This window comes from Salmo salar, chromosome 13 (genome assembly GCF_965601325.2).
Source record: "Salmo salar chromosome 13, fSalSal1, whole genome shotgun sequence".
NCBI lineage: Eukaryota > Metazoa > Chordata > Actinopteri > Salmoniformes > Salmonidae > Salmo > Salmo salar.
In genome coordinates, this window is record NC_138303.1 from 101,787,780 (window position 1) to 102,076,137 (window position 288,358).

A 288,358-nucleotide genomic window follows, 5' to 3' on the forward strand; every position below is an offset into this window, starting at 1 on the left:
GGGCAGAATTGATCTGACAACTGGAGGGCTGCTGGGATCACATCCTCAAAACATTCCCCTACTGTTGGGCCCTTGAGCAAGGCTCTAAACTCCACAACATGCTCTTGATCCAGGGGCGATGCATGCAGCTTGAACCAGTGCTCGTCTCAACTGTATGTGCGAGGTCTGCTGTTTGGAGGGGTAGAGAATGGAATCTTTTGTCCATTATTTAATTGTTTATTTTTGCTATTTAATATTAGCAGCAATAATTCATAAATGGCACCATGCAGGGTTCTATATGGAACCATTTTGGGTCAGTGAAGAACCTCTAGGGATCTTATCAAAGACACTATAAAATTATACTATACAGAACTTTTAGGGGTTCCATATATGAAGCAAACGATAGAACCCTTTTTGGTTCCGTAAATAACCTTTTTTTCTAAGAGTGTGCTCTGCACTGCGTTCAATGGCGGTGGTGTAGCATGTGAAATCACTTAAAAGACTCAGAGTCCCAGTTAGAACAGTGAGACAGATATTTCACTGGATGAATAAATGTGAAGCATCCGGTTTGCATTTCCACTCACTACCAAATATGGCAGTGAGAGGAAGTCCAGTGGCCGGCAGTGGGTTAAGATGGAAGGAGATGGATTTTGGCCGACATTCTGCTAATTTATTCATCAATGAAACATTTGATCTCAATACAGTTTTCTGTTCCCAGTACTACAATCTGTTATGAACAGAGTGGACTAAGTTGTGTAGACTTTGGCAAAGTTTTTTTTAAATTGCTTTGTTGAGAAGGAGTGCAAAGGCAAATTGAGTTATTGCACACGCACACTTCACAGAGTAGACGTTCCCCAATGGAAATATGCAGATGTATGCTCTAACGCGCCAATAGGATCTTGCTAGCTCGTGCATGGCTCTGCACACCTCCTTGCTTGTTCTGCCCACTATGTCTCATTAAATTATTTGTATCTTAGAAACCATTTGCATTGCTAGTTATAGCCTAATGTTAGCTAGCTAACTAACATTTAACCTAGTTGGGTAGCTTTACCTTGGCAATCGGTTTGTATTGCTTGTACTCTATTGTATTGCTAGTACTTGTTAATTGTTTAGCTAGCTATCTAGCTTTTATTTTATTTATTTATTTTATTTAACCTTTATTTAATGAGGCAAGTCAGTTAAGAACAAATTCTTATTTACAATGACGGCCTACACCGGCGAAACCTGGGCGACGCTGGGCCAATTGTGCGCCGCTCTATGGGACGTGTGCTCTGCCCTATCTAGCTAGCTAGATGTCTAAACAAAATACTCCCCTTAGCCAGATGATTACATGACCCATCAAGCTAGCCAGGTGTGTCTGGCGGTGATTACATGAAAATAAGGGAGAGCCGCACACTCTAGGAGCTCAGATGCAAAAATGTCATATCCAATGTTTCGACAGCCAAGCTGTCTTCATCAGGGTATGATGAGCTTGGCTGTCGAAACGTTGGATATTACATTTTTGCATCTGAGCTCCTAGAGTGTGCGGCCCTCCCTTATTTTCAAGTTTTCTACTCCGTGGGCCAGCACCTCTCCTTAATAGGTGTGCGTTTCTTTTTCTTCTAGATTGGCGGTGATTACAGCAATCTATTGTATAATAATGCAAAAATATTTGTATCTGGAACGTGTCTTTCAGCATCAGTAGAACACGCCTGACTCTCCTCCGCCAGACATCCAAGGAGAATGATCTAATGCCTCCCATCAAAAAGAGAGCCGGCCCAAACAAGGACAGGTTACAACTGAAGCATGAGGATATGCAGCGAGTTGTGAACTTAATCAACAACTATGCAGAAGATAATGCAATAAATAGTATTACCAGCATGCCACATGGGACACAAACACTTTGGTGGAAAGCTGCTGCCATCTCATGTGACAAAAGCAGAGGTGTGGCGTCTCTATAAGGAATCGATGGCAACACTTGGTATGTAAAGCATAAATAACACATCTTTTGATTATTTCATTTACCTCCAACATGATTGGCACTACTTTTACTTATCTCACATTATTTGTGTATTTTTCAGAGGTACTGGTAGTCAGGCTGTCTTCCTTCAGGTATCTGTGGCAAGATTGCGGGTGCGGTGAAGGACAGCACTGTGACAGGGGTCAACGTCCCACAGCTGGTTGGACTGGAGGATGGTACGGTGCTGGTGGAAAGCTATGGCTGACAACAACCCCTGACTCCGTACTTCCGGCTGCTGCCACAGATCAAGCAATACCAGCACTTCACGTGAATATAATTTTCATTGCATTGTATGAGATTATTCTTATTATCTAAACTTGGGAGGTCAACTGATGTTATGCAAGGTTGTAATGTCTTCTCTAGTTTGTGGTCCATTTTCCTGTTTTACAGCGTCGGTGCTCTGGAGCCTAGTGTTGTTGTTGTCAAGGAGCCTTCGGACTCCGTCAGGACCAGGTTTCAGCTACTGCGCAACACTGACGTCCTTCCTCCCATAGACGATCTGCCTGCACAAGCACCACCTGGACTGGACACAACTAGACAAACTTATCTTTTTGAGAAGATCAGGGAGTTTTGCAACGAAGAGGCCATGGACATCACATGCCCTGCACAAAAGTCAAGGGCAGGACAGAAACAGGCTCTCCGAATATAGATTCCCTTGTTCATGCATGGTGAGAACGGACCAGTTCATCACCAGGGGCAAGTTCCCAGTCACCCGGACTATCTGCATTGTCTCTACGCACATTCACATGACTCACTCCCAACACACACACACGTCATACATTGTTGCTGCTACTATGTATTGTTTTATCCTGCTGGTCAGCCACTTTACCGCTTATTGTATGCATACAGTATAACTACCTTGTCTACCACCAGTATCAATGATATCGTTATTGTTATTGTACATACTGTATATTATTTTGTTCTTTCTCTACTGGCAGTTTTTGTAAAGAATTTTTAAGTAACCATTTCACTGTACCATTTACACCTTCTGTAGAGCCATTCACTTAGGTAGATGTGGCTGGGGGTTAAAGCATTTATTTCACATGATCCATCAATTTAGACAAGTGTGTCTGGGTAAGCGTCATCTAATATTTTTATCTGGACACATTCTGTTTTTGATATTGCTACTATGCACATATGCAAGTAACCATTCCACTTGACTGTTTACACCTTCTGTATCCTGTGCATGTGACAAATAAACATTGATTTTATTTGATACAGTGTGTTTTTACCAAAGACAGTAATGTGAACAACAACATCACCTGCATCAAATTCAGATTAGGATAAAGGCTAAGGACTAATTAAAGTGTCTTTTTACCTGGTATTTTTTCTTATTGTAGGCTACTACTTTCATCACTTTAAGTCTGAAAATCTTTGGTTGTTTACTACACTTCACTCTGTTTAGCACATGGCCTCACATGTGAATCCTTAAAGAGATGGGTGGGGCAAAGGCTTAAGAGCGTGTGAAAGATGCTGAATGGGTGTAGACAAAAAAGAGCTCTCCAGTAGGAGGCCATTTTTTCAAAAGTGGGGTTACAAGTTTATCAATCAATCAATCAAATGTATTTCTAAAGCCCTTCTTACATCAGCTGATGTCACAAAGTGCTGTACAGAAACCCAGCCTAAAACCTCAAACAGCAAGCAATGCAGGTGTAGAAGCATGGTGACTAGGAAAAACTCCCTAGAAAGGCCAGAACCTAGGAAGAAACCTAGAGAAGAACCAGGCTATGAGGGGTGGCCAGTCCTCTTCTGGCTGTGCCAGGTGGAGATTATAACAGAACATGGCCAAGATGTTCATAGATGACCAGCAGAGTCAAATAATAATAATCACAGTGGTTGTCGAGGGTGCAACAGGTCAGAACCTCAGGAGTAAATGTCAGTTTGCTTTTCATAGCCGATCATTCAAAGTATCTCTACCGCTCCTGCTGTCTCTAGAGAGTTGAAAACAGCAGGTCTGGGACAGGTTTCACGTCCGGTGAACAGGTCAGGGTTCCCTAGCCGCAGGCAGAACAGTTGAAACTGGAGCAGCAGCACGACCAGGCCACACTGGCAGCCATTGGGGATCCGGACACTCTATTATTCAATGATGTCCAGTAGATGGAAGTCTCATCATTACAGTTTTCAGTGGTACACCTAGATGGCAGCATTGTATTTATTTTATTTTATTTATTTCCCCTTTATTTAACCAGGTAGGCTAGTTGAGAACAAGTTCTCATTTACAACTGCGACCTGGCCAAGATAAAGCAAAGCAGTGTGACGCAGACAACAACACAGAGTTACACATAGAATAAATAATAAACAAGCCAATAACACAATAAACAAGTCAATGACACAGTAGAAAAAAAGAAAGTCGATATACAGTTTGTGCAATAGGCATGAGGTGGTAGGCAATAAATAGGCCATAGTAGCGAAGAATTACAATTTAGCAGATTAACACTGGAGTGATAAATGAGCAGATGATAATGTGCAAGTAGAGATACTGGTGTGCAAAAGAGCAGAAAAGTAAATGAAAACAGTATGGGGATGAGGTAGGTAGATTGGGTGGGCTATTTACAGATGGACTATGTACAGCTGCAGCGATCGGTTAGCTGCTCAGATAGCTGATGTTTAAAGTTGGTGAGGGAAATAAAAGTCTCCAGCTTCAGCGATATTTGCAATTCGTTCCAGTCACTGGCAGCAGAGAACTGGAAGGAAAGGCGGCCACATTAGGTGTTGGCTTTGGGGATGATCAGTGAGATATACCTGCTAGAACGTGTGCTATGGGTGGGTGTTGTTATTGTGACCAGTGAACTGAGATAAGGCGGAGCTTTACCTAGCATAGACTTATAGATGACCTGGAGCCAGTGGGTCTTGCGACGAAGATGTAGCGAGGGCCAGCCGACTAGAGCATATAGGTCGCAGTGGTGGGTGGTATAAGGTGATTTGGTAACAAAACGGATGGCACTGTGATAGACTACATCCAGTTTGCTGAGTAGAGTATTGGAAGCTATTTTGTAGATGACATCGCCGAAGTCGAGTATCGGCAGGATAGTCAGTTTTACCAGGGTAAGTTTGGCGGCGTGAGTGAAGAAGGCTTTGTTGTGAAATAGAAAGCCGATTCTAGATTTGATTTTGGATTGGAGATGTTTAATATGAGTCTGGAAGGAGAGTTTACAGTCTAGCCAGACTCCTAGATATTTATAGTTGTCCACATATTCTAGTTCAGAATCATCCAGGGTGGTGATACTAGTCGGGCGGGCGGGTGCTGGCAGCAAACGGTTGAAAAGCATGCATTTGGTTTTACTAGCGTTTAAGAGCAGTTGGAGGCCACGGAAGGAGTGTTGTATGGCACTGAAGCTCGTTTGGAGGTTAGTTAGCACAGTGTTCAAGGAAGGGCCAGAATTATACAGAATGGTGTCGTCTGCATAGAGGTGGATCAGCGACATCACTGATATATACAGAGAAAAGAGTCGGCCCGAGAATTGAACCCTGTGGTACCCCCATAGAGACTGCCAGAGGTCCGGACAACATGCCCTCCGATTTGACACACTGAACTCTGTCTGCAAAGTAGTTGGTGAACCAGGCGAGGCAGTCATTAGAGAAACCAAGGCTATTGAGTCTGCCGATAAGAATACGATGATTGACAGAGTCGAAAGCCTTGGCCAGGTCGATGAGGACGGCTGCACAGTACTGTCTCTTATCGATGGCGGTTATGATATCGTTTAGTACCTTGAGTGCGGCTGAGGTGCACCCGTGACCGGCTCGGAAACCGGATTGCACAGCGGAGAAGGTACGGTGGGATGGTACGAAATGGTCAGTGATCTGTTTATTAACTTGGCTTTCGAAGACTTTAGAGAGGCAGGATAGATATAGGTCTATAGCAGTTTGGGTCTAGAGTGTCACCCCCTTTGAAGAGGGGGATGACCGCAGCAGCTTTCCAATCTTTAGGGATCTCGGACAATACGAAAGAGAGGTTGAACAGGCTGGTAATAGGGGTTGCAACCATGGCTGCGGATAGATTTAGAAAGAGAGGGTCCAGATTGTCTATCCCAGTTGATTTGTACGGGTCCAGGTTTTGCAGCTCTTTCAGAACATCTGCTATCTGGATTTGGGTGAAGGAGATGCTGGGGAGGCTCGGGCCAGGATTTATCGGTGGTGACCGTGTTACCTAGCTTCAGTGCAGTGGGCAGCTGGGAGGAGGTGCTCTTGTTCTCCATGGACCTTACAGTGTCCCCAAACTTTTTGGAGTTACAGGAAGCAAATTTCTGCTTGAAAAAGCTAGCCTTTGCTTTCCTGACTGACTGTGTGTATTGGTTCCTGACTTCCCTGAACAGTTGCATGTCGTGGAGACTATTCGATGCTATTGCAGTCCGCCACAGAATGTTTTTGTGCTGGTCAAGGGCAGTCAGGTCTGGGGTGAACCAAGGGCTATATCTGTTCTTAGTTCTGTATTTTTTGAAAGGGGCATACTTATTTAAGATGGTGATGAAGTTACTTTTAAAAAACGACCAGGCATCCTCGACTGACGGGATGAGGTCAATATCTTTCCAGGATACCCGGGCCGATTAGAAAGGCCTGCTCGCAGAAGTGTTTTAGGGAGCATTTGACAGTGATGAGGGGTAGTCGTTTGACCGCGGACCCATAGCTGATTCAGGCAATGAGGCAGTGACTGCGGATATCCTGATTGAAAACAGCAGAGGTGTATTTGGAGGGCAAGTTGGTCAGGATAATGTCCATGAGGGTGCCCATGTTTACGGATTTAGGGTTGTACCTGGTGGGTTCCTTGATGATTTGTGTGAGATTGAGGGAATCTAGCTTAGATTGTAGGACTGCCGGGGTGTTAACCTCCCTGGGCAAGGTGGGACGCAAGTCAACAGCCAGTGGAATCGTGTGGCGCGAAATACAAATACCTCATAAATGCTATAACTTCAATTTCTCAAACATATGACTATTTTACACCATTTTAAAGACAAGACTCTCGTTAATCTAACCACACTGTCCAATTTCAAAAAGGCTTTACAGCGAAAGCAAAACATTAGATTATGTCAAGAGAGTACCCTAACAAAAATAATCACACAGCCATTTTCAAAGCAAGCATATATGTCACAAAAACCAAAACCACAGCTAAATGCAGCACTAACCTTTGATGATCTTCATCAGATGACACTCCTAGGACATTATGTTATACAATACATGCATGTTTTGTTCAATCAAGTTCATATTTATATCAAAAAACAGCTTTTTACATTAGCATGTGATGTTCAGAACTAGCATACCCACCGCAAACTTCCGGTGAATTTACTTAATTACTCACGATTAACGTTCACAAAATACATAAATTATTTTAAGAATTATAGATACAGAACTCCTTTATGCAATCGCGGTGTCAGATTTTAAAATAGCTTTTCGGCGAAAGCACATTTTGTAATATTCTGAGTAGATAGCCCGGCCATCACGGCTAGCTAATTTGACACCCACCAAGTTGGGCCCTCACCAAACTCAGATTTACTATAAGAAAAATTGGATTACCTTTGCTATTCTTCGTCAGAATGCACTCCCAGGACTTGTACTTCAACAACAAATGTTGTTTTGGTTCCAAATAATCCATAGTTATATCCAAATACCTCCGTTTTGTTCATGCGTTAAGGTCACTATCCGAAGGGTGACGCGCGAGCGCATTTCGTGACCAAAAAATTCAAAATATTCCATTACCATACTTAGAAGCATGTCAAATGCTGTTTAAAAGAAATGTTTATGCTATTTTTCTCGTAAAATAGCGATAATATTCCAACCGGACAATGTATTCATTCAAAGATTGAAAGAAAAAAATTGAGAAGTCTCGTGACCGCGCATCTCAGTCTCACTGTCCCCAGGCAGGCCACTTACAAACTCTGCTGCTGTACTTTGCCCAGAGACAGGAGACACGTCATTCCGCTTTCTGAACGCTTTAGAGAGCCAATGGAAGCCTTAGAAAGTGTCACGTAACAGCACAGATGCTGTAATGTCGATAGAGATGCAACAGAAGGACAACAAATTGTCAGACAGGGCACTTCCTGCATGGAATCTTTTCAGGTTTTGGCCTGCCATATGAGTTCTGTTATACTCACAGACACCATTCAAACAGTTTTAGAAACTTTAGAGTGTTTTCTATCCAAATCTGCTAATCACTTGCATATTCTCTTTTCTGGGCAAGAGTAGTAACCAGTTTAAATCGGGTACGTTTTTTATCCGGCCATGCAAATACTGCCCCCTAGCCCCAACAGGTTTTAAGCATATCCCAGTTTAGGTCACCTAACAGAACGAACTCTGCAGCTAGATGGGGAGCAATCAATTCACATATGGTGTCCAGGGCACAGCTGGGAGCAGAGGGGGGTTGGTAACAGGCGGAAACAGTGAGACTATTTCTGGAGAGATACATTTTTAAAATTAGAAGTTTGAACTGTTTGGGTATAGACCTGGAAAGTATGACAGAACTTTGCAGGCTATCTCTGCAGTGGATTGCAACTCCTCCCCCTTTGGCAGTTCTATCTTGATGGAAAATGTTGTAGTTGGGTATGGAAATCTCAGAATTTTTGGTGGCCTTCCTAAACCAGGATTCAGACACGGCAAAGACATCAGGGTTGGCGGAGTGTGCTAAAGCAGTGAGTAAAACAAACTTAGGGAGGAGGCTTCTGATGTAGCTCAGTTGGTAGAGCATGGTGTTTGCAACGCCAGGGTTGTGGGTTCGATTCCCACGGGGGGCCAGCACAGGAAAAAAAAAAAAAAATGTATGAAATGTATGCATTCACTACTGTAAGTCACTCTGGATAAGAGCGTCTGCTAAATGACTAAAATGTAAATGTAAATGTTAACATGCATGAAACCAAGGCTTTTTCGATCACAGAAGTCAACAAATGAGGGTGCCTGAGGACATGCAGGGCCTGGTTTACCTCCACATCACCTGAGGAACATAGGAGGAGTAGGATGAGGGTATGGCTAAAGGCTATCAAAACTGTTCGTCTAGAGCTTTTGGGACAAAGAATAAAAGGAGCAGATTTCTGGGTGTGGTAGAATAGATTCAGGGCATAATGTACAGACAGGGGTATGGTGGGGTGCGGGTACAGCGAAGGTAAGCCCAGGCACTGAGTGATGATAAGAGAGGTTGCATCTCTGGACATGCTGGTTATAATGGGTGAGGTCACCGCATGTGTGGGAGGTGGGACAAAGGATGTATCAGAGGTATGATGAGTGGAACTAGGGGCTCCATTGTAAACTAAAACAATGATAACTAATCTAAACCACAGTATACAAGGCATATTGACATTTGAGAGAGACATAAAGCGAGGCATAAAGCAATCACAGGTGTTGATTGGGAGAGCTAGCTAAGACAACAACTGGTAAGACAACAACAGCTAATCAGATAAAACAACAAGAACAAGTAAAATGGCAATGAATGGGCAGAGAGGGTCGGTATACTACACACAGAGCCTGAGTTCGCAGCTGGGGATGACAGATAAACAAAAATAAACAGAATGGAGTACCGTGATTAATGGACAGTCCAGCAGGCATCAGCTATGTAGTGAAGTGATCATAAGGTCCAGGGGACAGCAATAGATGGAACAGGGAAGCAGCGGAGTAGTTGCTACTACGCCAGCACGCGGGAGACACAGCGTTTAACGTTAGCAGCCCAGGGCTAGTAGAAGCGTCTGCGCCGACGTCTGACGGAGGCCGGTTGAAGGCACAGCGGATGGAGTATTCGTTGGCAGACCAGTCGTGGTGGAGCGGCGGGGCGCCGTGTCGACAAAGGATCCAAGCCAGATGGCGAAAGAGCTATTGTAGTTGTAGTAATTTAGTTTGCTAGCCGGGAGATGCGCCTGGCTCACGGCTAACTGGTGCTAGCTTCGGGGCAGGGGGGTTAGCCACTATAGCCACTCGGTAGCAGCTAGCTAGCAGCGATGATCCAGTGCCAAGGTCCAGAGCTTACGGCAAGGATCCGGTGGAGTAGTGGATTCTAGCCGTGTTTGGGAGGAGTCCGGGTGAACAACTGAGTAGGCCGGGAGGTGGGCCTCAAGGATAGCTTCGGTACTGGGTCACTCGGTGGCAGCTAGCTAGCTGTGAAGATCAGGAGTAATGATCCAGGGTTTACGGCAGGAATCCACCGTTGTAGTGGAGAAACAGTCCGATACTGGTAGGCTGGCGATTATTGTCCAGGCTAAAAAAAGGTCTGGTATCTGTGCAGAAGGTAAAGGCCGCTAGCATTGGCTAATAATGACTAAATAGCTTGTAGCTAATTAGCTGGTTAGCTTCTGATGGCTAGGTGGTTCTGGCTATAAGGTCTAAAAAATACAAAAATAATAGCGGTTCCGTATCACATTGGGTGAGGCAGGTTACCGGAAGGTATAATTGAATTCAAATGGAAAAGAGATTGAAAATAAAATTGAAATATATACAAAAAAGGACGAAAAATACAAAAGTACACGAGAGGATGAACAAAACATATCTGCACTGCTACGCCATCTTGTATCGCTGTTGAGGAACCAACGTGCAAAAACCTGTTTGAATCTTGTGGAGATGAAGCTATCACTTTGGACATTATTTGCCTATAAGCCATTTGCATTCTGAGACTGACCTTTAGTGCATCCTGTTACATCCGAGCACACAACATCATGCATTATTAGAGGATGGAGATGTGGTCAGGTTTTGTCCTGCTACCATGTTGTGCTGCTGCCATGTTGTGTTTCTACCATGTTGTTGTCATGTTGTGTTTCTACCATGCTGTGTTGTCATGTGTTGCTTCCATGCTATGTTGTCGTCTTAGGTCTCTCTTTATGTAGTGTTGTAGTGTCTCTCTTGTCGTGATGTGTGTTTTGTCCTATATTTTTATTTAATTATTTTTTATTCCCAGCTCATCCCCGCATGAGGCCTTTTGCCTTTTGCTAGGCCGTCATTGTAAATAAGAATGTGTTAACTGACTTGCCTAGTTAAATAAAGGTTTAATAAATAATAAAAAGGTGTGATAAGATCCCCACATGATGTTTGTTCACAGGCTGCTGACCATGGCAACCATTTTTATTTACATTTTTAATTTAACCTTTATTTAACTGAAAACTATTGACAGGTTATTGACATTAAATTATACAGCGCCTTCAGAAAGTATTCACACCCTTGGACTTATTCCGCATTTTGTTGTGTTACTGACTGTATTTAAAATGGATTACATTTAGATTTTGGGTCACTAGTGGAATTGTGTTTTTAGACATTTTTACAAATTAATAGAAAATGAAAAGCTGAAATGTCTTGAGTATTCAACCCCTTTGTTATGGGAAGCATAAAAAAGTGAATGAGTAAAGATTTGCTTTATAATACATAATAAGTTGCATGGACTCACTCTCTGAGCTATAATAGTGTTTAAAATTAATTTTTAAATGACTACCTCCTTTCTGTACCGCACCTATACAATTATCTGTACATTCCATAAGTCGAGCAGTACATTTCAAACACAGATTCAACCACAAAGACCAGGGAGGTTTTCCAATGCCTCACAAAGAAGGGCACCTATTGGTAGATGGGTAAAATAAATGTTGACATTGAATATCCCTTTGAGCATGGTGAAGTTATTAATTACACTTCGGATGGTGTATCAATACACCCAGTCACTAAAAAGATACAGCTGCCCAGAGAGGAAGGAAACCGCTTAGGGATTTCACCGTGAGGCCAATGGTGACTTTTAAACCATTACAGAGTTTAATGGCTCTGATAGGAGAAAACTGAAGAAGGATCAACAACATTGTAGTTACTCCACAGTACTAACCTAAATTACAGAGTGAAAAGAATAAAGCCTGTACATAGACTAGATGTAACATAGTAAATGTAAATCCGGGACATTCAAATTAATATGATATGTTATGTTTGGTATGGTTACATAAGACAGACGAATACAAAGCATTATATTTGGCAGCAAATCCAACACAAAACATCACTGAGTACCACTCTTCATATTTTCATGCATGGTGGTGGCTGCATCATGTTGTGGGTATGTTTGCCATCGGCAAGGACTAGGGAGTTTCTAGGATAAAAAGAAACAGAATGGAGCTAAGTACAGGCCAAATCCTAGAGGAAATCTGGTTCAGTCTGCTTTCCAACAGACACTGGGAGACAAATCCACCTTTCAGCAGGACAATAACCTAAAACACAAGGTGAAATATACACTGGAGTTGCTTACCAAGACGACACTGAATGTTCCTGAGTGGCCTAGTTATAGTTTTGACTTAAAAACGGCATGAAAATCTATGAAAAGACTTGAAAATGGCTGTCTAGCAATGATCAACAACCAACTTGACAGAGCTTGAAGAATTTAAAAAAAAAGTACAAATATTGTACAATCCAGGTGTGCAAAGCTCTTCGAGACTTACCCAGAAAGACTCACAGCAGTAATCGCTGCCAAATGTGATTCTAACATGTATTGACTCAGGGGTGTGAACACTTATGTAAATGAGATATTTCTATATTTAATTTTAAATACATTTGCTGACATTTCTAAAAACATGTTTTCACTTTGTCATTATGGGATATTGTGTGTAGATGGGTGAATTTTATCCCTTTTGAATTCAGGCTGTAACACAACAAAATGTGGAATAAGTCAAGGGGTATGAATACTTTATGAAGGCACTGTAAATTACCTGTGCCCAATAATGTCTGTACCATGTTTTGTGCAGCTGCCATGGTGTGTTGCTACCATTTTGTCGTCATGTGCTGCTGCCATACTATGTTGTTGTCTTAGGTCTCTCTTTGTGTAGTGTTGTGGTGTCTCGCTTGTTGTGATGTGTGTTTTGTCCTATATTTTTATTTAATTTTGTATTTTTAATCCCAGGAGGCCTTTTGCCTTTTGGTAGGCCATCATTGTAAATTCCATTTTTTCTTAACTGATTTGCCTAGTTAAATGAAGGTTAAATAAACAAACAAAAAATATATATAACATTTTTTGTAATAAAATATAATCCTGAGAAAAGTAATCTGTACCATACGCCTACAGGTTGAATAAGAACCAAACCGTCAAAGCCGATCCCACTCATGCGTTTCATTCTCGCCCGTGTTCACATGCTATCGGAGTTATCTATACTCCACGTCGGAATTGCAAGTGAATAATTTTTGGGGCCGAGTTGTGAATTTTTACCACTTACCTTTCACCTTTTCAACCAAAAGTTGACAGATCAGTTTTTGACAACTTCCTTATTAATAGGTAGCCTATAGATCATGTAGGCCTAGCTAGTTTGACCATATTGTCAATGTTAAGCAAACAAGCTAACTTCATTATTAACAACGTTATTATTAACAACATTAATAACAAGCACTTGAACACAAACATGTCGGATTTCAGACTTCGCACCTCCCAGTTTCCCATTTCACATGAACACGTGAAGAAAACAATATGGTTCATAAACTTCAATAAAATGTCCTGGATAAATGATATAGGCTTTATAAGATATAGCTTACAATATTTATGAGATGTCTTGGGAATGTTTATTGATAAAACTAATACAGCTTTTTGTTACAGGTTTACAAATTATGCTTTGCATTTAGCCTATCAAGCAGGCTGCATAGGATATTTTCTTCCTATGTGATATCTGTGTATCTTTTTTTCAATTAGTTATTAAAGGACCATAATAACGTTGCTACTTTAATTGAATAAATTAACACAGCAATGGGAGTAGGACTAGAGTAGGCGGAGCGAAAGGTAAATTAGACGTTATCCGTGCTGTCATATTCTATAGTCTCTTCTGTCCATCCTCTTCGCCAGCTGCCATAACGAAACCTCACTGTGCTCATGGCTCTTTGCGCAGTCTGGTAGCCTACAGAGTATACAGACCTCTCTACCTTATAGCCTCCACGGTCGGCTCTGCCAACCGATATTAAATGATACGCAAAGAACCGTCTAATTTACCAGGCCACGGTCGGCGCCTGTGATTAGAATTTCGATGAGCACGACGATTCGCTCATTCAAAGGGGAGGATCAGTTCTAAGATTCTATGTCAAATTACGGCATTTACGCTGTCTGTCGGCATTATAAGGCTTCAACGGTTAGGCTTCTCAATTGACGGTTTCTAATATTATTTTTAGGTCGAAGTATTGTTTAGGTTTAGTCTAATCAGATCTACGGTTACTTGGCTACTACGCTTTCAAGGATACGACGACAACACGAGTCGAATAAGGATCGTCTGTGTCAACGAGCTGAGGACGAGAAGCCGTAAAAATGTTCGAGACGAGAGGGATTCCTTTTATTCTGCTTGACATCGCCTGTCTAATTCTCGGTATGTATCTGCTTGCTATGAATTGCTTATTATAATGTTGTTATATTGTAATGAGTTAACCTTATTTACATAATATTTGACAATCGCTGTCACGTGTATAGGCTATCGAGGGAGTGGTTATATGTTGCCTATTGGTCAAACGAGGGCGAATCTTTCGTGAAGAAGTTGATCATTTGATAATAAGTAGGCTAATCAACACCAAAACAAATATTTTGTGACCAAAGCAGTGAAAGGGATTGAGTGCCATCTGTCTTACTGCTGCTGCTGCACTCCGTTGATTGATGTTGAACAGTTAGTTAATGTTGCTTGTGAAATTGGTGATGATACAATGTAATAGAACGATAAAATGTAACTCTTGCGTTCTAGAATGATTATTAAAATTATATTCCTGCCGTAAAAGTAGGAACTATGGAATGAGCCTTGCTGTTGTTTAGATTGCATTAAATTATAGCCATCACCCCTACAGTATCTAGCGTCAGTTATAGCCATCACCCCTACAGTATCTAGCGTCAGTTATAGCCATCACCCCTACAGTATCTAGCGTCAGTTATAGCCATCACCCCTACAGTATTTAGCGTCAGTTATAGCCATCACCCCTACAGTATCTGGCGTCAGTTATAGCCATCACCCCTACAGTATCTGGCGTCAGTTATAGCCATCACCCCTACAGTATCTGGCGTCAGTTATAGCCATCACCCCTACAGTATCTGGCGTCAGTTATAGCCATCACCCCTACAGTATCTGGCGTCAGTTATAGCCATCACCCCTACAGTATCTAGCGTCAGTTATAGCCATCACCCTTACAGTATCTAGCGTCAACAAATTATATTGGCTATTCAAAGCTATCAGGGGATGTTTTCCATAGGTGCCAATACAGGACTAGTAAAGGCCCAGTGCCCTACTTTTGTGGGGAAAAAAATGTTTTAAAATAAATTATTAATAATTGTTTTAATTCTGAATTTTCAGGGGGTGCTGGTTTCTATTTCAGGCAGTACTGAATAACCATTCATTTGTAATGATTTATCCATTGTTGCTTGGAAACTTCATGGCCTTATTGTGTTAATGATTCTTGATCCTAATTGCCCTCTATTTAGGAACCCTGGTGTAGGAGTTTAATCAAATTATGAATTACGGAAGTCCTGGATGTGTCATAGATAAGGTATCCCAGAGTGCAGTGCACTCATTTCCTTTCCCTGTGTGCTGAACATTAGTCTAACTCTATCGTACTGAAGAACTGTTAGGCCAGCAGCTGATGCAGATGTTTTAAATGTGCTTAGAGAGTAAGAAGCTTAGCAATATGAATATAACTGATGTGCTACTTTTTCCGTCAAGATTACATCAACTTGGAACTGATTTCACACTCAGATAGTGTCTCTCTACTAGATAGAGCTTCCTCAGTCATGACATACATATGGTTTGGTTTTGGGTGATAGCATACTAAAAATACAAACCCTTCATCACAAATGTCTAGATGTGTGTCAACCAGATGCGACTACCGATACCTTCATAGGTGTGTGTTGAAAGTGGGTTTTATGGTTTTCTCCGAACATATAGTAAATACTAGAGATACAGTTGAAGTCGGAAGTTTACATACACTTAGGTTGGAGTCATTAAAACTCGTTTTTCAACCACTCCACCAATTTCTTGTTACAAACTACAGTTTTGGCAAGTCGGTTAGGACATATACTTTGTGCATGACACAAGTAATTTTTCCAACAATTGTTTACAGACAGATAATTTCACTTATAATTCACTGTATCACAATTCCAGTGGGTCAGAAGTTTACATACACTAAGTTGACTGTGCCTTTAAACAGCTTTAAAAATTCCAGAAAATTATGTCATGGTTTTAGAAGCTTTTGATAGGCTAATTGACATCATTTAAGTCAATTGGAGGTGTACCTGTGGATGTATTTCAAGGCCTACCTTCAAACTCAGTGCCTATTTGCTTGACATCATGGGAAAATCAAAAGAAATCAGCCAAGACCTCAGAAAAAAATTGGTTCATCCTTGGGAGCAATTTCCAAATGCCTGAAGTTACCACGTTCATCTGTACAAACAATAGTACGTAAGTATAAACACCATGGGACCACGCAGCCGTCATACCGCTCAGGAAGGAGACGAGTTCCGTCTCCTAGAGATGAACGTACTTTGGGGTGAAAAGTGCAAATCAATCCCAGAACAACAGCAAAGGACCTTGTGAAAATGCTGGAGGAAACAGGTACAAAAGTATCTATATCCACAGTAAAATGAGTCCTATATCGACATAACCTGCAAGGCCGCTCAGCAAGGAAGAAGCCACTGTCCCAAAACCGCCATAAAAAAGCCAGACTACGGTTTGCAACTGCACATGGGGACAAAGATCGTACTTTTTGGAAAAATGTCCTCTGGTCTGATGAAACAAAAATAGAACTGTTTGGCCATAATGACCATCGTTATGTTTGGAGGAAAAAGGGGACGCTTGCAAGCCAAAGAACACCATCCCAACTGTGAAGCACGGGGATGGCAGCATCATGTTGTGGGGGTGCTTTGCTGCAGGAGGGACTGGTGCACTTCACACAATAGATGACATCATGAGGCAGAAAAATTATGTGGATATATTGAAGCAACATCTCAAGACATCAGTCAGGAAGTTAAATCTTGGTCGCAAATGGGTCTTCCAAATGGACAATGACCCTAAGCAAACTTCCAAAGTTGTGGCAAAATGGCTTAAGGACAACAACATCAAGGTATTGGAGTGGCCATCACATAGCCCTGACCTCAGTCCTATAGAACATTTGTGGGCAGAACTGAAAAAGCGTATGGGAGCAAGGAGGCCTACAAACCTGACTCAGTTACATCAGCTCTGTCAGGAGAAATGGGCCAAAATTCACCCAATTTATTGTGGGAAGCTTGTGGAAGGCTACCCGAAAAGTTTGACCCAAGTTAAACAATTTAAAGGCAATGCTACGAAATACTAATTGAGTGTATGGTAACCTCTGACCCACTGGGAATGTGATGAAAGAATAAAAGCTGAAATAAATCACTCTCTCTACTATTAGTCTGACATTTCACATTCTTAAAATAAAGTGGTGATCCTAACTGACCTAAGACAGGGAATTTTTACTAGGATTAAATGTCAGGAATTGTGAAAGACTGAGTTTAAATGTATTTGGCTAATGTGTATGTAAACTTCCGACTTCAACTGCATATGTGTGTGTTAGTCAGTGGTGTAGTGGTGCCTAGAGAAGTGGATATACAGTGGCTTGCGAAAGTATTCACCCCCCTTGGCGTTTGTCCTATTTTGTTGCTTTACAACCTGGAATTAAAATATATTTTTTGGGGGGAGGGGGTTGTATCATTTGATTTTCTCAACATGCCTACCACTTTAAAGATGCAAAATATTTTTTCTTGTGAAACAAACAAGAAATAAGACAAAAAAACAGAACTTGAGCATGTTTAACTATTCACCCCCCAAAAGTCAATACTTTGTAGAGACACCTTTTGCAGCAAGTACAGCTGCAAGTCTCTTGGGGTATGTCTTGATAAGCTTGGCACATCTAGCCACTGGGATTTTTGCCCATTCTTCAAGGCAAAATTGCTCCAGCTCCTTCCAAGTTGGATGGGTTCCGCTGGTGTACAGCAATCTTTAAGTCATACCACAGATTCTCAATTGGATTGAGGTCTGGGCTTTGACTAGGCCATTCCTAGACATTTAAATGTTTCACCTTAAACCACTCGAGTGTTGCTTTAGCAGTATGCTTAGGGTCATTGTCCTGCTGGAAGGTGAACCTCCGTCCCAGTCTCAAATCTCTGGGAGACTGAAACAGGTTTCCCTCAACAATTTCCCTGTATTTAGCGCCCAGTTTCCCAGTCCCTGCCGATGAAAAACATCCCCACAGCATGATGCTGCCACCACCATGCTTCACTGTGGGGATGGTGTTCTCGGGTGATGAGAAGTGTTGGGCTTGTGCCAGACATAGCATTTTCCTTGATGGCCAAAAAGCTACATTTTAGTCTCATCTGACCAGAGTATCTTCTTCCATATGTTTGGGGAATCACCCACATGCCTTTTGGTGAACACCAAATGTGTTTGCTTATTTTTTATTTAAGCAATGGCTTTTTACTGGCCACTCTTCCGTAAAGCCCAGCTCTGTGGCGTGTACGGCTTAAAGGGGTCCAATGGACAGATAATCCAATCTCCGATGTGGAGCTTTGCAGCTCCTTCAGGATTATCTTTGGTCTCTTTGTTGCCTCATTATTAATGCCCTCCTTGCCTGGTCCGTGAGTTTTGGTGGGCGGCCCTCTCTTGGCAGGTTTGTTGTGGTGCCATATTCTTTCCATTTTTTAATAATGGATTTAATGGTGCTCCGTGGGATGTTCAAAGTTTCTGATATTTTTTATAATCCAACCCTGATCTGTACTTCTCCACAACTTTGTCCCTGACCTGTTTGGGGAGCTCCTTGGTTTTCATGGTGCCGCTTGCTTGGTGGTGCTTTTTGCTTAGTGGTGTTGCAGACTCTGGGGGGCCTTTCAGAACTGAGATCATGTGACACTTAAATAAAGTCCACCTGTGTGCAATCTAACTAATAATGTGACTTCTGGTGCAACCAATTACCTTCAGATCTTATTTAGGGGCTTCATAGCAAAGGGGGTGAATACATATGCACATGCCACTTTTCAGGTTTTTATTTTTTACAACTTTATTTCTGTCCATGAAACCTCTCATGTGCGGTGTGCATTTTAGAACATTTTTTCCCCGCATATTGCATTTTGGAACATTTGAGTGTACTGCTGTGTGCACATTGCTGTGCTTAAAATGTGAAGACATTAGTTTAGCAACATTATAAGCTAAACATTCTGATTTGTTCCATCAGCCTTAATTGAAACGGTGTATACCTCCACTACAGTACTTTTATACGCATCAGTGTGGATTAAGAAGTAAGTATACGCAATGTGTGTAAGCGTAACTGGGGAGGTGTAGTCGTTTGCAACTGGAGTCACACACAGTTTGTGGATCTGTGCAAAACTGCTACAGTAAGTGTATATTTGTTTATTTGAAAGATTATTTCTCGCTGATATGAAAGATAAGGGCCATATGTTTCGAAAACCGGTTTGAAAGCAATGATTATTGATGTTTCTTAACATTAAAATACAGCTTTGGAATTGTCATTCACATGGAACCAACTGTGGGCGAATGTAACCTCTGAAAACTCTACACACGGAGGAGAAAACTGTTTGAGAGCTAAGAAATAGCCTACCAAAAGGTCGGAAATTATAAACAGAGTTCAAAAGGTACTCACACTCAAACCATGAAAAGGAAAAACCCAGAGGCCGAGATGCAAAATAATATAACCAATTTAATCCACGCTCAAAAGAATACACAGGGTGACAGTTTTTATTTTTAAAAATAAAAGTGAAAAGAGCAAATAAGAGACTTCAGTAGACACCGAGTAGCGCAGCAGGTGCAGACATCTAATTCATTAGATATTAGCGAATGGGGAGTCAACAAGGTATATTAACAGAGAATATGTAGTAGAGAAATATACAAAAAAAATTACAATTCAAATGTTAACATACACTTGAAGTAAAACAACGGAATAGGCTAAATAGCGTTATCGTAATTTTTTTTAAAAATGTATCGGTACAGTACTCAGGTGTACAGCTCAAAGAGGGCAGGCGGGGGGACTGCTGGTGCGTCCAGACACAACATTACAAGGTCCAATTACTAATTTAAGCCTTGGGGGTGTAGAGTTCAGATAGAAGATCCATCGGGCTTCACTCTGGAGAAGACGTTCATCCATATCGTGGCATCTGTGGCTTGGGAAACATGGTCAATGGCACAGAACTTAAGATCAGTTACAGTCAGATCTGACCATGTCCTCAACAGCAGACCTCTGTTGAGGAAATTCAAGTAATGTTTATTTGATTCGATGACAAAGCCCATATCTCGGGTGCAGATGCGTCTGATATGTAAGAATTGGCTGTATGGCAAGCCTCTCTTCAAAGCGTCAGGATGGTAGCTAGATGCATGAACAAGGCTATTTTTGTCCATGAGGTTTGACATAAATATGCATCCAAGCCGAACTGAAATATTTTTTAGGATCATGTTGAGTCGTTTTCACAGCTTTTAATTCCCCTAAAATCTTTCCCGGTATTGTCAAGATTTTTGTTTGTTATCCCTGGTCCCTAAAATGTCTGCTGCGTGATAGAAGCAGAGATGAAAGAGAACTTTACCGATGTCAACTAGATTGAAACTATAATCGATTTATGACATTCTGGTGAGAAATGGTTTATGTAGTCTTGTAGGGCAGTAATGACAGAAGAGAAGTTTCATGTATCTAATTATAGACAAGTTGACTACCAAAATATCGGAAATTCTCAGAAACATATCTAAATTAGGCTTCAAAAGAAATCCCACACCCCGTGTCAAGCAATTGTTCTGCACCCCGTGTCAAGCAATCGCGCCGCACCCCCTGTCAAGCAACCGTTCCGCACCCCCTGTCAAGCAACCGTTCCGCACCCCCTGTCAAGCAACCGTTCCGCACCCCCTTTCAAGCAATCGTTCTGCATTTACTCTGCTGGTTGCCAGAAACCTTAATGTGAATATCATGACTGTCTGCTGCATGTCTGTGTGGTGTTCTAATCTCGGAACTTTCACTGACAACAAAGTAACCGAAACACATTATACAGTATAGCAGACCCTTTTAAATGTTTCTGACATTTGAATGTGATTGAGATAACCAATGTCCATAAAGATCCTACTATTTAAAGTGTTTTGGTGAATGGATATCTCTGAGCTATTTGCACTGAAGCTTAACCATGACCAGCTCCTCCCGTGTGTGTCCTCTCCTGTCCTCTTTGGAGAGAGAGGGAGAACCTAAACAGTATATTTGACCTCTCAGCTTCTCTATCAAATCTAAAAATGTCAAACAGAAAACCAAAGAAAATTAACAACAATGACAAATGGTTTGATGAAGAATGCAAAAACCTAAGAAAGAAATTGAGAAACTTATCCAACCAAGAACAGAGACCTTCACTATGAGTCTACGCCTTCACTATGGTGAATCACTAAAACAATACAGAAATACACTACGGAAAAAGAAGGAACAGCATGTCAGAAATCAGCTCAATGTTATGAAGAATCAATAGACTCTAACCACTTCGGGAAAATTGGAAACACTAAAACAACAATACGAAGAGTTATCTATCCAAAACTGAGAAATATGGATGAACTACTTCTCCAATCTTTTTGGCCCTATAACAAAGAACAAACAGCAAAAAGATATACATGATCAAATACAAATCTTAGAATCAACAATTTAAGACTACCAGACACCACTGGATTCTCCAATTACATTGAATGAACTACAGGACAAAATACAAACCCTCCAACCCAAAAAGGCCTGTGGTGTTGACGGTATCCTCAATGAAATGATAAAATATACAGATAACAAATTCCAATTGGCTATACTTAAACTCTAACATCATCCTCAGCTCTGGTATCTTCCCCAATATTTGGAACCAAGGACTGATCACCCTAATCCACAAAAGTGGAGACAAATTTGACCCCAGTAACTACCGTGGGATATGCGTCAACAGCAACTTTGGGAAAATCCTCTGCATTATCATTAACAGCAGACTCATACATTTCCTCAGTGAAAACAATGTACTGAGCAAATGTCAAATTGGCTTTTTACCAAATTACCGTACAACAGACCACGTGTTCACCCTGCAAACCCTAATTGACAAACAAAACATAGGAAAAGTCTTCTCATGCTTTGTTGATTTCAAAAAACCTTTGACTCTATTTGGCATGAGGGTCTGCTATACAAATTGATGGAAAGTGGTGTTGGGGGGAAAAAAATACGACACTATAAAATCCACGGCCTAAACATCAGCGCCACAAGTAACTTCCACATAGCTGTGAACGAGCTGAAAGACAAAGCCAGGAAGGGCCCTCTATGCCATCACAAGGAACATAAAATTTGACATACCAATTAGGATCTGGCAAAAAATACTTGAAGCAGTTATAGAACCCATTGCCCTTTATGGTTGTGAGGTATGGGGTCCGCTCACCAACCAAGAATTCATAAAATGGGACAAACACCAAATTGAGACTCTGCATGCAGAATTCTGCAAAAATATCCTTCGTTTTCAACGTAAGGATCAATCCGATACCCGGTAATTATCAAAATCCAGAAAAGAGCCGTTAAATTCTACAACCACCTAAAAGGAAGCGACAGAGAGATGAACCTGGAGAAGAGTCCCCTAAGCAAGCTGGTCCTTGGGCTCTGTTTACAAACACAGACAGACCCCACAGAGCACCAGGACAGCAACACAATTAGACCCAACCAAATCATGAGAAAACAAAAAGATAATTACTTAATGAACAAAAAAAACAGAGCAAACTAGAATGCTATTGGCCCTAAACAGAGAGTACACAGTGGCAGAATACCTGACCACTGTGACTGACCCAAACTTAAGGAAAACTTTTGACTATGTTCAGACTCAGTGAGCAGAGCCTTGCTATTGATAAAGGCCGCCGTAGCCAGACCTGGCTCTCAAGAGAAGACAGGCTATGTGCACACTGACCACAAAATGAGGTGGAAACTGAGCTGCACTTCCTAACCTATTGCCAAATGTATGACCATATATTTTTTTTGATAAACCCCCATATCTACTGGGTGAAATACCAGTGTTCCATCACAGCAGCAATATTTGTGACCTGCTGCCACAAGAAAAGGGCAACCAGTGAAGAACAAACACCATTGTAAATACAACCCATATTTATGTTTATTTATTTCCCCCTTTGCACTTTAACCATTTGTACATCGTTACAACACTGTATATATACACACATAATGACGTGTACATTCTTTATTCTTTTGGAACTTCTGTGAGTGTAATGTACGGCAGAGTGTTTACATGCTGAGTACGGCAGTGTTTACATGCTGAGTACGGCAGAGTGTTTACATGCTGAGTACGGCAGAGTGTTTACATGCTGAGTACGGCAGAGTGTTTACATGCTGAGTACGGCAGAGTGTTTACATGCTGAGTACGGCAGAGTGTTTACATGCTGAGTACGGCAGAGTGTTTACATGCTGAGTACGGCAGAGTGTTTACATCATGAGTGTGTGAGTTTGAGGATGTAGTGTGACAGTTGAGCAACACAGACCTCCACTCTGCCCCTCAGGGGAAGAGGGGCCTCATGCTTCTGGCTTCAACTTGAACCAGAATAAAAAGGCTGTGCCGTTTTCCCAGCAATAACAAAAGGCTGAACGGACAGGGAGCCAGAGAACAGACACATTCAACTCAGACATTGAACGGTCACAGCCTATTAGTTATGATACACTATCTACCGGTCTTTACAGTTTGGATCCATAGAGTAATGAGCCACTACTCACCAATTGCACTACAGCACCGATTTCACAAAGAGACTGTACAATCTTTCTCAAGAGTCCCCTGTGCCGTGAAAAACGGTCATTATGTTGTCATTACATCATGTATTCCGTCTGGTGATGTTATTGTTGTTGAACTGTTTCTTTTGATGCCATGTTGTCTTTCAACTGGAGTATTTACTGAAGGGCCTTCCTTGGAACTCATTCTCATAGCTAGAGACTGATTGGTCCCAGACCAGTCTCCAAAACATTCTTCTCAGAAACAATCGTTCCCTTAGAGTAGGGTTACAAAATTCTGGTACCCTTCCCAAAACTCCCTAGTTTTTCAGAAATCCTGGTTGGAAGATTCCTGGAATTATGAGTGAATAAGCAGGAAATCTGGTAATCCTCCAACCAGCATTTCTGGAAAAAATGAATAGAAACCAAACACTTTTAGGTCAGGGAAAGAATAGAATTGGGGTGGAATGTGTGACTTCTTTATAGTAAATTCGGTTCCATGAGTGACTTTTTCCAATTCCACGCCTGGGCAGGGGACAAGACAGCTAGGCAGGGATGCATGCCCCGCCTGTACAATTGTAGGGGAAACACTGCTCCGAGTCTGAAGTCTCTGGTTGAATATTAACATCTCCGCATCATTACAAACACATGCTGGTACTGTAGTAGCATGGTAGACACTGAGGTGGTGTTGCTGCTGTCAATAGTGTCGCTGCTGCAAGACATAACAATACTATTGTTACAAAGTTAACCCCTTAACTTCCTCTCTCCATCCACAGCGGGACTGCCCCTGGCAGCCCTTAAATTGGGCCAAATCAAGCCCTATCAGAGGGGCTTTTTCTGTAACGATGACAGCATCAGCTACCCCTTCCACCCCAGCACAGTCACCTCCAATGTGCTCTACGGTGTGGGCTTCACTTTGCCCATTTGCTCTGTAAGTAACAATGGAAGAGTTGACAAAACAAAATATTTACTAACCAAATATTGAACAGCTGGCTTAGATTGCATTATAATGGACAGCTACAGTACTACACAATAACTAACAAACAGGCAGCTGTTCTAAATTTACAGTTAAACACTTTTGATACCATACACATAAAGTGTTCCATTTCAGTTATTTTGTTAAACACCTGGTCATGATGTAAAGCTTCAACTTTAGGGAGGATGTCCATAGAGCTTAGGTGTCAGAACCAAATAGTTCAATTCAACAAGGCCATACCCAGTAAGCAAAACAAATGAATATGATGCCACTACAACCATGTAAACAGATTGATGTTATTTCAACCAGCTTATAATCATATCAACTGCTCGGGGATTCTTTTCGGTTACAGGCCCAACGCTCTAACCACTACGCTACCTGCCGCCCCATTATTATTTCAACAACCGGCTTATAACCGTATAAACTGGTTGTAATTATATTTCACCAGTTTATAGCCATATAAACCGTTTGTATTTATGTTACCTCACCCAGCTTATAACCATATAAACTGATTGTAATGTTATTTCAGTGTGGAGGCGAAAGAAACGCACTCCTATTTAGGCGAGGTGCTGGCTAGCAGAGTAGAACACTTACAAAAATAAAGGAGAGCCGCACACTCTAGAAGCTCAGATGCAATAACATAATATTCAACGTTGACAGACAAGCTGTCTTCATCAATAATGTAATGTTATTTCAACCAGCTTATAACCATGTAAACCGGTTGTAATGATGTTATTTCAACCAGATTACAACGATATTTCCACCAGCTTTGCCAATCGGGTAAGGGTTAACTCAATAGAGGATGCCCAGTCCACAAAGTGTCCCCATTCCCCTTTCACATATCCCCATTTTATTTTGACATGTCATTTCAGCCACCCCTATAGAGTATTTCATTCACACGTCATTTCAGTCACTTCTGAAGCTTGTGTTGTGAAAGCTTCTCAGATGTTATTTGTCATTTGTGGTTTTCATCAATAGTAAGGCCTTTAGAGTCCAACCGATCAGTAAGGAAGTAGGAAGTCCTGGTGTAAGTTTGGCCCCTCACAGAAGGGGTGTTCTGGGGTTGAATATCACAGAGCATGAGTTCAGAAAACCTGAAAAGACCTAGCAACCCTGTGGTCAAGCTGTTTATTTTGTTACCCTGTTAACTAGGCCATAGATGCATTCATAAATGATTGATCCTACCATTTATTTTCTACCAGAAATGAGATTAAATTAAATTTCGACATGTCTGTTATTGAGGTTCCTGCTGATAGGCTTTGGAACAAACAGGTTACGTTCTCTGTCCAAAAAGAATTGGAACGCTTTCCTGGAACACTGATCCAGATTCTATTTGAAGAATGACAGAGACAGAAGTGTTGGCACACTGTTCCCTTTGTGTGTGTGTGTGTGTCTGTGTGTTACTTAGGAAAGCATGTGTCTACTACTAGCTATTGTCTACTATCCTGTGTTACGGTCAGAAGTTGAGCTGGTGTGCATGTAGTGTTGGTGACTGATCCCTCTTCCTGGCCTTGTAAAGTCTTTACTGTGATGAAAACCTTAAATCACACACACACACTAGACTATGTCTATTCCATTATAATTCACTGGAGTCCCATACACAACACTTACATCTCAACTCCAGTCCCCTGGACCAGACCAACTGATTTATTTCTCTATACATCAACCTGTTGCCGTGGCAACATTTCAAACTGTGGTGCTTCACAATGCAGCTTTCAGCAGAATAGAGAAAAGGGGTGTGGCTAGTGAGAGTGAATCTATCACCTGAGAGTCTGTGGGACCAGTTTCTCCTCTCTGTCCTTGACAGTCAGACTGTGCTGGGGTCCTTTTTGATGTCAGCAGTATGATCTGACCATGATAATGTAAAAAAATAGAACCTCTTCATTCAGCTATGGAGAGGATTTGCATACTAATGTGAACTAACCTCAACTAACCTTTTTACACATCCAGTTTCTACTTTCCTTCGGTCAATGTGTGTCAAAGCTTGCAGTGTGCGATTTGACGTTTTACAAACTATGGTTTTGTGTTTATTACAAATTACTAATGATTACTTCCACAGCACGTTTGAAGTATACCGTTTCTCTACTGTATGTAGTGTGAAACTATTTGGAAGTTTCTAATGTAACTAACATCTTCCTGAAAAAGCATTACAGTTACTTCCAACATGATGACCCACTGTGTTTTAAGGAACACAGGGAGAGAGAAAGAGGAACAGAGAGATTTCACTTGCTTTGGCAATGTAAACATTTGTTCCCCATGCCAATAAAGCCCCTTGAATTGAATTGAATTGAGAGAGAAGAAAGCAGAATGTCCATTGTGGAATGGACATCTAGGCCTACTTGTGGATTGCATGTCCATTGCACTGTGCACTCAAGCAGGAAACAGCTGTGAACGTTTAGGGTGGTGGAGAGGGAGGATCATTTGGTCTTTGTTGGTTCTTCCATTAACACCTCTTCACCAGGGGAGCGAGTAGTGTTAGTTCCCATGACAACTCTCTTTAGCTACCATGTTGTTTTTCCATTCCTCCTGTTCCTGACAGCCTGCAATGTTAAAATATCTACTTAGAAATGCCACTTAGCAGATGCTTTTATCTAAAGTGACTTAGTCATGCATGCACACGTTTTACATATGGGTGGCCCCGGGATTCAAGCCTGGCGATGCAAGAGCCGTGCTCTACCAACTGAGCCATACAGGATCACTACAGTGTATGTCTTGGCTGGTCTGTCTGGACTTTCCTCTCCGAATGCTCTCTTCTGCTCAGTGTTAGACGGGTATATGTGGGTGCGGGATAACAAGGTGTTCAGAGTCTACTCTCCTAACCTGTTCTGTTCTTTCATTTGCTTTTTGCTAGCTGGACTCCCGTTCGCAATACTCACACCGCTACACAATCCCTTCAAACGGGGATTTTTCTGTAACGATGACTCGATCAAGTACCCTCTTAAAGAAGACACCATATCCTATGAGTTGTTAGGTGGAGTTATGATACCCGTCACAATACTCACTGTAAGTGCACCTGTTTTATGTTCACTAGTTAACTTCTCTTTCTCTTCCTTTGCCATTTTGTGCTTAACATTCATTTAGGCTATACATGCATACATACACAAATTACGTGTATGTCTAGTTTAACGGCTTGCTTCATTAATCGTATTGTCAAATAACATTATGAAAAATAACAAAATCAACCAAAGATGGCGCATATGCACCATGTAAACAGAGCTTCCTATTTTAGAGTATCACGAGAACTGAAAAATCAAACCCCAACCTGTGTTAGTTACATTTGTGGTCTGTGAGTACACAGAAGTATCAGACCATGGCGCTTGACCTTTAAAGTCACTGAAACAAAAGGCCTCTCCATAAGCCTACTCATAGTCTCCAGCTGAACGATACAATAGGAATAGCCAAACTATCCCTCCCTCAGAGATCTCCCGCTTGACTCTGCCAGTATTCCACTGACTGTCTTAGTAAATATCCTTGAGAATGTCTATAGTCAAATTCAAAGTACAGAGGCCCATATTCATAAAGCGTCTCAGAGTAGGAGTGCTGATCCAGGATCAGGTCCCCCCTGTCCACATATTACTATTCATCAAAACAAAACTGATCCTACATCAGCACTCCTACTCTGAGATGAGGCACTTTAGGAGCCTTGTTGTGGCTGTCATCAAGTCTTACAACAGGTTTTGCAGCATTCACATTCAAAAAAGCTTTTGTTCCATTGAATGTACATAAATTCACCTCCCATGTTCCGCACACATTTCCAGTCAGTCAGTGTAATTGTACTCTGCACGTAGAAACCCTCACTGGATGTAACTAATTTACACGTCATGAATGACCTGGAATTACCCTAAATGTTTGAACAGTTGGGCTTTCCAAGTTCAACAGAAACCGTTATCAGGACAACACCACCCCCTTGAGAGTAAAGCAGTAAGCATATGCTCATATTGTAGTTGTTGGCCCATTTCCAGATAACCTCTCATGCTTTCAGGTTCATTGTCCCCCAGATTGGTAGAGAGGTGTGAGCCAGACAGTTGTCCACAATAACCACATCCACTTATTTACAAGAACACACCATTTAAAAAAGACACCCAACCCACCCACAATGTTTCTATGACGTATGTTTTACATTCAACATGGTCTCAAAACAGTTTCTACCGTTGACACATCTGACCACAAATAACCTGTTCCTTTAGAAGATATAACTAAGTTTGACTGCTCAGGTGGGACTCAGAAGCTGTATTGTGATGCACCAGTGTGTTTGTTTTCCCCGTTTTAAAACGTCTACTCATTTGACTTTACACACGTTTTTCAGTGGACATCTTTGTTAGGCCTTTATAGTCACTCAGATGGACATTCCTCTAAAATGCAAGGGTCTATTTTACTTGAAGGGCCAGTGCAGTCAAGAACATGATTTTTCTGTGTTTTATATGCATTTCCACATTGAGGTTTTGAATAATTATGTGAAATTGTAAAAATTATGCCTTTTAGTGTAAGAGCTGTTTGAAAAGACCACCTGAAATTTCAGCCTGCTTTGATTGGAGGGAACTTTGGCCTTCCGTGGTGACATCACCATGCAGTAAATGTATTAATAGACCAATTAGAGTTCCAACCCTCTGCCAACAACAGCTCATTTTCAGTTTTCCCCTCCCCACTCAAACCACTCCGACAGTCCAATCAACATTCTTCCTTGAGGAATTCTCTGCTAAGAAGCAATTTGTTTATTTTTGACCATTTTAACTACAAACAATCACAGTAAAGTACTTGTTACCCTGAAATGAATTGATAGAGATAAAAACAGCAGCAGTGGACCTTTTGAAATTCCTGTAATTTTAGTGACTGACTTGCCAGTTGTAATCTTGTAACTCCAAGCTGTGAGGGAACAGTGAGTGACCTAACCTCACGACCTGTCTACTTCCTCCCTTCCTCACAGATGGTCTTTGGAGAGTGCCTTTCGGTCTATCTCAAACGCATCAAATCAAAGTCCTCTTTCAGCAACATGTATGTGGCCCGTGTTTACAAATCCATCGGCACATTCGTGTTCGGGGCAGCCATGAGCCAATCGCTCACTGACATCGCCAAGTATTCGATTGGCCGGCTCCGACCCCACTTCCTGGACGTGTGCAGGCCTGACTGGAAGCTGATCAACTGCACGGCAGGCACCTACATAGAGGACTTTACCTGCACAGGGGACGCACGCTTGGCCAATGAGGGCAGGTGGGTGTTGTTGAGGGGAAACTGACAATTGGGCCAAATTTACCCACTACCCCTTGGCCCCCTATCGCTTCAGTGTTCAAAGCAGATCTGAAGAATCAAATCAAAAATTGTATTAGTCACATGCGCCGAATACAACAGGTGTAGACCTTACAGTGAAATGCTTACTTACGAGCCCCTAACCGACAGTGCCGTTTCAAAACAATATGGATAAGAATAAGAGATAAAAGTAACAAGTAATTAAAGAGCAGTAAAAAATAATATATTAAGGGGGTACCGGTACAAAGTCAATGTGAGGGAGCACCGGTTAGTTGAGGTAGTATGTACAGTGACTTGGTGGAGCTTCCACCATATGCCTTACAGATATGCAAATATCAAAGGGAGGGGTAGGGAACTATCTGTGACTGGCTGGGATGCTTCTTTCAAATCTACTGACTGAATTATGACATCATCCATCAACTGAAATACAATATATCCTGTTGTATTGTTTATTATGGTCAGATAATATGCTGAGTGCTGACCATGAGATCATTGTTGAGGAAGGCAAGCCCACACTTTGAAGTTTCAGGCTGTGTTAGTGTTGAGAGAGCCCCAATGCTGAAGTGGACACTAGTTAGTGTTGGGAGAGAGCCACAGTACTGAAGTGGACACTAGTTAGTGTTGGGAGAGAGCCACAGTACTGAAGTGGACACTAGTTAGTGTTGGGAGAGAGCCACAGTACTGAAGTGGACACTAGTTTGTGTTGGGAGAGAGCCACAGTACTGAAGTGGACACTAGTTTGTGTTGAGAGAAAGCTCGACCATGCAGATCCACATTTCCTCGGTACTGTAACATAATCCACCAGCATAATTTCAAAACAATAGAGACCTGTATACCGCTGTTCTGGTGGATAAGGCTGAAGACAGAAGTTCAGCCAGATATCACACAGAGAGGGAGCCAAGAGAGCTGTAAGTCAACCTCACTATTTAATTATCTTTATTTACCCTGTGAGGACAGTACAGCAGTGAGGGAAGACAGAGTCAGGTCCCAAACCCTCTGTAAACCATTAGAGAGGATTACCTATAACACACATACACAAGCCAAGGCTCTGGCTGATGGTGGGCCTCATGTCCCTTAGGGAAATGCTAACATTGCAGAAATATGATCTGTAGGTTATTCTGACCTGCTCTACTCACTCGGTCCACCAGGCAGGTGTTTGTTCTATTAATGACTACCATACCAAAGAAAACACTGAAAGCCGGGCCCGATCAGGGAAGGGCTGCCATGGGAGACCAGAGCCACACCCAGGTAAATATGACCTTCTGTGGCCACACGAGACTGGGAGAGCCCACCCAAGGATCATGGTAGAGATTAGGGTAGTCTCTGTATAGGTTATACTCAGGTTTCTTGGCTAACATGGGAGAGGTTCACCACATGACCATGAGGTAATGACAGTCTACAGATGGGCAGGCAGACAGGCAGCTGTCTCACACCACAGCCAAAATGAAAGTCTATATAGAGACAGACAGCTAGCTAGCTATCGCCCACCACAGCCAGTAACAATAAGGTATGTCTAAGGATGGGACAAACCAACAGCCACTCGACAACTAACTCGTTTGTTGTTGCTCTAGAAATAGAAAATCCTGGATGTTGATTTCAAAACTAAAATAAGGACAGACTTCCTCTCCTGTGTACGTCGGTCACTTTGAGTAAACAAGAGAGGGTGTTCTAATCTTGTCAGATTCAATTTAGAGTGACCTGGTTTTACAGGTTTTACAGGTAACGCCTCATCTGATATTGACCTTTGTCTCCATGGTGATAATTAACAAGTACGCTTGGAGAATAGCTTTCAGTGAAAGCTCAGAGAGGCAGAGCAGACCTCGGAAGGAACGTCCAAGCTCAGTCAGACCCACCACCGGTTCAGTAGCAGAATTGCAAGACCCATTAACACAAAGGCAAACCAAGGTAAACCCAAGTTTCCTAGTCCAGTGTATTTAGGGCAACCCCAGGCTTCCAAGTACAATGTCAAAGGAGATAGAGGCTATGGGCCTACCTCTTTATTCAAGTTTGGCCTTTACTCCCACACTTATTGATGTGGAAGGGTTAAAGTACAGAGAGAGAGCTTAACACATTTTCCCTGATAAGCAGCCAGCCTATTTATCAGTGTTACACTGACTCTCCCAACACTAACTAGTGTCCACTTCAGTACTGTGGCTTTCTCTCAACACTAACTAGTGTACATCAGCACTGCGGCTCTCAACAGTAACTAGTGTCTGTGGGCCTGCAGCTCTCCACAGTGTTTATATCAGTCACTGGTTATCAGTAATCTGCTGGACGGGCAGTGCAGCACTGCTTAAGTAAACAGGAAGACACTAAAGCTGGCCGGATGAGCGAGCTAGGCTAGCGGCCCTCTAACTGCCCTGACCAGCCAGGCTGACTGACACTGTCTCACCACCCCCCCCCCCCCCCACATAACAGACGTCTCTCCCCGCTCACAACCCTATCACCCGGAAAAGGGTGTGTCACAGTTTAGCCCCTCTGTGTACGTGTGTGAGTTTAGCCAGTTATGTTATTCAATGGAACAATAGGATAATCTATCTATCACCAACACAGAGCCGATTGAAGTGGATATGAATTATTTCCCAGCGTTTTTCCCCAGCATTCAAAGTGCCCACAGCCACCACAGCAATCCCATGATGCCATTGTTGTTGTGTTGCAGGCTGTCCTTCTACTCTGGCCACTCCTCCTTCTCCATGTACTGCATGCTGTTCCTGGCAGTAAGTATCCACTATGGGGTTTCCTCAAAGGGCAATATGTGCACTCACTGATAGGGCATGTATAAGATTCACATTATAAACTGGGTGGTTCGAGCCCTGAACGCTGATTGCCTGACAGCCATGGTATATCAGACCGTATAGCACGGGTATGACAAAACATTTATTTTTACTTGTCTATTTACATTGGTAACCAGTTTATAATAACAATAAGGTACCTCGGGGGTTTGTGGTATATGGCCAATATACCACGGCTAAGGGCTGTATTGGTACTCCAGGTACTCCACATTGCGTCGTGCCAAAGAACAGCCTTCAGCCGTGGTATATTGGCCATATACCACACCCCCTTGTGCCTTATTGCTTAGCGACCAACTGAGTTTACTTCAAGGTCATTACAGCACAAGACATGCAGAGAATATTTATAGAGGACCACTGTATAGAATTAAAAAGCAGCAAAAACATAACAGTACACTGTGTTCAAATCTAATTTTATTTGTCACGAGCCGAATACAACAGGTGTAGACTTTACCGTGAAATGCTTACTAAGAAGCCCTTAACCAACAATGCAGTTAAAAAAATATTTACTAAAACTGAAGTATATAAAAAAAAAAAGTTTAAAAAATGACTTCCCTTTCCCTATATACAGGGGGTACCAGTACCGAGTCAATGTGCAGGGGTACAGGTTAGTCGGGGTAATTTAGGTAATTTGTACATTTAGGTAGGGGTAAAGTGAAAAAAACAGTGGGTGGGGTCATGTTGATCTTTACTGGGGTGCAGACAGTAACATTACATTAGGCAGCTCTGAATGGTCCACATAGCAGTGTTTGTTAGGGCTCTATTCAATCCGTAGTGCTGAAGATCCACTTTATAGCGCGATTGACAATTAAAGGCAATTTTCCCACAGTCGCGGAGACTGCATTCACGGTACACACTGCATGTGTCGGTTCAATCGAAAAGTACCTTAGCATTTTTATGCAGATCTTCCGCGAGGTCTGACTCCTGACCACAACAGAACACTAAGGTCTATTTAGAGCGTTCTTAGAAACAGGATTCTAATTAAATATTATTGGTCACATACACATATTTAGCAGATGTTATTGCTGGTGTAGCGAAATGCTTGTGTTCCTAGCTCCAGTGTAGTAATATCTAACAATTCACAAAAATACACACATCTAGGTAAAATAATGACATTTTGAAATATGGGCCTATTAGATCGAGGTATGTCGGAGTGGCATTGACTAAAATACAGTAGAATAGAATACAGTATATACATGAGATGAGTAAAGCAGTATGTAAACATTTAAACATTAAAGTGGCCAGTGATTCCAAAGCAGCAGACTCCAAAGTGCAGGGTTGTGTAACCGGGTGGAAGCCGGCTAGTGATGGCTATTTAGTCTGATGGCCTTGAGAACGGTTTTTCAGTCTCTTGGTCCCAGCATTGCTGCACTTGTACTGACCTCGCCTTCTGGATGATAGCGGGGTGAACAGGCCATGGCTCGGGTGGTTGATGTCCTTTTTGGCCTTCCTGTGACATCAGGTGCTGTAGGTGTCCTGGAGGGCAGGTAGTGTGACCCCGGTGATGCATTGGGCAGACCGCACCACCCTCTGAAGAGCCATGTTGCGGGCGGTCCAGTTACCGTACCAGGCGGTGGTATAGCCTAACAGGATCCTCTCAATTGTGCATCTGTAAAAGTGTGTGAGGGTTTTAGGGGCCAAGCCAAATTTCTTCAGCCTCCTGAGGTTGAAGAGGCACTGTTGCACCTTCAGGACCTGAATTCTGGATCCGGACCGGCGCGGGTATTCGGGTGGACCCGTATAGACCTCTACTCTGGGATACAGTAACACGCACATGCTATAATACACTCCTTCATTACCTACAGTAACTTTCAAAATGAGTATAAAAATGGCAAGGGGGACATTGCTTTAACACACTGTAGGCTCTTACAACAGCACATTGACAGAGGTAGCCTGTGCGATTACCCCCTCGCTCCCTCTCCTCCAGGAACCAAACTTAATTCAGTTGTGAGCAAGACTGACAAGCTTTATGACCATGACCCTTATATGTCACTACTGGCCCTCCCCATTAGTACTGTGACCAGGCTCAGAGAGGGATGCAATAGGGGGAAAACGCTAACATATCCAATTAGAGCACAGAACTGTTATCTTCCATTAAACGTTTTGCAACGGGAAGCCCTACTGAACATGACCCCAGTTTAAAACAGTTCTCTTATCAGTGGTGAGGTACGGGATGACCCGGGATCACACCAGAAACAGCTCTTCATGAACTGCTGCTCCTGTTTGCCCAGTGTTAGGTTTATTACACTGTGGTGACTCAGTAAGGAACGAAACAAAAATAGTCGTGGGGACAAAGTCCTGTCACGTTACAAAATATGGACACTCACTGCAGCAAATGGAAGCACCGTGTCACTAAATGGAAGTTAAAAGTCCTTCAAATAGCAGTAAAACGTCCTTCAAACAAGAAGAGACAGACAGTGTCCGGTCTATCCCTGCATACCAGTAAAATCACTACGTTTACGTCAGACAGAACTGAAGGAGTGGCAATGACAATCCCATAGTCTATTTTAAGAAGTGTGGCTGGTTTGTTTTCCATTTAAATGAATAGACCAGACACACCCATTATTGTACAAAGTCATTGAGAACTACTGAGTCAAGCATAGATGTGTCCCATAGAAGTGTTTTTCAACCATGTACACTGATCTGTAGACAATAAGCAGTCAGTCACCTTTGGAGGTGGAAATGGCTCTAAATTGATCAGTAGATGATTTGTTTTGATAACATACAGATTTGACACACTTATCTCAACCTGTATATTGAATTTGACATTTAAATTCCTTTAAACTTTATTCATCAAGTTATAGGCCTTGTTAACAGAAGCTGAATGGTTGGTTAAATAGTACTTTAGAGATTTTGGCTGTAGTTGAGAATCTGCCATGTAGAGTGGTTAGAGAGAAGAGCCCACCCACAGAGATGGTTTGAGGAAACAGAAGAGAGCATACAACGGCACACAGCCGCCCTCATCATCAAAATCACAACGTTTGCATAAACAATGACCAGAGCACACAGTGGCAAAACCAGCTCCTCACGAACATCATTAAACGACAAAACCAGACAAGACTTAAATTAGCCAGCGCTGTGACCCACCCAAAACAAACACACAAACCCAAGTAGAAACCCAAGAGAGGTTTAAAGCATGTCAACAACTAGCCTCAAACTACAATTGCTCTGGCGACGCTGTTATGCAACAGACAGTGTGCTGCTCCTTACCCTTCTGTTTTGTGTGAGGTTGGGTATTGGGACAGCAAACCTTATTTTATTCTAGTCCAACAAGTTAGTAGTCAATCCATTTAAACCGTTTATACCTGGTGCTAACATTCATCCTTTGCCCACATTTTGTAGACAGGTGTAGACGATCAAAGCCCTGGGGGCCGATTCAGACTTAAGGAATGAATGTCTATCCTACGCACTTCTCAGTAGTTATTCAGACTTACCTTATGGAGGCGTGTAACGAAGTTTGTGGCAGGTATTAAAAAAAGGTGGTTTGATTCCTACCTAAAGTTACCGCGTTCAGTTAATCAATGGTAACGTTGGAAGTACTGTAGCCTACAATATAATTATAATATGGAGAATAGTACACAATGGTATACCCTAATTGCCCGCACTGATCATAGAACTGTGATGGCAAGTCTTATGCCGTGATTTAATAAGCATACATGTCCAATTCATTGTCACTACAATTTGTGTTTGGCCTTCATTAAATACTATAGTATCCACTACTACTTCACCCTCAGCCACAAGGATATGACGGCTTTACAGAGGAAACAAAGAACGGCAGGCAAAATCAAACGACGTAATGGAATGAGACAAATGTAGGGAAGGGAAATAACACTAAATTGGCATTTAAATATAAGTGTTTATTACTTACGGTCGCTACCGATAGTAAATAATAGTCATCATAGGCTATAGCCTACAAATTGAAGGAAGCAGGAAAAGTCGGGGCATAATGATTAGAACATTCTAGATAGTCGAAAAGGTACATCTTTGCCTTGATATCCGAATTTAATCACTGCAAGTTATTAGGCCATACAATTAAAATCCTGCATAATGGCACAGCATTTCTTACTTCACATTGGGAAAGAGGCATTAATGGGCCTACCTGTCATGTTACACGTTCCAGTTTCCTGCCATATGACTGGCTTCACATTCATCTCCAGCAAACAAGGTCAAATAGATTAGCCTATATTTACAATCCCCTTATCCAAATGGATTACTAGTTTACCTAGCTCATCATATCAATTTATAAATTACAGCGCATGGAGAATGACATTATTTCTAACAAAAGAAAATGAAGTAATACTTTTTCCAGCTGGCATGTTAGCGCTACCTTATGGTTTCAAGGTCAGAATACGGCATATCTATATACGCCTCCGCCACACCTCAATTTATTTGATCTTCACCCCAAATGCGTGGCTTTCTGGTACTGGCATTTCCACCATGCTTAAGTTCAAGGTCAGAATACGCGTAAAGTAGCCAGGCATGCATTGTGTCTGGATATAGTGTAGATGGATCTGGTCAGTAAAAACATTTAAATGATTATCCCGCCCTCTAAATTCATTGACAGCTGGCACCATTGACCATAATGGTCTTAAAATGAATAAATTCATACAAAACATTTTATTTTGTTTTTAAAGTCTAATCATTTTCATACAGAGGGACCACGGAATCTGGTCACAATGCAGACAGAAACACATTTTTATGCCAAGTGTAGACGTGGCAAATCTTGATCAGAGATTGGATTATCTTAATCAGATGACAACAACCACGTGTTAGCACCAGATATAAACAGGACTTTAGCCTGTAACTCCAGTTTAACTGGCCAAACAAGTTAGTAGTAAAACCACAAGGCCTTATTCTAACAACTAATTTCCATCTGTCTCTCCCAGCTGTACATCCAGGCCAGGCTGCAGGCAGGGTGGGCCAGACTCCTGAGACCAACCCTACAGTTCTTCCTAATCGCGGCGTCTGTGTACACCGGACTGTCTCGTGTGTCTGACTACAAACACCACTGGAGCGACGTCCTGGTTGGCCTTATCCAGGGAGTGCTCATGGCCACACTGGTAGTGAGTAACCACGACACCGCTTCATTTGGTTGAAAATAATATTGGTCCATTTTTTACAATGGAAATTGGTTTTCAGCTTTGATAGTTTGCCATCTACCACCCAGAGGTGGTTTCCAAACCTTGTGATCTGTAGCATTAAAGTGGCTTATACAGTATTCAGACCCTTTGTTTTTCTAAATTATTTACGTTACAGCCTTATTCTAAAATTGAAAAATAATCAGAATTTAATCCTTCTACACACAATACCCCATAGTGACAAAGTGAAAACAGGTTTTTAGGAAGCACTCCACCAATCAGGCCTTTATGGTAGAGTGGCCAGACGGAAGCCACTCCTCAGTAAAAGGCACGACAGCCCGCTTGGAGTTCGCCAAAAGGCACCTAAAGGACTCTCCGACCATGAGGAACAAGATTCTCTGGTCTGATGAAACCAAGATTGAACTCTTTGGCCTGAATGCCAAGCGTCACGTCTGGAGGAAACCATGCACCATCCCTAAGGTGAAGCATGGTGGTGACAGCATCATGCTGTGGGGATGTTTTTCAGTAGCAGCGACTGGAAGACTAGTCAGGATTGAGGGAAAGATGAACGGAGCAAAGTACAGAAAGATCGTTAATGAAAACCTGCTCCAGAGCATTCAGGACCTCAGATTGGGGCGAAGGTTTACCTTCACACAGGACAACGATCCTAAGCACACAGCCAAGATAACGCAGGAGTGGCTTCGGGACAAGTCTCTGAATGTCCTTGAGTGGCCCAGTCAGAGCCCAGACTTGAACCCGATCTAACATCTCTGGAGAGACCTGAAAATAGCTGTGTAGCAACGCTCCCCATCCAACCTGACAGAGCTTGAGAGGATCTGCAGAGAATGCGAGAAACTCCCCAAATACAGGTGTGCCAAGCTTGTAGCATCATACCCAAGACTTGATGCTGTAATCGCTGCCAAAGGTACTTCAAAGTACTGAGTTTGTTTATTTTTTATACATTTCTAAAAACCTGTTTTTGCTTTATCATTGTGGTGTGTGTAGATTGATGAGGGGGAAAAAAACGATTTAATCTATTTTAGAATAAGGCTATAACGTAACAAAATGTGGAAAAAGTAAAGGGGTCTGAATACTTTCTGAAGGCACCTAGGAATCTCCCAATGCATAGCATTATGGCCACTGTTTTCCATTTAATCTTTAACTCCTTCCTCTTACTCTACCACTCTTTTTCTGCTGCAGGTCTTCTTCGTGTCAGACTTCTTCAAGAAGAAGGTTGAGCCTCAGAAGGAGGATATTCCCCACACCACACTGCAGGAGACACCCACAAATGGAAACCACTACGACAGCAGCCCCAACTAAACTATAAAGGAGAAGAGGAACCATCCGGAACCATACATGGCGTGTAGCCAGTGGGGAAGTGTTTACTGCATGCGCATCATACCACACTAAGGGACGGACCACTGGGGTGGACAGAAAGGCTGTGTAGCAAATGGCCCCCTATTCCCTATATAGCATAGCCTATAGGGCTCTGGTCAAAAGTACTTTATGTAGGGAAATAGGGTGCCATTTGGAGCGTTGCCAAACCTATGAATGTAACCCTGCTTTGTGCATTTCTGACCTATGACCTGGAGCCTAGCTCCCTATTGGACATTGAGTCACACCCATGTTGCCTTGGCTGGACTGCTACTATCATAGCTTCCTTTGTATTATCATTACTATCCCAACTAGACTAATATAATGTATCTGTACCTGACTATCCCAACTAGACTAATATAATGTATCTGTACCTGACTATCCCAACTAGACTAATATAATGTATCTGTTCCTGACTATCCCAACTAGACTAATATAATGTATTTGTTCCTGAAGCAACAAAATAGACAAACAAAATACCTTCAATTTTTTTTATCCATCCATATGTAAAAAAAAAAATCACTACCAACTTTTCTTTTATAATAAAAATTGTGTTAAAACTATGTACAAATGTGTTGCACTTTTTGGAAGGAAAAAAAAAGCCATTTCATGCTTATTAACATGAATACAAATAAAAATATAAAAAAACATTGTCTGGATGCTATCATGATGAAATTACACAAACACAATCTTATTCTTACAAAGTTGATGTTTCAGTCACAAAATACAACAAATCACAGATATAGACTGGCAGCAAACACAATATCCCTCTTGATTTTTGTGATACCTATAAGGAAAAACAGAAGAAATACATGAGTATTTGCTTGCTGAAGCCAATGTACACCTACAGACTAAGACTATATTATTAGTCTAATGGGTGCCTCACAACAAACTGGTCCATACAACTCGAGATTTGTTACTGTTTGGGTCCAAAGTTACGCACAAGTTTGTAGTAATTCAGTTTCCAAGTGTCTAGCTGAAACCTAACACAGAACCTAGTGTACGGTATACCCGAGGGTTACCTCCACAGACTGCAGAGGACCCGAGGGTTACCTCCACAGACTGCAGAGGACCCGAGGGTTACCTCCACAGACTGCAGAGGACCCGAGGGTTACCTCCACAGACTGCAGAGGACCCGAGGGTTACCTCCACAGACTGCAGAGGACCCGAGGGTTACCTCCACAGACTGCAGAGGACCCGAGGGTTACCTCCACAGACTGCAGAGGACCCGAGGGTTACCTCCACAGACTGCAGAGGACCCGAGGGTTACCTCCACAGACTGCAGAGGACCCGAGGGTTACCTCCACAGACTGCAGAGGACCCGAGGGTTACCTCCACAGACTGCAGCGGAAGTTTTAGGACCAGTTTGCCAAAAATATGTAAAAAGCCATTTAAAAAGATTCTCAGTTGAGAATGCTTCCTAGTCCAGTAGGCTTAATCTGGGTCTGGGAAGCAGGCTACAAGAGGGCAGTAGGCAGAACAAACTTACCCTCTGCAAACTTGATCTACTAGTTTAGACTATAGTTGAATACTCTGAGCTGTGTGAGGATTGAGTCAGCCAGTGAGCATAACAGATCTTACCATCTGCAAACTTGTTCTCCAGCTCGGTGTTGCCGATGGCCTTGGCTGCCTGACACATCTGACGCAGCAGCTCTTCCAGGCGACGCATACAGCGGATGATACTACCTACAGACAGGGATCAATATACAAACAGACAACTCAGCGCAGGGAGACAGAATGATACTCCCTTTAGACCGACACAACAGGGGGGTTTATACTAAAGACCGACACAACAGGGGGGTTTATACTAAAGACCGACACAACAGGGGGGTTTATACTAAAGACCGACACAACAGGGGGGTTTATACTAAAGACCGACACAACAGGGGGGTTTATACTAAAGACCGACACAACAGGGGGGTTTATACTAAAGACCGACACAACAGGGGGGTTTATACTAAAGACCGACACAACAGGGGGGGTTTATACTAAAGACCGACAGAACAGGGGGGTTTATACTAAAGACAGAACACAGACACAGGGCTGAGTCAAATTAACACTGGAGCCACCAGGGCTCAAGGGGAGAGCTGCAGGTAATCATTAAGGGGTTAACTGAACCACGCCGCGGTACCACGAGGACCAACCGCGCCGCCAACCACACCGCGGTACCATGAGCACCAACCACACCAAGGATCCCCCGGTCAGTGACCAGACCCTCACTCACCGAGAGAGAAGAGCAATACTCCCTCTTACTCACTCCAACTCTACATTCCCCCTTAGTAAAACACAACCAGTTTCCAGCCAAGTTTAGCATGGAAGCCAGAGACAAAATCTCAGAAAGATCTAATAAATTAACATGGATCTCGCTCATGGTAATTAAAAAGGGAGCTACATATTTTACTGCTCATGTCAGGGTGATGTCCGGAGTGTTCTCACAGTGAGAGAATGAGAGCATTAGGGGGCGATCGGTTTCAGCCATTTCTCATTTTAAATCCTCCACTCTCATGGTGCCTTAAAGGGATACTTTGGGATTTTGGCAATAAAGCCCTTGATCTACTTCCCCAGACCCCAACGAACTCATGGATACCATTTTGTCTCTCTGCGTCCAGTATGAAGGAAGTTAATGGTAGTTTTGCGAGCCAATGCTAACTAGTGTTAGCGCAATAACTGAAAGTCTATGGTATCTACTAGCATGCTAGAAGTTACCAAAGACTTCCAGACATTACACTAATGCTAGTTCGCAACTTCCTTCAAACTGCACACAGAGACATACAAATGAGTATCCCTTTAAAGCTACAATCTGGGATTCGTTTTTCAGCGAAACGGCAGTGCCATCCCTTATTTTGGAATACAGATGGGGGATAGGAATGGGGCTCGGGAAATGCAGGCCTAACCCCTTAAATTCATAGACAGTGCCACTCTTGATGTAAGGACAGTCCATTGCACCCACATGATAGTTCTAAACATTTTGAAGCTATACATTTCAGCCCATTGAAGTTCATCCAGAGTTGGCTTAAAATCTGTCCTCCTTTGAAGAGTCTCTCCTACTCCAAGCCCCCAACAATGTCCCTCTTTCAGACAAAAACAATTCCTGACAAGATATAATGGACCAAAGCCAAGTCAGAATGCAGAGAAAACGATGTGTTTCAACTGAGTTCTTCACCAGGTCTTTTGGCTCACCTTCAATGACCTACAACATGAAAGATGCCAAAACCAAATACTGTTATTAACAGCTAGTTGTAGACATCGGAAACAGAAAGACCCCACACGGAAACAGAAAGACCCCACACGGAAACAGATAGACCCCACACGGAAACAGATAGACCCCACACGGAAACAGAAAGACCCCACACGGAAACAGAAAGACCCCACACGGAAACAGAAAGACCCCACACGGAAACAGAAAGACCCCACACGGAAACAGAAAGACCCCACACGGAAACAGAAAGACCCCACACGGAAACAGAAAGACCCCACACGGAAACAGAAAGACCCCACACGGAAACAGAAAGACCCCACACGGAAACAGAAAGACCCCACACGGAAACAGAAAGACCCCACACGGAAACAGAAAGACAACAATTGAAAGCGCTCAGACATCCATTTCATTGACATTGAGGGCAGGCGTTAAGTTACCTTGCACTGACTAAGTTTGATAATATCACCTGCTAAATTACTAAAATGCATGTATAATTTACCTTCAAAGATGTCTGACGTCCTGCATAAGAACATTTGGAAAGAGCTGTCCATTTCATAGTTCTGTACAGGTATTAGGGCGACAGGTGTTGGTGGGGTAGTTACCTTCAAAGACGTCGGTCATCTTGCAGATCTGAGCGAAGGTGGATCCGTTAGCCCAGGTGTAGACCACGTCCATCAGGTGAGGCCTGAACTTGTCCAGGTAGGTCTCCTCATCCACCTCCAGTTTAGCCTCTGCAGACACCTTGGCAATGCGCTTGGCACACTCCTGACAACCACAACAGACAGTTCAAGAAAACAGACATTGGATAATAAATAACATGCTCGAGCTCAGAATAATCATCTAAGTAGTTTGGGTGCTGAATCCTTGTAAATAGAAAATGAAATGGACAGGAAATGTATCATTAATTTAAGCTTTATTTGTAGTTTTCTGTTCATCTCAAGCAGCCATTCACATGAAGGCAAACACTCAGGCAGGGAGACCCAAATCTTTTATCTTTCACCAAACATCTAGATTGTAGACAGTGGACCTAGCTGGCTTTGCAGAATGTGCCAAGTCTCAGCAGACAGAAATAGCATTAAGTCAATAGAATAGGTAAACTGGTTGGCTGCCAAGTCTCACATAGATTGCAGTCTAGTTAAACATCAATGCTTTGGTTTAACATGAACTAAATATAACAAACTACACACCTGAAAAGCAGACTAAACCAGGTCTGAGGGGTGTGTCACAAAGCAGCATCACCAAGTATCCAGTTTGCTACCATGCCCATTGCAATGCTATATTTGAAGTTCATTATTTTATTTATTTAACCTTTATTTATCTAGGCAAGTCAGTTAAGAACAAATTCTTATTTACAATGACGGCCTAGGAACAGTGGGTTAACTGCCTTGTTCAGGGGCAGAATGACAGATTTTGACCTTGTCAGCTCGGGGATTCGATTTAGCAACCTCTCAGTTACTGGCACCACTAGGCTACCTAAAGTTATTTAATAATATTTAGAAAAGCCAGCTGCTAAACTCATTGGCTGTGCCCCAAATACTCTACTTTTAACCAGGGACACATTGATCCTGCTTTGTAACCTAGGCCAACCCCCTGGACAGCTCCTATTCCGCAGCGTCATGTGGAATGTTTACCTGCATCTGTCTCAGTGGTCCAGCCAGCTGCTCTGTCAGCTTGGGCATCTCATTCGCCTGAGGGAAGGAAGAGAACACAAACATGATGTTAGTCTAAAACTTTGGACACACTGCGACCACCTGCTGTGTGTCGAAGAGCAGAGGCTGTTGTCGCAAATTCAACATGAAGAATAGTTGGATAATCAACAGAAAATGTCAGCCGATGTTGTGGTCCAGGGCACTCGGTAGCAGGATAATTGATCGGTCTCTGCTCCAGTACTACTAAGTGTCACTAAAACATTACTGCCGTCTGTTGGTTATTGATTTAAGAAACATGCCGAGTGACCCACTTCAGTAATGGGACGAAGCACTCAGACTGCAGAGCATCTCGTTCTACTGTGTCGGCTAAATGTTTCTTCTCTTAAAGGATACGGATGACCTTAACAGATCTCAAACTATAAAAGGATACAATATGTTGTCCTAAGCTTCAAATTGGGATGTCCTTTGTTAGCCTGACTAATGATCGGGCGTTCTGCTGGCGTCCATTGTCCTGACACTGGACGACAGCGGCATGTGAATGTCACAGAGACTATCTGCTGACAGACAACAGAGGGACGAGAGACGGAGACTTGCAGGCAGTAGATATGACATATAGAAGACTAAATTGCAATGTAGACTCGTACTACACCGGTTCTGACGCTCGTCGGATGTGGCAGGGCTTGCAAACCATTACAGACTACAAAGGGAAGCACAGCCGAGAGCTGCCCAGTGACACGAGCCTACCAGACGAGCTAAACTACTTCTATGCTCTCTTCGAGGCAAATAACACTGAAACATGCATGAGATGCACCAGCTGTTCCAGAAGACTGTGTGATCACGCTCTCCGCAGCTGATGTAAGACCTTTAAACAGGTCAACATTCACAAGGCCGCAGGGCCAGACGGCTTACCAGGACGTGTGCTCCAGGCAGGTGCTGACCAACTGGCAAGTGTCTTCACTGACATTTTCAACCTCTCCCTGTCCGAGTCTGTAATACCAAGATGTTTTAAGCAGACCATCATAGTGCCTGTGCCCAAGAACACGAAGGTAACCTGCCTAAATGACTACCGACCCATAGCACTCACGTCTGTAGCCATGAAGTGCTTTGAAAGGCTGGTCATGGCTCACATCAACACCATTATTCCAGAAGCCCTAGACCCACTCCAATTTGCTTACCTCCAAGAGATCCACAGATGATGCAACTCTATTGCACTCCACACTGCCCTTTCCCACCTGGACAAAAGTAATACCTACGTGAGAATGCTATTCATTGACTACAGCTCAGCGTTCAACACCATAGTGCCCTCAAAGCTCATCAATAAGCTAAGGACCCTGGGACTAAACACCTCCCTCTGCAACTGGATCGTGTACTGCCTGATGGGCCGCCACCAGGTGGTAAGGGTAGGTAACAACACATCCGCCACGCTAATCCTCAACACAGAGGCCCCTCAGGGGTGCGTGCTCAGTCCCCTCCTGTACTCCCTGTTTACTCATGACTGCACGGCGAGGCACGGCTAACACCATCATCAAGTTTGCCGATGACACAACAGCCTGATCACCGACAACGACAAGACAGCCTATAGGGAGGTGGTCAGAGACCTGGCCGTGTGGTGCCAGGGCAACAACCTCTCCCTCAACGTGATCAAGACAAAGGAGATGATGGACTACAGGAAAAAGAAGACAGAGCACGCCCCCATTCTCATAGACAGGGCTGCAGTGGAGCAGGTTGAGAGATTCAACTTCCTTGGTGTTGTTGGATTCTGGGTGAAACTTTGAACATTGTTATACTCAGAAGTATAGGAGCATTAGATACAAAAGAGACATGTGCCATAATGAAGCTTGGGAGGGGCTGAGTGCAGGGAACACAATCGCATGTGGCAGTACTGAGAAACCGGTGAAGGCTCATATCACTTGCTGTCCGATGTTTAACACCATGTTTAACAGTGAGGGCATGGCAGGGAAGCTAACAAACTGCACTTTGTCCAATAAAAAGACAATATTATTAGGGCGATAAATAAAAGGCAGTTGCTCCATGCATGACACAAGAGAACCCTCTACTGGAGCAAAAAGCTTACAAAAAACATACAAATCATTAAAATCCAGAGGGAAAATATTTACACAAGAAGCAACCTAATATCACACAGTCAAACTCTGTCATTTAGTAAGTTCACCATTCTGCCTTTCGCACTGTTAAGCTCCCTGCTTAGCAATAATTATGCAATGTTTAGCAATAAGGAGGAGACTCTACCCAAAGTGGGGTATGAATACTACCACGGGGGAAGCCATGTCTGTGTCTGAATTACAGTTGTATCGACCCTCTGGGAATAATTAAACTTGGTTAATCTTTTCAAGTGTCCGTTGAATTATTTAAAAAAGTAGAACCTAACATCACCAACAAACTAACATGGTCCAAGCACACCAAGACAGTCGTGAAGAGGGCACGACAAAACTTATCCCCCTCAGGAGAAAAGATTTGGCATGGGTCCTCAGATCCTCAAAAGGTTCTACAGCTGCACCATCCAGAACATCCTGACTGGTTGAATCACTGCCTGGTATGGCAACTGCTCGGCCTCCGCCTGCAAGGCACAACAGAGGGTAGTGCGAACAGCCCAGTACATCACTGGGGCCAAGCTCCCTGCCATCCAGGACCTCTATACCAGGCAGTCATAGACTGTTCTCTCTGCTGCCGCATGGCAAGCGGTACCGGAGTGCCAAGTCTAGGTCCAAGAAGCTTCTAAACAGCTTCTACCCCCAAGCCATAAGACTCCTGACCATCTAATCAAATGGCTACCCAGACTATATGCATTGCCCCCCCCCCCCCCTCTTTTACACCGCTGCTACTCTCTGTTGCTGTCATCTATGCATAGTCACTTTAATAACTCTACCTACATGTACATATTACCTCAAATAACCAGTGCCCCCACACATTGACTATGTACCGGTACACCCCCTGTATATATTCTCACTATTGTTATTTTACTGCTGCTCTTTAATTACTTGTTAATTTAATTTTTTATTCTTATCCGTATTTAAAAATATTTTTAACTGCATTGTCGGTTAGGGGCTCATAAGTAAGCATTTCACTAAGGTCTACACCTGCTGTATTCGGCGAATGTGACTAATACAATTTGATTAGACAGATATATGATACACAAACACATGGAGCTGGACCCTTAATGTAGTGTTACATGATGATACACACACACGCCACTAGACCTTTCCTCAAGACTACACCTGTACTGTCGTTACACTATGATACACAAACATATAGAGATAGCTAGACCCTTACGCCATGCATTTCACACCCCAGCACCAGGTTGGAACAGCCCCTAACTGAAGGCTGCCATAATGGCTCTGCATCTCCCTGCTTACAGAGGGGGGGGACGTGCCAGAGACCTACTAAAGAATACTTTTGACAGTTTGACTGCCCGCTGCCTGGATTGAGTGGAATTTGTTATTGGGGAGGTCTGAAATTGAGCTAGACAAGACTAAATGTTTTCAAACAATTGACACAGGAAATCCTTGAGGGGAGAGGAAGCCCCAAGAGGATGTACTGGAGATCTAATCTTAAATCCAAGAGATAAGGTCACTAGGCTACTGTAAGGTAATAGGTTAGTGTGCTTTTGTTGATGTATGCATGTATGCATGTATGAATGTAAGTAAGAGGTGGCGTGATGGCATGGAGAATGGAGGATGTTTATCTGGCCAAAAGTGTTTTATCTGATTGCGTAGGAAATGGTGTGCATCTGAGTGTGTTCCCAGTGTGTGTGTGTCTTACATTCTCCTGGAAGACGAAGACACTGAGCAGAGCAGTAACCTGTTCTGCAGTCAGATCGTTGAACAGACCGTTGAACACCATCTCAGTCAGCAGCAGCTCATCAGCACTGGATCAAACAGAACACAGCTCTAAGATCAGTCACATTGTCAATACGTTTGTTTTTTTTTGTTTTTTACAGCATGTTAATATACACCGAACAAAAATATAAATGCAACATGTAAAGTGTTGGTCCCATGTTTCATGAGCTGAAATAAAAGATCCCAGAAGAGTTTCATACGCACTTATTTCTCCATTTTTGGCACAATTTTGTTCACATCCCTGTTATTGAGCATTTCTCCTTGCCAAGATAATCCATCCACTTGACAAGTGTGGCATATCAAGAAGATTATTAAACAGCACGATCAATTCACAGGTGCACCTTGTACTGGGGACAATAAAACACCACTCAAAAATGTGCAGATTTGTCATACAACACAATGCCACGGATGCCTCAAATTGAGGGAGCCCGCAATTGGCATGCTGACTACAGGAATGTCCACCAGAGCTGTTGCCAGATTATTGAATGTTAATTTCTCTACCATAAGCCACCTCCAATGTCGTTTTAGAGGATTTGGTAGTACGTCCAACCGGCCTCACAACCGCAGACCACGTGTAACGTCAGATCCTCCACATCTGGCTTCTGGGATTGTCTGATACCAGCCACCTGGACAACTGATAAAACTCAAAGTTTGCACAAGAAGAAGGATTTCTGCACAAATTCTAAAAAGAACTGTCTCAGGGAAGCTCATCTGCATGCTCGTCTTCCTCACCAGGGTCTTGACCGGACTGCAGTTTGATGTCATAACAGTGGGCCTTCGTCGGCCACTGGCACGCTGGAGAAATGGGCTCTTCAAGGATGAATCCTGGTTTCAACTGTATTGGGCAGACCGCGTGTATGGCATCATGTGGGCGAGCAGTTCACTGATGTCAATGTTGTGAACTGAGTGCCCCATGGAGGCGGTGGGGTTATGGCATAAACTACGGACAATGAACAGAATTGCATTTTATCGATGGCAATTTGAATGCACAGAGATACCGTGACGAGATCCTGAGGCCCATGCAAACAAGATGTGTCGCGCTGCATGATGCAAATAGCGGTCACACTAGACACTGACTGGTTTTCTGATCCACGCCCCTATTTTGTATATCTGCATATCTGTATTCCCAGTAGGGCTGACTCCAATTATTCAGCTGGTTGATTGTTCGGTCGACCGAGATTTGTTTTAGTCAAGCAGTAATATATATATATAAAAAGAAATATATATAAATATATATATATTATTTATTTATTATTTATTTATATATATATTTATAACTATTTTTGGTTTATTTCATTCCATTTACGAGTTTTAGTAATTGTCTGGTGTTTGGATCACTCCTGTCAATGTTGAGTAAGCACACGCACATGATTAAGCAACCCAAAACAATGGCGCCGCAGACGGAGCGGTCTTCTGGTCAGGCTCCGTAGACGGGCACGTTGCTCACCACTCCCGAGTACACTACTCGCCAATGTCCAGTCTCTTGACAACAAGGTAGACGAAATTCGAGCAAGGGAGTGTAACATTCTTTGTTTCACGGAAACATGGCTCACTCGGGATACGTTATCAGAGTCGGTACAGACACCCGGTTTCTTCACGCATTGCGCCGACAGAAACAAACATCTCTCTGGTAAGAAGAAGGACGGAGGTGTATGCCTTATGATTAACGAGTCGTGGTGTGATCATAACAACATACAGGAACTCAAGTCCATTTGTTCACCTGACCAAGAATTCCTTACTATCAAATGCCGACCGCATTATCTACCAAGAGAATTCTCCTCGATTATAATCACAGTCGTGTATATTTTATTAGCATATCAATCGCGCGACCCGGGCTGGCAAAACTCTGGATCACTGCTACACTAATTTCCGCCACGCATACAAAGCCCTCCCTCGCCCTCCTTTCGGCAAATCTGACCACGACTCCATTTTGGTGCTCCCAGCCTATAGACAGAAACTAAAAGAGGAAATGCACGTGCTCAGGTCTGTTCAACGCTGGTCCGACCAATCTGATTCCACGCTTCAAGATTGCTTCGATCACGTGGACTGGGACATGTTCCGGTTAGCCTCAGACAACAACATTGATGTATACGCTGATTCGGTGAGCGACTTTATTAGCAAGTGCATCGGTGATGTGGTAGCCACGGTGACGAACCACTGCTTTTAATCATGGCAAGGCAACATGACCGAATGCAAACAGCAACTATAGCTATTCCCGCCGCAAGGCAATCAAACAAGCTAGGCGTCAGTATAGAGACAAAGTAGAGACGCAATTCAACGGCTCAGACACGAAATGTATGTGGCAGTGTCTACAGTCAATCACGGACTACAATTAGAAAACCATCCCCGTCACGGACACCGATGTCTTGCTCCCAGACAAACTAAAGATCTTCTTTGCTCGCTATGAGGACAATACAGTGCCACTGACACGGCCCGCTACCAAAACCTGCGGGCTTTCCTTCACTGCAGCCAACGTGAGTAAAACATTTAAACATCCCTAGCCACGTCCTCAGAGCATGCGCAGACCAGCTGGCTGGTGTGTTTACGGACATATTCAATCAATCCCTATCCCAGTCTGCTGTTCCCACATGCTTCAAGAGGGCCACCATTGTTCCTGTTCCCAAGAAAGCTAAGGTAACCGAACTAAACGACTACCGCCCCATAGCACTCACATCTGTCATCATGAAGTGCTTTGAGAGACTAATCAAGGATCGTATCACCTCCACCCTACCTGACACACTAGACCCACTCCAATTTGCTTACCGCCCCAATATGTCCACAGACAACGCAATCGCAATCACACTGCCCTAACCCATCTGGACAAGAGGAATACCTACGTAAGAATGCTGTTCATCGATTACAGCTCAGCATTCAACAGCATAGTACCCTCCAAACTTGTCATTAAGCTTGAGACCCTGGGTCTCGACCCCGCCCTGTGCAACTAGGTCCTGGACTTCCTGACGGGCCGCCCCCAGGTGGTGAGCGTAGGAAACAACGTCTCCACCCCGCTGATCCTCAACACCGGGGCCCCACAAGGGTGCGTTCTAAGCCGTCTCCTGTACTCCCTGTTCACCCACAACTGTGTGGCCATGCACGCATCGTTTGTCATGTTTCTACGAACTGTAATAGAACTTTTGACTTTTCGTCTGAACTTACTGCGCGAGCACAGTGCATTTGGATTACTCGACTGAACGCGCAAACAAAAAGGAGGTATTTGGACAGAAATATGGACTTTATCAAAACAAAACAAACATTTATTGTGGAACTGGGATTCCTGGGAGTGCATTCCGATGAAGATCATCAAAGGTAAGTGAATATTTATAATGCTATTTGTGACTTCTGTTGACTCCAAAATGGCGGCTATCTGTATGGCTTGTTTTGATGTCTGAGCGCGGTACTCAGATTATTGCAAAGTTTGCTTTCGCCGTAAAGCTTTTTTGAAATCTGACACAGCGGTTGCATTAAGAAGAAGTTTATCTATAATTCTGTGCATAACACTTGTATCTTTTATCAAAGTTTATGATGAGTATTTCTGTAAATTGATGTGCTCATTCACTGGAAGTTTTGGAGGCAAAACATTTCTGAACATTACACGCCAATGTAAAATGGGTTTTTTTGGATATAAATATGGACTTTATCGAGCAAAACATACATGTATTGTGTAACATGAAGTCCTATGAGTGCCATCTGATGAAGATCAAAGGTTAGTAATTCATTTTAGCTGTATTTCTGGTTTTTGTGACGCATTTTCCAAGCAAGATTTTCCTTGCTTGGAAAATGGCTGTGTGGTTTTTCTTGTCTAGGTGCTGTCCTAACATAATCTAATGCTATGCTTTCGCTGTAAAGCCTTTTTGAAATCGGACACTGTGGTTGGATTAACGAGAAGATTAACTTTAAAATGGTGTATAATACTTGTATGTGTGAGAAATTTGAATTCGGAGATTTTTGTTGTTTTGAATTTGGCGCTCTGCTATTTCACTGGCTGTTGGCTAGGTGGGACGCTACCGTCCCACATACCCTAGAGAGGTTAAAACAAATAGGGTGTTACATATACACGTTTTACAAATAAACATTTTAATTTTGACCAATCGATTGGTCGAAAGAACAGACGATTTTCGGTCGACTTTCGGGGACAGCCCTAATTCCCAGTAATGTAAAATCCAAAGATCAGGGCCTAATTAATTAATTTAAATTGACTGATTTACTTGAATGAACTCAGTAAAATCTTGAAATTGTTGCATTTATATTTTTGTTCAATGTGTTCTAAGTTGAACACCTCTGTTCACAGCAGCTCATCAGCACTGGATCATACACAGCAATAACACAGGTATCAGATCTGTCACAGTATTGTTACAGAGAGATTCAATAGCAAGGTAATATACACACTGTTCTAGGATCAATCATAGTATTATTACAGAGAAGGGTTTAATACAGCCTTAAACAGAATTATAACATAACCTTGCTTTTAAACAGGTTACATGATAAGATTGGGCTCAGTACATCTGCTATTGTCTGGTTTTAGATTAGAACTACCAAAGACCGACATGTATCCATGTGGATGGGATTAAATCTGACTGGTACAGGTTTTATTCTATGTCCTGTGCTTTTCACCATTATCAAAATGCAAACTTTGAGGTAAAGCGTTACTGCTGCAGATGTTCTTTTCCTTACCTGCTGATCTCACAGGCCACTCTGCCCTTCATCTCAATGACATCAGAGGAAGTAGCGAACCCCAGACGCCTCAGGACACGCTTCCTGCACTTCAGCTCGTCCATCTGCAGGACGGTCCTAGCCTTTTTCAGCTCCCGCTTGGCCCCTTTAATGTCCCCTGCAATCTAACAGAGACACACAGGATAACATAACACTGCTTAAAACATCACCCTCTAGTAAGGATAAAGAAAACAGTCTCTGTGGATTAAAAAGGGGTTTAGGCATTTTAAATGTTAAATTACCCTGATGGTCTAGCTTTGATTTTGGTGATTGTTAGCGCACAAAAGATTATATCATTATACAAAATAAACACACGTTCAAAAGTTTGGGGTCACTTAAAACGTCCTTGTTTTTGAAAGAAAAGCTAATATTTTGTCCATTAAAATCACATCAAATTGATCAGAAATACAGTGTAGACATTGTTAATGTTGTAAATGACTATTGTAGCTGGAAATGGCAGATTTTTTTTATGGATTAGGTGTACAGAGTCCCATTATCACTCCTGTGTTCCAATGGCACATTGTGTTGGCTAATCCAAGTTTATCATTTTAAAAGGCAAATTGATCATTAGAAAACCCTTTTGAAATTATGTTAGCACAGCTGAAAACTGTTGTGCTGATTAAATAAAAACTGTTGTGCTGATTAAATAAGCAATAAAACTGTCCTTCTTTAGACTAGTTGAGTATCTGGAGCATCAGCATTTGTGGGTTCGATGATTTTTTTCTTGACTACATTTCCTATTCATCATTTTGCAACTCATTTCATGTATGTTTTCATGGAAAACAAGGACATTTCTAAGCATATCACCATTATCTTTCCTACATACTTTATATCTGGTTTTAGTTTTACATTCTGAAAATGTATTTTAAATTCGTATATATATAAAATAATATATAGTTTGGACATAGGCATCCAAAAGATATGCTTAGGCGGCCCACCCAAGTGCTTCTATGGCAGAAAAATCCCTGCTCTCAGTGCAAACAATCCTTTAAATGTACTATTTTAATCTTAAATCATATATTTCAATTGTAATGTAAAAAGTCCAGTGGCCTTTTGATTAATTGTTCAGCAGTCTTATGGCTTGGGGTAGGAGCAAGATATTACAGTTACAGATAGTCTCGTACAGAGCTAATCCAGTTTATTCTCCAGCGATTGCACGTTGGCCAATAGAACGGACGGTAGAGATGGGTTAACCACTTGCCGCCAAAGTCTCACAAGACACCCCCTCTGTACCCGTCTTTTCTTCACGCGAATGATGGGGATTTGGGCCTGGTCTCGGAGAAACCGTATTCATTCGCGTCGGACTCATTAAAGAGAAAATCTTTGTCCAGTTCAAGGTGAGTAATCGCTGTTCTGATATCCAGACGCTCTTTTGGTCATATTTTTATATATTTAACCTTTATATAACTAGGCAAGTCAGTTAAGAACAAATTCTTACTTACAATGACGGCCAAACCCGGACGACGCTGGGCCAAATGTGCACCGCCCTATGGGACTCCCAATCACGGCCGGATGTGATGCAGGCTGGATTTGAACCAGGTACTGCAGTGACGCCTCTTGCACTTAGATGCAGTGTCTTAAACCACTGCGGCATTCGGGAGCCCAGAGTGGAGACGGTAGCAGCAATATTATGTACAAAATAAGTTACAAACAATGCGAAAAAACACTAAGGAGCATGTAATATAGCACAGTTGGTTAGGAGCCCGTAAAACGGCAGCCATCCCCCTTGCATGACTGAAGCCGCAAACTGAGGGATGAAATCCAATCAGATCTCAGCCCAGTCGAAACTGACACAGCTGAGACCAACAGTGTTGGTTAACCGTCTCGGTCTGTCTTACAGGCCAGTTTGTTCCTCCCCGCCACACACCTCATGTAACGGTCCCTGCTTAAGACCATTATACAATTACAAGCTCACCCAACACCACTAGAACATGCTGCGGGGAGAGATTGACAACACCGGTGCTAGGCTACCTCCCGGTCCAGTGTTAGACCACCACCAGTACCATCTAGCTCTCCATCATCACAGCTCTAGGCAACCCACTAAGTCAGAGGATATTTATTTTACACATTAACTCATATTGTAAAGCTGATTAGCAGATACTTAGGCATAACCCTACACACTTATACTGTACTATGTCTTGAATTCAAGCCTAAGTCAATTACAACAAATGCACTAGAAATAGAATTTAACCAGCTTTGTGTTTCTAGTGAAAGTGTCTGTCTACCTGCCTGCCGGTCTGTATGCATGTCTGTCCTGCTGTGGCAGGCTTTGGACAAGATGTTATGCAGGCCGATCCTTTGTGGAGTGGCACAGTCCCAGAAGCCAAGCAGAGGGTTGAGATTTTATTTTTTACGAGCCAGTGTTTATTTTATTTTTATTTTATTTCACCAGGTAGACCAGTTGAGAACAAGTTCTCATTTATAACTGCGACCTGGCACAGATAAAGCAAAGTATGGCGACAAAAACAACAGAGTTACACATGGGATAAACAAACGTACAGTCAATAACACAATAGAAAAATCTATGTACAGGTTATATCCTGCCTGTTTGGCACTGTCCGGTGGTATCGTCGGCCACAGTGTCTCCCGACCCCTCCTGTCTCAGCCTCCAGTATTTATGCTGCCGTAGTGTGTGTCGGGGGGCTAGGGTCAGTCTGTTATATCTGGAGAATGTCTCATCCGGTGTCCTGTGTGAATTTAAGTATGCTCTCTCTAAATTCTCTTTCTTTCTCTCGGAGGACCTGAGCCCTTGGACCATGCCTCAGAACTACCTGGCCTGATGACTCCTTGCTATCCCCAGTCCACCTGGCCGTGCTGCTGCTCCAGTTTCAACTGTTCTGCCTGCGGCTATGGAACCCTGACCTGTTCGCCAGACGTGCTACCTATCCCAGACCTGCCGTTTTCAACTCTCTAGAAACAGCAGGAGTGGTAGAGATACTCTGAATGATCAGCTATGAAAAGCCAGCTGACATTTACTCCTGAGGTGCTGACCCGTTGCACCCTCGACAACCACTGTGATTATTATTATTTGACCCTGCTGGTCATCTATGAACATTTGAACATCTTGGCCATGTTCTGTTATAATCTCCACCCCGCACAGCCAGAAGAGGACTGGCCACCCCTCATAGCCTGGTTCTTCTCTAGGTTTCTTCCTAGGTTCTGGCCTTTCTAGAGAGTTTTTCCTAGCCACCGTGTTTCTACACCTGCATTGCTTGCTATTTGGGGTTTTAGGCTGGGATTCTGTACAGCACTTCAGCTGACATAAATACATTTGATTTGGTGCAGATGCAGTAAGATTAGGAAGCTAAGGCAATAAATAGGCCATAGAGGCGAAATAATTACAATTTAGCATTAACACTGGAGTGATAGATGTGCAGATGATGTGCAAGTAGATACTTGGGTGCAAAAGAAGAAGAAGAAAAATAACAATATGGGGATGAGGTAGTTGGGTGTGCTATTTACAGATGGGCTGTGTACAGGTAGAGTGATGAGTAAACTGCTCTGACAGCTGATGCTTAAAGTTAGTGAGGGAGATATGAGACTCCAGCTTCAGTAATTTTTGTAATTCGTTCCAGTTATTGGCAGCAGAGAACTGGAAGGAAAGGCAGCCAAATGAGGTGTTGGCTTTGGGGATGACCAGTGAAATTTACCCATTGGAATGCGTGCTACGGGTGGGTGTTGCTATGGTGACCAGTGAGCTGAGATAAGGTGGGGCTTTACCTAGCAAAGACTTACAGATGACCTGGAGCCAGTGGGTTTGGCGACGAATATGTAGTGAGGGCCAGCCAACGAGAACATACGTCGCAGTGGAGTGTTGTATGGCATTGAAGCTCGTTTGGAGGTTTGTTAACAGTGTCCAAAGAAGGGCCAGATGTATACAGAATGGTGTCGTCTGCGTAGAGGTGGATCAGAGAATCACCAGCAGCAAGAGCAACATCATTGATGTATACAGAGAAGAGTCGGCCCGAGAATTGAACCCTTTGGCACCCCCATAGAGACTGCCAGAGGTCCGGACAACAGGCCCTCCGATTTGACACACTGAACTCTATCAGAGAGGTAGTTGGTGAACCAAGCGAGGCAATCATTTGAGAAACCAAGGCTGTCGAGTCTGCCAATAAGAATGTGGTGATTGACAGAGTCGAAAGCCTTGGCCAGGTCGATGAATACGGCTGCACAGTAATGTCTCTTATCGATGGCGGTTATGTAATTTAGGACCTTGAGCGTGGCTGAGGTGCACCCCATGACCAGCTCTGAAACCAGATTGCATAGTGGAGAAGGTACGGTGGGATTCAAAATGGTCGATGATCTGTTTAACTTGGCTTTCGAAGACCTTAGAAAGGCAGGGTAGGATAGATATAGGTCTGTAGCAGTTTGGGTCTAGAGTGTCTCCCCCTTTGAAGAGGGGGATGACCGCGGCAGCGTTCCAATCTTTGGGGATCTCAGACGACACGAAAGAGGTTGAACAGGCTAGTAATAGGAGTTGCAACAATTTCGGCTGATAATTTTAGATAGAGGGTCCAGATTGTCTAGTCCAGCTGATTTGTAGGGATCCAGATTTTGCAGCTCTTTCAGGACATCAGCTATCTGGATTTTGGTGAAGAAGAAGCTGGGGGGGGGGCTTGGGAAAGTTTCTGCGGGGGGTGCAGAGCTGTTGGCCGGGGTAGGGGTAGGCAGGTGGAAATTATGGCCAGCCATAGAAAAATGCTTCCTAGCCTCATTGCAGTAGGCAGCTGCACTTTACAGTGTCCCAAAACCTTTTGGAATTAGTGCTACATGATGCAAATTTCTGTTTGAAAAAGCTAGCCTTAGCTTTCCTAACTGACTGTGCATATTGGTTCCTAACTTCCCTGAAAAGTTGAATATCGCGGGGGCTATTCGATGCTAATGCAGAACGCCACAAGATGTTTTTGTGCTGGTCAAGTGCAGTCAAGTCTGGGGTGAACCAATGGCTATATCTGGTCTTATTTCTACATTTTTTGAATGGGGCATGCTTATTTAAGATGGTGAGGAAAACACTTTTAAAAAGCAACCAGGCATCCTCTGACATGGAGGTCAATATCCTTCCAGGATACCCGGGCCAGGCCGATTAGAAAGGCCTGCTCGCTGACGTGTTTCAGGGAGCGTTTCACAGTGATGAGGGGTGGTTGTTTGACCGCGGACCCATTACGGACGCAGGCAATGAGGCAGTGATCGCTGAGATCCTGGTTGAAGACAGCAGAGGTGTATTTAGAGGGCAAGTTGGTCAGGATGATATCTATGAGGGTGCCCATGGTTACGGATTTAGGGTTGTACCTGGTAGGTTCCTTGATAATTTGTGTGAGATTGGGGGCATCTAGCTTAGATTGTAGGACTGTCGGTGTGTTAAGCATATCCCAGTTTAGGTCACCTAACAGTGCGGGGCTGGGGGCTCTACAGTGAAATAAAAGAATAACTAACCAAAACAGCAGTAGACAAGGCATATTAACATTAGGGAGAGGCATGTGTAGCTGAGTGATCATAGGGTCCAATGAGCAGCAATAAGTTAGTCAGGGAGCCGTTCGGTAGTCGCTACTACGCTAGGCGAGCTGGAGACACGGCGATTCAGAAAGCTAGCGGGCCGGGGCTAGCAGATGGGTCTTCGGTGACATCACAATGGAAAAGCCTGTTGAAACCACCTCGGGCCAATACGTCGGCAGACCAGTCGTGATGGATCGGCAGGGCTCCGTGTCGGCAATAAAGGGTCCAGGCCAATTGGCAAAAGAGGTATTGTAGCCCAAGAATTAGCTGGTAGACCTCTTCGGCTAGCCGGGAGATGGGCCTAGCTGGTGCTTGCGTCGGGACAGAGGCGTTAGCCAGCAGTAGCCACTCGGTTGCAACTAGCTGCGATGATCCGGTGTAATGGTCCAGAGCTTGTGGCAGGAATGTGGTAGAGAAAAAGCAGTCCGATATTCTCTGGGTTGATATCGCGCTGTGCAGACTGGCAGGTATTGACCGAGCTGAAGCTGGCTGGTGTCCGAGTTAACGGTGAAGACCGCTAGCATTGGCTAACTAACAACTAGCTAGTTAGCTGGCTAGCTTCTGATGTGGGTTCCGGGTCTAAAGTATAAAAATAGCAGATCCGTACCACATTGGGTGAGGCGGCTTGCAGGGAAGTATATTCAGTCCGTAGATGGAAAGTGAGATTAGAATATATACGATAAAAACAAGGAAAACGACTATTTACACGGGAGAAGACAAAACACACGTCCGACTGCTACTCCATCTTGGATTATTATGGGTGTAATTCTCAAGTCATGCCAAATCAAACACAGTGTGTTTGTAATCTGGTTTATAGGGCTTTGTCCCTCCCCATGCACACATATGTAATATATCTCACACACATCGATTGCACAGAGGTCACAAAGGTCATGACCTTGGCCAGTTGTAGGAGCAGGGCCCGTTTCACACTACAGAGCTAACTTAAACCAAGCCGAGCTGTACCGGCCTGGCTACACATTCACCATATGTGCTGGAATTGAATTGGGAAAAAGGACAGTGTGGAATGGAAAATATAATAACCATGCCAGCAAAGTGGGACTACAGCTGGGACTTAACACTAATGCTTTCACAGGCACCTGGCCGCAAAACTATATTCATTTTCCTCCTTATTTCTTTGAAATCTCCTCCGCATTTCAAAGCTAGCCAATTAAAAAGACAAATAATTGTCACACAACCTTCACCACAGTGTTCTCCACTCAATATAATATATGTTTATAGATGTTTATTCTGTGTATTGCAAAAAAAAAAAAGGTTCAATATAATAAGTAATACATTTGAGTTGTTACTGATTTTTTTGTGGTAAAGACTGACTTCAAAGAGACCACATTCAAGTCCTCCATCCCCCACTTAGTCTGACTGCTGCTCTCTGGCTCCACAACAAACCCCCGCCCAGCCATCTAGAGGTGTGAATACCCAGCCAGCCTACAAGTAGATGGTAAGTGCTTTACAGCTGTAAGGGACTTGGGACCAGCAGCACAATCTTGTGTAGTGCTGTGTGTTGTTTTAGCGAATGCATACATTTCATTTCATGCATTTTTTTTTGTACTGGCCCCCCGTGGGAATCGAACCCACAACCCTGGCGTTGCACACACGATGCCGGCGTTGCAAACACCATGCTCTATCAACTGAGCCACAGTGAAGACTAGGAAAGACACCTGTTGTAAGTCCAGTCATTGTAAATAATGTCATTTTTTTACTTTGTGGTGTGTACACTTATGACATTAGATCAGTGTTGGCTGCTAACTTGGCCCTTCTTAAATATTTCACCTGTGTTTGGAGACATTGGATCAGCATTATTTTTGGGTCTCCTGTTAGTACATTTAATGCAGGGAAGCTTATAATTCATAATGTATGACATTCCTGCGAGTGCGTAAACTTGTATTTTTTATCAGCATAGCATTTTTGTATGTTTTCTATAGTTATGTTCTTGAAAATGTATCAATTTACCAGTTCAGCCACTTGGGTACATTTGGGCAAATCGTGACGGACACCTGGGTGACTTCATTCTAAATGTCATGTAGCTTGCTCATTGTTCAAGTATTCAGTTTGAAACTTTGCGCACACTGTTGCCCTCTTGTGGACACCATCTATATTACATCCAGCTTCAAGGCTAGATGTGTGACCTTTCTCTTGCATTTCAGAGACGGCACAACAAAAATAGGTTGTTTTTTTCTTTGTATTTTCTTTTACCAGATCTATTGTGTTATATTCTCCTACATTCATTTCACATTTACACAAACTTCAAAGTGTGTCCTTTCAAATGGTACCAAGAATATGCATATCCTTGCTTCAGGTCCTGAGCTACAGGCAGTTAAGTTTGGGTACGTCATTTAAGACAAAATTTGAAAAGAAAACACGGCTGATCCCTAACAAGTTAATTTCTTGAGGATTGGTCATGTACGCCGATTTTGGCGCATTTTTTTTTTTTGGTACATATAAGTGTCTTATATCGGCTAAAAGCTTAAATTCTTGTTAATCTAACTGCATTGTCCTATTTACAGTAGCTATTACTGTGAAAAATGCCATGCTATTGTTTGAGGAGAGCACAGAACAAAACACTTCACCACGACAGGTTTGATACATTCACATCTAAAGGTGAAATATGTACTTACATTCTGAAATCTTGCTCTGATTTGTCATCCTAAGGGTCCCAGAAATAACGTGTCGTTATCATATACTAAAAAGGTCCATATAGCATGCATGATCGATTTTGTATTTCCACCCGTTCAACTTGCAAAGAAAGGAATCTGTGAAAATCTAACGCTAAACGTTGTTCCAACCAGTCAAATTACGTTCGTATTTATTAATCAGACACCCTAAAATGTAACCAGACTTCACTATATCATTCGGTATTTAGTATATCCAACAGGACACCAATTTTATTAAGGGATGACACGGGCGGTGTTCACTTGATTGACTAACTTTGTCAAATGAGCACCAATCGTGTTCACACCAAGCTAGCTACATGGCAATGAGCTGGGCTTTATGAGAGTATGTGGAAACCCAGTATCCGTCGCACAATCATCCAGCAAACCATGCGCGCCAGGAGGCTAGTTCCTCTTGGACATACATGCAAAAATATGGCGAAGCTCGTTACGCATACCTGTGAGTTATGAAAGTTATGAAAACTAAGTGTTTTGCAAATGTTGAACTTACAATATGGCTACTAACATTGGAAAAGCTAAATCAATGTCCAAGTATACAGATTTTGGACAATAGTCTTACAGAAAAATGTAAGACAACAGCTAAATGAGAGGATGCTAACGTTAGACTGGTAAGTGAAATATATTCTTTATAGTCCTTATATTCTTTTATATTGCATCACATCAGGCCGTGATTGGGAGTCCCATAGGGAGGCGTAGTTGTCCGGGTTTGGCCGGGGTAGGCGTCATTGTAAATAAGAATTTGTACTGACTTGCCTAGTTAAATAAAGGTCAATTAAAAAGATGAACAGTTGTTTGGTGCTGAATGTTCTGCCAAAATGTGAGTAAGTGAATGAGAGCCAGATCCAATATTATTTCCCTCTGATACTCATCCTGTGCTTGATTATGTCAGTACATTACCGACAGAACGTTGTATGGTCCCCTGCCACACACACTGCAGTCCTACAGGACATGAACCAACCAACCATTCAAAATAACACCACCCCACCCATCCTCACCAGGGCTTTCTTCTCGCAGAGGGAGTAGACAGCCTCCAGGCTGGGGTCAGAGTGCATGGGGTGGGAGTACATCCTGTGTTCAAACGCCTCCACCTTCTGGATGATCTTCTTCAGGCCTGGGTCCTTGATGCCCATGTCATCAATGGGGTCCAGCAGGGGAACTCCGTCTGGGAAGCGCTTCTGCACCTCCTGTGTGGTGGAGAAGGGACCAGAGAATGAAGCATAAGAACAGCTTTAATGAAAGTAGAATATATATAACCTTCTCCAATGTCCCAGCCTGTTTTCGTGGAATAAACTGATTTCTGAGTAGCTTGAGCAATAGTGTTAATGGTTGAGAAAGGCATTGATGAACACAAGGCTGTCTCTCACCTGTATGGATTTCAGCATGCTCTGTCTGTTGTCATAAGGCCAGAGGTCTTTGGGGATGTAGAGACGGACTGAACTGATAGAGGTCAGGAGGCGGAGCATCACAGGAACCACCTGATCGCAAACACAAATACTATATTATTATGTATACATTTCATCTCTAAATATATTAGTATCTATTTAGTATGCAACATGGTAGCCATCATCGACTGCAGCAGGAGATCCTGAACACTTAATGGGGGTTTTAAACACAAATACAGCACTAAAATGTAATCCTGACTGCTGCCATGTCTACAAGTCTGTGGGATCTTTATCTTGGCACAAACTGAAGAACACCTGATTCAACTTATCAACCTTTCCAGTTTAAATCAAATGTGTTCCCCTAACCTGTACTTCTAGTTAATGCAGCATAACGCATTTAGCAGGAGCCAGCCCAGAGAGCAGGACCAGGGAGCGTTTCAGCTGGATTTTATGGGCTCCTCAGAGATAATGAGACAAGATGCAGCCAGGCAGCTGAAGTAATCTTGATCTAGACACAGAGCTCAGGAGTTTAGGACTGGTTGTCAGAACTAAATAACACAAGACACTGGGACTCTAAAGGGACTAGCATACAATGGAGGAAAAATGTGCCGCAACAGAAGAGGCAGCTTTAATGCATGGAATTCGGTAGATCTGGGTTCAAATACCATTTGAGATCTTTCAAATACTTTGAGTGTATGCTTTAACCTGTCTGGAGGGCCAGGTGGTGGGCAGGGTTTGTACTTTAGGGGCTGTTCTATTGGTCTATTAAGCCATGGAAACTTAAGTCAAATGTGCAGCAGCAACAGCTAATGAAATCAGGTAAAAAATAACACTGTGGGAATGTGTGTGAATATGAACTCTTAACTGAAAGAGATCTAAGCGTCTGGACGGTGTTTATATTACATGGAGGGTTACCAAACGTTTTGAACGAGGAGCATCTTTCCCAACCACACCAGTATGGTATGTTTCAATGTGAGAATGAAGGGACGTCTTAGATGGCTTTAAATTAGACATTTTAGAAAATGTCTTTTAAAAATAAAGAGATGATGCAATATAGCCAAACATTTTTCCATTTAATTGTGTGGTTGTTGCTTTAAGTTGAAGAGAAGCTCTCTAGGACACAGCCCAACAGCAGTTTGACCATTAACGCCTTGGCCATGTTTGATTTCCTTTAGTCTCAAGGACAGTTAGTAACCCCTCCCATAATGATTGTGTGTGGTCTACATTCTAGAATACATTAATGTTGGATTCCATCCTACTGCTGACCACCAAACTAGGAGTATATAGTGTCCAGTCATCACAGCAATGCATACACATTATTTCTCAATTGGCACCTATTGGGTCTCTGACCCTGTGTGAGGCCATACAGGGTCAAATGTAGTGCACTAGACTAGGGAATAGGGTGCCACTTCTGACAGAGCCATGGCGTCTCCCATCATATGCACACCTGCATTTCACCCTTCTCCCCAGTGGCAGCAGGTTTAGCAGCCTCTGTAGCTGCATTCTTCACACTCTCCTGACTACAGTGGACCAGCACCTCCACCACGTACAGAGGGTCTGCATCACCTGTACTGGCCTGGAGAAAGAAACATACATGGGCACGACACTAAGCTGAAGGACAACACGTACATTACACAAAGGCCAAAACACAAGCGATAAAACTATATCTACTTTGTAGTTACTTTAAATACTAAATGGTATATTTTCAAAGATACTTTCTGATAACATTCAACATAAACTCAGCAACAACAAAAACGTCCCTTTTTCAGGACCCTGTCTTTCAAAGATAATTCGTAAAAATCCAAATAACTTCACAGATCTTCATTGTAAAGGGTTTAAACACTGTTTCCCATGCTTGTTCAATGAAACAAACAATTAATGAACATGCACCTGTGGAACGGTCGTTAAGACACTAACAGCTTACAGACGGTAGGCAATTAAGGTCACAGTTATGAAAACTTAGGACACTAAAGAGGCCTTTCTACTGACTCTGAAAAACACCAAAAGAAAGATGCCCAGGGTCCCTGCTCATCTGCGTGAATGTGCCTTAGGCATGCTGCAAGGAGGCATGAGGAATGCAGATGTGGCCAGGGCAATAAATTGCAATGTCCGTACTGTGAGAGGCCTAAGACAGCGCTACAAGAAGACAGGACGGACAGCTGATTGTCCTCGCAGAGGCAGACCACGTGTAACACCACCTGCACAGAATCGGTACATCCGAACATCACACCTGCGGGACAGGTACAGGATGGCAACAACTGCCTGGGTTACACCAGGAACGCACAATCCCTCCATCAGTGCTCAGACTATCCGCAATAGGCTGAGAGAGGCTGGACTGAGGGCTTGTAGGCCTGTTGTAAGGCAACAGACATCACCGGCAACAACGTCACCTATGGGCACAAACCCACCGTCGCTGGAACAGACAGGACTGGCAAAAAGTGCTCTTCACTGACGAGTCGCGGTTTTGTCTCACCAGGGGTGATGGTCGGATTCGCGTTTATCGTCGAAGGAATGAGCGTTACACCGAGGCCTGTACTCTGGAGCGGGACCTATTTGGAGGTGGAGGGTCCGTCATGGTCTGGCGTGGTGTGTCACAGCATCTTCGAACTGACCTTGTTGTCATTGAAGGAAATCTCAACGCTGTGCATCCTCCTCCCTCATGTGGTACCCTTCCTGCAGGCTCATCCTGACATGACCCTGGGACCTGTTGGATCGGAGGGTGGGGGCTAGGGGGCTAGGGCCATTCCCCCCCAGAAATGGTCCCGTGTGGTTCAGTTGGTAGAGCATGGTGTTTGCAACGCCAGGGTTGTGGGTTCGATTCCCACGGGGGACCAGTACCGAGAAAAAATGTTTGAAATGTATGCATTCACTACTGTAAGTCGCTCTGGATAAGAGCGTCTGCTAAATGACTAAAATGTTTTAAAATGTTTAAATGTCTGGGATCTTTGCAGGTGCTTTGGTGGAAGAGTGGGGTAACATCTCACAGCAAGAACAGGCAAATCCGGTGCAGTCCATCAGAAGGAGATGCACTGCAGTACTTAATGCAGCTGGTGGCCACACCAGATACTGACTGTTACTTTTGATTTTGACCCCCCCCCTTTGTTCAGGGACACATTATTCCATTTCTGTTAGTCACATGTCTGTGGAACTTGTTTAGTTTATGTCTCAGTTGTTGAATCTTCTTGTGTTCATACAAATATTTACATGTTAAGTTTGCTGAAAATAAAGTGAGAGGACGTTTCTTTTTTTGCTGAGTTTATCCATATTACCTTGACGTTTGACTTCTTTGAGAAATTAACGACCACGCCCCATCCAAAGTCAACATCTTCGTTTTTGACCTGTAAAAAAGGGTCAACGCAATAGGCACATCTGTATGTTCAGCAATAACCATAATAGTTCCTTATCTGAGCAAAACTAAGTTATGTTTTCTATCTGCGGAAGCCTTATTAAACAGAACATAAAGAAAGTAGATGGGAAATGGTGGAGCACATTTTGTCTGTGTGGTTGTGCTATATAGTAAGTATTTCAGTTGATGGTGTTGGCTGTGGTATGAGTGCTATTTGTTTCTAACCTTGACCAATCTACCAGGCTGGAGGAAAGGAAGGCAGTACTTGGGTTTGTGGACAAACTCTTCGATCTCTTTGCCCAGTTTAGCCAGCTGCTGGCGGATCTTATAGTAAGTGACCACACTCTCCTCGTTGGGGATCTCTATAGCGTTATACATCGTCTCCAGCTTCCCCATCTCTGTGGAGTTAAAACAGAGGTCAATCATACCCAGAGAAAAACTAGAATGGGGATTCTCATACTCTATTCTAATTCTAAGGTGATCATAGCAAACCTAACACATTGTCCACAGCGGTGGTCAAACGACACAGAAATAGCACCTGATGTTGCCCTGTACAGTGTACAAAACATTAAGAACACCTTGTTAATATTGAGATGCTTGGTTAGCGGTCAGTGCATCAATACCGGTATTTCGTCAAATACGGTATACCGCGCAGCCCTAAGTGACATCAGTAAGGGACCATAGCTATCACCTGGATTCTCCTGGTCAGTCTACGTCATGGAAAGAGCATGTGTTCATGTTTTCGACACTCAGTGTATAAAGTTCAGATGCTCAAAGATAAAACATGCATTTACAAAACGTTACTTGTGCTATACTTAGCCAGACCAAATCAACAGAACAGAACAGAACATTGAATCAACTTGGTAAATTCATTTGAATAAAGCACCACTGGCAAGAGAATTCCTATGAAAGAGGATCCGAGAATTACATATAGCACTAGACTTGAGAAGTTGTCTGCACTCACTCTCTACGACGCCGGGCACAGCCCTGTAGTGCTGAAACTGGTAGAAAGACTTCTCCAGCATGTACTCCGGGTTGATCTCTTCCACTCGCAACAGGTTGAGAACCATGTTGTAGGTAAGGTGGAAGGCACTGTTGAGAGGGTCAGCTGAGCCCTGTGGAGAGCGGGAGGAAAGAGGAAGGTTAGACAGGTCACTATTCAGCAGGTTGAGGACCATGTTGTAGGTGAGGTGGAACAAGAGAGGAAGTAAGACTGAGCGATACATCAAATGAATTCGATTAATTTGAATGCATGTTTTTTTTCTGCGATATTCCAAATGCCTTCATGGCAAGAAACAATGTTTTTTGTATTTTTCGCTTTTTGGTCTCGTCTCCTTCTGTGCACTTTCTCATTTACACCAGAGATCTGAATATAATGGCGAGATGCTCATGTTTCCACCCTAATAATGGGAGTTGTCCCAAAGGCTGAAAGGCAGGCGACAAACTTAGGTCCAAAATAAGCCCATAGAAATGCATTGGGCTTATTTGGGACAGATTCTGGTGAGAGTGAAACTTCTCGCTTTGCCTCTTCCTCTGTTTACACACACACACACCAAGCCACTCCCCCTGCCACTCACAACAACAAAAGTTGAGACATCACTTCTTCCTCTGTCAAGCGGTTTCAACTAGCTATTTGCATTTGAGGTTTGGTCCAACAGAATGGGTCATATGGACAAACACATTGAGACATTGTAATAGAGAAGTTACCCTTTCTATCTGCACCCTTTTTATGTCTCAACTACTCAAATTGCGCGCAGAACAGACACTACTAAAACGAAAGTATCAATGAACATTGATTGTGGAAAATTAACGCTCAGTTTGCAGTACGGCTCGCAGCTTTTTAGCCAAAGACTTATACTAGCTGTCTAGTCTGTTCTATAAAAGTGTAATAAGCATAAAACAATTAAGTAATTGGTAACTTGTTCTCATTCTGAGAAATGAGGTAGGTCATTTATTTCAACATCTGAACAAATTGGACAGACTAGCATGCTGTTCAAATGGTTGGAGACGGCTGTGTTTATAATTCAACTGTTCTGCCTTGTTCGCAAGTAAATAGATCCAGGCAGGCTAAACTTGAAGTATAAAGATTACCTGGCTACTCACTAGCACGTGGACTTGTGCTTGAGAGTGTGTATGAGACCTGTGTTCATTTTCCTATAATGCCCGCTTCAAGAAGTTAGTCATTATTAGTGAATGTGCATTGTGCATGGTTCTGGCTAAATTTCTAACAAAAAGGGTATTTTCATAGACTTAAACAAAAAAACAGGTTAAACTATTTGATTAAATAATAACATTTTTAGTGGGGCTTATATTTAGCATTAAAAAAATTGTACATGAGATATACACTACACGGCCAAAAGTGTGTGGACACCTGCTCATCGAACATTTCATTCTAATATCATGGGCATTAATATGGATTTGGTCCCCCCTTTGCTGCTGTAACAGCCTCCACTCTTCTGGGAAGGCTTTCCACTTGATGTTGAAACATTGCTGAGGGAATTGCTTCCATTCAGCCACAAGAGCATTAGTGATGCTGATGTTGGCCAATTAGGCCTGGCTTGGATTCTGCGCTCCAATTCATCCCAAAGGTGTTCAAATTATGACATTTTTTTTTATTTCACCTTTATTTAACCAGGTAGGCTAGTTGAGAACAAGTTCTCATTTACAACTGCAACCTGGCCAAGATGAAGCAAAGCAGTTCGACACATACAACAACAGTTACACATGGAACAGTCAATAATACAGTAAAAAAAGTCTATACACACTGTGTGCAAATGAGGTAAGATAAGGGAGATAAGGCAATAAATAGGCCATAGTGGCGAGGTAATTACGATATAGCAATTGAACACAGGAGTGATAGATGTGCAGAAGATGAACGTGCAAGTAGAGATACTGTATTTATTTATTTTGCACCCTAGTATGGGGATAAGGTAGTTGGATGGGCCATTTACAGAAGGGCTACGTACAGGTGCAATGATCTGTGAGCTGCTCTGACAGCTGGAGCTTGAAGTTAGTGAGGGAGATATGAGTCTCCAGCTTCAGTGATTTTTGCAGTTCGTTCTAGTCACTGGCAGCAGAGAACTGGAAGGAAAGGCGGCTAAAGGTTGAATTGGCTTTGGGGGTGACCAGTGAAATATACCTGCTGGAGCACGTGCTGCGGGTGGGTGCTGCTATTGCGACCAGTGAACTGAGATAAGGCGGGGCTTTATCTGGCAAAGACTTGTAGATGACCTGGAGCCAGTGGGTTTGGCGACGAGTATGAAGCGAGAGCCAGCCAACTAAAGCGTACAGGTCGCAGTGGTGGGTAGTATATGGGGCTTTGGTGACAAAACGGATGGCACTGTGATAGACTGCATCCAATTTGTTGAGTAGAGTGTTGGAGGCTATTTTGTAAATTACATCGCCGAAGTCGAGCATCGGTAGGCTAGTCAGTTTTACGAGGGTATGTTTGGCAGCATGAGTGAAGGTTGCTTTTTGCGAAATAAGAAGCCGATTCTAGATTTAATCTTGGATTGGAGATGCTCAATGTGGGTCTGGAAAGTTTACAGTCTAACCAGACACCAAGGTATGGGTAGTTGTCCACATATTCTAAGTCAGAACCGTCCAGAGTAGTGATGCTGGACAGGCGGGCAGGTGCGGGCAGCGATAGGTTGAAGAGCATGCATTTAGTTTTATTAGCATTTAAGAGCAGTTGGAGGCCACGGAAGAAGAGTTGTACGGCATTGAAGCTCGTCTGGAGGTTAGTTAGCACAGTGGGCCGGATGTATGCAGAATGGTGTCGTCTGCGTAGAGGTGGATCAGAGAAGCACCAGCAGCAAGAGCGACATCATTGATGTATACAGAGAAGAGAGTCGGCCCGAGGATTGAACCCTGTGGCACACCCATAGAGACTGCCAGAAGTCCAGACAACAGGCCCCCCAATTTGACACACTGAACTCTATCAGAGAAGTAGTTGGTGAACCTGGCGAGGCAGTCATTTGAGAAACCAAGGCTGTTGAGTCTGCGCGATAAGAATGTGGTGATTGACAGTCGAAAGCCTTGGCCAGGTCGATGAATACGGCTGCACAGTATTGTCTCTTATCGATGGAAGTTATATCGTTTAGGACCTTGAGCGTGGCTGAGGTGCACCCATGACCAACTCAGAAACCAGATTGCATAGCGGAGAAGATACGGTGGGATTCAAAATGGTCGGTGATCTGTTTGTTAACTTGGCTTTTGAAGACCTTAGAAAGGCAGGGTAGGATAGATATAGGTCTGTAGCAGTTCGGGTCTAGAGTGTCTCCCACTTTGAAGAGGGGGATGATCTCGGCAGCTTTCCAATCTTTGGGGATCTCAGACGATACGAAAGAGAGGTTGAACAGGCTAGTAGTAGAGGTTGCAACAATTTCAGCAGATAATTTTAGAAAGAGAGGGTCCAGATTGTCTAGCAGGTGATTTGTAGGGTTCCAGATTTTGCAGCTCTTTCAGAACATCAGCTATCTGGATTTGGGTGAAGGAGAATTGTGGTAGACTGGGGCAAGTTGCTGTGGGGAGTGCAGGGCAGTTGACCGGGGTAGGGGTAGCCAGGTGGAAAGCATGGCCAGCCGTAGAAAAACGCTTATTGAAATTCCCAATTATCGTGGATTTATCAGTGGTGACAGTGTTTCCTAGCCTTAGTGCAGAGGGCAGCTGGGAGGAGGTGCTCTTATTCTCCATGGACATTACAGTGTCCCAGAACGTTTTTGAGTTTATGCTACAGGATACAAATTTCTGTTTGAAAAAGCAAGCCTTAGCTTTCCTAACTGCCTGTGTATATTGGTTCCTAACGTCCCTGAAAAATTGCATACCACGGGGGATATTTGATGCTAGTGTAGTACGCCACAGGATGTTTTTGTGCTGGTCAAGGGCAGTCAGGTCTGGAGTGAAACAAGGGCTATCTGTTCCTGTTTTTTTTTTTACGGGGCATGCTTATTTAAGGTGAAGAAGGCACTTTTAAAGAATAACCAGGCATCTTCTACTGATGGGATGAGGTCAATATCCTTCCAGGATACCCGGGCCAGGTAGATTAGAAAGGCCTGCTCGCTTAAGTGTTTTAGGGAGCGTTTGGCAGTGATGAGGGGTGGTCGTTTGACCGCAGACCCATTACGGATGCAGGCAATGAGGCAGTGATCGCTGAGATCTTGGTTGAAGACAGCAGAGGTGTATTTGGAGGGCAAGTTGGTTAGGATGATATCTATGAGGGTGCCCGTGTTTATGGATTTGGGGTTGTACCTGGTAGGTTCATTGATAATTTGTGTGAGATTGAGGGCATCAAGCTTAGATTGTAGGACGGCCGGGGTGTTAAGCATGTCCCAGTTTAGGTCACCTAGCAGCACGAGCTCTGAAGAAAGATTGGGGGAAATCAATTCACATATGGTGTCTAGGGCACAGCTGGGGGCAGAGGGTGGTAAGCGGCAACGGTGAGAGACTTGTTTCTGGAAAGGTGGATTTTTAGAAGTAGAAGCTCTAATTGTTTGGGTACAGACCTGGATAGTAAGACAGAACTCTGCAGGATATATCTGCAGTAGATTGCAACTCCGCCCTCATTGACAGTTGTATCTTTTCGGAAAATGTTATAGTTAGGGATGGACATTTCAGGGTTTTTGGTGGTCTTCCAAAACCAGGATTCAGACACGGCTAGGACATCCGGGTTGGCAGTGTGTGCTAAAGCAGTTTATAAAACAAACTTAGGGTGGATACTTCTGATGTTAACATTAGAGGTCGACCGATTAATCGGAATGGCCGATTAATTAGGGCCGATTTCAAGTTTCCATAACAATCGGTAATCGGCATTTTTGGACACCGATTGTGGCCGTTTACATTGCACTCCACGAGGAGACTGCGTCGCAGGCTGACTACCTGTTATGCGAGTGCATCAAGAAGCCAAGGGATGTTGCTAGCAAGCATTAAACTTATCTTATAAAAAACAATCTTAACATAATCACTAGTTTACTCCACATGGTTGATGATATTACTAGTTTATCTAGCTTGTCCTGCGTTGCATATAATCGATGTGGTACCTGTTAATTTCTCATCGAATCACAGCCTACTTCGCCAAACAGGTGATTATTTAACAAGCTCTTTCGCAAAAAAAGCACTGTCATTGCACCAATGTGTACCTAACCATAAACATCAATGCCTTTCTTTAAAATCAATACACAAGTATATATTTTTTAAACCTGCATATTTAGTTAATATTGCCTGCTAACATGAATTTCTTTTAACTAGGGAAATTGTGTCACTTCTCTTGCGTTCCGTGCAAGCAGTCAGGGTATATGCAGCAGGATGGGCCACCTGGCTCATTGCGAACTGTGTGATGACCATTTAATCCTAACAAAGACCGTAATTAATTTGCCAGAATTGTACATAATTATGACATAACATTTAAGGTTGTGCAATGTAACAGCAATATTTAGACTTAGGGATGCCACCCGTTAGATAAAATACGGAACGGTTTTGTTTTCCAAATGATAGTGTCCAGATTTGACCATATTAATCACCTAAGGCTCGTATTTCTGTGTGTTATTATGTTATAATTCAGTCTATGATTTGATATAGCAGTCTGACTGAGCAGTGGTAGGCAGCAGCACGCTTGTAAGCATTCATTCAAACAGCACTTTCGTGCGTTTGCCAGCAGCTCTTTGCTGTGCTTCAAGCATTGAGCTGTTTATGACTTCAAGGCTATCAACTCCCGAGATTAGGCTGGTGTAACCGATGTGAAATGGCTAGCTAGTTAGCAGGGTACGCGCTAATAGCGTTTCAATCGGTGGCATCACTCGCTCTGAGACCTTGAAGTAGTTGTTCCCCTTGCTCTGCAAGGGCCGCGGCTTTTGTGAAGCGATGGGTAACGATGCTTCGAGGGTGGCTGTTGTCGATGTGTTCCTGGTTCGAGTCCAGGTAGGGGCGAGGAGAGGGACGGAAGCTATACTGTTACACTGGCAATACTATAGTGCCTATAAGAACATCCAATAGTCAAAGGTATATGAAATACAAATGGTAGAGAGAGAAACAGTCCTATAATTCCTATAATATCTACAACCTAAAACTTCTTACCTGGGAATATTGAAGACTCATGTTAAAAGGAACCACCAGCTTTCATATGTTCTAATGTTCTGAGCAAGGAACTTAAACATTAGCTTTCTTACATGGCACATATTGCACTTTTACTCTCTTCTCCAACACTTTGTTTTTGCATTATTTAAACCAAATTGAACATGGTTCATTATTTATTTGAGGCTAAATTGATTTTATTGATGTATTATATTAAAGTTAAAATAAAAGCGTTCATTCAGTACTGCTGTAATTGTCATTATTACAACAAAACTATATTTTATAAAAATAATTTTTTTTTTTTTTTTTTTTTTTTTTTTTTTTTTTTTTTTTTTTTTTTTTTTAAATCGGCCGATTTATTGGTATCGGCTTTTTTGGTCCTCCAATAATCGGGATCGGCGTTGAAAAATCATGATCGGTCGACCTCTAGGTAACATCCATGAAACCAAGGCTTTTACCGTTACAGAAGTCAACAAATGAGAGCGCCTGGAGAATGGAAGTGGAGCTAGGCACTCCCTCACGACGCCAGGACAGCGGAGTCAATCACCACCTTCCGTAGACACCTCTTTAAGGAATACCTGGGATAGGATATAGTAATCCTTCTAACCCCCCCCCCCCCCGCCCCCCCCAAAAAAATATATAGATGTACAATTGTAAAGTGGTTCTTCCACTGGATATCTTAAGGTGAATGCACCAATTTGTAAGTCGCTCTGGATAAGAGCGTCTGCGAAATGACGTAAATGTAAATGCAGGGCCTGGATTAACCTCTACATCACCAGAGGAACAGAGGAGGAGTAGGATAAGGGTACGGCTAAAGGCTATAAAAACTGGTCGTCTAGTACGTTCGGAAACAGAGAGTAAAAGGAGCAGGTTTCTGGGCGCAATAGAATAGATTCAAGGCATAACGTACAGACAAAAGTTTTACCATGTAAATACAGTGGAGGTAAACCTAGGCCTAGAGTGACGATGAGAGAGATAGTCGTCTCTAGAAACATCATTTAAACCAGGTGATGTCACCGCATGTGTGAGAGGTGGAACTGAAGGGTTAGCTAAGGCATATTGAGCAGGACTAGAGGCTCTACAGTGAAATAAGACAATAATCAGTAACCAGAACAGCAATGGACAAGGCATACTGACATTAGGGAGAGGCATGCGTAGCCGAGTGATCATAGGGGTCCAGTGAGTAGTTAACCTAAAAAAACGTACCCGATTTAATCTGGTTACTACTCCTGCCCAGTAACTAGAATATGCATATAATTATTGGCTTTGGATAGAAAACACCCTAAAGTTTCTAAAACTGTTTGAATGGTGTCTGTGAGTATAACAGAACTCATATGGCAGGCAAAAACCTGAGAAGATTCTGAACAGGAAGTGGCCTGTCTGACAAGTTCTTGTTCATCTTGGCTCTTTTTATTGAAGACTGAGGATCTTTGCTGTAACGTGACACTTCCTACGGCTCCCATAGGCTCTCAGAACCCGGGAAAAAGCTGAACGATATCGAGGCAGCCCCAGGCTGAAACACATTAGCGCGTTTGGATAGTGGCCTGTTAGAGGACCATCAGACTGGGGCTCGTGCACGAGATGTTTTTATTTTCCCCTCTCTTTGAACGAAAACCACCACTCCCGGTCAGAATATTATCGCTTTTTTTACGAGAAAAATGGCATAAAAACTGATTTTAAACAGCGGTTGACATGCTTCGAAGTACGGTAATGGAATATTTAGAATTTTTGTGTCACGAAATGCGTCGTGCTCGTCACCCTTCTTTACCATTCGGATAGTGTCTTGAACGCACGAACAAAACGCCGCTATTTGGATATAACTATGGATTATTTCGTACCAAACCAACATTTGTTATTTAAGTAGAAGTCCTGGGAGTGCATTCTGACAAAGAACAGCAAAGGTAATAACATTTTTCTTATAGTAAATCTGACTTTGGTGAGTGCTAAACTTGCTGGGTGTCTAAATAGCTAGCCCTGTGATGCTGGGCTATCTACTGAGAATATTACAAAATGTGCTTTCACCGAAAAGCTATTTTAAAATCTGACATAGCGAGTGCATAGAGGAGTTCTGTATCTATAATTCTTAAAATAATTATGTTTTTTGTGAACGTTTATCGTGAGTAATTTAGTAAATTCACCGGAAGTGTTCGGTGGGAATGCTAGTCACATGCTAGTCACATGCTAATGTAAAAAGCTGGTTTTTGATATAAATATGAACTTGATTGAACAAAACATGCATGTATTGTCTAACATAATGTCCTAGGGGTGTCATCTGATGAAGATCAAAGGTTAGTGCTGCATTTAGCTGTGGTTTGGGTTTATGTGACATTATATGCTAGCTTGAAAAATGGGTGTCTGATTATTTCTGGCTGGGTACTCTGCTGACATAATCTAATGTTTTGCTTTCGTTGTAAAGCCTTTTTGAAATCGGACAGTGTGGTTAGATTAACGAGAGTCTTGTCTTTAAAATGGTGTAAAATAGTCATATGTTTGAGAAATTGAAGTAATAGCATTTCTAAGGTATTTGAATATCGCGCCACGGGATTACACTGGCTGTTGAGTAGGTGGGACGCTTGCGTCCCACCTAGCCCAGAGAGGTTAAGCTGGCTGGAGACACGGCGATTCAGACAGCTGGGGTTGAGGTCAGGGCTTTGTGGAGACCAGTCAAGTTCTTCCACACTAGGGCTGACGCCAATTAGTCAATTGTTTGGTCGATAGGCTGTTGGTCGACCAATATTTTGTTTTGTAGAACAGTAGGAAATATCCGCATCGCCATGACCCTTCTAAACGTAACAATGCAGAGGGCTCTGGGTAGCTCCGCTTTGACATGGTTGATGGTAGGTGGGAGCGGTACATCCTGTATAAACACAAACTCACATACTTAACAACTTCCTTCACAACAACTCTGCACGGCAAAGCGCAAGACGTATGAATGCCCTGACTTCTGCAGAGGCTGTATCACAGTAAATGCTGACGTCGGATTGATCATGTGCACAGATACACAACGCACTTCTCTCTCCAGGAATGTGCTCTCCCTTAACAATTTGTGTTAGAAAATTCATTGTTTCATAACTTCATTGTTGTGTGAATTGTTTGCGTTTGATTGTTACTGTACATCAATTCCCCGTTACATGTCACCGGAAGTACAGTTCCCATTCATTCTTTTAATTTATGTTTTCTTGGTTACGGTAATTTCTGTTAACCTTTCTGGCGCAGGCGTTCCGCTAGCGACCCACCTCAACAACATCCGGTGAAATTGCAGAGCGCGTAATTCAAATTACAGAAATATACATATTTAAGATTCATGAAAATACAAGTGTCATACATCAAAATAAAGCTTAACTTCTTGTTAACGCATTCAATATAATTCATTTTACCCTTCTCATTGTCGGAGTGGATAATTTTTTTTGCAGAACGATGTCGAGTATGGACGTGCACCTGATTACGCTTAGAAGTAGGCCTGCGTGTAAATATAGGGATCGGATAGTATTTCTGATTGGCTTAAACCACAAGCACTAATGAGCTGTGGAGCTTCAAAGTAATGTTTTCTTCAACTCTAACAGCAAGCAAACAAAGTCTGGATGTAAAAACATTGAGAATGATAATAGCTCCTGAATGTATTTGAAAACATCTATCCAGCCCTCTGCCTTTCAATAACCACTCAGGGTGAAAGGGAAAAATGCAACGCTCTGATCCAGTTAAAACGTCATAAAATAAGCCCACCTGATTACTTGTTATCAGCGCTCGGCTTGGACTGAAAGATTGCGGTACTCATTTCGGGTGCTGGTATGGTTTATATTTAGGTGCAGGAGCTTTAATAAGAGGAACAGGAGCTCAAGCAGTAGAACATTTGAGGTGGTGTTGGTATTCAGCTCTTGTGAGCTCCTGTCCAAGTCAAGCACTTCTTCTTATCCCTTGCGCAAATAGCCTACACCTGACCTGTGTCTGTTCCGAGCTCACTGGTGCTGGAAACTGAAGGCCCAGAATATTTTACACAATGTTGCAAATATTTGCTAGTGCAAGCTTTAGGCTGGACTGAAATTAATAGTTGATACAATATTTCAAGTTTGTTGCAGACAGGCCATGCGTAGCCAATGTTATTTACAGGACATGTATTTTTTTTTTTAAATCAGGATATTTTTTACCCGCAGGCTGCAGTTAGTTGGCTTTATGTAGGCTATTTTTGCATAGCTGGCAATGGCAATAGAATTAACTTTAAAGTTTGTATCATTTTCATTTAGATAGAATTTCCATTAACCTCATGACAATGATTTTAAGATAAGACGTTATTATTAATTAAATGAAAATGTGCATATGAAAACCATAATTTGCACGCACATCGGTAAAAATTGTAAGATAAATTGGCATTCCACATGACAAAGTTTGCAGATTCCTTGTGTAGCCTATTACTGGCAACTTCAGGAGAGTAATGGCAGAATCTGGGAAAGCCAGCAGGGGCAGGAGGAGAATGGTCGGGACATGTATAGGTTTTTTTCTGATCTCTGGCTCCCTCTTGAGTCATTTGTGTCTTAATTCAACAAACAGTGAGCTTAAAGACAAATGTTTAAAAATGACGAACCGGTTGGACCTCGCTTTGTGCACGGGAGCACTGTCATGCTGAAACAGGAAAGGGCTTTCCCCAAATTGTTGCCACAGAGTTGGAAGCACAGAATAGCCTAGAATGTCATTGTATGCTGTAGCATTAAGATTTCCCTTCCCTGGAACTAAGGGGCCTAGCCCAAACAATGAAAAACAGCCCCAGACAATTATTCCTCCTCCTCCAAACTTTACAGTTGGCACGCTGCAGTCAGGCAGGTAGCGTTCTCCTGGCAACGGCCACACCCGGTTTCGTCCGTCAGACTGCCAGATGAAGTGTGATTCATCACTCCAGAGAAAGCGTTTCCACTGCTCCTGAGTCCAATGGCGCAGAGCTTCACACCACACAAGCCGACGCCTGGCATTGCGCATGGTGATCTTAGGCTTGTGTGAGGCTGCTCGGCCATGGAAACCCATTTCATCAAGCTACCGACGAACAGCTCTCGTGCTGACATTGCCTCGAGAGGCAGTTTGAAACTCTAACAAGTGTTGCAACCGAGGAAAGGCGATTTTTATGCACTACGTGTTTCAGCACTCGGTGGTCCCGTTCTGTGAGCTTATGTTGCTTCCACCTTGCGGCTGATATGTTGTTGCTCCTAAACGTTTCCACTTTCCCAATAACAGCACATACAGTTCACCAGGGAAGCTCTAGGATTGCAGACATTTGACGACGTGACTTGTTGGAAAGGTGGCATCCTATGACAGCGCCACATTGATAGTCACTGAGCTTTTCAGTAAGGCGATTCTCCTGACAAACTTTTCTATGGAGATTGCATGGCTGTGTGCTCGATTTTATACACCTGTCAGCAACGGGTGTTGCTGAAAAAGTTGAATCCACTCATTTGAAGGCGTGTTCACATACTTTTGCATCTACAGCACATTCAGAAAGTATTCAGATCCCTTCCCTTTCCCACATGTTAAGTTACAGCCTTATTCTGAAATGGATTAAATCATGTTTTTTCCCCCTCATCAATCTACACACAATACCCCATAACGACACTGCTACACAATACCCCATAACGACAAAGCGAAAACAAAATAAACGTATTTACATAAGTATTTCAGACCCTTTGCTATGAGACTCGAAATTGAGCTCTGGAACATCCTGTTTCCATTGATCATCCTTGAGATGTTTCTACAACTTGGAGTCCACCTGTGGTAAATTAAATTCATTGGACATGATTTGGAATGGAATAATGTTCCGGAACTCCAATCTGAGCAGCAGCAGCTGAAAAATGAGCTCCTACAAATATTGGAATTATCATGGTTTTTAGAGTGAAGTACATCGGAAAAAAGCAAAATAAAACTGCAAGACTGAATAGGAGAAAAAACAAGCAACAAACAAAGAAGATATGCTTTTGAAAAATAACTTTTTCATAAAATTGTAGTTATCTTAGCTAGCTGAATTGTTTACCAGTTGCTAAGCAGTTGCTAGGGACTCTTTTGGAAGAAGCTAGCTAGCTAACGAAGAACAACAAAGAATATCTAGTTAACAGAAGAAAAGAAAGAAAATCAGGACAGAAGAAAAAGGATATCAAAGTGAAACAGTTCTCTAAAGACACAAGAGACAATAATACAAGAAACAACACTTCTGTAGCTTGTCAACTATGTGTCTGTCTATCCCTGTTCTCTCCCCTCTGCACAGGCCATACAAACGCTTCACACCGCGTGGCCGCTGCCACTCTAACCTGGTGGTCCCAGCGCGCACGACCCACGTGGAGATCCAGGACTCCGGCAGCCGCTGGAACTGACGGTCTGCAGCCAACAAGGCTGAGTTCATCTCAGCCTATGCTACCCTCCAGTCCCTAGACTTCCTGGCGCTGACGGAAACATGGATTACCACAGATAACACTGCTACTCCTACTGCTCTCTCTTCGTCTGCCCACGTGTTCTCGCATACCCCTAGAGCATCGAGCCAGCGGGGTGGTGGCACTGGAATCCTCATCTCTCCCAAGTGGACATTCTCTCTTTCTCCCCTGACCCATCTGTCTATCGCCTCCTTTGAATTCCATGCTGTCACAGTTACCAGCCCTTTCAAGCTTAACATCCTTATCATTTATCGCCCTCCAGGTTCCCTTGGAGAGTTCATCAATGAGCTTGACGCCTTGATAAGTTCCTTTCCTGAGGATGGCTCACCTCTCACAGTTCTGGGTGACTTTAACCTCCCCACGTCTACCTTTGACTCATTCCTCTCTGCCTCCTTTCCACTCCTCTCCTCTTTTGACCTCACCCTCTCACCTTCCCCCCCTACTCACAAGGCAGGCAATACGATTGACCTCATCTTTACTAGATGCTGTTCTTCCACTAATCTCATTGCAACTCCCCTCCAAATCTCCGACCACTACCTTGTATCCTTTTCCCTCTTGCTCTCATCCAACACTTCTCACTCTGCCCCTACTCGGATGGTATTGCGCCGTCCCAACCTTCGCTCTCTCTCCCCCGCTACTCTCTCCTCTTCCATCCTATCATCTCTTCCCTCTGCTCAAACCTTCTCCAACCTATCTCCTGATTCTGCCTCCTCAACCCTCCTCTCCTCCCTTTCTGCATCCTTTGATTTTCTCTGTCCCCTATCCTCCAGGCCGGCTCGGTCCTCCCCTCCTGCTCCGTGGCTCGACGACTCACTACGAGCTCACAGAACAGGGCTCCGGGCAGCCGAGCGGAAATGGAGGAAAACTCGCCTCCCTGCGGACCTGGCATCCTTTCACTCCCTCCTCTCTACATTCTCCTCTTCTGTCTCTGCTGCTAAAGCCACTTTCTAACACTCTAAATTCCAAGCATCTGCCTCTAACCCTAGGAAGCTCTTTGCTACCTTCTCCTCCCTCCTGAATCCTCCTCCCCCCCTCCTCCCTCTCTGCGGATGACTTCGTCAACCATTTTGAAAAAAAGGTTGACGATATCCGATCCTCGTTTGCTAAGTCAAACGACACCGCTGGTCCTGCTCACACTGCCCTACCCTGTGCTTTGACCTCTTTCTCCCCTCTCTCTCCAGATGAAATCTCGCGTCTTGTGACGGCCGGCCGCCCAACAACCTGCCCACTTGACCCTATCCCCTCCTCTCTTCTCCAGACCATTTCCGGAGACCTTCTCCCCTTCCTCACCTCGCTCATCTACTCATCCTTGACCACTGGCTACGTCCCTTCCGTCTTCAAGAGAGCGAGAGTTGCACCCCTTCTGAAAAAACCTACACTCGATCCCTCCGATGTCAACAACTACAGACCAGTATCCCTTCTTTCTTTTCTCTCCAAAACTCTTGAACGTGCCGTCCTTGGCCAGCTCTCCTGCTATCTTTCTCAGAATGACCTTCTTGATCCTAATCAGTCAGGTTTCAAGACTGGGCATTCAACTGAGACTGCTCTTCTCTGTGTCACGGAGGCTCTCCGCACTGCTAAAGCTAACACTCTCTACTCTGCTCTCATCCTTCTAGACCTATCTGCTGCCTTTGATACTGTGAACCATCAGATCCTCCTCTCCACCCTCTCCGAGTTGGGCATCTCCGGCGCGGCCCACGCTTGGATTGCGTCCTACCTGACAGGTCGCTCCTACCAGGTGGCGTGGCGAGAATCTGTCTCCGCACCACGTGCTCTCACCACTGGTGTCCCCCAGGGCTCTGTTCTAGGCCCTCTCCTATTCTCGCTATACACCAAGTCACTTGGCTCTGTCATATCCTCACATGGTCTCTCCTATCATTGCTATGCAGACGACACACAATTAATCTTCTCCTTTCCCCCTTCTGATAACCAGGCGGCGAATCGCATCTCTGCATGTCTGTCAGACATATCAGTGTGGATGACGGATCACCACCTCAAGCTGAACCTCGGCAAGACGGAGCTGCTCTTCCTCCCGGGGAAGGACTGCCCGTTCCATGATCTCGCCATCACGGTTGACAACTCCCTTGTGTCCTCCTCCCAGAGTGCTAAGAACCTTGGCGTGATCCTGGACAACACCCTGTCGTTCTCCACTAACATCAAGGCGGTGACCCGATCCTGTAGGTTCATGCTCTACAACATTCGCAGAGTACGACCCTGCCTCACACAGGAAGCGGCGCAGGTCCTAATCCAGGCACTTGTCATCTCCCGTCTAGATTACTGCAACTCGCTGTTGGCTGGGCTCCCTGTCTGTGCCATTAAACCCCTACAACTCATCCAGAACGCCGCAGCCCGTCTGGTGTTCAACCTTCCCAAGTTCTCTCACGTCACCCCGCTCCTCCGCTCTCTCCACTGGCTTCCAGTTGAAGCTCGCATCCGCTACAAGACCATGGTGATTGCCTACGGAGCTGTGAAGGGAACGGCACCTCCATACCTTCCGGCTCTGATCAGGCCCTACACCCAAACAAGGGCACTGCGTTCATCCACCTCTGGCCTGCTGGCCCCCCTACCTCTGAGGAAGCACAGTTCCCGCTCAGCCCAGTCAAAACTGTTCGCTGCTCTGGCACCCCAATGGTGGAACAAGCTCCCTCACGACGCCAGGACAGCGGAGTCAATCACCACCTTCCAGAGACACCTGAAACCCCACCTCTTTAAGGAATACCTAGGATAGGATAAAATAATCCTTCTAACCCCCCCCCCCCCCCCTTAAAAGATTTAGATGCACTATTGTAAAGTGGTTGTTCCACTGGATATCATAAGGTGAATGCACCAATTTGTAAGTCGCTCTGGATAAGAGCGTCTGCTAAATGACTTAAATGTAAATGTAAATGAATGGCACACACCTGTTTATATAAAAAGGTCCCACAGTTGACAGTGCATGTGAGAGCAAAAACCCAGCCATGATGTCGAAGGAATTGTCCGTAGAGGTTCGAGACAGGATTGTGTCAAGGCACCGATCTGGGGAAGGGTAACAAAAAAATGTCTGCAGCATTGAAGGTCCACAAGAACACAGTGGCCTCCATCATTCGCAAATGGAAGAAGTTTGGAACCACCCAGACTTAAAGCTGGCGGCCCCGCCTAACTGAGCAATCGGGGGAGAAGGGCCTTGGTCAGGGAGGGGACCAAGAACCCAATGTCACTGACAGGGCTCCTCTGTGGAGCTGGGAGAACCTTCCAGAAGGACAACCATCTCTGCAGCACTCCACCAATCAGGCCTTTATGGTGGAGTGGCCACACAGAAGCCACTCCTCAGTAAAAAGGCACATGACAGCCTGCTTGGAGTTTGCCAAAAGGCACCTAAAGGACTCTCTGGAGGAAACCTGGCACCATCCCTACAGTGAAGCATGGTGGTGGCAGCATCATGCTTTGGGATTGTTTTTCAGCGGCAAGGTTTGGGAAACAAGTCAGGATCAAGGGAAAGATGCACAGAAAAGTACTGAGAGATCCTTGATGAAAACCTGCTCCAGAGCACACATGACCCTAAGCACACAGCGAAGACAACACAGGAGTGGCTTTGGAACAAGTCTCTGAATGTCCTTGAGAGGCCCAGCCAGAGCCCAGACTTGAATCCGATCGAACATCTCTGGAGAGAGCTGAAAATAGCTGTGCAGAGACGACTCCCCATCAACCTGACAGAGCTTGAGGATCTGCAGAGAAGAATGGGAGAAAATCCCCAAATACAGGTGTGCCAAGCTTGAAGCGTCATACCCAAGAAGACTCAAGGCTGTAATCGCTGCCAAAGGTGCTTCAACAAAGTACTGAGTAAAGGGTCTGAATACAGAAGAAATGTTATTTTTCGGTACATGTTTTTCTTATACATTTGCAAAAATGTACGAAACCATTTTTGCTTTGTCAATATATAGGCTATTGTGTATAGATTGATGAGATAAAACTATTTTAGAAGGCTGTAACGTAACAAAATGTGGAAAAAGTCAAGGGGTGTGAATTCTTTCCGAATGCAGTGTATATTGTAAATGAAATGAGAGTTTGACTGTGTGATAATAGGTTGCTTCTTGTGTAAATATTTTCTGTCTGGATTTTAATGATTTGTATGATTTGTAAGTTTGAAAATAATCTTATATGATTTCTAGGCCATATCACCCAGTCCTAAGAATATGGTCATTCAGTAGACATACTGTCATAAGGAAAGATGAGTAACTCAGTGAACATATGGTACAGAAGACCAAGTCATGCTGTTCAATGAGGAACATCGGAATTTCAGATCAACTGACTGAATTGAAATGAAGGGTTTGACTACAACCCCGAATCAATGCATGTCATAAGGAGAGCTGAGCAACTCATGGTACAGTTTAAACTGAACAGATCTTGAATCGGTTAAACATTGTCATCACGTCTTACTCTGACAACTCCTGTGGTGAGGGAATGAAACACCAACATGGAGTTTGACCCTCCCATTGAAATCAATACCAGCTGTTGGTGAGGGACTTAAAGGGGCAATCAACAGTTGCTACATCCATTTCCTGACTTCTAAATGAATGATTCTTGAAGAACAGCTAAATGCCTCATGAGCTGCCACACTCCATCAGAACCCAAAATATAAGCTTGTTTTACTCCAATGTTAGTAAACAATGTAAATATAAACAAACCATATATAGCCTGAAAAACACATCCATAGCGCTATGAACTTATGAGTGGTTACATTTCTCCAGGCCCATCCATCAGCTTTTTACCGAAACAGTGGCGGAGAATGCACTTTTATCGTTTCAACTGTTTTGAGACCACTCGTCAACGAAGCCAAGGGCAGTTTGAGTTTCGCAGATACTTTCTTGCGCAATCGAAAGTCTCAGTGAGCGATTACAACAGAATAGTCAGAAGAGAAATGAGATCTCCAGCGGGGCCAGATAATTTAAAATGAGACATTCACTCCCTGCCATTAATCTGTCATGTGTTAAACTGCCCATTGGCCCATTAAAGACCCAGTTGTGCAAGCCTAAATGGACCTCAACCCAGGACCAACAACCCAAGGTACCAGAGTAGAGACATGCAGGACTGACTGTTTTCCCAGAGACAACTTTAACACTATAGGACCCCTAAATGGAGAGAAAGAGGTTTAAGGTTTGGAGTTTGAGGCCTGCAAGCATGTTAATCAAACCAAGGCTCCAGTCGTCCCTGGTCATATCCTGACTCCCTATGCAGAACTTCTACAGAACTCCAAAAATGGATCAGGAAGGGGGTTGAGGTTTGAGCGTGTAAGTCAGTTAAATCATAACAAGAGTCCTTAGGTACCTGATGATATCATGGCTCACTAGAGTTTAGGAGAAGTGTTTGGCAACAGCTGAGTGAGTTTGTAAATGACCCGTGGGTCAGGAAGTTGCTAACGGTTCAGAGAAGTGTTTTTCTGCACATGCCTGTGTGTGTTCGGCTGTGGAGCGTGTTTGTAAACGACCCGAGGGCCGGGAAGGAGCTCTATGACCCAGTAGACAAGCCCAAAACGACTGACTCACTCTCCCACTGCAGCTCAGGAGGATATGAGGGTCTTGGCTCAGGTTGTGATTGTAAATCCCTTAATCTCTCCAACCCCCTCATTGCAATCATTCACAGAGTCTGTATGTCACTTGGACAGCGTGTGGAGGGGAGAGATTGAGTCGTTTTGAGAACACTTGGGGAGCTGTGTTGGCACGAGAACCATTGTGACATCATCCCAACAGGGGTTAGGATTATTGCAACGTTACAAGAGATACTGGTCTGGTGCTGAACGGGTTTTACAACTGGCCAAAGTCTACAGGGACTCATAACACGTGTCTGAGTATGTACACTGTATAACGTCTAAAGAAGATATCAATGCCAACACTTTAGGCATCCCAGTGGTTCGTGTGTGTATTGACAAAGTATACACATGGAGATAAACTATGATGATTAATCATTCATCTGTAAGAATATGTTCCACAGACACACGGCTGTTATTTAAAGCCCCAGTGTGCAGTCTGTGGAGTCAGTAGTACCTTGAGCAGCTGTTTCCCCACTGCAGGGCTCATCTTCTCATCAACCATGAAGATGACAATACCTCTCTCGTCCATCCCTCTCCTGCCAGCTCGGCCAGACATCTGGATGTACTCGCCAGACGTGATCTAACGGAGAGAGAGGCGCACAACTCATTAATATGGTCACACATCTGTCACACACACACACAGCACGTCAACATTCACACAGAGATGTAATGTAGAGCAGAATAAACGTGTAGGACCAATGAAACAAGGCAAACCGTTTTAGTTTCTACATTTACATTTAAGTCATTTAGCAGACGCTCTTATCCAGAGCGACTTACAAATTGGTGCATTCACCTTATAATATCCAGTGGAACAACCACTTTACAATAGTGCATCTAAATCTTTTAAGGGGGGGTTAGAAGTTTCTAGTCATTCGAACCAATGTGTACAGAATGTCATGGGAAGGATTCTTTTAGAGGTCTACATGTACATGTTCAAATGCTTTTTTATGAACCAAATGCGAGTTAGAACAGTCAGGGGGTATGCTCCTGAAGGTAGATTGTTTTTTTTTATGCAACATTTACAGTACTTTCCGCCAATCCCCCAAACATGTGTAAATATTCTAAATTGAAATTCTTGTAATTATAAATTGAAATTCTTGTATTATAAAGATGGCGCCGGAGAACAAGGCTGACGTTTTACGTATTCCTAACCAATTGTGTTTTTTCTTTGTTTCTTTGCGCTGTTTGTAAATTATAATTTTTTACTTATTTTGTACATAATGTTGCTGCTAACGTCTCATATGACCGAAAAGAACTTGAGGAAATCAGAACTGCGATGACACACCACAAACTGGCAGAATGCTTTTTTCCCTTTAACAACTGCGACGAGTCTGACGTGTATGATATACTGCTTTCCTGGGAACAGGCCCAGATCACCGTCATTTGTATGAAGAGAAGGCAGAGAAAAATGGGCCAGAAGGAGGGCTGCCTTCTGAGAACTCGTACGCGATCGAATAAAGCCCCACTTCCTTCCATTCTGCTAGCAGACGTGCAATCTTTGGAAAATAAAATCGATGACCTACGCGAAAGATTAAACTACCAACGGGACATTCAAAACTGTAATATCTTATGCTTCACTGAGTCGTGGCTGAACGACGACATTATCAACATACAGCTGGCTTGTTATACACTGTATCAGCAAGATAGAACAGCGGAGTCTGGTAAGACAAGGCGCGGCGGACAGACTGATGCTGGCACAAGGACCGCACTGAATGAGCTGTATTCTGCCATAAGCAACTAGCAAAACGTTCACCCAGAGACGGCACTCCTAGTAACCGGGGACTTGAATGCAGGGAACATGAAATCTGTCATACCAAATTTCTATTAGCATGTTAAATGTGCAACCAGAGAGGAAAAAAAAAATTACAAAAAAAATAAAAAAACCCTAGACCACCTTTACTCCACACACAGAGACGTATACATTTACATTTTAGTCATTTAGCAGACGCTCTTATCCAGAGCGACTTACAGTAGTGAATGCATACATTTCATACATTTTTTTTTTTTTCTGTGCTGGCCCCCCGTGGGAATCGAACCCACAACCCTGGTGTTGCAAACACCATGCTCTACCAACTGAGCTACAGGGAAGGCCAGGTATACAAAGCTCTCCCTCACCCTCCATTTGGCAAATATGACCATAATTCTATCCTCCTAATTCCTGCTTACAAGCAAAAATTAAAGCAGGAAGCACCAGTGACTCAATCAATAAAAAGTGGTCAGATGAAGCAGATGCTAAGCTACAGGACTGTTTTGCTAGCACAGACTGGAATATGTTCCGGGATTCCGCCGATGGAATTGAGAAGTACACCACATCAGTCATTGGCTTCGTCAATAAGTACATCGATGACGTCGTCCCCACAGTGACCGTACATACATACGCCAACCAGAAGCCATGAATTACTGGCAACATCACACTGAGCTAAAGGCTAGAGCTGCTGCTTTCAAAGAGCGGGACTCTAACCCGGAAGATTATAAGAAATCCCGCTACGCCCTCTGACGAACCATCAAATATGGAAAGCATCAATACAGGACTAAGATCGAATCGTACTACACCGGCTCTGACGCTCATCGGATGTGGCAGGGCTTGCAAACCATTACAGACTACAAAGGGAAGCACAGCCGAGAGCTGCCCAATGACACGAGCCTACCAGACGAGCTAAACTACTTCTATGCTCGCTTCGAGGCAAATAACACTGAAACATGCATGACATGCACCAGCTGTTCCAGAAGACTGTGTGATCACGCTCTCCGCAGCCGATGTAAGACCTTTAACCTCTCTGGGCCAGTGGTTAACGTCCCACCCTAGTCAACAGCCAGTGGAATCGCGTGGCGCGAAATACAAATACCTCAAAAATGCTATAACTTCAATTTCTCAAACACATGACTATTTTACACCATTTGAAAGATAAGACTCTCGTTAATCCAACCACGTTGTCCGATTTCAAAAAGGCTTTACAGCGAAAGCAAAACATTAGATTATGTCAGGAGAGTACCCTGCCAAAAATAATCACACAGCCATTTTCAAAGCAAGCATATATGTCACAAAAACCACACACGCAGCTGATGTAAGACCTTTAAACAGGTCAACATTCACAAGGCCGCAGGGCCAGCCGGATTACCAGGACGTGTGCTGCGAGCATGCGCTGACCAACTGGCAAGTGTCTTCCCTGACATTTTCAACCTCTCCCTGTTCGACCACCATAGTCCTTGTGTCCAAGAACACGAAGGTAACCTGCCTAAATGACTACCAACCCATAGCACTCACGTCTGTAGCCATGAAGTGCTTTGAAAGGCTGGTCATGGCTCACATCAACACCATTATCTCAGAAGCCCTAGACCCACTCCAATTTGCATACCGCACCAACAGATCCACAGATGATGCAATCTCTATTGTACCCCACACTGCCCTTTCCCACCTGGACAAAAGGAACACCTATGTGAGAATGCTATTCATTGACCACAGCTCAGCGTTCAACGCCATAGTGCCCTCAAAGCGCATCAATAAGCTAAGGTCCCTGGGACTAAACACCTCCCTCTGCAACTAGATCCAGCACTTCCTGACGGGCTGCCCCCAGGTGGTAAGGGTCGGTAACAACACATCCGCCACGCTGATCCTAAACAGAGGGGCCCCTCAGGGGTGCGTGCTCAGTCCCCTCTTGCAGTCCTTGTTCACTCATAAATGCTCAGCCAAGCATGACTCCAACACCATCATTAAGTTTGCCGATGACACAAGTGTTAGGCCTGATCACCAACAACAACGAGAGCCTATAGGGTGGTGGTCAGAGACCTGGCTGTGTGGTGCCAGGACAACAACCTCTCCCTCAATGTGATCAAGACAAAGGAGATGATTGTGGACTACAGGAAAAAGAGGACAGAGCGAGCCCACTTCTCATCGACGGGGCTGTAGTGGAGCAGGACCAGAGCTTCAAGTTCCTTGGTGTCCACATCACCAACAAACTAACATGGTCCAAGCACACCAAGACAGTTGTGAAGAGGGCACGACAAAACCTATTCCCCCTCAGGAGACTGAAAAGATTTGGCATGGGTCTTCAGATCCTCAAAAGGTTCTACAGCTGCACCATCGCGAGCATCCTGACTGGTTGCATCACTGCCTGGTATGGCAACTGCTCGGCCTCCAACCGCAAGGCACTACAGAGGGTAGTGCGAATGGCCCAGTACATCACTAGGGCCAAGCTTTCTGTCATCCAGGACCTCTATACCAGGCAGTGTCAGAGGAAGGCCCTAAAAATTGTCAAAGACTCCAGCCACCCTAGTCATAGACTGTTCTCTCTGCTACCGCACAGCAAGCGGTACCGGAGTGCCAAGTCTAGGTCCAAAAGGCTTCTAAACAGCTTCTACCCCCAAGCCATAAGACTCCTCAATGTCTAATCAAATGTCTACCCAGATTATTTGCATCCCCCCTTTTACACCGCTGCTACTCTCTTATCATCTATGCATAGTCACTTTAATAACTCCACCTACATGTACATATTACCTCAACTAACCGGTGCCCCCGCACATGGACTCTGTACCGGTACCCCCTGTATATACTCTCGCTATTGTTATTTAATTACTTGTTACTAGAGGTCGACCGATTAATTAGGGCCGATTTCAAGTTCATATAACAATCGGTATTTTTGGCCACCGATTTGCTGATTTTATTTATTATTATTAAAAAATGTTTACACCTTTATTTAACTAGGCAAGTCAGATTAAGAACACATTCTTATTTTCAATGACGGCCTAGGAACGGGGGTTAACTGCCTTGTTCAGGGGGATTCGGGGATTCGTTTTTGCAACCTTCTGGTTACTAGTCCAACGCTCTAACCACCTGCCTTACATTGCACTCCACGAGAAGCCTGCATGGCTTGTTAAACCTGTTACGCGAGGGCAGCAAGAAGCCAAGGTAAGTTGCTAGCTAGCATTAAACTTATGTTATAAAAAACTATCAATCTTAACATAATCACTAGTTAACTACACATGGCTGATGATATTAATAGTTTATCTAACGTGTCCCGCGTTGCATATAATCGATGCGGTGCCTGTTAATTTCTCATCAAATGACAGCCTACTTCGACAAACGGGTGATGATTTAACATTTGCGAAAAAAGCACTTTCGTTGCACCAATGTACCTAACCATAAACATCAATGCCTTTCTTTAAAATCAATACACAAGTATATATTTTTAAACCTGCATACTTTAAACAATGCCACTTTATATAATGTTTTCATAACCTACATTACTCATCTCATATGTATATACTGTACTCTATACCATCTACTGCATCTTGCCATCCTGATGTAATGTATCACTAGCCACCTTAAACAATGCTGCTTTATATGTTTTCATACCCTACAATACTCATCTCATATGTATATACTGTACTCCATACCATCTATTATTTCTTGCCTATGCCGTTCGGCCATCACTCATTTATATATTTTTATGTACATATTCGTATTCATTCCTTTACACTTGTGTGTACAAGGTAGTGGTTGTGGAATTAGTAGATTACTTGTTAGATATTACTGCATGGTCGGAACTAGAAGCACAAGCATTTCGCTACACTTGCATTAACACCTGCTAACCATGTGTATGTGACAAATACATTTGATTTGATATTTAGTTAATATTGCCTGCTAACATGAAATTGTGTCACTGCTCTTGCGTTCATTGCCTGGCTCGTTGCGAACTAATTTGCCAGAATTTTACGTAATTATGACATACCATTGAAGGTTGTGCAATGTAACAGGAATATTTAGACTTAGGGATGCTACCCGTTAGATAAAATAGGGAACGGTTCCGTATTTCACTGAAAGAAAAAAAAACGTTTTGTTTGAGATGATAGTTTACGAATTCGACCATATTAATGACCTAAGGCTCGTATTTCTGTGTGTTTATTATATTATAATTAAGTCTATGATTTGATAGAGCAGTCTGACTGAGCGGTGGTAGGCACCAGCAGGCTCGTAAGCATTCATTCATACAGCACTTTCGTGCGTTTTGCCAGCAGCTCTTCGCAATGCATTGCACTGTTTATGACTTCAAGCCTGTCAACTCCCAAGATTAGGCTGGTGTAACCGATGTGAAATGGCTAGCTAGTTAGCGGGTGCGCGCGCTAATAGCGTTTCAAACGTCACTCGCTCTGAGACTTGGGAGTGGTTGTTCCCCTTGCTCTGCATGGGTAACGATGCTTCAAGGGTGGCTGTTGTCGATGTGTTCCTGGTTCGAGCCCAGGTAGGAGCGAGGAGAGGGACGGAAGCTATACTGTTACACTGGCAATACTAAAGTGCCTATAAGAACATCCAATAGCCAAAAGGTATATGAAATACAAATCGTATAGAGAGAAATAGTCCTATAATTCCTACAACCTAAAACTTCTTACCTGGGAATATTGAAGACTCATGTTAAAAGGAACCACCAGCTTTCATATGTTCCCATGTTCTGAGCAAGGCACTTAAACGTTAGCTTTCTTACATGGCACTTTTACTTTCTTCTCCAACACTTTGTTTTTGCATTATTTAAAACAAATTGAACGTTTCATTATTTATTTGAGGCTAAATTGATTTTATTGATGTACTATATTAAGTTAAAATAAGTGTTCATTCAGTATTGTTGTAATTGTCATTATTACAAATAAATTTGATTTAACATTTTTTTAAATAAAATAAACAAAATCGGCAGATTAATCGGTATCGGCTTTTTTTGGTCCTCCAATAACCGGTATCGGCTTTGAAAAATCATAATTGGTCGACCTCTACTTGTTACATTCATTTCTTATTATTTTTTTAACTGCATTGTTGGTTAGGGGCTCGTAAGTAAGCATTTCACTGTAAAGTCCACACCTGTTGTATTCGGCACGCATGTGACTAATAAAACTTGATTTGATACTTATGCTAAAATGTTGATTATATTCTACTGAGCCATTTACTTTATGATCGTATTCTTAACTTTTATTTTTGCTGTTGCATTGTCGAGGAGGAGCCTGCAAGTAAGCCTTTCGTTGGACGGTGTATCCCATACATGCGAGTAGTAAAACTTGAAACTTTACCCTGGCGTTGCAACACCTCTTCAGAACATTAACATGGAGGAGAGCTGGAACGCCTTGATTTGCCCCTTGGCTTTAAAACCCTCTGCTTTACCAACACTGCATGACACACATTGCCCTGATTAGGCTAATCAACAGATTTTCTTTCATTTCTAACTGTATAAACATTCTCTGCCAAGAAACTATCCCGAACAACTCTGTTGATACCTTCGTCATGCAGATTCAATCATAATCTCTTGGGCATTTTTGGTGCTCTACATCATAAGGTCCTGATTATAAGACTGGCTCTGGACGGTCCTCTCCTCATAAATCTCTGAGAGGGGGAAGGGAAGGAAGGAGGGATGGAGAAAGACGAGCATATGGTGCGAGATAAGAGGGAGCAGTCACCCCACGAAGAGGCCCTGGATTTCTTCTCTCTGCTTTGTTACTGAGGGAGGGAAGGAGAGATGGGGGAGAGGAGAAGGGAAGCCTTGACTGCATGCGTGGTGTTCTGGCACCAGTTTAACCACACCAGATGTTCTTCGCAAGCCTCTTGGACAGCCGCTTCCCTTTCCTTCTCTCCTCATCCTTTCTCCCTCTCTCCCCCCTATCCCTCTCCGAGCCAGGGGTGTAATGATCTGGCCCTTTCATTCCCAACAGCTTGATTCACGGCCGGCCCCGTGGCCCCCAGCTCCTCGCATAAACAATACGTGGCTGTTTATCTTACGCCAGAGACTACAAGCTCCCTCTGTGCTCCCTCTGTGGCCTTATAAAGGCGTCAATGCACACACACCGGAAATGATGAACCCTCAATATGACCTGTTAGACAGAGAGAAGAGCGCTGCACTACATGAAGTTAACCCTGGGCTCATCTGTCAGTCTGGTTGCAACATAGCAGGAATTACACAGACACGTGGGTATTGAGTTTAACCTAATTAAGGCTATTAATCATTCCAGGGAGTGATGAAACTTACAATGAAGAAAAATGTCCCCATGAGGACACAGTCAGTCACTGACATAATGGAGTGACCCTGTCTTTACCAACCTGTGGGAGCCAGGCTCATCAAAACGAGTGTTACCCAGCGGGAGCCAGGCTCATCAAACCGGGTGTTACCCAGCGGGAGCCAGGCTCATCAAACCGAGTGTTACCCAGCGGGAGCCAGGCTCATCAAACCGAGTGTTACCCAGCGGGAGCCAGGCTCATCAAACCGAGTGTTACCCAGCGGGAGCCAGGCTCATCAAAACGAGTGTTACCCAGCGGGAGCCAGGCTCATCAAAACGAGTGTTACCCAGCGGGAGCCAGGCTCATTAAAAGGTGTTACCCAGCGGGAGCCAGGCTCATTAAAAGGTGTTACCCAGCGGGAGCCAGGCTCATTAAAAGGTGTTACCCAGCGGGAGCCAGGCTCATTAAAAGGTGTTACCCAGCGGGAGCCAGGCTCATTAAAAGGTGTTACCCAGCGGGAGCCAGGCTCATTAAAAGGTGTTACCCAGCGGGAGCCAGGCTCATTAAAAGGTGTTACCCAGCGGGAGCCAGGCTCATTAAAAGGTGTTACCCAGCGGAAGCCTGGCTCATTAAAAGGTGTTACCCAGCGGAAGCCTGGCTCATTAAAAGGTGTTACCCAGCGGGAGCCTGGCTTATTAAAAGGTGTTACCCAGCGGGAGCCAGGCTCATTAAAAGGTGTTACCCAGCGGGAGCCAGGCTTATTAAAAGGTGTGTTACCCAGCGGAAGTCTTTGCCGTCAAACTTGCGTGCGCTGGTGAACAGGACGGTGCGGGCAGGCATGTTGATGCCCATGGCAAAGGTCTCTGTGGCAAACAACGCCTGAGGAGAGAGGATCAATAACATCACATTTAGCAAACTCACGCCAATTTAAAACACACAGGAATGGCTATAGCTTTTTCACCCTATTGAGCTGAGACTAGCCGAGGTGTACTGTGCTAGTCTGGTTGCATCCATAATAGTTGCTGGAACCGTGCTGGAAAGGACAATATCAAAGCCAGCACAGTATGTTTGGGGTGGGAGTGATAGCGTGAAAAGGTTTCTAGTGAATGACAACGTTCTGTATAATTTAAAGTGAGATCCAGGTAAGTTCCAGACCGGCAAGGCCTACCTTAATTAGCCCCTCAGAGAAGAGGATCTCAATGGTTTCCTTCAGGATGGGGAGCAGTCCACCGTGGTGAATCCCTATACCTCTCTTCAGTAGTGGTAGAACATTCTCTACCTGGAAACAAAGCAATAATAATCAGTCATTTGATTAATATAACACGTTTCTTGTTAAAGACACACTAACATATGTCAAAGACAGTACAATCTAGAAATCAGTGAATCCATACAACGATGTCAGATCAAAATGTACATTATTTTATTTTTTAGCTTAAGCCAACCATCCATGTGAAGAATAGAAATCCTCTGTCCTCCTCTGACCCTAGCAGAGCCACACATGGTTGTGACCTTTAACAGACCCTCTGAGCCAGCCTTCAAAATGCAGCAGCCTTCTGACAGCTCTACTACACTATAAACCAACGACCACCGCTCAGTACAATTTTACATTTGTCACTCAGCAGATGCTCTTATTCAGAGCGACTTACAGGGACAATTAGGGTGAAGTGCCTTGCTCAAGGGATTACGTCGACAGGTTAACTTAGTCGGCTCAAGGATTCGAACCAGCAACCTTTCGGTTACTGTCCCAATTGCTTAATCGCTAGGCTGCCTGCTAAAACTACAATCAGAAACAACCACAGGAGAACGAATCCTGAACTAACGGTATAAAGGGATAGAGAAATAAGGAAACATTGTGTGTGTTTGTAATCAAAACCACTAGCGCGAACCACAGAGAGTGGTGGAAACTTTTACAGGCTCCCTCTTATAAAGAATGCACTTTCAGAACCTCAAAATATCTCTGCATGTCACCAAGCTGAACCATTTCAGAACAAGCTCTTCACGTTGCTCTTTGCTGTGGCTCGTGTGTTAGAGTTCTAATAGTCACGGATGACCACACATCAAGGAGACCCAATTCACACAGACTTTATTAGAGTTCAACATGACAGGAGACATTTCTTCTTCCTCTGTTGACATTGTGTGGCGTGCATGAAATGGCTGTGTGGCGTGCATGAAATGGCTGTGTGGCGTGCATGAAATGGCTGTGTGGCGTGCATGAAATGGCTGTGTGGCGTGCATGAAATGGCTGTGTGGCGTGCATGAAATGGCTGTGTGGCGTGCATGAAATGGCTGTGTGGCGTGCATGAAATGGCTGTGTGGCGTGCATGAAATGGCTGTGTGGCGTGCATGAATTGGTCGCTGAAGGAAATGGGGGAAAGTTTTAAATGGCTTACAAGGCGCCAGAAGGCTAACAAAATCACTGATCTAAGTGAGAACAGCATGTATTGCAAACAAGCAAATCAGGCTTTTTTCAGTGTGTGTGTGTATATTTAATGATATTCAAATCAACCGACCCACCTGAGGCAGCTTCTTGTCATCGTCAGACAGACAGTCTACAGCGTTGTTAAACACCTCCTCTACAAGCTGCTTCTCCTCATCTGGAAAAACAAATGGGACATGTGTATATGAAGTGACACGGTTGACCATCAGACGTGTGTAGTGCCACCTCCGCCACCACTCCAAAGCTCAACAGCTTTCAACATTTACATGAGTCAATTGAGCAGACACTCTTATCCAGAGCCACTACAGTAGTGAGTCAATTGAGCAGACACTCTTATCCAGAGCCACTACAGTAGTGAGTCATTTAGCAGACGCTCTTATCGAGAGCCACAAACAGTAGTGAGTCATTTAGCAGACGCTATTATCCAGAGCCACAAACAGTAGTGAGTCATTTAGCAGACGCTCTTATCCAGAGCCACTACAGTAGTGAGTCATTTAGCAGACGCTCTTATCCAGAGCCACAAAGAGTAGTGAGTCATTTAGCAGACACTCTTATCCAGAGCCACAAAGAGTAGTGAGTCATTTAGCAGACGCTCTTATCCAGAGCCACAAACCGTAGTGAGTCATTTAGCAGACGCTCTTATCCAGAGCCACAAACAGTAGTGAGTCATTTAGCAGACGCTATTATCCAGAGCCACTACAGTAGTGAGTCATTTAGCAGACACTATTATCCAGAGCCACAAACAGTAGTGAGTCATTTAGCAGACACTCTTATCCAGAGCCACTACAGTAGTGAGTCATTTAGCAGACACTTATCCAGAGCCACTACAGTAGTGAGTCATTTAGCAGACACTATTATCCAGAGCCACTACAGTAGTGAGTCATTTAGCAGACGCTCTTATCCAGAGCCACTACAGTAGTGAGTCATTTAGCAGACGCTCTTATCCAGAGCCACTACAGTAGTGAGTCATTTAGCAGACGCTATTATCCAGAGCCACAAACAGTAGTGAGTCATTTAGCAGACACTCTTATCCAGAGCCACTACAGTAGTGAGTCATTTAGCAGACACTATTATCCAGAGCCACTACAGTAGTGAGTGCATACATGTTTGTACTGGTCCCCCATAGGAATGGAACCCACAACCCTGGCGTTGCAAACACCACGCTCTACAGACAGCCACACAGGACCCTCTGACTGGGCAGGTAGTGAGTGTTTTGTCTGAGAACAATGTTGCAGCGCAGACTATGTAAAAGTACATGCTGTGATAGACAGTCTGATGGATCAGACCAGGAACTGAGGCAAACAGGAGTAAAATATATGCAGATATGACAACCCACAGCCATTTTCATATTCAAATACATGACTTGTATTTGCACTCCACGGTGACTGTAGGCAGGCCCATGTGTGTGCCGGTATGGGAGAGCGCGCCTCTCCTCTCCTTCAGAACCCAACTGGCTGCTTACAAATGTAACCAGGGCTGGAATCTTTCTGGCTTTGGACATGAGTAATGGTTCCTTAGGTTATTGGTGGAAGTGGTCATAGTGGGGTAGTGTCATGGTCCGCCTGCTCCCTGGAGTCCTAGCCCACACTGCAGTGTAAGGACAGTCTCACACTGACACCAACGAGCAAACAGACACACACACCACAGCCTGTGGGGCGTACATCAACTCTCTGGCACTGGTTAAACTCGTTAGAAAACACACATGCTCGTAGACACACACACAGGCGTGTGCACATGCACGCTCACACAGAGTCACACAGAGTCCATCACACAGACAAATACATCAAGAGTTATTTAATATACACGTCTTAACACAGAGGTTCCAAACAGACAAACACACATTGTGGAGATGAAAGAACCAGAGGGAGAACGGGCTTATGGTTGGTGTCCTCACACAACCACATAACTGCCACGCAGAGTGTTGGACTAAGAGCAAAAAGGTCGCTGTTAGATCCACGAGCCCTTGAGCAAGGCACTCAACCCTATTTGCTCCTGTAAGTTGCTCTGGATAAGGAAGTCTGCTAAATGACTCAAATATAAAAGTGTTCACACCGCTATAGAAATACCATACACAGGCGCCACACCACACACAGACACTATACAGGCGCCACACCACACACAGACACTATACAGGCGCCACACCACACACAGACACTATACAGGCGCCACACCACACACAGACACTATACAGGCGCCACACCACACAGACACTATACAGGCGCCACACCACACAGACACTATACAGGCGCCACACCACACACAGACACTATACAGGCGCCACACCACACACAGACACTATACAGGCGCCACACCACACACAGACACTATACAGGCGCCACACCACACACAGACACTATACAGGCGCCACACCACACACAGACACTATACAGGCGCCACACCACACACAGACACTATACAGGCGCCACACCACACACAGACACTATACAGGCGCCACACCACACACAGACACTATACAGGCGCCACACCACACACAGACACTATACAGGCGCCACACCACACACAGACACTATACAGGCGCCACACCACACACAGACACTATACAGGCGCCACACCACACACAATACAGGCGCCACACCACACACAGACACTATACAGGCGCCACACCACACAGACACAATACAGGCGCCACACCACACACAGACACTATACAGGCGCCACACCACACACAGACACTATACAGGCGCCACACCACACAGACACAATACAGGCGCCACACCACACACAGACACTATACAGGCGCCACACCACACACAGACACCATACAGGCACCACACCATACAGACACAATAACGGTGCCACACCATACAGGCACCACACCATACACAGACACTATACAGATGCCACACCATACAGGCACCACACAGACACCATACAGGCACCACACCATACAGGCACCACACCATACACAGACACTATACAGATGCCACACCATACACAGACACCATACAGGCACCACACCATACAGACACAATAACGGCGCCACACCATACAGGCACCACACCATACACAGACATCATACAGGCACCACACCACACAGTTTAACAGATGACATCCAGGTCAGCCTGAGAAACTGAAACATATGATCATTTATCATAGTCTGATTCTCTTGGTAGCCTAGTGAAGTGACAGACTACTTATTTAACAACGGGACACTTTATCAGTCAATTAGACAGCAGCAGACACTTCAACATGTGACTACGCATCATAGATCCAGTCAGTCTGTGATGCTGTTGGTTGGTTGATTCCAGGGCCAGTGTCACAGAGGAAAAGCCATGTCTGACAGTTCCAGAAACACAGCCCAGAAACAATGTGTCATAAAGGATTAAACCCCAGCCAGAGAAGTTCATTAGACGGGGAGGGGAAAGAGAAAAAGATGGCCAGGGGTCAGGAGGGAGAGAGAAGAGAAAGACTGACTCACGTGGCTCCCTTCTCTCTATGATCCTCAGTAGCATTACTACAATCCTTGCCGTCCTGGGGACACGAAGGGCTGCACATTTTGTTTTTTTGCCCTGGTACTACACAGCTGAGTTAAATAATCAAAGCTGGATGATTAGTTGAATCAGCTGTGTAGTACTAGGGCAAAAAAACGAAATGTGCAGCCCTTGGAGTCCTGAGGACAGGGTTAAAGAAACACTGGATTTGCCTAAACCTGAAAACAGACCAGCAGCTCTGTTTCTATAATTACAACTTAGACGAAACTACAACAGTGCTGCTCCTTATCACGACGCTATTAAAGAACTGCTACGGCGCTATTAAAGAACTGCTACGGCGCTATTAAAGAACGGCTACGGCGCTATTAAAGAACTGCTACGGCGCTATTAAAGAACTGCTACGGCGCTATTAAAGAACGGCTACGGCGCTATTAAAGAACTGCTACGGCGCTATTAAAGAACGGCTACGGCGCTATTAAAGAACTGCTACGGCGCTATTAAAGAACGGCTACGGCGCTATTAAAGAACTGCTACGGCGCTATTAAAGAACTGCTACGGCGCTATTAAAGAACGGCTACGGCGCTATTAAAGAACTGCTACGGCGCTATTAAAGAACGGCTACGGCGCTATTAAAGAACTGCTACGGCGCTATTAAAGAACTGCTACGGCGCTATTAAAGAACTGCTACGGCGCTATTAAAGAACGGCTACGGCGCTATTAAAGAACTGCTACGGCGCTATTAAAGAACGGCTACGGCGCTATTAAAGAACGGCTACGGCGCTATTAAAGAACGGCTACGGCGCTATTAAAGAACGGCTACGGCGCTATTAAAGAACTGCTACGGCGCTATTAAAGAACTGCTACGGCGCTATTAAAGAACTGCTACGGCGCTATTAAAGAACGGCTACGGCGCTATTAAAGAACTGCTACGGCGCTATTAAAGAACGGCTACGGCGCTATTAAAGAACGGCTACGGCGCTATTAAAGAACGGCTACGGCGCTATTAAAGAACGGCTACGGCGCTATTAAAGAACGGCTACGGCGCTATTAAAGAACTGCTACGGCGCTATTAAAGAACTGCTACGGCGCTATTAAAGAACGGCTACGGCGCTATTAAAGAACGGCTACGGCGCTATTAAAGAACGGCTACGGCGCTATTAAAGAACTGCTACGGCGCTATTAAAGAACTGCTACGGCGCTATTAAAGAACTGCTACGGCGCTATTAAAGAACTGCTACGGCGCTATTAAAGAACTGCTACGGCGCTATTAAAGAACGGCTACGGCGCTATTAAAGAACTGCTACGGCGCTATTAAAGAACGGCTACGGCGCTATTAAAGAACTGCTACGGCGCTATTAAAGAACTGCTACGGCGCTATTAAAGAACTGCTACGGCGCTATTAAAGAACTGCTACGGCGCTATTAAAGAACTGCTACGGCGCTATTAAAGAACTGCTACGGCGCTATTAAAGAACTGCTACGGCGCTATTAAAGAACTGCTACGGCGCTATTAAAGAACTGCTACGGCGCTATTAAAGAACTGCTACGGCGCTATTAAAGAACTGCTACGGCGCTATTAAAGAACTGCTACGGCGCTATTAAAGAACTGCTACGGCGCTATTAAAGAACTGCTACGGCGCTATTAAAGAACTGCTACGGCGCTATTAAAGAACTGCTACGGCGCTATTAAAGAACTGCTACGATGATAAACAGGTTGAGTGTGAGAGAGTAAGAGAGAGAGAGAGGAATTGCAAAACCTTCTGCGTAAACCACACATCACACACGGCTTACCAAATTGGTTGTGTAAACAAAATCTTTCACAAGATGTATGAGCGTCAGTGTGTTGCAACGCAACAACAAAGGGAGGAAGAATGTCAAAATATTTGTTATTTTAGTACAAACAACCTCTGGTCAGGATGGAGGGATAGAAACCTCTGTCGGGTCAAGCCAAGATTTATCTACTCCATCATCTTTATCATTACACTGTGTTGTCTCTCCCCCCTCAGAGACTGACTGGGCAGTACCCCATAATGCATTTCTTCACTGTAAGTGGAGCAGAGATCTAAAAGCAGCCAAGAAAGCACAATGGGGTATATTGATGTCTGCTGGAGGAGTCGGCTCGCTGGATACGCAGCCATCCTAGTCTGGCCACTGAACAGAGAACATTTGGTGCTCTTGCACTTAACTGACTTAATCAAATCACACACGAAAGCGTGAACTTTCGACCAGCTATGCAGAACGTACTCTGACTCGTGGGTTCCATTTGGGACAGATCTGCACACAGAAAGGTTGCGTAGTCCAGTATTGAGTGGCATGCTTTTATGTAGCCCATGGCTGACATGCTCTGCCTTCAAATCAGTGGATTTAGTTTGTATTGTTAGTCACACCACAAAGACAGCAAAGGAGAGAGAGCTACATGTACAGTTAAAATGAACATTGTGGCTGGTAGATTTCAAAATACCTTTTTACAAAAAAAAATGACACCACACACACACTATACAGACACCACACACACCATACAGACACCACACACACACACCATACAGACAGCACACACACACACACACAGACACCACACGCATACCACAAAGACACGACAAAGACACCCTACAGACACCACAGCCACCACACAGCCACCACACCACAGACACGACACCACACAGACACGACACCAGACACACCATACAGACAACACACACCACACAGACATGACACCACACAGACAGACACCAGACACACCATACACCATACAGACACGACACACACCACAAAGTAACGACACCACAAAGACAGACACGACACCCCCCACACAGACACACCATATACAGACACCACACAGACACCACACACAAACACACCATACAGACACCACACACAAACACACCATACAGACACCACACACAAACACACCATACAGACACCACACACAAACACACCATACAGACACCACACACAAACACACCATACACACACCACACACAAACACACCATACACACACCACACACAAACACACACACCACACACAAACACACACACCACAGACACACACACCACACACAAACACACACACCACAGACACACACACCACAGACACACACACACCACAGACACACACACACCACAGACACACACACACCACAGACACACACACACCACAGACACACACACACCACAGACACACATACAGACACCACACAGACCATACAGACACACACCACACAGACCATACAGACACACACCACACACCATACAGACACACACCACACACCATACACACACGCACCATACAGACACCACCCACACCAGACACCCCCCCCCATATACAGACACCACACCCCCCCACACACACACCCCATATAGACACCACACACACGCCCCATATACAGACACCACACACACACCCCATATACAGACACCACACACACACCACATATACAGACACCACACACACACACCATAGACACACATACAGACACCACACAGACCCCACACACAAACACACCATACAGACCCCACACACAAACACACCATACAGACACCACACACAAACAGACCATACAGACACCACACACAAACACACACCACACAGACCATACAGACACACACCACACAGACCATACAGACACACACCACACAGACACACACCACACACCATACACACACGCACCATACAGACACCACCCACACCAGACACCCCCCCCCATATACAGACACCACACCCCCCCACACACACACCCCATATAGACACCACACACACGCCCCATATACAGACACCACACACACACCCCATATACAGACACCACACACACACCACATATACAGACACCACACACACACACCATAGACACACATACAGACACCACACAGACCCCACACACAAACACACCATACAGACCCCACACACAAACACACCATACAGACACCACACACAAACAGACCATACAGACACCACACACAAACACACACCACACAGACACCACACACAAACACACACCACACAGACACCACACACAAACACACACCACACACAAACCACAGACACCACACACAAACCAGACACCACACACAAACCACAGACACCACACACAAACACACACCACACAGACACCACACACAAACACACACCACACACACACCACACCCCCCACACAGAAGACACCACACAGACGACACCACACCCCCCACACACAAACACACAGACACCACAAACACACACAGACCATACAGACACCACACACAAACACACACCACACAGACACCACACACAAACACACACCACACACAAACCACAGACACCACACACAAACCACAGACACCACACACAAACACACACCACACAGACACCACACACAAACCACAGACACCACACACAAACACACACCACACACAAACACACACCACACACACACCACACCCCCCACACAGAAGACACCACACAGACGACACCACACCCCCCACACACAAACACACACAGACACCACACACACACACAGACCATACAGACACCACACACAAACACAGACCATACAGACACCACACACAAACACACCACACACAAACAGACACCACACAAACACACACAAACCATACACAATACAGACACCACATACACCCACACCATACAGACACCACACACACCCACACAGACACCATACAGACACCACACACACACACACACACACCATACAGACACACCACACACCATACACCGACACCACACACCACACACCATACACACACACACACACACCACAGACGACACCACACCCCCTACACACAAACACACAGACACCACACAAACAAACCATACATACACCCACAATACAGACACCACATACACCCACACCATACAGACACCACACACCATACAGACACCACACACACACACCATACAGACACACCACACACACACACCATACAGACACACCACACACACACACACACCACACACACACCCACCATACAGACACACCACACACACACACCATACAGACACCACAGACACACACACACCACAGACACCATACAGACACACCACACAGACACACACCATACACAGACACCACACACACCATACACACAGACACACACACACCACACGCACCATACAGACACCCCCCCATACAGACACCACACCCCCCCATACACACCCCACACACACACCCCATATACAGACCCCACACACACCATACAGACACACCACACACCATACACAGACACCACACAGACACACAGACACACACACACACCATACACAGACACACACACACACCATACACAGACACCACACAGACACACACACCACACAGACACCACACAGACACACACACACACCACACAGACACACACACACACCACACAGACACACACACACACCACACAGACACAGACACAGACACACACACCACACACACACACACACACAGACACACCATACAGACACCCCCCCATACAGACCCCACACACACACCCCATATACAGACCCCACACACACACCCCATATACAGACCCCACACACACACCCCATATACAGACCCCACACACACACCCCATATACAGACCCCATACAGACACCCCACACACACCCCATACAGACACCCCACACACACCCCATACAGACACCCCACACACCCCATACAGACACCACACACACCCCATACAGACACCACACACACCCCATACAGACACCACACACACCCCATAGAGACACCACACACCCACCATACAGACACGCACGCACCCACCATACAGACACGCACGCACCCACACACCATACAGACACGCACGCACCCACACACCATACAGACACGCACGCCCCCACACACCATACAGACACGCACGCCCCCACACACCATACAGACACGCACGCCCCATATACAGACCCCACACACACGCCCCATATACAGACACCCCACACACGCCCCATATACAGACACCCCACACACGCCCCATATACAGACACCCCACACACGCCCCATATACAGACACCCCACACACGCCCCACATACAGACACCCCACACACGCCCCACACACAGACACCACACACACACGCCCCACACACGCCCCATACACACACGCCCCATACACACACGCCACACACACACGCCCCATACACAGACGCCACACACACACGCCCCACATACACACGCCACACACACACGCCCCACATACACACGCCACACACAGACACGCCACACACAGACACCACACACCCACCCCCCATACAGACACCACACACCCACCCCCCATACAGACACCACACACCCACCCCCCATACAGACACCACACACCCACCCCCCATACAGACACCACACACCCACCCCCCATACAGACACCACACACACCCACCCCCCATACAGACACCACACACACCCACCCCCCATACAGACACCACACACACCCACCCCCCATACAGACACCACACACACCCACCCCCCATACAGACACCACACACACCCACCCCCCATACAGACACCACACACACCCACCCCCCATACAGACACCACACACACCCACCCCCCATACAGACACCACACACACCCACCCCCCATACAGACACCACACACACCCACCCCCCATACAGACACCACACACACCCACCCCCCATACAGACACCACACACACCCACCCCCCATACAGACACCACACACACCCACCCCCCATACAGACACCACACACACCCACCCCCCATACAGACACCACACACACCCACCCCCCATACAGACACCACACACACCCACCCCCCATACAGACACCACACACACCCACCCCCCATACAGACACCACACACACCCACCCCCCATACAGACACCACACACACCCACCCCCCATACAGACACCACACACACCCACCCCCCATACAGACACCACACACACCCACCCCCCATACAGACACCACACACACCCACCCCCCATACAGACACCACACACACCCACCCCCCATACAGACACCACACACACCCACCCCCCATACAGACACCACACACACCCACCCCCCATACAGACACCACACACACCCACCCCCCATACAGACACCACACACACCCACCCCCCATACAGACACCACACACACCCACCCCCCATACAGACACCACACACACCCACCCCCCATACAGACACCACACACACCCACCCCCCAGACAGACACCACACACACCCACCCCCCAGACAGACACCACACACACCCACCCCCCAGACAGACACCACACACACCCACCCCCCAGACAGACACCACACACACCCACACACCAGACAGACACCACACACACCCACACACCAGACAGACCCCACACACCCCCACACACCAGACAGACCCCACACACACCATACACACCCACACACCATACACACACACAGACACCACACACACAGACACCACACACACAGACACCACACACCCACACACCAGACAGACACCACACAACCACACACCAGACAGACACCACACAGACAGACACCACACAGACAGACAGACAGACACAGACACTAGAGGTCGACCGATTAAATCAGAATGGCCAATTAATTAGGGCCGATTTCAAGTTTTCATAACAATCGGTATTTTGGGCTGCCGATTTGCCGATTTGTATTTTGTTTTATAAATATTTTTTAACTAGGCAAGTCAGTTAAGAACAGATTCTTATTTTTAATGACGGCCTAAGAACTGCCTTGTTCAGGGGCAGAACGACAGATTTTTACCTTGTCAGCTTGGGGATTTAATCTTGCAACCTTACGGTTAAACTAGTCCAACGCTCTAACCACCTGCTTTACATTGCACTCCACGAGGAGCCTGCCTGTTACGCGAATGCAGTAAGAAGCCAAGGTAAGTTGCTAGCAAGCAATAAACTTATCTTATAAAAAACAATCAATCAATCATAATCACTAGTTGATGGTTGATGATATTACTAGTTTATCTAGCCTGTCCTGCGTTGCATGTAATCGCTTAGGTACACGTTGCTTCAACCATAAACATCAATGCATTTCTTAAAATCAATACACAAGTATATATTTTTACACCTGCATATTTAGTTAATATTGCCTGCTAACATGAATTTCTTTTAAATTGGGAAAATGTGTCACTTCTCTTGCAAACAGTAAGCGTATATGCAGCAGTTTGGGCCGCCTGGCTCGTTGCGAACTAATTTGCCAGAATTTTACGTAATTATGACATAACATTGAAGGTTGTGCAATGTAACAGGAATATTTAGACTTAGGGATGCCACCCGCTAGATAAAATACGGAACGGTTCCGTATTTCACTGACAGGAAAAATGTTTTGTTTTCGAGATGATAGTTTGCGGATTCGACCATATTAATGACCGAATGCTCCCATTTCTGTGTGTTTATTATATTATAATTAAGTCTATGATTTGATAGAGCAGTCTGACTGAGCGATGGTAGGCAGCAGCAGGCTCGTAAGCATTCATTCATACAGCACTTTCCTGCGTTTACCAGCAGCCCTTCGCAATGCATTGCACTGTTTATGACTTCAAGCCTGTCAACTCCCAAGATTAGGCTGGTGTAACCGATGTGAAATGGCTAGCTAGTCAGCCGGGTGCGCGCTAATAGTGTTTCAAACGTCACTCGCTCTGAGACTTGGAGTAGTTTTTCCCCCTTGCTCTGCATGAGTAACACTGCTTCGAGGGTGGCTGTTGTCGATGTGTTCCTGGTTCGAGCCCAGGTAGGAGCGAAGAGAGGGACGGAAGCTATACTGTTACACTGGCAATACTAAAGTGCCTATAAAAACATCCAATAGTCAAAGGTATATGAAATACAAATCGAAGAGAGAATTGGTCCCATAATTCCTATAATATATACAACCTACAACTTCTTACCTGGGAATATTGAAGACTCATGTTAAAAGGAACCACCAGCTTTCATATGTTCTCATGTTCTGAGCAAGGAACTTAAACGTTAGCTTTCTTACATGGCACATATTGCACTTTTACATTCTTCTCCAACACTTTGTTTTTGCATTATTTAAACCAAATTGAACATGTTTCATTATTTATTATGAGACTAAATTGATTTTATTGATGTACTATATTAAGTTAAAATAAGTGTTCATTCAGTATTGTTGTAATTGTCATTATTACAAATAAATACATTTAAAAAGGAAAAATCGGCCGACTAATCGGTATTGGCTTTTTTGGTCCTCCAATAATCGGTATTGGCGTTGAAAAATCATAATCGGTCGACCTCTAACACACACACCATACAGACACCACACACACACACACAGAGATACCACACACACAGACACCACACACCATACAGACAGACACCACAATTTTTATTTACAAATGCGAGTGAAATGCTAGCACTGTGGAGCCACACACCATACAGACATCCCCCCACAGAGACGCCACACTATACAGATACCATACACTTTTTATTTACTAATGAAATGCTAGCACTGTGGAGCCCTGACCACACGCCAACGTGGCTGGTGAAATCTACCCGCAGCTGGCAGGTTAATTTTAGGCCCTGTTTGAATCCCTTTTGAGTGATGCCGACTATTAAAAACACCGTTAGCAAAATTCCTGACATTCCCGTCCCACCCTTGGAGGAGGTACATGGTTGTACTCAGCAGGCACCAAATAGAAGAAAACAGACTGGTGGAGGCAGACTACCTGAATATGTCCAATAAGAATCACCTGTTTTCCTCTGCAAAGCGCATTGCTATGGTGTGCTCTAATGAATTCTCATTAGGACAGTCATCGAGGGAGTAGCTACCTGTGTTGAAGTCCAGCTTGGACACCTGCAGGGCGTAGGCCTCACACTCCTTCTTACTGAAGCTGAAGATGATAACCGGCTGGAAGTTCTTCTCCATGATCATCTTCACGATCTTGAACACGTTGGACGGCCCTAAAGGAGACAACACACAGTGAACAAAACAAGGGATTTTGGGTAATATTCCAGGAATTTTGAAACCCAAATTTAGATGACACTGAATCATCTGACAAAACTTGGCTCACATTAATACTTGTGGTCAGCAGTATAGGCAGTTAGTCACACACCTCGTGTTCCTCCTTTGCGTCCCTTGGTGTCCCACTTGCCCCCTCCGCTGCTGCCCCCAGAGTCCCCTGTGTCTCTCAGCACCTGCATGGCCGTGTTGAAGTTGTCCTCTCTGAACTCTCCCTGGAGGAGACAAGACACGATCAGACACTCTGGGTCAATAACCGACCCTAGAGTAGACACGATCAGACACTCTGGGCTCATTTCACATTCTATTCCCAGAGGTGTGAATAGTTATCACTAAGCTACTATTCCCAGAGGTGTGAATAGTTATCACTAAGCTACTGTTCCCAGAGGTGTGAATAGTTATCACTAAGCTACTGTTCCCAGAGGTGTGAATAGGTATCACTAAGCTACTGTTCCCAGAGGTGTGAATAGTTATCACTAAGCTACTGTTCCCAGAGGTGTGAATAGTTATCACTAAGCTACTGTTCCCAGAGGTGTGAATAGTTATCACTAAGCTACTGTTCCCAGAGGTGTGAATAGTTATCACTAAGCTACTATTCCCAGAGGTGTGAATAGTTATCACTAAGCTACTGTTCCCAGAGGTGTGAATAGTTATCACTAAGCTACTGTTCCCAGAGGTGTGAATAGTTATCACTAAGCTACTGTTCCCAGAGGTGTGAATAGTTATCACTAAGCTACTGTTCCCAGAGGTGTGAATAGTTATCACTAAGCTACTGTTCCCAGAGGTGTGAATAGTTATCACTAAGCTACTGTTCCCAGAGGTGTGAATAGTTATCACTAAGCTACTGTTCCCAGAGGTGTGAATAGTTATCACTAAGCTACTGTTCCCAGAGGTGTGAATAGTTATCACTAAGCTACTGTTCCCAGAGGTGTGAATAGTTATCACTAAGCTACTGTTCCCAGAGGTGTGAATAGTTATCACTAAGCTACTGTTCCCAGAGGTGTGAATAGTTATCACTAAGCTACTGTTCCCAGAGGTGTGAATAGTTATCACTAAGCTACTGTTCCCAGAGGTGTGAATAGTTATCACTAAGCTACTGTTCCCAGAGGTGTGAATAGTTATCACTAAGCTACTATTCCCAGAGGTGTGAATAGTTATCACTAAGCTACTATTCCCAGAGGTGTGAATAGTTATCACTAAGCTACTATTCCCAGAGGTGTGAATAGTTATCACTAAGCTACTATTCCCAGAGGTGTGAATAGTTATCACTAAGCTACTGTTCCCAGAGGTGTGAATGGCTATCACACTAAGCTGATACTTGCATGTTTAGCCAGGTACCTAACACCATGCTTAGTCATCCCACTGACAGACATTGTAAACCGAACCTAAATAATGGAGTGATTTTTGTGTGCTCTCATCACTGTAACCCATCTGGCCTGTTACGACAACAGCATGATGCAAGCAATGCTTAACACAGACCTAGCCCGAACCATGAAAAACAGCCCCAGACCATTATTCCTCCTTTACAGTTGGCACTATGCATTGGGGCAGGTAGCATTACTACCTTACTAACTTTAAGCATCAGCTGTCAGAGCAGCTTACAAATCACTGCACCTGTACACAGCCCATCTGTAAATAGCCCACCCAACTACCTCATCCCCATATTGTTATTTATTTTTTTGCTCCTTTGCACCCCAGTATTTCTACTTGCACATTTATCTTCTGCACATCTATCACTCCAGTGTTAATGCTAAATTGTAATTATTTCACCACTATGTCCAATGTATTGCCTTACCTCCATAATCTTACTACATTCGCATACACTGTATATAGACTTTTCTATTGTGTTATTGACTGTACGTTTGTTTATGTGTAACTGTGTTGTTGTTTGTGTCGCACTGCTTTGCTTTATCTTGACCAGGTCGCAGATGTAAATGAGAACTTGTTCTTAACTGGCCAACCTGGTTAAATAAAAATAAAATAATTCTCCTGGCATCTGCCAAACCCAGATTAGCCTGTCGGATTGCCAGACGGTGAAGCGTGATTCATCACTCCAGAGAATGCGTTTCCACTGCTCAAGATTCCAATGGCGCAGAGCTTTACACCAGTCCAGCCAACATTTGGCATTGCGCATGGTGATCTTAGGCTTGAGTGCGGCTGCATGGCCATGGAAACCCATTTCATGAAGCTCCCAACTAACAGTTATTGTGCTAACATTGCTTCCAGAGGCAGTTTGGAACTCAGTAGTGAGGGTTACAACTGAGGAATTATGATTTGTATGCCCTACACGCATCAGCGGTAAGGTTCTGTGAGCTTGTGTGGCCATCCACTTCACCATCCACTTCACCATCCACTTCACAACTGAGCCCTTGCTGCTCCTAAACATTTCCACTTTATCTTCATGGATACATATATAAAATGACTGTACAATGAAGTGAATGAAGTGTATTTCCACTGTGACAGGGTGTGCATCATCTGTGTGTATAGTAAATGCAGAAGGCAACGTGTTGTCACAGTCAAGACAGAGGAAACCTCTGGTATTGTGGATGTCCTTACGTTCTCATCCACCACAAGGTGAAGTCCGTCGCCACCTGCTGGGAAGATGTAGTGCTGCAGGGGGGTTGGCCGAAAGTCAGTATACACCACGTGACAGGGCTGCACGGGGACAAGAAGAAGTCACCAGTAAAGTATTAGCATCTCATCACAATAACTATTTATTCAACCTTTATTTACAGTTAAGTCGATTCAGTCAATTCTTTCCAAGTGTGTGCTCAGCCTTCGAAAGGGAACAGCCAGTGTTGCAGCCCAGTCCTTCTGCTGACCAAGGTTAGTCTGGCACTGGAGTGAGACTGGGCAGCCAGGGGGATGGCAGACCGGTCACTAGACAGTTCCGAGGGGACGGGTCTTTAAAAGTAATAGGATATGTGGTGGACACCACTGGAAGCACAAGATGGGGGACGTCTGTCAACAGCCTGCGCTTCTTATAGGAAGTCAAGTAAGTGACCAAGTTAATGAAATAAACCCCACCTGTTTGTGGAGGTGGCAGATCCACTCAGCAAACTGCTTGGCGTTGGGGATGGTGGCGGACAGGAAGACATAGTGGACATTGTCAGGAAGCAGGATGATGGTCTCCTCCCAGACCACGCCACGCTCTGCATCTCTCATGTAATGGATCTCATCAAAGATGACCCAGGCCACCTCTCTCATGACCTCTGACCCTCGGTACAACATGCTCCTCAGGATCTGAAACAATAAGGAGAAGTTCACTTTATTGTCCAAATGCCCAACAGAAATGCGTCTTCCATTTTATCCGTATCCCTCCAAAATACAGAATGGAGCAGAGGAGACAGATGAGAGCAGGGGACGGAGGTCGGAGCAGGGGTCGGAGCCAAGGGCAATATCAAGTTGAGCAGACAGAGTGGAGAGTTGATAATGTGATGATAATCGACTGATAACGGAAAGCTCTGATGTTGTACCTCAGTGGTCATGACAAGGCAGGAGGCAGTGGGGTTGATGGTGACATCACCGGTCATCAAGCCAACATCTTGGAACTCTTCGTACATCTCTCTGTACTTCTGGTTACTCAGGGCCTTGATGGGGCTGGTGAAGATGACCCTCTGCTTCCCTCTCAGGGCTAGAGCTATGGCATACCTGGAGGAGGGGGAGGGGTAGACGAGGGTTTGGGAAAGTTTTTAAGAGACTGCCTAGATACACTAATCTGGCCCTTGAGGTCCTAAGTACATTAACTGATTTTGACCTGGGACATCAGGTGAGTGGAATCTCGAGCCAATCAGTGACATGAATCAATTAACTAATTTACAGACAAAATAACATACAATCAGTGTGTCAAACTCACTCTGCACAGACAGTCTTTCCTGCAGAGGTGTGGGCAGACACAAGCACTGACTGGTTGTTGTCTATGCACAGAATGGCCTCACGTTGGAAGGGATCCAGAATGAAGGGGTACTCCTGCAAAACAGACCAGTAAGACGTTAGCAGGAACAGAAACGGGTGGACTGGAGTCACTTGACAAGGCAATGTTTAAGGCCCTGATTTTCAGACCGTGCTTTCACCATATCCACGCAACAGAGATTTACAGTTACACTACCTTGGCTGCTTTCCCCACACGAGGCTTAAGCTGTGTGTACTCCTCATTGGCTGGCAGGGCTACCTGTTCAGGTAAAGGAAAACAGAAATGTCAATAAGGGGAAGCCGGTTGATATATTGGACTATACCCAGGTTTCATAAATTAATAAAAAATAAATATATTTTGTTAATATTTCAAAAGACCTGTGAAAGCTCTTACCTCGTGATTGCATCCTTCCACTGTCTCAACCGGCTCCACCTTCACTTTGGGCATGCAGTCTGCAAGACTGGGGATGGCCATTTGATATTCATTAGCATTCAATCCGTTAACCAACCATGAGTAGAATTCACACGTCACTCTAATTTGCATATCATATAGCCATGTGTCTACACCAACAGCGAACCATAACACTTTACACAATTACAAATCTAGGCAGTCGGTAGAGATGAAAGAGTGCACTGAAATTGCAGTGGGCCGGACTCAAACCCATGCTGCAGCGGTAGCTATATCTGATCTTGAGGCAGCAAATCTAGAATTGTTCAAAGTCACATCTTACTTGATCTCCTCTGTAGAGACAGTCTCCAGCTTCGCCTTCTTCCCGAACACCACCTCATCTGTCTCGTCGTTGTCTGCTTCCCTCTTGGTCTTGGCAGCAGGGGGCTCGTTCTTTCCGCGTTCATCATTATTACTGGTTGCTTTCCTGAAAAGTGAGAATAAATCAGTAATGTTACTTTAGAATAGAAGAGGCTGCAGTGCATGTGCTTTCTCATCCTACAGTTACAAATAACAACTCCATTCACAATATTAAGTAGCAGCCTGCCTACCTGTTGGCTCTTGGTCCTTGTAGTCTATCCTTTAACTTTTAATTCCTTCAAATTACATCTTCCATTGATTAGATACACTACACGGCCAAAAGTATGTGGACCCCTGCTCGTCGAATATCTCACTCCAATATCATGGGCATTAATCTGGATTTGTTACCCCTTTTGCTGCTATAACAGCTTCCACTCTTCTGAGAAGGCTTTTCACTAGATGTTGGAACATTGATGCGGGGACTTGCTTCCATTCAGCCACAAGAGCATTAGTGAGGTCGGTCACTGATGTTGGGCGATTAGACCTGGCTCGCAGTCAGCGTTCCAATTCATCCCAAAGTTGATTGATGGGTTGAGGTTAGGACCCTGTGCAGGCCAGTCTTGTTCTTTCACACCGATCTTGACAAACCATTTTTGTATGGACCTCATTTGTGCATGGGGGCATTGTCATGCTGAAACAGGAAAATGCATTCCCAAAACTGTTGCCACAAAGATGGAAGCACAGAATTGTCTAGAATGTCATTGTATGCTGAAGCGTTACAATTTCCCTTCACTGGAACTAAGGGGCCTAGCCCAAACCATGAAAAACATCCCCAGACCATTATTCCTCCTCCACCAAACTTTACAGTTGGCACTATGCATTGGTGCAGGTAGCGTTCTCCTGGCATCTGCCAAAGCTAGATTCGGCCGTCGAACTGCCAGATGGTGAAGCGTGATTCATCACTCTAGACAACGCCTTTCCAGTGCTCCAGAGTCCAATGGCGGCGAGCTTTACACCACTCCAGCCGACGCTTGGCATTGCAAAATAGCCTAATCTTCATGACTAATGTTCAAACAGTATCAAGGTTCTGGTCTAATGCTTCAAAAATGTTAGGCATAACCATGTTCATGGAACTCTAGGGCTTGTGTGCTGCTGCTCGGCCATGGAAACCCATTTCATGAAGCTGACGTTGCTTCCGGAGGCAGCTTGGAACTCGGTAGTGAGCGTTGCAACTGAGGCCAGACGATTGGTACGCGCTTCAGCACTCCCGTTCTGTGAGCTCGCATGGCCTACCACTTTGCGGCTGAGCCGTAATGGTTCCAAGGCGTTTCCAGCACTTACAGTTGACAAGGGCAGCTTTAGCAGGGCAGAAATGTGACATACTAGGACAGTGCCACGCTGAAAGTCACTGAGCTCTGTGTGTTCTATTTTATACACCTGTCAGCAATGGGTGTGACTGAAATGGCCAAATCCACTCATTTGAAGGGGTGTCCACATATACATATATATTTACTACTGCTCCATATCTTGGCAGGTTATTATTCCACAGCAATATCTGGCTGATCTTCCAAAGTGTGGTCCTTTGATAAGGGTCAAACTTCAAACTGAATGAGGGACACAGTGAAACATCTGTACAGAATGGCATATTGGGAAGGATTACACCTGTAATACCAGAGACAGAAGTGCCCCCCCCCCCCCCCCCCGTTAAATTACAGCCAATTAACTAAGCAGACCAGACCCAGCCGCTATCGGATTGGTGCATGGGAGATCAACCCCGTTAAGCAGACCGGAACTGACCATTTATTTCAAAAGTCAACGGCGTGAGTAAAATAACGTAATTTATCTACCATCTTTAATACCAGCCATATTGCAACCGATGCGTATCTACGTGTCTAAACGTTAACACAGCGTCGGGATTGTAATGTAGTTCACGAGGCCATCGTGGACGAAGTTAATGTCTGAGGACTGTAGGGAGAAGGCAGAATGCTGCCTAGTTTGATAGTTACCTTCCGACTATACTATAGCTAAAATCACTAACACTAGATATTTGAACGAATAAAATGTGGCAAAATGTTCATACTGGTAAACACACAAGTCTCACTCCCAAGAGTCTGGGATTAAATATAAACCAGTGTAAATGTAACGTTAGGCATTGGGCTGCAAAGTTAGTAGCTAGCCGTCGTTAGCATTATTTAGCCAGCAAGGCTAGATGCTGTTTGCGAGTGTTCTCATTTGATAGTTGTCTGTGTCATTACTTTATGAATTGAAAATAACTTTCTAACCGAATGAAAACCCATAACTAACATACCCCTTTTCAGGTATTGGTGGTTTCTTTTTAGTTGAAGATGTTTGTTCTTCATCGAACACGCTGAACAAATCGTCTCCAAAGGCGTCCGCCATGATTGCAAGATGAAAACACACAAATCCCACAATGCAACAATATTACTTCCGCTACGGCAAACGGAAACTACCAATTCATAACTCGCGAAAAATATTTTAGACGCGTTTTATTATTTGGCAAACTAGCCACAGCATTATTATGAATATAGAAAATATGCTGGACTCCACTCTTGAATAGTCAATCGTTTATACTGCCGATATACTAGTCTAGTACAGCGGTGTTATAACGTGTTATTATAACGTGACAGACAGATTGCGTTGTAAGTGCTTGTGTCTTTTCACCGGTGTCTGCAAGGTGTAGCTGTTTTCTAACTAGCTAACGTTACTAGCTAGCTATCTGTTTTTAGAGTAGCCAGACAACCGTCATATTTTAAGAAACATATGAAATTAGCTGTTGACTGATGTTTTTAAATGTATTAGACCTGTAGGGCAACAGATCGCAGTCTCTCAATGGGTGGAAAGAAGAAGAAATCAGCCACTGTCCCTACAGTCCAACCGGCAGCAGCAGGCAACAATGTTCCTGCTGCTGGAAACGGCGTGGCTGACCCTGCTACTACTGGGAAAAAGCAGAAGCCAACTCCTGCTAAAGCTGCTGTGAAAGAAAACAAGCCAAAAGGTATGTCACTCATATAAAGTAATGTCTAGTTAGCTAGCTAGATCTGAGCAGAGTTAGGTCTCAGAAGACTGTGGCTGTTGTTATGAGTCAGAAACCCCTGGTGGGTAATGATAGCCTGTAATACATGATTCAATGTTGGATGGCATATGGCAGGCATAATTAAACCATCTATGTGAGTCTGACACTTTCATTGACTCGTTTGACAGGTCCAAAGACCTACAGCCTCACAAACACAGCACAAGTGGACACAGGAGGAGTCACTGACAAGTCTATACTCAAAGTAAGTGTGCAGAATAGACTGATGTTTAATCCTGTTATTAGCCTACTACTTTATAAACACGTCCTGAAATGTTTTACTTCTGTTACAGGTTGTCATTCAAACAGACTTGGAGAAGAAGATCATCAAACTGATCAATGATTTCAGGCAAGAGAATGGAGACAAAGGACCGATATCAGGAAGACTCACCAACAAGAAACTGCTGGTAAAGAATATCATGTGTCACAGTAACAAACGAGCCTTGATTCACATGTCTGTCATTATGTATTTTGTTAATCTATTCTAATGTCATGCTTTGTGTTACACTGTCATGATGTAGCCTGTGATTGTGTTTTACAGGATCTCTACTTAGCTCTGCAGAAGTTCAAGTTTAAGACGGAGCACATTGAGGAAGCCATGAAAAGCAGTGTGTTGTATGGAGGAGACCTGCACTCTGCCCTCGACTGGCTTTGCCTGAACCTGAAAGATGGTACTTTGATTTTCAAATTGTCCGTTCTTTTTACCTTCTTATCGCAATAAACTTCTCACTGATCCTCTGACTGACTCGTTTTACTCTAGCTTTCTTTCATTCCCTCCTCTCCTTCAGAGGAGCTGCCAGCAGGTTTCAGTCAGAGGATGCAGGAAGAGAACCATGAGACCAAGCCAAAGTTCCAGCCTGCACCCCAAGCACCCGAACCTGAATCTCCCAAAGAGCCGAAGAAAGAGCCGGCAAAGGTGGGGAAAATATAGCCTTGATCCACCCTTTCCTATTGTGTTGCTTAGAGTATGCGGAGCGAAGGTGACATTTACAGTCTGGCAATGTAAGATTATGGGAAACATTTTCTACACATTCTGAGTCTGTGAGTCAATGAATGATCAGTCATCTCCATGGTGATCTCCATGTTGACAGGTGAATGTGAAGGATGAGGGGGCCAGTGTGAAGGAGTGGATCCTTAGATACGCAGAGCAGTCCAGTGAGGAGAGCAGCGAAGAAGAGGAGGAGCAGAGTGGGAAGAAGACACGGAACCCAGAACTGGATGAGAAGTTTGATCCGGTAAGCTGAACTCAGCAATCATGTCACACATTCACCTGTTACACTGACATGTACTGTATAAATTATGACAATCTAAGCTGGTCTTACTTTTCTCATAGCCTGGGTGCAACTCTGTTTCTGTGCTCTTGCCAACACATTATGGAATGTTTAGCATGACAATTCCATAAGGAGTTGGCAAGAGAGCAGAAACGGACTGGCACACAGGCTACTTTTCTGAAAGTTCTAGGGACTATAACTACTGGGTACTACTTGATGGGTAATACTGTTTCCCTTCACTCTGGTTATGTCATGTGATGTTGTGTAGAACGACAGGTACCTGGTGCTCACTGCACAGCTGTACGATGCCAAGGAGATGGCTGCTACAGCCAAGGCCAAGAAGGACAAAGGAGGACAGAGGACTGCACAGGACAGAATCAGAGTCATACAGCAAGGTCTGTCTGGGTCCTCCATTGTCAACTGAACACCCACATTATCTACATCAGGGATGGGCAACTTTGAACGGGGATGGGGGGCCACAAAAAAATCGGAACTCATCATGAGGGGCCTCAGTGGCATGTGGGTCTCCGTACCCACATCCATACCCACACATGCAGTCAGAGCCGGCCCTAAGCAAAATGTTGTGTCCCCCCCCCCGCCCCAACAACAGAAACATTTTGCCATTTTAAAGCACGTTTGCTCCAATTCTACTCATTTAGCCACGGGGCAAAAATAAGATTTTGTTATTTTATAACTAATTTCATGCAATTCTACAAATTTTGCCATGGGTTGTAGAGAAAAATGTGAAGTTTTACAGCTACTTTCCTGCAATTGTACACATTTTTCCATAGGGTGGAAAGAAATGTTAGCAGTTTTTAATATGATATCTGAGTCAGAGTGATTAACAAAATCAATGGGGGACCACCCAGTCGGTAATTCAACCATGATTACTACAAGTTTAGATAACTTACCAATCTAAAACAATTTTTACTTAAGTGACTGTCAGTAACCACGTTTCCATCCAACTATTTAATTACCTGACGCGTGAATAAAGTAACAACCGGGCTGATGGAAACATGAAATGCCGGTGCAGTTTTATAAATGCCGACAGACAATTTGTTCGTTAGACATGGTGGGATCTTTTTGTGTCTGTAAAATTAATTATGCAAGAAATGGCGGTAGAAACACCTTATGATATAATAACAATAACCATCATATGGAAGTAAACTTGGAGTCATGCTGTATGGTCCTCCCACTACGACTCAGGAAAGCATACAGTTTATTAGGCTACAGATGAAATAAGTTATGATCTTCACAGTGGTGATAGTGCAAGGTGATGAGCTTGGTGCTCCTTTCCAATAAATATTGAGGGTCTTACTCTGTTGACATCAATGCTTGGCCGCCGTTTGACAAATACAAATAAATCGCTCTCATCTATAATAATCTCAATATGCAGGTAGTCTACCCGCAGTGTATCTGCGAGCTGTTGGTTAGAACGCATGTGCCAAGACGAGAGTAGGCATATTTGCTATATAACACAACAGTTTTGTGACAAAACCATCAGTAGAGTTGAAAATGCAATGGAAACCCATTGGAATTTAATGGCAAAGTACATTTTTATGTGCACTACGTCATCACGCACAGCCTTTTATCCACAAAAGGTCAGTTTAATTGAAACACATCCCTGGTGGGAAAATGCTCATATTGTTTTATACACATTTTTGAATATTTGCATGAAAATCTGTTGCAAACTGGATGGAAACCTAGCTACTGACTAACATAGAAAGAGAAACTGCTGATGCACAACCAATTTTCGAAATTGCACTTTGTGTATTCTACTATTCTAACTCTCAACAGTAAGCTGAGACCCGACTGAGTTCCTAAAAAAATATATATTCAGTAGCAGTCCTATGGTACTGTAAATATTTGTTATGTTTTGGTATTTGGAAATGTATCCGTGGGCCTACATAATGGGGGCCGCTGCCAGTTGCCCACCCCTGATCTGCATACATTCTTTAAAACTATTTACAATAACATATTCATCAATGTTCCGTATTTGACCACAGAGCATCCTTTTTGATAATATTTCCTAGAAGTAAACTCAGCAAAAAAAGAAACGTCCTCTCACTGTCAACTGCGTTTATTTTCAGCAAACTTAACATATGTAAATATTTGTATGACCATAACAAGATTCAACAACTGAGACATAAACTGAACAAATTCCACAGACATCTGACTAACAGAAATGGAATAATGTGTCCCTGAACAAAGGGGGGTCAAAATCAAAAGTAACAGTCAGTATCTGATGTGGCCACCAGCTGCATTCAGTACTGCAGTGCATCTCCTCCTCATGGACTGCACCAGATTTGCCAGTTCTTGCTGTGAGATGTTATCCCACTCTTCCACCAAGGCAACTGCAAGTTCCCGGACATTTCTGGGGGGAATGGCCCTAGCCCTCACCCTCCGATCCAACAGGTCCCAGACGTGCTCTTCGCTGGCCATGGCAGAACACTGACATTCCTGTCTTGCAGGAACCCATGCACAGAATGAGCAGTATGGCTGGTGGCATTGTCATGCTGGAGGGTCATGTCAGGATGAGCCTGCAGGAAGGGTACCACATGACGGAAAAGGATGTCTTCCCTGTAACGCACAGCGTTGAGATTGCCTACAATGACAACCAGCTCAGTCCGATGATGCTGTGACACACCACCCATGACCATGACGGACCCTACACCTCCAAATCGATCCCACTCCAGAGTACAGTCGTGGCCAAAAGTTTTGATAATGACAAATATTAATTTTCACAAAGTCTGCTGCCTCAGTTTGTGTGATGGCAATTTGCATATACTCCAGAATGTTATGAAGAGTGATCAGATTAATTGCAATTAATTGCAAAGTCCCTCTTTGCCATGCAAATGAACTGAATCCCCCAAAAACATTTCCACTGCATTTCAGCCCTGCCACAGAAGGACCAGCTGACATCATGTCAGTGATTATCTCGTTAACACAGGTGTTACTGTTGACGAGGACAAGGCTGGAGATCACTCTGTCATGCTGATTTAGTTTGAATAACAGACTGGAAGCTTCAAAAGGAGGGTGGTGCTTGGAATCATTGTTCTTCCTCTGTCAACCATGGTTACCTGCAAGGAAACATGTGCCGTCATCATTGCTTTGCACAAAAAGGGCTTCACAGGCAAGGATATTGCTGCCAGTAAGATTGCACCTAAGTCAACCATTTATCGGATCATCAGGAACTTCAAGAAGAGCGGTTCAATTGTTGTGAAGAAGGCTTCAGGGCGCCCAACAAAGTCCAGCAAGCGCAGGGACCGTCTCCTAAAGTTGATTCAGCTGTGGGATCGGGGCACCACCAGTACAGAGCTTGCTCAGGAATGGCAACAGGCAGGTGTGAGTGCATCTGCACGCACAGTGAGGCGAAGACTTTTGGAGGATGGCCTGGTGTCAAGAAGGGCAGCAAAGAAGCCACTTCTCTCCAGGAAAAATATCAGGGACAGACTGATATTCTGCAAAAGGTACAGGGATTGGACTGCTGAGGACTGGGGTAAAGTCCTTTACTCTGATGAATCCCCTTTCCGATTGTTTGGGGCATCCGGAAAAAAGCTTGTCCAGAGAAGACAAGGTGAGCGCTACCATCAGTCCTGTGTCATGCCAACAGTAAATCATCCTGAGACCATTCATGTGTGGGGTTGCTTCTCAGGCAAGGGAGTGGGCTCACTCACAATTTTGCCTAAGAACACAGCCATGAATAAAGAATGGTACCAACACATCCTCCGAGAGCAACTTCTCCCAACCATCCAGGAACAGTTTGGTGACGAACAATGCCATTTCCAGCATGATGGAGCACCTTGCCATAAGGCAAAAGTGATAACTAAGTGGCTCGGGGAACAAACATTGATATTTTTTCCTGGGTCCATGGCCAGGAAAGTCCCCAGACCTTAATCCCATTGAGAACTTGTGGTCAATACTCAAGAGGCGGGTGGACAAACAAAAATCCACAAAATCTGACAAACTCCAAGCATTGATTATTCAAGAATGGGCTGCCATCAGTCAGGATGTGGCCCAGAAGTTAATTGACAGCGTGCCAGTGCGGATTGCAGAGGTCTTGAAAAAGAAGGGTCAACACTGCAAATATAGACTCTTTGCATCATCTTCATGTAATTGTCAATAAAAGCCTTTGACACTTACGAATTGCTTGTAATTATACTTCAGTATTCCATAGTAACATCTGACAAAAATATCTAAAGACACTGAGGCAGCAGACTTTGTGAAAATGAGTATTTGTGTCATTCTCAAAACTTTTGGCCAGGACTGTACAGGCCTCGGTGTAACGCTCATTCCTTCAACGATAAACGCGAATCCGGCTATCACCCCTGGTGAGACAACTGCGACTCGTCAGTGAAGAGCATTTTTTGCCAGTCCTGTCTGGTCCAGTGACGGTGGGTTTGTGCCCATAGGCAACGTTGGTGCCAGTGATGTCTGGTTAGGACCTGCCTTACAACAGGCCTACAAGCCCTCAGTCCAGCCTGTCTCAGCCTATTGCGGACAGTCTGAGCACTGATGGAGGGATTGTGCGTTCCTGGTGTAACTTCGGCAGTTGTTGTTGCCATCCTGTACCTGTCCCGCAGGTGTGATGTTCGGATGTACCGATCCTGTGCAGGTGTTACACGTGGTCTGCCACTGCGAGTACGATCAGCTGTCCGTCCTGTCTCCCTGTAGCGCTGTCTTAGGCGTCTCACAGTACAGACATTGCAATTTATTGCCCTGGCCACATCTGCAGTCCTCATGCCTCCTTGCAGCATGCCTAAGGCACATTCATGCAGATGAGCAGGGACCCTGGGCATCTTTCTTTTGGTGTTTTTCAGAATCAGTAGAAAGGCCTCTTAGTGTCCTAAGTTTTCATGACTGTGACCTTAATTGCCTACTGTCTGTAAGCTGTTAGTGTCTTAACAACTGTTCCACAGGTGCATGTTCATTAATTGTTTATGGTTCATTGAACAAGCATGGGAAACAGTGTTTAAACCCTTTACAATGAAGATCTTTGAAGTTATTTAGATTTTTACTAATTATCTTTGAAAGACAGGGTCCTGAAAAAAGTTTATATAGGTTTTATTTTCACACCACATATTAATGGTTATGTTTCTATTCACATTTTAGAGATGAAGCCACTAGAATCCCATCCTATGTTCAACACAGCGATAAAAGTTGTAGACACACCCAAAGTTGAGGAGAAGAAACCACCTGCTCCAACTGAGGGGAAGGAAGAACTGGCATTTGGCCTGTTTGAACAAGCTGAAAAGGAAACGCCCCCTCCCGCAGAGAAAAGTAAGTATGGATTGACAAAACATCTTTGTTTGGTCAATCTGAGGGGAGGACAGCTCATAATAATGGCAGGGATGGAGCAAATGGGATGGCATCAAACACATGGAAACCATGTGTTTGATGTTGGTGATACCATTCCACTTATTCCGCTCCAGCCATTACCAAGAGTCCGTCCTCCCCAATTAAGGCTCCACCAGCCTCCTGTGGTGTCAACTGAGTATATGATGCACTGTATCTGTACTTATTCAAAACAATAGTGCATGGCAGTGGTATATGAGTGTACAAATGCATACTAAGTTGTGTAGTAAAATCCTACACATTACAGTATAACTGATTGTGGTACTGAGGTTTCGTATTAAAACATCACATTTATTTCTGTCTCAGCAGCGAAAAAGAATGAGCCTAAAGACATCCGTAACTTTGACTACACGGCTCGCAGCTGGACCGGCAAGTCCCCCAAACAGTTCCTGATTGACTGGGTCAGGAAGAACCTCCCTAAGAGCCCTGCTCCCTCCTTCCAGAAGGTTGCTGCTGGGAGATACTGGAAGTGCAGGTGAGTGATTGGATCCAATCTCAGGATCTCTGGCATGTTGTTAAAGTAGTCCGCAGGCTTGTGATCAATGCCATTTCATTCAGTCAACTCTGCTTTTTAAATGAGTTTTCATTGAGTTGGAATTTCAGTTCATTAAAATGAAATTGACCTTAACATTGGTAGTCAGAGAAGCTGCACATCTGTTTTCTGCAATCTGTTATCCTCCAGGGTTAGTGTTTGGAAGATGGACAGTTTTAGCCTGGCTGACATGGTACACAGCCAGGGAGAGCTGACACACTGGTCTGGACAGGAGTCTGTTTTAAATGCAGAATTCACGCACAACCACATCAACAACCACACACAGCCCCTGAGAGCCACACCCTAACCCTGATACAACCACACACAGCCCCTGAGAGCCACACCCTAACCCTGATACAACCACACACAGCCCCTGAGAGCCACACCCTAACCCTGATACAACCACACACAGCCCCTGAGAGCCACACCTTAACCCTGATACAACCACACACAGCCCCTGAGAGCCACACCCTAACCCTGATACAACCACACACAGCCCCTGAGAGCCACACCCTAACCCTGATACAACCACACACAGCCCCTGAGAGCCACACCCTAACCCTGATACAACCACACACAGCCCCTGAGAGCCACCCACTTCCGTGAGGTCTCAACAACCCCCAGGAAAGAAAAAAAGTTTGAAAGAACCAATCCGGGTTAGTGGCAGTGGGGCTCGGGGGCTGTGTGTGGTTGTCTATGTGGGCGTTTGAGTGAGAAAGGCACAGAGGAGAACCAACCAGTAAAAAATCACAGCCCCCTTCATTATCGTGCCTGCAACATCAAGGAGCCTTTCCAGGTGGTGAAGTCAGGAAGACTTGGAGTTTGGTGTCAGCCAAACTTAGACAGTGTATGACGTGTTGTGATTAAGTTTTGTCTTACAGTAAGACTGGTATTGTTTCTCCCAGGGTTCGTGTTCAGAGACTGGATGATGTTTTGGAGGTTTGTCCCAATATCCTCACTGAGGACGGCATGCAGGCTCAGCACCTGGGTGCTACACTGGCCATCTACAACCTATGTAAAGGACAGGTGAGTTCATATTGTATGTAACCTCAACTAGAGTCAGGTGTGTTTCTGATGGTGTTTTACATTCCAATAACCGTAACCTGTGTCTCTGTCTCTCTCTCTGTCTGTGTCTCTGTCTCTCTCTCTGTCTGCGTGTGTCTCTCTCTCTCTCTGTCTGTCTGTGTGTGTGTGTCTCTCTCTCTGTCTGTGTGTGTGTGTCTCTCTCTCTGTCTGTGTTTGTGTGTCTCTCTCTCTGTCTGTGTGTGTCTCTCTTTATTTCTCGGTCTCTCTTTTCCTCTCGCTCTCTCTCTGTCTGTGTGTGTGTCTCTCTCTCTCTGTGTCTGTGTGTGTCTCTCTCTTTATTTCTCGGTCTCTCTTTTCCTCTCGCTCTCTCTCTCTCTGTCTGTGTGTGTCTCTCTTTATTTCTCGGTCTCTCTTTTCCTCTCGCTCTCTCTCTGTCTGTCTGTGTGTGTCTCTCTCTCTGTCTGTGTGTGTCTCTCTTTATTTCTCGGTCTCTCTTTTCCTCTCGCTCTCTCTCTGTCTGTGTGTGTGTGTCTCTCTCTCTGTCTGTCTGTGTGTGTCTCTCTCTCTGTCTGTGTGTGTCTCTCTTTATTTCTCGGTCTCTCTTTTCCTCTCGCTCTCTCTCTGTCTGTGTGTCTGTCTCTCTCTGTCTCTCTTTCTCTCTCTCTGTCTCTCTCTCTCTCGCCATCCCAGTCAGTCCATATGTTGATCCCTCCCACGTACCGTGAGGTGTGGCTGGAGTGGCGGGACAGCGAGCAGGCAGAGGAGGAGGAGCTCCGCACAGCCATCAACAAACCCCGAGACCAGTTCATCGCCCGACTGCTGACCCGGCTGAAACAGCAGCAACCCCAGAAGAAGTGTCCTTCTCCCCAGCCAGGGCTGCAGGGAGCTGGGGACGAGCTCGAGGATGACTGGGAGAGCCTGGCCAACCTGGAGGAAGAGGAGGACCCAGGGAAAACCATTACCCCGAAGCAGAGAGGCGGTGGTGTTGCAGAGGTGGCGGCTCGGGCCCTTCTTCTGAAGCTCCGTGACTCGGCCCTGTCCAGGCGGTTACAGGTCTGTAATGTTTTTAATCTATTTTTAATCAGTTTTAATGTCTTATCAATAGTTGTAATATTGTGGAGTGACACTTTACTAAATGTTTATAAACTCTACAGATGGACAGAGAGCAGCTCCCGGTGTTCCAGCACCGCGTGCGGGTTATGGAGGCTCTGCGGCGCAACCGTGTGGTAGTGGTGGCGGGGGAGACAGGCAGCGGGAAGAGTACCCAGATCCCCCAGTTTATCCTAGAGGAGCTGCTGACTGGGGGAGCTGCTGCCCAGCCCTGTAACATAGTGGTCACCCAGCCACGCAGGATCTCTGCCATGAGTCTGGCCAGCAGGGTGTCTCAGGAGCTGGGCTGTGACGACGGGCCTGGATCCAAGGTTAGAGGGAATCGGTGATGGGCTGGTGAAAGTGGTTAGGGGGTTTGAGATTGGATTGAGCTTGACTACAATAAGTTGCATGTAGGTTGGGGTGGTGGAAGTGGTTAAAGGGTTACGTTAGGGGGTTTTGTGTGGTTTAGGATATATAGGGTACCTCAAAAAGGTTAGGTGTTGTGTAAGGGAAGAGTTGAAAGCAGAATGCAACACATTTGATGGAGGTATTTTCTATTATTTGTTTACAATGTTGATGTTTCAGTCGTCGCTGTGCGGGTACCAGATCCGGATGGAGAACAAGTCTTCGGACTCGACCCGTCTTCTGTACTGCACCACCGGGGTTCTCCTCAGGAAGCTGCAGCAGGACCACATGCTCAGCTCTCTGACCCACATCATAGTGGACGAGGTATTTAATTATTGTTATTTATATATATTCTTTTATGTATTTTACCCCCTTTTTCTCCCCAATTTCGATCTTGTCTCATCGCTGCAACTCCCCAATGGGCTCGGGAGGTGAAGGTCGAGTCATGCGTCCTCCGAAACATGACCCGCCTAGCCGCGCTTCTTAACACCCGCCTGCTTAACCTGGAAGCCAGCCGCACCAATTTGTCGGAGGAAACACCGTTCAACTGACGACCGAGGTCAGGCTGCAGGCCCCCGGCCTGCCACAAGGAGTCGCTAGAGTGCGATGAGCCAAGTAAAGCACCCCCGGCCTAACCCTAACCTAACCTGGACCACGCTGGGCCAATTGTGTGCTGCCCAATGGGACTCCAGATCACGGCCGGTTGGGATACAGCTCGGGATCGGACCTGGGTCTGTAGGGACGCCTCTAGCACTGCGATGCAGTGCCTTAGACCGCTGGGCCACTCAGGAGGCCGCTATTTCATTTTTTAAGATACTTTACCAGCAGTATACCACCCTGCATCACACTGCTGGCTTGCTTCTGAAGCTAAGCAGGATTGGTCCTGGTCAGTCCCTGGATGGGAGACCAGATGCTGCTGGAAGTGGTATTGAAGAGCCGTAGGAGGCACACTTTCCTCTGGTCTAAAAAATAGCCCAATGCCCCAGGGCAGTGATTGGGGATATTGCCCTGTGTAGGGTGCTGTCTTTTGGATGGGACGTTAAACGGGTGTCCTGACTCTCTGTGGTTACTAAAGATCCCATGGAACTTATCATAAGAGTAGGGGTGTCAACCCCGGTGTCCTGGCTAAATTCCCAATCTGGCCTGTCGTATCTCTGACTATGATTAAATTATATGACATGCTATTTTATCAAATCGATTACCTAACGTTTAATTTATTACGTGGGGCGGCAGCATAGCCTAGTGGTAAGGGTGTTGGACTAGTAACCGAAAGGTTGCAAGATCGAATCCCCGAGCTGACAAGGTACAAAATCTGTCGTTCTGCCCCTGAACTAGGCAGTGGGTTACACTGTCCCTAGGCCGTCATTGAAAATAAGAATTTGTTCTTAACTGACTTGCCTAGTTAAATAAAGGTTAAAAAAAATCAAATTAAACCATGCAACAATTAAACCATTAATAACATGGGGCACCACGGAAGAATTCGTTTATATAGAGTGGTTATCTCCCGAATCCACTCTTAAAGATCTGAAGATCTTTTATATCAATAGCAGTCAATTATTAATCATCACCTCGATCGGTCTCATTCTTTGTTGTAAGAAATGGGTTATCTGCACGAACCCTAGCTAATAAGTTGAATCAGCAATACACAAATTGGCTTAATTATTTATTTATTTATATATACACACACACACACACACACACACACACACACACAGGATAGATCATACATCGATTACTTATCATGTCATGAAAGGCCCCTAGTGGGCTAACCAGATATGATGACTGGTTACACAATTGTAGGGGGTTGGGTTTGAATGAAAGAGCGGGAAGACTGAGGGACAAAGAGATTGGGTCTTTATCGGACCTTGAGAAGCTATGCTACCGTAAATACAGAATCTTATGCATTCTAATAACCGCCCATTTGGAAAAGGAAAATGCAGCAAGATATATATTTACTCTGTTGCGCTTCGATAGATTGGTCGAAGATGGAAGACTGGTTTATCCAGCAGAGATCCCCATTGTCCTTTGAAGAATATTTCTGGTCGTAGTGTTGTAGAGCTGGTACGTTAAAGTGCCCTGTCGTTCTTCGGAGATTGTCTGTCCTTTCCTAGGCCACGTTTACAGCTGCAGCTGATAACTCAACGTCTAGGATGTATCACTTCTTTAGTGAATAATCGTTCAAAGTTCATACCAAGTTGCCATAATCAGTTTGCACTGTATTCTGGCTGGTCTAGTCAAAATTCACCAGGTGATCGTCACCTCCACTTTGAAATTTGCCCTTTTAAACGTTAGGACATCAGTCCTAACATTTCTGGAACTAAATGTTAATTTTGTTAGGTTGAAGTTGAAATTAGCCCTTTTAAACGTATGGACACCAGTCCTCACGTCATCGGGAACTGAGGTTGACTTCCATCAACGGGCTTTTGTACTGGGGGAGAGAAGGGCATGTTTCATAGTTCTCAACCAATGTCTGTCCACTTGGGCGTGGCCACAGAGTGAGCATAAGTTTACTTATGAAAACAATTCTCTCATTTAGAAGCTAAAATCACATTTCATCTTCTCACAAATAGTTTCATATTTAAACATTTAAATTGCACAACAATTCCATGTGAATCTGATCACTAGAATGTGTAGACTTTCCAAGATAAATTTATGTCGTCTTATTATCGGATATAATGTCCCAGACAACAACTGATCTGACATCATATTCTTTAAGGACCAACGGACACTTTCAACTGGTTGAGAAAGGGAAATATTGTTCCATTCCCCAACCTTTTGATGGTACCATACTTTCTTTGTGGTAACACAGGGCTTTCCAAGAGTTCATTCTGTAGAGTGGAGAAAAAAGGGGGAAAGGTATTTATGGGGGGGTCATAAACCTCACCCAACAGGGTAACGTCATGACAGGCCCTCAAACCATCACAGTCACACAATCATTGTTTACAATTGGCTCATTCATCCCCCCTCCTCTCCCCTGTAATTATTCCCTCAGTCAATTTACCCGGTAAAATAAGGGTTCGATTTATGAACCGGAGCTGATAAAGCATCAGAGGTGCCGCTCTATTTAGTTTTTATTATTTTTATAAAATTTAACCTTTATTTAACTAGGAAAATCAGTTAGGAACAAATTTTTATTTTACACCGGCCAAACCCGGACGACGTTGGGCCAATTGTGTGCCGCCCTATGGGACTCCCAATCACGGCCGGTTGTGATACAGTTTGGATTCGAACCAGGGTGTCTGTAGTGGCGCCTCTAACACTGAGATGCAGTGCTTTAGACCACTGCGCCACTCAGGAGCTGGAGTGTCCGTACTGTGAGCATGTGACATGGGGAGCGGGTAGGGAGAGACGGCAACCAACCAAGCCGACTCTCGCAATAGTAAACTAATAGTTGCCATAACTAGGTTATTTGTCATCAAATATGATTACGTGGTACCTGTCTTGACTGCATCAAACCAGGAGAGTTAGTTAAGATAGCTAACGCTAGCTAGCTAGGCTAATTGAGGCTGCAGTGCATGCGCTTTCTCATCCTACAGTTACAAATAACAACAACTCCATTCAGAATATTAAATAGCAGCCTGCCAACCTGTTGGCGCTTGGTCCTTGTAGCCTACCCTTTAACTTTTAATTCCGTCATTTTAATTACATCTTCCATTGATTAAATACACAACATGGCAAAAACAAATGTATGTGGACACCTGCTCGTTGGCCCCACTTTGCTGCTATAACAGCCTCCACTCTCTGGGAAGGTGAGTAGTGTATCTCCTAGCTTTTGCCACACACGGAGCGAGGCTCTATGACTGTAGCCTATTGCCGCTTGATGACTTATGACTGGCCAACAACAAATTACACGTGCCACGCTACATTCTCATGAAAAGCAAGAGCAGCTGCATTAAAATGTCTCTCTCTACTGCAGCGGTCGCGTTCTGATCTGTACGGGCCCTTCCTGACAAGTCAGTAAAAATTACACATACCCGAGACGCGTACAATGCTCTCCCTCGCCTTCCATTTGGCAAATCTGACCATAATTCTATCCTCCTGATTCCTGCTTACAAAATAGTTTTTAAGCAGGAAGCACCAGTGACTCGATCAATAAAAAAGTGGTCAAATGAAGCAGATGCTAAGCTACAGGACTGTTTTGCTAGCACAGACTGGAATATGTTCCAGGATTCCTCTGATGGCATTGAGGAGTACACCACATCAGTCATTGGCTCCATCAATAAGTGCATCGATGATGTCGTCCCCACAGTGACATACCCAAACCAGAAGCCATGGATTACAGGCAACATCCACACTGAGCTAAAGGCTAGAGCTGCCACTTTCAAGGAGCGGGACTCTAACCTGGAAGCTTATAAGAAATCCCGCTATGCCCTCCGACGAACCATCAAACAGGCAAATCGTCAATACAGGACTAAGATCGAATCGTACTACACCGGCTCTGACGCTCGTCGGATGTGGCAGGGCTTGCAAACCCTTACAGACTACAAAGGGAAGCACAGCCAAGAGCTGCCCAGTGACACGGGCCTACCAGACGAGCTAAACTACTTCTATGCTCGCTTCGAGGCAAATAACACTGAAACATGCATGAGAGCACCAGCTGTTCCAGAAGACTGTGTGATCATGCTCTCCGCAGCCGATGTAAGACCTTTAACCTCTCTGGGCCAGTGGGACGTTAACGTCCCACCCTAGTCAACAGCCAGTGGAATCGCGTGGCGCGAAATACAAATACTTCAAAAATGCTATAACTTCAATTTCTCAAACATATGACTATTTTACACCATTTGAAAGATAAGACTCTCGTTAATCCAACCACGTTGTCCGATTTCAAAAAGACTTTACAGCGAAAGCAAAACATTAGATTATGTCAGGAGAGTACCCTGCCAAAAATAATCACACAGCCATTTTCAAAGCAAGCATATATGTCACAAAAACCAAAACCACAGCTAAATGCAGCACTAACCTTTGATCTTCATCAGATGACACTCCTAGGACATTATGTTATACAATACATGCATGTTTTGTTCAATCAAGTTCATATTTATATCAAAAAACAGCTTTTTACATTAGCATGTGATGTTCAGAACTAGCATACCCACCAAAAACTTCCGGTGAATTTACTAAATTACTCATGATAAACGTTGACAAAATACATAACAATTATTTTAAGAATTATAGATACAGAACTCCTTTATGCAAACGCTATGTCAGATTTTAAAATAGCTTTTCGGCGAAAGCACATTTTGCAATATTCTGAGTACATAGCTCGGCCATCACAGGCTAGCTAATTTGACACCCACCAAGTTTGGGGCAACCTAAACTCAGAATTACTATTAGAAGAATTGGATTACCTTTGCTGTTCTTCGTCAGAATGCACTCCCAGGACTTCTACTTCAACAACAAATGTTGTTTTGGTTCCAAATAATCCATAGTTATATCCAAATACCTCCGTTTTGTTCGTGCGTTCAGGTCACTATCCGAAGGGTAATGCGCGAGCGCATTTCGTGACAAAAAAATTCTAAATATTCCATTACCGTACTTAGAAGCATGTCAAACGCTGTTTAAAATACATTTTTATGCTATTTTTCTTGTAAAATAACGATAATATTCCAACCGGACAATGTATTCATTCAAAGATTGAAAGAAAAAAATGGAGAAGTCTCGTCAACGCGCATCTCAGTCTCACTGTCCCCAGGCAGGCCACTTACAAACTCTGCTGCTGTACTTTGCCCAGAGACAGGAGACACGTCATTCCGCTTTCTGAATGCTTTAGAGAGCCAATGGAAGCCTTAGAAAGTGTCACGTAACAGCACAGATGCTGTAATGTCGATAGAGATGCAACAGAAGGACAACAAATTGTCAGACAGGGCACTTCCTGCATGGAATCTTCTCAGGTTTTGGCCTGCCATATGAGTTATTTTATACTCACAGACACCATTCAAACAGTTTTAGAAACTTTAGAGTGTTTTCTATCCAAAGCTACTAATTATATGCATATTCTCGTTTCTGGGCAAGAGTAGTAACCAGTTTAAATCGGGTACGTTTTTTATCTGGCCGTGAAAATACTGCCTCCTAGCCCCAACAGGTTAAACAGGTAAACATTCACAAGGCCGCAGGGCCAGACGAATTACCAAGACGTGTACTGCGAGCATACGCTGACCAACTGGCAAGTGTCTTCACTGACATTTTCAACCTCTCCCTGTTCGAGTCTGTAATACCAACATGTTTTAAGCAGACAACCATAGTCCTTGTGTCCAACCTGCCTAAATGACTACCGACCCATAGCACTCACGTCTGTAGCCATGAAGGGCTTTGAAAGGCTGGTCATTGCTCACATCAACACCATTAACTCAGAAACCCTAGACCCACTCCAATTTGCATACCGCCCTAACAGATCCACAGATGATGCAATCTTGATTGTACTCCACACTGCCCTTTCCCACCTGGACAAAAGGAACACCTATGTGAGAATGCTATTCATTGACTACAGCTCAGCGTTCAATGCCATAGTGCCCTCAAAGCTCATCACTAAGCTACAGTGAGGGAAAAAACTATTTGATCCCCTGCTGATTTTGTATGTTTGCCCACTGACAAAGAAATGATCAGTCTATAATTTTAATGGTAGGTTTATTTGAACAGTGAGAGACAGAATAACAACAACACAAATCCAGAAAAACGCATGTCAAAAATGTTATAAATTGATTTGCATTTTAATGAGGGAAATAAGTATTTGACCCCCTCTCAATCAGAAAGATTTCTGGCTCCCAGGTGTCTTTTATACAGGTAACGAGCTGAGATTAGGAGCACACTCTTAAAGGGAGTGCTCCTAATCTCAGCTTGTTACCTGTATAAAAGACACCTGTCCACAGAAGCAATCAATCAATCAGATTCCAAACTCTCCACCATGGCCAAGACCAAAGAGCTCTCCAAGGATGTCAGGGACAAGATTGTAGACCTACACAAGGCTAGAATAGGCTACAAGACCATCGCCAAGCAGCTTGGTGAGTAGGTGACAACAGTTGGTGCGATTATTCGCAAATGGAAGAAACACAAAAGAACTGTCAATCTCCCTCGGCCTGGGGCTCCATGCAAGATCTCACCTCGTGGAGTTGCAATGATCATGAGAACGGTGAGGAATCAGCCCAGAACTACACGGGAAGATCTTGTCAATGATCTCAAGGCAGCTGGGACCATAGTCACCAAGAAAACAATTGGTAACACACTATGCCGTGAAGGACTGAAATCCTGCAGCACCCGCAAGGTCCCCCTGCTCAAGAAAGCACATATACATGCCCCTATGAAGTTTGCCAATGAACATCTGAATGTTCAGAGGACAACTGGTGAAAGTGTTGTGGTCAGATGAGACCAAAATGGAGCTCTTTGGCATCAACTCAACTCGCCGTGTTTGGAGGAGGAGGAATGCTGCCTATGACCCCAAGAACACCATCCCCACCATCAAACATGGAGGTGGAAACATTATGCTTTGGGGGTGTTTTTCTGCTAAGGGGACAGGACAACTTCACCGCATCAAAGGGACGATGGATGGGGCCATGTACCGTCAAATCTTGGGTGAGAACCTCCTTCCCTCAGCCAGCCAGGGCATTGAAAATGGGTCGTGGATGGGTATTCCAGCATGACAATGACCCAAAACACACGGCCAAGGCAACAAAGGAGTTGCTCAAGAAGAAGCACATTAAGATCCTGGAGTGGCTTAGCCAGTCTCCAGACCTTAATCCCATAGAAAATCTGTGGACGGAGCTGAAGGTTTGAGTTGCCAAACGTCAGCCTCGAAACCTTAATGACTTGGAGAAGATCTGCAAAGAGGAGTGGGACAAAATCCCTCCTGAGATGTGTGAAAACCTGGTGGCCAACAACAAGAAACGTCTGACCTCTGTGATTGCCAACAAGGGTTTTGCCACCAAGTACTAAGTCATGTTTTGCAGAGGGGTCAAATACTTATTTCCCTCATTAAAATGCAAATCATTTTATAACATTTTTGACATGCGTTTTTCTGGATTTTTGTTGTTGTTGTTATTCTGTCTCTCACTGTTCAAATAAACCTACCATTAAAATTATAGACTGATCATTTCTTTGTCAGTGGGCAAACGTACAAAATCAGCAGGGGATCAAATACTTTTTTTCCCTCACTGTAAGGACCCTGGGACTTAATACGTCCCTCTGCAACTGGATCCTGTACTTCCTGACGGGCCGCCCCCAGGTGGTAAGTGTAGGAAACAACACATCCGCCACGCTGATCCTCAACACGGGGGCCCCTCGGGTGCGTGCTCAGTCCCCTCATGTACTCCCTGTTCACTCATGACTGCACGGCCAGGCACGACTCAACACACAACACCATCATTAAGTTTGCCGATGACACAACGTGGTAGGCCTGATCACCGACAGCGACGAGACAGCCTATAGGGAGGAGGTCAGAGACCTGGCTGTGTGGTTCCAGGACAACAACCGCTCCCTAAATGTGATCAAGACGAAGGAGATGATTGTGGACTACAGGAAAAAGAGGACGGGCTGTAGTGGAGCAGGTTGAGAGCTTCAAGTTCCTTGGTGTCCACATCACCAACAAACTAACATGGTCCAAGCACACCAAGACAGTTGTGAAGCAGGCACAACAAAACCTATTCCCCCTCAGGAGACTGAAAAGATTTGGCATGAGTCTTCAGATCCTCAAAAGGTTCTACAGCTGCACCATCGAGAGCTTCCTGACTGGTTGCATCACTGCCTGGTATGGCAACTGCTCGGCTTCTGACTGCAAGGCACTACAGAAGGTAGTGCGTACGGCCCAGTACATCACTGGGGCCAAGCTTCCTGCCATCCAGGACCTCTATACCAGGCGGTGTCAGAGGAAGGCCCTAAAAGTTGTCAAAGACTCCAGCCACCCTAGTCATAGACTGTTCTCTCTGCTACCGCACGGCAAGCGGTACTGGAGCGCCAAGTCTAGGTCAAAGAAGCTTCTAAACAGCTTCTACCCCCAAGCCATAAGACTCCTGACCATCTATCCAAATGGCTGACCATCTAATCAAATGGCTACCCAGACTATTTGCATTGCCCCCACCCCCTTTTTTTTTTTTTACACCTCTGCTACTCTGTTGTTATCATCTATGCATAGTCACTTTAATAACTCTACCTACATGTACATACTACCTCAAATAACCGGTGCCCCCGCACATTGACTCTGTACCATTACCCCCCTGTATATAGTCTCGCCATTGTTATTTCACTGCTGCTCTTTAATTACTTATTACTTTTATTTCTTATTCTTACTCTTGTTTTTTTCAAATGCATTGTTGGTTAGGGGCTCATAAGTAAGCATTTCACTGTAAGGACTACACTTGTTGTATTTGCCACATGTGACTAATACAATTTTATTTTATTTGACCCATGACAATCATATCAGATCTGACGCAGACCTGTGAAATTATTTAGAATTCTGGATCTGGACCCGCTCGGGTCCCGATTGCGTCTGGAATTCGGGTCCAGGTGGATCCGTGAAAACCTCTAGTCTGGACATCTGACCTCTTACACACTGCCCACTGTGCCCAGGGTTCGGTCAGACTCTCACACTTCAGTCTGTGCATGTTTCAGATCAACTACATTGCAGCCAAACTGGGCAGACTTACTAATCTACATATTACCTTGCATGCCAAATAACCAAAATAAACTATACTGCGCCTTGCCTTGCTCAAACTGATCCCATCAAACATGCTGTCTGTCTCATCCATTCTAGGTCCATGAACGCAGCGTCCAGTCTGATTTCCTGCTGACCATCCTGAAGGACGTGGTCCAGAAACGGTCCAACCTGCACCTGGTCATGATGAGCGCCACGGTCGACTGTGATAAGTTCGCTGCCTACTTCAACCGCTGTCCTATAGTCAACATCCCTGGCAGAACTTTCCCTGTCGAGGTTAGATGTCTAGAACTTTTCATTTCCCTATAGTTCACAGATATGAAAATATGAACTGTATTTTCTGTTTAAATTGTATTTTCCGTCACAAGGGAATTATATTCCTGTCCTAGTATGTCTAAGTGCCAAAAAGGATGTTATTTGTATCATACTACTTGTGGTTGTCCTGATATAAAATGTTATTTCAGCGATCGATGTAGTAGAGTATTGTTACAGTGTGACTCTCAGATGTTCTGTTGTATCGTGCTGTATGGTGTTGTCCTGATGTGTTCTGACCATATCATTAAAATGAATAGAAAGGTGAAATAACATGTCATAATGGGTGGACTGGTCGGCCATTTTGAGTGTCCCCATAGCAATTAAAAAAAAGTGTCATTCTATTTCTGTGGTTCTGAAGTGCTTTGTTGCACCTCTATTGTCAGGTGTTCCATCTGGAGGACATAGTGGAGGAGACGGGCTATGTTCTGGAGAAGGACTCTGAATACAGCCAGAAGATCCTGGAGGAGGAGGAGGAGGTCAACATCAACTTCACGCAGAAAGGAGGGAAGAGCATGCAGCACCAGGTGAGAGGGGGTATGACAGAGGGGTGAGATCTTTGGGAGTGAGGGGCCTTGTGATAGTACCTACCTGCTGCATTGGGTCTCATTGATTACTGACTTGTCTCTGAAAACACTGTAGAAATGCCTTATTTCCTAAACTATGCTGAATCATTGTGCTGTGTGCTATCCTATTCTACACTACTGTAAATGTCTCAGATCCATGTTGTGCATTACAGTGAACAGGAACCAATACGTAACTCATGGTGTTTTGTGTGTGTTCTCCAGGAGTTTATAGTGAAAGACTCAGGCTCTGGCTGGGACCTGGGTCCTGACCTGGACCACTTCAGCAGCCGGACCCGCCACGCCCTGCAGTACATGAACCCCAACAAAATCAACATGGAACTGGTCCTGGACTTGCTCGACTACCTGGGTAAATACAGAGTTGCGGGTTCATTCAGCCCAGTGTGAGGACGTGGAGAGAGCTGGAGACTGGAGAGTTAATCCAGTTAATATTTGGTTTATGGTTGTTGATATGGCTGTACTACACATGTTGGGGCAATTTAGATGTTGATTGATTGTTTGGTGTTGCGCCAACTGTAATATTTCTTCCCCTTCCCCCAGATAAGTCCCCTCAGTTTGCAGTGGTGGATGGAGCTGTTCTGGTGTTCCTCCCAGGTCTGGCCCACATCCAACAGCTTTATGACCTGCTCTCCACAGACAAGAGATTCCGTGGCAAAGACAGGTGAGTTTATAGTCTTCACTGACAATGTCATCCTGAGAAGAATGCCATCTTGCGTGCTGGCAATTTATAAATTCATTTAGAAACTATTTCGTTGTAGCAAAGGTTTTAGCTTTCATAAAGAGATTGGTTTATGTCTCCCTGTTCAGGTACAAACTGGTAGCCCTGCACTCCACACTGTCATCTAAGGACCAGGCTGCTGCATTTACAGTGCCCCCTACTGGAGTTAGGAAGGTACTGGGGTTTCTTTGTTTAGTGCAGTGATGAACTGAGATACATATTGCTATGAATGAACAAAAGTGAAAAAATAATTTTTATTACCCTGTCTACCCTATTTTAGATTGTGCTGTCCACAAACATAGCGGAAACTGGAGTAACAATACCTGATGTTGTGTTCGTTATTGATACCGGAAAGACCAAAGAAAACAAGTACCATGAGAGTAGCCAGATGAGTTCCCTGGTGGAGACGTTTGTCAGCAAGGCCAGCGCCCTCCAGAGGCAAGGCAGGGCAGGACGCGTGCGGGACGGCTTCTGCTTCCGCCTGTACCCCAAATTCAGGTCAGCCCCTCCCTCTCAATCACAGAACAAGTTGCTGTCTACGACACAAATACCTCTACTGCCTTATCTGAGGTCAGCAGCTACAGACGTTACAGCCTGATTGTGAATGTTCTTCTATGTAACAGGTTTCAGGCTTTCATGGATTACTCCATACCAGAGATACTGAGGGTTCCACTAGAGGAGCTGTGTCTTCATATCATGGTACACTGACAACTGTAAACTGGCTGGTTCGTGCCCTGAATGATGATTTGGCTGACCACCGTAACCACCCCAACCACCGTAAACCACCCCAACCACCGTAACCACCCCAACCACCGTAAACCACCCTAACCACCCTAACCACCGTAAACCACCCCAACCACCGTAACCACCCCAACCACCGTAAACCACCCCAACCGCCGTAAACCACCCTAACCACCGTAACCACCGTAAACCACCCTAACCACCGTAAACCACCCTAACCACCGTAACCACCCCAACCACCCTAACCACCGTAAACCACCCCAACCACCGTAAACCACCCCAACCACCCTAACCACCGTAAACCACCCTAACCACCGTAACCACCGTAAACCACCCTAACCACCGTAAACCACCCTAACCACCGTAACCACCCCAACCACCCTAACCACCGTAAACCACCCCAACCACCGTAAACCACCCTAACCACCGTAACCACCGTAAACCACCCTAACCACCCCAACCACCGTAACCACCCCAACCACCCTAACCACCGTAAACCACCCCAACCACCGTAACCACCGTAAACCACCCCAACCACCGTAACCACCGTAAACCACCCCAACCACCGTAAACCACCCTAACCACCGTAAACCACCCCAACCACCCTAACCACCGTAAACCACCCCAACCACCGTAACCACCGTAAACCACCCCAACCACCGTAACCACCGTAAACCACCCCAACCACCGTAAACCACCCCAACCACCCTAACCACCGTAAACCACCCCAACCACCGTAACCACCGTAAACCACCCCAACCACCGTAAACCACCCCAACCACCGTAAACCACCCTAACCACCGTAACCACCCTAACCACCGTAACCACCCCAACCACCGTAAACCACCCTAACCACCCCAACCACCGTAAACCACCCCAACCACCATAAACCACCGTAACCACCCCAACCACCGTAACCACCCCAACCACCACAAACCACCCCAACCACCCCAACCAGCCTAACCACCACAAACCACCCCAACCGCCGTAACCACCACAACCACCCTAACCACCGTAACCACCCCAGCCACCGTAACCACCCCAACCACCCTAACCACCGTAAACCACCCCAACCACCGTAACCACCGTAAACCACCCCAACCACCGTAAACCACCCCAACCACCGTAAACCACCCCAACCACCGTAAACCACCCCAACCACCGTAAACCACCCCAACCACCGTAAACCACCCCAACCACCGTAACCACCCCAACCACCGTAACCACCCCAACCACCGTAACCACCCCAACCACTCTAACCACCGTAACCACCCCAACCACCGTAAACCACCGTAAACCACCCCAACCACCGTAAACCACCCCAACCACCCTAACCACCCTAACCACCTAAACCACCGCAACCACCGTAACCACCCCAACCACCCTAAACCACCGTAACCACCGTAAACCACCCCAACCACCGTAAACCACCCCAACCACCGTAACCACCCCAACCACCGTAACCACCGTAAACCACCCTAACCACCGTAACCACCGTAAACCACCCCAACCACCGTAAACCACCCCAACCACCGTAACCACCCCAACCACTCTAACCACCGTAACCACCCCAACCACCGTAACCACCCCAACCACCGTAACCACCCCAAGCACCATAAACCACCCCAACCACCCTAACCACCGTAACCACCGTAAACCACCCCAACCATAAACCACCCCAACCACCGTAAACCACCCCAACCACCGTAACCACCCCAACCACCGTAAACCACCGTAACCATCCCAACCACCATAAACCACCGTAACCACCCCAACCACCATAAACCACCCCAACCACCATAAACCACCGTAACCACCCCAACCACCATAAACCACCATAAACCACCCCAACCACCACAAACCACCCCAACCACCGTAACCACCCCAACCACCGTAAACCACCCCAACCACCGTAAACCACCCCAACCACCGTAAACCACCCCAACCACCGTAACCACTCTAACCACCCCAACCACTCTAACCACCGTAACCACCCCAACCACCGTAACCACCCCAACCACCGTAAACCACCGTAACCACCCCAACCACCATAAACCACCGTAACCACCCCAACCACCGTAAACCACCGTAAACCACCATAAACCACCGTAAACCACCCCAACCACCGTAAACCACCGTAACCACCCCAACCACCATAAACCACCGTAACCACCCCAACCACCATAAACCACCGTAACCACCCCAACCACCGTAAACCACCGTAACCACCTCAACCACCATAAACCACCCCAACCACCGTAACCACCCCAACCACCGTAACCACCGTAAACCACCCCAACCACCGTAACCACCCCAACCACCGTAAACCACCGTAACCACCCCAAACCACCGTAACCACCCCAACCACCGTAAACCACCCCAACCACCGTAAACCACCCCAACCACCCCAACCACCATAAACCACCGTAAACCACCCCAACCACCGTAAACCACCCCAACCACCGTAACCACCCCAACCACCGTAACCACCCCAACCACCGTAACCACCCCAACCACCATAAACCACCCCAACCACCGTAAACCACCCCAACCACCGTAAACCACCCCATCCACCACTGTTCTGTCTCTGTCCCCTCTACAGAAATGTGAGTATGGCTCTCCAGAGGAGTTCCTGTGTCGAGCCCTAGATGCGCCCCAGCCCCAGTCTGTGAGTAATGCCGTGTGCCTGCTCCGGAGGATCGGAGCGTGTATACCGGAGGGCCACACCCTCACCCCGCTGGGTCACCATCTCGCCACCTTGCCTGTCAACGTCAAGATCGGCAAGATGCTTATCTTTGGTGCCATCTTGGGCTGCCTGGACCCCATTGTAAGTTACAGTCCATGCGGGGTGTCATACATTTCTGAATTAGCATTGTATTGTATTAACTGCTTGCAAAATCAGCAATCAACAATGTGAAATGGGACTCACATAGTTAAATCTGGAATCCTTAATTGAAACAAGAATAAAGCAGTCACCCCGCCAGTGTCTTGGTAAAAAGCTGAGGGATGGGCCTGGAGAAATGGAACCACTCTCTATGGATTCAAGGACTGACCATCCATCATATCAAAATTATAGTTTTAACCATGTTTTCAGGCTATACAGTTTGTTTACATTTACATTGTTTACAAATATTGGAGTAAAACAAGCTTATATTTTGGGTTCTGATGGGGTATGACAGTTGAACTAAGCTCATGAGGCATTTAGAAGTTATTTTCTTCAAGAATAAATGGGTATATATCATTTATTTTTAAGTCCAAAAACAGATGTAGCAACTAAGGATTCCAGCTTCAAAGGATAAATCTAATTTCCATTATGACTGAATGTAATTGTATTGCAGGCGACTATAGCAGCAGCGATCTCGGAGAAGTCTCCCTTTGCCACACCCATGAACCAGAAGGATCAGGCTAACCTGGCTAAAGCTGCCCTGGCTGTAGCCAACTCAGATCACCTGACTATCTACAATGCTTACCTGGGGTAGGTGCATCTCTTTTCAAAAGTATAAATGACCAAAATCTGAGACAGCTAATTCAGGGTCATGTTCAGTTGGGCATGTGGCAGCAAATTGTTTTGCGGCAGTAAAGAAAACATGTGTTTCTTGGTCAAGTTCACCTAGTACCCTCTGTTTCAATTCATTTTCTTCCATATTGTGCCTAATACATAAAACCCAGGACCCTGTTCTCTCTAAAGCAACTGAGACATAGCCTAACCCTGAATAAGTTGATTGTTCCTGTGCCGTTTTAATGACTCAGCCACCATTTTGGTTTCTGTTCCCTAATGGTATTGTTCTGCTAACAGGTGGAAGAACATACGCAGTGAGGGATATCGAGCCGAAATGGCCTACTGCAGGAAACACTTCCTGAACCGTACCGCCCTCATCACCATAGAGGTACTCTATTTTCTAACTTGTGTATGGTTCTCTCAACTGATATGCTTTAACAGTGAGCGTCAGGGTTGGGGTCAATTTCGAATTTCAGTTTACTTCTTGAATTGACTGAATTGAAATAAAAAAATATATATATTATTCTTTTTTACCCTTTTTCTCTCCCCAATTTCGTGGTATCCAATTGGTAGTTAGTCTTGTCTCATCGCTGCAACTCCCGTACGGACTCGGGAGACACCGTGCGTCCTCCGAAACACAACCCAACCAAGCCACACTGCTTCTTGACACAATGCCCACTTAACCCGGAGGAAACACTGTGCACCTGGTGACCTGCGCCCGGCCCACCACAGGAGTCGCTAGTGTGCGATGGGACAAGGACATCCCTGCCGCCCAAACCCTCCCCTAACCCGGACGACGCTGGGACAATTGTGTGCCGCCCCATGGGTCTCCCGGTTGCAGCCGGCTGCGACAGAGCCTGGACTCTAAGCCAGAATCTCTAGTGGCACAGCTAGCACTGCGATGCAGTGTCTTAGACCACTGTGCCACTCGGGAAGCCGTTGAAATTGAATTCACCCCAACCCTGTTGAGCATGTACAACTGCTGTACACAGTGACAGTAGTTATAAGAGATCATATGACATTTATTGTGGTTGGTAAGGACATTAAACCTGGATCTCTTCTCCATCAGGACATCAAACAGGAGCTGATGCGTATGATGGACCAGGCTGGATTCTCTGGTTCCTCCAGGTCCGGTCGAGGACCACCTTCCCGGGATCGGTCTGACCCCAGCGGTCCCCAAGCTCCCCTCACCCCCCTTGGTAAGCCTCAGATCTGTGTCCTGAACGCGGTGCTGACGGCAGGACTGTATGACAGCGTGGGGCGGATCCTCTACACTCCCTCTGTGGACGTCCTGGACCGGGTGGCGTGCTCTGTGGAGACAGCCCAGGGGAAGGCCCAAGTCCACCCCTCCTCCGTCAACCGCTGCCTGCAGACACGCGGCTGGCTGCTTTTCCAGGAGAAGGTCAGTTGGTCCCATAGAGATATATTGATCGATGATCATTCATCTACCCGTCTGTAATCTCTATGGTGAAATCGATTACTCACTGGGTGTAGAAGATGCCCTTAACTGGAGATATAGGATCAAATTCTCCCTACTTGTAATCCTAACCAAGGGTGTGGCTAGGCCGGGGCAACCTCTAACTCCCAGGTAGGCCTAAATAGAATAATTTACTGTGTGTAATTTTAGGTAAAATACTATTAAGTTGCTCATTTTTTAAAATCTAATTTTGACTCTCCCTCAGGTAAAATACTCTAAGATCTACCTGCGGGACACAACGCTGATCTCTCCCTTCCCCATGCTACTGTTTGGAGGGGACATCGACGTACAACACCGGGAGAGACTCATCTCTCTGGATGGATGGATACACTTCCAGGTCAGAGTTCATATCTGGGTCAGCTGTATTACATGTCTATTGTTATGTCTGTGTCATGAATGACTAGAGTGGTGTGTCAGTGCTACAGTAGATACAGGGTGATACACAAAGAGAAAGAAAATAAAACTCTTGTAGCCAGTTTCCCAGACCCAGATTAAAAATAAAATTACTTCTCAATAGAGAATCTCCATTGTAAGTCCTCTATAGTCCAATACTAGTCTTAGGCTACAATCCAAATTCAAAGTAGACAGCCCTCGGCCCTAAACCCTCAGCCCGTGAATGAATGATGTTTTACATCGTTACATCCGAGTGTACTTTAAATGTCCCTTGCCCAAGCGAGGAAGAGTGTTGATCGGAGAGGCAACGTCGTTAGAGGAAATCTTCAAATTGAGTTTAAAAACAAATAACCTAAAGCTATTAATGTACCTAGTAAGCTAACATAGCTAGCTAGCAGTCCTGTCAGGTAGCTAGCTACAGTTGCCCATAGCTGGCTAGCTGGTATTATAGTTTATTTATTCCAATACATTTCTGAATCCCCAAAAAATATTTGTGAAGCTAACTACGTTTTTATAGGGTCCTCACTACAAGACTAAGCCAATTTGCCAATGCTAAAATCAATGTCATCTATACATATTTTTTAGCAAGCTAGCGTCATAATTTTGTCAGACATGCCTAAAATTCAGCCATGTTGATTCAATTTGACACTTTGCGCGGACCGGAGTTTGACACGTGACTACAGTTTGCATTGAATTGTGGGTCATACCAACCCCACAAGTGATCAAAGTTCTTCACTCGCTCCATCAAGCTAAATCAAGGGCCGAGGGGGCAACGTTAGTGAATTGGACCTCCACTTAAGATGGCAATCAAACTGCATCCGGTTTTGATGAGGATTCCCCCAAGGGAAAGTGGCTATTGCGAGGGCTAAAATTACTGTGTTTGGACTGCAGCCATACTGTTGCAAGCATGGCTCTGTCTGATCTCTGTTCCTCCCTGTCCTCCTCTCTCTCTCTCCCAGGCCCCAGTGAGGATCGGAGTGATCTTTAAACATCTGAGGAAGCTCATAGACTCACTACTGGAGAAAAAGCTGGAGAACCCAAGGATGAATCTAGAAGGTAATATTCTACCCTTTTTCTGTCTTTTCCCCCTCTTGATTCTCTTGAATCCCTCTCTCATTTTCTGTTTCCTTCTCTTCATCCTTCCAGTCTCTTCCTAAGCCCCCTACGTTTTTCTTTTTTGTGTTCATGACATTGTACTGTGTGTTGTTTCACTGTGTAGTGGTAAATGGTGTTGTTTACTCTTTTACTCTCTCCCATAGATGAGAAGACCATCCAGTTGATAATAGAACTGATCAAGATGGAGAATGTCTTCTGACCACTGTGACCTCTGACCTCTCATTGGAGACCTCGGTCATACATGGTTGTCCAAGGACAGAGCCTAAAGATCAGAGGGTGGTGGTTGTACTGTATAATGACATTTAAATCATGAAATTAAAGAGCATATTTCTTCTCTTATCAATGATGACTGTTGCCAAACAAAATAAAGCTGTATGTGGTGTTGATGGCTAATTTATGTTTGATATCCGTTTTAGGGAAATAACATTTTTAAATTAATTCATAGATCCCTCCCTCGGAATGTAACAAACATCCTTTGGTGATTAGCATGTCTTTGTTTTCTAAAATAAACAAAACTCTAATGGCCTTGTGTGTACGCCTAGTAAACATACTTGAAATATTCCTGCAATTATGCCACACTGGTGCTGCCCAAACAGTTATTTTAGATTATAAACTGTGTGGTTCGAGCCCTTAATGCTGATTGGCTGACAGCCATGGTATATCAGACCGTATACCATGGGTATGAAAAAAACATATTTTTACTGCTCTAATTACGTTGGTAACCAGTTTATAATAGCAATAAGGTACCTCACTGGTTTGTGGTACATGGCTAATATACCATGGATAAGTGCTGTATCCAGACACTTTGCGTTGCGTCGTGCATAAGAACAGCCGTTAACCGTGGTATACTGGCCATATACCACACCCCCTCGGGCCTTATTGCATAATTCTTTAAAGTTTAAGACATTGGGGGAGGGGGGTGATAAGCTGACATATGGAATTGTTTTAAGATGGTCATACTATGGATCATTTAGCTATTTGATTTAGGTATAAAAAAAATGTTTGTGTAAAAAATATTGATTTTGGCCTTTACTAGAACACCATCATGTTGCTCAGAATCTTTCTATAGTGGGGTCCCATTGGTTTGTAGCCCGAACGGTTCAGATGCTACCAAACAGAAGTTGGCACATCGACGGTACTGACTTCAGCCGTGTCTCCTGACACTTGTGGGGGTCATAGGGCAAAGCGGAGAACATCGTGTTCATGAGAGTCATCTTTCCATAGAGGGGTCATAATAGTTTTTAGGTCAAACCGTTCAGACGCTACAGAAGTTTACATGAGAAGACTGATTTTCAGTGGTACTAACGTATCTCGATGAAGCATGGATTCTAGACTATTCCATGCCTCGAGAAGGCAGTCTTGCCTAATACTGTAAATGATTTCAAGGTTTTACTGCTAACCTACAAAGCATTACATGGGCTTGCTCCTACCTATCTTTCCGATTTGGTCCTGCCGTACATACCTACACGAACGCTACGGTCACAAGACGCGGGCCTCCTAATTGTTCCTAGAATTTCTAAGCAAACAGCTGGAGGCAGGGCTTTCTCCTCTAGAGCTCCATTTTTATGGAATAGTCTGCCTACCCATGTGAGAGACGTAGACTCAGTCTCAACCTTTAAGTCTTTACTGAAGACATATCTCTTCAGTAGGTCCTATGATTAAGTGTAGTCTGGCCCAGGGGTGTGAAGGTGAACGGAAAGGCTGGAGTAACGAACCGCCCTTGCTGTCTCTGCCTGGCCGGTTTCCCCTCTTTCCACTGGGATTCTCTGCCTCTACCCCTATTACGGGGGCTGAGTCACTGGTTTACTGGTGTTCTTCCATGCCGTCCCTGGGAGGGGTGCGTCACTTGAGTGGGTTGAGTCACTGACGTGGTCTTCCTGTCTGGGTTGGCGCCCCCCCTTGGGCTGTGCCGTGGCAGAGATCTTTGTGGGCTATACTCGGCCTTGTCCCGGGATGGTATGTTGGTGGTTGGAGATATCCCTCCAGTGGTGTGGAGGCTGTGCTTTGGCAAAGTGGGTGGGGTTATATCCTACCTGTTTGGCCCTGTCCGGGGGTTTCATCGGATGGGGCCACAGTGTCTCCTGACCCTTCCTGTCTCAGCCTCCAGTATTTATGCTGCAGTAGTTTATGTGTCGGGGGGCTAGGGTCAGTCTGTCATATCTGGAGTATTTCTCTTGTCTTTTCCGGTGTCCTGTGTGAATTTAAATATGCTCTCTCTAATGCTCTCTCTTTCTTTCTCTCTCTCGGAGGACCTGAGCCCTAGGACCATGCCTCAGGACTACCTGGCTTGATGACTCCTTGCTGTCCCCAGTTCACCTGGCCGTGCTGCTGCTCCAGTTCCAACTGTTCTGCCTGCAGCTATGGAACCCTGACCTGTTCACCGGACGTGCTACCTGTGCCAGACCTGTTGTCCCAGACCTGCTGGAACCCTGACCTATTCACCGGACGTGCTACCTGTCCCAGACCTGCTGTTTTCAACTCTCTAGAGACAGCAGGAGTGGTAGAGATGCTCTCAAAGATCGGCTATGAAAAAGCCAACTGACACTTACTCTTGTGTTACTGACTTGTTGCAACCTCGACAACTACTATGATTATTATTATTTGACAATGCTGGTCATTTATGAACATTTGAACATCTAGGCCATGTGCTGTTATAATCTCCACCCGGCACAGCCAGAAGAGGACTGGCCACCCCTCATAGCCTGGTTCCTCTCTAAGTTTCTTCCTAGGTTTTGGCCTTTCTAGGGAGTTTTTCCTAGCCACCGTGCTTCTACACCTGCATTGCTTGCTGTTTGGGGTTTTAGGCTGGGTTTCTGTACAGCACTTTGAGATATCAGCTGATGTAAGAAGGGCTATATAAATACATTTGATTTGATTTGATTTGAAATGTCCTGGGGACTTTAAGTAGCAACCACCTAGCAGATGGGGTATGGTAACTGCTGGTGGTGAAGAGGGAGTTTACCCAAAAGGGCTTTGTAGATGAACATACACTAATGTAGCTTTCTGCGCATATAAAGTGAGGTCCAACCTACCATTTGGTACAAGGTGCAATGGTGGGTGAGTGACTTGGCATTTGTAATAAAGGATGCATGATAAACAGAGTCTGATCTCTGTGAGACGGAGGAGGCTGCATGTATATACAATAAGTCACCATAATCAATTACAGAGAGAAAAGTGGCCTCAATAAGCTACTTTCTAGCCATAAGTGGCAAGCAAGCCTTGTTACGAAAATAAAAACCCAATTTCAATTTAAGCTTCCTCACAAGATTATCCATATGAACTTTTCAGGACAACTTGTCATCCAACCATATACCTAGGTATTTGTAGGATGACACTTTTTCAATGGATAAGCCACCAGATGTGACATGCTAACCTTCTCTGGCTGAGTGCGAGCTCTGGAAAAGGTAATTCATTTTGTTTTTTGTATATTCAATACCAGTTTGAGACCATAAAGGGAGACCTGCGGTGACTGAAAAGCAGTCTCGAGCTCATCAACAGCCTGAACCAGACAAGGAGCACATGAATATATGACTATCATCGGCATATAGATGCAACTTTGCTGGTTGTATCCCATTTCCCAAATCATTAATAAAAAATTGAGAACAACACAGGAGCTAAAATGGAACCCCGGGACACCCCTCTATTAATCTCAAGAAAGCTAGACTTGTGATTGTCAGTATATACACATTGTGTTCTGTCAGAAAGATAGTTCCTAAACCAGTTTACTGCCCCTTCACTGAGACCAATGTTCCTGAGTCTAGCTAGCAACAATTCATGATCAACCGAATCAAATGCCTTTGATAAATCAACAAACAGAGCAGCACAATGTTGCTTTTTATCAAGTACATTTATGTCATTTGCCACTGCTATAGCTGCAGGTGTGGTGCTGTGCCCCGATCTAAAGCCAGACTGAACCCCGCTCAGTATGTTCTTTTCAATTAAGAAGTTTTTTAGCTGCGAGTTCACTAGGGATTCATAGACTTTGGCCAGGATAGGGAGTTCACTAGGGATTCATAGACTTTGGCCAGGATAGGGAGTTCACTAGGGATTCATAGACTTTGGCCAGGATAGGGAGTTCACTAGGGATTCATAGACTTTGGCCAGGATAGGGAGTTCACTAGGGATTCATAGACTTTGGCCAGGATAGGGAGTTTAGAGATAGGACGATAGTTATTAGCGTCTGAAGGATCTCCACGCTTCAGCAGTGGGAGGACATGAGCTGATTTCCAAATGCTGGGTATGGAATTGGTCAAGAGACAAGTTGAAAATGTGAGCCACAGGTTAAGTAATAATACAAGCGGCTACCTTTAAGAGGTTGTAACGGCCGTCGTTAAAGGTAGTACACCAAGGCGCAGCGTGGTTAGTGCTCATCTTGTATTTATTAAACAGAGAACACTATAAACAAAGAAACAAAAACGACAGCCCACAGTTCTGTCAGGTTAGACAACTAAACAGAAATGAACCACCCATAAACACAATGAAAAAAAAAACCTACTTAAATATGGTCTCTAATCAGAGGCAACGAGATTCACCTGCCTCCAATTAGAGACCAACCCCAAACAAATCCAACATAGAAATAGATACCCTAGCATAAACATAGAAATAGAATAACATAGAACATAACCCCAAAACACACAGAAAAACACCCCCTGCCACACCCTGACCAAACTACAATAACAAATAACCCCTTTTACTGGTCAGGACGTGACAGAGGTAGGGATCCAGGTTGTCTGGACCTGCAGATTTTTTTGTGTCTATTGCCTTTAGTGCTTTATAGACCTCAGCATAAGAAACAGGCTCAAAGTTCAAATAGTTCCCATGAGGGCTTATATCATAGTTTACTGTAACAGAGCTTACGTTAGAGGCCTGGGCCCCACCATTATCATAAACTGAACCAGCAGATATTTGCTTGTTAAAAACTCCTTCATTATTGGCTTTATCCTTCACTTCATTAGAATCCATCATTAAATGGTCAGGAAGGCCAGAGGATACATTAGAACCACAGAGGTAAATACAGATTCAGGTTGGGTATTCGACTGATATTCGCCTGTAGTTTTCCTTACGTCCACCAACTGTCACGCCCTGATCTGTTTCACCTTTCCTTGTGCTTGTTAGGTGCTCTGGGATTCGGTCTTGTAGGCGCATTAATTAATTGAGTGAGATTCAGAGTCACACAGTTCTTTAAAAGAGTCCAATACAGATGTATGTCCCAGTTCAAATCTCCTAAAATAATGACTTCAGAGTCATTTAGCTTGTGCAGGACATCAGAAAGAGTCAAGTGCATCTCCCAAAGCCGAGGGCGTTCTATAGCAGCTGAGTACAGTGATGTGGGAGTCCTTATATACGTTCACTTTAACCGCAAGCAATTCAAAATGTTTGGCTTTGGTAATCGAGAGAATTTCAGAGGTGTTAAACTTGGGATCAAGGGATCTGGATCCACAGCCCTAGCTAGCTTAATATATTATGATGTAGGTTGATGGTTTAATTTATTTGTACCAAAGAAAATAAGTGATAGACAACAATACAGATAAAAACGAATAAATAAAACATGGTGTGCAGGTTGGAAACCCAAGGACTGATATAAAAAACACAAAAATGTAAGTACAATACATACAGTACCAGTCAAAAGTTTGGACACACCTACTCATTCAAGGGTTTTTCTTTATTTTTTGCTATTTTCTACATTGTAGAATAATAGTGAAGACATTAAACCTATGAAATAACACATATGGAATCATATAGTAACCAAAAAAAGTGTTAAACAAATCAAAATATATTTATATTTGAGATTCTTCAAAGTAGATTCTTCACCTGAAATGCTTGTCCACCAGTCTTGAAGGAGTTCCCACATACGGTGAACAATTGTTGGCTGTTTTTCCTTCATTCTGCAGTCCAACTCATTCAGAACCATTTCGACTGTGTTGAGGTCGGGTGATTGTGGAAGCCGGGTCATCTGATGCAGCACTTATCACTCTCCTTCTTGGTCAAATAGCCCTTACACAGCCTGGAGGTGTGTGTTGGGTCATTGTCCTGTTGAAAAACAAATTATATTCCCACTAAGTGCAAACCAGATGGGATGGCGTACCATTGCAGAATGCTGTGGTAGCCATTCTAGTTAAGCATGCCTTGAATTCTAAATAAATCACAGTCAGTATCACCAGAAAAGCCCCCCCACACCATCACACCTCCTCCTCCATGCTTCACGGTGGGAACCACATATGCGGAGATAATCCGTTCACCTACTCTGCGTCTCACAAAGACACGGTGGTTGGAAACAAAAATCTCAAATATGGACTAATCAGACCAAAGGACAGATTTCCACCGGTATAATGTCCATTAATCATGTTTCTTGGCCCAAGCAAGTCTCTTTTCATATTGGTGTCCTTTAGTAATGGTTTCTTTGCAGCAAATCGACCATGAAGGCCTGATTCATGCAGTCTCCTCTGAACAGTTGATATTGAGATGTGTCTGTTACTTGAATACTGTGAAGCATTTATTTGGGCAAACATTTCTGAGGCTGGTAACTCTAACTTATCCTCTGCAGCAGAGGTAACTCTAGGTCTTCCTTTCCTGTGGCGGTCCTCATGAGAGCCAGTTTCATCATAGCGCTTGATGGTTTTTGCAACTGCACTTGAAGAAACTTTCAAGGTTCTTGACATTTTCCGGATTGACTGACCTTCATGTCTTAAAGTAATGATGGGCTGTCGTTTCTTGTTGCTTATTTGAGCTGTTCTTGCCATAATATGGACTTGGTCTTTTACCAAATAGGGTTTTCTTCTGTATACCACCCCTACCTTGTCACAACACAACTGATTGGCTCAAACGCATTAAGAACGAAAGAAATTCCACAAATTAACTTTTAACAAGGCACACCTGTTAATTGAAATGCATTCCAGGTGACTACCTCATGAAGCTGGTAGAGTGGATGCCAAGAGTGTGCAAAGCTTGAAATAACGGCACTTTAATAATGTCTACATTACTCATCTCATATATATATACTGTATTCTACACCATCTACTGCATCTTGCCTATGCCGCATGCCATCGCTCATCCATATATTTATATGTACATATTATTATTCATCCCTTTACATTTGTGTGTATTTGTGTGTATAAGGTAGTTGTTGTGAATTTGTTAGACTTTACTGCATAGTCGGAACTAGAAGCACAAGCATTTCACTATACTCGCACTACCATCTGCTAACCATGTGTATTTGATTTGATTTGAAGCTGTCATGCTGTCATGTGGCTACTTTGAAGAATCTCAAATATATTTTGATTTGTTGAACACTTCTTTTGGTTACTATATGATTCCATATGTGTTATTTCATAGTTTTGATGTCTTCACTATTATTCTATAATGTACAATAAAGAAAAACCCTTGAATGAGTAGGTATGTCCAAACTTTTGATTCATAAATATACAAATCATAAATATACAAATTAACCAATCAGCTATCACAAAACAATATTGAAATAATTGTAATTTACATGACTTGACATTCAGAAATCACAGAAAAGTTGTGTCCATGCCATGCATCCGGAGGGTTAACAAATCTCTTGTTTTAACTTTGTACACAGTGTGTGTTATCATAGTGTGTGTGTTATCATAGTGTGGTATTGATCTATAGTTTGATTTCCTGAATAGATCAAAAGGGCTCCAGGTTATATAGTCTATCTCTGCTGTCCATAGCTACTTCCCTGACCTCTGTCTGACAAACACACCAATATGAACACTGACTTACCTCACACAGTGACTGGTCTCTCTTGATGAATACGCTATATATACAAAAGTATGTGGACACCCCTTCCAATGAGTGGATTTGGGTATTTCAGCCACACCTGTTGCTGTCAACTGTATAAAATTGAGCACACAGCCATGCAATATCCATAAACAAACAGTGGCAGTAGAATGGCCTTACTGAATAACTCAGTGATTTTCAACGTGGCACCGTCATAGGATGCCACCTTTGGTGGAGGAGGAATAATGGTCTGGGGCTGTTTTTCAGTGAAGTTCCAGTGAAGGGAAATCTTAATGCTACAGCATTCAATGACATTCTAGACTATTCTGTGCTTCCAACTTTGTGGCAACCGTTTGAAGGCATTTCCTGTTTCAGCATGACAATGCCCTTGTGCACAAAGCAAGGTCCATACAGAAATGGTGTGTCAAGATCGGTGTGGAAGAACTTGACTGGCCTGCACAGAGCACTGACCTCAACCCCATCGAACACCTTTGGGATGAATTGGAACGCCGACTGCGAGCCAGGCCTAATAGCCCAACATCAGTGACGAACCTCACTAACGCTATTGTGGCTGAATGGAAGCAAGTCCCCATAGCAATATTCCAACATCTAGTGGAAAGCCTTCCCAGAAGAGTGGAGACTGTTATCGCAGAAAAAGGGGGACCAACTCCATATTAAAACCCATGATTTTGGAATGAAATGTTAGATGAGCAGCTGTCCACATACTTTTGGTCATGTAGTGTAGATTTTTAATGAGATCATCAAGTTGAATAAAGGAGACATTCAAAAACATGGAGGTGACCCCAGCATGACCTTCTCCCCTGAGTGACAGGGGAGAAGTTAAGAAAGAATAGTTGTGTCGTTTTAACCACCAGTTGACGTTTTGAACAGTAGAGTGTTGAGAAACATTATTGTGGGAGTTCCAATTTCCGCTGATTCTATCACTGTTTTGTCAGGCCTCGCAAAACACAAAGGCCCAAATATGGACATACTTGGTATACTGCAATTCGCTCTTAGGACTTATTTAATTGAATTATTTAGATATCTTTCTGAGATCTGACTCAATATGAATCTCCACAGCTACGTGTCGTGGGATGATTTCAATTGCATACTCCTCGTCTCCTTCACAAAAACCCATTGGATGAGAAAGCCAGAGGTTCCGCTCCATTGACCTTCTTCTCTAATGGGTTTTGAGGAGACGAAGAGGCGAGAGGAGTATGCAATTGAGATCTTTCCCCTGCCACACTAAGCAGAAACAGGAAGAGATTTTCACTTTAAAAGAGCAAAATACCCATCTCAATGAGCTTGCCAGACAAGCTGAACACTTTGTGTCCATATTGTATGTAAGTACAACACCCATTCTATCAACCAATAGATTGCACAAGATTTGCTCATATTATTAGCATGTCAGGTTCCTGTGCACCCCCACTCATTTGTTCCTCAATTGTATGGGGAAAAAACAATAGAACACTTGGAGTAGGAAGTGAGTTTTTACAAGGAAGTCTGTCGGTGTTTCAAAACATAATTTATGAGTGTGTTTGACTCTCCATGATGTCAATTGTCACTTACAGAATATTCTCAATCAGGGAATGCTTCATACAACCTTAAACTGCCCTTTATTCGATTTTCTTATCAAGATCTGTGTGCAATCATCAACCAGAAACTAGCCTGAGTAACACAATGTAGTGTTCAAGTACAGACCAATCAGATTATTATCGACCACAACAGGAAACAACTAGGTTCTACAAAGATACAGAATAATGTGTTAATTAAGTGACTGACAAACATATTTATTGATCAACAACAAATATTTAAATTATTAAAGTTATTTTGCCTTTATCACACAACTTTAAAACATTTAGATCATGTACCTATATTGTTGTAATATTCATGTTATTAATCAACAAATAAAAGTAACCCTCTTATATTGAAAAGTTGCAAAATGCTTTGGAATATCTGGTGTCCCAAATGTTAATAACTTATAAAGTGATTACTTTTATTTTTGCTTTAATAACATTTCCTGGTTTAGACTGTAGAAAACGAAGTATATTCATACATTCTGGAACCTATTTACATATTTTGAGCTATGACACGTCATCTTACTGTTTATAACACAGCTACAAAACCACAATGGTGACACAATCAAACATGCTCTACTAACGTCAGCATTGCTGATATTTCGGTAGTTGGTTTGTCAGGTGTCACTGTTGAATGACCACGAAGGCACAGAGTCCACTCTTTATATCCATCAATGAAGGAATCCCCACTCAGCCATCTGTGTAAATCCACCAGGCAGTCAATATCCACGGAAACTGGAAAGAAAGAGTTAAGAAACAAATAAACCCATGGTTTTAGTCAGGCTCAAACTTATTGTGATAACAATGGTCATTTGACTAAAGCTGTAATACTGAAGAATAAAGTACTTACCACTGAATATATGTTCTAGTATTGTAGAGCACTGTAGCCTGGCTCTACAGTTGAGTAGATCACATCACCTACAGCAGAGGAATTCAAAGCACAAATAAAACAGACAAACAGTGGCTTGTCATTAAAAAGGAAATAAAAATAACAGTTTATCAATATATGAAATGATGGATCATATCTGACAACTGTCATAATATCTATCTGTATATCTCTGGAGTTTTTTAACATGTACCTTCGGTATTGTTTGGATTAGGCAATGGTCCTCTCCTGATTTTCACAAAACAGACAAAATAGAAATCGACATCACATAATGAGAATTATGAAAAACATGATTTTTGTGGCAAGGTGAAGATCCTCATCTGCTGTGTGGGTCGTTCCTCTCTCAGGGTGAAACAATATTCAGCAACTCTTGGTTTGCTTGAAAAATAACTTTATTGATAAAACCTCTCTCACCCGGTGATAGGAGGAACCGTTCGGGAGAATGATGGTCCTACGGGGACCCTCTGACCGCTGTAGAAGTTCTCATACAGAACAGGAGCTGAGGAGTGAGGACAGAGCAGACCAGTGGGTGAGGACAGAGCAGACCAGGGGGTGAGGACAGAGCAGACCAGGGGGTGAGGACAGAGCAGACCAGGGGGTGAGGACAGAGCAGACCAGGGGGTGAGGACAGAGCAGGCCAGGGGGTGAGGACAGAGCAGACCAGTGGGTGAGGACAGAGCAGGCCAGGGGGTGAGGACAGAGCAGGCCAGGGGGTGAGGACAGAGCAGGCCAGGGGGTGAGGACAGAGCAGACCAGGGGGTGAGGACAGAGCAGACCAGGGGGTGAGGACAGAGCAGACCAGGGGGTGAGGACAGAGCAGACCAGGGGGTGAGGACAGAGCAGACCAGGGGCTGAGGACAGAGCAGACCAGGGGTTGAGGACAGAGCAGACCAGGGATTGAGGACAGAGCAGGCCAGGGGGTGAGGACAGAGCAGGCCAGGGGGTGAGGACAGAGCAGACCAGTGGGTGAGGACAGAGCAGACCAGTGGGTGAGGACAGAGCAGACCAGGGGGTGAGGACAGAGCAGGCCAGGGGGTGAGGACAGAGCAGACCAGGGGGTGAGGACAGAGCAGACCAGGGAGTGAGGACAGAGCAGACCAGGGGGTGAGGACAGAGCAGACCAGGGGTTGAGGACAGAGCAGACCAGGGGTTGAGGACAGAGCAGGCCAGGGATGGAGGACAGAGCAGGCCAGGGGGTGAGGACAGAGCAGGCCAGGGGGTGAGGACAGAGCAGACCAGTGGGTGAGGACAGAGCAGACCAGGGGGTGAGGACAGAGCAGGCCAGGGGGTGAGGACAGAGCAGGCCAGGGGGTGAGGACAGAGCAGGCCAGGGGGTGAGGACAGAGCAGGCCAGGGGGTGAGGACAGAGCAGACCAGGGGTTGAGGACAGAGCAGGCCAGGGGGTGAGGGTTGAGGACAGAGCAGGCCAGGGGGTGAGGGTTGAGGACAGAACAGGCCAGGGGGTGAGGGTTGAGGACAGAGCAGGGCCAGAGGGTGAGACAGAGCAGGCCAGGGGGTGAGGACAGAGCAGACCAGGGGTTGAGGACAGAGCAGGCCAGGGGGTGAGGGTTGAGGACAGAGCAGGCCAGGGGGTGAGGGTTGAGGACAGAACAGGCCAGGGGGTGAGGGTTGAGGACAGAGCAGGGCCAGAGGGTGAGACAGAGCAGGCCAGGGGGTGAGGACAGAGCAGGCCAGGGGGTGAGGGTTGAGGACAGAGCAGGCCAGGGGGTGAGGGTTGAGGACAGAGCAGGCCAGGGAGTGAGGGGTAAGGACAGAGCAGGCCAGGGGGTGAGGGGTGAGGACAGAGCATGGGATGATGGGTAAGGACAGAGCAGGCCTGGGGTTGAGGGGTGAGGACAGAGCAGGCCAGGGAGCGAGGGGTAAGGACAGAGCAGGCCAGGGGGTGAGGGCAGAGCAGGCCAGGGGGTGAGGGGTGAGGACAGAGCAGGGGATGAGGGGTAAGGACAGAGCAGGCCTGGGGTTGAGGGGTAAGGACAGAGCAGGCCAGGGGGTGAGGGTTGAGGACAGAGCAGGCCAGGGGGTGAGGACAGAGCAGGCCAGGGGGTGAGGACAGAGCAGGCCAGGGAGTGAGGACAGAGCAGGCCAGGGAGTGAGAGGTGAGGACAGAGCAGGCCTGGGGTTGAGGGGTGAGGACAGAGCAGGCCAGGCAGCGAGGGGTAAGGACAGAGCAGGCCAGGGGTGAGGACAGAGCAGGCCAGGGGGTGAGGACAGAGCAGGCCAGGGGGTGAGGACAGAGCAGGGGATGAGGGGTAAGGACAAAGCAGGCCTGGGGTTGAGGGGTGAGGACAGAGCATGGGATGATGGGTAAGGACAGAGCAGGGCTGGGGTTGAGGGGTGAGGACAGAGCGTGAGGGGTGAGGACAGAGCAGGCCAGTGGGTGAGGACAGAGCAGGCCAAGGAGTGAGGGGTGAGGACAGAGCAGGCCAGGGGGTGACGACAGTACAACTACAATACACAACTAGATAAACTGTCAGGGAGGGGGACCCGGACACACCAAAATTAGGACAACATTTATGTCATCAAGGATGACACTAAAAAGTCAGTCTGATTTTCATTGTGGTCCTTAGAGGACCTATAATGTATTGTATGTGTCTGTTGTCAAAGGTGATCTGTGAAGAGTGAGAACTGTACCAGGCGGTTTGTCCCCAGTCCGTCTGAGGTTCACAAAGTGTTCTATATCCTCCTGTATGTCACACTGTTCAAGAGACTTCCTCACTTCCTCATGAAGCTGAACCCATGGACACACACAGAAACACACAGACGGACGAGTTAGAAACACAAAGCAATACGGAAGGTCACTTACAGCCACAATCTTTCATTTGCTATATTCTTAGAGAATCAATGGGTATCATTAATACAAATGCAATACCAGTAAGTAATATTGCAGATTTCACATTGATGAGTCCCTAGAAGCATTTTACCTCATCGCTGGTGACACACTGCTGGGAGAGCTGGTTGAGGTGAGTCCACACCATGTTCCTTAGAGTATTGATCCTCTCCACTTCCTGCTTCTCAAATACCTGGAGGTAACAGAGCACTATATTATATATACCAGTAATACAACCTATAGCTGACAAACAAATAACTGGATGTAAATTATATATACCAATGCTACAACATATAGCTAACAAACAAATACCTGGATGTAGTCAAACTATTACACATACTACACCAGTAATACAGTATGTAACTAACAAAGAAATGAAATATCATCATGCTTTCTGGCCCTTACCTCACATGCTTTAACGTGTTCTTTCTGCCAGTCCTCCCTGGTTTTTCCCAGCACAGACACGTTGTGCATGTATAGCCTGTCTGGGATTCAAATCAGAGACCATAGTATAGAGGCAGATTTTAGATTATATTTAGACTAAATTGTGGTTTTCCTGTTGATGGTTGCTAAGAGACCAAAGGAGAATATGTTGTCATTGTTACCAGCTTCTTCTGCATTCTGCTTTGCTTGCTGTGTTTTTGCCAATAGCTGAAAGATAAAGAAGAAGAAAAAAAATCACTGATTCTGTACTTTATTCAACTCTTTCATGTGTTCAGGTATTACTTTCAATTTGATTTGTAAATGTCCTGTTCATAAACAGTGTACAAGCTAGATAGCCTTGTTCTTCCTGTGGTCAGTGTAGGCCTAATGTTTGTGGTCTGATTCCTGTGCTCAAAGTAGGTATGCTATTTCCTTTGAAAGATTCCCATGGCTCACTCACATCATTTATTGTCACTAGTGCTTTCTGATGTATCTTTTTTTTAATCAACAAATACAGTGAATACGTGATTGATGAGGAGATAAAGGAGATGGACATAGAATGGAAATTGTTGCTGTCTGGTTTTGAACCCATGGCTGCAGGGGAAATGTGTGGTCCGGGGGCAGCAGCACTACCACTAGACCCCCCCCAACCCCCCACAGTCTCTTAGAATACTCACCTTTTCCTGCTGCTTGACATTGCTGGTGCTGGCGTTTCGGTTCATGTTCTGTTCCGCTTCCTCTTTGTCTCGACACTTCTGCTCATATGTCTTCTTTGACTGTGGTTAATGACATGGACAGGGAGGGAGGGGTTGGTGGGGGGGTGATGGTAGGAAATAACTGATAATATAGTTTACTGACTCTACTAGACTCTATACTGTCTTCACATAACATAAAAGTCTCTAAATAAAACATGAAGCCCATGCATTTGAATTCAACTACCACAACCTGCATTTTTCAACACTCTGAGGTCATTCCACTGTGTATAAAATGCCTGATGTTTCAGTAGCAGTTGGCATGACAATGTGGCACAACATGCCCAGCCCTAACAGTACCACTTTGTCTGACCAATGCCAGGCATTTGGGATCAAAATCAAATCAGGAAAAGTATTTAGAAAGAGACAGAGTTGGAGTGCTGATCTCTTCCGGGACCAGGCCCAAACCCCCATGATTCGTAAGAAGAGGAGATGCCGCTACAGGGGTCGGTGAGCCAGATGCATTCAGCATTCAACACCATAGTGCCCTCCAAGCTCATTACTAAGCTAAGGACCATGGGACTGAAGGCAATAACACATCCGCCATGCTGACCCTCAATAAAGGGGTCCTTCAGGGGTGCGTGCTTAGTCCCCTCCTGTCCTCCCTGTTCACCCACGGCTGCGTGTCCATGCACAACTCTCACACCATCATTAAGTTTGCCAACGACGGTGGTAGGCCTGATCCTCAACAACAATGAGACAGCCTATAGGGAGGAGGTCAGAGACCTGATAGTGTGGTGCCAGGACAACAACATCTCCCTCAATGTGAGCAAGACAAAGGAGCTGATCGTGGACTAAAGGAAAGGTAGGGCCAAGCACGCTCCCATTCACATCGACGGGGCTGCAGTGGAGAAGGTCGAGAGCTTCAAGTTCCTTGGTATCCACATCACTAAGGACCTATGTTGGTCCAAGCAGAACAACACAGTTGTGACGACAACGCCTATTCCCCCTCAGGATTGCTGAATTTTTTTTCCCATGGGTCCTCAGACCCTCCAAAGGTTCTACAGCTGCACCATCGAGAGCATCCTGCTGGTTGCATCACCGCTTGGTATGGCAACTGCTTGGCATCTGACCGCAAGGCGTACATCCCTGGGGTCGAGCTGCCTGCCATTCAGGACCTCTAAACCAGGCGGTGTCAGAGGAAGGCCACCCAAGTCTGTTCTCTCTGCTTTCACATGGCAAGTGGTACAGGAACGCCAAGTCATACGTCAAACCAATTGAGATGGTTTGGGATGAGATGGATCACAAAGTGAAGGAAAAGCAGCCAACACGTGTGTGGGAACTCCTTCAAGACTTTTGAAAAGCATTCCAGGTGAAGTTGGTTGAGAGAATGCCAAGAGTGTGCAAAACTGTCATCAAGGCAAAGGGTGGCTACTTTGAAGAATCTCAAATATAAAATCTATTTTGATTTGTTTAACACCTTTTTGGTTACTACATGATTCCATGTGTTATTTAATAGTGTTGATGTCTTAACTATCATTCTGCAATGTAGAAAATAGTAAAAAAGAAAGAAAAACCCTTGAATGAGTATAGTGCTTTGCAAAAGTATTCACCCCCTTGGTGTTTTTCCTATTTTGTTGCATTACAACCTGTAATTTAAATGGATTTCATGTACTGGACATACAAAATAAAGTCCAAATTGGTGAAGTGAAATGAAAAAAATTACTTTTTTCAAAAAATATTCAAATATTTTTAAAAAATGAAGTGGTGCGTGCATATGTATTCACCCCTTTTGCTACGAAGCCCCTAAAAAAGATCTGGTGCAACCAATTACCTTCATAAGATACATAATTAGTTAAATAAAGTCCACCTGTGTGCAATCCAAGTGTCACATGATCTGTCACATGATCTCAGTATATATACACACAGCTGTTCTGAAAGGCCCCAGAGTCTGCAACACCACTAAGCAAGGGGCACCACCAAGCAAGCGGCACCACCAAGCAAGCGGCACTATGAAGACCAAGGAGCTCTCCAAACAGGTCAGGGACAAAGTTGTGGAGAAGTACAGATCAGGGTTGGGTTATAAAAAAATATCTGAAACTTTGAACATCCCACAGAGCAGACATTAAATCCATTATTAAAAAATGGAAAGAATATGGCACCACAACAAACCTGCCAAGAGAGGGCCAGCCCACCAAAACTCACGGACCAGGCAAGGAGGACATTAATCAGAGAGGTAACAAAGAGACCAACGATAACCCTGAAGGAGCTGCAAAGCTCCACAGCGGAGATTGGAGTATCTGTCCATAGGACCACTTTAAGCCGTACACTCCACAGAGCTGGGCTTGACGGAAGAGAGGCCAGAAAAAAGCCATTGCTTAAAGAAAAAAATAAGCAAACATGTTTGGTGTTCACCAAAAGGCATGTGGGAGACTCCTCAAACATATGGAAGAAGGTACTCTGGTCAGATGAGACTAAAATTGAGCTCTTTGGCCATCAAGGAAAAACGCTATGTCTGGCGCAAACCCAACACTTCTCATCACCCAGAGAACACCATCCCCACAGTGAAGCATGGTAGTGGGAGCATCATGCTGTGGGGATGTTTTTCATTGGCAGGGATTGGGAAACTGGTCAGAATTGAAGGAATGATGGATGGTGCCAAATACAGGGAAATTCTTGAGGGAAACCTGTTCCATTCTTCCAGAGATTTGAGACTGGGACGGAGGTTCACCTTCCAGCAGGACAATGACCCTAAGCATACTGCTAAAGCAACACTCGAGTGGTTTAAGGGGAAACATTTAAATGTCTTGGAATGGCCTAGTCAAAGCCCAGACCTCAATCCAATTGAGAATCTGTGGTATGACTTAATGACAGCTGTACACCAGCGGAACCCATCCAACTTGAAGGAGCTGGAGCAGTTTTGCCTTGAAGAATGGGCAAAAATCCCAGTGGCTAGATGTGCCAAGCTTATAGAGACATACCCCAAGAGACTTACAGCTGTAATTGCTGAAAAAAGTGTCTCTACAAAGTACGGACTTTGGGGGGGTGAATAGTTATGCACACTCAAGTTCTGTTTTTTTTGTCTTATTTCTTGTTTGTTTCACAAAACAAATTGCATCTTCAAAGTGGTAGGCATGTTGTTTAAATCAAATGATACATACTCCCCAAAAATCCATTTTAATTCCAGGTTGTAAGGCAACAAAATAGGAAAAATGCCAAGGGGGTGAATACTTTCGCAAGCCACTGTAGATGTATCCAAACTTTTGACTGGTACTTGACATATTACCTCAATTACCTCAACTACCCCATACCCCAGCACATTGACTCGGTACCGGTACCCCCTGTATATAGCCTCATTACTGTTATTATGTTACTATTTTTCCCTTTAGATTATTTAGCAAATATTTCTTACTTACTTTTTTATTACTCTGCATTGTTGGTTAAGGGCTCGTAAGTAAGCATTTCACTGTAAGGTCTACACATATTGTATTCAACATGTGACAAATAAAATCTGATTTGATCTCATTCATCATAATCTAAAATGTGAATATGGGCCCTGGACTAACTCCAGCGCTCTCTGAGTGGAACTGCACAAAGCACAACTTGTGTTTACTAGTAACCTTTGCCCTGTGGCCCTGCAGGATAGAAGGGAATAATAAGGAAAACAGAAGGAAAATTTGTTTTTATAGCTATTGTTATTCCCAGAACCCGATACAGTTGTAGGACCTTAATTTGATCACTCTTCTGTTGCTGAGATTTTTCCTGCACCCAAGGAAATGCAGATGACCTTCATAATTTACATACATTCACTGAAAACCCACACTAACACACAGTTATATTAACAGTATTGCACTTTTCATGAAGACTACTTTTAGCCAGCTGAAAGCCTAACCACTGATCAAGCAACATTATGTGGCTGCAGGATTATTTTGCTGTGACAAGAGGTCAAATTAAGATCCTTCATCTGTATGGAACAGACTTTATTGTCATAATGTTTTACAAACCAAATGTAGTCTAAATAGACCACACTAGAAAAGGGACCTGCTCAGTGACCTGCTCTTTGTAGGCTACATAATATGTATGTAATTTACAGTAACTTCCCATTTAATAGAGGTTCCCCAGTACATATAATGAAACTCTCCATTTATTTGAGAGGTTCCTCCATTCTTCACTCCCCATGGCTGTTGATGAACTTCCCTCTTCTCAGATTAAGTATTACTTAAATTACAAGACTGCTTCATGTTTTGGTAGCATGATAACTGAAACCAGACATGCCTTTAGAGAACAGATGATCAATTCAGGATTACTTAGTTCAGGAATGATAACTGCTGGTTTGACAAAAAATGTAGGAAAGTATTCCAGTTTACCTCCATGGTTTTCTTGAACTGCATGGCCCTCTGTTTGTGTAGGGCATCCATCTGTTGTTCTACCTGTGAAGAAGAGGTGTCAAATATATTATATTAAAGCAAAGAAGATAGAGATGATATATCCATGATTTGCACCCCGATAATTATCACATTTGTGCAGGGCGATTAGGATTAAGATCACAAGGTCCAACTGAAATCTGACTTCCCATCCCGCCCGAAAGACACACAGAGGTTTCAGGTTTCCGTCAGACATGGTATTCGAACTGGCAACCCTCTGGTTGGTGGCTCGCCTCGCTACATAAGTTGATATAAGCGGTTGATAAGCAATTGATCACTATAACTGCATTCACTATTAAGCAAAGTGCACTGTATTAGCAATGTATAAGGTCTATTAGTAATTAAAGGTCGTATGAATTCCTACATTTGTGTCGTTTTTTAAGTAATTGGTTGGTTTCTAAAGTACCTTTTTTCTTGCCTCTTTCTGTCTCTCTCTGAAGTCCTCCAGTTTTTTTGCCTCGTCCCGCATTGTTTGTGCCAGTTGTAGGTGTGATAAACTCACATGTTCAGTTTCTATGTTGTAAAGGAGGGTTTTGAGAGAGTTAGTAAATTACATGAACACACACACACACTCGAACTCACTCACTTACACATGGAAATAGAAAGATTTGAGCTTAGTCATCAACATACATCAGAAACATTTGTTGTTACAGCAAAACACTTACGCAGTTTGAACATGTCTAGCGATCTCTTCAGTGTGCTAAATAATGAAACAAACAAACACCAGCTTTATGGAAAGTAATGCATGCAGTACAACCTATGCTGTTAAAATTTAAGCGTTTTGTAACACTACAACTAGTGGCAACTGAGCTGCCACCAACGTTAAGGAGACAAAACCTTGACTTTGCTAGAGTGTTGAAACATATCATTCTGAGATTTTCCGAAACATTACATGGTGTGTTGTAACACCACATAAATCAAGAGTTGTGCAACACCTTACCAGAGATTGGGAGCGCTACAGGGAAATTATAAAAACACTATTTTGTTGTTTCGAGTCCTGTTTAGTGCAGAAATAGATTCCTTCTCTTTTGGTGCTGTTTCCTCCCTCTAAAGCTCCTAAACACTAATGATGGTGTTTCGAATCCTTTCTAGTGCAGAATGCATTCCCTGCTCTTATACGGTGTGTGTTGATAAACTCCTCTTTGGTCATTTCAAAATGTCAAATGTAGAGTATTATTCACAAACAAAGAACACCAGAAAATATAGTTTTGTGAAAATACAAACTAATAAGATTGTCTAGGATAATAATTAAAACAAGCACAATTAATCATATGTACAAGCTTCAAATGCTTTATCTTTTCTTTGCAAATTATCCAATGACAAAACATTAACAGGTCTTTCACATTTTTATATTGATAAAGTAAGACAGTTCCAAGATCTGTAAAGTATTTATAATATTCATATTCTTCAAAATCAAGGGAATATGACATCATATTCAGATATGTTCATATACTGTATACATTCTATTCAGATAGATTGAGTCACAGTACACTTGAGTTAGATGATATGATTGACAATTGACAGTTCAGTTGGCATTAATCTGTGATCCTTGTCTTGATTGGTTGTGATTAGGATTGACCAGCCGGTGGGAAACGTAGTACGTACGTACGTACGTACGTACGTACGTACGTATGTACGTATGTACGTATGTATGTATGTATGTATGTATGTATGTATGTATGTAGGTACGTACAGTACCAGTCAAAATTTTAGACACACCTACTCATATAAGGGTTTTTCTTTATTTTTACTATTTTCTACATTGTAGAATAATAGTGAAGACATCAAAACTATGAAATAACACATATGGAATCATGTAGTAACCAAAAAAGTGTTAAACAAATATATTTTATATTTCAGATTCTTCAAAGCAGCCACCCTTTGCCTTGATGGCAGCTGTAACGCCCTGGCCACAGAGAGGGTTTTTTGTTCTCTATTTTTGGTTAGGCCAGGGTGTGACATGGGTGGGCGTTCTAGGTTTCTTTTTCTATGTTGGTGGTTTTCTTTGTTTCGGCCGTGTATGGCTCTCAATCAGGAACAGGTGTAGATCGTTGTTGCTGATTGAGAGTCATACATAGGCAGCCTGTTTTTCCTTTGGGGTTTGTGGGTGAATGTTTTCTGTTTAGTTTGTATCCTGACAGAACTGTGGCTGGTCGTTTTTGGTTTCGTTTTGTATAGTGTTCATTTGGTCATTAAACCTTACAAGATAAACACATCCTCCGCTGCACCTTGGTCTCATTCCGATGACAACCGTTACAACAGCTTTGCACACTCTTGGCATTCTCTCAACCAGCCGCATGAGGTAGTCACCTGGAATGCATTTCAATTAACAGGTGTGCCTTCTTAAAAGTTAATTTGTGGAATTTCTTTCCTTCTTAATGCATTTGAGCCAATCAGTTATGTTATGACAAGATAGGGTTGGTATACAAAAGATAGCCATATTTGGCAAAAGACCAAGTCCATATTATGGCAAGGACAGCTCAAATAAGCAAAGAGAAATGGCAGTCCCTCATTACTTTAAGACATGAAGGTCAGTCAATCCGGAAAATGTCAAGAACTTTGAAAGTTTCTTCAAGTGCAGTCGCAAAAACCATCAAGCGCTATGATGAAACTGGCTTTTGTGAGGGCCGCCACAGGAAAGGAAGACCCAGAGTTACCTCTGCTGCAGAGGATAAGTTCATTAGAGTTACCAGCCTCAGAAATTACAGCCAAAATAAATGTAACAGACACATCTCAACATCGACTATTCAGAGGAGACTGCGTAAATCAGGCCTTCATGGTCACATTTCTGTATATAAACCACTACTAAAGGACACCAATAAGAAAAAGAAGGGACCGGTGGAAATCTGTCCTTCATCTGATTAGTCCAAATTTGAGATTTTTGGTTCCAACCACCATGTCTTTGTGAGACGCAGAGTAGGTGAATGGATGATCTCCGCATGTGTGGTTCCCACCGGGAAGCATGGAGGAGGAGGTGTGATGGTGTGAGGGTGCTTTGCTGGTGACACTGTCGTGATTTATTTAGAATTCAAGGCACACTTAACCAGCAATTCAATCTAATAACAGTAACGCACTAATAACACTAATGCCTTAATGCATACTTGTATCTCTATGTGTAGTGCTGCATGGGCCATTGAGCCACTGCAGATACCATCTTTCTACATGCGAAACAAAACGGTTTTGTCAACGTCAGACAGTGCTATCAGTGGCTAGATTCACAGCATTCTAGTGTGCCATCTGAAGGCTGTGTACCAGACAATATCAACAACTCTATATACGTTTATATTTCCTTGTCTTGCTTGAGACAGACTGGCACCCAGGCAATCAGAAGGCTATTAAATATGTGATGGCTTTTAACAAAGCCCATCGGGGGTACTGGCCATCTGGTATTTTGGGCAAATGCCAGATGGACTGGTCAATTTGTTGCCTAGTGGGCCTGTCTACCTTGGGTTTTTGATTTCAAAATGATCATTATCTGGCTAATAAGGGGGGGCTCAAGTAAAAAAAAAAAATTGGTAATGTGGGGACCTCAAGGGGGAAAAAAAATAGGCAGGTGTGAGGGCCTCAAGGAAAACATTTTACCGGTGGGTTAGAAATGCCAAGGCCGATTTTTGGTCCCAGTCCGCACCTGAAGCCCATTACAAGTTTATCTATCTTCAATAGCAGGGCTTTCAAATAATTTTTGTATACATTTTTACAGTCCCTGACTGATGGCAAGCAATGTCTACTCAAGAATGAATAACATCAGCAACAGGAATATTGACTTACTTCATCTCATTGTGCCCACACACCTTCTTGGAGAGACCCAGTAGCTCTTTGGCATACTTCTCCTCTATGGATGCTCTGAAAGATAACCAAACACATCTCTTCATATGTGCATTCAACAAGGTATACAGTTAACAAACATTAGCTACAGTATGCGCATGAGAGAACATTAGGCAATAGCATGAGGATGAGGATCTGCACCACAGAGGGGAAGTCCACAGTGTCCATGAGATTAAAAAAAGATAAAGAAATTGAATGCCATTTTGAAGTTATCTTAAAGGAACTAACACATGCAAAATCACACTTTATATCTTTCAATATAACAGTGTTATTATGGAGTTGTTTCCTTGTGCGTGACTGATTGCACCGTCTGTATTGTGCTTGGATTAATCATTAAACAGTACAGTCCAGAGAGGAGGGAGCAAACAAAAAAATCTAAAGTATTAAACATAATAAAGATTCATAATAAGAAGTATGATCAAGTATGCTGTATCAGTTGGTCAGGAATTTAGATTGGTAGGAAATATCTCCACATTCAAATTCATGAGGTGTATACACAGTAAATATGAAGTAGGACAAGAGCTAAAGACAAATATGTAAACTATAGTCTACACACTGTATTAAATTAACACTGACACCATTCTAGACTATTGGATAATAGTGTAATTTCTGTCCAAAATGAGGAAATAGCAGATAAAACAGATGAACCACTCGCTTTTATTGTAAGTGCACTTAGTGACACCAGAAACAGGAAACACCGCAGCAGTGTTTGTTGAACACCAACAACCATTCACAGTACGCTTTTCCCAGATATAGAATGATTCATCTTTCCGCGCCCACATGATCTAAAGCATGGTGGAAAATAAATGATGACTGACTTTCTTACTTCTGTATCGTGGAACAAAGCACTCATGCCCTTTGAAAAGGTCAGTCCACAACAAAACATTACTGATATTCATTTAAAATAAACATAGACACAACAACAACAACATAGCAGCAGAACCTGTGGGCGCTGTCACCTAGACAGAATAACAGCATCCATAAAGTTGTTTCAGAGCATATTCTCTGTAGTAGTCTGAGGATTCAATTAATGGTTTCTATTGGATGATATCTCACATGGTTTCTCACCTGGCTTTCATGAAGTCTTCTATCTCCTTGCATGTCCTCTTACCATCGTTGAGATGCTGGATGATACAGTCATAACCCCCAGTACTGGTCAGCTCCCCGTTCTGGCAACATTGGGGAAGATGGAATAACAATAAGTAATCAAATCATAGCACATCATGGAGGGTCTCTCACACCCTCCCAGTACTGGTCTATCAAAATCCTATACTCCTCGCTGCATTGGCTTTTAACAGTCCATCAAATAGGAAATAACTCATTACAACATTACTGACAGAGAGAAGACCCCCAAGGGCTAAAACCAAAATAATCCAGAATGTAACAGCTTCCCAATGGGCTTCAGCACCCAATACATCAGACTACGGAATCAATAAAGCTAACAGTAATGAAGCAATATAAGTATTTCGTGAGCATGAATAAATATGTGTTTGGGATGATAAACTGCAGTTGAAGTGCCCTGTAATGTATGTCTGCATGAGATAATGACATATAATCATTTTAACCACGTGATTAAAGAGGTATACAGTAGGCCTACACTGCAGGGGTAGGTATACTCCTGAGCCATGCCAATCATCTGCACATATTACAAGGTGTTCAAAAGGACCAGAACTACACTCCTGGGTTAGAGACGTGCTAATAAAACAGCCAGTCCATGCAGTGTGTAATATTCTGAATAAATCAATGACCTAACAACATCACTAGACTTGTTAAATAAATAATGGTGTATGCTCCTTCAGTTGTGTTTACAACTTGTTAATACTTCAAAATCTGATTTCGATCTCTAAAAACAAATAGTTCTGCAAGCACAGTTAATGGGGGTTAAGCTCAGATGACACACAACGCAAATACAAACATTTGCACTTACCCAAAAGTAATCCTTAAAGTGAAGTTCTCTCATTGTAGACAAGAATAGCGGCAGTACAACTCTTGTAATTCCACTGGTTTTTGCGATGCTTATACTGTGTTAGTGACTGATGGACATCCCATTGGATTGTTGCGTTTATGACTCCGCTCATATCTCAATGGAGCACTAAATATTCTTTGCTGGGTCCTAACGACCGACGAGATACAGCAAAAGAGAGAGAGCGAGAGCGAGAGCGCAAGAGCGAGAGAGAGGGGCCACTTGGTGGTCACAAGCGGAACAGCAGGAGAGAAGAAAGGATATCTTTGAATCTATTGGCTCTTGGTTCCTCTTTTATCTGTATTTATGCCCTTCTCTTGTACATATGCTTTTATTGGTGAAATCAGGTTATATCTGGAGAACAGTTAAAAATCCCTGCTGCCAAGGCAACAGCTTCTCTCCGTCAAATCAAATCAAATCAAATTGTATTGGTCACATACACATGGTGAGCAGATGTTATTCCAAGTGTAGCGAAATGCTTGTGCTTCTAGTTCCGACAGTGCAGCAATATCTAACAAGTCATCTGTATACCAGTCGCAAGACCCACTAGTTGATACTTATTTATAAAACCCTCTTAGGCCTCATTCCCCCCTATCTGAGATATCTACTGCAGCCCTCATCCTCCACATACAACATCCGTTCTGCCAGTCACATTCTTTTAAAGGCCCCCAAAGCACACACATCCCTGGGTTGCTCCTCTTTTCAGTTCGCTGCAGCTAGCGACTGGAACGAGCTGCAACAAACACTCAAACTAGACAGTTTTACCTCAATCTCTTAATTCCAAGACATGGACACTCTTACTGACAGTTGTGGCTGCTTTGCGTGACGTATTGTTGTCTCTACCTTCTTGCCCTTTGTGCTGTTGTCTGTGCCCAATAATGTTTGTACCATGTTTTGTGCTGCTACCATGTTGTGTTGCTACCATGTTGTGTTGTAATGTGTTGCTGCCTTGCTATGTTGTTGTCTTAGGTCTCTCTTCATGTAGTGTTGTCTCTCTTGTCGTGATGTGGGTTTTTTCCTATATTTATATTTATATATATATATATATATATATATATATATATAATTTTTTTATTCCAGCCACCGTCCCCGCAAGAGGCCTTTTGCCTTTTGGTAGGCTGTCATTGGAAATAAGAATTTGTTCTTAATTGACTTGCCTAGTTAAATAAAGGTTAAATAAATAAATAAATTCCACAACATCTACCTAATACACACAAATCTAAGTAAAGGAATGGAATAATAATATATACATATAAATATATGGATGAGCAATGACTGAGCGCCATATGAGATGAGTAATGCAAGGTATGTAAACATTATTAAAGTGGCATTATTAAAGTGACTAGTTTATCCTTTTTTAAAGTGACCAATGATTTCAGGTCTATTTGTAGGCAGCAGCCTCTCTGTGTTAGTGATGGCTGTTTAACAGTCTGATGGCCTTGAGATAGAAGCTATTTTTGAGTCTCTCGGCCCCAGCTTTGATGCACCTGTACTGATCTCGCCTTCTGGATGGTAGCGGGGTGAACAGGCTGTGGCTCGAGTGGTTGTTGTCCTTGATGATCTTTTTGGCCTTTGGGTGCTGTAGGTGTCCTGAAGGGAAGGTAATTTTCCCCCGGTGATGCGTTGTGAAGACAGCACCACCCTTTGGAGAGCCTTGCAGTCGTGGGCGGTGCAGTTGTCGTACCAGGCGGTGATGCAGCCCAACAGGATGCTCTCAACTGTGCATCTGTAAAAGTTTGTGAGGGTTTTAACTGACAAGCCAAATTTCTTCAGCCTCCTGAGGTTGAAGAGGCGCTGTTGCGCCTTCTTCACCACACTGTCTATGTGGGTGGACCATTTCAGTTTGTCCGTGATGTGTACACCGAGGAACTTAAAACTATTCACCTTCTCCACTACTGTCCCGTCGATGTGGATAGGTGGTGCTCCCTCTGCTGTTTCCTGAAGTCCACGATCATCTCCTTTGTTTTGTTGACGTTGAGTAAGAGGTTGTTTTCCTGAAACCACACTCCGAGTGCCCTCACCTCCTCCCTATAGGCTCTCTCGTCGTTGTTGGTAATCAAGCCTACTACTGTTGTGTCGTCTGCAAACTTGATGACTGAGTTGGAGGCGTGCATGGCCACGCACTCATGGGTGAACATGGAGTACAAGAGGGGGCTGAACACGCACCCCAGTGTTGAGGATCAGCGAAGTGGAGATGTTGCTTCCTACCTTCACCCTCTGGGGGCGGCCCGTCAGGAAGTCCAGGACCCAATTGCACAGGACGGAGTTGAGACACAGGGCCTCAAGCTTAATGATGAGCTTGGAGGGTACTATGGTGTTGAATGCTGAGCTGTAGTCAATGAACAGCATTCTTACATAGGTATTCCTCTTGTCCAGATGGGATAAGGCAGTGTGCAGTGTGATGGTGATTGCATCGTATGTGGACCTATTGTGGCGATGCACAAATTTAAGTGGGTCTAGCGTGACAGGTAAGGTGGAGGTGATATTTTCCTTGACTAGTCTCTCAAAGTACTTCATGATGTCAGAAGTGAGTGCTACGGGGCATTAGTCATTTAGTTCAGTTACCTTTGCCTTCTTGGGTACAGGAACAATGTTGGCCGTCTTGAAGCATGTGGGGACAGCTGACTGGGATAGGGACTGATTGAATATGTCCGTAAACACAACAGCCAGCTGATCTGCGCATGCTCTGAGGACGCGGCTAGGGATGCAGTCTGGGCCGGCAGCCTTGCGAGGGTTAACGTTTAAATGTCTTACTCACGTTGGTCATGGAGAAGGAGAGCGCACAGTCCTTGATAGCGGGCGGTGGTACTGTATTGTCCTCAAAGCTGGCCAAGTAGGTGTTTAGTTTGTCTGGAAGCAAGACGTGGGTGTCCGTGACGTGGCTGATTTTCCTTTTTTAGTCTGTGATTGTCTGTAGACCCTGCCACATATGTCTCGTGTCTGAGATGTTGACTCCACTTTGTCTCTATACTGACATTTCGCTTGTTTGATTACCTTGTGGAGGGAATAACTAAACTGTTTGTATTCGGCCATATTCCCAGTCACCTTTCCATGGTTACATGCGGTTGTTCGCACTTTCAGTTTTGCACGAATGCCGCCATCTATCCATGGTTTCTGGTTAGGGTAGGTTTTAATAGTCACAGTGGGTACAACATCTCCTATGCACTTCCTTATAAACTCAGTCACCGAATCAGCGTATAAATCAATATTATTCTCTGAGGCTACCCGGAACATGTCCCAGTCCGCTTGATCAAAACAATCTTAAAGCGTGGATTCCGATTGGTCAGACCAGCGTTGAATAGTCCTCATTACGGGTACATCCTGTTTGAGTTTCTGCCTATAGGAAGGGAGGGGCAAAATGGAGTCGTGGTCAGATTTGCTGAAGGAAGGGCGGGGGAGGGCCTTGTATGCATCGCGGAAGTTAGAGTAGCAGTGATCCAGTGTTTTGCCAGCGCGAGTGCTACAATCAATATGCTGATAGAATTTAGGTAGCCTTGTTCTTTTTTAGGGTCCAAAAACATTACTTTTACTGCAGTAGGCTAAATCAGGATCACACCGGGTGTTTCTTGGTAGTCTTAAACAAGTTAACTATGAAACAAAAGTATACACCTCACACACATGGTTATGGGCTTAAAAAAAAGTCATGTGTTTGATGTATTTGATACCATTCCACTAATTCTGCTCCAGCCATTACCAGGAACCTGTCCTCCCCAATTAAGGTGCCACCAACCTCCTGTGCTGTGTACATTTAAGGGACCAGCCGTGCTGCTCTGTTCTGGGCCAACTGTAATTTGCCTATGTCCCTCTTTGTGGCACTTAACCATATGACTGACTAGTAGTCCAGGTGCGACAAAACTAGGGCCTGTAGGACTTGTTTTGTTGATAGCAATGTCAAGAAAGCAGAGTAGCACTTTATTACGGACAGACCTCTCCCCAAATTAGCTACCGTTGCATCAATGTGTTTTGACCATGACAGTTTACAATCCAATTTCCACATTATTGATTACAAGATTTTGTTGAGGTTTAGGGTTCAGTGAATGGTTTGTCCCAAATACAATGCTTTTAGTTTTTGAAATATTTAGTACTATCTTATTACTTGCCGCCCATTCTAAAACTGACTGCAGCTCTTCGTTAAATGTTGCAGTGATTTCACTTGCTGTGGTAGCTGACGTGTATAATGTTGAGTTATCAGCGTACATATACACACAGGATTTACTCAGTGCCAGTGGCAGTAAAGATTGAAAAAAGTAAGGGGCCTAGACAACTTCCCTGAGGAATGCCCGACACTACCTGGATTATGTTGGAGAAGCTTCCATTAAAGAACACCTTCTGTGTTCTGTTAGACAGGTAACTCTCGATCCACAATATAGCAGGGGATGTAAAGCCATAATACATACATATTTCCAGCAGCAGATTATTATCGATAATGTCAAAAGCTGCACTGAAGTCTAACAAAACAGCTCCCACAAGCTTCTTATTATCAATTTCTTTCACCCAATCATCAGTCATTTGTGTAAGTGCTGAACATGTGTGCCACTCCCTATAATCATGCTGAGTTTATTTACTGTGAAATAGCATTATATCTGGTCAAATCATTTTTTCACAAAAATGTACTAAGAGTTGGTAGCAGGCTGATTGGGTGGCTGTTTGAGCCAGTAAAGGGTGCTTTGCTCTTCTTGGGTAGCAGAATGAGGGCACACAATTTCCTGTGACGGCACACACTTTCCTGTAGGCTTTGAAGAGAAGGTGAATAGGTGTGGCAATATACACTGCTCAAAACAATAAAGGGAACACTTAAACAACACAATGTAACTCCAAGTCAATCACACTTCTGTGAAATCAAACTGTCCACTTAGGAAGCAACACTGATTGACAATACATTTCACATGCTGTTGTGCAAATGGAATAGACAACAGGTGGAAATTATAGGCAATTAGCAAGACACCCCCAATAAAGGAGTGGTTCTGCAGGTGGTGACCACAGACCACTTCTCAGTTCCTATGCTTCCTGACTGATGTTTTGGTCACTTTTGAATGCTGGTGGTGCTTTCACTCTAGTGGTAGCATGAGACGGAGTCTACAACCCACACAAGTGGCTCAGGTAGTGCAGCTCATCCAGGATGGCACATCAATGCGAGCTGTGTCAAGAAGGTTTGCTGTGTCTGTCAGCGTAGTGTCCAGAGCATGGAGGCGCTACCAGGAGACAGGCCAGTACATCAGGAGACGTGGAGGAGGCCGTAGGAGGGCAACAACCCAGCAGCAGAACCGCTACCTCTGCCTTTGTGCAAGGAGGAGCAGGAGGAGCACTGCCAGAGCCCTGCAAAATGACCTCCAGCAGGCCACAAATGTGCATGTGTCTGCTCAAACGGTCAGAAACAGACTCCATGAGGGTGGTATGAGGGCCCGACTTCCACAGGTGGGGGTTGTGCTTACAGCCCAACACCGTGCAGGACGTTTGGCATTTGCCAGAGAATACCAAGATTGGCAAATTCACCACTGGCGCCCTGTGCTCTTCACAGATGAAAGCAGGTTCACACTGAGCACATGTGACAGACGTGACAGAGTCTGGAGACGCCGTGGAGAACGTTCTGCTGCCTGCAACATCCTCCAGCATGACTGGTTTGGCGGTGGGTCAGTCATGGTGTGGGGTGGCATTTCTTTGGGCGGCCGCACAGCCCTCCATGTGCTCGCCAGAGGTAGCCTGACTGCCATTAGGTACCGAGATGAGATCCTCAGACCCCTTGTGAGACCATATGCTGGTGCGGTTGGCCCTGGGTTCCTCCTAATGCAAGACAATGCTAGACCTCATGTGGCTGGAGTGTGTCAGCAGTTCCTGCAAGAGGAAGGCATTGATGCTATGGACTGGCCCGCCCGTTCCCCAGACCTAAATCCAATTGAGCACATCTGGGACATCATGTCTCGCTCCAGCCACCAACGCCACGTCGTACCACAGACTGTCCAGGAGTTGGCGGATGCTTTAGTCCAGGTCTGGGAGGAGATCCCTCAGGAGACCATCCGCCACCTCATCAGGAGCATGCCCAGGCAATGTATGGAGGTCATACAAAAACGTGGAGACAACACACACTACTGAGCCTAATTTTGACTTGTTTTAAGGACATTACATCAAAGTTGAATCAGCCTGTAGTGTGGTTTTCCACTTTAATTTTGAGTGACTCCAAATCCAGACCTCCATGGGTTGATAAATTGGATTTCCATTGATTATTTTTGTGTGATTTTGTTGTCAGCACATTCAACTATGTAAAGAAAAAAGTATTTAATAAGATTATTTCATTCATTCAGATCTAGGATGTGTTATTTTAGTGTTCCCTTTGTTTTTTTGAGCAGTGTATTACCCTATCATTCTCAGTCGTGTTCCATCCAAGCTGTCAGACTCAGGTGGCTTGTCATTGTTGATAGACAATACGTTTCATCTCTTCCACACTCACATTACGGAATAAAAAATTACAATGCTTGTGTTTCATAATTTGGTCAGTTATGAATGGATGTGTAGGTTTGTTGGCATGTCATGCCTTACAGTTGCTAATCTTACCAATGAAAAAAGTTGTTGGCAATATCAGTGGGATTTGTGATTTATGAGCCATCGGATTCAATGGATGGACCTGAGTTCGCCTTTTTGTCCAAAATTGAATTTAAGGTGATCCAAAGCTTTTCACTATCATTCTTTATATCATTTAGTTTTGTTCCATAGTGTAGTTTCTTCTTTTTGCTTAGTTTAGACACATGATTTCTCAATGTACAGTACATTTGACGTTCAGCAACTTATTTTCTTAATGGGTGCATGCTTATTAGTAACTGGAATAAGCAACTTCATAAATGTGCAGCATTGGTTGCTCCTCATTACACACAATAGACCAGCAAATATTCTTTACAACATAGGAATCACTACAAAACTTATTGTATGACCTCTTATGCACTATATTAGGCCCAGCCTTTGGAACTTTGGTTTTCCTATACATGGCTACTATATTATGATCTCTACATCTAATGGATTGGGATACTGCTTTAGAGCAGATTTCTGCAGCATTAGTAAAAATGTGATCTTTGATTTCATTCCTATGCTGTTTGTAAATACCCTGGTAGGTTGACTGATAACCTGAACCATGTTGCAGCTTGAAGCTTCCTTTTGAGTGGACAGCTTGATTAAAACCAGTCAATATTTAGGTGACCCAGAAAACATACCTGTTGATGTCACATACATTAAGCATTTTACACACATAAATGATCTGTTACTAGCAATAATCGATTTCATTAACCTTGTTTTTAGGCTACGTATGTTAATGTTGGCTATTTTTATTGCTTTACTGGAAGGTTTATCAGAGGTAGATAGGAAAGTGATATTTATGTTTGAGTTGATAGTGTAGGGTGAACTGCACAGTGGGCTTCCAACTAGGGCAAACCACCTCAGTGCTAGTAATGTAACTCAGGTTCATAGGTTATTAGTAGTTAGTGATACTACTAATAAAATAATAAGTGTACAATATGTTGTTTTGTCCTTTTAAATGGCTTTTATTAATTACTTATTAGAGCAAACCCAATCTCTCTCTCTCACACACACACACACTTCACTACATCAGAATCACTCAACAAACGTAACATACGTTGGGTTTTTCGAAACACAGCACAAGTCAACAGAAACTTAGCTTAAAATATACACAATGTTGTCTTGGTAATTACTTTAAAAATGTTGGTCTCTTCCTTTAAAAACGTTTCACTAACATTATATAAAAAAAAAAAGGTGGTAAAGATAAGAACAAAAACAGAATGTAAGGTGGTGGATTGTAAATCCCAGGCAGCCAGAGGCCTCCCTCCTATATAGCCTTCACAGCGTCGTCTATCTCAGAGATCTGATCTTTTAGCTGGTTCCACTGTTCTGGGTTCAGTGAGATACCTGGGGACAGAGCAGAGACCAGTCAGACAGAGTGGTTAGTAAACTGATCTAGTATCAGTGAAATACCTTGGGACAGACCAGAGACAAGTTAGACAGAGGCAAGTCCACTGATCTAGGTTCAGTTATAGAATCCGGAGTGTAGCATCACTGGGCTTGATGTCAAACATGAAATCTTGGTAACCACTGTACAATCGTGGCCAAAAGTTTTGAGAATGACACAAATGTTAATTTTCACAAAGTCTGCTGCCTCAGTTTGTATTATGGCAATTTGCATATACTCCATGGTTACCTGCAAGGAAACACGTGTCGTCATCATTGCTTTGCACAAAAAGGGCTTCACAGGCAAGGATATTGCTGCCAGTAAGATTGCACCTAAATCAACCATTTATCGGATCACCAAGAACTTCAAGGAGAGCGGTTCAATTGTTGGGAAGAAGGCTTCAGGGTGCCCAAGAAAGTCCAGCAAGCACCAGGACCGTACAGCTCGGTCTATGAATTTGAGAGCTGTTACATTTCTCCAGCCCCATCATTAAGCTTTTTACCAAAACAGGGTCAGGGAGCCTTTGTTATTGTTTCAACTGCTGATTGCCCCTTTAGAAATTAAAGTATAAAATACCCATATTGAAATGTAACTTCACTTAATGATTCATCAATCCATATGTCTGTATAGCAACAGCATGTCTGTTAGTTCAGGGGCCAGGTGACTCATTTATAAAACACTACGTAAACACAAAATATGCCCCAAAACATGTGTGCACCAGTTCATGCAAAAATTGGCATTTATAAAAACTGAACTGAACTTGACGTGAGAATGTGCTTATCCTCCCGTAAACTTTAGACCATGCATACGGACAGTTTCTAGTGGTTGAAGTATTTCATTGCAAGAAGGCAAAAGTAGCCTAGTAGCTTTGGGGAATATATGATGACACTCTTATTCATAACAGCTAGCTAAATATAATAACAGGATGAAATAATTTGCCATTAGTGAGAAGAACGAAAATCTATGTATTTTATCTTTGCCTTCTAAAATAGGCATCTACTTCCTATTATCTATTTAATTTCCACAATCGTTGCATTATAAATTCCTCACCTTTTCATACTTGCAAAATAGCCTATAGGCCTACAACAAGTTAGGATAGGCTAGCATTCGTCCCATCTCTCATTTAATTGGACCTACTTCACAGTAGTAAATAGATATGCTATGTCAAGTATTTTGCTCTATGAGATCTGATCCGAAGAGCAGTTTAACGGTAGGACAGATGGTTCATTTTTTCCATTGATGATTTGCAGGCTACATCTGAATACTTTAACGTCAAATTTCTCGAGTAGACAATATTTAATTTATAAACATAATACCGTATATCATAACCATTGCAGAATACATTCCTCACATTTTCTGGACATGATAAGTTAACATTCCCGAAGTAGCCATACAACAAATTACCAAGCACCCCTCATTTAATTGGGCCTATTAGATAGGCGATTATAATTTCAAGTTTATGCTCTATGGATCTGCATGGTAGCGCAGTTTATAAACATACAATAGAATTCAACATGTGAACAGACAGATTATATTTTGTATTAAAGTGTAGGCTACCAAAATAACCAGCAAAATGAACAGTCCCTTGTTTACATAGTCATAATATCGAATCAAAATAATTTATTTACTGATACTTCTTGTTGACCTTTATCAGCAGGCCTACACTGTAGTTTTCCTTTTTTCATAGTAGACAAGAACTCACAGGCAGTGCAGAATATTTATTTTCAGGGAAAAGTTATTGCAAAACATTGAATTCAAACCCGTTTACAGGTCCACAAAATTTACGCAAGAAAAAGAAAATGGTCAGATACAGAAAATTTCACTGCATAAGTAAACATTCTGGCAACACCTCCAAAGACATTCGATTACGTTTGCCGTTGCTATTTTCTTTAGATACTCTCTTGGCCTGACTCCAATACTTCCAAAGTATACAGCAAATAAGGGTATTATTGTCACCATAAAAGATGAATGATGGGTGTTTTTCAGGCAGAGTTAGAATTCTCATTCACGCACACACAGTTTTATGACAAGTCTGAATTATAACAGGAAAAATGCTTGTATGGTGTGAGCCAAGTTAATAAATCTCAATATCTTTGAGCGTGCGGGGTCTTTTCAGAAACGGCGCAGATATTTGGTGTTCAATTTACGCAACGGTTATAAATGAGGTCCCAGGGGCCCTGCTGTAGGCTTCACACCCCAATGACAGGTTTCTTACCTTTCCTGCCAGGCTTCATCTCCCCCTCCTGATCCATCCAGTACTCACGGATGTCGATCAGACATTTACCTTTGAATTCACGAACGCTCACATACCGCATCTTCCCAATCTAAAATAAAAAAGAAACGTAGAGGTCATATCGACATGCAGCTAATGTTGTATCTTTTGTACTGGGGATGGACTGACACTGTTCTTCACTGCTTACCTGGAACTTGTTGTCATCCTTGTCCTGGTTGCGACTTCCCTTGGAGGTTCCACCCGGCTTGGAACTCTCTCCCCCTTTCGGTTTCTTAGCTGCTGGTTTCTCTGGTGCTGCCTGCTTTCTCTTCTTGGACTACAACAGGGGTTCATTTAAATACGTCACATAAAAATGTATAAACATTTGTTTGAAAGTGCAAAATGAACCTTCTGATTACAATATGGACATCAGCATCAAAAATACTATATAAAAACACAGCTTCCATATTGAACCTGTCTGAGCATTTTGAAATATTTGTGTCCTTTTTTATTTTATTGACAACCACAAAACAGTCAAAAGAGTACTGTAGGCTGTCTTTACTCTGTGGCTTTGGATACAACACAGGAGTCTGTCTGTCTGTCTGTGTGAAAGGCCCCCCCCCCCCCCAGTCAGTCACGATTACCTTGGTCTCAGCTTCACTGTTGGAGTCACTGCCACTGCCACTGCCAGAGCTTGAGGACAGAACTTCCTTTGACTTGGGCATCCTGGAAAAGGAGGATGCAATAGCTGAGTAAATGCTATCCTTCCATAGGACTTCATACGTTTTCAAATAAATGTACATTACAATCTGCATGATTTTGTTCAATCATAGTGTTTTGTCTCCCAAGTGGCGCAGGAGTCTAAGGCACTGCATCTCAGTGCTAGAGGCGTCACTACAGACCCTGGTTCGATTCCAGGCTGTATCACAACCGGCCGTGATTGGAAGTCCCATAGGGCGGTGCACAATTGGCCCAGAGTCGTCCAGGTTAGGGTTTGGCCAGGTAGGCCATCATTGTAAATAAGAATTTGTTCTTAACTGACGTGCCTAGATAAATAAAGGTAGAAAATAAATATTTTTAAAAGTCTGACATTGGCCAACAGATGGCGCTATTATTCATTTTATGTCGTTTGTCATCTGTGTCCAACTGGAAAGTATGCAGCCAGCTATACTCGTGTTCCCTGGCGACCGGCTCGTACATAAACATCCTCCATTCATGTTGCGTCGGTTTCCTTCTTAACTAGCTTTAACGGCGAGCCGCCGGGAGAGTAAAAAAAGCTGGGAAAATATACTTAAGTTGAGGACTACGGTCCAAACACTGAAAAAAGACACACACCCTCGCCTTATGCACTTTAGGGAAATGATTTGCAAACTTCCCTTGCTTGGATACGTAAGCCCCGCAGCCCTCGTTTTTACGAGTGTATAATTATGTTCACTCCTGGCCTGAAACTCCCCATAATTCAATTCGCCACGACTGTACATCCACTAAGAAAAGTCCGCGAAAACGTAATAACGTCAATGGAGATGTCAACATACAAGTGTAAGTAAAAACTAAAAGAGATGTGCCAAGATGGCGGCTTGAACAGACGCTTATTTTTTTTAACCGAGCTCCGTACCAAACTTCAGAAAGATTGTGAAAAAGACAAGTTTACAGTCATTACTATTACTGTTTTTATTTGTTCAAGATATAAGACCTTTCCTGTGACTGGAATAATAATTGGATAATTTATTTCGGCATGTCCATGCAAAGTCGTGACAAAAAAAGAAAGGAAGAAGTTAGCCGTTCTATTGCTAATCAACAAGAGAGAAACGTGCTTATAGACAACTGCCATAACAACGCTTGGCCTATGGGTAATATTATGCTTTCAAATGCTGTTGAAGATGACGAATTCCCCTCTTTACCAGTTACTCCGTGCAAACCTCCACCCTCCAAAAAACCCAACATGAACTCTGACATCGTGGCTACCCTCTCCTTACTCATCAACTCCAGGTCTGAAGCCATTGAGAAAATGGTAGGCGCGAACACCATGGTTATCGAAGGCTTGAAAAAGACTGGAGTTTGCATGTGGTAAAATCAAGGATGTGAAAACGAGAGTGGCAAAAGTTGAAAAAAAGTGTGGAAAAGACTAACAATATCTACCATAGACGTCTCACTGATCTGGAACAATACACAAGAAGATGGAACCTGAGACTCTACGGCTTGCCAGAGGTGGAGAATGAAGATGTGCGAGGACAGGCTATCCGCATCTGCCAAGAAGTTATGCCTGCAGAGAAGTACAAAGTTGGTGATACCATCGACGTTGTGCACCGCCTAGGCAAGAAGCAACAGCAAAACGATTCAAGACCAATGGGTATCATCATCCTCTTCACTGCCAGATTCTACAGGGATGCTGTCTGGAAAGCTGCTAGGAAGAACGCCTTCCTTCAGAGCCATGGTATGCGTTTCGCCGAGCATCTCAGCCCGGAGGACATAGAAAGAAGGAACAAGTTGTGGCCAACGATCAAGATAGCACGAAATGAGGGAAAGGCTGCTTACTTCGTCGGAGGACGAGGCTTCGTCAACGGTTCAGAAATCCATATTCCTCCCTAAAATCTCACCAGAAGGAACAGATTGATGGTTTCAGCCATGGTATTCTCATTTTTCTTATTGTTTACCTAACAAGCATCAGGTGACTATTTTTCGGAATACTCAGGTACTTCAATTTATTCGTTTGTTCTTGTATGACCAGAAAAACGATTTTGTTTACGAATTTACGAAGAAGACTGAAAGCTGTATTTATTTTTTATGTATACAGTAACTAAGATACTGTTTTAAAGGGCATACATGTCTGCTCTGACTTTACATGGGTATTGTTCTATTTAGTTATTAATACTTATTTCCAAGTGAAAAAAGGTCTTAGGAACATGTATATGTAAAACTTTTTTTAATGATCAGTTTTCATATACACTTAAAATAGCAGGTACCCTTTTATTTAAATTATTATTTTGAATTTTATTTCTCAGAATAGTTCCTGATTACACTAAAAACCCTATTTAGTCTCTCTTACTACAAAGAACCCTTGGTTTGGTCTTGAACATAATATTCTGTTGAGTTGAATTTCAAAAGCCAAATAACATCTAGCTCAGTTTATGGAATAAGCTATTTTCACTTTAAGTTGACTTAAATGGTGAAGATCTCGGTTCCTTATCGTTTACTGCTCCTACGTTTGACTCATCCTACTACAGTTTATACTTTTATATAATCTTTGTTGTTTTGTCTTTGTCTATAGTTTCTCTTAATGTTTGGGGGTTACGAAACAATGTGAAGCGCAAGGCCTTATTTTTATTTGCTAAACAATTTCGAACAAATTTTTGCTTTTTTCAAGAGTATCACTCAATTTCGGCTGATGCCAACTTATGGAGGTCGCAGTGGGGCAACGGTATTTGGCTTTCCCATGGATCTGAACGCTCCGCTGGTGTCACTACAATGAAAAATACCTTTGGTGGTAATATTCTACACTCGGAATGTGACCCCTTTGGTCACTTTATTTGTCTTGTGATCAGTTACAATGACATTACGCTCATTACTGTAAACGTCTATGGGTACAACACCAAACATGAGAATGATGAGTTGCTTGAATCTATAGCGAAACATATACTTCATTGGTTATCTAAATTTCCCAATTCATTATTATTGATAGGAGGGGACTTCAACATTACTATAGATAATTCAACTGATTGGTTGGCCTACCTGGGGGCCATCTAATCAGAATTTGGGTTTAATACTTTTTATGGAAAGTTTGATTTTACTGATATATGGAGAGAGAGAGGTTTCTGGCCTATAGATCATTCACTTGGAGTAACAAAACAGGTTCCAGACAATCAGAATATACTTTTGGCTTATATCCAAATGTATTGATAGTGTTACTACAAATATTTGTACTACTCCCCTCACAGACCACAGGGCCATTTACATTGATATCAAAATATTTACCCCTCATCATTCTCATGTTTGGTGTTGTACCCATAGACGTTTACAGTAATGAGCGTAATGTCATTGTAACTGATAACAAGACAAATAAAGTGACCAAAGGGGTCACATTCCGAGTGTAGAATATTACCACCAAAGGTATTTTTCATTGTAGTGACACCAGCGGAGCGTTCAGATCCATGGGAAAGCCAAATACCGTTGCCCCACTGCGACCTCCATAAGTTGGCATCAGCCGAAATTGAGTGATACTCTTGAAAAAAAGCAAAAATCTGTTCAAAATTGTTTAGCAAATAAAAATAAGGCCTTGCGCTTCACATTGTTTCGTAACCCCCAAACATTAAGAGAAACTATTGACAAAGACAAAACAACAAAGATTATATAAAAGTATAAACTGTAGTAGGATGAGTCAAACGTAGGAGCAGTGAACGTAAACGATAAGGAACCGAGATCTTCACCATTTAAGTCAACTTAAAGTGAAAATAGCTTATTCCATAAACTGAGCTAGATGTTATTTGGCTTTTTAAATTCAACTCAACAGAATATTATGTTCACGACCAAACCAAGGGTTCTTTGTAGTACGAGAGACTAAAGAGGGTTTTTAGTGTAATCAGGAACTATTCTGAGAAATAAAATTCAAAATAATAATTTAAATAAAAGGGTACCTGCTATTTTAAGCGCATATGAAAACTGATCATTAATTTTTTTTAATAAAAAATGTTTTACATATACATGTTCCTAAGACCTTTTTCACTTGGAAATAAGTATTAATAACTAAAGTGTCCACTTAATTTGAGGGCTGAGTTGGTAGGGTGTGTCTTTTAAGTGTTTGGACTGCAACAACTGTCTTAATAAAACACAATTTCCCACCAAAAATGCTACCTCTTGATGTTCAGCCAATCAGGTTGTAGCAGTCTGGCTGAAGGTCGTCATTAGTTACCGCAGCCAAAAAGTCATAAACCAGGTATAGTTCTACAATTGTTCTTCTTAAAAAAATGTATTCTAACCTTAACCACATTGCTAACCTTTTAAATTAAGACCAAAAAGCTACTTTCTGTTTTCATTCATCTTTATGTGCAACATCAGGAAGTAGCATTAGCCACTCTACTAGCATGGTGGTGGAAAGTTGTTTTATTGAGACAGTACGCATATGTCGTTTTTTCTTTCATGCGGCTCTCCATTAAAGCTAGTTAAGGCGGAAACAGACGCCCTTGCAGCCTGAATGGAGGATGTTTTATGTACGATTCGGTCGCTGGGGGTCATGAGTGTATAGCAGGCTGCGTACATTCCAGTTGGAAGCAGATGGCAAACGACGTATAAGGAATAATAATGCCATCTGCCGGCCGGTTGGGATATCTCATACTGTAGATATCTATAACATTTCCACGGAACATTTTCCAGCCTAGAAAACGTTTTACAGACAGTTTATGCGAGTAAAGTCAACTGTATAAAAATAAATCACGACAGCTGTCATGTAAACAGGAAGTTTCGGCACTATTTTAAAAATGCCGACGGATCATTTGTTGGTACAAAATGGTGGGATCTTTAGGTGTTGGTCAAATTAATTATGCCAGAAATGGCGCTGGAAACGCCTTTATGCGCAAACCATCATATCAAAGTAAACTTGGAGTCACGTGTTTTATATGGTGTGTTCCTCCCACTACGACTTGGAAAACTATGCAGTTTATTAGGCTACAGATGAAATAAGTTGAGCTTGACTTGGTGGAAATCCACGGTGATCTTGACGCTACTTTTCCAAAAATATTGAGTGTCCTATTCTGGTGACATGATGATCGATGCTTGACTGCCATTTGACAAATAAAAATATTCTCGCTCTTATCCATAATAATCAGGGGTTCCCAAATGTTTTCACTCGGACCCCCCTTCCAGCGCGCGTACGCACAAGCACTGTTCATGACAAATTGCTCACATCCCTCTTGTTGGTGGGGAGAATATTGCAGGTTTATAGCTTAGTTCTTGCAATTCCACAAATTGTCATGTGGTGCGAAGAACATTTTGCCTAGCTACCGTTTCCCCTCACGCTGGACCCAGAAGTTGTCCACGTGATTATCGAATATGCAAATTAGTCATTGTTCTGTTCACTATTTTCATTCGCAATATAGGACTGTTTCGCTTGAATTATTGCACAGTTCGTTGAGTTATTATAGTACACATATCTTCTAGATAGGTAGGCCTGAATTAACCAAAAATGCAAAAATGTATCACGATCAAATCAATCGAGCATGCAACAGCAGCGTCCTTGCAGCACGTTACAATGTTGCATATAACGATAGCTTTGCACAGGGGTTCGCTCTAGGTATGAAATCTACATAGCAACATTAGCTACAGTACTTACGTTTCACTGTATGAGCTCGAGTGTAGTGTTCGCGGATGCTGTGTGTGAAGGCGGTAGATACAGGCCTGCAAAATGTCTACCCTAGTGGTTCGAGGTTTACCAGATCTTGATTCCAAATGAACTGGATGAAGTACTTTCACCACAAGGCTGTCCCACTGTTCCGGTTATCTAGAAGTCAGTCACGCGAGTTTGCTTCAGGTTCGTTGCACCCGGACGTACGGTTTATATTGAATTGTGGGAAATGATGTTCTCTTTCTGTGCTTCTGGTCACAGTTAGGCTGTGTTCCTAATTTTAAAGTGGCAATCTGCGGTTTAAAGCAACACCGCGCCGCTGTTTAGGTAAATAGCTGAGGGATGTTTCTAGAGAAATGTAACCAGTAACCACTCAAATTCATTGACAGAGCTATGGATGCAAGGATTTACTTACCATACACAATATACAAATTATAGTATATACCACGTTTTGAGGCTATACAGTGTTTGTTTACAATTGCATTGTTTGCAAACATTGGAGTAAAACAAGATAATATCTTGGTTTCTGATAGGGTAAGACAGTTCATGAGGCATTTATAAGTTAATTCTTCCAAAAATCTATGGGTTAAATTGTAGTGATGCTCGATATACAATTCCCACAACTGGGGTAACCCTATTCGTGCGATGCATAGGGTGTTTGCCTTTCACACTAGTGACCCGGGTTTGCTTCCCTGCCGTTTGCCCGTTTCCTACAATATCATGAATTTAAAAGTCCAAAAAGGGAAGTTGCAAATTCATATTGCCCCCTTTTAAAGCCACATTTACAGTCTTTATGCTATTAAATAAAATACATGCATACAGAAAGCATCTGTATTGATAGTAAATTTGACAACAGTTCCAAAGAAAGAAATGCATACATTTTAGCAATCACTAAAATATCAAAATAATAATGTATTATATCAATGCTTGTAAGAGTTGTTTTAGGTTCTGTGAACTAGGCCTAGACACTGTACTATCTGATAGGTCTATATCCAACTAATTTCCTTTGCATCAGGTCAACATTAAGGGTTAATTTATCTATTGGTTCATTATACAGCTGAAGGTTCCATTTTTGGAAGAAAGGATGTTATTGTTGAGAGTAGGTTAAAGGTGACGCGATTTGTAAACAGAAGCATACAATTGCTCCACATTGTGAGGCCCTAATATGAAAACATCCTATAAAATCTTCCTTGGCACAATGTTAAGGACAGGTCAAAGTACGTTGGTAACCTTAGGGGAAGAGAACATAACATTTGCGTTTTATAATTCCGTTTACAAGTTCCTTGTAACGTGTCATTCTGAGCCTCTGGATTCAACCAAGGGTCATATTCACCCGGCACCAAACGGAAAGGTAAATGGAATGAAACAGGGAGGGACTACCTGAACTTGTCCAATAAGAAACCATTGTTTTCATTTTCCTTTCCAAAATGCTTTGCTATAGGGTGCACTAATAAATTGGACCCAAGAGTCAGCTGACAGCAGGTGCACTCACAGCAGAACTGTACAGTACTGGCACCAAACGGAAAGGTAAATGGAATGAAACAGGGAGGGACTACCTGAACTTGTCCAATAAGAAACCATTGTTTTCATTTTCCTTTCCAAAATGCTTTGCTATAGGGTGCACTAATAAATTGGACCCAAGAGTCAGCTGACAGCAGGTGCACTCACAGCAGAACTGTACAGTACTGGCCCACATCTGTTAGGCACACCCAGGACAAGCCACAACATGTTAGTCACCACTGCTGTAGCTATTATGGCCAGGGATATAAGGACACTCAGAGGGAAATTATCTTCAAATCAGTTCTGAATCTGGTGCAGATGCAGGACTTTGACACATATTAGACATTGTTTGTTAACCCATGAAAGTTAGCACAACGTACCCTAAAATTAACCTCCAGAAAGGTCAAACTCAATATAGTAAGGTCAACTGATGCTCTGTAATTTTCATTATAGGGACAACAATTATTCCTCAAATGCACCTGCATTTCTTAGAAACACTTGTCAATGTTGCACAATCAATCTAGCTTTATTCATTGTCATTTGTCACTTCATCATTTGACGTATGTTTCAATCACAGGTGAACTGTTGACAGATGTTCCTGTCCTGTGTTCTAATTATGAACTCCGATTGTACTTTGAGCAAACCAACACATTTTTATGACTGGTTTATGTAAGTGTGCAAGCTCTCTCCCAATCCAAAAAATATCAATCAAATAACATGTCCTAAGCCAGCATAGTATTGATTGCAGGTGTGGTGTACACTTAACATATCTGTACACATAGCATCACCTATCACACACTTTATGGACTGTTGCTTGCTGCTGTGCAAAGTGCACTGGGCCAATTAACTTTCAGATGGAGGCCAAGAGAATATCCCTAATTGATATGTTCTATTATTATAAGGATATAACTGTCTAGTATTTTATGCATCAATGCTTCAGATATTTATGAGGATATTTTTATTCCACAAAATAGTATAAATAGTGTTAGTATCTCTGGTCCTTATGAACCTTAACTTGGGTCTTTGGGCACCCATTGTCAGTGAGGGCCAAGGGAATCTCAAAAATGTGTTTTTGGATGCATGCTTTTTTTCTAGGCCCACCCCACAAATGACCAATTATATAATATGTATTACTAAAAATAGAATATACTGTATGTATGTAGCCTAAGCAATAGCTTTAGGATGTGGTGAGTCAGTGGTCTGCTCTATTCGCAAACAAAAATATTTTGCTATGGTAACCGTTGACTGAAGTTCACTGTACAAATGGAATAACAATAGCACAATTTGATTCCATGCAAACAAGGACATATCACTGTGTTCCTTCCCAGGGAATTAGCCTACAATGATAGGCAGCTGCCTATCTGATTTCAGTTCAATCTGTAAGGACATGTCTAACTACATAGGTTTGAAAATGACTGTAAAAACAGCAGGTGATTGGGAGGCGGGACTAGCACAGGGGGGATCCACAACTTACATCACCATCATTAAGGCTATATAATGGAGTGAACTTCTAACATTAGCAGAAGACTCTCACTGACTGACAAGCCATACACAGCTGAACACGTTTGGATACTCAGTCTACTCTGTACCACAAGTACAAACAGAACTCTTGAAGAGCTCAACAAAGAAACAGAAAGCAAACGCAAATCAATATGACTGGGCAAGGTAATTATGCAACAGCTAATTTGATAGTTTTGTTTAAAATTGCTATTGAATATAAGATTTTACCACAAATGAGACATTGTCCTATGTTTAATTGCTTGACTAAACTATGACTTTCTCTTCTCTCCAGATCTAACTGTCATTCTGGACTGTGCGCATCAGCTGCGTAAAGTTGGAGATGTCCTCGCTAGTGACACCCTGGACTGGAGATCCAAATTATTGGAAATATTGACAAAACATTACAAGAATATGATCAAAGTCAAGTGTGGGAGTTCAACCCACTCAGTGAAGATCACGGAAACAAGAAGATACTATTCTATCTCAGTCCGCGGTTTTGGTAGCTGTGCAGCAGTCCCGCCTGGTCGTTCAGAGGTGCATTTGCGGCCACCTGAGATGAAGTGAAGAGGATCGTCTGCCTGGACCTGCCCCACAATCCAATATTTAATGGCAAAGTGTCCAGTGCTCACCTCCCCACCATGTTAATGGAGAGTGAAAAGGATCGGTAACATTGTGTAATGGCAAAACCAGTGGACCTCTGTTGGTTTGTCGTTGGGACATTTGGTAGCCCGATGGGCAGCCATTCACATGGATGTCAAACGCGAACATGGGAACCAGAGCTGACAGGACCGATCCTACAAGAAAGTACGATGACAAAGGAGGATTATCAGTTGTTGGGGATATGTTTTGGATCATGGACACATGACTTTGAAGTGCTCTGATGCCTTATGTGAGGCTTACATTCATTTTGTTTTAATGAATTGTGCCAAGAGCGATTAAAAGTTGTTTTCAAAATCTGCAATATTTTGAAATGATCTGTATTTGTTGTTCAATAATGTCACAGTCAGATAGTAGGCCGTTTCAGCTAAGTGGTGTATATGATATAGAAATAATCAAATTCATTTATCAGGGAATTGTGATACAAAAAGGGCAGATAAGAATGACAGGAGAGCTACACAGTGCTATATTCAGGCACTTAAAATATCTATCCTTTATTGTGAAGTAAAAAAAAAGCCTACAGAAGTATAGAGAACACCCTTTCATTTATTACGCTGTACATTCATTTATCAAATTCTACATAATCAGTTCCTCCATACCATATAATCATCATCCCCATCCGATCCCTACACCATACTTGGTCTTTACAGCCTCCAGATGAGTCAAATGCTCAAGGTAGAAGTTACCCCTAACAACAGATCTAGGATCAGATAACCCTACCGCCTGTCCTAACGTTAACCATTATGGGGATCAAATAGTATCTGACCCCGTGTCAGTGGTTGGGGGCAACTCCTACTTACTGAGTCATGAACAGCACAACTAACAGACAGGCATAGAAGAGGAAAGAAAAAGCCCAAACCATTGATGACGACCAACTAAATCTGAATGAAATGTGAATTATATTAAAGCAATAAAAATGTATCAATGGAAAATAAAATACATATTATGGCATAAAATCAAAAGCGTTAAGATTATACTGCCAGATAGGGACACTTTAAGCCATATAAAATACAATTAGCCTGATTTAGGAGAAGCTTCCCCTCCTATCCAGTCATATGCCAATATCATTTTTCAATACACTAACTAAAGGACAAAGATATTTGTCCAATTTGAGAGAATTTCTTGAGACTGTACCTCTTCAAAATATGACTTTGCACACATGAACACCCAAAACCAGTTTGCCTGTTAAGAGGAGACATGCAATGTCTGGATATCTGCAATAGGATGATAAGAGTTACAGAGAATAGTCTGAAACTGATGGCATTCACAAGCTACAACACTTTAGTACATGGTGAGGGACAGGAAGGAAAACTGAACAGGAATAAATCATGTATTGTTTGGTGCCCTGAACAAAATAAATGGTGCTTGGAATAAAACGTTCCAATATTTTTTCTGTTCGTTTTTTTTTTTTACAAATAGTAAACTCTTCCAGATCCCTTGTTGAATGTGCAAAATGGTTTGGAGATGGTTAACATTTATTAGCAAGATAAAACGACACGATGTCTATAGGTCATGTCTAGGAACTTGTGTAGAATGCACCCTCCACAAAGTGACTAACGCAAAAGACAAATAATGTTCTGTACGATCATATCAGGTCCTCTGGTAGGTCTTAGGTCATCATTAGGTCCTCTGGTAGGTCATAGGTCATCATATCAGGTCAGATGATTATGGTGGTAGGTCTGGGCCATGGTGGTAGGTCTGGGCCATGGTGGTCAAGCAAGGCCTAGCAGTTTTAAAGTCCCTTCTAAATGGAAGAACAGAGACCTGTGTGGGTGCCAGCTACTGACGCAAGTGCTCAAGGTTACACAAGGTCTCACAGTGAACAGAAAGGCCACGTGCCAAATGGCACCCGATTCGCTATGTAGTGCACTACTTTTGACCAGAGCCATATAGGGAATAGGGTGCCATTTGGGAGACACCCACAGGGTACTGGATGTCAACCAACTGGCCAGGTAGAGGACAGGGGTAACTGCCCTGTCTCAATACAGAGGGAAAGCCGCCCTCTGATCTTAATCATCTCTGCCATCTCCATCATCATATCAGAACATGGGAGTTCTGAGCCCCATAGGTCTGTAGTGTTTTTTAAAGTTCCGTCTGTTTGTTTCCGGTAGGGCTTCATTTGGTGAAGGCGGCCACCACGGCCCACAGCAGCTCGTTGGAGCTGGCCTTGGTGCTCTCTGCCTCTGGCTCCAGGTCCAGCAGCAGACGTACCCTCTTCATGGCCAGGTCATACTGTTCGTCCAGCAACGGGGCGAAGGCGTTCTCCAGCACGTCTGAAGAGTGGGCCAGGAAGATCAGGGCCAGCACACGCTTGTCGAAGCGCCCCGGGTCGTTCACCCACTTGTCCAAGACGGACTCCTGGACTTTCTTGACCAGCCGCTGTTTAATGGTGTCGTTGGTCAGCGGGTGTGTGGTCATGTCGAAGAGGAGGAAGTTCTGTTTCTCCGTGGTCAGAACGCCCTTTTCCACAAGATTCTTGGCCAGGCGCTCGCGGACATTCCTCAGCTGGTAGTGCAGCTTCAATGGGTTCCACGTCTCACCTGAACATCAAGTCAAAATCGTAAATGGCCTATATTATATATAAAACAAAGATATTAGGTTTAAAATGGACTGGGAAGGGGAGAAGGAAAGGAGGGGGCACAGTTAGTGCACCTGTCAAATGTATTGAATCAAATCTACATGAGAATGAAGAAAGCCAGTAAAATAAACAGAGAGATTTAAGAGAACGGGAGAAGGACGGGGGGAATCCATTTCTGCTCACCGCTCAGCAGCTCTATCCAGCTCTGAACTGTCTCTGGGGGCTGGGTCTCTTTGATATGCTTCAGGGCCTCGTCCAGCAACACGTCTCCTGTAGGAGCGTCCGACTTACAGATCACCTGACCAAAAATAAACCCGTTTTAAAAAGGTCACAAACACTGGGATAAACACACATAGGTTTACACCGCTAGTGTTGGCATACACTGCTAGTCCTCCAAACATTGCAACACGTAAAACACACGTCAGACAACCTCGTCAGCATAAACAAACAGAAGGCCAAGGCCGGGTTGCCCTGCTCAGATGTCTCATGTATCAACCAATGGTTGCGTGCCACGTCATCGACTGTGCCGTCGGGCACCAGACTGCTATAACATATCATGTGATTAGCTGATACTTAAAATACCCATCCAGGCATTGTATGATTTGACATGCATCAGCAACGACTCACAGCTGCCAATCAAAGCTTAGACATTCCATCAATTGGCATGCCCGAATTGACATTTTGGACTCTGACCCCTCCCACTCCAGATCAGAGTTGTTATTGTCTAGGAGAGTGCCGAGTATTCTGACAAAACGAGTATCAATACGGACATGAGGAATTTGCCGGAAACAATGTCATTTTCCGTAATCGGAGAAAGCTGCTAAAAGCCAGAATTTCTCATGTCACTCAAACCATGCCGAATACTGCCTCAACAGGCTGATTCTGGTGTCAGTAAAGACACGGACAGGTGTTGGCCATGATTGGATTAGAAAAAGCCTCTCTCGTTTTCCCAGACAGATACGTCTCTCGCACACACGCTACAGCTCCCAAATTTCACTCACTCGTAGTCAGGCACAACTCTCTCCAAACATTGTGATTCAAAATCCATAGATTGATAGCTAGAAGAAAAGTGTCTAGCTATCTAGTTATATTTTCTGTCGACTTTTCTGAGGCCATATCATGGAAGTTTTTGCCATTGGTTATTACTTTATCCGTCAACTCAATTGCATTGGTGAAGCTGCTCTCCCGCCCCTTAATTCCTCAGACACACACTCAAGGTTCCCTTACACTCACTCACCTTAGGAATCAAACTGTTTGGACTGGAGAATCACAATCCATAGCTAGTCATTGTTGTTCTAGCTATCAATTTAGTTTTACTTTATACCGCCATATGGTTGTTTCTCTGTCTACTTGGTGTTGTTTAGTGGGCTTCTTTGTCTGTCCGCATAGGCTATTCCATTGCTGAAGAATACTTATTTGTCGTTATGCCGTGAGCTATGCCAGTGCATGCTTGCTATTATTATTTCTCCCAGACATGTTTTTTTGAGCGACAGATCATTGGAAGATAAAATGACCAATGTAATTGGTTCATTTTGATTGTAGAAATGTGACAAAGGCTACAAGTTGGGATAAGTTTTGCTCCTCTCGAAAGTGAAATGTAGCCTAGGCTTCTAGGACGAGCCAACTAAATCGTAAGAAATAAATGCAGGCAGCAGTAGCCAGCCATGCATTATTTATGAACCTATTTTGTTGATAATTAGGACTATGAAAGTAAGTCATGTGCCTCTCAGATGTCGGGATTGTGAACGATGTGTGAATGAGTGAAGGAACATCAGAAACACTGAGCGATAGCGCTTTACCGCACTTATAGGTTTTCCGATCGCAAGTAAATCCAATTACAAGTATCCTATCAAGTGTGGTAAACGGATAGAATTACAAATACAAGTATGACGAGTTCGGGACAGCCCTATTATCATCGTCGGGTGAAGACTGAAGTCTGGCTGTTTGGCAGGCGACCAAGTTTATCAGTGTGTTTTAATAGAATGTTTGAAACTTGTGAGTGCTCACCTTTCTGGCCAACAGACTTTTCCTCCTCATGCCACAAGCCTCTAGCTGCAGTCTTCCTCTCAAAGCCAGTTCAATGACCATACACCCTCGAAGACCAGAAGAAATGCAGTCATTCCAGAAGGAAGTGTATCCCTGTTGGAAAAAAATTGTAATGAGTCCTATTGCTTCACAGGGCCCCTGTGACAACAATTTTGGACCCCCTTGTGGCCCCCCTAAATGTGGAGAATGAAATAATTTTTACATAACTCATTTTTGCTATCGTTCGTTTTTACATCCGTTATTAGACAGTGGCAATGATGATGATTATGAACATGGTCTTTTGCCTGCAATGCAGTGAAGAAAACGATATGACAACAATAACGTCTAATGTAATTGGCCGCTCTAACAGAACAACTGGCCCCAGCTTGGCCCCCCCCAGTTGAAATGGTCTAGAACCGCCACTGCAAGTGACACGCCACAAAGTAACACGTTTGATATCCTTCAGTTTGTAATGTTGAATATTACATGACAATATAGCTAGTAATGTTAGTTAACTACCTAAATGTAAGAATAACACATTATTATGTTAGCTAACTAGTGAACGTTAGCTGGTTAGAACGTAAACAAACCAGCTAACTTTAGCAAGCTAGCTCAGCTCGCTAGCACAACAGGCTAACGACAATAGCTAGCTAACATACCTCTCGATCTTTCAATCCCAACAGCAACACTTCTTCCATCAACGTCAGTCGAGTTTCTTTAGAGTCTCCCTTCTCGTCCTCTTCCTCTTGGCGTGGCTCGTAGTCCTCATCCTCGGACCCCCTCTCCTTGTCGGCGGCTGCATTACGAGAGGCCTCGGTCCTCCTCTGCACAAGGCCCGAACTTCGCTGTGTTAGGGAAGTCATCTGGATGCACGTCCAAACAACAGATAAATACAAATGATTTCGGTACCTCAAGATGGTTTTAGGGTTTCCGATGCATAAATGAACACGGCTGATCGTAAACTGTGGTGTCAAGTGAATATTAGAATAAATACAGCAGCAAACCTGCAACAGATTCCTACTTTGATACTTTCAACTTCCTGAACCAATATGGCGACAAGTGATGACGTCCGATGAGGATATTCTCTATCTCTCTCTCAATTTCAATTTAAGGGGCTTTCTTTCTCTCTCTCTCTCTCTCTCTCTCTCTCGCTCTCTCTCTCTCTCAATTTCAGGGGCTTTCTTTCTCTCTCTCTCTCTCTCTCTCTCTCTCTCTCACTCTCACTCTCACTCTCACTCTCACTCTCTCAATTCAATTTCAATTTAAGGGTCTTTATTGGCTTGGGAAACACATGTTTACATTGCTAAAGCAAATGAAATAGATAATAAACAAAAAGTGAAATAAACAATACCAAATTAACATTACACTCACAAAAGTTCCAAAATAATAAAGACATTTCAAATGTCATATTATTTCTATATACACTTTTGTAATGATGTGCAAATAGTTAAAGTACAAAAGGGAAAATAAATAAACATAAATATAGGTTGTATTTACAATGGTGTTTGTTCTTCACTGGTTACCCTTTTCTTGCGGCAACAGGTCACAAATCTTGCTGCTGTGATTGCACACTGTGGTATTTCACCCAATAGATATGGGAGTTTATCAACAATGGATTTGTTTTTGAATTCTTTGTGGATCTGTGTAATCTGAGGGAAATATGTGTCTCTAACATGGTCATGCATTTGTCAGGAGGTTAGGAAATGCATCTCAGTTTCCACCTCATTTTGTGGGCAGTGTACACATAGCCTGTCTTCTCTTGAGAGCCAGGTCTGCCTTTGGCGGCCTTTCTCAATAGCAAGGCTATGCTCACTGAGTCTGTACATAGTAAAAGATTTCCTTAAATTTGCGTCAAATTGTGTTGCTGTCCTGGGGGGGGTCTGTTTTTGTTTGTGAACAGAGCCCCAGGACCAGCCTGCTTAGGGGGCTCTTCTCCAGGTTAATTTCTCTGTAGGTGATGGCTTTGTTATGAAAGGTTTGGGAATCGCTTCCTTTTAGGTGGTTGTAGAATTCAACGGCTCTTTTCTGGATTTTGATAATTAGCGTGTATCGGCCTAATTCTGCTCTGCATGCATTATTTGGTGTTTTACGTTGCACACAGAGGATATTTGTGCATAATTATGCATGCAGAGTCTCAATTTGGTGTTTGTGCCATACTTTGAATTCTTGGTTGTTGACCTTACCCCAGACCTCACAACCATAAAGGGCAATGGGTTCTATAACCAATTCAAGTATTTTTTGCCAGATCCTAATTGGTATGTTACATTTGATGTTCCTTTTGATAACATAGAAGGCTCTACTTACCTTGTCTCTCAGATCGTTCACAGCTTTGTGGAACCTACCTGTGGCACTGATGTTTAGGCTGAGGTGTGTATCATTTTTTTGTGTGATCTAGGGCAACGGTGTCTAGATGGAATTTGTATTCGTGGTCCTGGCAATTTGACCTTTTTTGGAACACCATAATTTTTGTCTTACTGAGATTTACTGTCAGGGCCCAGGTATTACAGAATCTGTGCAGAAGATCTAGGTGCTGCTGTAGGCCCTCCTTGACTCGGGAGAGAAGCACCAGATCATCAGAAAACAGTAGACATTTGACTTCAGATTCTAATAGGGTGAGGCCGGGTGCTGCAGACCATTCTAGTGCCCTCGCCAATTTGTTGATATATATGTTGAAGATGGTGGGGCTTAAGCTGCATCCCTGTCTCACTCCCCAGCCCTATGAAAATAAATGTGTGTTTTTGCCAATTTTAACCGCACACTTGTTGTTTGTGTACAAGCATTTTATAATGTTGTATGTTTTTCTCCCAATACCACTTTCTATCAATTTGTATAGCAGACCCTCATGCCAAATAGAGTCGCAAGCTTTTTTGAAATCAACAAAGCATGAGAAGACTTTTCCTTTGTTTGGTTTGTTTGTTTGTCAATTACGGTGTGCAGGGTGAATACGTGGTCTGTCGTAAGGTAATTTGGTAAAAAGCCAATTTGACATTTGCTCAGTATATTGTTTTCGCTGAGGAAATGTACAAATCTGCTGTTAATGATACTGCAGAGGATTTTCCCAAGGTTGCTGTTGATGCATATCCCACGGTAGTTATTGGGGTCAAGTTTGTCTCCACTTTTGTGGATTAGGGTGATCAGTCCTTGGTTCCAAATATTGGGGGAGATACCAGAGCTGAAGATGATGTTAAAGAGTTTAAGTATAGCCAATTGGAATCTGTGGTCTGTATATTTCATCATTTCGTTTTGGATACCATCAACCCCACAGGCCTTTTTGGGTTGGAAGGTTTGTATTTTGTCCTGTAGTTCATTCAATGTAATTGGATAATGCAGTGGGTTCTGGTAGTCTTAAATTGTTGATTCTAATATTTGTATTTGATCATGTATATGTTTTTGCTGTTTGTTCTTTGTTATAGGGCCAAAAAGATTGGAGAAGTAGTTCATCCATATTTCTCAGTTTTGGATAGATAACTCTTCATATTGTTGTTTGTGTAGAGTTTTCACATTTTCCCAGATGTGGTTAGATTCTATGGATTCTTCAGTTACATTGCGCTGATTTCTGACATGCTGTTCCTTCTTTTTCCGTAGTGTATTTCTGTATTGTTTTAGTGATTCACCATAGTGAAGGCGTAGGCTCAGGTTTTCTGGGTCTCTATGTTTTTGGTTGGATAGGTTTCTCAATTTCTTTCATTCTTTGCATTCTTCATCAAACCATTTGTCATTGTTGTTAATTTTCTTAGGTTGTCTGCTTGACATTTTTAGGTTCGATAGGGAAGCTGAGAGGTCAAATTTATTGTTTAGGCTTTCTACTGCCAAGTTTACACCTTCACTATTACAGTGAAATGTTTTGTCCAGGAAGTTATCTAAAACGTATTGAATTTGTTGTTGCCTAATTGTTTTTTGGTAGGTTTCTACACTACTTTCCTTCCATCTATAGCATTTCTTAATATTGTGCAATTTATTTGGCTTTGATGCCTCGTGGTTGAGTATTGCTCTGTTCAAGTACAGATGGGCGATGGGTTAGCGCGTTAGACTAGTAAACAAAAGGTAGCACGATCGAATCCCCGAGCTGACAAAGTAAAAATATGTCATTCTGCCCCTGAACAAGGCACTTAACCCACTGTTCCTAGGCCATCATTGAAAATAAGAATTTGTTCTTAACTGACTTGCCTAGTTAAATAAAGGTTTAAAAAACTAGGCTGTGATTTTGCTGTGATCTGATAAGGGTGTCAGTGGGTTGACTGTGAATGCTCTGAGAGATACTGGGTTGAGCTCAATGATTTAGTAATCTACAGTACTACTGCCAAGGGACGAGCTGTAGGTGTACCTACCATAGGAGTTTCCTCAAAGCCTACCATTGACTATGTACAGACCCAGCGTGCGACAGAGCTGCAGGAGTTAGGACCCGTTTTTGTTGGTTGTTTTGTCATAGTTGTGTCTAAGGGGGCATATTTGGGAGGGAATACTGTCAGCTCCAGGTAGGTGTTTGTCCCCCTGTGTGCTGAGAGTGTCAGGTTCTTGTCTAGTTCTGGAATTGACGTCGCCACAGACTATACGTCGCCACAGACATGTCCCTGGACCTGGAAATTGTTGATCTCCTCCTCTAGGATGGAGAAGCTGTCATCGTTAAAGTATGGGGATTCTATTGGGGGGATATACAGTTGAAGTCGGAAGTATACATACACTTAGGTTGGAGTCATTAAAACTTGTTTTTAAACCACTCCATAAATTTCTTATTAACAAACTATAGTTTTGGCAAATCTACTTTGTGCATGACACAAATAATGTTTCCAACAATTGTTTACATACAGATTATTTCACTTATAATTCACTGTATCACAGTTCCAGTGGGTCAGAAGTTTACATACAGTAAGTTGACTGTGCCTTAAACAGTTTGGAAAATTCTAGAAAATGATGTCATGGCTTTAGAAGCTTCTGATAGGCTAATTCACATCATTTGTGTCAATTGTAGGTGTACCTGTGGATGTATTTCCAGGCCTACCTTCAAACTCAGTGCCTCTTTGCTTGACATCATGGGAAAATCAAAAGAAATCAGGCAAAACCTCAGAAAAAAAATTGTAGACCTCCACAAGTCTGGTTCATCCTTGGGAGCAATTTCCAAATGCCTGAAGGTACCACGTTCATCTGTACAGACAATACTACGCAAGTATAAACACCATGGGACCACGCATCTGTCATACCGCTCAGGAAGGAGACGCGTTCTGTCTCCTAGAGATGAACATACTTTGGTGCGAAAAGTGAAAATCAATCCCAGAACAACAGCAAAGGACCTTGTGAAGATGTTGGAGGAAACAGGTACAAAAGTATCTATTTCCACAGTAAAACGAGTCCTATATCGACATAACCTGAAAGGCCGCTCAGCAAGGATGAAGCCACAACTCCAAAACCGCCATAAAAAAGCCAGACTACGGTTTGCAACTGCACATGGGGACAAAGATCGTACTTTTTGGAGAAATGTCCTCTGGTCAAACCTGACTCAGTTACACCAGCTCAGTCAGGAGGAATGGGCCAAAATTCACCCATCTTATTGTGGGAAGCTTGTGGAAGGCTACCTGAAACATTTGACCCAAGTTAAAGAATTTAAAGGCAATGCGACCAAGTACTAATTGAGTGTATGTAAACTTCTGACCCACTGGGAATGTGATGAAAGAAATTAAAGCTGAAATAAATAATTCTCTCGGTGCGGCTTTGGAAACATAAGGAACGCATCTGTTGTGTTGTTGAATTAAAGAAGTTTAATTCGCTTTAATAACAACTAATACTCTTCTAGGTCTCACAGTTCAAAGCCATTTTGATTCTCTTGTTCTAGACCTGTCTTCATAACTATAAGAAGTAGGTAATCTTGTGATAGTCCAATCACTATTCTAAATCCCTTCCCTAGTTAGATTTAAAGTCCACAACTTTAGCAATAACATTTGATTCCTGTTTCTAACATTACTGTTACAATAGCTTACACATAAAATTATTTTCTTTTACATTCAACATATACACTTCCGATCAAAAGTTTTAGAACACCTTCTCATTCAAGGGTTTTTCTTTATTTTTACTATTTTCTACATTGTAGAATAATAATGAAGACATCAAAACTATGAGATAACACATATGGAATCATGTAGTAACTAAAAAAGTGTTATACAAATCTAAATATATTTTACATTTGAGATTCTTCAAATAGCCACCCTTTGCCTTGATGACAGCTTTGCACATTCTTGGCATTTTCTCAACCAGCTTCATGAGGTTGTCACCTGGAATGTATTTCAATTAACAGGTGTGCCTTCTAAAAAGTTAATTTGTGGAATTTCTTTCCTTCTTAATGTGTTTGAGCCAATCAGTTGTGTTGTGACAAGGTAAGGGGGGTATACAGAAGAAAACCGTATTTGGTAAAAGACGAAGTCCATATTATGGCAAGAACAGCTCAAATAAGCAAAGAGAAATGACAGTCCATCATTACTTTAAGACATGAAGGTCAGTCAATACCAAAAATGTCAAGAACTTGAGTTCAAGTGCAGTTGCAAAAACCATCCAGCGCTATGATGAAACTGGCTCTCATGAGGCCCGCCACAGGAATGGAAGACCCAGAGTTACCTCTGCTGCAGAGGATACGTTCATTAGAGTTACCAGCCTCAGAAATTGCAGCCCAAATAAATGCTTCACAGAGTTCAAGTAACAGACACATCTCAACATCAACTGTTCAGAGGAGACTGTTTGAATCAGGCCTTCATGGTCGAATTGCTGCAAAGAAACCACTACTAAAGGACACCAATAATAAGAAGAGATTTGCTTAGGCCTAGAATCACGAGCAATGGACATTAGACCGGTGGAAACTTGTCCTTTGGTCTGGAGTCAAAATTGGAGATTATTGGTTCCAACCACTGTGTTTTTCTGATACTCAGTGTGGGTGAACGGATGATCTCCGCATGTGTATTTCCCATCGTAAACCATGGAGGAGGAGGTGTTATGGTGTGGGGGTGCTTTGCTGGTGACACTGTCTGTGATTTATTTAGAATTCAAGGCAAACTTAACCAGCATGACTACCACAGCATTCTGCAGCAATACGCCATCCCATCTGGTTTGCGCGTAGTGGGACTATAATTTGTTTTTCAACAGGACAATGACCCCACACACCCCCAGGCTGTGTAAGGGATATTTTACCAAGAAGGAGAGTAGTGGAGTGCTGCATCAGATGACCTGGCCTCCACAATCACCGACCTCAACCAAATTGAGATGGTTTGGGATGAGTCGGATGAAAGCAGCCTACAAGTGCTCAGCATATATGGGAACTCCTTCAAGACTGTTGGAAAAGCATTACAACAGCGATAAACTAAAATAATCTTTGGAAGCTCCTCTTTCCCGCTCTTCCCCTCACTTTTGGCTTTCTTCAGATATTGATGGAATCTCTCGATTTTCACATTGCTCTTCAGATAATATGGCGATGCTCTAATGTGTTTGATTTCACACACTGTCAACAGTTTTTCAAAAGTCTGTCCAACGAATTATCTACCATTATCTGTAACCTTCTAGGGGGTATCCAACGCCTGCGAAAATGTTCAGCATCTCTGCAGACACTGTACTTGAAGATATGTCACATATGACATCAGCTTCTGGGTAAGAGGTGTAATAGTCAATTATGGTAAGTATGTATTCATTGTGGATCGGCCCCACTAAGTCAATACCTAGTTTAATGCAGGGTCTTGGTGGTAGTTCAAGTGGTTGAAGTGGTTGGTCTTCGTGCAGTGGCTGGTTTAGCACACAAGCTGAGCAATTTTAATTTCAACATCTAAGCAAACTTGCCTCCATATACCCTGTGGCTCAGTTGGTAGAGCGTGGTGTTTGCAATGCCAGCATGGTGTGTGCAACACCAGGGTTGTGGGTTCAATTCCCACGGGGGGCCAGTACAAAAAAAAAAAAATGCATGAAATGAAATGTTTGTAAGTTGTAACTGCTGTAAGTCGCTCTGGATAAGAGCGTCTGCTAAATGAATAAAATGTAATGTAAATGTAAAATATACAGTGAGGGAAAAAAGTATTTGATCCCCTGCTGATTTTGTACATTTGCCCACTGACAAAGAAATGGTCAGTCTATCATTTTAATGGTAGGTTTATTTGAACAGTGAGAGACAGAATAACAACAAAAAAATCCAGAAAAACGCATGTGAAAAATGTTATAAAATGATTTGCATTTTAAAGAGGAAAATAAGTATTTGACCCCTCTGCAAAACATGACTTAGTACTTGGTGGCAACACCCTTGTTGGCAATCACAGAGGTCAGACGTTTCTTGTAGTTGGCCCCCAGGTTTGCACACATCTCAGGAGGGATTTTGTCCCACTCCTCTTTGCAGATCTTCTCCAAGTCATTAAGGTTTCGAGGCTGATGTTTGGCAACTCGAACCTTCAGCGCCCTCCACAGATTTTCTATGGGATTAAGGTCTGGAGACTGGCTAGGAAACTCCAGGACCTTACTGTGCTTCTTCTTGAGCAACTCCTTTTTTGCCTTGGCCGTGTGTTTTGGGTCATTGTCATGCTGGAATACCCATCCACGACCCATTTACAATGCCCTGGCTGAGGGAAGGAGGTTCTCACCCAAGATTTGATGGTACATGGCCCCGTCCATCGTCCCTTTGATGTGGTGAAGTTGTCCTGTCCCCTTAGCAGAAAAACACCCCCAAAACATAATGTTTCCACCTCCATGTTTGACAGTGGGGATGGTGTTCTTGGGGTCATAGGCAGCATTCCTCCTCCTCCAAACACGGCGAGTTGAGTTGATGCCAAAGAGCTCCAGTTTGGTCTCATCTGACCACAACACTTTCACCATGATGTCCTCTGAATCATTCAGATGTTCATTGGCAAACTTCAGACAGGCATGTATATGTGCTTTCTTGAGCAGGGGGACCTTGCGGGCGCTACAGGATTTCAGTCCTTCACTGCGTAGTGTGTTACCAATTGTTTTCTTGGTGACTATGGTCCCAGCTGCCTTGAGATCATTGACACGATCCTCCCGTGTAGTTCTGGGCTGATTCCTCACCGTTCTCATGATCATTGCAACTCCACGAGGTGAGATCTTGCATGGAGCCCCAGGCCGAGGGAGATTGACAGTTCTTTTGTGTTTCTTCCATTTGGGAATAATCGCACCAACTGTTGTCACCTTCTCACCAAGCTGCTTGGCGATGGTCTTGTAGCCCATTCCAGCCTTGTGTAGGTTTACAACATCCCTGACATGATGTACCTGACATCCTTGGAGAGCTCTTTGGTCTTGGTCATGGTGGAGAGTTTGGAATCAGATTGATTGATTGCTTCTGTGTCTTTTATACAGGTAACAAGCTGAGATTAACAAGCTGAGACACCTGGGAGCCAGAAATCTTTCTGATTGAGAGGGGGTCAAATACTTATTTCCCTCATTAAAATGCAAATCACTTTATAACATTTTTGACATGCATTTTTCTGGATTTTTTTGTTGTTATTCTGTCTCTCACTGTTCAAGTAAACCTAACATTCAAATTATAGACTCATCATTTCTTTGTCAGTGGGCAAACGTACAAAATCAGCAGGGGATCAAATACTTTTTTCCCTCACTGTAGAACATTTCTGAAGTGTTCTACTGCCCACATGCATCCTAGAGCTTCTCACTCGATCTGAGACTATCTTCTCTCTGTAGGTGTCAGTGAACGACTTGGATCAGGGGTTGGCTTATTCTGTCAATTTTTCTGTTACTGTTGTCCTACTGGGCTTGCGTCACTAATCACTAATGTTGGTACATCAAGTTTAAAGTATGCGAGACCTGGTTCACTATTCTGGGCTCTTTTCATTTCTCACATTTTTTTCTCTGTTTCGGATGTCCATTCCCACTCTTGTCCTTTTCTGATCAGTTTCCGTAGTGGTTCTGAGAGGTTTGCGTAGTTTGGTATGAATTTCATGAAAGTCCATATTTCCCCAGGAATGTATGTAGTTCTCCTGCATTCTCTGGTCTTGGTGCTTTTTCTACAGCCTCAACTTTCTGTGGGTCTGGTTTTATCCCTTCTGCGTGACTACATGTCCAAGGATTTCAATCTGCTTTAGACTAAAGATGCATTTTTCCTTGTTAAGTGTCAGTCCTCTGTCTTGGAATCTTTGAAAGACTTTCTTTAGTCTCTGATCCAGTTCATTTTTGCTTTCAGCGAAGACAACAACATCGTCATTGTACCAAACTACACCTTGTAATCCAAATAGTGTAAAGTCCATGGCTATCTGATAGGCCTCAGGTGTGCTTGATAATCCGAAAACAAACTTTCTTGAATCTGTAGCATCCTCTCTGTGTGATGAATGTTGTCAGGTTTCTTGATTCTGGGGCTAGTTCAACTTGCCAAAATCCTTTTCTCGCATCCAGTTTTGCAAACACTTTCGCTCCTTGCATTGCTTGCAGTATACTGGCTGTCGTTGTCGTATCAAATCAAATCAAACTTTATTTGTCACATGCGCCGAATACAACAAGTGGAGACCTTACCATGAAATGCTTACTTACAAGCCTGTAACCAACAGTGCAGTTCAAAAAGAGTTAAGAAAATATTTACCAAATAAAATAAAAAAGAGTAAAAAGTACCATAACAACATAACAATAACGAGGCTATATACAGGGGGTACCGGTACTGAGTCAGTGTGCAGGGGTACAGGTTAGTTGAGGTCATTTGTACATGTATGTAGGGGTGAAGGGACTATGCATAGACAATAAACAGTGAATAGCAGCAGTGTATAAAACAATCAGGGAGGGGGGTGAATGTAATAGTCTGGTGGCCATTTGATGAATTGTTCAGCAGTCTTATGGCTTGGGGGTAGAAGCTGTTAAGGAGCCTTTTGGTCCTAGACTTGGCGCTCCGGTACCGCTTGCCGTGCGGTAGCAGAGAAAATAGTCTATGACTTGGGTTACTGGAGTCTCTGACAATATTATGGGCTTTCCTCTGACACTGCCTATTATATAGGTCCTGGATTGCAGGAAGCTTGGCCCTAGTGATGTACTGGGCCTTACCCACTATCCTCTGTAGCACCTTACGGTCAGATGCCGAGCAGTTGCCATACCAGGCGGTGATGCAACCGGTCAGGATGCTCTCGAAGGTGCAGCTGTAGAACTTTTTGAGGATCTGGGGACCCATGCCAAGCCTTTTCAGTCTTCTGAGGGGGGATAGGTTTTGTCGTGCCCTTCTTACAACTGTCTTGGTGTGTTTGGACCATGATAGTTCATTAGTGATGTGGACACCAAGGAACTTGAAACTCTCGACCCGCTCCACTACAGCCCCGTTGATGTTAATGGGGGCCTGTTCAGCCTGCCTTTTCCTGTAGTCCACGATCAGCTCCTTTGTTTTGCTCACATTGAGTGAGAGGTTGTTGTCCTGGCACCACACTGCCAGTTCTCTAACCTCCTACCTATAGGCTGTCTCATCATTGTCGGTGATCAGGTCTACCACTGTTGTGTCATCAGCAAACTTAATGATGGTGTTGGAGTCATGTTTTGCCACGCAGTCTTGGGTGAACAGGGAGTACAGGAGGGGACTGAGTACACACCCCTGAGGGGCCCCAGTGTTGAGGATCAGCATGGCAGACATGTTGCTGCCTACCCTTACCACCTGTGGGGCGGCCCGTCAGGAAGTCCAGGATCCAGTTGCAGAGGGAGGTGTTTAGTCCCAGGGTCCTTAGCTTAGTGATGAGCTTTGTGCGCACTATGGTGTTGAACGCTGAGCTGTAGTCAATGAACAGCATTCTCACATAGGTGTTCCTTTTGTCCAGGTGGGAAAGGGCAGTGTGGAGTGCAATTGAGATTGTGTCATCTGTGGATCTGTTGGGGCGGTATGCGAATTGGAGTGGGTCTAGAGTATCCGGAAAGATGCTGTTGATGTGAGCCATGACCAACCTTTCAAAGCATTTCATGGCTACCGACGTGAGTGTTACGGGTCGGTAGTCATTTAGGCAAGTTACCTTAGTGTTCTTGGGCACAGGGACTATCGTGGTCTGCTTAAACATGTAGGTATTACAGACTCAGTCAGGGAGAGGTTGAAAATGTCAGTGAAGACACTTTCCAGTTGGTTCACGCGTGCTTTGAGTACACGTCCTGGTAATCCATCTGGCCCCGTGGCTTTGTGAATGTTGACCTGTTTAAAGGTCTTGCTCACATCAGCTACCGAGAGCGTGATCACACAGTCATCCAGAACAGCTGGTCCTCTCGTGCATGCTTCAGTGTTGCTTGCCTTGAAGTGAGCATAAAATGCATTTACCTCGTCTGGTATGCTCGTGTCACAGGGCAGCTCGCTTCTGCTTTTCCCTCTGTAGTCGTAATAGTTTTCAAGCCCTGCCACATCCGACGATTGTCAGAACTGGTGTAGTAGGATTCAATCTTAATCCTGTATTGACGCTTTGCTGGTTTGATGGTTCGTCGGAGGGCAGAGCGGGATTTCTTATAATCGTCTGGATTAGTGTCCCACTCCTTGAAAGCGGGACACTAGCCTTTAGCTCGATGCGGATGTTGCCTGTAATCCATGGCTTCTGGTCGGGATATGTACGTACGGCCACTGTGTGGACGACGTCGTCGATGCACTTATTGATGAAGCCGATGACTGAGGTGGTATACTCCTCAATGCCATTGGATGAATCCCGGAACATATTCCAATCTGTGCTAGCAAAACAGTAGTGTAGCGTAGCATCCGCATCCTCTGACCACTTCCGTATTGAGCGAGTCACTGGTACTTCCTGCTTTAGTTTTTGTTTGTAAGCAGGAATCAGGAGGATAGAATTATGGTCAGATTTGCCAAATGGAGGGCAGGGGAGAGCTTTGTATGCATCTCTGTGTGTGGAGTAAAGGTGGTCTGGAGTTTTTTTCCCTCTGGTTGCACATGTGACATGCTGGTACAAATTTGGTAAAAGTCCCCAGCCGCTAGGAGCGCTGCTTCTGGGTGAGCATTTTCTTGTTTGCTTATGGCCTTATAAAGTTGGTTGAGTGCGGTCTTAGTGCCAGCATCGGTCTGTGGTGGTAAATAGACGGCTATGAATAATATAGATGAGAACTCTCTTTGTAGATAGTGTGGTCTACTGCTTATCACAAGGTACTCTACCTCAGGCGAGCAATACCTTGAGAGTTATTTTATATTAGACATTGCGCATCAGCTGTTATTGACAAAAATACACACACACCCACCCCTCATCTTACCAGACGTAGCTTCTCTGTTCTGCCAGTGCATAGAAAATCCCGCCAGCTCTATATTATCCCTGTAGTCGTTCAGTCACAACTCGGTGAAACATAAGATATTACAGTTCTTAATGTCCCATTGGTAGGATAATCATAATCGTAGGTCATCAATTGCATGTTAGCAATTAGAATGGATGGCAGTGGGAGTTTACTCGCTCACCTACGGATTCTCAGAAGGCAGCCCGGTCTGCGTCCTCTTTTCCCCTGTCTTTTCTTTATGCAAATGACGGGGATTTGGGCCTGTTCCCGGGAGAGCAGTATATCCTTCTCGTCGGACTCGTTAAAGGAAAAAGCTTCTTCCAGTTCGTGGTGAGTAATCACTGTTCTGATGTCTAGAAGTTATTTTCGGTCATAAGTGATGGTAGCAGCAACATTATGTACAAAATAAATTTTAAAAATGTTACAAACTACGCAAAAAAACTAACAAAATAGCACAATTGGTTAGGAGCATGTAAAACGTCAGCATCCTCTTCGGCGCCATCTTAACATATGACAGCATATGACAGCTGCTTGGTTCGGTTCTCTTAAGTCTCTGACTTATTTTGTGTTTTTCTTTGGAATGAGGAGAATATTGGACATCCACTCTGATCCTTCATTCACTTCTTCGATAATATCATCATCTAACATCTTGTCCTGTTCTTGATTGACAGCTTCTAGCATTGGATAAGGAACGTGTCTCAGGCCTTGAGCAACAAGGACTATTTGCTAATTCACTGTAACTTTGTGACTGTATCCATTGATATTTCCAAGTCCTTGGAAAGGGGACTCATATTCCTGTGCTAGCTGCATGAATCTACCTGGTGATTGCTCTATTAAATTGACATTATCTCTTGTGCTCAGCATTTTCCTTCCCATCAATGCTTTGACATTCCTTCTGATCACGAAGATCCGTTGTACTTAGTATTCTATACTATCTCTGCTTCCAAGTAACCTACACACTGTAGTGGAGTAGTCTGAGCACAAGCATATCACTTTTTCTTAGTCTATTCAAGTTCCATACCTGTGTGTGCAAACATTCTCTTGAACAGGGCTTCTCCGATTAAATTCCTTCCAATGCCTGTATCAATGATAATTTTCAGCTTTTGACCACTGACTTTCACTGTTTCTTTCCTCCCTTGATCGATTGAATAGACTAACTGGTCTGAGTCAGATTCAGATTAATTCACAGCTCTAACTGGTCTGAGTCAGATTCAGATTCATTCACAGCTCTAACTGGTCTGAGTCAGATTCAGATTAATTCACAGCTCTAACTGGTCTGAGTCAGATTCAGATTCATTCACAGCTCTAACTGGTCTGAGTCAGATTCAGATTCATTCACAGCTCTAACTGGTCTGCGTCAGATTCAGATTCATTCACAGCTCTAACTGGTCTGAGTCAGATTCAGATTCATTCACAGCTCTAACTGGTTGGTCAGTTTTAGCTTTGTCTCCGTCTTTATTTTCGTCACCTTGCTTTTGTTCTTTTGAATTGTCTTTTTTTCTACAGACCCTTGCATAATGGCCTGTTTTCTTACAGTACAAGCATTAAGCTTCTTTAGCTCCACATTCACCTGCTTTGTGTGTTGTCAGTCCACATCTGAAACACTTGGTGTCACTATTGCATTCCTCTACATCAGTGCTTTCGTTTCCGTTTCTCGCTCTGCCTCTCTGTTTATTAGCATTTGCTCGTCCTCCAGTATAATTAGCATGACTGTCTTTAGCCTTGCCAAAATGATCAGAAAGCATTTGATTCTACCTGTGCTGCTTCAAATATTCTAGCAACGATGAGCACTCTTTGTAGTGTTAACCCTTCTACCTGCAGCAATTTATCTCTCAGTCTTTTGTATGTGCATTTTTCCACCTGCTGATCCCTCAACATGTCTGATTCCAGAGCATCAAACTCACATGATTTAGCCAGTTCTCTTAATGTGTTCACATAAACATCAATAGTTTTGTCTTGAGCCTGTGCTCTTTGTCTAAACTTGTGCCTTTCCAACACCACATTTCTCTGCGGTGTAAAGTAGGAATCAAGTGCGGCTACAGTCTGTGCGAATATGCCTTTTTCTCCGGATAGATTGGAAAGATTCTCTGCGCTGGTGCTCCAATACAATGTAGCAATGTAGCTCGTCTCATTGTGTTCGCAGCTCCTCCGGTTCCACTGGCGATTTCAAAGAAGTTGGGAGATTCCATCCATACCTTGTAGTCCGTGTACAAGTGTGCTGCTCCGAGATTCAATGGAATTGGCGGGGCTAATTGACCATAAGCAAGAACAGGTGGCTGTGGTCTACTAACCTGTACCCCCGCACATTGACTCGTTATTGTTATTTTATTGTGTTACTTTTTTTGCTTTAGTTTATTGAGTAAATATTTTTTTAACACTTATTTTCTGAAAACTGCGTTGTTTTTTAAGGTCTTGTAGGTAAGCAATTCACTGTAAGGTCTACACCTGTTGTATTTGGCGTATGTGACAAATACACATTTATTTGATTTTGTTCCATGCTAAATTTAAAAAAAAATGTTTTTGAAAGTGTAGTCAGCTTCATTCATGTCCTTGAGGTACATGTTTACAGTCCTTCATTCCTCGTCGCCATAAATGTTGTGTTGTTGAATTAAAGAAGTAGTCAAGGTTCTTGTTTAACTCGCTTTAATAGCAACTAGTACTTTTCTAGGTTTCACAGTTCAAAACAATTTTCATTCTCTTGTTCTAGTCCCGTCTTCATCACTATAACAAGTAGGTAATCTCGCGATAGTCCAATCACTATACTACAGTGTCTTTCATATAAATACATTTTAAATTATATAAAAAAAACAAAAGGTTAAATTACTACACACCTTTATAGGGTTAGGGTTCCCACTTACAGGGTTAGGATTGCCATATTTTCATATTACAGTGCTTGTTTACGGAAAACAGATGGAAGACAAAGGCATACCTGTGCTAATTAGCTATCTGTGTCTCCAAAACACCTGTGTGTAAACGGAAGACGGATGCCATAAACAGGCTGTCAATGGAAAATACTGTCGGCTGCAACTGTGTCAAAACAGGATAGAACACCGTACAGTAAGTATGGATTTTGTATTTGTGAAATTATTTTGATGTGATATCAAAGTAGAGGGCTTTATGTTTCTAGAACCATAGCCCAATTGAGAATCGATTCACGTTTAGATGGAGTATTTGGCTGTTTTGGCTTCCAAGGCCAATTCACATCTAAACAAAACATGTGAGGTCCTTGGACTATAGGGAGTAGCATTAGGCTCCTCTAGCCCATTATTGAGCTAGGCCTACAAAAGCAACTCAAGGTAAGATACATTTGACCCAAACATGTTGTAACAGGAATTTCCAGGTGAACAAGAAGGAGAGCAGTCGTTGATAACATCAATCAAAATAATTTTGGTTTAATTACAAGTTGCAACAGGGAGGCACCTTCAGCACCGAAACAGAGAAAATATCTAACGGGACTCTTGTATTCTAATCAGACAGTAGCAAATTTTTTCTAAATATCAGCCCGAGAGGCTGTACGAAATGACTTTGCCAGCAGCTACCGGCTGGCTTCCGGGTTAAGTGGGCATTGTGTCAAGAAACAGTGAGGCTTGGTTGGGTTTCGTTTCAGAGGACACGCGGCTCTCGATCTTCGCCTCTCCCGAGTCCGTACGAGAGTTGCAGCGATGAGACAAGACTGTAACTACCAATCTGATACCACGAAATTGAGGAGAAAAAGGGGTAAAAAAATAAATCAAAAAAATCTTAATGTCATCAATACAATAATAATCAGTGTCCCCGGTCCTTGTACCTTTGGTAGCTCTGGCATCAATCACTATCAAACTATATGAGAACAATCCATACCATTCAGTATCAGGGTCTTTCCAAGAAATGGGTGCCTTTTGGACATGCAAACTTTTAAGAAACTTTTAAATATCTTTCAACATTGAATTGCATGGAGGATATGTTTAGGTTACGGAAAACACTTGTTCCATCTCAGGCATTAAAATCCTATGAACTAAGAACATTTTATCTTCACTTGTACAACACTGTCTGGTGTCTTCCAACCCTGTTATGGAGTCTTATGTAACTGACAAACTGTTATTTAAAAGCATGTTTGAGATAATCCAACATTTTCTCATTGATTAAGTATCCTTGGTACAAATAAACTTGCATATAATATCAAACTGCTAAAGTTAGTTTCGGCCTCTAACAGGGTTGAGATAGGCCATTAGTCCTCATGTGGTGAAGAGCATGGGACCACATAGTGTTCATGAAACCACATGGTGTTCCACACAGAATTAAAGTTTAATATCATTCTAGTTTTTATAACATTAACTGAGCGAACAGGGTTGACGTGATGAGCTCAACCACTTGAGTCAAAGATGACTGAGGTGGTCGCCAACGAGTCGGCAGCTCTGGATGTTCTGCTTACTCCGGCCCTAATCCCTGGGACTCGAAAGAGGAAGCGGTGGTGAAAAGAGGCAGGCGAGGTGGCCTCCTAACTAGATTACATTGGCGAACAAATAGACCGCTATTGCCTTATGTTCTGTTGGCGAATGTGCAGTCACTGGAGAACAAACTGGATGAAATCCGTTCGAGACTATCCTATCAACGGGAAATGAAGAATTCTATATTTTTCAGATTTTTTATTTTTTTTACTTCACTGAACAAGGACATGCATAATATACTGTATATCTCGCGGGTTTCTCCATGCATCATCTAGACCTCACAGCAGCCTCGGGTAAGACTAAGGGGGGAAGGTGTGTTTCTTTGTTAACAGCAGCTGTTGCACGATCTCTAATGTTTAGGAAGTCTCAAGTTTTTGCTCGCCTGAGTTAGAATACCTCACGATAAGCTGCAGGCCGTACCATTTACCAAGAGAGTTTTCATCTATATTTTTTGTGGCTGTCTATTTTGTAGCTGTCCACAAAACGATGCGGGCACTAAGAACACACTCAATGAGCTGAAGAGGGCCATAAGCAAAAAAGAAAATGCACATCCAGAGGCGGTGTCCGGGGATTTTAATGCAGGGAAACTAAAATCCGTTTTACCTCATTTTTACTAGCATGTCACCTGTGCAACTAGAAGCGGCAAAACTTTTGATCACCTTTATTCCACACACAGAAATGCATACAAGGCTCTCCTTCGCCCTCCCTTTGACAGCTCTGACTATAACTTTATCCTCCTGATAACTGCTTACAAGCAAAAACTCAGACAGGAAGTACCAGTACAATACGAAAGTGGTCTGATGAAGCAGATGCTAAGCTACAGAACTATTTCGACAGCACAGACTGGAATTGAGGAGTTTACATCAGTTACTTGATGTGGAATAGAGTTCCATGTAGTCATGGCTCTATGTAGTACTGTGTGCCTCCCATAGTCTGTTCTGGACTTGGGGACTGTGAAGAGACCTCTTGTGGCATGTCTTGTGGGGTATGCATGGGTGTCCGAGCTGTGTGCCAGTACTTTGGACAGACAGCTCGGTGCATTCAACATGTCAATACCTCTCATAAATAAAAGTAGTGATGAAGTCAATCTCTCCTCCGCTTTGAGCCAGGAGAGATTGACATGCATGTTATTAATATTAGCTCTCTGTGTACATCCAAAGGCCAGTCGTGCTGCCCTGTTCAGAGCCAATTGCAATTTTCCTGAGTCCTTTTTTGTGGCACCTGACCACACGACTGAACAGTAGTCAAGGTGCGACAAAACTAGAGCCTGTAGGACCTGCCTTGTTGATAGTGTTGTTAAGAAGGCAGAGCAACGCTTTATTATGGACATACTTCTCCCCATCTTAGCTATTGTATCAATATGTTTTGACCATGACAGTTTACAATCTAGGGTTACTCCAAGCAGTTTAGTCATCTCAACTTGCTCAATTTCCACATTATTTATTACAAGATTTAGTTGAGGTTTAGGGTTTAGTGAATGTTTTGTCCCAAATACAATGCTTTTAGTTTTAGAAATATTTAGGGCTAACTTATTCCTTGCCACCCACTCTGAAACTAACTGCAACTTGTTGTTAAGTGTTGCAGTCATTTCAGTCACTGTAGTAGCTGATGTGTATAGTGTTGAGTCATCCGCATACATAGACACTCTGGCTTTACTCAAAGTCAGTGGCATGTCGTTAGTAAAAATTGAAAAAAGCAAGGGGCCAAAACAGCTACCCTGGGGAATTCCTGATTCTACCTGGTTTATGTTTGAGAGGCTTCCATTAAAGAACACCCTCTGTGTTCTGTTAGACAAGTAACTCTTTATCCACATTATAGCAGGGGGTGTAAAGGCATAACACATATGTTTTTCCAGCAGCAGACTATGATCGCTACTGTCAAAAGCTGCACTGAAGTCTAACAAGACAGCCCCCACAATAATTCTATCATCAATTTCTCTCAGCCAATCATTAGTCATTTGTATAAGTGCTGTGCTTGTTCAGTGTCCTTCCCTGCTGAAAGTCTGTTGTCAATTTCTCTACTGTGAAATAGCATTGTATCTGGTCAAACAATTCTTTCCAGAAGTTTACTAAAGTTTGGTAACAGGCTGATTTGTCGGCTACTTGAGCCAGTAAAGGGGGCTTTTCTATTCTTGGGTAGCGGAATGACTTTAGCTTCCCTCCAGGCCTGAAGGCTCACACTTTCTAGTAGGCTTAAATTGAAGATGTGGCAATATTGTCTGCTATTATCCTCAGTAATTACCCATCCAGATTGTCAGACCCCAGTGGCTTGTCATTGTTGATAGACAACAATAATTTTTTCACCTCTTCCACACTGACTTTACGGAATTCAAAAGTACAATTCTTGTCTTTCATAATTTGGTCCGATATTTTTAGATGTGTATTGTCAGTGTTTGTTGCTGGTATGTCATCCCTAAGGTTGCTTATCTTGCCAATTAAAAAGTAATTGAAGTTGTTGGCAATATCAGTGGGCTTTGTGATGAATGAGTGTCACGTCCTGACCAGTAGAGGGTGTAGTTGGGTCAGGACGTGGCAGAAGGGAGTAAGTGTTTTATTGTTTCATTTAATTTTGGCCGTGTGACTTCCAATCAAGCACAGCTGTAGAGGGTTGTGGTTGATTGGGAGTCACACATAAGTTGCCTACGTTTCCGTTGTGTGGTGTGGGTAATTGTGCTTGTCACTGTTGTTGCACCTGACAGGACTGTGTTGGCTGTCAGTTTTGTTGTTTTTGTTAATTGCATAGTGTTCGTAACATTAAAAATGACGAACCCTAACTCCGCCGCATTTTGGTCCACTTCTTCCGTAGACAGCCGTTACAGAATTACCCACCAAACCAGGACCAAGCGGCGGAAGAGGAAGGAGCAGCAGGACTACTGCGTTATGGACAAATGGACATGGGAACAGATCCTGGACGGAGAGGGACCATGGACTCAGGCTGGGGATTATCGCCTCCCGCAGTGGGAGATTGAAGCGGCGAGAGCGGAGAGGCGATACTACGAGGAGAGAGAGCGCAACGAGCGCGAGAGGCAGCCCCAATATTTTTTTTTGGGGGGGCACACGGGACAGTCGGTGGAGCTGAGGTCGGAACCAGAGCCAGTCGGGATGACATTGGAGGTGAGCGAGGGCTATGAGACAGAGACTGTGACGGGGTTAATGGGAAAATTAGCAGAGAGAGAGATGAGAGAGCTGCTAGTGTGGTGCATAAAGTACGGCATTCGCCCTAATGAGCGTGTCGTGGGTATGATGTCACCTGAGGCAGCTCTCCATACTCGTCCTGAGGTGCGTGCTGGTTGTCTGGTAGAGACTGTGCCTGCGCCCAGAAACAGGCCTCCTCCATGTCTTCCCAGCCCTGCACATCCTGTACCTACACCTAGAACCAAGCCTCCTGCATGTCTTCCTATCCTGGTCAAGCCCGTGCCTCCTCCACGGACCAGTACTCCAGTGGGTCTCCCTATCCTGGTCAAGCCCGTGCCTCCTCCACGGACCAGTACTCCAGTGGGTCTCTCTATCCTGGTCAAGCCCGTGTCTCCTCCACGGACCAGTCCTCCAATGGATCTCCCTATCCTGGTCAAGCCCGTGTCTCCTCCACGGACCGGTCCTCCAGTGGGTCTCTCCACCCTGGTCTCTCCTGTGCCACCTCCTCAAGCCAGGCCTCCGTTATGTCTCCCCAGCCTGGTGAATCCGGTCGGAGCTGCCCGCCGCCAGCGCGGGCTGCCCGCCAGTCAACAGTCGTCGGAGCTGCCCGCCAGTCAACAGTCGTCGGAGCTGCCCGCCAGTCAACAGTCGTCGGAGCTGCCCGCCAGTCAACAGTCGTCGGAGCTGCCCGCCAGTCAACAGTCGTCGGAGCTGCCCGCCAGTCAAGTCGTCGGAGCTGCCCGCCAGTCAACAGTCGTCGGAGCTGCCCGCCAGTCAACAGTCGTCGGAGCTGCCCGCCAGTCAACAGTCGTCGGAGCTGCCCGCCAGTCAACAGTCGTCGGAGCTGCCCGCCAGTCAACAGTCGTCGGAGCTGCCCGCCAGTCAACAGTCGTCGGAGCTGCCCGCCAGTCAACAGTCGTCGGAGCTGCCCGCCAGTCAACAGTCGTCGGAGCTGCCCGCCAGTCAACAGTCGTCGGAGCTGCCCGCCAGTCAACAGTCGTCGGAGCTGCCCGCCAGTCAACAGTCGTCGGAGCTGCCCGGACTGCCGGAGCTGGCCGGACTGCCCTGAACTGCCGGAGTGGCCGGACTGCCCTGAACTGCCGGAGTGGCCGGACTGCCCTGAACTGCCGGAGTGGCCGGACTGCCCTGAACTGCCGGAGTGGCCGGACTGCCCTGAACTGCCGGAGTGGCCGGACTGCCCTGAACTGCCGGAGTGGCCGGACTGCCCTGAACTGCCGGAGTGGCCGGACTGCCCTGAACTGCCGGAGTGGCCGGACTGCCCTGAACTGCCGGAGTGGCCGGACTGCCCTGAACTGCCGGAGTGGCCGGACTGCCCTGAACTGCCGGAGTGGCCGGACTGCCCTGAACTGCCGGAGTGGCCGGACTGCCCTGTTCTGCCGGAGTGGCCGGACTGCCCTGTTCTGCCGGAGTGGCCGGACTGCCCTGTTCTGCCGGAGTGGCCGGACTGCCCTGTTCTGCCGGAGTGGCCGGACTGCCCTGTTCTGCCGGAGTGGCCGGACTGCCCTGTTCTGCCGGAGTGGCCGGACTGCCCGGTTCTGCCGGAGTGGCCGGACTGCCCGGTTCTGCCAGAGGTGCCCGCCTGCCCTGATCTGCCAGGGTGCCCGGCCTGTCAGGATCAGCCCGAGTGGTCCTCCTGCCTTCCGGCCCAGCCCGAGTGGCCCGCATGCCTTCCGGCCCAGCCCGAGTGGCCCGCATGCCTTCCGACCCAGCCCGAGTGGTCCGTCTGCCAGGGTCAGCCCGAGTGGCCCGTCTGCCCGGCGCAGCGATCGGCGCCAACAGAGTGGGCGACGCCGAAGGTGGAGCGAGGTCCACGTCCTGCACCTGAGCCACCTCCAGGATAGGTGGGTTGGGGAGGGAGGGTGTAGCACAGTGCCGTCGGTGACGGCAGCCACCCTCCCTTCCCTCCCTTATTGTTTAGGTGTTCCTTTTTGTTGGGGATTTTTTTTGTGTTTTCCTTTTTTTTAGGTGCATCCCGGGGTCTGCACCTTGAGGGGGGGGGTACTGTCACGTCCTGACCAGTAGAGGGTGTAGTTGGGTCAGGACGTGGCAGAAGGGAGTAAGTGTTTTATTGTTTCATTTAATTTTGGCCGTGTGACTTCCAATCAAGCACAGCTGTAGAGGGTTGTGGTTGATTGGGAGTCACACATAAGTTGCCTACGTTTCCGTTGTGTGGTGTGGGTAATTGTGCTTGTCACTGTTGTTGCACCTGACAGGACTGTGTTGGCTGTCAGTTTTGTTGTTTTTGTTAATTGCATAGTGTTCGTAACATTAAAAATGACGAACCCTAACTCCGCCGCATTTTGGTCCACTTCTTCCGTAGACAGCCGTTACAATGAGCCATCTGATTCAATGAATGAGCCTGAGTTAGCTTTTTTTCTCCAAAATTTCATTTAAGGTTCCCCAAAGGTTTTTACTCTCGTTCTTTATATAATTTATCTTTGTTTCATAGTATAGTTTATTTTATTTAGTTTAGTCACATGATTTCAGTATGTTTGCCAATCAGTTGGGCTGCCAGACTTATTTGCCATACCTTTTGCCTCATCCCTCTCAACCATACAATTTTTCAATTCCTCATCAATCCAAGGGGATTTAACAGTTTTTACAGTCATTTTCTTAATGGATGTGTGCTTATTAGTAACTGGAATAAGCAATTTCATAAATGTGTCAAGTGCAGCGTCTGGTTGCTCCTCATTACACACCATAGACCAGCAAATATTATTTACATCATCAACATATGAATCACTACAAAATGTATTGTATGACCACTTATACACTGTATTAGGCCCAGCCTTTGGAACTTTGGTTTTCCTAGATATGGCTATTATATTGTGATCAGTACATCCTATGGATTTGGATACTGCTTTAAAGCAAATTTCTGCAGCAATAGTACAGATGTGATCAATACATCTTGATGATTTAATTCCTGTGCTGTTTGTAACTACCCTGATAGGTTGACTGACAACCTGAACCAAGTTGCAGGCACTGGTTACAGTTAAAAAAAAAAATATTGAGTGGGCAGCCTGATGAAAGCCAGTCAATATTTAAATCACCCAGAAAATATACTTCTCTGTTGATATCACATATATTATCAAGCATTTCACACATATTATCCAAATACTGACTGTTAGCACTTGGTGGTGTATAGCAGCTTCCCACCAGAATGGGCTTTAGGTGAGGCAGATTAACCTGTAGCCATATTACTTCAATAGTATATAACATTAGATCGCCTCTAAGCTTTATAGGAATGGGGTTCTGAATATAGATTGCAACACCGCCCCTGTTGGCATTTCTGTCTTTTCGGTAGATGTTATAACCATGTATTGCTACTACTGTATCATCAAAGGTATAATCTAAGTGAGTTTCAGAGATGGTCAGAATATGAATGTCGTCTGTTACAAGCAAGTTATTGACTTCATGGACTTTATTTCTCAGGCTGCATATGTTAATATGGACTATTTTTAGCACTTTTCTGGGTCGCTTGATTGTTTTTAATGCTTTACTGTTTTACTGTTTTTAATGCTTTATCAGAAGTAGACTTACTCATGTTATGTATATTGGAGCTGATAGTGCAGGGTGAGCTGCATAAAGTGGTCTTCCTACTAGGGCATACTGCTTCAGTGTTACTAACAGTGTAACTCTGGTTCATAGGCTCATGATTACTGCTTACAATAGCTGTAGGATAAACAGAAATATTCGGTGCAATTAGGGGCACATAAATTAAGTTACTTACATTTTGTGTTGCCAATGTCCCTAGGATCATATACATTTAATGCAGCATTATGACAACTCATTGTCACAATGGTAGGGATTAACTGAGCTAGTCTTGGATCATTGAACAGTCATTGTTTCAATGCAGCCTTGAGATGTCCAGGAGCCAAGATGATTTGGATGGACTCCATCATGCCTGTAGAGTATCTTCTGTTTCCAGAGGTGTCAAAGTTATCAATAAAAGTGACTCCAGCAGAGCTACAGTAGTCTTTTAGCCAGATGTGTAATGCCAGCAGTCTGCTGAATCTTTCACATCTGCGGCCCAACGATGGTACTGGACCTAAAATGATTAGTCGTTTTTGGAGTCTTTTAATGGTAAAATCTGTTTTTTTAATCCATTTGGTGTGTAGTATTGATCCCTGCTGGGGAACCCGAATCTTCTGTTTTTTCCTTTTGAGAGATAACAGAAGCAAACACACACACATTCAAGTCTGGCCCCCATAAATGCAATGACAGCCCTCTGTGGGTAATATACAATCCATACCACAAGCTGGCAGTCTTAAAGCAAAGAATATGATTTTCAACTACAAACAGTACTGATGCTGGTAGCACTGTTGTTGTAGAATAAGTCCAGTCAGTAGTAGTAATCACATTTATATTTTCTGCTCTACTAGCCAAAAAAAAAAAACTTTTGATATAGTAATCTAAAAGAATACCTTATCCATTTTCATTATTTACAGCCCCCCTGCCGCCCCCTTCTGCTCTCTCTCTTTCTTTCTCTCTCTCTCGCTTTGTCTTTCTTTGTCTTTCTTTCTTTCTTTCTTTCTTTCTTTCTCTCTCTCTCTCTCTCTCTCTCTCTCTCTCTCTCTCTCTCTCTCTCTCTCTCTCTCTCTCTCTCTCTCTCTCTCTCTCTCTCTCTCTCTCTCTCTCTCTCTCTCTCTCTCTCTCTCTCTCTCTCTCTCTCTCTCTCTCTCTCTCTCTCTCTCTCTCTATCAATTTCAATTCAAGGCACTTTATCGGCATCGGAAACATAAGTTAACATTGCCAAAGCAAGTGAAGTAGATAAGAAACAAAAGTGAAATAAGTAATAAAAATTAACATTAAACATTACACTCACAAAAGTTCCAAAATAATAGACATTTCAAATGTCATATTATGTGCAAATAGTTAAAGTACAAAAGACAAAATAAATAAACATAAATATGGGTTGTATTTACAATGACTACAGTGGCCTTTCTCAATAGCAAGGCTATGCTCACTGAGTCTGTACATAGTCAAAGTTTTCCTTAAGTTTGGGTCAGTCACAGTGGTCAGGTATTCTGCCACTGTGTACTCTATGTTTAGGGCCAAATAGCATTCTAGTTTGATCTGTTTTTTTGTTAATTCTTTCCAATGTGTCAAGTAATTATCTTTTTGTTTTCACATGATTTGGTTGGGTTTAATTGTGTTGCTGTCCTGGGGCTCTGTTTGTGTTTGTGAACAGAGCCCCAGGACCAGCTTGCTTAGGGGACTCTTCTCCAGGTTCATCTCTCTGTAAGTGATGGCTTTGTTATGGAAGGTTTGGGAATCGCTTCCTTTTAGGTGGTTGTAGAAGTTAATGGCTCTTTTCTGGATTTTTGATAATTAGCGGGTATCGGCCTAATTCTGCTCTGCATGCATTATTTGGTGTTTTACGTTGTACACAGAGGATTCTGCATGCAGAGTCTCAATTTGGTGTTTGTCCCATTTTGTAAATTCTTGGTTGGTGAGCAGACCCCAGACCTCACAACCATAAAGGGCAATGGGTTCTATAACTGATTCAAGTATTTTTAGCCAGATCACTTATCTCTCTCTCTCTCTTTCTTTGTCGCTCTCTTTCTCTCTTTGTCACTCTCGTTCTCTCTTTGTCTCTCTCTTGCGCTCTCTCTCTCTTTGGATTTTCTTTCTTTCTCTCTCTATCTTTCTCTCTTAATCTCTTTCTTTCTCTTTTCTTTCTCTCTCTGTCTTTCTCTCTTTCTCTCTCTCTCTTTCTCTTTTCTTTCTCTCTCTCTTTCTCTTTTGTTTCTCTGTCTCTCTTCTCATCTCTCTCTCTCGCTTACTAACTCTCTCTCTTTTTTCTCTCTCTCCCTGTCTGTCTTTCCCCCTCTCTCTCTCTATCTCTGTGATCTGAAATCTCCAATTTGTTTGGGGAGAATAAACAAGTAGTAACATTTATCACACATGGCCCTTACTGTAATTCCCAGAGTGAAAAGCTGCCCTTTTGCCCTCTCTGCTCACAGTTAAATGGAATAGCTTCAGCAATCCTGTGAGAAAAGAGTGGAGAAGCTTCGTTCCAGTATATAAATACCATCTCAATTCCCAGTGTTCAGATTTAGAAAACATTTCTGGGAACGAAAACTGTGTTTTAGGATAATGATGGTGATGAGGATGATGAGGAGGATGATGAGAATCAATGTTTTTGTGAGAAAGTGTAGGCTTAAAACATTTTGATTTCCTTCTCTGTTTATTTAAAGAAACCACTTCTAAGATCCTATCATTGTACCTTGTAGGCTGTTTCACCCACACCTCAGGCAGAGCAGACCAGAGCTGAGCTGTGAAGTAAAGGGTGAGGCCCTCTGGCTGAGGATCTCCGGAAGCCTTCAGAGAAATAATCCCCAAAAGGTACGGAACTATGTCCAGTGTAAACAAACTGCCTCTTGTAGACAATCCCAGCCAAGCGCACGTAGCCCGTCTCTCCGACCATTTAGGTAACATATTTGCACACCATCCAAGATGACAAAATACACAAGCAATGCTCTCTGGAGAGAGTCTGTTATATACAAGAGTCTCTGGCTCCTGGCTGTGTCTTGATAAATGCAAAAAGCCAAAGACAACTGTTGTAAACTGAAATTGTTGACAGTTTACTATATTTAGAGCAGGTATTGATATTAAATCTCAAATGTTAACATTTTGCATTATTTATTTCCATCATTATATTTTCTCAGAGTAACATGAATGGATGGTGACATTGGATAGTCTGTGAAACAAAACACCCCCTAAGTAAACTAATAACTTCCCTTCAAATATTTACAAGAAAATATCAAAATAAACTTCAATTTGAAATCTATTCCCCAAAACAAACCATCTCTGAAAATGTATATGATTTTTTTTACATCTATTTTTGAATTTGATAATAACAAGCTCCAAGTGCTCTCCTCCAAAAACATTTTTGTGTGTAAGACTCAATAAAAGCAAAGAACTAGGAGTCTTTTTTTGTGCGTAAAATCGATGAAAAAAAGTGTATTTTTCACTTTGCACATTTTTGCTCGCTGAACCTAAGCTCCAGAGTTCCAGAGCCTGAGAAGGGCCTTAAATCACTCCCTGGGGTTTTAAGAGGGCCACACTGCAGCCCATATTGGAGCCATTTCCTGTCTCTGGAGTGGGTGAGAGGGGCACCTGGACCCCCTAACCCCCACCCCAGCCGAGCCCAGGGCTCAGGGCAAGCGGTGCACCACTCTTTAAGTCAACATCCTCACACTGAGAAAGGGGAGTCATTTTCCAGAACAGAGGAACAGAACACCAATGGCAGAAAGGAAAGATCTGAATAGTTCACATCAGTGAGGTCACAGGATGTGTCTTGTCTTACAGATAATGAATGGGTATGAGAAGAGTACAATCATCTGTAAAAGGTCATTATATTTCTAAATGTAAAAAATCCCAGTGAGATCTGAGAATAAGCAGAATCCCAGTTTATGGACTGGTCTGTGGAACTTCACAAAGACTCAAGAGGACTGGAATGTCTTTCCAATTGTCTTGCTGCCTGTTATGGTAATAGAGATGTAGGCTATTCTCTAATAAAGGTGCATAGAAACATCTGTAAGATGAGAGAAGAAATGCCAAATCAGACCATATCCAGGAGTTGGTTTCTCTCGTTTACATGATTCAGTTACTTGGCTATGTCTGCAGCACAGGAGGTTGGTGGCACTTTAATTGGGGAGGACGGATTCGTGGTAATAGCTGGAGCAGAATAAGTGGAATGGTATTAAATACATCAAACACATGGTTTTCATGTATTTGGTGTCATTCCATTCGCTCCATTCCAGACATTATTATGAGCCGTCCTCCCATCAGCAGCCTCCTGTGGTCTGCAGGAAGTTGGTCTGGTATTTGTATTTGTAATTATTAGGGATCCCCATTAGCTACTGCCAAGGCAGTAGCTACTCTTCCTGGGGTCCAAACACATTAAGGTGCTTACATTACACATAAAACAAAAGATAAAACTGTACATCATGTAACATTATTACACCACTACATATTTACAATACAATATAATACCACCATATAACAATATTACAGTGTAATGTGTGTGTAGAGTGCGTGTGGTAGCGTGTGTGTGCGCATGCGTGTGTCTGTACCTGTGTGTGTCTCTTCACAGTGCCCGCTGTTCCATAAGATGCGTTTTTATAATTTTTTTGTATCTGATTCTACTGCTTGCATCAGTTACCTGATGTGGAATAGAGTTCCATGTAGCCATGGCCCTATGTAGTACTGTGCGATTGTGAAGAGACCTCTGGTGGCATGTCTTGTGGGGTATGCATGGGTGTCCGAGCTGTGTGCTAGTGGTAGAAACAGACAACTCGGTGCATTCAGCTTGTCAACACTTCTTACAAAAAAAAGTAATGATGAAGTCAATCACTCCTCTACTTTGAGCCATGAGAGATTGACATGCATATTATTAATGTTAGCTCTCCATGTACATTTAAGGGCCAGCCGTGCTGCCCTGTTCTGAGCCAATTGTAATTTTCCTAGGTCCCTCTTTGTGGCACCTGACCATAACACTGAACAGTAGTCAAGGTGTGACAAAACTAGGGTGTGAACTTGACACGTACAGTAAAACAGAAGGCTATTGGTTTTTGGATGCTGTGTACCAAGCATGGTCCTATTATGGTAAGAGTCAAGGACGCATTATCATTACTATGCTGAGTCCATGCTCCAGATGGCCTAAATAAGGACCTAACCTCACTATACTACAGTAGCACTAAAACACTAGACAAAAGAGAAAAACAGGGGAATGAGAGAGAGGGAGAGGGGGTGAAAGAGAGAGGAAATTTAATTGAATGAGAGAGATGTAGAGAGAGAGAGACAGAGATAGAGAGGGGGAGGGGAGTGAGAGAGAGAGAGGGGGAGGGAAGGAGGGAGAGACAGAGAGAAAGAGAGCAAGAGAGAAAGAGAGAGAGAAAGATATAATTACTTGACACATTGGAAAGGATTTACAAAAAAACAAAGCAAACTAGAATGCTATTTGGCCCTAAACAGAGAGTACACAGTGGCAGAATACCTGACCACTGTGACTGACCCAAAATTAAGGAAATCTTTGACTATGTACAGACTCCGTGAGCATAGCCTTGCTATTGAGAAAGGCCACCGAAGGCAGACCTGGCTCTCAAGAGAAGATAGGCTATGTGCACACTGCCCACAAAATGAGGTGGAAACTGAGCTGCTTGTTCTAACCTCCTGCCAAATGTATGACCATATTAGAGACACATATTTCCCTCAGATTGCACAGACACACAAAGAATTCGGATAAACTCCCATATCTATTGGGGGAAATACCACAGTGTGCAATCACAGCAAAAAGATTTGTAACCTGTTGCCACAAAGAAAAGGGCAACAGTCATTGTAAATACAACTCACTTTTGTTTATTATCTATTTCACTCGCTTTGGCAATGTAAACATATGTTTCCCAAGCCAATAAAGCCCAAAAATTGAAATTGAATTGAGAGAGAGGGGGGGAGAGGGAGGGAGGGAGAGACAGAGAGAGAGAGAGAGAGAGATACAGGAGAAGAACAAGGAGTGAGAGAAAGCGATGTCATGTTTCAACATCTGCTCTTAGACTTGACAATGGTAGGAAGTGGTGTTCTGTAGCTTCCTATCAGGAGAGTGGACTGTACCATAACAATAATGTTATGGTGAATTGGGAGAGAGAGACAACATTAACACTAATGCAATGTGTGTAAGTAAGGGTCACACAGTAAGTGTTTGTTGGAATGTCATTGTGACTTTTCATATCGGCTGTTAAGTGTCACATTCATGAAGGCGATAATAATTACCCCAAAATATGATTTTCATCATCTCACATGATTAGCAAGAGCATGGTGTTCTCCATAGCATTCACGTCTTTAATGGTATCTAGCTCATAAGAATTCTAAGGACTAGAACAAATCCTTAAGGCAAACAAATATTTTTTACACCTTGGAATATCTCCAGCACTATAAAGATAATTGAATTACCCTACACTGTTTGTTTTGGTTTTATTCTTAAGGGGGTACTCTCATTGTGCAAATGGTGGAATACATTTATCCATCCAATCCAAAATGTGTTTTGCATCCAAACAATGGACTACACGCTCACTTTCCTCTCCAGCCCCAGTGGATCAGCTCAGGAAACACTTAACAATAGAACCCTACTGCTACACACACACACACACACACACACACACACACACACACACACACACACACACACAGACTAGGGTTGCTTCCCGGTTTTCTACACTTCACCCAAAGTGTTGCGTAAGCATTGGCTGAAGGGGAGGGGTTTACACCATTGCTAAATCCATGAGAAGTAGTGTGTAAATACACTAAGGGTAGAGAACATATGGTATAGAAGGGTAGAGAACATATGGTATAGAAGGGTAGAGAACATATGGTATAGAAGGGTAGAGAACATATGGTATAGAAGGGTAGAGAGCATATGGTATAGAAGGGTAGAGAGCATATGGTATAGAAGGGTAGAGAACATATGGTATAGAAGGGTAGAGAACATATCGTATAGAAGGGTAGAGAACATATGGTATAGAAGGGTAGAGAACATATCGTATAGAAGGGTAGAGAACATATTGTATAGAAGGGTAGAGAACATATCGTATAGAAGGGTAGAGAACATATTGTATAGAAAGTCTAGTCAAATGTCCTAATCTCTATTCCCTTGACTAAGACTGCTTCCCGATTTTCTTTCCTTCTCCTGAAGAATAGTCTTCCACTGAGGTATGGTCTTCTCCTGAAGTATGCTATTCTCCTGAGGTATAGTATTCTACTGAAGTATGGTCTTCTCCTGAAGTATGCTATTCTCCTGAGGTATAGTATTCTACTGAAGTATGGTCTTCTCCTGAAGTATGCTATTCTCCTGAGGTATAGTATTCTACTGAAGTATGGTCTTCTCCTGAAGTATGCTATTCTCCTGAGGTATAGTATTCTACTGAAGTATGGTCTTCTCCTGAAGTATGCTATTCTCCTGAGGTATAGTATTCTACTGAAGTATGGTCTTCTCCTGAAGTATGGTCTTCTCCTGAAGTATGCTATTCTCCTGAGGTATAGTATTCTACTGAAGTATGGTCTTCTCCTGAAGTATGCTATTCTCCTGAGGTATAGTATTCTACTGAAGTATGGTCTTCTCCTGAAGTATGCTATTCTCCTGAGGTATAGTATTCTACTGAAGTATGGTCTTCTCCTGAAGTATGGTCTTCTCCTGAAGTATGCTATTCTCCTGAGGTATAGTATTCTACTGAAGTATGGTCTTCTCCTGAAGTATGGTCTTCTCCTGAGGTATGGTCTTCTCCTGAGGTATGGTCTTCTCCTGAAGTATGGTCTTCTCCTGAAGTATGGTCTTCTCCTGAAGTATGCTATTCTCCGGAGGTATAGTATTCTACTGAAGTATGGTCTTCTCCTGAGGTATGGTCTTCTCCTGAAGTATGGTCTTCTACTGAACTATGGTCTTCTCCCTGTCATGGATTTACAGTAAAATAATTGTATTGGTGTTAACATTGGCTGGTGGGAGTTACCAACATGGCTAAATGCATCAGAGGGAGGGAGGAAATGCACCCTTCAGGAGAACGATGGAGAACCTAACTTCATTCTAGACCTGCATGCCAAGCCCGAAAGACAGTAGAGAGTTGAACACAGAACAGCAGTGTGAAGGCTAATCTTCTTCTATTTCATCTCTACCAGGATGAGCCTGTATTGGTCCTCTTTCTACCCAGGATGACCCAGCCCTCCAGCCCATAGGCTCGTTATCTACGGATTACCCTTCCCTCAGGCTGCTCTCTATCTCTGGTCAAAGTATCAAAGGCTAATATGTGTTTCAATCCAAAATGATGGAGTTAGAGGGGGTAAAAGTCGTCTTAATTTGAGCACCATGACGGAGCATGACCTTATGATCTCAATCATGTCTCGTTACTCGAGTCGAGGCAATTTAGCATGGGTCAGATCTATACTCTACAACATGGGTCAATTCCCCAACAGCGGAAAGCAACGCTGCAGACACTTGAGGAGATTTGACTCCCCTGAAGTGTATCAATTTTAATGACACACAGCCCTGGGCAGATTGAACTCACCATGACCAAAGGAAAGCTGTCAAACCAGAAAGAAGTCAAAACTAGAGGATCCAGTCAGACTGTCACTGATCCTGAGTGGATCAGGTGTTTGTCAATTAAATTAGTCAAAGTATAAAATGCAGCGCAACAGTAAGCAGCATCACTGTACAGTGTGATGGTCCAGTTGATGTTCATGCCATTGCCTATGTTGTTAATGTTGTGCTTTACAAAGGGCCACCCATGTACTCAACATAAATATTTGAAATGCCTTGCTCTAGAAGCCATATCATTTTTAGGGATTGACCTTGCGGTCACAAGTCTGATCCTCTGACCACTTCTCTACTCATGTCATATGTCACGCTTGGGGCTTCTCCTGTTCAGAACTGCTGCCTAAGCATAATCTGATATCCTCAATTGCAATGAGCAATGGAAATGCACTGAATGTAATGTCACATTGCAAACAACTATGTAGTAGACTGGTAGCCTCTAAATTCCTATGACAATATCTCACAGAACCACTGCTTGCATGCTGCAACCCTGTGAATACGATTGGTGTGAAACTGCACGTTGGGGGGAAAGTTACTGCTGAGGTGTGGCTTGGCATCCTTTACTGTTCACCCCACTTACAACACATTTTTTATGGGCGCCGGTAGAAGTAGCTTTCGTAAAAACAGAGTTCACTTTGTTATTCAGATCTGAGTTCACAGCATGCAGTGACTTAGGATCAATGGCAAAATGCATTGAATTTCATAATGGCTTGGCTTCCAACTTTGGAATGCTCCTTCACAACAATTCAATTTAGCGCCATAAAATCTGTCAACTGTAAACGACTCAGAAAGAGAACAAGTTTCACAACACCAAAAGTAACTGGGAGAGAGGTTATGCCCTTGCTGTAACCCCCAGCTTTGAACTATTGATTGAGCTGCAGCCACTACAAGAAACGCTTAGTCTCTAGCATAAACTCACGGCGATCTATTCAAGATTCAAAATTATGTCATTGTTTGATGCAGTAGAGCGTCAATCGACTTTAGGGGGATATTATCAAGAGAGAGAGAGAGACGAGAGGCTATGTTTGAGCCATTGTTGACAAAACCGAAATGCCACAGCACCCTGATGGCCTAGGCATGGCCATTAGGACAGAGGAGCAGATAGGGCCTCCAGGGGCCTGAGGAGGGTAAATGGGGCGGTGCCAGAGTGTTTACATGGCTCTAATTGGCCAAGATAAGTTGTGTCTCATCAAACCCAGAAAGTAAAGCACTGATGTTGGTGATTCATTGTATCACCTTGGAAATCACAGCTGCCATTCCCTAAAAGGCATTTCCTGTTTATTGGGTATGTGCAACGCGTTTTAAACTAACTGTCTAAATACCGTTCCTAAATTAGGATGAAACAAGGAAGTAAAAAAGGGAAAAGTCTAGTTTCTCTTTGAGAACAAGGTGACTCATCACCCCTCCCATGTCTTCTTCATGTTTACATTGCCTTTCTTCTCCGTCATAGTTCTGAGAATAGAATCAGTAGAATCACTCTGCTTTATTTCATGCTGAGTTGTCAGAAAATGGTTCGAAGCCTTTCCAATCCATGTCCCCTGTGTAGGAAAAGGTCACTGACTCAATATCCACATTGAGCTAAACAGGGTTTCCCTAGCCTGCGGTATTCATCTTTAACAGGGAGTGGATTCAGGGTTTTAAAAATGGTCAGAGAGCGAGGGAGGGAGAGACAAGAAAGCAGTTAATAAATGAAATAAGAGAAAGCAAACTTCTTACTGTCTTTTCTTATTTCTGTCATGACTAATTTGATTCAGAGAGGGGAACTTCCTTCGCTCTATCTATCTTCCATATTTAGTCATTCACATTAACTAACAGTTTATTGTTTTATAGTTCCTGATTGACCTCTTCCTTCATCTCTTACAACGTCCGGGAGATTTGGATCTGGGTTCTGAGGTGAGTATTTTGAGAATATGAAAATACCACAGAGTTCAGTGTTTAGTGGTGATTTAAGCAGTGAGATGCCAACCATCCAGAATACATAAAAGCAAACATAACACACATAAAATACAAGCTCCAGTTTTTTATGTATATTCCAGGTTCCTTGTATGTAACAGACTCCTAGTTGTTCTTCTTATGTATATTCCAGGTTCCTTGTATGTAACAGACTGCTAGTTGTTCTTCTTATGTATATTCCAGGTTCCTTGTATGTAACAGACTGCTAGTTGTTCTTCTTATGTATATTCCAGGTTCCTTGTATGTAACAGACTCCTAGTTGTTCTTCTTATGTATATTCCAGGTTCCTTGTATGTAACAGACTCCTAGTTGTTCTTCTTATGTATATTCCAGGTTCCTTGTATGTAACAGACTGCTAGTTGTTCTTCTTATGTATATTCCAGGTTCCTTGTATGTAACAGACTCCTAGTTGTTCTTCTTATGTATATTCCAGGTTCCTTGTATGTAACAGACTCCTAGTTGTTCTTCTTATGTATATTCCAGGTTCCTTGTATGTAACAGACTGCTAGTTGTTCTTCTTATGTATATTCCAGGTTCCTTGTATGTAACAGACTCCTAGTTGTTCTTCTTATGTATATTCCAGGTTCCTTGTATGTAACAGACTCCTAGTTGTCCAGTGAAAACCCCATTCACTATAGGGAATATGAAATAAGCAGGGATTTACTTTACTGTGGCATTAGGCTAATTCGGTGACCGGTAGTCCAGTAGGCAAATATCTTCCTGTTATGATACACAATCTAAACTCATTTTCTTCATTTATAAAGGATTTGCTCAGGATAAGCATCTTCATAAGCTGTCTGTAGTATGTATATTTCCTATACTATGATACATCTCCCGTAACAGACAGTGACAGTGGGAACGGACATAGGTGAGGTGGGGTAGAAAGGGAGGATAAACTATGACCACTAATCAGTGTCTTCCTGGTGTATAGTTGTGTGTCCTGTTGTGTGTCCTGTGCGGCTCAGTTGGTAGAGCTTGGCACTTGCAAAGCCAGGGTTGTGGGTTTGACCCCCACAGGGGACCAGTATGATTTTTTTTGTCGTAAATGATGCACTTACTACTGTAAATTGCTCTGGATAAGAGTGTCTGCTAAATGACTAAAATGTATATCTGATAGGTGGAAGACACAGGCAAGACTGTTGTGAACTATCTAATTCTCACAGTGTGTTACAGGAGCCATGACTAAATAACAGTCATCTGCAATGTGTTAACTAACCGATGCAGTGAACCCCAGCATTTACCTCCTGTGTGTATGAAACATCTAGAAATATGGATTGAAAAATAGGGGTATGGTTGTAGAGAATCGAAGGACCATAAATGTAATAAGACATCTTAGGTGCTGGCTTAAGGCAGGTAGCAACCACCACAGAATGTCCGGTCAGAACAAGGACGAGGCGGATGTCCAGGTTAGGGGGAGTTTAATGGAAGAAGACGTTCACATTCACACACACATTAAATGTTATTTGTCACATGCGCCCAATACAACAGGTGTAGACCTTACAGTGAAATGCTTACTTACAAGCCCTAAACCAACAATGCAGTTTTAAGAAAATACCCCCCAAAAAAGTAAGAGATAAGAAAAAAAAATAATTAAAGAGCAGCAGTAAATAACAATAGCGGGGCTATATACAGGAGGTACCGTTACCGAGTCAATGTGTCACGGTAACGGTACTGTGACACATTGACGGTAACGGTACATGCCCCCCGCACTGTGTCACTGTGCGGGGGGCATCACACACACCTCTGATCACTGATGGTTCAGATAACTGAGAATCATGTCCAGTGATAACTGACATTAACTATGTGTTGTTTAGATGCACGCACAATTAAACATCAGACATAAAGGGATTCAGTCCACAGGAGGAAAAGTTCAACAGGAGGGAAAACCGTGGATGTGCTCATCAGGATGGGGAAAGCACGTTTCTGACCACACAGCGTGCTGGGGTCATAGACTAACTGAAACTGAAGTCCCGGGAATCAAGGCCACTGATAGGCTGAAGGAGATGCGATGATAAGTATTCGGTGTAACCTTGACCAATAAGACACTAACAAAAGTGTGGGTCCTCTGAATGAGAGACTAGGGTGCCCGACTAGAACTAACCAGAAGGGATGGCTAGAATCAGCTGACTGAAGCTGGCCATTTTAACATGTACAGTATTATACAGTACTGAAACGGACACACAATGTTCAAGCCACTGAGGGATTGTAGAAACAGACAGGCAGGTATGTACTATGGCATTACCTCCCAAATGGAAAATGATGTCAAGGTAAATAGGAAGACATCTCATGTAACCAGCATCCAAAACCACACACACACACACACCACAACAACAGCCCCGTGAGGCTCAGGGCATAGTCTCAATCAGAATTGTTATGAAAGATTTCCCGTAATAATCAACCCCACTTCTCGGTTTCTGTGGCTGCATGTTCTCTTACTTATTAGGATATTTTAACAATGGGAGGTTGTCACAATCTTGCCTGTAATCAAAACGGATATGCTCTTAATAAACAGAACAAATCAATTTGGTTTCCAGGCTAATCCCAATCCCCTCATACAGCTAACTCTTAGAAAAAAGGTGCTATCTAGAACTTAACAATGTTCTTCAGCTGTCCCCATAGAATAACCCTTTGAAGATCCCTTTTTGGTTCCACGTAGAACCCTTTTGGCTCCAGATATAACCCTTTTGGGTTCCATGTAGGAGCCTTTTCACAGAGGGCACATGCAACCCAAAAGTGTTCTACCTGGACCCAAAAAGTATTCTACCTGGACCCAAAAAGTGTTCTACCTGGACCCCAAAAGTATTCTACCTGGACCCCAAAAGTGTTCGACCTGGACCCAAAAAGTGTTCTACCTGGACCCAAAAAGTGTTCGACCTGGACCCCAAAAGTGTTCTACCTGGACCCCAAAAGTGTTCTACCTGGACCCAAAAAGTGTTCGACCTGGACCCCAAAAGGGTTTTACCTGGACCCAAAAAGTGTTCGACCTGGACCCCAAAAGGGTTTTACCTGGACCCAAAAAGGGTTTTACCTGGACCCAAAAAGGGTTTTACCTGGACCCAAAAAGTGTTTTACCTGGACCCCAAAAAGTATTCTACCTGGACCCCAAAAAGGTTTTCCCATGGTTACAGCAGAAGAAACCTTTTAAAAACATTTTTTACAAGAGTGTAACCTAATTTCTGGATGTTATTCCCCCTGTCTACCATAAGAAACCCACAAGGATCTTCTCTAGAACATGCGTAGTGAATTAACTGTCAGTAGGGTTAGGTAAGAGTCAACCATTGTACTATGCATGCTTGTCATAACTTGTCATAAGCCAGAAGCACACCCCCATACCTCTAAATCTTAAGCTAATGTTATCCTGTTGTTACAGCCCAGAAATGAAAGCAAATGTCATTTGTACAGATTGTATTATCGATAAGGAGAAGGTAAAGGTTATGTTCTTTACACGATAATGACAGAGCTTTTTTTTTTTAAACCTAACTGAATGATCATTATAGCTGGCAAATATTTTTACTGAAATAGTTCCATCAACATTTTGTGTGACCTCAGTTGCTTTTATTGTTAATTGGTTTTCTTCGACATTATCAGGTAGTTGTCAGTCATCCCACTGCTGGCTTGCTTCTGACGCTAAGCAGGGTTGGTCCTGGTCAATCCCTGGATGGGAGACCAGATCCTGTTGGAAGTGGTGTTGGAGGGCCAGTAGGAGACACCCTTTCCTCTGGTCTAAAAAAATTATCCCAATGATTGGGGACATTGCCCTGTGTAGGGTGCTGTCTTTTGGATGTGATGTTAAATGGGTGTCCTGACTCTCTGTGGTCACTAAAGGACCCATGGTACTTATCTTAAGAGTAGGGGTGTTAACCCCGGTGTCCTGACTCTCTGTGGTCACTATAGAACCCATGGTACTTATCTTAAGAGTAGGGGTGTTAACCCTGGTGTCCTGACTCTCTGTGGCCACTATAGAACCCATGGTACTTATCTTAAGAGTAGGGGTGTTAACCCTGGTGTCCTGACTCTCTGTGGTCACTAAAGAACCCATGGTACTTATCTTAAGAGTAGGTGTGTTAACCCTGGTGTCCTGACTCTCTGTGGCCACTATAGAACCCATGGTACTTATCTTAAGAGTAGGGGTGTTAACCCTGGTGTCCTGACTCTCTGTGGCCACTATAGAACCCATGGTACTTATCTTAAGAGTAGGGGTGTTAACCCTGGTGTCCTGACTCTCTGTGGTCACTATAGAACCCATGGTACTTATTTAAGAGTAGGTGTGTTAACCCTGGTGTCCTGACTCTCTGTGGTCACTAAAGAACCCATGGTACTTATTTAAGAGTAGGAGTGTTAACCCTGGTGTCCTGACTCTCTGTGGTCACTAAAGAACCCATGGTACTTATCTTAAGAGTAGGGGTGTTAACCCTGGTGTCCTGACTCTCTGTGGCCACTAAAGAACCCATGGTACTTATCTTAAGAGTAGGGGTGTTAACCCTGGTGTCCTGACTCTCTGTGGTCACTAAAGAACCCATGGTACTTATCTTAAGAGTAGGTGTGTTAACCCTGGTGTCCTGGCTAAATTCCCAATCTGGTCCTCATACCATCCTGGTCACATAATCATCCCCAGTCTACAATTGGCTCATTAATCCCCCCTGTAACTATTCCCCAGGTTGTTGCTGTAAATGAGAACGTGTTCTCAGTCAACCTACCTGGTAAAATAAGGGTTAAAGAAAAAATGTTGCCAGTTGCCTATTTAAATGTGAAGTATCAGGTATAGGGCTGGGGGCACCTGCTATTTTCCCCTAACTTCACAAGTTGTAGCAAAGGAATCTCTTTTGAAATAGGCTATGGAACATGACACTGGTGGTGGTGGAGTAATGGCAAAAAAAGTAGACATTTCCAAGACACATTGGTTTGGTGGCGATTCCCCCATTCCAAAATAACTAGCTGCTATTATTTCCAGAGTCAGACGTCACTGTCACTGGTTTTATTTGCATGGTAAGATTTTCCCATGGGTCGACTTGGCAAGCCAACTCCCACACACTCAGTGCCTATGATATCAGGGTGAACTGAAGTCTTGGGTCCTGACTTCTTCTCCCGGTCCCGTCCACTCCACACAGTAGCCTACGCAGCAGTAGAGGATATGGAGCAGTGATGTGCCGGGAGACCAGGAGAATAATAACACTTCTTTTTAAAAAACGGAATAAATGCCAGTCTTTAAGTGACACTTACAGGGTTCCTCTTGTAAGTTTAAAATACTTCAAACGCAGATGCTAGCATGCAGGAAATGCCAGACTAATTCTCAGAGTAGTTCAATCACCCCTCACGCCTCCAGAGAGTTCTGTCTTCAGTTGAATATTGCGCGTCGGACGGGAAGGGTCGAAGAATACGAGCTCCAGCCGCCGTGGAAACTGATTATTCCAAGATGCTCCGGCAAATGCAATATTTGAAATTAACGACAGCACTCGGTAGGTGATCTATTCTCTGAATATGCATGTTATCAAAAGTTTATTAACCTACAATCGAACGGTCTGTCGCGCGCGCATGTTTTAACTTGTGTGTGTCCACTATCCAGGTTCCTGTGCGCGTCCCACAGGCACACAGACATTAATGGTGTACTCAATTATTAATGATTCATCGTGACTCATAAAAGCATCCATTAGGTGTAAATTGCTTTTACATTGAATTTACCATTTGTTAACCTCAAGTAAGCAAGTTCATCATGGCTTATTTGAACGAACCTAAGAATCTGAACGGCTTTGAAATTATCCTCGCCGGCTGGTATTTAGATGTGTGAAATTGGTCAATATGATACAGTGGGGCACGACTCACATACAGTTATTTAAATACGCTATTCATTCTCATCTGTTACTATTGGAACCCACTGCAATTACAGATAATTGTTTCAGCTGTGTTTAGGAACATTTAAGAGAGCCACGCCACCTAGAACTCCGCAGTTATACATAAAGTCATCAGTGGCTTTCCGCGGGGGATGTGTTGTACTGCGGGTGGGGGGGGGGGGGGGGGGGGGGGTTGTACTGCGGGTGGGGGGGGAGGGTGTGGATGGCAGTCAGCATGAATTATGATTTAGAGCCTCATTTGGACGCTTGAGTGAGTGGTGCAACTTCCTGTGAGAAACATTGAACATACAAAAGTGAAGCAAGCTTCTAGAACTGTCCTGGTTCCTATTAACTGAGACAGTTATAATGGCTTGGATTATTTTTTGCTGTGCCTTCAAGAAGTATTCAGACCCCTTTGACTTATTCCAAATTTTGTTGTTACAGACTGAACTCAAATGGATAAAAAATAAAAATTCTCACCCATCTACACACAATACCCCATAATGACAAAGTGAAAATATGTTTTTTGAAAATTAAATTTCTCATTTACATAATATTCACACCACTGAGTGAATACTTTGTAGAAGCACCTTGGGCAGCGATTACAGCTGTGAGTCTTTCTGGGTAAGTCTCTAAGAGCTTTCCACACCTGGATTTTGGGTAAGTCTCTAAGAGCTTTCCACACCTGGATTTTGGGTAAGTCTCTAAGAGCTTTCCACACCTGGATTTTGGGTAAGTCTCTAAGAGCTTTCCACACCTGGATTTTGGGTAAGTCTCTAAGTGCTTTCCACACCTGGATTTTGGGTAAGTCTCTAAGAGCTTTCCACACCTGGATTTTGCAACATTTGTCCATTAATATTAAAACAGTTTTTCAAGCTCGATCAAATCGGTTGTTGACCATTACTAGACAACCATTTTCAGGTTTTGCCATAGATTTTCAAGTAGATTTAATTCACAACAGTAACTCGACCACTCAGGAACATTCACTTTCTTCTTGGTAAGCAACTCCAGTGTAGATTTGTCCTTATGTTTTAGGTTATTGTCCTGCTGAAAGGTTAATTCATCCTCCAGTTTCTGGTGGAAAGAAGACTGAATCAGGTTTTCTTCTAGGATTTTGCCAAGGCTTAGCGCCATTCCATGTATTTTTTATCCTGAAAACTCCCCAGTCCTTAAACATTACAAGCACACCCACATGATGCATCCACCACTATGCTTGACAATATGGAGAGCGGTACTCAGTAATGTGTTGTATTGGATTTGCCCTAAACATAACACTTTGTATTCAGGTCAAAACGTTAATTGCTTTGCCAAATGTTTTGCACCATTACTTTACTGCCTTATTGCAAACATGATGCATGTTTTGGAATATTTTAATTCTGTACAAGCTTCCTTCTTTTCAATCTGTCATTTAGGTTAGTATTGTGGAGAAACTACAATGTTGTTGATCCATCCTCAGTTTTTTCCTATCACAGCCATTAAACTCTGTAACAATTTTAAAGTCACCATTGGTGAAATCCCTGAGCAGTTCCCTTCCTCTCCAGCAACTGAGTTTGGAAGGACGCCTGTATCTTTGTAGTGTCGAGGTGTATTGATACACCATCCAAAGTGTAATTAATAACTTCACCATGCTCAAAGAGATATTCAATGTCTGTTGTTTTCTTCTATTTTTCTTCTTACCCATCTACCAATAGGTGTCCTTTTTTTGCGAGGCATTGGAAAACCCCCCTGGTCTTTGTGGTTGAATATGTGTTTGAAATTCACTGCTCGACTGACAGACCTTACAGATAATTGAATATGTGTTTGAAATTCACTGCTCGACTGACACACCTTACAGATAATTGAATATGTGTTTGAAATTCGCTGCTCGACTGACAGACCTTACAGATAATTGAATATGTGTTTGAAATTCGCTGCTCGACTGACAGACCTTACAGATAATTGAATATGTGTTTGAAATTCGCTGCTCGACTGACAGACCTTACAGATAATTAAATATATGTTTGAAATTCACTGCTCGACTGACAGAACTTACAGATAAGTGAATATGTACGGTACAGAGATGAGGTAGTCATGAAAAAATTATGTTAAACACCATTATTGCACACAGAGTGAGTCTATACAACTTATTATGTGACTTGTTAGTTTTTTCCTCCTGAACTGATTTAGGCTTACCGTAACGAAGGGGTTGAATACTTATTGACTCAATACATTTCAGCTTTTCAGCTTTAAGTCATTTGTCAAAATGTTGAAAAACATAATTCCTCTCTGACATTATGATGTTTTGTGGGGCCTGGTACACAACAAAATGTGGAAAAAGTCAATGGGGTGTGAATACTTTTTGAAGGCACTATGTAGGAATATTATTATCAACAATTTGGGTTTTTGTCTAAATTGTGATGTCTTGTATTTTGGAATACAATCAGTGCTGGGATAAAATGGGTAAGTACCTACAGTAATAATAAGTAATCTGAAGTGAATTAAATTGAGTTCCTGTGTGGTGTTAGTCTAAAGCCAGACCTCATGTCACGCAACCAAGTGTGGGATTTCTGACACTGCTAGTGATGTAATAAATTATCAATATAATTTGATTTTCAACATTCCAAAGACCAATTATTGAAAGTTTGCACATTTGGAACTCCGGGCTTATCAATATGAACTAATTTCATTTTCAGACACTTTTAAAGCCTATTTTGTACCAGTGTGTATTTGAAAACAGATATGCCTGTTGCTGGTGTGGAAAGTCCCGCAGTGACTTGTGACTGAACACTCAGTTATAGGTCCAGCAGTACTGAATTAACTTCTCAGGTCATGTTCCTGTAGTTCTAAAAGGGGGGAAAGTACCAACAATGTATTTGAGACTGGGTCTGCTTCCAAAATGGCACCATTCCCCATATAATGGTCTACTTTTGATCAGAGCCTTATGAGCCTTGGTCGAAAGTAGTTCAATACATAGGGAATAGGTTGCCATTTGGGGCGCAGCCTGGGACTGGGTCTGAAACCTTGAAATGCTCCTCTGTTACTGTAAAGTCAACAGTGTGAGTGTCCCTCTTATTCTCAGATTCCTACGCTCACATGTGACATCGGCTCGTCACCGGCTCGTGACCGTCATCAGAGAATTGAGTTAGAGATGCAGCTGGAGATAGAGGCTCACATTAGCCGCTACCACATCACACCAAGTTTGCGTCCCAATTGGTATCCTATTCCCCAGTTAGTGCTCTACTTTTGAGCAGGGTCCGTAAATAGGGAATAGGGTGCCAAGACCAAGAGTCTCCCTACTTAGGCTCTGGGTCCTCTCCTCACAGACCACTGACTGCACACCCAGACCCAGTTCATTAAACTCCAAACGGAAGTAAACAGAATGAAACAGGGAGAGACTACTTTTATATTTTCTGCTGCAAAACATTTTCCATTCCATGCGCTAATGAATCTGATCCTAGACTTCGTTAGTTCAGATGGAACACATCTACAGTAGTGGGATAACTCATATCTCATCAGTTCCATGCCCCCACCCTCACCCCTCCCCTCCTTGGAATAATGAATTTGTGAGGAGCTTTGTTTAGTGGTTATTGTCCTAGCTACTCATCCTGAGTATTGAACCAATCTATGACCTTGTCTACCTCTGTGAGCTGCCTGATTGCTTATGAATGAGGGGGTCTTGGCTGGAACCTACTGGTTGGGACCATACTCAGAAATCCCATGTTATGCTAGGAGTGCCGCTCCAGCGTGGCCCAGGGGCCCACATGTGGTTATTGTAGTGGCGGCATTTGAACCTTATAAATTCCTAACGGAGATGGGAGTACAGGTGTTTTTGGTTTGGGACCTCGAGGAGAGCTCATCTGGCTTCAATCAGGGGTGTGTGGGACTGGGACAAGTGACCTTACTCTGGACACTTGAAAACACGCGGATATGCTTAGCCATATGAGTGTAAGAACACACACACACACACGCACACAATCATACCACACACACTGATGTTCTAACTCTTATACAGTATGGACACACAAAGCTCTTGGACATGCAGATTACAGTGATGTTTGTTCTTGAGGATGAAGGTGTTGAGGGATTATTTATGGTGGTCTTCTTGCTCATAATCTTTAGCCCCGGTGGTTGTAACACATCAGACAGAACATGGTGCACAAGAGTGTGTATTCATGTATTGCAGATTGTTTCTTATATCTCAGATTCTGTCATTATGTTTTTTTTGTCAGTCTCAATGTCTCTAATCAATTGATGGGATGTACAGTAGGGCTTATGAAGCCAACTCGTAATAACACATTGTGTACATTCACGTATTCATGTTACTCACAGATGTGTATGGTATGATACTTACAAAGGGTGTTCATTGAACATCTGTTCGCATACGCAATCAAGGAGTAATGTTTTATGCCTTTCAACTGAAATTTGAGGGAACGCTCTCATAAATACCCAGAGAAGCGAATCCTCAGCATTCTTTAGAGAAGTGAGATTGTTCCCATCGCCGTATATCAGCAGGTGTAAATAGGACCACAGTGTATCTCCCTCCCCACAGTTTCTCATTCCCCACCGTTTATCTCCCTCCCCACAGTTTCTCATTCCCCACCGTTTATCTCCCTCCCCACAGTTTCTCATTCCCCACCGTTTATCTCCCTCCCCACAGTGTATCACCCATCTCTCCTCCACCAGATAAGACCAACAGTATACATTTGAAGAGTTTCATTCCAAAAATGATTAAATTATTGGTAAATTAGCTTTTTTTTCAATAAATGATCAGAGATTGGTGTGTTTTTTCACTATCTATTGATGGCATTGGGTTGTTCAATGACAGACATGTTGTCATAAAGTTCGCCGTCTGAGGAGGAGAAATCATCAGACCAATATGCAGCATTTAAGGTGCTCATCTTCTTTTTTATTTAGAAGGAAAAAAAATACTTATACAAAACAAACGACGAAAAACCAGTCCCGTAAGGTGCTCAGACTATACGAGGAATGCACTACCCACAAAACCCATGAAGAAAAACTCCTACTTAAATATGATCTCTAATCAGAGGCAACGAGGATCAGCTGCCTCCAATTAGAGATCAACCCAAACATACACAACATAGAAATAGAAGAACTAGAAAGGAAAACATAGAAACAGATAACATAGATCAAACCCAAAATCCCAAAACACACAAAACAAACACCACCCTGCCACGCCCTGACCATACTATAATAACCAAAATAACCTCTTTACTGGTCAGGACGTGACACATGTATTTGTTTAAAATCTTAGATTCACTGGTTTTCATTTCAGAGACAAATAATGCTAGGATTTACAGTCAAATATAACAAAAAAGGTCATTTTTTATAAAGAAATGTAAAAATTCTACATTTGTGACATCAATGTAAAACTTTTTTAATTTGATGTTTTAGTCATTTAGCAGATGCTCTTATCCAGAGCAGCTTACAGTATGTACATTCATCTTAAGATAGCTAGGTGAGACAATCACATGTCACAGTCAAATACACAGCATACAAACATTCCATTCCAGCTAAACAATGGATATATAGCGTTTAGCAAAAAACAACCACATTGTCTAAAATCAATGAATAAAACATCTGAGAATAGATACATTTTACACACACATGAAAATATCCATAAGCAGTCATTTCTGGTGAAAAAAATATATATAAAAAAATTGGTGCATATAACATTTTGGAAATAAACTCTTAATTTCTTTCACTGTCTGAAGGCTCCTTTATGTATGGAATGCTGCTGCAGCTGATTTGATTAAAGTGCTAATTCATTGGCTGTTTGAAGACGAGTGGAGGGGTGGAGGCCGGGCAGTTTGTCTGAAGACATTAGTGGTCTGGCTGTATTTATGAGTCTGGAGAAAAGGAGCCAGTCTGAACTGAACCCACAGACCGACAGTCTGAATCTCTCCTATAGCAGCATCATCCTCTATAAGTAGTTCACTATGTCGATACAGTAGATGTTTGCAACCGCTGCTAATTTAATATGCACTGTATATTCCAAAAATAAGATCGTCATTTATTTTCATTCAGTGAACTCCAGCATGCCTCATTCAATGGAACCAATGGAATAGTCCCAAATGTGCAAACCCGCCCATCTGGCTCTCCAGGCAAGTTCAATAAAAGTATTTGAAATAATTTTGAAGCCAGGTCAGGGTATACCAGTGGAGTGAGAGAAGGAGTGATGGTCAAGCTTTGTCCAACAGACAGGCTGCCACTTAGTCCCCTTAACCCTGGCCCTGGCATTGAGGGTCTCTGGCCCTGGCATTGAGGGTCTCTTCTCCCCCTTTGCTTGGTCGGTCGTAAATCCAGAGCATCCCCTGGCAGAAGCCCCAGATCTCCCAGAAGATCTCACTCTGAACGTCTCCCTTGATACTTGGAGCCTAAAAAAACACATTCCTTTACTGGCTGTCTGACGGGCTGACCCACTGTCTACTGTCTTCTCTTTTATTGGCTCAAATGAAACACTGGAAGCAAGCAACTTGTTGTTTGTTACTGAAAACTAAAAAACACTCTTAGAAAATAAGTGTTCCAGAAGTGTTCTTTGGTTGTCCCCATAGGAGAACCCTTTTTGGTTCCAGGTAGAACACTTTTAGGTTCCATGTAGAACCTTCTGTGGAGAGGGTTCTACATGTAACACAAAAGGGTTCTACCTGGAACCAATAATGGTTCGTCAATGGGTTCTCCTATGGGGACTGTCACAGTTGTTGAAAGGAGGAGAAGCGGACCAAAGTGCAGCGTGTGTGTCGTTCCACATTTCTATTTATACTGTGAAACTATGCAATATATAAATACACTGAAATGAAACAACAACAAACCGTGACACCGCGATGAACACATACACAACTCAAAATGAATCTCCCACAAACCCAGGTGGGAAAAAAACCTACTTAAGTATGATCTCCAATTAGAGACAACGAGGACCAGCTGCCTCTAATTGGAGATCACCCCAAACAAAACCAACATAGAAATACAAAACTAGAACATGAACATAGAAATACAAAACATAGAAAAACACCCCCTGTCACACCCTGACCTACTCTACCATAGAAAATAACATCGTACTATGGTCAGGATGTGACAGGGACAGCCAAAGAACCCTTTTAGGTTCTAGGTAGGACCCTTTTTCTAAGAGTATAGATATCAAGAAGGTTTTCTTTGAGGTTACATCAATATGGCATGGCAGTCCCAGAAATGAAATATGAGAACTGAAACATATGACTAAATATGACTTCATGAGACTCCACAAACAGTTAACATGTAAATATTGTAACAAGACATCAGGTAAAATAAACAAGACCATGTGTGTCCACAGTCCCAATAAGGGGCCTAGCCCACTGTAAGCTGATCCCATGTCTTGACAGATCCCATATACTGGTGTTCACAAAGCTTTCAAGAGCTCAGATGAGTAATGTTTGCCATTGAGAAAAATTACCTTGTGGAACGGTTTAGCTCGGGCATACCAAACAACCTCTATCAAACATCACTGTTACTGTATGCCAGTAGACACAATTACTGGCTTGGAAAGCAACCAACTATAATGCTTTGTAGGAGTTTCATGTCTATACACTTGCAATCATTTAACCGGACAAATAATTGTTTGGAACTATCAAAACCTTTGTGCTGAATGTAAAATATGACAATCTTGCTGTCAAGAAACCTCAGTAGAATTTATAGGAAAACATTTCCTGAAATTCCACCAACACACCTCCTGTGTTACACGTGGAGAGAGGATGCGTGACCATTGTTATTCTCCCTTCCATGACAGCTACAAGACCCTCCCCCTTTGGCAAATCAGATCACGCCTCCATTCTGCTCTTCCCCGCATATATACAGAAATTTAAACAAGAAGCACCCGTGATAAGGACTGTTCAGCGTTGGTCTGACCAATCAGAATTCATGCTACAGGACTGTTTCTTGATCACGTGGACTGGGAAATGTTCTGGGTCACCTCTGGAAATAACATTGACAACTACACTGACTCTGTCACTGGGCTCATCAGGTAGAGGATATTGTTCCTACTGTGATGATTCAAATGTAACAAACCAAAAACTGTGGATAGATGGCAGCATTTGCGCAAAACCGAAAGCACGGCCTTGACCGGGAGACCCATGAGGCAGCGCACAATTGGCCCAGCCTCGTCCAGGTTAGGGGAGGGTTTGGCCAGCCGGGATTTCCTTGTCCCATTGTGCTCTAGCGACTCCTTGTGGTGGGCCGGGCACATGCAAGATGACTTCATTCGCCAGTTCGACACGGTTTCCTCCAATACATTGGTTTTCCGGGTTAAGCAAGCAATGTGTCAAAAAGCAGTGCTTTTGGGCTCCTCATGTGTTGGAGTAATCCCCATGTAATGAAACATATTAGGGAAAAAGCCAAGTTTCTCCCTTAATTTTTTTTAAAGAACAGCTGTGACTCTGGTGGGACTGGAGCAGGTGTGACGGCACATTTAGAGTCCAGTCATTTAGCAACCCCAAGGTTGTGACCTCCGGTGACCCCGGTACCAGGGGTCAGAAGCCTCAAGAGACCCACCTCACATAAAACTGTGAAGGAGAGGTGGGGAGGATGGGTGAGAAGGGGGAGGAAGGGAAGAGGACTGTGGGAGGTGAGGGAGGTTGGGAGGTTGGTTATCTTCACTTTAGCACAACAATATGAACAACAACAGTGGGAGAGACGCCAGAGAGACGCCAGAGAGACGCCAGGCACCAGCTACAGCAACCAGGGTCGTTAGGTTCACAAACAAACACCAGCTCTGAGAAAAGATAAGAAGCTCCACAAAGCTCTGAGGGGAAGGAAAGTCAAGCTCTTCAAATGTCAAGATATAGGATAGTAGACATTTTGCTTTTTTTTCTGATGAAATGTAATAATCCGGCCATGGAAAATTGTTTTTCTGGTATGTCTTGATTGTGTTAAGAGTAATCCTGTTACACAATGCTTCAATGGTTTGAAAAAAGAAAACCCTGTCCATGGTACTCTGGTGTTCCAGATGCACTATCAACACTGTACCAAAAGAAACACACACACACACACACACACACACACACACACACACACACACACACACACACACACACACACACACACACACACACACACACACACACACAACAGATACACTAGGCCCCTGAGGGGTGTGTGCGTGCGTGCGTGCGTGCGTGTGTGCGTGCGTGCGTGCGTGCGTGTGTGTGTGTGTGTGTGTGTGTGTGTGTGTGTGTGTGTGTGTGTGTGTGCATAAATGTCTGCATGCGTGCGTGCATCTGTATCTGTGTGTGCGTCTGTGTGTGTTTCTGTGTGTGCTTCAGCCCTGCATCATCTGGGCACCAGGCCTCAGAGTAGTGATCAGACCAGCCCCCCAACCCCCCTTTCATTCCTCTCACCCCCAGCAGCAAGAGGCCAGACCCATCCATCACTGTGGCATCACACTGAGATGATGTACAGGCTGCACGGGGCACCTCGTTCACATTATCCACAGTCCTCAGCTACTGCAGGGCAACACGCAATCCACTGCACCAGCATGTTGTTCTTCTCCAAAACAAATGTTTTTTCTTCTTCTGATTTTCTCTTCTGATCTAGGCCAGGAGGGCAACAATGCAACACACACACAGTTTTTTCTTCAAGACAAATGTATTTTCTAAAGTGTTTCACTTTCGGGTAATGGGAACCTAATTGCAAAGCATTTAGACATTCTTCATGATGGATCTGCCTGGCTTATGCACATGCCCCTCAACTTTGACCCATGGAACCCTAGAAAAGTTAGCTAGTTCAAGTTCACACAGTTCCTACACTGAGTTATTACTGTATAGTTACAGATGATTTACGGTTGATGAGAAGCACATCTATTTATTGATAATGATGTGGGTTAGAAATGTCCTCTTGATTGTTGCTGATCACCTGTAAAATATGAGAAACATGTATTAGAGTTTGAGTTTGGAGCGTCGGCATATGGTTTGGCGCCGAAATCCATTGTTGAGCGTTTCAGAATCAGAATCACCGATATTCACTAATTACATTGGCACAGTCAGAATGTTACCTGGTGATATGGTGCTGCTAGTGATATAAAACATACTCAGAATGTTACTTGGTGATATGGTGCTGCTAGTGATATACAACATACTCAGAATGTTACCTGGTGATATGGTGCTGCTAGTGATAGACAACATATTCAGAATGTTACCTGGTGATATGGTGCTGCTAGTGATATAAAACATACTCAGAATGTTACCTGGTGATATGGTACTGCTAGTGATAGATAACATACTCAGAATGTTACCTGGTGATATGGTGCTGTTAGTGATATACAACATACTCAGAATGTTACCTGGTGATATGGTGCTGCTAGTGATAGACAACATACTCAGAATGTTACTTGGTGATATGGTGCTGCTAGATATAGACAACATACTCAGAATGTTACCTGGTGATATGGTGCTGCTAGTGATATACAACATACTCAGAATGTTACCTGGTGATATGGTACTGCTAGTGATAGACAACATACTCAGAATGTTACTTGGTGATATGGTGCTGCTAGATATAGACAACATACTCAGAATGTTACCTGGTGATATGGTGCTGCTAGTGATATACAACATACTCAGAATGTTACCTGGTGATATGGTGCTGCTAGTGATATACAACATACTCAGAATGTTACCTGGTGATATGGTGCTGTTAGTGATATACAACATACTCAGAATGTTACCTGGTGATATGGTGCTGTTAGTGATAGACAACATACTCAGAATGTTACCTGGTGATATGGTGCTGCTAGTGATAGACAACATACTCAGAATGTTACCTGGTGATATGGTGCTGCTAGTGATAGACAACATACTCAGAATGTTACCTGGTGATATGGTGCTGCTAGTGATATACAACATACTCAGAATGTTACCTGGTGATATGGTACTGCTAGTGATAGACAACATACTCAGAATGTTACCTGGTGATATGGTGCTGCTAGTGATAGACAACATACTCAGAATGTTACCTGGTGATATGGGGCTGCTAGTGATATACAACATACTCAGAATGTTACCTGGTGATATGGTGCTGCTAGTGATAGACAACATACTCAGAATGTTACCTGGTGATATGGTGCTGCTAGTGATAGACAACATACTCAGAATGTTACTTGGTGATATGATGCTGCTAGTGATAGACAACATACTCAGAATGTTACTTGGTGATATGGTGCTGCTAGTGATATACACCATACTCAGAATGTTACTTGGTGATATGGTGCTGCTAGTGATATACACCATACTCAGAATGTTACTTGGTGATATGGTGCTGCTAGTGATTGGTGATATGGTGCTGCTAGTGATATACACTGGCATTTTCTACAATGAATCTGCCTCCAGAAATAAAAGCTTCTGCCAAGTGGGTGAGACACCTACTCCTGTTGTCTGCTGCACTGCTGCTTGGATTCCACCTGGCGATCTGTTCACCGTCTGCCCTGGTTGTCTTCCCCTGTCTGGTACAGATACCCCCACCACACTCCCCCCTCTCTCCCGAGCTTTCGCTCACCTCCAACACACAGGCACTGTTGGGGCGAGTGACTCTGAACTTACAATGACTAGCCCCAAGTCGTTATATATTTAAATAAATTCTTGTGCATTTTGTTATTTTGCTATTTGCCTCATGACTCCTGCATGCTTTGTTGACTACGAACTTTCTTTACCCAACCGTGGGACAGACTATGTTTGTTCCCACACTCGGGACTCTGACTCTCTATTGGTTACCTGGACTTTTGGCCTCCCATCCTACTCTAACCACCTCTCGCCAGCTTTGTATTCATGTTACCTGATGAAACTGCTGTACAATATGATCTTGTTGGATCTGATGCCATCTGATGCTCTCCCTGTCCTATGCCGTGCCTTGATTGTATTACTGTTGATGATATCTGGAAATGTTCATGTACACCCTGGCCCATCTACTGTCGCTAGCCCCAATTCTGATTTGTGCTCTGATATCTGCTTCACTGATTTCTGCTCTCGTAAAAGCCTGGGTTTTCTGCACGTAAACACTAGAAGCTTATTACCTAAAATGGATCAATTGAAAGTGTGGGTTTACAGTTTTAATCCAGATGTGTTGGTCATTACCGAGACGTGGTTAAGGAAGAGTGTTTTGAATACTGATGTTAACCTTTCTTGTTATAACCTTTTTCGGCAAGCCAGATCTTCCAAAGGTGGGGGAGTGGAAATCTTTACCAAGGATCACCTTCAGTGCTCGGTTGTCTCCACCAAGTCTGTCCCCAAACAATTTGATTTGCTGCTTTTAAGAATTAAACTTTCAAATAGCTCTTTGTTGACTGTTGCTGGGTGCTATCGTCCTCCATCAGCACTGGCCTGTACCCTACCTGCCCTAAGCTCTCTCCTGGCCCCTTACACTAAGTCTGAATTTGTCCTGCTAGGTGACCTAAACTGGGACATGCTTAAACCACCTGACCAAATCCAAAAGCAATGGGACTCCCTAAATCTTTCTCAGATTATTACCAATCCCACAAGGTATGACTCCAAACACCAAGAAAAGGCTACTCTCCTCGATGTTATCCTCACAAATAATCCTGATAGGTATCAGTCTGGTGTTTTCTATAATGACCTTAGTGATCACTGTTTTACAGCCTGTGTTTGTAATGGCTGCTCAGTGAAACGACCTGTCCTGATTTGTCATAGACTCTTACTAAAAAAACTTTAATGAGCAAGCCTTCCTTCATGAACTGTCCTCTGTAAAATTATATAGAATCAGCTTGATCCCCTCTGTCGAAGATGCATGGACCTTCTTTTTTGATATTTTCAGTGGCATTGTTAACAAACGCCCCCATAAAGAAAGTGAGAATTAAAAACAGCTTCAGCCTCTGGTTCGACCGTGATCTTGCAGAGTTACTCCACCTCAAGAATTGCATTTGGCGAAAGGCTCGGCACACGCATACTCTGGCTGACTGGCTATCGTTCAGGCAAATGAGAAATAAGTGCATTCAGGCTTTCCGGAAGGCCGAAGTTAGTTGCTTTAAGGAGCAGTTCTCGCTCTGTGGGTCTAACCCTAAGAAGTTATGAAAAAACGGTTAAAGACCTGGAGAAAAACCCTCCTCCTCAGAGCTGTCCCTTAATGTTGATGATGTGGTTGTTACTGACAAGAAGCACATGGCTGAGCTCTTTAATCACCACTTCATTAAGTCAGGATTCCTATTTGACTCAGCCATGTCTCCATGCCTGTCCAACATTTTCTCATCTCCCAACCTTCTAATGCGACTATCCCCGATGCTTCTCCCTCTTTTTCCCCTGCCCCGTTACAAAGTGTCTCCCTGCAAGTTCTCACTGAGTCCAAGGTGCTAAAGGAGCTCCTTAAACTTGACCCCCAAAAACCATCTGGGTCAGATGGTTTAGACCCTTTCTTCTTTAAGGTTGCTGCCCCTATCATCGCCTATCTCCAACCTTTTTAACCTGTCTCTCTTTTCTGAGGAGGTTCCCATTGCTTGGAAGGCAGCCACGGTTCATCCTTTATTTAAAGGGGAGATCAAGCTGATCCTAACTGTTATAGGCCTGTTTCTATTTTGCCCTGTTTATCAAAAGTATTGGAAAAACTTGTCAATAATCAACTAACTGGCTTTCTTGATGTCTATAGTATTCTCTCGGGTATGCAAACTGGTTTCCGCTCAGGTTATGGATGTGTCACTGTAACCTTAAATGTCCTCAATGATGTCGCCAATGCCCTTGAATATAAGCAATATTTTGCTGCTATTTTTTATTGCTCCTCTTTTCAGTTCGCTGCAGCTAGCGACTGGAACTAGCTGCAACAAACACTCAAACTGGACAGTTTTATCTCAATCTCTTTATTCAAAGACTCAATCATGGACACTCTTACTGACAGTTGTGGCTGCTTTGTGTGATGTATTGTTGTCTCTACCTTCTTTCCCTTTGTGCTGTTGTCTGTGCCCAAAAATGTTTGTACCATGTTTTGTGATGCTACCATGTTGTGTTGCTACCATGTTGTTGTTATGTTGTGTTGTTACCATGCTGTGTTGTCATGTGTTGCTGCCTTGCTATGTTGTTGTCTTAGGTCTCTCTTTATGTAGTGTTGTGTTGTCTCTTGTTGTGATGTGTGTTTTGTCCTATATTTATATTGTATTTATCTTTTCTTTTTAATCCCAGGCCCCCGTCCCGCAGGAGAACTTTTGCCTTTTGGTAGGCCGTTATTGTAAATAAGAATTTGTTCTTAACTGACTTGCCTAGTTAAATAAAGGTTAAATAAATGTTTTAAATAAAATACAACATACTCAGAATGTTACCTGGTGATATGGTGCTGCTAGTGATATACACCATACTCAGAATGTTACCTGGTGATATGGTGCTGCTAGTGATATACAACATACTCAGAATGTTACCTGGTGATATGGTGCTGCTAGTGATATACACCATACTCAGAATGTTACCTGGTGATATGGTGCTGCTAGTGATATACAACATACTCAGAATGTTACCTGGTGATATGGTGCTGCTAGTGATAGACAACATACTCAGAATGTTACCTGGTGATATGGTGCTGCTAGTGATAGACAACATACTCAGAATGTTACCTGGTGATATGGTGCTGCTAGTGATAGACAACATACTCAGAATGTTACCTGGTGATATGGTGCTGTTAGTGATAGACAACATACTCAGAATGTTACCTGGTGATATGGTGCTGCTAGTGATAGACAACATACTCAGAATGTTACTTGGTGATATGGTGCTGCTAGTGATATACACCATACTCAGAATGTTACCTGGTGATATGGTACTGCTAGTGATAGACAACATTTAGAGACAGAATACAGACAGTGGAGTTGACACAAAGTTTGCATACATTATATACAACTAGGTAGAGTGAGCATAGAGCTATAAGAAAATGAGCAGATATACACATGTACAGTGGGTTTACCAGTGGAGGCTGCTGAGGGGAGGACGGCTCATACACTATATATTCAAAAGTATGTGAACACTCCTTCAAATTCGGCTATTTCAGCCACACCCTTTGCTGACAGGTATATAAAATCGAGCACACAGCCATGCAATCTCCATAGACAAACATTGGCAGTATAATGGCCTTACTGAAGAGCTCAGTGACTTTCAACGTCACTGTCATAGGATGCCACCTTTCCAACAAGTCAGTTCATAAAATGTCTACCCTGCTAGAGCTGTCCTGGTCAAATGTACATGCTGTTATTGTGAAGTGGAAATGTCTAGGACCAAGAACGGCTCAGCCGCGAAGTAGTAGGCCACACAAGCTCACAGAATGGGACCAACAAGTGCTGAAGAGCGTAGCGCGTAAAAATTGTCTGTCGGTTGCAACACTAACTGCCGAGTTCCAAACTGCCTCTGGAAGCAACAGCACAACAATTGTTTGTCGGGAGCTTATTGAAATGGGTTTCCATGGCCGAGCAATAGCACACAAGCCTAAGATTACCATGCGCAATGCCAAGCGTTGGCTGGAGTGGTGAAAAGCTCACCGCCATTGGACTCTGGAGCAGTGAAAACGTGTTCTCTGGAATGATGAATCACGCTTCACCATCTGGCAGTCCGACGGTCGAATCTGGGGTTTGCGGATGTCAGGAGAATGCTACCTGCCCCAATGCATAGTGCAGCGGGCAGACGCAGACCCAAACCAGATGGTGATGGAGGAGGTGAGGATGGACTGATCTGTAAAACCGGATCAGGATTGGCAGGGAGATTTTTTCAGCTGCCGCAAGTAATACATACGCTTTTGTGCCTTCTTGGTGACCGCTGTGATGTTATCCACCCACTTGACGTTTTGGGAGATGATTGTGCCCAGGAATTTGAATAATTCAGCTGTGCTGACAGCTGAGCCATCAATCTTGAGGGGGAGAGATGGTGGGGGGAGTTTTCTGAAGTCAACCACCATTTCTACAGTTTTTTCTGTGTTGAGTTATAGGTTATTGCGACTGCACCAGAACACTAGCCGGTCGACCTCTCCACAGTACATGGACTCATCGCTGTCGGTGATGAGACCGATCAGAGTAGTGTAGTCTGCAAATTTAGTAGTTAGACAGATGCGTTGTTGGAAGTTGGTGATGAATGAGTAGAGTAGAGGGGAGAGCACGCAGCCTTGCGGCGCACCAGTGCGGAGGGATAAAGAGTCCGAAAGGCTTTTTTCAAATCAAATGTATTTGTCACATGCGGAAAATACAACAGGTGTAGACCTTGCAGTGAAATGCTTACTTACAAGCCCTTAACAAACAATGCAGTTTAAAGAAAATACCGCCCAAAAAGTCATATTTAAAGAGCAGCAGTAAATAGCGGGGCTATATACAGGGGGTACCGGTACAGAATCAATGTGTCAATGTGCGTGGGCACCGGTGACGAGGTAATTGAGGTTATTATGTAAATGTAGGTAGAGTTATTAAAGTGGCTATGCATAGATAATAACAGAGTAGCAGCAGTATATGGGGGGGGGGGGGGGGGGGCAATGCAAATAGTCTGGGTAGCCATTTGATTAGCTGTTCAGCAGTCTTATGGCTTGGGGTAGAAGCTGTTTAGAAATCTCTTGGACCTAGACTTGGCGCTCCAGTACCGCTTGCTGTGCGGTAGCAGAGAGAACAGTCTATGACTATGGTGGCTGGAGTCTTTGACAATTTTTAGGGCCTTCCTCTGACACCACCTGGTGTAGAGGTCCTGGATGGCAGGAAGCTTGGCCCCGGTGATGTACTGGGCCGTATGCACTACCCTCTGCACAGTGCCTTGCGGTCGGAGGCCGAGAAGTTGCCATACCAGGCAGTGATGCAACCCGTCAGGATGCTCTCGATGGTGCAGCTGTAAAACCTATTGAGGATCTGAGGACCCATGACAAATCTTTTCAGTCTCCTGAGGGGGAATAAGTTTTGTTGTGTCCTCTTCACGACGATCTTGGTGTGTTTGGACCATGTTAGTTTGTTGGTGATGTGGACACCAAGGAACTTGAAGCTCTCAACCTGCTCCACTACAGCCCTGTCGATGAGAATGGGGGCGTGCTCGGTCCTCTTTTTCCTGTAGTCCACAATCATCTCCTTTGTCTTGATCATGTTGAGGGAGAGGTTGTTGTCCTTGCACCACATGGTCAGGTCTCTGACCTCCTCCTTTTAGGCTGTCTCATCATTGTCGGTGATCAGGCCTACCACTGTTGTGTCATCGGCAAACTTAATGATGGTGTTGGAGCCGTGCCTGGCCGTGCAGTCATGAGTGAACAGGGAGTACAAGATCCGTGTTGAGGGTCAGCATGACGGATGTGTTGTTACCTACCCCTACCACCGGGTGGCGGCCCGTCAGGAAGTCCAATATCCAGTTGCAGAGGGAGGTGTTTAGTCCCAGGGTCCTTAGATTAGTGATGAGCTTTGAGGTCACTATGGTGTTGAATGCTGAGCTGTAGTCAATGAATAGCATTCTCACATAGGTGTTCCTTTTATCCACGTGGGAAAGGGCAGTGTGGGGTGCAATAGAGATTGCATCATCTGTGGATCTGTTGGTGCGGTATGCAAATTGGAGTGGGTCTAGGGTTTCTGGGATAATGGTGTTGATGTGAGCCATGACCAGCCTTTCAAAGCATTTCATGGCTACAGACGTGAGTGCTACGGGTCGGTAGTCATTTAGGCAGGTTACCTTAGTGTTCTTGGGCACAGGGACTATAGTGGTCTGCTTGAAACATGTTGGTATTACAGACTCAGACAGGGAGAGGTTGAAAATGTCAGTGAAGACACTTGCCAGTTGGTTAGCGGTTGCCAGTTGCCAGTTGGTTAGCATGCTCGGAGTACATGTCCTGGTAATCCGTCTGGCCCTGCGGCCTTGTAAATGTTGACCTGTTTAAAGGAGAACGTGATCACACAGTCATCCGGAACAGCTGATGCTCTCATGCATGTTTCAGTGTTACTTACCTCGAAGTGAGCATAGAAGTCATTTAGCTCATCTGGTAGTCTCGTGTCACTGGGCAGCTCTCGGCTGTGCTTCCCTTTTTAGTCTGTAATAGTTCGCAAGCCGTGTTACATCCGACGAGCGTCGGAGCCGGTGTAGTATGATTCGATCTTAGTCCTGTATTGACGCTTTGCCTGTTTGATGGTTCGTCGGAGGGCATAGCGGGGTTTCTTATAAGCTTCCGGGTTAGAGTTCCGCTCCTTGAAAGCAGCAACTCTACTCTTTAGCTCAGTGAGAATGTTGCCTGTAATCCAAAGCTTCTGGTTGGGGTATGTACGTAGTCACTGTGGGGACGATGTCCTCAATGCACTTATTGATAAAGCCAGTGATTGATGTGGCGTACCCCTCAATGCCATCGGAAGAATCTGTCTGTGCTAGCAAAACAGTCCTGTAGTTTAGCATCTGCTTCATCTGACCACTTTTTTATAGACCGAGTCACTGGTGCTTCCTGCTTTAATTTTTGCTTGTAAGCAGGAATCAGGAGGATAGAGTTATGGTCAGATTTACCAAATGGATTGCAAAGGAGAGCTTTGTATGCGTCTCTGTGTGGAGTAAAGGTGGTCTAGAATTTTTTTCCCTCTGGTTGCACATTTAACATGCTGATAAAAATTAGCTGGAGAGCTGTTGCTCTAGCCTGTCTTTGTACTGCTGTTTGGCTGACTTAATTCATGAGGGTACCTTTTTCTTGGCCTCTCTATAGAGGTCCCTGGTCTTGCTCCTGTGGTCTTCCTCTTTGGCACTGTGGAGAGCCCTAAGCTCACCAGTGAACAATGGCAAGTCATTGCTGTGTAATAGAAACATATTTGATGGTATGCAGTTCTCTTCCTATAAATTGATATAGGATGTGAACCTGTCTGTGGAGTCGTGTATGTTGGCATTGTAGTCCTTGAATATGTTCAAATCCGTGGTGTCTACGCAGTAACATTTTATTATTTCTTATCATGTATGTAACAATCAGAAGTTACCTCTATAATGTGATCATGTTTAGTAATTGAAACGTTAAGCTGAATTTTATTGTTATTTTTTTTTGGAATCTTCCTACATTTGAATTATTACCTTGTTTATTGTGATTGAAGAGTTCTATCCATTTCCGGGTCAGAGATTTGACATTGAAATGAGGGTCGGTTCAAGTGCAAGGTTTTTCATGGTACGGGATATGCGGATGTAGCTTATTCCCAGGGGGACGTATATGTTCATATCCCTAACTTCAATTTATACTTAATGCATGGTGTAGCACCTTTATTGAAGTGTGTGTGCTATGGAAATAAATGTATGTTTATAATATGAACAGGTATATAATGTAATGGTTGCCCTTGTCTGTTAATTGATCAGTGTGTGAAACATATTCCCATTGGCTGATGCATAGTGGGTATTCTTATAAGAATCCTGTTATTTCTTTGTTTGAGAGCAGCAGGGAACAGGTCAGCATGCTGCCTGTTTTAAACGTACACTTGACTGCTCTCTTCTTTTGAAGCTGTATTTGATATTTATAATTTTTGTTCTTGTGTTGAAAGGTCCAGTTAATTTTTTTTGTATATATTGTACAGTAGCCGGTCTTTATCGGCATTTCATAAAATGCCTCACTCTGGGCAAGAAAAATCAGTTCTGCATTGTTATCTACAGGGAGAGGAAGGATGCCTAAGGGGAGAGGAAGGATGCCTAAGGGGAGAGGAAGGTTGCCTAAGAGGAGATGAATGTTGCCTACGAGGAGAGGAAGGTTGCCTACGGGGAGATGAAGGTTGCCTAAGGGGAGATGAAGGTTGCCTACGGGGAGAGGAAGGTTGCCTACGGGGAGATGAAGGTTGCCTAAGAGGAGATGAATGTTGCCTATGGGGAGATGAAGGTTGCCTACGGGGAGAGGAAGGTTGCCTAAGGGGAGATGAAGGTTGCCTAAAGGGAGAAGAAGAAGTGAACCCTGTGACCTCATCACGGGGTGTATTTTTTGTCTTTCTGTGAAATGTTTAATCGAGCGCAGCAGCTCCCGTAACTCCTATCCCAGCTTTGTGTTGCAAGTTAGCTCCGCTGATAAAAAGCTTTGTGATCAGCACTTTTGAACATGAGTCGGTTGTTAGTAATATTTGGATGAGGGTTTGGATGAGTTTGTGGGTGTGTGATAGAGCACGATTGGGGATGGGGAAGATTCTGGCATGAAATTCTTGACAACCAGCAGGGAGAATTATGTAATTCCGTGGGTGGTGACTTGTATTCCTATTCCTTGTTCCAGGCCTTTAAAAACCAGCGGTCCAAGGAATAGATTTGGAAGTTCCAGTTCCAATATGGAATCAGATATGGCAGGCAGCTCCATGGACTTCACACACAGTGCATACTGTAGATGGACACACAGTGAATGAATGGGAACGGTCCTTATTGAATGAATTGGTCAATTGGGAACAGTCCCTATTGAATGAATTGGTCAATTGGGAACAGTCCCTATTGAATGAATTGGTCAATTGGGAACAGTCCCTATTGAATGAATGGGTTAATGGGGAACGGTCCCTATTGAATGAATTGGTTAATGGGGAACAGTCCCTATTGAATGAATGGGTTAATGGGGAACGGTCCCTATTGAATGAATTGGTTAATGGGGAACGGTCACCTGTTGAATGAATTGGTTAATGGGGAACGGTCCCTGTTGAATGAATTGGTTAATGGGGAACGGTACCTGTTGAATGAATTGGTTAATGGGGAACGGTCCCTGTTGAATGAATGGATCAATTGGGTACGTTCCAATTGACTCTGAGGCATTATATTACTGTATGGCTGCCAATGTTGTTCTTGTTTAATGTACAGCGTCCTCTGCCTACATCCATGCCAGCTAACACTTGACTTGACCAATCGGACTCATCTTATGTTTTCTCAGTCCTGTCTTCATTGCATATTAAGACACGTCTGTGTCTGAGCACAACCTACACACATTCTGTTACATCCTACGTACACATTAAATTACTTTCCACCGAGATTTATAGGGACTCTAAATAGACAGCCACATCTACTGGTAGAGATGACTTTGTAGCCTAATCATATAACAATACATTTATTTATTTTTTATTTAACTAGGCAAGTCATCTTATTTACAATGACGGCCTACTCTGGGCCAATTGTGTGTCGCCCTATGGGACTCCCAATCACAGCCGGATGTGATACAGCCTGGATACGAACCAGGGACTGCAGTGACATCTCTTGCACTGAGATGAAGTGCCTTAGACCGCTGCACCACTCGGGAGCCCATTGGCACAGTGGTGGCGCATAAAACAGTGGCTAAGTGGCGCATAAAACAGTGACTAAGCAAATAGATGAATTCTACTGGGAACATACTGAGTCTCCAGTTGGAGTAAAAAGTCATTTCAGAACCCAATAGGACCCAACAGATAACCAATGTCAGAACCCAATAGAACCCAAGAGAGAACCAATGTCAGAACCCAGTAGAACCCAAGAGATAACCAATGTCAGAACCCAATAGAACCCCAAGAGAGAACCAATGTCAGAACCCAATAGAACCCAGGAGAGAACCAATGTCAGAACCCAATAGAACCCAAGAGATAACCAATGTCAGAACCCAATAGAACCCCAAGAGAGAACCAATGTCAGAACCCAATAGAACCCAGGAGAGAACCAATGTCAGAACCCAATAGAACCTAGAGATAACCAATGTCAGAACCCAGTAGAACCCAAGAGATAACCAATGTCAGAACCCAATAGAACCCCAAGAGAGAACCAATGTCAGAACCCAATAGAACCCAGGAGAGAACCAATGTCAGAACCCAATAGAACCTAGAGATAACCAATGTCAGAACCCAATAGAACCCAGGAGAGAACCAATGTCAGAACCCAATAGAACCTAGAGATAACCAATGTCAGAACCCAATAGAACCCAAGAGAGAACCAATGTCAGAACCCAATAGAACCCAAGAGAAAACCAATGTCAGAACCCAATAGAACCCAAGAGAGAACCAATGTCAGAACCCAATAGAACCCAAGAGAGAACCAATGTCAGAACCCAAGAGAGAATCAGAACCCAATAGAACCCAAGAGAGAACCAATGTCAGAACCCATAATAAAGAAAACAACCCAAGAGAGTGTTCCCTAGAACACAGTGACCAAGCAGTCAGGAAGAGAGAGAGGAACAGAGAGAGAGAGAGAGAGAGAGAGAGGGGGGGGTGTGGGGTGGATAGAGAGTATGAGAATGTGCTCCTGGTCCATGCCAACATATGTCTCGGAGAAGCAGAGTCAGACTATCCTTCTCATTAGAGAGCAGAGCACTGTGCTGCTGACGTCTTAATTCTTTCCCTGACTACCACTGCCTGCCAACTGATTTAGGATCAGTTTTACCACAGCTTGGAATGAGTTAGTGAACACTGCTTCCCGGAATGATCAGATTCTAGCGAACTGATTTAGGATCAGTTTTTTATCACTGCTCACCGCTAGCCTGAACTGAGTTAGTGATCACATCTGGCTCGGAGGGTCAAACACCAGACACTGACTTAGGATCAGTTTAACCACGGCTCACCTTACCACCTAACCTGAACTGATATGTAAGATCAATGTCAGGTTGCTCCACTTAATGGCTACCAGACCTGAAGTTTGATATTTTTCACAGGGTCAGTTAGTTTTACTTTTGTCAAGTGTGGTTGATCACACTTCTAACACTGATTGGGGATCAGTTTTACGGTTAAGTCTGGCTAACAGGCCTGTAGTGCTGATTTAAGGTGGACTTTATTGTGGCTAAGCATGGCTGACAGGTCGGGGGCGACCACAGACATGACGCAGAAAGGGTGTCGGTCTGGTTGGTATATATATCACCCCACATCAGAGGAGGACTGGATTTCATCTGAGACGTGCTGAAAGGATTTGAGTGCCTCTCACTGGGAGTGTTAAGTCACTTCTAGATTGTGTGTGTGTGTGTGTGTGTGTGTGTGTGTGTGTGTGTGTGTGTGTGTGTGTGTGTGTGTGTGTGTGTGTGTGTGTGTGTGTGTGTGTGTGTGTGTGTTGTGCTTGTTCAATTCAATCACCTAAAGACGTGACACACATGCAAGATGTTGTGATATTCTTAGTGGAAGGCAGGGCTGGCCAGTGGAAGGAAATGTCCCTCTTCTGTCCCCCTCAGTGCAGCACGTTTCCTATACATCAGGTATTCCCAAACTGGGTTACGCGCAATGCCGTCGGGGGTACGCCAAATAAAAATGTGATTCAAATAAAAACAACATTTTTAAACATTTTTTCTTCACATTTTCAAACGGTATATTTATATTTTCCAACGGGGCTATACATTTGGGTGAAGTTTTTTTCTCGCCTGAGTAGCCAAAAATAAAATGAAACCATCTAGTGTTCAGCGAAATAACAACACAACCTAGTCCAATAATTAACATCCAATCACATTAACTGTTATTCTCTCGTGGGAAACCTTCACTCTTGCGCAGACATTTAGAAATGAAACATAACAATTAGGAAAAAAAGCCACAGGAGTTTTTTGAGCAAGAATAAAGACTACTTTTGAGTAGTAAGACATGTATAAAAGCAACAGATACCATTAATAAGAAGGGGCTAGAAGCGTCTTATATGGTGAGCTACCGAGGGGCTAGGACAGGCAAGCCCAATACTATTGTGGAGGACTTAATTCTTCCCCCTGCTGCGGATATGGCTGGGACAATGCTGGGGGAAAAGGCCCAAAAAACTATACAGACAATGCCTTCATCAAACAACACAGTTTCACGACGCATCAATGACATGGCAGGAGATGTTTTGAAACAATTACTGCTTTGCATACAAGCCAGTGCATTCTATGCGTTACAGCTGGATGAGTCAACAGATGTGGCGGGCCTGGCACAGCTCCTGGTATATGTCTGTTACGTTTATGGGGGGTCAATTAAGGAAGACTTCCTCTTCTGCAAACCACTGACAACCAGGACAACATGAGAAGATATTTTTTAAGTACTGGACAGCTTTGTGACATCAAATGGACTTTGGTGGACAAGATGTGTTGGTATCTGTACTGATGATGCAATAGCCATGATAGCGAGTCATAGTGGAGTTGCTCCCGACGCCACTTGGGTACACTGCAGCATCCACCAAAAGGCTCTTGCTGCCAAGGGAATGCCTGACAGCTTGAAAGACTTTTTGGACACTATAGTGAAAATGGTTAACTTTGTTAAAGCAAGGCCCTTGAACTCTGGTGTATTTTCTGCATTATGCAATGATATGGGCAGCGACCATGTAACGCTTTTACAATATACAGAAGTGCGCTGGTTATCAAGGGGCAAAGTATTGACACGTTTTTTTGAATTGAGAGACGAGCTTAAAGTTTTCTTTACTGACCATAATTTTCACTTGTCTGACCGCTTGCATGATGACGAGTTTCTCACACGACTGGCCTATCTGGGTGATATTTTTTCTCACCTGAATTATCTGAATCTAGGAATACAGGGACTTTTCGCAACTATATTCATTGTGCGGGACAAAATTCTCTTCGATCATTTATTATTTTTATTATTAAACCTTTATTTAACCAGGAAGGGCTCATTGAGATTTAAAATCTATTTTTCAAGAGCGTCCTGGCCAAGATAGGCAGCACCAAGTCATTACAAAAATTATAGACAAAAAACATGAAAAACTACAAGTAATCTAGTAAAAACCATAGAATTCACAAGAGTATAACAAAATCAAAAACAGCAAATTAAAAACATTGACAGGTCAGGGAATCAGTCTCAAGATCATTCATCAGTGATTTAAAAATACCAATCGGGACAAGTTCTTCCAGTTTAAAAGTATTTTGTAAGGCGTTCCAAGACGATGGCTCAGAGTACATAAAAGCCCTTTTACCAAATTCAGTTCGGACATTTGGAACAGTTAGCAGGATAAAGTCCAGCGAACGAAGAGAGTACCCACCACATTTCTGAACAATAAAAATGGCCAAATAAAAAGGTAGTAAACCCAAAATGGCTTTGTAAATAAAAGTATACCAGGGACTGAGCCTACGAGTGACTAGAGAAGGCCAACCAACCCTGGTATACAAAGTGCAGTGGTGCATAAGGGTTTTGCAGTTTAAAATACATTTCAAAGTGCCATGGTAAAGGGTGTCAATTGATCTCAAACACTGAGCGGAAGCATTCATATATAAAATATCTCCATAGTCTAGTAAAGGCATAAATGTAGCTGATACTAGCCTCCTTCTGGCTTCAAAAGAAAAACAGGCCTTATTCCTAAAATAAAATCCCAATTTCAGCTTCAATGTTTTTGTAAATTGTTGTATGCGGAACATATCATAATCACAGTCGTGTATATTTCCACCCCAAGCAGACACATCGACGGCCCTGAAAGAACTTCATTCGACTCTATGTAAACTGGAAACCACATATCCTGAGGCTGCATTTATTGTAGCTGTGGATTTTAACAAGGCTAATCTGAAAACAAGGCTCCCTAAATTCTATCAGCATATTGATTGCACAACCCGGGCTGGAAAAACCCTGGATCATTATTATTCTAACTTCCACGATACATATAAGGCCCTCCCCGCCCTCCTTTCGGAAAAGCTGACCACGACTTCATTTTGTTGCTCCCAGCCTATAGACAGAAACTAAAACAGGAAGCTCCTGGCTCAGGTCTGTTCAACGCTGGTCCGACCAATTGGATTCCACGCTTCAAGATTGCTTCGATCACCTGGACTGGGATATGTTCCGCATAACGTCGAACAACAACATTGATGAATACGCTGATTCGGTGAGCGTGTTTATTAGCAAGTGCATCGGTGATGTTGTACCCACAGCGTCTTTTAAAACATTCCCCAACCAGAAACTGTGGATTGATGGCAGCATTTGCGCAAAACTGAAAGCGCGAACCCCTGCTTTTAATCAGGGCAAGGTGACCGGAAACATGACCGAATACAAACAGTGTAGCTATTCCCTCCGCAAGGCAATCAAACAAGCTAAGTGTCAGTATAGAGACAAAGTGGAGTCGCAATTCAATGGCTCAGACATGAGAGGTATGTGGCAGGATCTACAGTCAATCACGGACTACAAAAGAAAAACCAGCCCCGTCGCGGCCCACGATGTCTTGCTCCCAGACAGACTAAACAACTTCCTTGCTCGCTTTGAGGACAATACAGTGCCACTAACACGGCCCGCTACCAAAACCTGCGGGCTCTCCTTCACTGCTGCCAACGTGAGTAAAACATTTAAACGTGTTAACCCTCGCAAGGTTGCAGGTCCAGACGGCATTCCCGGCCACGTCCTTAGAGCATGCGCAGACCAGCTGGCTGGTGTGTTTACAGACATATTCAATCAATCCTTATCCCAGTCTGTTGTTCCCACATGCTTCAACAGGGCGACCATTGTTCCTGTTCCCAAGAAAGCTAAGGTAACTGAGCTAAATGACTACCGCCCTGTAGCACTCAATTCCATCATCATGAAGTGCTTTGAGAGACTAGTCAAGGATCATATCACCTCCACCCTACCTGACACCCTAGACCCACTCCAATTTGCTTACCGCCCCAATAGGTCCACTGACGATGCAATCGCCATCACACTGCCCTAACCCATCTGGACAAGAGGAATACCTATGTAAGAATGCTGTTCATCGATTACAGCTCAGCATTTAACACCAGAGTACCCTCCAAACTCGTCATTAAGCTCGAGACCCTGGGTCTCGACCCCGCCCTGCGCAACTGGGTCCTGGACTTCCTGACGGGCCGCCCCCAGGTGGTGAGGGTAGGTAACAACATCTCCACCCCACTGATCCTCAACACTGGGTCCCCACAAGGGTGCGTTCTCAGCCATCTCCTGTACTCCCTGTTCACACACGACTGCGTGGCCATGCATGCCTCCAACTCAATCATCAAGTTTGCAGACGACACTACAGTGGTAGGCTTGATTACCAACAACGACGAAACGGCCTACAGGGAGGAGGTGAGGGCCCTCGGAGTGTGGTGTCAGGAAAATAACCTCACACTCAATGTCAACAAAACAAAAGAGATGATCGTGGACTTCAGGAAACAGCAGAGGGAGCAGCCCCCTATCTACATTGACGGGACAGTAGTGGAGAGGGTGGAGAGTTTTAAGTTCCTCGGCGTACACATCACGGACAAACTGAAATGGTCCACCCACACAGACAGCGTGGTGAAGAAGGCGCAGCAGCGCGCCTCTTCAACCTCAGGAGGGTGAAGAAATTCGGCTTGTCACCAAAAACACTCAAACTTTTAGATGCACAATCGAGAGCATCCTGTCAGGCTGTATCACCGCCTGGTACGGCAGCTGCTCCGCCCATAACCGTAAGGCTCTCCAGAGGGTAGTGAGGTCTGCACAACGCATCACCGGGGGCAAACTACCTGCCCTCCAGGACACCTACACCACCCGATGTCACAGGAAGGCCAAAAAGATCATCAAGGACAACAACCACCCGAGCCACTGCCTGTTCACCCTGCTATCATCAAGAAGGCGAGGTCAGTACAGGTGCATCAAAGCGGGGACCGAGAGACTGAAAAACAGCTTCTATCTCAAGGCCATCAGACTGTTAAACAGCCATCACTAACATTGAGTTGCTACTGCCAACATACTGACTCAACTCAAGCCACTTTAATAATAGGAAAATTGATTATAATCAATTTATCACTTGCCACTTTATATTATTTATATGAGATAATGTTCACATAACCTACATTATTCATCTCATATGTATATACTGTTCGCTATACCATCTACTGCATCTTGTCATCTTGATGTATTAGATGTATCACTAGCCACTTTAAACAATGCCACTTTATATGTTTACTTACCCTACATTACTCATCTCATATGTATATACTGTACTCTATACCATCTACTGCATCTTGCCATCCTGATGTAATTAAATGTATCCGTCACGGGCATCGTACGGATTGGACCAAAACGCAGCGGGAGTGTGTATACGCATCTTCTTTTTATTAGGCAGAAAGAAGGAAAACCAAAACACACGTATACAAAAACAACAACAGTAAACAGTCCTGTAACAATTACAGCTATACAAAGAACAACTACCCACAAATCCCATAGAAAAAACACCTCTTAAATAGGACCTTCAATTAGAAGCAACGAGGAGCAGCTGCTTCCAATTGAAGGTCAACCCAATAAACACCACATAGAAATAAACATACTAGAACTAACATAGAAATAAACTAACAAGAACATAGCCCAACAAACCCCGAAACACTCTAAACAAACACCCCCTGCCACGCCCTGACCAAACTACAATAATAAACAACCTATTTTACTGGTCAGGACGTGACAGTATCACTAGCCACTTTAAACAATGCCACTTTATATAATGTTTTCATACCCTACATTACTCATCTCATATGTCTGTACTGTACTCTATACCATCTACTGCATCTTGCCTATGCCGTTCGGCAATCGCTCATTCATATATTTTTATGTACATATTCGTATTCATTCCTTTACACTTGTGTGTATAAGGTAGTTGTTGTGAAATTGTTAGGTTAGATTACTTGTTAGATATTACTGCATGGTCGGAACTAGAAGCACAAGCATTTCGCTACACTTGCATTAACATCTGCTAACCATGTGTAAGTGACAAATAAAATTTGATTTGGTTTGAATTGAGGCTATGATTAAGAAGTTGGAGCTCTTCTCTGTCTGCATTAACAAGGACAACACACAGGTCTTTCCATCATTGTATGATTTTTTTGTGTGCAAATGAACTCAAGCTTACGGACAATGTCAAATGTGATATAGCGAAGCACCTGAGTGAGCTGGGTGTGTGTGTGTGTGTGTGTGTGTGTGTGTGTTTTGGATTAACGGATGGACTGAGGGAAGAAAATATTGACCTTGTCTGCAAGGAGGAGAGGAGGAAAGGAGGGTTACCTGGCTGATGTTCCAGTCTCTGCAGTTCTCTCTCTCTCTCTCTCTCTCTCTCTCTCTCTCTCTCTCTCTCTCTCTCTCTCTCTCTGTGTGTCTCTGTCTCTGTCTCTCTCATAATCTCTCTCTGTCTCTTACTTCTCCATCCTGTTCTCTGTGTCCAGACGATGGATCTGAGATTGACTGTTCTGTGAGGCACCTCAGGGTATATCTGTGTCTCTGGCCGTGTCTGTGTCTGCGTCCCATATATCACCCTATTCCCTATTTTGTGCACTACGTTTGACCAGATCTTTATGGACTCTGTATAGTGCACTATATAGGGAGTAGGGTGCCGTTCGGGACACAGCTTTGGCTCCTGTTTACAAGCCACATCGGAGATTGCAGAGGAAGCTCATCATGTTTATCTAGCACCCCAAAACGAAGTAGATGCTCCCAAAGACAACAGAGGCTGACAATAACCAGCCATGATATCCGTGCTGATGCTCACGGACACATTAAAAGTCAGGACAGGACAGAGATGGTGCAATGAACAGTTCCCTAGAAAAACAGTTGCTCCCTAAGAAAACAAAGGGTAATGACCCATTTTAACATTTATTTAACTAGGCAATTCAGTTAAGAACAAATTCTTATTTACAATGACGGCCTACCCCGGCCAAACCCGGACGACGCTGGTCCAATTGTGCGCCGCCCTATGGGACTCCCAATCACGGCCGGATGTGATTCAGCCTGGATTCAAACCAGGGACTGTAGTGTCACCTCTTGCACTGAGATGCAGTGCCTTAGACTGCTGCGCCACTCAGGAGCACATCCATCCAGTCTGGCCTCGGGGACATAGAGGCCTTCATACTCTGGTCCCAGACACATACTGGTTAGGGTATTCAAACTCAGGACTGGACAGAAGTAACCTCATCCCCAGGCTAATTGTTTACGAAGCAATTGTTGGGGAGGAAGTGTCTGGCTCACTAGACTAGGACAGGAGGTGGTGTATAGAAAACAGAACCTGATTATGACTAATCAAGTCCAGTCTGGTCTTAGGAATGTTCTGTACTGTAGGGTTATTCATGGAGGTGGTGTATAGAAAACAGAACCTGATTATGACTCACCAAGTCCAGTCTGGTCTTAGGAATGTTCTGTACTGTAGGGTTATTCATGGAGGTGGTGTATAGAAAACAGAACCTGATCACCATGACAACGTAGGGGCATTTAAACCTACAGGTAACTGACAAAATGAAGGCAACACCAAAATAAAGTATCTTAATCGGACGTTGGACCACCACGAGCCAGAACAGTTTCAATGCAACTTGGCATAGATATTACAAGTGTCTGGAACTCTATTGTAGGGATGCGACACCATTCTTCCACAAGAAATTCCATAATTTGGTGTTTTGTTGATGGTGGTGGAAAACTCTGTCTCAGGTGCTGCTCCAGAATCTCCCATAAGTGTTCAATTGGTGTGAGATGTGGTGACTGTGACACACACACACACACACACACACACACACACACACACACACACACACACACACACACACACACACACACACACACACACACACACACACACACCCTTTAAACCCCCTATGCTTTTTTTAAGACCCCTCTTTCAAAGTCACTGAGATCTCTTATTCTAACCATGGTAGCCAGAATAATGGGCAACTGGGTATTTTTAAACATGACATAAAGCATGATGGGATGTTAATTGCTTAATTAACTCAGGTTCGGAGACACCTGCTTTCAATATACTTTGTATCCCTCATTTACTCAAGTGTTTCCTTTATTTTGGCAGTTACCTGTATGACAGTACAGAGAAGGTACAAATGAAAACATGCACGTCTGGTCTCGGGTCTCTCTGGTCTTGCTCTCATACTGCTGTCTAAAACTCAGGACAGGTCAGAGTTGGTGCAAACAGAATGACTCATTTGGAGAAAGGGCAGTGGTGTCCAAGTGGTTGCAGTGTACAGACAGCGTAATACGTTTTAATAAGAGGCCTCTGTAAAAGACCTACAGAATATGCTGCAGACAAAGTAGATGAAGCACTGGAAATGGAAAGTGGCTTGGAAGTCTTACAGTGAGCTTTGTATGGAAGGCCTGTGGCTAACTGGCTGCACGTGGACCATTCATATTAACCATGTCTGCTCTGCTCTCTGACACTCAGTACAGTACACTGGTTCTTTTGTCTGCTTCTGTTTGTCTGTGACAAATACATAATCGACCAGTGTTAAGGCTTCCTGCATGGTGCCGTGTCCAACTCCAAGTGTAGCATAAAGTGAATGTGTACTCCCACAGCTGATCTCCATACTGTAGGCATCAGTACAGTATGTTTTTGTGATGTTTGGCTGTGGGATGCTCAATCCTCATTACTAGAACACAAGTCTGTGTTGTGTCCAGTATTCATCATCTGTGTGTTTGGTGGTCTTCGTGTTTTGTCTCTCTCCTCTACTACTCAGTCTCTTGGCCCATGTTTCAGTGCTCTGCTAATCCTCACATCCCCCTCACAAATCCAGGAATTGAATAAATTGCTTGGAGGAATTCCATGGCACACTAAAAATGAAAAGTGTCATTGTTGGCGGAAGCACAATGAGACGTTCAAAGTCTATATTTAGATATTTAGTGGGTCTATAGTTCACAGTAGCTAAATAGCGGACTGGGGAGGTCTGGTGAAGATGGCATTGTCTTGAAGGGGTCAGATGTTAGAGGTCAGAGGAGGCAGAGGGGTCTCTGACAGACAGAACTCTGTTGGCATTCTATGATGACATTCCTCTGTCTTCTATGAACACAGGACGGGCTCTCTCTTTCTCTCTCACTCACTTTCTCTCTCAATCTTTCTCTCCCTGTCTTTCTTTCTCTCTCTCTCTCTTTCTCTCTTTCTCACTCTCTCTCTCTCGCTCAATTCAATTCAAGGGGCTTTATTAGCATGGGAAACATATGTTAACATTGCCAAAGCAAGTGAGTTAGATAATATACAAAAGTGAAATAAGCAATAAAAATGAACAGTAAACATTACACTCACAGAAGTTCCAAAAGAATAAAGTAAACTGTATATATACAGTTGTAACGATGTACAAATGGTTAAAGTACAAAAGTGAAAATAAATAAGCATAAATATTGGTTATATTTACAATGGTGTTTGTTCTTCACTGATTGACCTTTTCTCGTCGCAACAGGTCACAAATCTTGCTGCTGTGATGGCACACTGTGTTATTTTACCCAGTAGATATGGGAGTTTATCAAAATCTCTCTCTCTCTCTCGCTCTCTCTCTCTCTCTCTCTCTCTCTCTCTCTCTCTCTCTCTCTCTCTCTCTCTCTCTTTCTCTCTTTCTCTCCCTCTCTCTCTCCCTCCACTCTCCCCCTCTCTCTCTCTCTCTCTCGCTCTGTACAGTGGATATGGTTATGATTTCCTTATAGTACGTCCATCTCACTGCCTTTTGTATTCTATACAGGTCAATTCAAAATGCTTTATTGGCATGACGAACATTACATTTGTATTGCGAAGGCAACAAAACACAAGTAAAAACCCTATTTAGGAACATTTAAGATACTACCCATGGAACTTTTCGCTGCTTCTTTTTTGTGTAACATATTGTGTAAATATTTATGTTTTAGATTTTTCCTGCTTGCCAATAACTTCTCTGTAAATATGAGGGAAGATCATTGATACTGCAATATTTTACCAAAATGACATTTTTATCTCATTATCATATAATTTTTGGGTAATAACTAAGTACCTTACTGTGATTGTTTTCAATTAAAATGGTCAAAAAGGAACAATAATAGCTTCTTAGCAAAGATACATTTCTCAAGCAAGAATTTAGCTAGGACTGTCTGGGAGTGGTCTAAGTGGGGAGGGGAAAACTGAAAATGAGCTGTTATTGGCAGAGAGGTTTGGAACTCTCTTTCTTATTGGTCTACAAACTAATTTACCTCCTGGTGATGTCACCATGGAATGCCAAAACTCCATCCCACCAAAACAGGCTTAAATTTCAGGCGGTCTTTTCAAACAGCTCTTACACTAAAATGACATTATCATCATTTTCACAACCTCATAGTGTGTAAATATATATATAAAACACATGAAAATCACGTTTTTGACTGCATCTAGATCTTTTCTCGGATAAAAGTGTTTGTTTGCTCTGTAGTAACAACAGTTCTCTTTTCTTGCAGTGTTGCTACCATGTGTGTTGTCGTTTAACGTGGATGACAAGAATGGGGAGACTTTCAATGGTCCGCTGGAGGACATGTTTGGATACTCAGTCCAGCAGTTTGAGAACAGTGAGGGGAAGTGGTGAGTCCATTCGTGTTATCGTCCACAAGACCTAGGTTCACATAGTGTCCGTTTTCTTTCAAATACTTTAGCTGAACTTGATTAACTTCTATGGGCTAGGTGGGACGTTTGCGTCCCACCCTAGTCAACAGCCAGTGGAATCGCGTGGCGCGAAATACAAATACCTCAAAAATGCTATAACTTCAATTTCTCAAACATATGACTATTTTACACCATTTTAAAGACAAGACTCTCGTCAATCTACCCACATTGTCCGATTTCAAAAAGGCTTTACAGCGAAAGCAAAACATTAGATTATGTCAGGAGAGTACCCTGCCAAAAATAATCACAGCCATTTTCAAAGCAAGCATATATGTCACAAAAACCAAAACCACAGCTAAATGCAGCACTAACCTTTGATGATCTTCATCAGATGACACTCCTAGGACATTATGTTACACAATACATGCATGTTTTGTTCAATCAAGTTCATATTTATATCAAAAACCAGCTTTTTACATTAGCATGTGATGTTCAGAACTAGTACACCCACCGAAAACTTCCGGTGAATTTACTAAATTACTCATGATAAACGTTGACAAAATACATAACAATTATTTTAAGAATTATAGATACAGAACTCCTTTATGCAAACGCTATGTCAGATTTTAAAATAGCTTTTCGGCGAAAGCACATTTTGCAATATTCTGAGTACATAGCTCGGCCATCACAGGCTAGCTAATTTGACACCCACCAAGTTTGGGGCTCACTAAACTCAGAATTACTATTAGAAAAATTGGATTACCTTTGCTGTTCTTCGTCAGAATGCACTCCCAGGACTTCTACTTCAACAACAAATGTTGTTTTGTTTCCAAATAATCCATAGTTATATCCAAATAGCAGCGTTTTGTTCATGCGTACAGGTCACTATCCGAAGGGTAACGCGCGAGCGCATTTCGTGACAATAAATTTCCAAATATTCCATTACCGTACTTAGAAGCATGTCAAACGCTGTTTAAAATCAATTTTTATGCTATTTTTCTCGTAAAATAGCGATAATATTCCAACCGAGCAACGCTGTATTCATTCAAAGGCTGAAAGAAAAAAAATGGAGAAGTCTCGTGAACGCGCATCTCAGTCTCACTGTCCCCAGGCTGACCACTCACAAACAGAGCTGCTGTACTTTGCCCAGAGACAGCAGACACCCCATTCCACTTTCTGGCGGCTTTAGAGAGCCAATGGAAGCCTTAGAAAGTGTCACGTTACAGCACAGATGCTGTATTTTTGATAGAGATGCAACAGAAGGACAACAAATTGTCAGACAGGGCACTTCCTGTATGGAATCTTCTCAGGTTTTGGCCTGCCATATTAGTTCTGTTATACTCACAGACACCATTCAAACAGTTTTAGAAACTTTAGAGTGTTTTCTATCCAAATCAAACAATTATATGCATATTCTCATTTCTGGGCAAGAGTAGTAACCAGTTTAAATCGGGTACGTTTTTTATCCGGCTGTGAAAATACTGCCCCCTAGCCCCAACAGGTTAAGCTTGCCTGGTTCCATGGAATCAATGAAATAGTCCCAAAAGTTTAAACAGCAAACACAGCCCAACTGGCACTCCAGACAGGCTCAATAAAACACTGAAAGTATTTAAAGAGAAAACAAATACTGTTTGAACCCAGGTCTATTTGAACCCACTCTAACACTTGTCACTGGCCATGTCTGAATACCCATACTTACGTTCTAAGTTGTAGCATTTTAGGTATGCGAAAATAGAACGTTGGTTATGTGACATCTCGATAATCGAGTATGCTTTAAATTCCAGGATGTTAAACTAAATTAGATGATTTCGGCTTTTCATCGAGTAGAATTCACTGCACACTTTTGAGGAAAGGAATGGGCTTTCCAGACTCACCTGTGTTTGACAGCAGCTTATCATCAGCTGACAATGAGATAAGAGGACGCGCTTTAATACATTTAGCGAATAGCGTGCACATTGGATGACGCATTCTCATGATGGGTGATCCTAGTGCGTTATTTGTTGCTCACTGTATTCGTTTTTGACTAAACACTGCTTTCAAAAAAATTATGTTGTACGATTAGTACACAGTTTTAGTAAGTAGTAGGCAAGACAGATTTCGGACAAGGCCACTGTCTTTTTCCACTTATCTCTCCTGCCTTGTGGTTGATATCAGTCAGTACTGGTAGTCAGAGTTGGGGTCAATTCCATTTAAATTCCAATCAATTCAAGAAGTACACTGAAATTCTAAATCTCTTCAATGCATTTCAATGAGGAACATTTTCAATTGGAATTGGAATTTGGTTTAGTTTCTGAATTGACTGGAATTGAAATGGAATTGACCCCAACCCTGACAGTAGTTTGGTTTCCTGTTAGCTGAACAAGTTCAACATTGAGATACAGTATCTTGCAATACTGATTGCAATCATATCGTGACTTATGTGTCCCTCCCTGTAAAGTTGACAATTTCATAATTTTTTCTTCATCCCATTCCCCCCAGCCCAACATCCTCCCCTCTCAGCTTCCCATCCCATTCCCCCCAGCCCAACATCCTCCCCCGTCAGCTTCCCATCCCATTCCCCCCAGCCCAACATCCTCCCCCCTCAGCTTCCCATCCCATTCCCCCCAGCCCAACATCCTCCCCCCTCAGCTTCCCATCCCATCCCCCCAGCCCAACACCCCCCGCCCCCTCAGCTTCCCATCCCATTCCCCCCAGCCCAACATCCTCCCCCCTCAGCTTCCCATCCCATTCCCCCCAGCCCAACACCCCCCGCCCCCTCAGCTTCCCATCCCATTCCCCCCAGCCCAACATCCTCCCCCCTCAGCTTCCCATCCCATTCCCCCCAGCCCAACATCCTCCCCCGTCAGCTTCCCATCCCATTCCCCCCAGCCCAACATCCTCCCCCGTCAGCTTCCCATCCCATTCCCCCAGCCCAACACCCCCCGCCCCCCTCAGCTTCCCATCCCATTCCCCCAGCCCAACACCCCCCGCCCCCTCAGCTTCCCATCGCATTCCCCCCAGCCCAACATCCGCCCCCCTCAGCCTCCCATCCCATTCCCCCAGCCCAACATCCTCCCCCGTCAGCTTCCCATCCCATTCCCCCAGCCCAACATCCTCCCTGCAGCTTCCCATCCCATTCCCCCAGCCCAACATCCTCCCTGCAGCTTCCCATCCCATTCCCCCAGCCCAACATCCTCCCCCCGCAGCTTCCCATCCCATTCCCCCAGCCCAACACCCCCCGCCCCCTCAGCTTCCCATCCCATTCCCCCAGCCCAACACCCCCCGCACCCCTCAGCCTCCCATCCCATTCTCCCCAGCCCAACACCCCCCGCCCCCCTGCAGCTTCCCATTCCATTCCCCCCATTCCCCTGCAGCCTAACACCATCTGTCTCATATAAAGAGTCCCTCCCTCCGCCTGTTAAGTGAACACAACCTACCAGAGTATCCACTCAGCCCGCCAGTAAAGACACCGTGAAACCATGATCCCTCTCTTAATTGGTCAAGGAACACATATTATAGTAAATTTACTATTACATGAAACTGCGTCTGCCCCCCTTTAGAGAAAGGTACTGTCCCCTCAGACAGAGAGAGAGACAGTCGGCCCCTATAGTTCTCCAACGGAGGCCCTGACAGTGTGAGCCTCTGGGTGTGTCCTAAATGGCACCCTATTACCTACACAGTACACTACTGCCTAAATAGGGAATAGGGGGCCATTTGGGACTCACCCTCTAACTCACCCTCTAACTATCCCCATACATTCAGCTGGAATGGGCTTATTAAACTCATATGGGACCAGTTACGATAATTCAGTCCTTCTCAATCAGCAGGAGCAGCTGTGATGAGGAACGATGAACGATCCCACAGCTTTCTTCTTTTACAGAGTTCATGTAGAGAATGCCCTGATGGCTCCAGTTACTCTCACGTGTACACAGATAGATACCACTGTATAAGAGTGACGAGGGCTAGTGATGTGTTTGTTCCAATGTCCACACTTGCATACCATTTGAAGGCATGTTTACACTTGGAATTTCACCCAAAGATCATGTTAAAGCAGGACCTGATAGTTCCAGTTACTGTCTAGTGCACAAATACTACACATACTAACATATCATACCATAGAATGCATGCCTGACACTAGTTTCATTTTAAGACATATGCTAGCAGTATGTGTTGATATTGGAGCAGAGCCTTGGTTGGGCTGATCATTTACACAAACCTCCCTTAAAGTCAGAGAGAGAGAGAGAAAGAGAGATAAATTGTGCCTAGATGAGTTACTGTAAATGTGAGGTGTGTGATCGTAACCTGGGTGTGTGCTAAGACAGTCTGCTAGGACAGTGTGCTAGGTCAGTGTGCTAGGTCAGTGTGCTAGGTCAGTGTGCTAGGTCAGTGTGCTAGGCCAGTGAGCTAGGTCAGTGTGCTAGGTCAGTGTGCTAGGTCAGTGTGCTAGTCCAGCTAGGTCAGTGAGCTAGGCCAGTGTGCTAGGACAGTGTGCTAGGTCAGTGTGCTAGGTCAGTGTGCTAGGCCAGCTAGGTCAGTGAGCTAGGCCAGTGTGCTAGGACAGTGTGCTAGGTCAGTGTGCTAGGTCAGTGTGCTAGGCCAGCTAGGTCTGTGAGCTAGGCCAGTGAGCTAGGTCAGTGTGCTAGGACAGTGTGCTAGGACAGTGTCCTAGTCCAATGTGCTAGGACAGTGTGCTTGGACAGTGTGCTAGGACAGCTAGGACAGTGTGCTAGGTCAGTGTGATAGGTCAGTGTGCTAGGACAGCTAGGACAGTGTGTTAGGTGAGTGTGCTAGGTCAGTGTGCTAGGACAGTGTGCTAGGACAGCTAGGTCAGTGTGCAAGGACAGTGTGCTAGGTCAGTGTGCTAGGTCAGTGAGCTAGGACAGTGTGCTAGGACAGTGTGCTAGGTCAGTGTGCTAGGACAGCTAGGACAATGTGCTAGGACAGCTAGGACAGTGTGCTTGGTCATTGTGCTAGGACAGTGTGCTAGGACAGCTAGTACAGTGTGCTAGGACAGTGTGCTAGGAAAGTGTGCTAGGTCAGTGTGCTAGGACACTATGGTAGGTCAGTGTGCTAGGTCAGTGTGCTAGGACAGCCTGCTAGGTCAGCCTGCTAGGACAATGTGCTAGGTCAGTGTGCTAGATCAGTGTGGTATGACAGCTAGGTCAGTGAGCTAGGTCAGTGTGCTAGGTCAGCTAGGACAGTGTGCTAGGTCAGTGTGCAAGGACAGCTAGGACAGTGTGCTAGGTCAGTGTACTAGGTCAGTGTGCTAGGACAGCTAGGTCAGTGTGCTAGGTCAGCTAGGTCAGTGTGCTAGGTCAGTGTGCTAGGTTGGTGTGCTAGGTCAGTGAGCTAGGTCAGTGTGCTAGGACAGTGTGCTAGGACATCTAGGACAGTGTGCTAGGTCAGTGTACTAGGTCAGTGTTCTAGGATAGCTAGGTCAGTGTGCTAGGTCAGTGTCCTAGGTCAGTGTGCTAGGACAGCTTGGTCAGTGGGTTAGGACAGTGTGCTAGGTCAGTGTGCTAGGACAGCTAGGTCAGTGTGCTAGGTCAGCTAGGACAGTGTGCTAGGACAGCTAGGACAGTGTGCTAGGTCAGTGTACTAGGTCAGTGTGCTAGGTCAGTGTGCTAGGACAGCTAGGACAGTGTGTTAGGTCAGTGTGCTAGGTCAGTGTGCTAGGACAGTGTGCTAGGACAGCTAGGTCAGTGTGCAAGGACAGTGTGCTAGGTCAGTGTGCTAGGTCAGTGAGCTAGGACAGTGTGCTAGGACAGTGTGCTAGGACAGCTAGGTCAGTGTGCAAGGTCAGTGTGCTAGGTCAGTGTGCTAGGTCAGTGTGCTAGGTCAGTGAGCTAGGACAGTGTGCTAGGTCAGTGTGCTAGGACTGCTAGGACAATGTGCTAGGACAGCTAGGACAGTGTGCTTGGTCATTGTGCTAGGACAGTGTGCTAGGACAGCTAGGACAGTGTGCTAGGACAGTGTGCTAGGACAGTGTGCTAGGAAAGTGTGCTAGGTCAGTGTGCTAGGACACTATGGTAGGTCAGTGTGCTAGGTCAGTGTGCTAGGACAGCCTGCTAGGTCAGCCTGCTAGGACAATGTGCTAGGTCAGTGTGCTAGGTCAGTGTGGTATGACAGCTAGGTCAGTGAGCTAGGTCAGTGAGCTAGGTCAGAGTGCTAAGACAGTGTTCTAGGTCAGTGTTCTAGGTCAGTGTTCTAGGTCAGTGTGCTAGGTCAGCTAGGTCAGTGTGCAAGGACAGCTAGGACAGTGTGCTAGGTTAGTGTACTAGGTCAGTGTGCTAGGACAGCTAGGTCAGTGTGCTAGGTCAGCTAGGACAGTCAGCTAGTTCAGTGAGCTAGGTCAGTGAGCTAGGTCAGTGTTCTAGGTCAGTGTACTAGGTCAGTGTGCTAGGTCAGCTAGGACAGTGTGCTAGGTCAGTGTGCTAGGACAGCCTGCTAGGTCAGCCTGCTAGGTCAGTGTGCTAGGACAGTGTGCTAGATCAGTGTGGTATGACAGCTAGTTCAGTGAGCTAGGTCAGTGAGCTAGGTCAGAGTGCTAGGACAGTGTTCTAGGTCAGTGTACTAGGTCAGTGTGCTAGGTCAGCTAGGACAGTGTGCTAGGTCAGTGTGGTATGACAGCTAGTTCAGTGAGCTAGGTCAGTGAGCTAGGTCAGAGTGCTAGGACAGTGTTCTAGGTCAGTGTACTAGGTCAGTGTGCTAGGTCAGCTAGGACAGTGTGCTAGGTCAGTGTGCAAGGACAGCTAGGACAGTGTGCTAGGTCAGTGTACTAGGTCAGTGTGCTAGGACAGCTAGGTCAGTGTGCTAGGTCAGCTAGGACAGTGTGCTAGGTCAGTGTGCTAGGTCAGTGTGCTAGGTCAGTGTGCTAGGACAGTGTGCTAGGACAGTGTGCTAGGACATCTAGGACAGTGTGCTAGGTCAGTGTACTAGGTCAGTGTGCTAGGTCAGCTAGGACAGTGTGCTAGGTCAGTGTGCAAGGACAGCTAGGACAGTGTGCTAGGTCAGTGTACTAGGTCAGTGTGCTAGGACAGCTAGGTCAGTGTGCTAGGTCAGCTAGGACAGTGTGCTAGGTCAGTGTGCTAGGTCAGTGAGCTAGGTCAGTGTGCTAGGACAGTGTGCTAGGACATCTAGGACAGTGTGCTAGGTCAGTGTACTAGGTCAGTGTTCTAGGATAGCTAGGTCAGTGTGCTAGGTCAGTGTGCTAGGTCAGAGTGCTAGGACAGCTTGGTCAGTGTGCTAGTACAGTGTGCTAGGTCAGTGGGTTAGGACAGTGTGCTAGGTCAGTGTGCTAGGACAGCTAGGTCAGTGTGCTAGGTCAGCTAGGACAGTGTGCTAGGACAGCTAGGACAGTGTGCTAGGTCAGTGTACTAGGTCAGTGTGCTAGGTCAGTGTGCTAGGACAGCTAGGACAGTGTGTTAGGTGAGTGTGCTAGGTCAGTGTGCTAGGACAGTGTGCTAGGACAGCTAGGTCAGTGTGCAAGGACAGTGTGCTAGGTCAGTGTGCTAGGTCAGTGAGCTAGGACAGTGTGCTAGGACAGTGTGCTAGGACAGCTAGGTCAGTGTGCAAGGACAGTGTGCTAGGTCAGTGTGCTAGGTGAGTGAGCTAGGACAGTGTGCTAGGACAGTGTGCTAGGTCAGTGTGCTAGGACAGCTAGGACAATGTGCTAGGACAGCTAGGACAGTGTGCTTGGTCATTGTGCTAGGACAGTGTGCTAGGACAACTAGTACAGTGTGCTAGGACAGTGTGCTAGGACAGTGTGCTAGGAAAGTGTGCTAGGTCAGTGTGCTAGGACACTATGGTAGGTCAGTGTGCTAGGTCAGTGTGCTAGGACAGCCTGCTAGGTCAGCCTGCTAGGACAATGTGCTAGGTCAGTGTGCTAGGTCAGTGTGGTATGACAGCTAGGTCAGTGAGCTAGGTCAGTGAGCTAGGTCAGAGTGCTAAGACAGTGTTCTAGGTCAGTGTTCTAGGTCAGTGTTCTAGGTCAGTGTGCTAGGTCAGCTAGGTCAGTGTGCAAGGACAGCTAGGACAGTGTGCTAGGTCAGTGTACTAGGTCAGTGTGCTAGGACAGCTAGGTCAGTGTGCTAGGTCAGCTAGGACAGTCAGCTAGTTCAGTGAGCTAGGTCAGTGAGCTAGGTCAGTGTTCTAGGTCAGTGTACTAGGTCAGTGTGCTAGGTCAGCTAGGACAGTGTGCTAGGTCAGTGTGCTAGGTCAGCCTGCTAGGTCAGCCTGCTAGGTCAGTGTGCTAGGACAGTGTGCTAGATCAGTGTGGTATGACAGCTAGTTCAGTGAGCTAGGTCAGTGAGCTAGGTCAGAGTGCTAGGACAGTGTTCTAGGTCAGTGTACTAGGTCAGTGTGCTAGGTCAGCTAGGACAGTGTGCTAGGTCAGTGTGGTATGACAGCTAGTTCAGTGAGCTAGGTCAGTGAGCTAGGTCAGAGTGCTAGGACAGTGTTCTAGGTCAGTGTACTAGGTCAGTGTGCTAGGTCAGCTAGGACAGTGTGCTAGGTCAGTGTGCAAGGACAGCTAGGACAGTGTGCTAGGTCAGTGTACTAGGTCAGTGTGCTAGGACAGCTAGGTCAGTGTGCTAGGTCAGCTAGGACAGTGTGCTAGGTCAGTGTGCTAGGTCAGTGTGCTAGGTCAGTGAGCTAGGTCAGTGAGCTAGGTCAGTGAGCTAGGACAGTGTGCTAGGACATCTAGGACAGTGTGCTAGGTCAGTGTACTAGGTCAGTGTTCTAGGATAGCTAGGTCAGTGTGCTAGGTCAGTGTGCTAGGACAGCTTGGTCAGTGTGCTAGTACAGTGTGCTAGGTCAGTGTGCTAGGTCAGTGTGCTAGGACAGTGTGCTAGGACATCTAGGACAGTGTGCTAGGTCAGTGTACTAGGTCAGTGTTCTAGGATAGCTAGGTCAGTGTGCTAGGTCAGTGTGCTAGGTCAGTGTGCTAGGACAGCTTGGTCAGTGTGCTAGTACAGTGTGCTAGGTCAGTGGGTTAGGACAGTGTGCTAGGTCAGTGTGCTAGGACAGCTAGGTCAGTGTGCTAGGTCAGCTAGGACAGTGTGCTAGGACAGCTAGGACAGTGTGCTAGGTCAGTGTACTAGGTCAGTGTTCTAGGATAGCTAGGTCAGTGTGCTAGGTCAGTGTGCTAGGTCAGCTAGGTCAGTGTGCTAGGTCAGCTAGGACAGTGTGCTAGGTCAGTGTGCTAGGACAGCTAGGACAGTGTGCTAGGTCAGTGTATTAGGTCAGTGTTCTAGGATAGCTAGGTCAGTGTGCTAGGTCAGTGTGCTAGGTCAGTGTGCAAGGACAGCTAGGACAGTGTGCTAGGTCAGTGTACTAGGTCAGTGTGCTAGGACAGCTAGGTCAGTGTGCTAGGTCAGCTAGGACAGTGTGCTAGGTCAGTGTGCTAGGTCAGTGTGCTAGGTCAGTGTGCTAGGTCAGTGTGCTAGGTCAGTGAGCTAGGTCAGTGTGCTAGGTCAGTGTGCTAGGACAGCTAGAACAATGTGCTAGGACAGCTAGGACAGTGTGTTTGGTCATTGTGCTAGGACAGTGTGCTAGGACAGCTAGTACAGTGTGCTAGGACAGTGTGCTAGGACAGTGTGCTAGGTCAGCCTGCTAGGACAATGTGCTTGGTCAGTGTGCTAGGTCAGTGTGCTAGGACACTATGGTAGGTCAGTGTGCTAGGTCAGTGTGCTAGGACAGCCTGCTAGGTCAGCCTGCTAGGACAATGTGCTTGGTCAGTGTGCTAGGTCAGTGTGCTAGGACACTATGGTAGGTCAGTGTGCTAAGTGTGTGCTAGGACTGTGTGCTAGGTCAGTGTGCTAGGACAGCTTGGTCAGTGTGCTAGTACAGTGTGCTAGGTCAGTGGGTTAGTACAGTGTGCTAGGTCAGTGTGCTAGGACAGCTAGGTCAGTGTGCTAGGTCAGCTAGGACAGTGTGCTAGGTCAGTGTGCTAGGACAGCTAGGACAGTGTGCTAGGTCAGTGTACTAGGTCAGTGTTCTAGGATAGCTAGGTCAGTGTGCTAGGTCAGTGTGCTAGGTCAGCTAGGTCAGTGTGCTAGGTCAGCTAGGACAGTGTGCTAGGTCAGTGTGCTAGGACAGCTAGGACAGGGTGCTAGGTCAGTGTACTAGGTCAGTGTTCTAGGATAGCTAGGTCCGTGTGCTAGGTCAGCTAGGACAGTGTTCTAGGTCAGTGTGCTAGGACAGCTAGGACAGTGTGCTAGGTCAGTGTGCTAGGACAGCTAGGACAGTGTGCTGGGACAGTGTGCTAGGACAGTGTGCTAGGTCAGTGTGCTAGGACACTATGGTAGGTCAGTGTGCTAGGTCAGTGTGCTAGGACAGTGTGCTAGGTCAGTGTGCTAGGACAGCTAGGTCAGTGTGCTAGGTCAGCTAGGACAGTGTGCTAGGACAGCTAGGACAGTGTGCTAGGTCAGTGTACTAGGTCAGTGTTCTAGGATAGCTAGGTCAGTGTGCTAGGTCAGTGTGCTAGGTCAGCTAGGACAGTGTGCTAGGTCAGTGTGCTAGGACAGCTAGGACAGTGTGCTAGGTCAGTGTATTAGGTCAGTGTTCTAGGATAGCTAGGTCAGTGTGCTAGGTCAGTGTGCTAGGTCAGTGTGCAAGGACAGCTAGGACAGTGTGCTAGGTCAGTGTACTAGGTCAGTGTGCTAGGACAGCTAGGTCAGTGTGCTAGGTCAGCTAGGACAGTGTGCTGGGTCAGTGTGCTAGGTCAGTGTGTTAGGTCAGTGTGTTAGGTCAGTGTGCTAGGTCAGTGTGCTAGGTCAGTGTGCTAGGTCAGTGTGCTAGGTCAGTGAGCTAGGTCAGTGTGCTAGGTCAGTGTGCTAGGACAGCTAGAACAATGTGCTAGGACAGCTAGGACAGTGTGCTTGGTCATTGTGCTAGGACAGTGTGCTAGGACAGCTAGTACAGTGTGCTAGGACAGTGTGCTAGGACAGTGTGCTAGGTCAGCCTGCTAGGACAATGTGCTTGGTCAGTGTGCTAGGTCAGTGTGCTAGGACACTATGGTAGGTCAGTGTGCTAGGTCAGTGTGCTAGGACAGCCTGCTAGGTCAGCCTGCTAGGACAATGTGCTTGGTCAGTGTGCTAGGTGTGTGCTAGGACTGTGTGCTAGGTCAGTGTGCTAGGACAGCTTGGTCAGTGTGCTAGTACAGTGTGCTAGGTCAGTGGGTTAGTACAGTGTGCTAGGTCAGTGTGCTAGGACAGCTAGGTCAGTGTGCTAGGTCAGCTAGGACAGTGTGCTAGGTCAGTGTGCTAGGACAGCTAGGACAGTGTGCTAGGTCAGTGTACTAGGTCAGTGTTCTAGGATAGCTAGGTCAGTGTGCTAGGTCAGTGTGCTAGGTCAGCTAGGTCAGTGTGCTAGGTCAGCTAGGACAGTGTGCTAGGTCAGTGTGCTAGGACAGCTAGGACAGTGTGCTAGGTCAGTGTGCTAGGACAGCTAGGACAGTGTGCTAGGTCAGTGTACTAGGTCAGTGTTCTAGGATAGCTAGGTCAGTGTGCTAGGTCAGTGTGCTAGGTCAGCTAGGTCAGTGTGCTAGGTCAGCTAGGACAGTGTGCTAGGTCAGTGTGCTAGGACAGCTAGGACAGGGTGCTAGGACAGCTAGGACAGTGTGCTAGGTCAGTGTGCTAGGACAGCTAGGACAGTGTGCTAGGTCAGTGTACTAGGTCAGTGTTCTAGGATAGCTAGGTCAGTGTGCTAGGTCAGTGTGCTAGGTCAGCTAGGTCAGTGTGCTAGGTCAGCTAGGACAGTGTGCTAGGTCAGTGTGCTAGGACAGCTAGGACAGTGTGCTAGGTCAGTGTGCTAGGACAGCTAGGACAGTGTGCTAGGTCAGTGTACTAGGTCAGTGTTCTAGGATAGCTAGGTCAGTGTGCTAGGTCAGTGTGCTAGGTCAGCTAGGTCAGTGTGCTAGGTCAGCTAGGACAGTGTGCTAGGTCAGTGTGCTAGGACAGCTAGGACAGGGTGCTAGGTCAGTGTACTAGGTCAGTGTTCTAGGATAGCTAGGTCCGTGTGCTAGGTCAGCTAGGACAGTGTTCTAGGTCAGTGTGCTAGGACAGCTAGGACAGTGTGCTAGGTCAGTGTGCTAGGACAGCTAGGACAGTGTGCTGGGACAGTGTGCTAGGACAGTGTGCTAGGTCAGTGTGCTAGGACACTATGGTAGGTCAGTGTGCTAGGTCAGTGTGCTAGGACTGTGTGCTAGGACTGTGTGCTAGGTCAGTGTGCTAGGACAGCTTGGTCAGTGGGCTAGTACAGTGTGCTAGGTCAGTGGGTTAGGACAGTGTGCTAGGTCAGTGGGCTAGGACAGTGTGCTAGGTCAGTGTGTTAGGTCAGTGTGTTAGGTCAGTGTTCTAGGACAGCTAGGTCAGTGTGCTAGGTCAGCTAGGACAGTGTGCTAGGTCAGTGTGCTAGGACAGCTAGGGCAGTGTGCTAGGTCAGTGTACTAGGTCAGTGTTCTAGGATAGCTAGGTCAGTGTGCTAGGACAGCTAGGTCAGTGTGCTAGGTCAGTGTGCTAGGACAGCTAGGACAGTGTGCTAGGACAGTGTGCTAGGTCAGTGTGCTAGGACAGCTAGGACAGTATGCTGGGACAGTGTGCTAGGTCAATGTGCTAGGTCCATGTGCTAGGTCAGCTAATACAGTGTGCTATTTCAGTGTGCTAGGACAGTGTGCTAGGTCAGTATGTTAGGACAGCTAGGACAGTGTGCTAGCTCAGTGTGCTAGGTCATTGTGTTAGGTCAGTGTTCTAGGACAGCTAGGTCAGTGTGCTAGGTCAGCTAGGACAGTGTGCTAGGTCAGTGTGCTAGGACAGCTAGGGCAGTGTGCTAGGTCAGTGTACTAGGTCAGTGTTCTAGGATAGCTAGGTCAGTGTGCTAGGACAGCTAGGTCAGTGTGCTAGGTCAGTGTGCTAGGACAGCTAGGACAGTGTGCTAGGACAGTGTGCTAGGTCAGTGTGCTAGGACAGCTAGGACACTATGGTAGGTCAGTGTGCTAGGTCAGTGTGCTAGGACAGCCTGCTAGGTCAGCCTGCTAGGACAATGTGCTAGGTCAGTGTGCTAGGACAGTGTGCTAGGACTGTGTGCTAGGTCAGTGTGCTAGGACAACTTGGTCAGTGTGTTAGTACAGTGTGCTAGGTCAGTGGGTTAGGACAGTGTGCTAGGTCAGTGGGTTAGGACAATGTGCTAGGTCAGTGTGCTAGGACAGTGTGCTATGACTGTGTGCTAGGTCAGTGTGCTAGGACAGCTTATCAGGGTGCTAGTACAGTGTGCTAGGTCAGTGGGTTAGGACAGGGTGCTATGTCAGTGGGTTAGGACAATGTGCTAGGTCAGTGTGCTAGGACAGTGTGCTAGGACTGTGTGCTAGGTCAGTGTTCTAGGACAGCTTGGTCGATGTGCTAGTACAGTGTGCTAGGTCAGTGGGTTAGGACAGTGTGCTAGGTCAGTGGGCTAGGACAGTGTGCTAGGTCAGTATGTTAGGACAGCTAGGACAGTGTGCTAGCTCAGTGTGCTAGGTCATTGTGCTAGGACAGCTAGGAGAGTGTGTTAGGTCAGTGTGCTAGGACAGCTAGGGCAGTGTGCTAGGTCAGTGTACTAGGTCAGTGTTCTAGGATAGCTAGGTCAGTGTGCTAGGACAGCTAGGTCAGTGTGATAGGTCAGTCTGCTAGGACAGTGTGCTAGGACAGTGTGCTAGGTCAGTGTGCTAGGACATCTAGGACAGTATGCTGGGACAGTGTGCTAGGTGAGTGTGCTAGGTCCATGTGCTAGTTCAGCTAATACAGTGTGCTAGGTCAGTGTGCTAGGACAGTGTGCTAGGTCAGTATGTTAGGACAGCTAGGACAGTGTGCTAGCTCAGTGTGCTAGGTCATTATGCTAGGACAGCTAGGAGAGTGTGTTAGGTGAGTGTGTTAGGTGAGTGTGCTAGGTCAGTGTGCTAGGACAGTGTGCTATGTCAGCGTGCTAGGACAGCTAGGTCAGTGTGCTAGGACAGCTATGTCAGTGTGCTAGGTCAGTGTTCTAGGACAGGTAGGTCAGTGTGCTAGGTCAGTGTGCTAGGACAGTGTGCTAGGACTGTGTGCTTGGTCAGTGTCCTCGGTCAGTGTGCTAGGACAGCTAGGACAGTGTGTTACGTGAGTGTGCTAGGTCAGTGTGCAAGGTCAGTCTGCAAGGACAGTGTGCTATGTCAGCATGCTAGGACAGCTAGGTCAGTGAGCTAGGTCAGTGTGCTAGGACAGCTAGGACAGTGTGCTAGGTAAGTGTGCTAGGACAGGTAGGTCAGTGTGTTAGGTCAGTGTGCTAGGACAGTGTGCTAGGACTGTGTGCTTGGTCAGTGTACTCGGTCAGTGTGCTAGGACAGCTAGGACAGTGTGCTAGGTCAGTGTGCTAGAACAGCTAGGTCAGTGTGCTAGGTCAGTGTGCTAGGTCAGCTAGGACAGTGTGCTAGGTCAGTGTGCTAGGACAGTGTGCTATGTCAGCTAGGACAGTCTGCTAGGTCAGTGTGCTAGTTCAGTGTGCTAGGACAGCTAGGACAGTGTGCTAGGTCAGTGTGCTAGGACAGTGTGCTAGGTCAGTGTGCTAGGTCATTGTGGTTGGACAGTGTGCTAGGACAGTGTGCTAGGACAGTGTGCCAGGACAGTGTGCTTGGACAGCTAGGTCAGTGTGCTAGAACAGCTAGGACAGTGTGCTAGGTCAGTGTGCTAGGACTGTGTGCTAGGACTGTGTGCTAGGTCAGTGTGCTAGGTCAGTGTGCTAGGTCAGTGTGCTTGGTCAGTGTGCTTGGTCAGTGTGCTAGGTCAGTGTGCTAGGACAGCTAGGACTGTCTGCTAGGTCAGTGTGCTAGGACAGTGTGCTTGGTCAGTGTGCTAGGTCAGTGTGCTAGGACAGCTAGGACTGTCTGCTAGGTCAGTGTGCTAGGACAGTGTGCTAGGTCAGTGTGCTAGGACAGCTTGGACAGTGTGCTAGGTCAGTGTGCTAGGTCAGTGTGCTAGTGCAGTGTGCTTGTTCAGTGTGCTTGTTCAGTGTGCTAGGTCAGTTTGCTAGGTCAGTGTGCTAGGACAGCTAGGACTGTCTGCTAGGTCAGTGTGCTAGGACAGTGTGCTTGGTCAGTGTGCTAGGTCAGTTTGCTAGGACAGCTAGGACTGTCTGCTAGGTCAGTGTGCTAGGACAGTGTGCTAGGACAGTGTGCTAGGTCAGTGTGCTAGGACAGCTAGGTCAGTGTGCTAGGTCAGTGTGCTAGGTCAGTGTTCTAGGACAGTGTGCTAGGTCAGTGTGCTAGGTCAGTGTGCTAGGTCAGTGTGCTAGTACAGTGTGCTAGGTCAGTGTGCTAGGTCAGTGTGTTAGGTCAGTGTGCTATGTCAGTGTGCCAGGACAGTGTGCTAGGTCAGTGTGCTAGGACAGTGTGCTAGGTCAGTTAGCTAGGACTTTTTGCTAGGTCAGTGTGCTAGGACAGCTAGGACAGTGTGCTAGGTAAGTGTGCTAGGACAGGTAGGTCAGTGTGCTAGGTCAGTGTGCTAGGACAGTGTGCTAGGACTGTGTGCTTGGTCAGTGTACTCGGTCAGTGTGCTAGGACAGTTAGGACAGTGTGCTAGGTCAGTGTGCTAGAACAGCTAGGTCAGTGTGCTAGGTCAGTGTGCTAGGTCAGCTAGGACAGTGTGCTAGGTCAGTGTGCTAGGTCAGTGTGCTAGTTCAGTGTGCTTGGTCAGTGTACTCGGTCAGTGTGCTAGGACAGCTAGGACAGTGTGCTAGGTCAGTGTGCTAGAACAGCTAGGTCAGTGTGCTAGGTCAGTGTGCTAGGTCAGCTAGGACAGTGTGCTAGGTCAGTGTGCTAGGTCAGTGTGCTAGGACTGTGTGCTTGGTCAGTGTACTCGGTCAGTGTGCTAGGACAGCTAGGACAGTGTGCTAGGTCAGTGTGCTAGAACAGCTAGGTCAGTGTGCTAGGTCAGTGTGCTAGGTCAGCTAGGACAGTGTGCTAGGTCAGTGTGCTAGGTCAGTGTGCTAGTTCAGTGTGCTAGGACAGCTAGGACAGTGTGCTAGGTCAGTGTGCTAGGTCAGTGTGCTAGGTCAGTGTGCTAGGTCAGTGTGCTAGGACAGTGTGCTAGGACAGTGTGCTAGGACAGTGTGCCAGGACAGTGTGCTTGGACAGCTAGGTCAGTGTGCTAGAACAGCTAGGACAGTGTGCTAGGTCAGTGTGCTAGGACAGTGTGCTAGGACTGTGTGCTAGGTCAGTGTGCTAGGTCAGTGTGCTAGTACAGTGTGCTAGGTCAGTTTGCTAGGTCAGTGTGCTAGGACAGCTAGGACTGTCTGCTAGGTCAGTGTGCTAGGACAGTGTGCTTTGTCAGTGTGCTAGGTCAGTTTGCTAGGACAGCTAGGACTGTCTGCTAGGTCAATGTGCTAGGACAGTGTGCTAGGTCAGTGTGCTAGGACAGCTAGGTCAGTGTGCTAGGTCAGTGTGCTAGTACAGTGTGCTAGTACAGTGTGCTAGTACAGTGGGCTAGGTCAGTGGGCTAGGTCAGTGGGCTAGGACAGTGTGTTAGGTCAGTGTGCTAGGTCAGTGTGCTAGGACAGTTAGGTCAGTGTGCCAGGACAGTGTGCTAGGTCAGTGTGCTAGGACAGTGTGCTAGGTCAGTTAGCTAGGACTTTTTGCTAGGACAGTGTGCTTGGTCAGTGTTTTAGGTCAGTGTGTTAGGACAGTTAGATCAGTGTGCTAGGTCATTGTGCTAGGTCAGTGTGCTAGGACAGTGTGCTTGGACAGAGTGCTTGGACAGAGTGCTTGGACAGAGTGCTAGGACAGTGTGCTAGGACAGTTTGCTAGGACAGCTTGGTCAGTGTGCTAGTACAGTGTGCTAGGTCAGTGGGTTAGGACAGTGGGCTAGGACTGTGTGCTAGGACTGTGTGCTAGGTCAGTGTGCTAGGTCAGTGTGTTAGGACAGTTAGATCAGTGTGCTAGGTCATTGTGCTAGGTCAGTGTGCTAGGACAGTGTGCTAGGACAGCTAGGTCAGTGTGCCAGGACAATGTGCTAGGTCAGTGTGCTAGGACAGTTAGCTAGGACTGCTAGGACAATGTGCTAGGTCATTTTGCCAGGTCAGTGTGCTAGGACAGTGTGCTAGGACTGTGTGCTAGGACAGCTAGGTCAGTGTGCCAGGACAGTGTGCTAGGTCAGTGTGCTAGGACAGTGTGCTTGGTCAGTTAGCTAGGACTGCTAGGACTGTGTGCTAGGACTGTGTGCTAGGTCAGTGTGATAGGTCAGTGTGCTAGGACAATGTGCTAGGTCAGTGTGCTAGGTCAGTGTGCTAGGACAGCTAGGACAGTGTGCTAGGTCAGTTAGCTAGGACTGCTAGGACAGTGTGCTAGGTCAGTTAGCTAGGACTGCTAGGACAGTGTGCTAGGTCTTTTTGCCAGGTCAGTGTGCTAGGACTGTGTGCTAGGACTGTGTGCTAGGACTGTGTGCTAGGACAGCTAGGTCAGTGTGCTAGGTCAGTGTGCTAGGACAGTGTGCTAGGTCTGTGTGCTAGGACTGTGTGCTAGGACAGCTAGGTCAGTGTGCCAGGACAGTGTGCTAGGTCAGTGGGTTAGGACAGTGTGCTAGGTCAGTGGGCTAGGACTGTGTGCTAGGACTGTGTGCTAGGTCAGTGTGCTAGGTCAGTGTGTTAGGACAGTTAGATCAGTGTGCTAGGTCGTTGTGCTAGGTCGTTGTGCTAGGTCGTTGTGCTAGGTCGTTGTGCTAGGACAGTGTGCTAGGACAGCTAGGTCAGTGTGCCAGGACAATGTGCTAGGTCAGTGTGCTAGGTCAGTGTGCTAGGTCAGTGTGCTAGGTCAGTGTGCTAGGACAGCTAGGTCAGTGTGCCAGGACAATGTGCTAGGTCAGTGTGCTAGGACAGTTAGCTAGGACTGCTAGGACAATGTGCTAGGTCATTTTGCCAGGTCAGTGTGCTAGGACTGTGTGCTAGGACTGTGTGCTAGGACAGCTAGGTCAGTGTGCTCGGACAGTGTGCTAGGTCTGTGTGCTAGGACTGTGTGCTAGGACAGCTAGGTCAGTGTGCCAGGACAGTGTGCTAGGTCAGTGTGCTAGGTCAGTGTGCCAGGACAGTGTGCTAGGTCAGTGTGCTAGGACAGTGTGCTAGGTCTGTGTGCTAGGACAGCTAGGTCAGAGTGCCAGGACAGTGTGCTAGGTCAGTGAGGGTCAGGCACAGATGTCTATACAGTATCTAACTGTAGCTGTGAGTTCTGAGATGATTACATTTTTCTCTCTCTCAGATGTGTGTGTGTGTGTGTGTGTGTGTGTGTGTGTGTGTGTGTGTGTGTGTGTGTGTGTGTGTGTGTGTGTGTGTGTGTGTGTGTGTGTGTGTGTGTGTGTGTTCCCACCGCTGGCTCCCGTGATCAGGGGCCATTAGGAGGCTGGAATGTTAATTAGCGGACTGTTTACATGCTAGCAGATAACTAGCATAGTTTAGAATCGTATCCGACTCAGAAGATTTCTGAGAGAGAACGAAGCCCAGCTGGAGTTTGTTATTGCACTCAGCTAACAAGCTGTATTGTAATGTAGAGTGTAAACAAAGTAATGATGTTCAAATGTATACTTTCCACTGCACTTTTTTAGATACGTTTTCTTATAACGTGTTTTGTTAGTGAGAAAACCAAAAATTCAACCCCTGGTCTTGAGGTGATCTCCAGTTGTTGCTTATAATGACACCAAATTCTGTCAAATTTATGGTGGCTGGGGTATGGAATAGTCTGCTAACCTCTCTCCTCTGTCTCTCTTTAAAGGGTGCTGATTGGTTCTCCACTGGCCGGCCAGCCAGCCAAACGGACTGGAGATGTTTACAAATGCCCTGTGGGTCAAGGACCAAACCCTACATGTATCAAACTGGAGCTGCCTGGTGAGAACCTGTGTGTGTGTGTGTGTGTGTGTGTGTGTGTGTGTGTGTGTGTGTGTGTGTGTGTGTGTGTGTGTGTGTGTGTGTGTGTGTGTGTGTGTGTGTGTGTGTGTGTGTGTGTGTGTGTGTGTGTGTGTGTGTGTGTGTGTGTGTGTGTGTGTGTGGTGTGCCTGCGTGTGTGTGTTTTAACTATCCTTGTGAGGTCAAGTATAGTAAAACAAGGAAAACTTGGACAACTGGGGGCATTACGCCGGTCCCCACAAGGAAAGAGGCTATTTTAGACTTATGGGTTAGGTTTAGGGTTACAACTAGGGTTAGGGTTACAATTTAAGTTTGGGGTTAGGTTAAGGGTTAGGGTTGGTCCCCACAAGAATACTTACACAAACGTGTGTGTGTTTTCATTTGTGTATGTGCGCACATGTGTGTGTCATTGATACTGCGTTATTGATCCTCCAGTTGTTAGCACTAGCTGATTTAAGGCATAGCCTCTAATATTGTATGGTGCGCTGGTCTGGTCTGGGCCTCCCTGCCTCCCTCCCTGGCAGTGTGCTGGACAGGACGTGAAGCACAGCAGCACGACAGCAGAACAGGAAGACACTACATAAACAGGATTTTAATGTCTCATCTCATCCACTCATAACTGTATTATCATTAACTAACCAGATAACCAATATGACTCCACTCCACTGCTTCATGCTTCAGCTTCTGGCCTTCTAATGACGCTGACTCAATACTGAACAAGGTTTGGGTCAATTCCATTTCAGTAAAGTAAATTAAGGAAGGAAACTCCATTGACTGAAATTAAATGGATTTGACCCCAACCCTGATAGTGACTCACTTCCAGCAGGCAAGGTTTATTATTCACTTTATTGAACATTTATTTAACTAGGAAAGTCACTTAAGAACAAATTCTTATTTTACAATGACGGCCTACCCCGGTCAAATCCGCCCCTACCCCGTACGACGCTGGGCCAATTGTGCGCCGCCCCATGGGTTGAGCTTAGTTAGGATTACTAAATAAATGTAATGGAATTTAATCAATTACATTTCGGGTACATAATATAATTTTAAATATATTTAACATTAACATTATCTGTTGTTTTGGTATCTGTAGAAAATGCATTGTTTATGTATAACCTGCTAAAGGTAGTAAGAGATAAGGATATCTGTCCTCCACATGACAATCTGGTCATATACAGCGTCAGTCTTACAATGGCTGTATTGTCCTATAGCTTGATGGCCGCTTTGTTCTGCAGCCACTGGATGTGATGTGAATTATGTGAATATGAGAATACCTACAGAGAGAGAGTACATAATGAGAATAGCCTACATGATTACTGATGAGATGACTTGAAAAAACGCTGCTAGACAGAGATCACATGTAATTATACATAGAGGATTTACCATTTAGCAGACACGTTCACCCTAACAGGCGTACAACAGTGAGAGCATGCATACATTTGAGTATTTGTGACCCCAGCTGGAATCAAAACCCACAACCCTGGCATAGCTAGAGTCATGCTCTTACCAGACTACAGTATTTATGCTGGAAAACTAAATATGAAGACTGTAGAGATAGATCAGAGCTCAAGTAATGAACGATCCTATAAATAACTACATGTCAATAGTGCACATTGTTAAAAGTGAAGTCCGGAGGGGTTCAAGAGGGGCTTGAGGGGTGGTCTGGCTGTCTTTCTATGGGAAAATGATACAGGAATTTGAGCAGCTGTTTTTTCTTTCTTTCACTGACTTTATTCCATATTTTCCCAGAAAACACAACAATTCCTAACTTACATGAAGTCAAGGAAAACATGACCATGGGAACGACGCTGGTTACCAACCCTCAAGGAGGCTTTCTGGTAAGAGAACACGTGACAATGTAGATGTCAGCCCTGGACTGCAAGAGCCAGTGGACTGTACAGTTGTTACTGTATGTAGAGCTGACATATATATTACACACACTGTACGGTTGTTACTATATGTAGAGCTGACATATACAGGTAAAGTCGGAAGTTTACATACACCTTAGCCAAATACATTTAAACTAATTTCCTGACATTGAATCCTAGTAAAAATTCCCTGTTTTAGGTAATTTAGGGTCACCACTTTATTTTAAGAACGTGAAATGTCAGAATAATAGTAGAGAGAATGATTTATTTCAACTTTTATTTCTTTCATCACATTCCCAGTGGGTCAGACGTTTACATACACTCAATTAGTATTTGGTAGCATTGCCTTTAAATTGTTTAACTTGGGTCAAACGTATCGGGTAGCCTTCCACAAGCCTTCCACAATAAGTCGTGTGAATTTTGACCCATTCCTCCTGACAGAGCTGGTGTAACTGGGTCAGGTTTGTAGGCCTCCTTGCAGGCACATGCTTTTTCAGTTCTGCCCACACATTTTCTATAGGATTGAGGTCGAGTCTTTGTGATGGCCACTCCAAGACCTTGATTTTGTTGTCCTTAAGCCATTTTGCCACAACTTTGGAAGTATGCTTGGGGCCATTGTCCAT

At 44.1% G+C, this 288,358-nt stretch overlaps 7 protein-coding genes, 1 long non-coding RNA gene and 1 other non-coding gene across 16 annotated transcripts in view; 4 read left to right on the forward strand and 5 right to left on the reverse strand.

Annotated features, from left to right (window-relative positions):
* Positions 1-13,697: 13,697 nt before the first annotated feature.
* On the forward strand, positions 13,698-39,644 carry LOC106568407 (phospholipid phosphatase 1). Of its 2 annotated transcripts, none has more exons than XM_014138722.3 (6): positions 13,698-14,244; positions 27,448-27,599; positions 29,521-29,804; positions 32,500-32,557; positions 37,516-37,692; positions 38,908-39,644. In XM_014138722.3, exons 1-6 carry the CDS (start codon positions 14,187-14,189, stop codon positions 39,025-39,027), a joined length of 849 nt encoding a protein of 282 aa, XP_013994197.1. In that variant the 5' UTR covers positions 13,698-14,186; the 3' UTR covers positions 39,028-39,644. The 2 variants fall into 2 exon arrangements, with proteins under 2 accessions (XP_013994197.1, XP_013994196.1); XM_014138721.3 differs by lacking the exon at positions 27,448-27,599 and adding an exon at positions 24,397-24,551 and having other exon boundaries at positions 13,701-14,244.
* LOC106568406 (exosome RNA helicase MTR4) lies at positions 39,559-115,334 on the reverse strand. Of its 2 annotated transcripts, XM_014138719.1 has the most exons (26): positions 115,194-115,333; positions 112,869-113,012; positions 112,532-112,598; positions 112,334-112,396; positions 112,082-112,194; positions 111,702-111,876; positions 111,253-111,468; positions 110,782-110,880; positions 108,320-108,440; positions 108,036-108,167; positions 94,929-95,008; positions 93,583-93,693; positions 93,192-93,293; positions 84,897-85,022; positions 66,369-66,519; positions 65,630-65,802; positions 65,328-65,396; positions 63,506-63,634; positions 62,041-62,151; positions 61,672-61,860; positions 52,455-52,618; positions 47,707-47,812; positions 43,912-43,968; positions 42,883-43,045; positions 40,663-40,767; positions 39,559-39,868 (listed from the first exon to the last, which is right to left on the reverse strand). In XM_014138719.1, the coding sequence occupies exons 1-26, from the start codon at positions 115,283-115,285 to the stop codon at positions 39,816-39,818; spliced, it is 3,111 nt and encodes a 1,036-aa protein (XP_013994194.1). In that variant the 5' UTR covers positions 115,286-115,333; the 3' UTR covers positions 39,559-39,815. The 2 variants fall into 2 exon arrangements, with proteins under 2 accessions (XP_013994194.1, XP_082816652.1); XM_082960526.1 differs by lacking the exons at positions 39,559-39,868; positions 40,663-40,767; positions 42,883-43,045; positions 43,912-43,968; positions 47,707-47,812 and adding an exon at positions 52,051-52,084 and having other exon boundaries at positions 115,194-115,334.
* Positions 110,989-111,118, reverse strand: LOC123726271 (small nucleolar RNA SNORA35). Its single transcript, XR_006758661.1, has one exon. It is a non-coding gene; the product is annotated as a small nucleolar RNA SNORA35 (small nucleolar RNA).
* Positions 115,335-115,346: 12 nt separating the features above from the next.
* Positions 115,347-144,662, forward strand: dhx29 (DEAH (Asp-Glu-Ala-His) box polypeptide 29). Of its 2 annotated transcripts, XM_014138717.2 has the most exons (28): positions 115,347-115,545; positions 115,706-115,901; positions 116,108-116,181; positions 116,270-116,383; positions 116,518-116,647; positions 116,765-116,892; positions 117,068-117,211; positions 117,516-117,642; positions 122,360-122,527; positions 122,909-123,077; positions 124,040-124,160; positions 124,851-125,213; positions 125,315-125,581; positions 125,838-125,981; positions 135,397-135,573; positions 135,996-136,136; positions 136,398-136,542; positions 136,734-136,854; positions 137,001-137,085; positions 137,192-137,409; positions 137,535-137,610; positions 140,255-140,479; positions 140,991-141,127; positions 141,449-141,539; positions 142,221-142,553; positions 142,834-142,965; positions 143,981-144,077; positions 144,281-144,662. In XM_014138717.2, exons 2-28 carry the CDS (start codon positions 115,736-115,738, stop codon positions 144,334-144,336), a joined length of 4,149 nt encoding a protein of 1,382 aa, XP_013994192.2. In that variant the 5' UTR covers positions 115,347-115,545; positions 115,706-115,735; the 3' UTR covers positions 144,337-144,662. The 2 variants fall into 2 exon arrangements, with proteins under 2 accessions (XP_013994192.2, XP_082816651.1); XM_082960525.1 differs by lacking the exons at positions 142,221-142,553; positions 142,834-142,965; positions 143,981-144,077; positions 144,281-144,662 and adding an exon at positions 141,725-142,188 and having other exon boundaries at positions 115,347-115,901.
* Positions 144,663-148,497: 3,835 nt separating this feature from the next.
* pstpip2 (proline-serine-threonine phosphatase interacting protein 2) lies at positions 148,498-168,653 on the reverse strand. Its single transcript, XM_014138716.3, has 15 exons — positions 168,480-168,653; positions 167,621-167,721; positions 166,496-166,570; positions 163,393-163,427; positions 163,134-163,240; positions 162,671-162,733; positions 158,289-158,387; positions 157,794-157,839; positions 157,594-157,673; positions 157,283-157,381; positions 156,993-157,089; positions 154,755-154,839; positions 154,534-154,568; positions 154,305-154,372; positions 148,498-154,189 (listed from the first exon to the last, which is right to left on the reverse strand). Exons 1-14 carry the CDS (start codon positions 168,510-168,512, stop codon positions 154,320-154,322), a joined length of 1,008 nt encoding a protein of 335 aa, XP_013994191.1. The 5' UTR covers positions 168,513-168,653; the 3' UTR covers positions 148,498-154,189; positions 154,305-154,319.
* A 7,364-nt stretch (positions 168,654-176,017) lies between these two features.
* LOC106568402 (activated RNA polymerase II transcriptional coactivator p15) lies at positions 176,018-185,177 on the reverse strand. 3 transcript variants are annotated; one of them, XM_014138713.3, is made up of 5 exons: positions 184,998-185,177; positions 179,320-179,401; positions 178,884-179,012; positions 178,679-178,787; positions 176,018-176,423 (listed from the first exon to the last, which is right to left on the reverse strand). In XM_014138713.3, exons 2-5 carry the CDS (start codon positions 179,398-179,400, stop codon positions 176,344-176,346), a joined length of 399 nt encoding a protein of 132 aa, XP_013994188.1. In that variant the 5' UTR covers position 179,401; positions 184,998-185,177; the 3' UTR covers positions 176,018-176,343. The 3 variants fall into 3 exon arrangements, with proteins under 3 accessions (XP_013994188.1, XP_013994190.1, XP_013994189.1); XM_014138715.2 differs by lacking the exon at positions 184,998-185,177 and adding an exon at positions 181,211-181,229; XM_014138714.3 differs by lacking the exon at positions 184,998-185,177 and adding an exon at positions 180,806-181,110.
* Positions 185,178-185,297: 120 nt separating this feature from the next.
* On the forward strand, positions 185,298-188,970 carry LOC106568403 (uncharacterized). The gene is made up of 2 exons (XR_006758412.2): positions 185,298-188,174; positions 188,302-188,970. It is a non-coding gene; the product is annotated as an uncharacterized LOC106568403 (long non-coding RNA).
* Positions 188,971-189,131: 161 nt separating this feature from the next.
* Positions 189,132-194,403, reverse strand: LOC106568401 (Golgi phosphoprotein 3). Of its 2 annotated transcripts, XM_014138712.3 has the most exons (5): positions 194,274-194,403; positions 193,929-194,132; positions 193,252-193,383; positions 191,428-191,542; positions 189,132-191,206 (listed from the first exon to the last, which is right to left on the reverse strand). In XM_014138712.3, the coding sequence occupies exons 2-5, from the start codon at positions 194,130-194,132 to the stop codon at positions 190,782-190,784; spliced, it is 876 nt and encodes a 291-aa protein (XP_013994187.1). In that variant the 5' UTR covers positions 194,274-194,403; the 3' UTR covers positions 189,132-190,781. The 2 variants fall into 2 exon arrangements, with proteins under 2 accessions (XP_013994187.1, XP_013994186.1); XM_014138711.3 differs by having other exon boundaries at positions 193,929-194,338.
* Positions 194,404-233,157: 38,754 nt separating this feature from the next.
* The window catches only part of itga1 (integrin, alpha 1), a 94,913-nt gene continuing 39,712 nt past the window's right edge, over positions 233,158-288,358 (forward strand). For both annotated transcript variants that reach the window (XM_014138709.3, XM_014138710.3), the window contains exons 1-4: positions 233,158-233,545; positions 266,853-266,973; positions 285,737-285,849; positions 287,617-287,705. In XM_014138709.3, the coding sequence (XP_013994184.3) occupies positions 233,503-233,545; positions 266,853-266,973; positions 285,737-285,849; positions 287,617-287,705 (366 nt within the window). In that variant the 5' untranslated portion in view covers positions 233,158-233,502. The remainder of the gene's footprint in view (positions 233,546-266,852; positions 266,974-285,736; positions 285,850-287,616; positions 287,706-288,358) is intronic.

What these genes read in the sequence shown, in the direction of transcription:
- LOC106568407 (XM_014138721.3), top strand. Translation starts at nt 14,187, where the DNA reads ATGTTCGAGACGAGAGGGATTCCTTTTATTCTGCTTGACATCGCCTGT. An exon ending in CGCTTGGCCAATGAGGGCAG is followed by an intron (nt 29,805 to 32,499) that starts GTGGGTGTTGTT and finishes GTTGTGTTGCAG; the next exon opens with GCTGTCCTTCTACTCTGGCC. An exon ending in ACTGCATGCTGTTCCTGGCA is followed by an intron (nt 32,558 to 37,515) that starts GTAAGTATCCAC and finishes TGTCTCTCCCAG; the next exon opens with CTGTACATCCAGGCCAGGCT.
- LOC106568406 (XM_014138719.1), bottom strand. Translation starts at nt 115,285, where the DNA reads ATGGCGGACGCCTTTGGAGACGATTTGTTCAGCGTGTTCGATGAAGAA. An exon ending in GTCTCTACAGAGGAGATCAA is followed by an intron (nt 112,599 to 112,868) that starts GTAAGATGTGAC and finishes GGCCATCCCCAG; the next exon opens with TCTTGCAGACTGCATGCCCA. An exon ending in GGGAGAAGGGTGAAATGCAG is followed by an intron (nt 62,152 to 63,505) that starts GTGTGCATATGA and finishes GTTTGCGATCAG; the next exon opens with GTGGTTCCTGTGATGCTCCG.
- dhx29 (XM_014138717.2), top strand. Translation starts at nt 115,736, where the DNA reads ATGGGTGGAAAGAAGAAGAAATCAGCCACTGTCCCTACAGTCCAACCG. An exon ending in CCCTGTCCAGGCGGTTACAG is followed by an intron (nt 125,214 to 125,314) that starts GTCTGTAATGTT and finishes TAAACTCTACAG; the next exon opens with ATGGACAGAGAGCAGCTCCC. An exon ending in AGCTGTGTCTTCATATCATG is followed by an intron (nt 137,611 to 140,254) that starts GTACACTGACAA and finishes TCCCCTCTACAG; the next exon opens with AAATGTGAGTATGGCTCTCC.
- pstpip2 (XM_014138716.3), bottom strand. Translation starts at nt 168,512, where the DNA reads ATGAGAGAACTTCACTTTAAGGATTACTTTTGG. An exon ending in ACTTTAAGGATTACTTTTGG is followed by an intron (nt 167,722 to 168,479) that starts GTAAGTGCAAAT and finishes CAATGTTGCCAG; the next exon opens with AACGGGGAGCTGACCAGTAC. An exon ending in TAATCCAAACAATACCGAAG is followed by an intron (nt 154,373 to 154,533) that starts GTACATGTTAAA and finishes CCTCTGCTGTAG; the next exon opens with GTGATGTGATCTACTCAACT.
- LOC106568402 (XM_014138713.3), bottom strand. Translation starts at nt 179,400, where the DNA reads ATGCCCAAGTCAAAGGAAGTTCTGTCCTCAAGCTCTGGCAGTGGCAGT. An exon ending in AGGATGACAACAAGTTCCAG is followed by an intron (nt 178,788 to 178,883) that starts GTAAGCAGTGAA and finishes TTTTTATTTTAG; the next exon opens with ATTGGGAAGATGCGGTATGT. An exon ending in GATGAAGCCTGGCAGGAAAG is followed by an intron (nt 176,424 to 178,678) that starts GTAAGAAACCTG and finishes CTCTGTCCCCAG; the next exon opens with GTATCTCACTGAACCCAGAA.
- LOC106568401 (XM_014138712.3), bottom strand. Translation starts at nt 194,132, where the DNA reads ATGACTTCCCTAACACAGCGAAGTTCGGGCCTTGTGCAGAGGAGGACC. An exon ending in TGGGATTGAAAGATCGAGAG is followed by an intron (nt 193,384 to 193,928) that starts GTATGTTAGCTA and finishes TTTTTCCAACAG; the next exon opens with GGATACACTTCCTTCTGGAA. An exon ending in CTGGATAGAGCTGCTGAGCG is followed by an intron (nt 191,207 to 191,427) that starts GTGAGCAGAAAT and finishes CTTGATGTTCAG; the next exon opens with GTGAGACGTGGAACCCATTG.